This window comes from Monodon monoceros, unplaced genomic scaffold, assembly GCF_005190385.1.
Source record: "Monodon monoceros isolate NGI ecotype Baffin Bay Population unplaced genomic scaffold, NGI_Narwhal_1 Super_Scaffold_1, whole genome shotgun sequence".
In the NCBI taxonomy this organism is placed as follows: domain Eukaryota; kingdom Metazoa; phylum Chordata; class Mammalia; order Artiodactyla; family Monodontidae; genus Monodon; species Monodon monoceros.
The window spans coordinates 44,140,517-44,428,874 of NW_021703765.1; the positions used below are offsets into that span (position 1 = coordinate 44,140,517).

Consider the following 288,358-nt stretch of genomic DNA (forward strand, 5'->3'; position numbering starts at 1 on the left):
TTTTTTAAAAAAGAATAATAAGAGGGAAAGATAAGTCTTCTCAAATAGTTGATTTATTATAAATTAAATTAAATTAAATTAAATTAAAGTGGTGTGGAACTGATGCTAATCAGAAAGACCCTGATCAATGAATATAAAATATATATATATATCTCAAGTCTTTAGTGACTATCCTTGGGACAGCAGGCTAGTAATTAACTGTGGGGTTAGAGGTGGCATTTACTTTCAATCTTCACTTTGCACTTTGCATCATTAATAACCTGCAACAGACATAGTGTGTGCAAGAATTAAATCTTTGTTAATTTAAGCCATTGAGTTTTAGGAAGTTTGTTAGCACAGCATAATTTAGCCTATCCAAACTGATAGTCATCCTCCAAGATATAATTTTTCCCAGTAAAGTTTAATGTTGACTCATAACATAAGCACACATTTAAAATATCTTTATCTTAAGTAACAAGGGCTTGAGTGTCTTATGGAACTAGGGTGCAAAACCCTAAACTGCCAGTAGGTGTCATGATCTACATTATGCGATGCTGGCTAAAAAAAAAAAAAAAAAAAAGCCTGAGCTTCAGACTAATTAGACTCATTTATGAGTTGAGCGCCAAAGGTATGAAAGATACATATTCCTATTTGCCAGGCTTTAACTCCTAGTAATAATGATTTTTAAAAATTAGCTCTCTATGGGAATTTCCTGGCAGTCCAGTGGTTAGGATACTGTGCTTTCACTGCCAAGGGCACAGGTTCAAGCCCTGATCAGGGAACTAAGATCCCACAAGCCGCTCAGCATGCGCAAGAAAAAAAAAAATTATCTCTCTATCTTATCAGTTGTACAATTTTAAAATTTTGGTTTTCTTCAATGTGGAAATTTAAAAAATAATAATGTTTAGTATCAATGTTTGATTGTCACATGGAACTTGATAATTGATACAAAATTACTGAAGCCATTGTTCAATCAGTTAAGTAATTCACAGCACTGTAAAATTTTAGTACTTGTACCGACACCTATAACCCCTTAACAAGAATCTCTATGACAAATACCCAGCCTAAAATCCTTTATTCTCCTCCAAACACTGCCTCAGAGGCAATGGAAACCTTCCAGGTTTTCTGGTGGCTTTACTTGTTCTTTAGTCTTCTTTGTTCCATGCATGTTCATGTTTGCACCTAACGCTTGTCAAGTAGCCTGTTTGGGTCTGTAACAGCAAATAAAAAGCAGCAATGATGGAAACAAAATGGGTAGTTAACAGTCTAAATGGTGTCCATAATAAACAGCTGTGAAACTGCATTAGGAAAGTAGAATCTACTCTGGAGGCATATTCAGGATACAAATATACCCTTCTATTTTACAAAAGTAGATACAGCCCCAGGGAAGACTTCCTGAAGACCCCTGCTCTACACCAATCAACATCAACTACATCCCTCTGAAGGTAAAGTAGCTGAGAAGTTGTTTTCTCAAATACATGTTTTTCTTTGAACCTGATGGATTTATCTGGTATTCTGTGGTGAGAGATGCCACAAAAACATTTGTTTTTTGGACTAGTTGGATGACTTCAGTTTCCAGAGCTGTCCGCTTGACAATTTTTACAAGTGGTAAGTTCAAGGGAAAGAAAATTTCTAAAATTAAAGATCAGTTATACAAAACATAAAAACTATACTAGCCTTAAAGGTTTGGAAGAGTCTGCTCTAAAGTATGAGCACCTCCTAATGGCTGGTTCACAGAGCAAGGCCACTCCACTTCCATTTTTAGACTTAGACATTTAAACAAAGCATTAAAAAAGTCAATAGTGTGGGGGCTTCCCTGGGGGCGCAGTGGTTGAGAGTCCGCCTGCCGATGCAGGGGACACGGGTTTGTGCCCCGGTCTGGGAAGATCCCACATGCCGCGGAGCGGCTGGGCCTGTGAACCATGGCCGCTGAGCCTGCACGTCCGGAGCCTGTGCTCTGCAACTGGAGCGGCCACAACAGTCAGAGACCCGCGTACCGCAAAAAAAGTCAACAGTGTGATAGCTGAGCATCCTTTTGTTCTTTCCTCCCCAGTTACCCCCTCCTTATTTGTTTTTTCTTGCTTGCTTGTTTTTAAGATATTGTAAGCTGACTCAGAAGAAATAGATTTTTAAACATAGCATCAATCACAGAGAGCTAAGAAATTATATTAGCTATAGGTTTTGATTCAAAGGAGAACAAAGGTGGAGAAATGTTTAGTGAAGACAAATGCGGTCAGAAGCAAATATTTTTAAACAAAACAGAAGTTGGGAAAATGGTAACTAAGGGTACAAAATATTTATTTATTAACATCTTTATTGGAGTATAATTGCTTTACAATGGTGTGTTAATTTCTACTGTATAACAAAGTGAATCAGCTATATGTATACATATATCTCCATATCCCTTCCCACCCTCCCTATCCCACCCCTCTAGGTGGTCACAAAGCACTAAGCTGATCTCCCTGTGCTATGAGGCTGCTTCCCACTAGCTATCTATTTTACATCTGGTAGTGTGTATATGTCAATGCTACTCTCTCACTTTGTCCCAGCTTACCTGTCCCCCTCCCTGTGTCCTCAAGTCCATTCTCTATGTCTTTATTCCTGTCCTGCCCCTAGGTTCATCAGAACCTTTTTTTTTTGATTCCATATATATGTGTTAGCATATGGTATTTTTCTCTTTCTGACTTACTTCACTCTGTATGACAGACTCTAGGTCCATCCACCTCACTACAAATAGCTCAGTTTCGTTTCTTCTTATGGTTGAGTAATATTCCATAGTATATATGTGCCACATCTTCTTTATCCAGTCATCTGTCGATGAACACTTAGATTGCTTCCATGTCCTGGCTATTGTAAATAGTGCTGCAATGAACATTGTGGTACATGACTTTTTGAATTATGGTTTTCTCTGGGTATATGCCCAGTAGTGGGATTGCTGGGTCATATGGTAGTTCTATTTTTAGTTTTTTTTAGGAACCTCCATACTGTTCTCCATAGTGGCTGAATCAACTTACATTCCCACCAACAGTGCAAGAGGGTTCCCTTTTCTCCACACCCTCTCCAGCATTATTGTTTGTAGATTTTTTGATGATGGCCATTCTGACTGGTGTGAGATGATATCTCATTGTAGTTTTGATTTGCATTTCTCTAATGATTAGTGATGTTGAGCATCCTTTCATGTGTTCGTTGGGAATCTGTACATCTTCTTTGGAGAAATGTCTATTTAGGTCTTCTGCCCATTTTTGGGTTGGATTGTTTGTTTTTTTGATATTGAGCTGCATGTATATTTTGGAGATTAATCCTTTGTCAGTTGCTTCACTTGCAAATATGTTCTCCCATTCTGAGGGCTGTCTTTTCATCTTGTTTATTTATTTTTATGTTCAAAATTTTGCACAAAGAGTTAAGAAGTTTCATTCTGGAAGAATATTAATTATGATATTGGTGTTTACAGTAAATGCAATGTTGTGGAGGATCACGTCTTTGTAACCGTTAGTGAAGATTTTTAACATTAACTTTGGGAAACTTAAAGTAGCAAATATATTTTTACTTTAACTTTCCTAGTCATCTGATTTTGCTGTATTGATTATAGGAGATGCTGTCAGTAGTCTGAACTGCAGGACATAGAGGAATGCAAAAGGACTCCTTAAAGGTGTATATCATGGGCAAGCAACTGGATTGATTTTGTGAGTTTTAAAAACAGACAAACAAAAAAACCAGGAAAAAAATATGTACCACAGGGGAACGCCTTTAAGGTTTTAGTCAGGGTCTTGGGTTATTTTTCTAGGCTCCACTGACCAAACTAAAGCATTTCCTCCTTATTCTAATCCTGATTTCCTCAGGCAGGAGCTATATGAACTCACCATCTACTCATCACTAGCTTTTGCCAGGCACATGGAGCAGAAAAGTCTCTCTAGAGTTTTCATCGTCCGTGTTCCTGTTCGCCATGGTTCTCCCTCCCCGCCAGCGTGTTCCTTGCCCCACTGTTTCTTTCCCCATAAACGCTATAGTCTGTACAGAGCTGCTCTAAGTTGACCTGTCCTCCTTAGAGCTAAGGGTAAAAGAAATTGATTGGCAGTTTTGGCCTTGTAGTTTGTTCTCACTCAGAGAAGTTCTCTGCACACAGTCTTTTAAAAAGTCATCTTTTTTTAAGAGTAATTATTTCCCTTATTATTAAAAACTGGCTTTTTCCTCCCATACGTTAATAAATTTGTTATTACTAATAAGTGGTTTCCTACCCAATTCTAATGAAAGGTAAACCGGATACTCTCAGCAGGAGTGATACATTTCTTAGAGCTGATTATCCGGAAATAAAAATCTTCTGGGGAAATGGTGAATGATTTCTATGCATCTGTTAAATGGATGCTAATACCCCTCTGAATTCCAAGCTTGCAATCATCATGTGGCTAAAATCTTTATAAATCCCTGTAAGGTGAAGTGATGGTACCCTGTTGGATAGCAAGACGATGAACTTCAACCTCATAAGGCTTCGAACAAATGTTGGGTTGACCAAAAAGTTTCATTCTGGTTTTCCGAAAGATGTTACAGGAAAACCCAAATGAACTTTTTGGCCAACCCAATAGAAGGTTTATACTAAGTGAGAGTGAAGAGCAATTAAATATTCAGTCAGTGATTCTCAGCACCAAACGTGTTAGTGGGGAAAGTAGTAATGACCGTCCCCACCAGGAACATGTCACAATATTTTGGGGGGCAAGTTAAGGTAAAAGCACCTATTGATTCACACACATTTATAGGGTTCACCTCCCCCAATGAAAGATTTTTTTTCTGAGACATTTTAGCACCCACATATAGTATGACAACACCAGAAAAAAAAAATAGTTGAAGACAATTGTACTGATATATATATATATATATATATATATATATATATTAGTTAATGAGATACTTCTTTCTCCTCTAAATTTCAACTTTGGGTTACTAATGCTGTAAATTTATATCTTATTATTGTCTATTGGAATCATAAATCTAGCCATATTATATAGATAAGTACTTCATTCTGCATTGTTTTAGCTAGTGAGAAAGCAAGTGAACACATTAGGTGAATACACACCCATGAATTGCTTCAACAGCATGTGGTAAAACCTTAAAAATAATTTTCGTAACTATTATGTACCTTGAGGATAGAGCACTTACGTTTTTTTAAGCTGAAAACTATAAATGATTTGGGACTAGGTAATTTGTGGAGGTGACACTATTTCTCTTAAAACATGGAGAATGGGGGCGTCCTTAATTAATTGGAGGAGGGGCTGGGTCCCAGTGGGAGTTCTAAGCTGCTGCCATGAACATGGGCCTCCTTTGAGACTGATGTGTGTCTCATCCTTGGGATGGGATAGATGACCAACTTAGACAGGGGGAAATATTAGCAATCATCCAACCTCCAGAAAATCACCGAGGGCTTCTTCTTTCCTCTGTCAAGCGATAAGTCACAGATTAAATCTGGACAGAGATAAGTAAGGTCAAGCCAGCAGCAGACTGCAGTGTGGCATGAGCCTGTCCCAGCAGGGGAGACTCTTTATACACGTGTGTGGGGCAGACATTAGAAAACTCTGAACTCATGACCCAGGGAAAACTGAGGCAGGGTAAGGTGGCTCATCAAAATTTGGGAGGATTAAGTGAAATTCTGCACACCGAACTTTATCCCCAAGAAAGTCTCTCTAACATCAAAGACAGAGACAACAATAAACCCTGCAAGAAAAGCAACAGAGAAGAAACCAAGGTAATCCAGTGAGCAGAAGACAACTTTTAAGCAATATGTGAAGAGATAAGAAAAACTCTCACATCCATGAAACAAGAGCAAGTTTCTAGGCAAGAAACTATCAGAGAACCAAAAGCTCTTGGAAATTAAAAACATGATCAACTTTTCAACAGAAAGGCTGGAAGAGAGAGCTAAAGAAATCTTCCAGGAAATTTATTTAAAAGAGAGAAAGAAATTGTGGGGTGGGGGAGGTGAGAAAGATAAGAAAATTAAGGATTAATCTGTGAAGTTCTAAAAAACAGGAGTTCCAGAAAATTAAGGAAAAAAAAATAAAAGAAGCCAACATATGTCTTCCTTAGTTAAAGCGTATACTACCTCACTAACAAATGAATAGTGCTTATTTTTGACTTAAAAACAAACAAAAAACCCAAAAAGTCATTGTACATCATTTCCACCTTTACAAAAATAACTCAAGAGGAGAATTTTTGAAGTATAAACAGGGTTTTAATATTTGTTGAAGTAAACAATTTAAGAGTTGAGAGTTAGCAGCTCACAACCCCACTAGCAAGCATCTGAAACTTTCTAACTGGCAGCGGTGACGACTTGCCCTTATCAAGAGATGTGCAAATTCTGGGAGAGGACAGACTGCACTGCCATGGATGGACTGTTACTTATCAGTTGCCCTGTTGTGTGGCCCTTCCTATCTATTCTAGATGCCAAAAGGCTGTCCGCACGCTCTTGTCCAAATTCCACATCCTGTGTTTTGTTTTGTTGCAAAAACTGAGCAAATGTTTACTGAACAATTACTAGGATTATGACCTTGTCCCTATCCTGTAGTTTGGCCATAGTCCACGTTCTATCCACATGCGAGCCCCTTCCCTCATTAGAGAGCACAAACCTCAGGTGTTTTGTTTTGTTTTAAAGCACATTCTCTGCATTCAAAGACCTTATTCTTTTTTTAAATTATTATTAATTAATTTATTTATTTTGGCTGTGTTGGGTCTTCGTTTCTGTGCGAGGGCTCTCTCTAGTTGTGGCAAGCGGGGGCTACTCTTCATCGCGGTGCGCGGGCCTCTCACTGTCGTGGCCTCTCTTGCTGGGGAGCGCAGGCTCCGGACGCAGCCTAGTTGCTCCGCGGCATGTGGGATCCTCCCAGACCAGGGCTCGAACCCGTGTCCCCTGCATTAGCAGGCAGACTCCCAACCACTGCGCCACCAGGGAAGCCCCCTTAGGTGCTTTCTTTAGTCCCCGCCTTCTTCTGATGTTCCTTTGTTCACCTGTGTCCATTTGTCCCTGCTTCTTCTCACCCCTTCCCTCAGAGCCTTGATGATCAGACTCCTTAAAGAACTCTTCCCTCAACTGGAGACATCAGGTGTCCTAGGGATCCTCAAAGAGCCTGAAATTTCATATGGCTTGGATAAATTCATTTTGAAATGCAAATATGTGTTTTTTATTGGCCATCCTAACAACATCAGAAGTGAGAACATTCCCATCTCCTGCAAACTCGTTTTTGAAAAACCTTTCTCAGGGATGACTCAAAATAATAGACCTCCCAGAAGGATAATGCTTATTTGTGATATCACTCAGCTCTTTTGAGCTATGTAAAGAATGAATCACAGTGACATACATTATAAATTCTGTGATAAATGGGACTATGGTTGATTTTTTGCATTCACTGTAGAAAAGGAAAACTCAGATTGTATCTTTCCAGAGGGTGCTGTGATATAAAGAATCAACTCTGAATCATCTGTGAATGATTTTCTCAAGTATCTATGCATGAACATGTGTTGCTTTTGTAATAGAAAGCTAAATATGTTATTTTTAAATTTTGTGGATAAATGAAAATTAAAAAGGAGAAAGATTTAATAAGCACTTGGTGGCTTGTTGGTTATGCCATATCATTAAAATGTGACTTAACTTTTGGAACCAATTAATCTTTCCTCTTGTGATAGCTGAATCCACAGCCTTAAAGAATTCCATGTATTTCTCTAGAACTTCTCTCTAAAGAACTAAATAGGCTTTACTGACATCCTTTTCTTGGTCCTCTGGCATTTTTTGAGGACAGTGGAATTATTTCTCTTCTACAGATGAGAAAGCATGTAAAGACATGAATGTTTAAGATTATTCAGCCAGCCATTGACCTGGGAAGAGAACACAGGTATCCATAGCTTAATAAATACTTTATCAACTGCCTCTATTTTCACTGGGGGAAAGGGTACAGTCAATATAAGTGTAGATACTAAAGATGTCTTACCATCGTCTAAACACTGACAGCTGTATTTCAGAACTCTCCAGAAAGCAGAACTTTGCTTTTAAAAGGACATGGGGGCAAAAGCTTGGTACCACTAAACGTTACCAAAGTCTTCAGTATGATTTGTTTTATTTTCTGAAGAGAGGTTTAGCTTGAGAAATAGGCAGTCTGACTTTTAAATAATCCAAAGTGGTGCTCCATAAATACTCACACTTCTGCTGTAGAAGGTAGATTTCTTGAACAGCATGCAAATCATATTTTCTCAGATACAGGTGATCTTCAAGCAGGACTCATGAAATCAACTAGGAAACCTGGACTCTGGGAATGAGCAGGCAGAAAGTGGTTCGAGAACTTTCAAGAGTCAGGTTCACAGGAGAAAGGCTCTGAGCAAAATGCGTTGTAGTCCTGGTCTTGCTATTATCAACTTCTGAGATAATTCAAAAATGAATTAGTTTTCCTGTATGAAATCAATATATTGACATTGACTATACTGTTCCTATGAATACTTCCATATTCTCAGATTTGTTTTTATGCATTTTATAAAGCCACCAAATTTTTTATTACTTTTATCAGCCTGTGTGTTACTTACAGAGCCATTACGATCTACATTAGAGATTTCGGGTTGTTCTGTAAAATTTGAGCCTCCCGAATAAAACTCTGATTAAAAGTCTCGGCTTTTTTTTTTTTTTTTTCAATTGCAGACAGAACTGGAGGAGGTGAGAGGAACAGTCACTGAGATTCCTGAGTAACTCCACTCCAAATCCTCAGTGGAAATAATCATACTTCATACACGTACAGATAAAAAGCTAAGCTCCTGGGCTTCCCTGGTGGCGCAGTGGTTAAGAGTCCGCCTGCCGATGCAGGGGACAGGGGTTCGTTCCCCGGTCCGGGAAGATCCCACATGCCGTGGAGCGGCTGGGCCCGTGAGCCACGGCTGCTGGGCCTGCGCGTCCGGAGCCTGTGCTCTGCAGTGGGAGAGGCCACAACACTGAGAGGCCCGCGTACTGCAAAAAAAAAAAGCTAAGCTGCTAGTGTGTTGCTCTGTGTTCATATCAGGCTTTCTTAAGAAATTCTGGTATATTATCCACATTTGAGAGAGAGGGAAAAAGAACCTCAGAAATGTTCAGAAACTCACCCAAGTTCATGGAGCTAAGTCTACCTGAATTCAAATCCATAATCTGTTTATTACACCCTTCCACCTTCCAGAAAGGGATTTGGTGGTGCTCCTCCTAATACAGGGGCCGCTTGTGAATAACTTCCCTCGTCATGCAAATGTATAACAAACTCATTTTCTCACTTCCTTGACTGTATATACTTCAAGTGATAAATTTGGTGATATTTTCCATAAAAACTTTGAGTTTCATTTTCAAATACTAAAAAAAAGAAAGGTCAATAATATTTCCAAACTACAGTGGATTTTTTTTTAAAAGCCAGGTTTTTCTTCTAGTATTGGAACAGATCATGACTTCTCTCGGTGAGGATCAGATGAATGGATGGCTTGCACTTGGCTATAGGTTATATCAGAGATATGACTCTTGAAATGCCAGAATCACACTAAGTCCCGTGAGATGATCGCACTGAGAAAGGCAGCTGAGAATGGAGACCAGTGAAAGGAAATGCAGACTTACATCTCCAATCACACATACTTTGAAGAACAAAATACCTGAGGGAAATACTAGACAAATCCCCAGCATTATTAAATTCTCCTTTTCTTGTTTTTAAACCATCCTCATTCCACATAGGTGAATTTTCCTAAAGTTAAAAGAGACTCCGTAGGGGAGACTGGGAGTAAAAGACTGAGTCCCAGCCAGGGTTCTCTACTTGCCAGCTGGTAGCCTTCTGTACGTCTTTAAGCCTCAGCGTTTCTGTAAAATGAGGGAGTTGCACGGGCCACCTTTACGTTTCATTTACAACAGTCCATGACTCTAAAAGGCCTATGAACCCAGGGAAGGTCAGTTTTAACAGACTAAAGCTGGCTGGGGAGAAACCTGCAAATGTGACGGCTACTTCCTAAGGGACAAGGGATAATCCCAGCTTGCCCTGGAGATGGGGAGAGAAAGGGGAAAGCGTGAAGGGTCTTGAGTTAACATTTGGGAAGGACACTCAGCTGGGTGTCAGAGGCCGAGACTAGTGTGTGTCCTGCCCCAGAGGTGTGTGTGTCTGGGAGGAGTGTGTGTGCAGACTTGACAACTACTGTTTGCATTTCTTTCCAATGTCAGGATCCTTTTAGAAAAACATTCACGTAATGTATGTTTAGCAACTCCTGTTTGAGAATACACACCAGAAAAAAAAGTTATTATGACTTTTCTTTGAAATGAACGTTTAAAAAGGAATCATCATGGCATTTACATGCATATGAAAACTTGCCATGAGTGCAAGAGGCGTCATTTATTCAGTCTGTCTGTAATGTTTGATGCAGGTATTCATTTGCAGACCTCTTGTAGTAAATCGGCAGCAGTGCCTAGGTCAGAAATCAAGGGATTAGGTTGATTTTCAGTGTTATGAGTCCAGCCTTAGTTTTAATTATTATTTTTCTTGTTTTCCCCCTCTTTCCCCCCTTCCCTCACAATCAAGCTGTTTCTCTGGGTCACTGCCTAAGTCCCTGCAGCCCTGGAGCTGAGCAAGCTGATAGGAAGTCTTCAGACTGGCAATGCCTTGAGGAGAAGCTGAAATCCTGACAGCTGGGTCACCACTTGCCCAGAGAAATGAAAGGCCCCATTAGATTACCTTCAGAATGGTGCAATGAAAGTACCATTTGTGTTGGGTGTCAAAGTCAACACTAGATCTACTTTCATTAGCATCAAATGGATGCACAAGTCTCCAATAAGTTGATTTGAGACTAGGCTATCCCTTCTTGTGATCAAAGGCTGATTAGCAAGGTTCGGCTGACCACGTGATCAGGTTAAACTCAGGCAAGATTCCAAAGCAGTCCATAACCATTGAAGAGTGAGAGGCATGGAAGCTGGACATAAAATAAAACAGTAAAAAAATAAAATGCTGCCAATGCTTACCTGTGATTGAAATCTACTGGAGTCAGAGAATTAGTGGACTGACAGGCATTCCAAAGCAGATTTTGAAGTCATAATAAGAGTTTAATTTATAAGGGGCATGGTGTTTAAAGCTTCAAGCAAATAATACTAACAAGCAATAGTTATTCATGCTGAAATCTCTTCTACCTTTACATTAATCAGAATGGCAATAAACATCAGTGGCTATTGCTGGGAGTGGTGAGGATGTAAGTAAAGCCTCAAGTCCAGGATCACAGCTTAACTCTTAGGCATAGAGATGGGATCTATAAATTCCACTTTGGAATACAACAAAGGATATCCCCATATTGCTACTAAGTGTTTTACTATTATGCATGACTCCTTGAAAGTGGAATTTATAAATACCCTATTGCGAGGAGTAATTTTAGGCCAATCAGCCATAGTATGACAATAATATCTAGCAAAGAAGGAAGAGAAAGAACAAGTGGGGCCTTTTGTCTTTAAATTTAATTAACATGACCTTCCTTATTCTTTTGAAAAGAAAATCCAGGAAAAATTTTTGAGTTTCATTTTAAAAAGGCCTACAATATTATGTTTTAATTAAAATTGCATAAACTTCCCTATGAATATTGAATTTTGAAAAGCCTAGCCAGCGACAGTACATTATTAAAAACTACATCACTTACGTCAAAGAAATTAGTACTTGATTTTTAGAGATTCATTATCAAGTTCTTAAATGATCAGTATCCTGAAACTCAAATTCAAATAATCTTAATACTTCAGTTACCCAAAGCACAAGACCGCAACGAAGTTCGATGACCTCCGAAGTGCTGAAACGCTTAGAAAAAAACCCATATTTTTATTTACCTGAAAAACCTTAAAAAAAAAAAAGTTCTGACAAAAACTTAATACCTCGCCAAAATCAATTGCTCCTCACCCTTCCCTCCATTCCACAAATGCTTGTGACCCAAACTTCTAAAGTCTCTCACTTTTTGTGAACCACTCCAAGTTCATGCCTTAAAAGGAGGAAGCAAATATCCTTTACTTGGTGCGAACTCTGAATCAGTCATTCATGTCTCAGATAATCCTATTTTCACGGCAAGTTCTGGTTTTAGGTCGTTTTCCCTTTTCTCTTTCTTTCTTTAGTTGTTATGGGGGGGGGTGTACGGAGGGAGTCAAAGTCCCTTAGACCGTTTGCTAAAAATTGTGAACAGTATCACTAACGAGTAGAAACAGACAACAGGAGATTTCAAATAAAATAACACGCACTCTCAGCCCCCCAGAGGAAAAAACAACAAAACAAGCACACACAAACTTGGGCTGTTCCAGCACATCCGCAAAGCAGGGAGAGGTGCGTGCGCCCGAGAGAAGCCACGGGGCCTCCCCCCTCCAGGCCCGCAGGTGGCTCGCGGCGAGCGCCGCAGACAACAATGGCCAGGATGGGCTTTGCCTGCGTCGCCAGTTTGCTGTGTCGGCCCCTGCCCAGAAAAACAGCCAGAACAGAAAGAGAAGCGTGCGTGAGGCGACGGAGAACGCATTCCCTCTCCAAAGCCTAATCTCTGATTCCCCTTCGCGGTCCACAAATGAACCTGCCACCAATCAAGTTACTGCGCAAGTTCTTTTCTTTCCCGCAGCCCCTCCACCTGCCGGGGCGGTGCTCTGCGCACTCCAGGCCTCCCTCCGGCGACCCCCCGCTGGCTGCAGCAAAAAATGGGGCGCTTCGGCTGGGCGGGGGCGGGCGGCTGCCGCGGATCCGGCCGGCTACCGCTGCAGCTTGGTGGCCTCCGATTGGCCACGACGCGGGCGGGGAAGCTCGGCGGAGGAGGGAGGCGGGGGCGAGGGCGGCGGCGGCGCGAGAAGATCCGAGCGGGGAGCGGGCTGCGCAGCCAGGCAGCTCGCGGGGCGGGCGAGCGCGGGGAGAGCGGCGGCGGCAGCTCGCCCTGGTCGCGCTCGCGGAGGACGAGCGGGGCGCGCAGGCGGCGGCGGCGGAGGGGGTTGGGGCGGCGCGCGCGAGTGAGCGGCGCGGGGCGAGAACCGGCGGGCGGGTTCCCGGCGGGCGGGAACCAGCAGGGGCAGCCGCGGCGGTAGCTACGCGGGACGGAAGCCGCGGCGGGAGCGGCCGCGCCGGACCCTGGCCTCACCCCCGCGGGTCGAGGCCAGAGAACAGTCTCCAACTCTCCCAGGGACCGGAAAGGGGAGCCCAGAAGGGGTCCTCAGCCCACACGCAGCGGGGGCGGCGGGACAGCTGCCCTTTGTGGGCGCAGCGCTCACGGCCCGAAGCGCCCTCCCCGCGGCGCTCTCGCCGCCGTCTTCGTCGTGCCGAGCGGCCCTGGAGAGGGGACCCGGAGGAAGCAAAACCCCGAGACCGAAACCTCGCGTTGCGGAGCTCCTGGGGAGTGCCAGCCGCTCTTCTTCCACCTCCGCATCCTCCACCGGCCAAGGTCCCCGCCGCCTGCATCCCTCCTGGCTTCCGCTACGCTTTGGGCAGAGCAGCCGGCGCTGCCACCGCGGACACACACACACATACACACACATACATACACACACATACACACACACTCACACTGACACCCTCACGCGCACGCCCGCCTTCTTCCCCGCCCCCTCCCCAGCTCCTTGATCTCTCGGTCTGTTTTATTACTCGCGTTGCCAGTCCCGCGGACTCCGCGGCCCGCTATTTGTCATCAGCTCTCTCTCCATTGGCGGGGAGCGGGGAGCCGCGGCGAAGGGGGTGGGGTGGGGAGGGGAAGGGAAGGGGGTGGAAACTGCCTGGAGCCGTCTCTCCGCGCCGCTGTTGGTGCTGCCGCCGCTGCTGCCGCCGCCGCCGCCTCCGGCTCCTCGCTCGGCCCCTCTCCGCCTCCATGTGCCGGATAGTGGGAGCGCCGCGGACCCTGCTGCCGCTGCTGGCGGCCCTGCTTCAGGTACGCGGCGGTCCCCGCGGGCCGGGCCGCGGGCGGGGTGGGGCGGGCGGCGCCGGGTCCCTTTGTTCCCCGCGCCGCTGCGGGGCCCGGCTGCGCACCCGGGAAGGGAGTTGCCGCACCAAGCGGGCGGGAGCTGCGCAGACACTAGGCTTGGGCAGGGCGCAAGGGCAGGGCTGCCGGAGCCAGCCGGTCTCCCGCGCCTCTCTTGGCGGGTCCCGAAGGGGCCGATCGCGGGCCCCCTCTGCTCCTGCGGGGTCAGGCGAGCTCGCGGGGCGGGGGGTGTCCCTAGGCAGTAGAAAGGTGAGGTAGGATAGCACTCCGGTTTTGCAGTTTTCTGCGCTTCTCGCCCTTAGCATTGAACTTTGCTCCATTTTTTGTTTATTTATTTCCGCAGGGATGGGTCGCGAGTTTGCTGTAGGAATTCTCACTCTGGTATCTTAGTTACGGGACTTGCTTCCACCCCACCTCACCCTGGCACCCGCGCGCCTCCCGGTGCCCGAGGGCTCCCCCGTCCTATTGTCTTTATCGCAGCTTAGAGTTGCTTCTTATTTTTGTTTTCCTGCCCTCACAATTTTTTTTTTGAGTCGGTGCTACCTGAAAAGAAAACCTCACCCCCTAGCCCCGAAGAGTCTACGCGGGTCGGCGCCTCCGCACCCAGCCCCTGGCCCGCACGCCCCTTATCCCGCCGGGCGGGGAGAAGTTCCGTTACTCGGCTTTTATTCTTCTCCTGTCCGGCTGCCTCTGCCCTGCGTGCGTCTTGGGGGCGCCTTTACTTTTCACGCCTTCGGGAGAGCGCCAGACAGCCTTTCCCTGCAGTCGGTACCGGGAGGCTCCTCCGCGGCAGGAAGCACCTGCTCCAGGCTGGTCGCAGCCTCCCTCCCCACTCCGCGCCGCGGATCCCGAGTCCGGCCGAGCGCCCAACTTTCCCGCGGCGTCCGCCCGGAGGATGTACCGAGGCCCCTCCCGGCTGGCCAGTCGGGTCTTGTGAAGCGACGCCACGCGCCGCGGCTGCGACACCCGCGCTGGGCGGGGTCCGGGCGGGGGTCGTGAGTCTGCCCCCGCGGGCGGCGGGGTCCCCAAGCAGCTGCGGGAGAGGGGCGTGTCCGCCTTCACTTTAGGGCAGGATCTTCAGGGGAATCCGCCTGAAGGGCCCCCAGCGCACCGCCGACGGCTAGGAGTGGCCGGCCGGTGGCCGCTCCAAAAAGTGCGGGCGCGGCTTGGAAGTGCCGCTGCGACCGGGGCGACCGGGGCAGGGACAGATGGTGCGGATCGTCCCTCTCTGTGGTCTGCGTGAGTCAGGGCCTGGCGCGCTCCGGCCGCGGGCGCCGGGGGCTGGATCGGGCTGGCGCCCGCGGTCTCTCACACTCCCTCCCGCCACCCCCTAGAGGGGTGTGGGCCGCGGCTGCGCCGAGCCCTGTCCATGGTGCGCCGGCTCCGCGCTCTCCTCCCCCGGGTCCAGTTCTCCTACTTTCCGGCTTTCTCCCTCCCACTGGCTCCCGGGCCGCCCCGGTCCCGCCGTTCCTTTCTCCTTTCTTGGGTTTCTCCTTTTGTTCTTATCATCTCCAGCTGGTCTTTTTCTTTCCCCTTCCCCCATTCGCCAATCCGCTCCCCCTCCCCCGTCCCCATTCTCTCTCCTGACTCGGGGGTTTCAAAACTGTTAGACATTTTGGCCTCTGCACTTTTGGGGAGTGGATGGAATTTCTCCTAACTTGGGGGAGGAGACCTGCCAGTCACTTGCTAACAAAAGTACCTCCTGTTATAAAACCGCCCTTTATTCTTGGAGCGAACACTCATTATTTCACCTCCTGTCACTTCATTTATTGTTTCTTCTTTTAAAATGGGGTTTATTGAAGAGGTTAGGCTGAATGGGGAAGGAGAAAAGTGCTACTTCAAGTGTTTGAAGTTAAGGGGAAAGCAAGATAAACTTAACCCTGTGGACATCAGATTTTTTTTTAAAAAACAATTATGTCATAGATTAAACAAATCTCACTTTAAAAAACATTATGTTTTGGATATCATGGCATGGTCTGACTTATTTACAGGCAACTTATAACAAGTCCTAAGAGTGTGAGTCCAGCAGTGGATGGTATGCTCACCAACTTTTTGATCTGAAAGTAAGTTTTAATTGAATACTGTGCAGTGAAGTTAGGACAGGAGGAGACGTTTGTTGGTCGCTAATAACATGGGACTAAAGTGTGTACCACTGGAGCAATCTCATTTCCTCTTTGAGTCATCTGCCTTGAAACCAGGTGTGGATTTTGTAGGTCATTTTCTTTTATTTCCTTAAGCATTTTTAAAATATATCATTTATAAACGTCAAATCACGCCCTTCCCTTTTCCATTGTATGTTCTTTCTCAGTTTCTTCCAAGCCAATGTCATGTTGACTTTTATAAACCTCGAAGAAAGGGGAGATTAAAACTTTGTCATCAAGTTTGGGTTATTCACGGGTCCGAGTCAAGCAATAACATTGAGTGGTTTGCAAGGTCATTAGAAGTGGAAGCAGAGCAGTTTATGCAACATGAGTTTTAGGGTTAAGTGCACCTTGTGGATTGTACACACTGAGATTGGAAATGACTTTGTGCTAATGGTCTGCTTTACACACCAGAATAAGACAGATCTATCCGCAAGGTGAAAATGGCCCCTCTGCAGTCATCTGCTATTAAAAGTCTAGGTTTTTGTTTGTTTGTTTGTTCATTTGTTTTCAGGCCAGACTAAGGAGTCACGAGTTTTAGAAAAGAGAATGAGTAGGTTATTAGTGTAGATACGGAGCCGCCTTATTTTTTCAGACCAGTTAAAGAAGAATAATTGAATATTCAAAAGGACTTTATGCCTTTAATTAACTGAAGTGTTCTTTTACTTGGAACACTTCTTTTTTTTCACTTTGAGAGAATCTTTACTAGTTGAGTTATTCTGTTACCTAGATTTACATAATTCTAGTCAATTTTGCATATTATGATATTCAGGTTTAAGATTTTCTCTATTCTTCCTCATTTTAGCTTGAGGCATTAGCATCGTCCTATTTTTTAAAAAAGCAGAATTTGAGCATTAAACTTCACTGATCAAGGGATATCACAAAGTTATGACAAGCTTTCCTTTTAAATTATACAAGTGACTTTCAAATCCTTAAATAGATTTATCATCAGGAATAAAAACCAATTTTACTTTTACTACCCATCCAGTAATGAATAGATTAGAAGCCTGCTTTGTTTTTCTAGTTCACATTTTAATTGCATAGCTGCATTGTTCTAATTTAAATATGTATGGGTTATGAAGCATCAAGGACACCTCCTTAAGGTTCACAGATATTCTAGATTCTTAGTCTTATTGCCTTGGTTCTGCTTTCAACCCTGGATGAGGATGTATGAAAAAAGATGCACAAACCATATGTGATTTTCACCTATTAAGTATAGACTTTCAAGGCATTAATATTCAACACGTGAAATGTGAAAAAAAGCTTTGTTTTAGAATGTGGAAAATCTAGGATACAATAATCATTTTAAGTATAGACCATATATGTATTCACCATGTTTATTTGATTTTCAACAACTTTGTAACAAGTTCCTATGAAAGTAAGAATTAACATAGTTGATGTTCACAGTTTATTCCACTTATGCGTCTCTGCCCTTTTTTAAACTTGTGGCATGTGGCCATTACTAACAGGTGGTGCATTGCACATGTTCTAGGTGTGATTTGAAAAATAATTTGTGTATCCTAAAATATTATAAGCATATTTTAAAATTATATATATACATAAATTAAAATTATATATAATTTTTTAGGCTTTAATTGCAAGTTCAAAATTTACTTACAAAGTAGACTTTCATACCTTCATCAGAGTCTACCCTGACCTTCTTCTAAAAGTTTGAACTGAGATTTTAAGGGGAAATTCTTTTAGATAGTTTGTATTTTTTACGTGTAGAGACTCAATTCTTCTTGGAACAGATTGTTTTGGTGACAGTGTATTGCACCAAACTGTCCTTAATTTCCGTTTTCATTAAAAATCTTCAATTCTTAAATCTGTTGTGCCTCATTAAGCGTTAGGGTTATTAATTGTGAAATGTCAAGACTTAAAGCAACAGTTAATCTTGCTTTAAAACGCCTTCAAAAAAATCCTCATCCCCATCGTGTTTCAAAGGGATAGTCTCAAGTTAGAAGAGTGATTTAAAAAAAAAAATCAGCTGTTATTTAAGAAGTGTAGTGTTTGTATGTACTTTCTATGGTTTTGCCCAAGTTAACATTATTCAAATTCGCTCTTTGGGCTCAAATACAAAAATTAATCAAGTTTAAGCACCGCACAGACTTGTGGTGAATTTCATCAGCCATTTAAAAAATATGATAGATTTGGAATTTGGGTTTTGTTATTTGAGTAATTATTTCACATCTGCCATGAGTACACCTTCTAGAATCTATTTTCAAGTTGGGTTAAGAACTTTAAACTGAAACATAATTTGTACCAACAAATCATTACGCCTCAACATTTCTGTGTTTTCCTTCTACAAATTTATTTTTGTTTGAATTTTTCAGTAAATTATGCCAGTTAATTTGAGCGGATGATAGTCTTTGTGTATTTAACTAAATGTAGATAAGTTTTAAATTAAGCAAACCTATTCATGCCAGGGAGGAAGTATATACAGATAAATATTGTAGTAAGAGCTACATCTTCTGCATATACCAAGTGATGAGTTTAAAGTAGGCAGAAGGTGAATTCAGGATCTAAATGGGACCTTTTGAAAAATTTGAACTAAAAGATTATGATTTGTGTTACAGTCGAGTTTTTAAGCTCTATTTTAGATTATGCGTAAATACTGCTCAGTTTTTCCATCTTACTCTCTTTAGGACCCAGTGTACTTCCTTGTCTGAACTTCCAACTGTACTTACAGCAGGCAGGCTCTTGGGTTGCATATATATGCGCAGTACATATGTTGAGGACTGCTATCTACATGCGTTCCCTGCAACATTTACCACAATTCGGCATGAACTGTCAATTGATAACTTTGTGTGTGTCGTCCAAGGTGGTTTGGGCACAAAGAGTATAATAACTTTGTTCTGTGCAAGTGAGCTGCCCTGACATAGTGTCAAGGTCAAGAGCTAGTGTCAAGGGCAGAAAGCCTGGGGTTCTAATCCGGTCCAGATGTAGTTTAGTCTCTTAAACTCTGCTGACCTCATTTTCCTCAATAATAAAACCTCGGGCCTGGTTGGATTAGTTGATCTCTAAGGGACTTTCTAGTTCTGTGACTCTTGGGCCTGCTTAAAATATCCCCAAATGATTCCTTTTCAAAGACTTTGGAATGACTTTAATAACTAACCTGAAATGCAGAGATTTTTCAGGTATTCAGAGTGATAGAGTATGATTTTTGAGGGCTATTGACAATAGTTTATCATATATGATAGCATATCATTCAGCATTAAGAATATAGCTCTTTTGGATGGACCTAGAGATTATCATATGAAGTGAAATAAGTCAGACAGAGAAAGACAAATATATGATATCACGTATATGTGGAACCTAAAAAAATGCAAATGAACTTATTTGCAAAACAGAAATAGACTCACAGACATAGAAAATAAATTTATGGTTACCAAAGGCAAAAGGGGGGAGAGATAAATTAGGAGTTTGGGATTAACATAAACACACTACTATTTATAAAATAGATAAACAACAAGGACCTGCTATATAGCACAGGGGACTATATTCAGTAGCTTGTAATAACCTATTAAGGAAAAGAATCTGAAGAAGAACTTATATACATATATATATATGTATGTATGTTTAACTGAATCACTTTGCTGTATACCTGAACTAACACAACATTGTAAATTAACAATAAATAATAGTTCTTTTTTAAAAAAGAATATGGCCTCTTGACCTAGCAAGTTCTTCTCTAGTCATTTTTACAGATATGTCTGTATTCATGATGTATGCATGATGTATATATTTACACATACAGGGATTTGCATTGAAGCATTGTTTATAATTACAAAAGATCAGATTAGATGGTCTCTGAAAGTCCGGTAGGGACTGATTTAATAAATTATGGAGTAATGTGCAGTCAGATTTGAGAACCCCTGCTGTGCGGAACAAAACATTTTAGTTCCACTTACAGTTCAAGAAAATTATTGTTAAACCACCTAATGTTTTAGCACAATCACTAGGTATCTACCTAGAAAAGCTTCAGGGAAGGACAGCCAAAATCATCAGTGGGATTTCAAGGCCTCTGAATGAAGAGGAATTGGACATAGACCACAGAGAGAAGCTATAACTGAAGAACAGAAAATCAAGGAGAGTAGAAACAAGATGAAGATGACATACACTAACACTAGAACATCCTAAAGTTGGGTTGAGAACAACCCGTAGCAGGCTGAGCTTATAAGTAAGTCCAAGGAAAATTGGCTAAATTTAATGGGTAGTTATGTAATAGATAGTTTGCATGTTGTATCATGGAATGACCACACTGTGCTGAGTTATCTGTGCCCGAGAGATTATACTAGTTGGTTAAACCATTAAGATATTTCTTACATTCTCTTGACTGATTGAATATTTAATTTTTCACCTGTTCTGATAGTGAAAAGGTAGCCTAAAGTGGACCTTACTAGTACCTAGAACTTGAGATGCAGAAGAGTGTTTAGTATTAGAATCGGATGTTTTGGTCTACAGCCTCAATTAAGTAAGATATTTAACTTTCTCAGGTAGCATTGGGAGAATTAGTGGTGTAATGCTTTTAAAACAGCTTGAGTCATTTAAAAGGAGGTGTTATTATAAACATAATATGGCATTCATAATCCAGTAACTTGGAGAAGCATTTGATCCATGATCTGTTCTTAGATTTTCTTTTGCAAAATATACCTACCTATACTAAAAATAAATAAATAAATCCTGGAATAATAGTGTACTTCTGTACTACTACATACTGTTATTTTAATATTGTTTTTTATGTTAATTTAAAAAATTAACTTGACCATAGCATACTTATGTACGACCATATAGTTTTATATATTTATGGTCTTACTTTTAATGTTTGTTTTTGTGTTTTTTAAAAAATTGTACTTGACCATCATAATTTAAAACATTCATGTGGCGTTTCCCCACCCCCATTCTGTATATAATTTAGTGTTTTGGTGGATTAAGGAATTAGTAAAAAAAAAAAATAAAAAATTAAAGGATCATAATTTGGAATCTTTATTATTCCAGAAATTATTGGAACTAGAAATGTGAAATGACTCTCTTTATCCTCATTATTATAATAAATTTTGAGTTTATTCAACTTTCTTCTGTTGCATTAAATATCAAAATTTGTAAAATTCTGGCAAAGGGAAATCTAAATTGTAGGGACAGGAAATAGTTTAGTGGTTTCTGGGGCTGGATATGGATGGAGACAAGAGATTGGTTACAAAGGGGCATGAGGGAATTTTGTGGGTGACAGGAATGCTCTAGAACTTGACGGTGGTGGTTAGGTGAATGTATAATTTTTGAAACTCACTGAACTATACTCTTAAAATGGATGCATTTTATTGTATGTAAATTATGCCACAATAAAATTGGTTAAAATATAAATGACAATTCACACATTAAAAAAAAAAAGTATCGAATTTCGTATTACTGCTTCCAGTAAGGATTCTAAGGAATGCCCTTTCAGTGTTTTTTTTTCCCATATGCAGTTCTAAGACATTTCACAATTTATTTTATTTTTAGTAATAATCAGTAGGTCATTCATGTAAGTCAGAAGCGCACACACGCCAGATAAAACTATTTGAAACTTTAGATATTTGCAGTCATCTCTTCAAATATTTTTTTTAAAACCAACGTCTGGTAGTACTAAACCTTAAAAATGAAATAAGTTTAATTGTAGGGAAGGAAATTAACATGTTACCTCAGTTAATTATTTCTATAACCTTGTAACATAGGTGGTTTTATTTCCATTTTAGAGACTATCAAAGAGGGAGTCAGGCAGTCTGAGTATTTATTGTGAGAATCCATAGTAGAACCATATCTGGTTATAGCAGAGTTAAGCCTGACTGCAAAGCCCAAGGTGTTTTCCCTCCACCAGGCTGGGACCCTTTTAATATGATATTCAGGGAATGAATATCGAATTAGAGGGAAATTTCAATTCCTCACTAATGAGTTTATAAGGTTTTTGTAAAGTAGTTAACTTTTGAGTTACATTCTCTATTTAATTTTGGCCTTAAATAGTTTGATTTATTTTGGCATCTGAAACCAAAATTTAATGCTTGGTTAAGATTTTCATTCTTTTTTTTTTTTTTTTTTTTTAATATGTTCCCTTAGAGAAAGAAGAAAAAAAACTTAGGTAAATGATTCATAATCAGTTTTCTAATGTTCTTCAGATTGTCTTGATCAACAAATAATGTGTTGGTAAGTACTCAAAAAATATCTTTTTGTGAATCCTGGAATTTAAAATACTTTCTAAGAGCCAAGAAAGCCTCAGGCTACGCATGGTTGTTTTTGTTTTTTGGGTTTTTTTTTTTTTTGAAACTGTGTTTTTTCAGTGTTCTTTTCTGTAAAAGTAAATTCAAGAGATTCTGTCATTGTGTTCAAACATTTTAATGTTTAATGGCACATTTTCCGTGTTTGAATAATTTGAATTACTTCTCCCACAAATGAAATCAGTTGACATCTTTTAAAAATACATACATCCACATCTACAACAGGTTTTTGTGTGACTGTTTTGTGGCATGACTGAGTACACGCTGATTTGTTTGCTGCCCAGAAAGCCTAGAACTATTTTGTTTGTAACTTGACCTATCGTTGGTGGGTGGATACACTTGGCTTGACTATAATAGCAAACAAAATGTCTCTTAGTTGGTTGGGGAGCTGTTAAGCGAACTCTGAAATAAATCACTTAAAAAACATTAAACTTATTAAGTTAAAGGCTATGATTTAATCCCTATGCTTAACACAAATCTTTTAATAAATCAGAGGCTGTGACTACTTTAATTTTTTTTCTTTTGTTGTCTTAATTGGTTAACACAACAGTTCAAAGTCTGCAGTTTGTTCTTTATGGCTTTCTGGTCCAGTTAGTAAAGAAAAGTGTGTTCTGTGCAACCAAAATATTAGTCTTTCACAGCTCCTTTGGTATACACCCCCACAAGAGCAACTCCAAGATTGGGTTCTCATGTCTTGCTTCTCATATTATATTTCAGGAAATTCAAAATTTAAATTTCACACACACACACACACTCACTCTTTACGAAAGTATCAAATGTATACGGGACAGTGCACGTATAAGTGGATAGCCTGCTGAGTGTTCATTAATTGATCATAGTATTTAATCAGCACCCAGTCAAGACGCAGCATCCCAGGGGTACCCTCTCCAATTTGAGCCATCTCTTCAATGGTTACTATTTACTTGACTTCTAATAGCATATATCAGTTTAGCTTATTCCCATACTTTATGAAGTCATACACTGTACGCCGTTTTGTAGCTGGCATCTTTCACTCAATTTGTAGAATCATCTGTATATTTGTATCTTATATATTTTTTAATAGTCACAAAATTAGGAAAGGCTCATGGACTCTATAGAAGGATCTGGGGGATTAAGGAAGGTGAAAACTGAGTTAAAAACAAAAATAAAAACAGGCTGTTTCATTGCAGCTAAAGGTCACTTCAGTGTTTATGGTGTCAAACCACGAAACACCTTTTGTGGATTTTCCTACCTAGATATCTTCTTCTTTAGTTCTGGTAAATTGGCAATATTGTTCACCAAAAACCAAAGACATTTGGAATTTAGTAAGGTATAGCTTTTCTTGCCCTTCCCTAATATCAGAAGGAGGATGGAGACAAAGCACTAAACATCTTTTTGACTTGAAGTCTTAAAGCAGAAGGTTTGGGTGTTAAGACTAATCTTTTCAGTGATGCTTCTTAATACTTTCCTGAGCTTCCTAGTGACCCACTTCTCAATGAGGCCCTACCCAGATTTGTTTTTAATTAATTTTTATTGGAGTATAGTTGCTTTGCAATGTTGTGTTAGTTTCTACTGTACAGCAAAATGAATCAGCCATACATATATATTTATCCCCTTTTTGGATTTCTTTCCCATCTAGGTCACCACAGTGCATTAAGTAGAGTTCCCTGTGCTATACAGTATGTTCTCATCAATTATGTTTTATACATAGTATCAAGATTTGTTTTTAATTTAAAAAAGGTTAAGTTGGGGGTTACAATACCACACACTGCTAGTTTTCCGGCTGGTCAGTGCATCTTTGCGTATAGTTGATCCTCTTTTGTGTTTGTGTAGCTTTTTTAAATATCTGAGAGGTTGCCATGAAGGATGCAGAGCGCCATGCTTGTCCCAAGCTTTCTTTCTGAGGGCCTTTTCTCTCCATTTATAATACATGTTGAGTAGAGCTAGAATCTAGGTGGAGGATTCCATGCATAAGGATAAGGACTAAGGAATCCATATCCAGAGGGAATGGCCCACCAAGGGTCTGTTTTTTTTCAAGGCAGCTCTAATTCATTTATGTTTGTACATGAGTGGACTTCACAATATTTAGAAAGATTGTACTCTTATGTGGCTTTAGCTTATTGATATCTAATTGGTATTTCACTTGTGTTCCGCCCTTACACATAGTTTTCTACCATAAAAGCAATTGTTTACATACAGTGTTTGTGTTTTCAGCATTAAATTTTATTTACAGTTCGGTCTTTTTTGTTTGACAGATAGCTAAGAACATTTGGGGAGAATCGCATAACCATTGATTTAATTTACCATCTGATTTATAGCTAAGTGCCTTGTAAATGAAGCTGAATTAAATCCATGATTTGGTTTATGGTCTTTCCCTTTATTTGAGGCTGTCTCAATGGAGCTTTGTTTAAAAGGGGGATAGTGGGATATTTGAATGTAGGTAACAACGGATTATGTGTAGATAGCTTATAACATTTTATGGCCTAGAATAAAAGCATTTTGGAAAACAGGTTACTTTTTTTAGTGTTTGTGTATGTAATGGATTTGTTAAGAATCGTCAAGACTCTGATATCTTATTTTCTGAAGTCTTGGTTCTTCATAATTAAAATAAATAATATATAATAATATACATAACATGTAATATGTATTATATATTATATATAAGTTGTATATATTGGAATAAAATTATATATAATAAGTTAAATATATATACATATGGTGTGTTTCTGGAATACTGCTTTGGTGGGTATGCCAAGATACAAATTGAGACTGTCCACCTCCAAACACAGTCTTCTCAAACATCATGCTGTATCAAATTGTATTTACCTCTTTATATTTCCACATTGAGATATTTTGCTTATCTGAAATTTACTTTTGTATTTGGTATGAAATAGGAGGTCTTTTTTTTTTTTTTTTTTTTTTTTTTTTTTTTTTGCGGTACGCGGGCCTCTCACTGTTGTGGCCGCTCCCATTGCGGAGCACAGGCTCCGGACGCGCAGGCTCAGCGGCCATGGCTCACGGGCCCAGCTGCTCCGCGGCATGTGGGATCTTCCCGGACCGGGGCACGAATCCGTATCCCCTAAATCGGCAGGCGCCGACTGTCAACCACAGCGCCACCAGGGAAGCCCCGAAATAGGAGGTCTTAACATGTGGGTAGCTGTCATTTGTCAAAGAAAACTTATGGTTTTTCTAAACAAATGCTTCCTCTATTAAGTACAGATTGCCATAGGCTTCTGGATGTCCTTTTTTCTCTCTCCAATTGTGCTGATTGCCTAGTGAGGCAGTGTGCACAATGGTTAAGAATGTTGGCTCTGGAGCAGGACGACCTGTTTGGGGCCCTGGTTTTGACACTTGGCTGTTGTGTGAACTTGGACAGCATGTGTGGCGTTTCTATCACGCAGGATGTCTGTTTGTAAAATGGGGGTAATAAGTAGTATCTGTCATAAGGTTGTTAGGAAGAGTAGGTGGGTTAATGTATATACATCATTTAGAAAAGTGCTTTCATATGGTAAACAAGATGTAAGATCTTTAACTGAAGATTTGGGGGTATAATCATTACCCTCGTTTTACACGAACATAATCAAGGGGTAATTTAATTGTTTGAATAAGTTTGAGTACTTGGTACGTTCGAAGCTCTGTTCTGTGTTCAGTGTTCCAGGGGGATAACTTGTCCTTCTGCATGGAATGCTGCCAGTGCCCCTTAGATGGCATGCGGAAGCCACAATTGAAGGGCGCATATTTTAACATTCCTCCTTTAATTCTAACAGATGTTGTCTAGGCTGATACAATTAGGGAAAGGGATGAATATATATAGAGTGTCATTCTGTCAGCAATTTGATTTGGGAATTACAGGTAATCAAACAGGAGCTATTCTGGTGTCTTCGTAGGTCTGTCTCTTTGCTTCTGTGATTTAATTCTTTAATGTTCTTTTATGGACACAAGCATGCGTGTGTGTGTGTGTGTGTGTGTGTGTGTGTGTGTGTTGTTTTGAGACTAGCCTGCAACCAGAGTAGGTTACTTAGTCTCTGAATGTTTTTAACATAATCATGAGGACCCAGCAGAGAGGAGAGGGTTGAGGGTAGTCTTATCATACTGGTTGATGCCAGTACAGAATCTGCAAAAACAGAGTGAAGGTAGATTCATTGTTCTTGTAGATGTTGATGATTTATTGATGATTAGATGCAAGAAATGTTACATTTAACTTAGTTTCATTCTATCTTAATAATATTGCATTATTTTTGAGTAATTACTATGTGCAGGCACTGTTAAGTACTTTACATTTATTAACTCATTTAATTTGCAAAAAAATTTTACTCAATTACGTATGAGGACACCAAAGTACAGATAGGTTAAACTGAGGTGCCCAAAGTTATTTTGTTAAGTGATGGAGCTAGGATTCAAATGCCAGCAGCCTGATGTCGGAGCCTGTGTTCCTAGGTTTGATATTTATTTGAATGTAGGTAAAAAAATTAAGGCAGGATAGACTTTTTAAAACAGCTTTTTCCATTGTAAAATGTGGTACATGTAGAGGAGTATATAAAGCATATATGCAGTTTAAACAATAATTAAAGTTTACAAAATATGTCCATACAACTACCAGACATCTTGAGAAATAGAATATTACCAGTGCCTTGAAAGTCTCCAGAGTACTGTTCCCATTTCCCTCCTTCCTCCCAGATGTAACTGTTATCTTCATTTTTGTGATAATTATTCATCGATTTTCTTTATAGTTTTATCATCTATGTATATATTCCTTTTATATATGTGTAAATGTATATATAGAGATGTTTATATAAATGTGTCTTTATCATGCATATATGTGTAAATGTACCATGTATACGTGTGTATGTATGTGTATGTGTGTATGTATACACAAATGTGTGTATATATATATATAATATATTTTTTGTGATTCCTTCTTCTCAGTATTATGTCCGTAAGATTCATTCAACTGAGTCGTGTAGCTATAATGTATGCATTTTCACTGCTCTAGAGCACTGCATGCTATAAATACGGTACAATTTACTTACTCAGTTTATTGCTGATGGACTGTGTGTCTGGTTTCAGAATTTTGCTGCTGCAGACATTCCTGTACATGCCACCTGGTCATAAGTGCCAGGGATACTCTAGGGCTGCATTTCCCAAATTTTAGCTTATATAAAAATCACCTAAAGATTGTTAAACAGATTCCTGGCCCGATCCCCTGAGCTCCTGATTCAGTACATCTCCAGCAAGCTCCCAGTGATGGAATGCTGGTCTGCTCTGGGGTATGTCCCAAGGAGCAGGATTGCTGGGTTACAAGTTATGTGCCTGTTCTTCGTTACCAGCTACTGCAAGAGTTGTTCTCCAGCTGCTCCACCAGCACCATGTACATACTTTTCTTTTTTCATAATCTTAGTATACATACTCTAGTTAAGCTTTAGAATTTTTAACGACCTGGTGGACTGCATAATGGTATCTCTTTTTGGTTTCAATTTGTATTCTTTTGGTTACTAACACGATGGAGATTGTTTTTATATATGTTCCGGCCTTTCGTCTTCCTTGCGGTGTCTGCAGAGCCCTAGTCCATGGAATGAAGTTTGTAACTCGTCTGTAGCTTGGCCTTGCTATTTGTTGCCCATTCTCTTTGCCTAACGTTTTCAGTCATGGTTTGTATAGTATCTTTCCAAGGAGTGTGAGCCTTCTGGAAAGCTCACTCGTGATTAAATCTATTATTTGTGGAGTGCTTACTATGTTCCAGGCCAAGCAGGCTGCCTGCATTGTCTTATGTAATCCTCACCTCAGCCTCCTGAGATAAGTTGGCATCATTATCATCATCCATTTTACAAAAGTCTGAATGCAGCCTGGCTTAACCCAAAGGCACACCTCTAGGAACCTCCCAGGGTTTGAGTATTTCTTCCCCCCTGGTAACAATCAGGTCCTTGGAAGTCTCCAAGAGCTGACCCAGTGGGAGCAAGATAAGTCTTTGTATTCAAGATTTTGTAGGATTGCAGCCTGGAGGAGAATTTGGACTCTAGAATGAAGACTTCAAGGATCTCAATTCCAGGGAGCAACCTTTGGCCTTATGAATGGGAAAATCTAACACTGAGCCAGTATTAGGCTAGGCTGCTGTGGAAGTAGGTGATTTCTGTCTCTGGCCAAACAACCCCTAGTGGTGATTTTAAGAGATGCAGGTAACTGATTGGTTGACAGTGCTGTGACTTGCCCTGTTTTTCCTGACCTCAAGCCAGCTTGGCCCTGAACTGTAGACACCCAGCAATGCAGAGGCACATGTGATTCTCTGTTCCCAGGACTTGGGCGTCCCCGAGCACTTGAAGAGACTTGGTTGTCTGCTCTCAGACCCTCAGTGTCCAGCCATCCTAGTGGTCTTGTGGCCCTGCTGGCGGTCTCAGGATGTTATTTGGCCTGGCTTCTTTTTGATCTTCAGCCTTGGCCTCTGAGTATTCAGTAATGTTGAGACCTTGTTGGTAATTTTGTTGTCTTTGAAGAGACCTAATAAATAGTGCTTCTTATCCATCTAAGTTCTGGATGAATAAGACAAAAGAGTCAGCAGATAAAGAACCACAATACAACCTTTATTACTGAGAAGGACGAGGGTAGAACATACATAGGTCGCTGAATTAATTCCCCCCACCTACACCCGCCTCCCATCTTTAATGGTGCTGGATGAGAGCCAGCTTCCCACCTAGGGATCCTGCTGTTTTAAGGTCATCTACAGCATAGCAACATTTGCACTGTGGAAGGAGGCTGGGCTCCCAACAGAAAAGAGGTGAGGAAGGGACCAGACTCTGTGTGCCCAGTCGTTTCATCCAAACTGACCAGAAAGGTTGACAGAGGTTGGGGGGTGGGTGGAGGTGGGACGTTGCTCGTGTAGCTCTATATGGAAGGAGGGAGTAAGGGTTCCGCTAAGCCTTCCGCAGTTTGCATTAACCATTGAGTTTATTATGTTCTTACCCATCAAGTGTGTGCTCATCCCAAAGAGTGGCAGTCACCCTCAGAGGGAGAGATGGACTCTCTCAGGACAATCTTGCTCCCAACTTCATGAAATCCTGGACGATCAATAGCTTTACTTTATAAAGAGTCCTCAAGTCTAATGCGGCACGCAAGATGGTCACAGCAGCGCGGGCACGTCTCGGAAATACTGTGTGTTAGATTCCAGAGCAGTGTGATAAAGCAAATACCGTAGTAAATGGAGTCACAAATTTTTTGGTTTCCTAGTGCATATAAAAGTTCTGTGTACACTGTACTGTGGTCTTTTAAGTGTGCAATAGCATTATGTCTACAAACGCAATGTACATGCCTTCATCAAAAAAGACTTCAGGGCTTCCCTGGTGGCGCAGTGGTTGAGAGTCTGCCTGCAGATGCAGGGGACACGGGTTCGTTCCCCGGTCCGGGAAGATCCCACATGCCGTGGAGCGGCTGGGCCCGTGAGCCATGGCCGCTGAGCCTGCGCGTCCGGAGCCTGTGCTCTGCCACAGGAGAGGCTGCAACAGTGAGAGGCCCGCGTACAGCAAAAAAAAAGACTTTATTGCTAAAAAATGCTAACCGTCACCTGACAATGCACAGTTGCCACAAACCTTCCGTTTGTAAAAAAATCAGTACCTGCAGAGTGCAGTAAAGCTGCGTATGCCTGTAGCTGTGCAGCCTACAAAGTTGGAAAGCAAACCGATCCTGATCCTAGGAGAGTTTTTCTAGGCGACATTATGACCCCAGAGCCTGTTCTTAAATGTCCCAAAGACCATGATAGGAAGCGGGTGACATCTGAGGGAAGGACTCACCATGGGTGGCAAGAACCTTCCCTGGTTGAGTCTTCCCCCAATGCTAATGGGGCTAATAAGCCTCTTGTCTGTAAGTTGTGACCTTTGAACTAAACACAGAGGTCAAAGGGGAAATGGAGGCTTACAGAGACAGAATATGCTGGACGAGAAGGAAGGGCACCTCCAAAAAGATGGGGATCGCCACCGGGGGTATTTCTGAACCTTGGACATAGGTGGCAGTATCTCAAATGCCAGCTTCCTGAAAGAAAACCCAGAAGGCACAGGTGGATCCCCTCCCCCTGGATAAATACAGAATGCTAAATTTAACCCCCCACAGGGAGCCTCTCCCAGATGAATTTTGATTTGCAACCAGCACATTCAAACCTTCTACCTGGCCTTCCCCTGTGAGCCCCTTGAGGCTGTCAGCCCGCCACTGTCCCCAGCGTGGGCTCTGTTGGGTAGATGACTGGGGGGATGCACTGTCTTGGGAGCAGGTGTTTTCTGTCTCTCACCACTTGCTGTGGGGTTGCTTTGGCCAAAAAAGGCCATCTGCAGGGGAAGATTTCTCCTTCGTTTATAAAGATCAGTCCAGACTGCTTGGTGGAGGCTGGCCCTTGAGCCTGTGGTCAGGTTACAAGAAGCCAAGATGTGCCTTCTTTGGCCTCCGAATGCAGAGCAGAATTAGAGGCAGACAATCCAGTGCCGCCCTCCTAGACCTGTCATTCATAATTTGAAGTGAGAACCTCCACAAGGCTCTTGAGTTCACTGCCATTTAAAAATAGCAAATATTGTTCTGCTCACTAGTCTTTAGGCAGGAGATGTTGAAATAATCCCCTTTTTCTGTGCCTCAGCTGTCTCTGCTCATTCACGGGCACCCCCAGGAGTCCTGAGCTGCCTCAGACCTTTACCAAGCCCATGCTGCTACGGCCCTCACCCAAAGGCCTTTGCCATTTGGCTGTGGTCACCGTGTGGCCTGTCTCCTTGGTCCATGGCCTTCCCTGAAGTCCACCGTCTTTGCTCTGGGGCCTACCTCTGTAAACAAGCACTTTCCTAGAGAATAACCACCGTAAGTTGTGGTCACACATCAAGATCAATACCCTGTGGTTTAGGAACGAAAGCCTGTTGATGTTAAAAGCTACCTGCCCAACTATAAAAACCCACCACACTGCACAATCAAGACTACAAACCGCCAAGCTGAAAAACAGGCAGAGCCCTAGGAAAGCACCCTTTCTCCCCTGCCCAGAGCCCCAGTACCTCCAGGACTGTTTTCCTCCCCAGCACTGGATTCCTTTTTTTATTAGTTCTCAAAGTCTCCAGAGAGTACACCAAATGCCTAAGTCTTTGAAGGGGCCCAATAAATGGGACCTCTCCTCCCTGAACCAGGTTCTGAACAGAGTGAAGTAGAAGCCATAAGAGTCAACAGTTAGGAAAGGAAAATCTCACCATGGTTCTGGTGAGATCTGGGCTGGAAGGCATGGCCTTTATCCATGGGCTTGTCTGTTGCCAATATGGAATCCCAGAATTCCATAGACAAGCTCACTCAGTTGCAGGTGGTGCTGCCCCCCACCTACAAGTGCTGCGGGGGATCCGTGAGCTCCCAGCGTGGAAAATGAGATCACCACGCTTGTTCTCTGTGGGCCTGCGACTCCCAGGTGGGAGGAGTAGGGGGCAGAGCCGGGAACCAGGTGCCGAGATGTTATTTCGAATTCAGCCTTCAGATAAGTTCAGTTCATCCCTCTTCTCTCTGGGGTAGAAGTTCACACATTTCTTGGTCTCAGGGCCCTTTTACACTCTTAAAAATCATTAAGCGCCCTAATGAGTTTCTATAATGTGGGTAATATCTACCGTTGTTTAGCATATTAGAAATTAAACTGAGGAAGTTGTATGGTATTGATTTAATTCATTTAAAAGTATTAAACCCATTATGTAACACAAATACCAATTTTTATGAAAAATAACTATATTTTCCAAAGCAGAACAACGAAATTAGTAGGAAGAGTAGCATTGTGCTTTTGTATTTTTGCACATCTCCATGTCTGACTTAGTAGAAGACAGTGGGTTTCCTGTATCTGCTTCTGCGTTTACTCTGTGAAGGTATGACACATCACTCACCCTTTGGAAAACTCCACTTGACACTCGTGAGAGAATGCGAGTGGAAAGGATAAGAATATTGTTATATTATGGAAGTAGTTTTGCCTTTTCAGTTCCCCTGGAAGGATCTTGGGGACCCATAGGGATCCCGAGACCACACTTTGAGAACTGCTGTTCAGTCTGACTGACAGGTGGAGTGGAAACAGATGAGAGTATTAGAAAAGCAGAGTTCCTTCCACACGGAAAGAAGCTTCGAGAAGGGAAGATGCACTCCCCCTCTACAGGTTATACAGTGCAATTGTCCAAATGCCAGACTTAAACTACTCAAGATAACCATAGGTGGAAGAAATGCTAGTCTTCAGTCCCCCCGAGTTGAACCTGGAACTGGTGACATTAGCCCTGTAACCTGTGGGTTAGCATGCAGGACTGGTGCGCTGGCTTCTTCCTGGCTTAACCTAGAGCACCGCCGGGCAGGGTGCTGCTTTGGGAGCAGGTTCAGGAACGGCTTGGAACTCTGACGTTATTGACAGAGCCCTCTTCATGGCAGCACATTTCTGGAGGCTGTGCTGGGAATGTGATTTTCTCACAAGAATAATGGTATAATTGTCTTGATAATTATCTCATCAAGGACTCAGAATGAGATAAATCATCACCATGGCCAGCTATTCAGATTAAATCAGAGTTACAGGCACTAGAAGCATTGGTAACCATTTTTAAAAAGTGAAGTCATGTTCCAGGTTTTATGAAACACACGTAATTGTACATGAAGACCAAGGAGTGTGGGGTACAGAAAGTGTACAAAGAGTCTATCACAGGCTGTAATTAAGCCCTCATCGATATATCACCTACTGAAAATGAATATACTCTCCATGGTGGGTATTTACTGATAATTTTCCATGTGTGCTTTTAGAAGAGTTTGGGGTTGGTTATGGTGGAGGCCGGGTAGGGCGGGGAGTGGGGTGACTTAAAAAACAAGATGTTTATAAAAGTTTGACCTGATGTCTTCTCTCCGTTTTTTTCACATGGTGAACAGAAACACTGTAATTATTCTGTTAACGTATATCACAGTCATATTTGAGAATCATATTTTAGGAAAAAATTCACAATGGCAGCAGGTAGATTTGTCACTTGGTTTTAATTCTTATAGGACAATTTCCAGCCCTTAGCCAATGTCTGAGGATGCTTCCTGATGGTTTGTTTGTGTGTGTGTGTGTGTATGAGATGGGGCAGTGGCTAACAGTGGTCCCCAAAGCCTTTTGGTGTAGGTTTGAATATCATCCCTAAATTGACTAGCTAAATGACTCATGGCGATTTCCCTTCAGTTTGCTTCCTTGCCTGCGAAACAGCAGTAGTAATAGTACCTACCTTGTAGGGTTGTTGTGAAGATTGTTGAGATATATGCATGGAAAGCATTGTAGCACCGTTCCTAGGCACTCGATAAATATTAGCAATCACCAACATTCAGTGTATTTAGTTAATTTCCAAGTTGATTATAGCCACAGTCTGATGCTACGTACTCTACTACTTGATGGCATTTTGAACCTTGTGTAAAAGCATGTTGCAGTCTCTGCTGAGTGTAATGAGTTGATGGGGCAAAATCAATCAAAGCCAGGATTGGCCACGTCTACTGGAATTGCTGTAAGCACTTCTGGAACTTTCAGTGGCAGTTTAATTGCATAACTGCCTGAGCCACTGTCTCAGGATTGTGTTATACTTCTATAAGCCGAGTCAATCTGTAGGTGTAGTGTTGCTACCCCTGACGTTAAACATCCAGATGCTTATTGTAAACTCCTGTCTATCTTTTGAGACTCCACTCCACAAAGTCTTGATGCCTAGGAAGCCTCCCCTCACAGGGGCTGAAGAGATCAGCGACTGCACAGACCTCTGTGGACTTGACTTGCTACATGTTTGTATATGGTCCTAAGGTCTGATAGGTTCAACTCCTGAGAAGTCCACACTCTAAACTGCATCTCCGATGAGGCACTCTGATTTTTGTCTGTCAAGCGTTTGTTCTGCAGTGCTGTCTTCCAGCTCAGAGTTCAAGGGCAGCACGGTTGTCAGGTTCCTGGACCAGCATCAACACCGCTGTTTGACTCTCTTTGTCCTTACTTGATTAAAAGAAATGAAAATCAGAAAAAAATAAAAGTACTGATACCAGATATATTCAAGGACCTGTACTAATAACAGAATTGAAATAAAGATGGACACGAGGTGGGTCACAGGAGGCAGTGTGACCCCTGCACGTAAGGTGGTCTAGGTTGTATTACGAAGGCAAGAAAGAGTTAACCCGTTCAAAACGCTGTGCTCTCCCTCCAGGACAGTACGTGACAAAACAAAAATATCAAAGTCCAGGGTTAAACTTCTGCACGTTTCAAGCATATTTCCAGGGATATGAAATTCAAAGTGTCATCAGTGGCATGACTTATGCAGAGAAAGATCTTTAAAGAGTGGCACTAGCTCTTGAATAATCTTATTAACATAGCCTCCCACGTCATGAATGGAATCCTGTGAAATGTAGAGAATCTGGCAAATGTATGGTGATAAATTGGATTTAAACATTTAAAAAAAATTAGTCATGCAGAATTGGTCTTGAAGGGTTCCATTATTCTATTACCATGTACCCCACTAACTGCTTTAAAAGCGTCTTCACTAATTGCTTATATTGTTTGGAAGACATACAGGCATAATAAAAGCATCATCAGAGCTGTCCCCCCCCACCACCACCACTACCCACCCACACCCACACATCACCTGTTATAAAAGGAATTTCACTTGTTTTCTTTTGTACATGTTTGTGAATGAAGTTTTATTCTTTGTCACCTTGGTTTCTTTTTTTTTTCTTTTTTTTAAATTTTTTATACAGCAGGTTCTTATTATCTATTTTATATGTATCACTGTATACATGTCAATCCCAATCTCCCAATTCATCACACCAGCACCCCGCCCCCTGCCACTTCCCACCCTTGGTGTCCATATGTTTGTTCTTTACTTCTGTATCTCTATTTCTGCCCTGCAAACCGGTTCATCTGTACCATTTTTCTAGATTCCACATATATGTGTTAATATATGATATTTGTTTTTCCCTTTCTGACTTATTTCACTCTGTATGACAGTCTCTAGATCCATCCACGTCTCTAAAACTGACCCAATTTCGTTCCTTTGTATGGCTGAGTAATATTCCATTGTATATGTATACCACATCTTTATCCATTCGTCTGTCGATGGGCATTTAGGTTGCTTCCATGACCTGACTATTGTAAATAGTGTTGCAGTGAACATTGGGGGTGCATGTCTTTTTGAATTATGGTTTTCTCTGGGTATATGCCCAGTAGTGGGCTTGCTGGGTCATATGGTAGTTCTGTTTTTAGTTTTTTAAGGAACCTCCATACTGTTCTCCATAGTGGCTGTATCTATTTACATACCCACCAACAGTGCATCACCTTGGTTTCTTTTCAGTATTCCTACTTCACAAAATTCTTTAAAAATATTTCTCGGGTATTTATGTAGCAAAGAGATAAAAGTCTTCACAAAAAAAAACCCAACAATATCATGACAATAGCTAACCCTTGTCTTATGGTGAATCAGGTGTTGTTGCTATGCCTCAAAGCAATCCTAGGAGACCAGTACGTCTCTTCTTCTTCTTCTCCTCCCCCCCTCCTTCTTCTTCTCCATATTATTATTATTATGGAAAAGGTGGAGGCACAGATGAATTTATAAAGCTTGTCAAGGTCGCATAGGTAGCCAGAGGGGAGCCAGGATTTAAACCTAAGCAGGTTTGCTTGGAGGCCCAGGTCTTAACTACTACACACATTCCTGCCTTTGTTTCCATAAAGAATAAGGGGAACAGACATATAAGAGTTTTCCAGCTTTGTGGACTGCATTTGATCATCTACCTTCTCAGTACTTTAATTGTTAGTAGATTCTGACCATCTGAAAGGGAAAAAAGGAAGAGATCGATGTATGGGGGGGGGGAAACCCAAACATTCAGTTGATTAAACTTAAAGAGTTTATGATAATCAGCAGAGCCTCGGTTTTAGGTAGGCTGTCTTCAGAGCCAGAAAGAGAAGAGGAAGGTTCCATTAGGTTTGGGCTGCTTTCAGATGTGAAACGTTGAGCCAGTCACCATGAATGATCTTGATCAGGAAGAATAGGGCCATGGAAAGGTCCGCTCTGGCTTCGGTGGAATATTTTAAGAGCTTGGATTCAGGAGTGACTTGGAGGAAATCAGAAAACAGAGCCAGTGACCAAGGAAGACTATAAAAAAGAATCACGGTAATAGGAACCTCAAAGAGTAGTGGACTCAGCTTGAAAGCCCGTGGTACTGAGACTATGGGAAAATCATGACGAGAATAAAAAGCGATGCCACTGTGGGTTCAGAACCAGAACAGATAGACCAATCCTACCAGGCCCGCAGAACTTCTCCGCTCCCGTTATGCTTCTGTCCTTTTTAGACAAGGAAGTCGATCTTCCGCCTGGGGAGAGTAGAGCAAATACTCGTAAGAGGAAATTGAAACTCAGGATAGGTGAGCTGATTGTATTGAGCACGCAGAGCAGCACTAAATGAGTTGGGATCCTCTGCTCAGCGTGAATTTCATCCTGGTGGGCCAGGAGGACGTGCCCACTGCTTTCATCTTGGAAGAATTGTGGAGGACAGGGGAATTACTAATGGACTGGGGATGGGTTAATGTCCCAATTAAAAGAAAAGCCAGGGCTTCCCTGGTGGCGCAGTGGTTGAGAGTCCGCCTGCCGATGCAGGGGCACGGGTTCGTGCCCTGGTCCGGGAGGATCCCACATGCCACGGGGCGGCTGGGTCCGTGAGCCGTGGCCGCTGAGCCTGCGCGTCCGGAGCCTGTGCTCCGCAACGGGAGAGGCCACAACAGTGAGAGGCCCGCGTACCGCAAAAAAAAAAAAAAAAAAAAAAGCCAAATCCAGAAAATGTGGTGTTCAAACGAAAGAATAGAGGGCCCCATGCTGACCTGGGGCAGAATTCTGCAGCCAGTAATGAGGAAAGGCTGGCTTGCAATTTTTATTTTCAGATGTACACAGTGACTAGGAAACAGCATGGACTTGTTCAGAACAGAAAAAAATAATTGTTTCTTTATTCCCTTTTGTTGCAAAGTTATTCAACTTGGAGACTAGGGCGGAAAGGCAGGCATGCACATATCTGGAGTTCAGAAAGGTTTGGGGAGATGGAGGTATTGGGTTGGATGTGTGGCTGCCCAGTGCTGCAGGGGCACTTGTTAAACATACTGAATTTATCCACCACAGCGCTTAAGATTCTGTGTTAGTGAGTCTTGGGTTGGGACCCAGGAATCAGAATTTTTGGTGAATGTCCCAGATTACTTGCTATCTGAGTAAGTTGGGAATGACTGGGCTTTAGGACAGATGTACGAGGTAGGATCGTGTTGTCATCATAGTATCAATACTGATATTACTCAGGGCTAATACACTGAATAACCAGGTGCCAGACACTATTCTAAGTGCTTTACACATGTGATCTCGTTTAATCCTCACACCCGCCCTGTGCGTGGGTGCTGTCTCAATATACATATTGTACACATGGGGGAACTGGGACTTCTGAGGTCTCACAGATAGTAAGTGATGGGCAGGATTCAAACTCAGGCAGTCTGGCGTGTTGAAAGTCTGGGCTGTCCCTCTTAAGAGCCTGGTTTATGGCTCTGGGTCAGTGGGAAGGGCCATGTCTGGGCATGTGTCATGCCCTGTCGTTAACATCTGAGTAGCATCATTATGAAGACATTGGGGTGATCCAGACAGCCGGGAGGAATGACTAAATCTGGATGGGAGTATTAATTTATCGAGATCAAGTCTTGGAGGGTTAAATGTAATTGCTGCCCCTCAGGGCCCCAAGTCAGAGCAAAGGTCCTGGAAGCCACTACTTAACAGTTGCCTGGTAAAAAAGACCTGGGTTGTTTGGGTTGACTGCGCGCTCAATATAAATCAACAAGGCCTTTGTCTCTGCTGTACCTTTTGCCTGGGATGCCCTTTTCCACTTCCTCCTCTTTCTCCTGGCAAAATTTTAATCCTCTTTAAAGGCAGAGCCTAAATGTCACTGCAGCCGTGGAGTCCTCTTTGATTTCTACAGGCAGATTTATCATCCCATCCTGCTGCTTTAGCACTTTGTTCCGGACGTTATACTTCTGCGATTATCTTTCTTAGCTTGTGCCACTCATGTCCACGGTCACTCAGCCGGAAACACGGAGGAGGAGGGCAGAACCTCCTTCCTCCCTCCCTCCCTCCCCTCCCTCCCACTCGAGTCCCTGCCCAGGAATCAATTTTAACTGTCTGCATATTGATACAATCGCCCCTTTCTCATTCCTGCAGCCCCTGCCTGATTCAAGTCTGTGCCCTAACTTGTCGCCAACCTGTCACTTGTTGCCCCCCAACAAAACACACACATTTCCCACGACGCATCAGAGAATTCTCTATCAAACACAATGTGCCTGTGCTGAAAATGTGTGCCTGGCTCCCCACAGCCAACAGGATAACCCCAAGCCCCCAGCCATCTATGATCTAACACTGTCTAACTCTCCAGCCTCAACTTTTGACTCCCTGCCTTGCTTCTTGGACTCCCATGACACTGAACTCATTGTAATTCCCCAGGCAGTGTGCTGTTTCTTGCTGCCTTGTTCTGGCTCAAGCAGTGACTGCCTGGGATGGCTTCCCTGCCCCCCGCGCCCCCCCCCCCCCCCCCCCCCCACTGCCTGACTCCTCCTGGGCTCGGCTTGGGAGGCCCCCAGATCCCTGCCCTGGGCTCTCCCCATGCCCTCTGCATCCCTCTACCTCTCACTGCCACTTTCTATTGCAATTATCTCTATTTTGCTCTCACTTGAAGCCTTGAACTTCCTAAGTGCAGGGCTGTGTTTCCTTCTGTTTCCCCTGGCAAGTGGACACTTAATACATGTTTCTGCAAAGAATTGTAACTGTTTGTCCTACTTGGCAAGACTAGAGGATTAGAATCTTGCCTTTTCCTCTTCCTGGAGGTGAGGTCTTGGGTATTCACCTCTGAGGGAGAATCTGTTTGCTTATTTGTAAAATTTGGATAATTAACAGTCCCCTCGGGGGCTATTGTGAGAATTAAGCGAGATGGCGGTGTTTTATAAAATTTAGCATCCTATTCCAGGGATCCACAAACTTCAGTCCTGCTGCCTGAGTTTGTATGGCCAAGAATCTTTTTCGCATTTTTAAATGCTTTTTAAAAAATCGTAATAATAATAATAACTTTTGACCCTTGAAAACTATATGAAATTTCAATTTTGATGTCCATGAATGAAGTTTTATTTGAACGAACAGAGCCATGTTCATTGATCTACTGATTGCCCACTTTTGCACTTCGGCAGCAGAGCCGAGTACATTATTCAAGTTAGGAAAATGCATGCGATTCACTGCCCCCTCCTTGTACACGGAACTTTTTGAGAGGAGGTTTCCTCTCTTTGAACTTCTGGAGCCCTCCCCCTGGTTCCCGCTGTGATGAGTTAGTGTCGGGGGGGAAGCCACAGGAGCTGGCTTTGGGCTTTTGGAAAATGAGAACGTTCCAGTAAGAGTTTCGTGGGCTGTTGGGATAGATAGTGACCTCTGCACTGCTGGGGGTGTTAAGGGTAGTGGTCACTGGTTTTCTGTGTCACTGTGGAGCAGGGTGTCACAACATTGGCCTTATTGACATCTGGGGCTGGATAATTCTCTGTGGTAGGGGCTGTCCTGGGCATTGTGTAATGGTTGGCAGCATCCCTGGCCTCTGGCCACTAAAAGCCAGTGGCATCACCTCTTCCAGTTTCAATGACAAATGTGTCTAGATGTTGCCAGATGTCCCGAGGGGGCAGTACCACCCCGGGTTGAGAATGAATGTTGGAGAATGTTGAAGCATTATGGGTGAGACTACAAAACTTTCAATGTCCAAAAAGCTGTTGGCACTAGAGGCTTCATGAGTTGGAGCTGACTTCCCTGGATGGGTTGTGTCACCAGCTCCGGGGTCTCGCATGATCCCTGACTTGGTCCCAGCCCCTGTTTTGTAAGGTTGCTGTGAGCATTAGATGAGATATCCACGCATCTACAAAAGACCTGTTTGGCGATTGTATTCATTTCAGTGCTTCCTGTCTGCTTTAGGAACATGTTAATTTTGTTATTTCTGGACTGAATATTAAGAGGGGAAATTAATAATAAATTAATAGGGAGAAATACGTACTTGAATAATTATATGGAGCCTATTTTTAAGAAAACACATTATAGGGGCTTCCCTGGTGGCGCAGTGGTTGAGAGTCCGCCTGCCGATGCAGGGGACACGGGTTCGTGCCCCGGTCCGGGAAGATCCCACATGCCGCGGAGCGGCTGGGCCCGTGAGCCATGGCCGCTGAGCCTGCGCATCCGGAGCCTGTGCTCCGCAACGGGAGAGGCCACAGCAGTGAGAGGCCCGCGTACCGCAAAAAAAAAAAAAAAAAAAGAAAAAGAAAACACATTATAGAATAATATTATGTTATTTTGTGGGTCCATTTTGTCTTGGGGAAGAAGACTACAGAAAAGTTTCAGTTGTTTAAAAATATGAAAATCTCATAAAGTAATACCGGACGCCCATGGCTGTTTAATATTGGTAGCCAGCATTTTTGTTAGAGATGTGCTTTACAAACACGGTTTCAGGAATTCTCATAGCCACCCTATGCGGGTAGTAGATACTCTTTTCTCCTTGATAAGGAGAAGGGGGACAGAAGTTCCGTTTTCTGGGATAAGGCGGAGACGGAAGCTCAGAGATGAACATTCACGGTGTTAAGGATGGACTTGATGTGGCCTTGAAATCCCATTCCTGTGGGTTCAGATGGGGAGCACGTTGCTGCTTATTCCTCTCCCTTAGGGCAGATCCACGAGAAAACAAGACACTAGGAGTGGAGTTAAAGAAGAGATGACAGGGCTTCCCTGGTGGCGCAGTGGTTGAGAGTCCGCCTGCCGATGCAGGGGACACCGGTTCGTGCCCCGGTCCGGAAGGATCCCACATGCCGCGGAGCGGCTGGGCCCATGAGCCATGGCCGCTGAGCCTGCGCGTCCAGAGCCTGTGCTCCACAACGGGAAAGGCCACAACGGTGAGAGGCCCGCGTACCGCAAAAAAAAAAAAAAAGAAGAGATGACAGTTTGCCTCTAGTCTGTAGATTTCATTGCCCTCTGAGAGTTCACCTAGAAAACCACACACCGCCCTAACCCTACCACCCACAGGATGGAATGTGACCCTTGTTTGTCTCTAGCCTGCTGCCCCCCTCCGAGCTCTGTTCCCATCTACCTCTTGGGGTTGGATCCCCACCATGGCTCCCCTCTGTAGCGGGAAGGCTGGAGGTAAAAATGCCCCTTAACCCCTAACCTGTCACTGGGACACAGATTTAGAACACATTGCTCCAACTTATATGGCGAACTTGGGACTTCCCTTTGTTTGTTTTAGTTAGCTAAAAGTTAACTAGAAGCGCTTGCTCTGTGCCAGGGCCAGTATAAATGCCTGGATGGTTGCAGCTGGCAAGTAGCAAAATATCACCCTGTGTCCCAAACTCGATGGCTGTTGGAGGCCCAAGTTCTAACTTGTCAGAGAGTCCTAGCGATTTTCTCTTTCTCACTTTGAAATACGTAGAGCAGGCAGGGTATACAGGGAATGATATACTTTGCACCCACATGTCTGTGCACACCTTCACATTTTACCCTGTTTGCTTTAGATTCTTCTAGAAAGAAATGAATTATGACAAATAAAATCAAAGCTGCCTGTAGGATTCTTCCTGATGCTTTTCCTGACTCACCTTCCCTTGGGGTAGCGACTCTCCTAAATTTGGTGCTTATCGCTACTTTGTGTATTTTTATATTCTTACTACATATGTATGTTGTACATTAGCCTTTGGATTCATACCTTATATATAAAAACAGTCATCAATCATGCTTTGGATTTTGGGGTTTTGTTTGCACGATTTAGACTGCAGTGCACCTTGTTGCCAGTCTGAATGTGGAATGTCGTATGAATAGATTTTTGAACTTACTAAAGATAATAGTCGTTCCTAGGTTGATTTATAATTAAATTTCTCTTTCAACCTTACATGAAAGTTAAAGAAGCTGAGTATTTGTTTTGAGATGGAACCTCGTGGATAGATGTAGCTCCAATTCTTCCACTTTAATGCTTTTTTTTTTTTTTTTTTTTGACTAAGTGAAAATTTATTGGTCCATTTCTCCTATTGATGGGCGTTTAGGTAGTTTCTAGGTCCTGCAGTTACAACCATCCTGTAGTGAACATTGCTGCACACGTTGACTGGGGCGCCCATGGGAGAGTTTCCTAGGGAATATACCTGCCATGTAGGATATGTCTACTTTTACCTTTACTAGGAGTTTCCGAATTGCACTCTAAGGTGATACCTGTGTAAGGGGGTTGATTGCTCTGTATCCTTGACTCGAGACAATCTTCTCTTGCCCTTAACAGACTTAATATTGTTTGCTAATTTGATGGGTCTGACCTAATATCTCACTGTTGCTCCAAATACGGTTTTGAGATTAGATACTGTGGGAGATTTAACAAAGTCCAAATGTCCTTTTCTCTTGATTTTCTCGGATCTGAAAAGAATCCTTTAAATACTAGATTAGTCTGGATCCTTGCAACTTCAGTATTTGCAGTACTTCCCATGCATCATCCAGGAAGTCCTTCAGTTGTGAAGCTGTGCTGTATGGCTTCATTCAGACAACTGTTTTGAGGTCTCCCTATTTCTGGGGCCTCCCTTTCTCCTTCGTCCCAATTTCTTGTTCTCCTCCCCAGTGCAGACTTCTCCTAAGGCTGGTCCTGGAGCTTTTGAAATCCCTCCTTCAGGCAGCTTCTGTCCACTCTTTTCCTCCTGTATTTGGATCCCCATCAGGGCCGGGTAAAGATTTTTATAATTAACGTAAATGCTGCATGAGTTCTACTGAGGCTTACTCATCCTGTGATGACGTCAGTAGGAAGTAGGGAAATTAACTTGGGGTGGGGACGGTGGCGGCAGGTGGATAGCACTTGGCATGATGGAGATTTCAGCCCACTGGGTAGTTAGCTGTGTATGTGATGAGACAGAAGAACACGGCAAGGGATAGTGACTTTCTCATTTTTAAGTATAAAAAGGAAACATAATTTTATTAATTTTTATTTACATTTTTAATGTGTTCTTGCCCTTGATCAAATTAGAGAAAGATACACTTTTTTTTTTAATTGAAGTATAGTTGACTTACAATGTTGTGTTAGTTTCAGGTGTACAGCAAAGTGATTCAGTTATATATATATATATACATATATATATACATATATATATATATATTCTTTTTCAGATTCTTTTCCCTTATAGGTTATTAGAAGATATTGAATATAGTTCCCTGTGCCATACAGTAGGTCCTTGTTTTTTATCTATTTTATATATAATAGTGTGTATCTGTTAATCCCAAACTCCTAATTTATCCTTCCCCTGCCTTTCCCCTTTGGTAACCATAAGTTTGTTTTCTATCTGTGTCTGTGAGTCTAGAGAAATATATACTTCCGATTGGCTGGTTTTACTTGGTATAAGACACTCTATATCCTGCAGTAAGTATATTGCAATTTTGCTTTTTAATTCAAGGGTATATTGAAACAAACTTCATAGAGAATTAGACGAGAATATAAAAATCAATATACTCAAACGTATACATGTTTCTTGCGAAGTTAAGTTAGTGATGGTGATTTGTGGAGCCTCAAAACTCTCGGGCTGTCCCCCCACCTCCTGCTTCACTTGAGAGTTTTTCATTCACAATGACCATTTTAATGGAAATGTTCAGTCCTTAGAAGAACCTGGAATGTGCATTATTTAGATTTTACTGGACAAGTGGGATTTGTTTCTTCTACCCTAGTTATCAAAAAGATTAACCCTTTGACCCCTACACTCTAATCGCAACCACTCTGAAAACAAAGGGGTTATTTGTACAAAATAGTGGGAAAAGCAAGGCTTTATGCCAAGTGGGATGTTTCTCTGTTGAAGGAGGTGGCAATCACCGCACACATTCTTTCCCTTGTGCTGCAGGCGTCTGTGGAGGCTTCTGGTGAGACCGCATTATGCAAGACTGGATTTCCTGAAGATGTTTACAGTGCAGTCTTGTCCCAGGATGTGCTCGAAGGACAGCCTCTTCTCAATGGTAGGATCTCAAAAGATACATTTGTACACACAGCGTCTGTGCTCTTGAGACACGGTTCCACGCTGCAGTTAAAAAAAGTCTCTAAATGATCTCTACTGTACAATAAGTGTGAATTTTTCACTGTCCCTATAATGAAACTGTAGGGGCTTTATTTTAGGATTACAGAAGAGCTCACGAATCTCTTAGGTACATAACTGGAAGGCTCCCGATCTTGGAAACATCAGAGAGCTTTCATTTTTCATTTACGGTGGAAACCATCACACAATTAATTTTTACAATTTTCAGCCTACATTTTACTTATGTTGAAAAATCATATTTACCAAATGTCTGGTTCTACTGCTTTTAAACATTCTTTACAGCTATCGTCTGCTTAGTATTTGGAATCAAAGGAATGGCTATAATGTTGTCTCTGCTGAGACATGTCAAACTTTAATATCTAGCAAAATTATAACGAACAGATTTAGCAGGTAAAGAAAGTCTCAAGACAGGAGCATGAAATCCATATTTTTATTATGCCATTGTTTATAGAAATTACTAGATAGCTGCTTTAGTTGTAATATATGTGAATTTCCAATATAGACTCATCTCCTATCTAAATACGGATCAAGGTCATCATAGTTATCATGTGAAAACTCTTGCCAATAAGTCTAGATTAAGTCTGAAATAAAACTTGAAATCAAAAGCAAAATTCAAAGTCCCTTCTGTTACCTCTAATTGAAAGCAAATAAAATTTTGGGGAGTAATATTTTCATGGACTTATTTATCATTACACAAAATGTCATTGGAATAGGAAAGCAAGAAGAATTGATTAAGAAGTTGTATTTAGGTTCTAATTTCCCACAAGTCGTGCGTCTCTCTGAGCCTGTTTTAGACAGTCGCTTTTAGAAAATCTGAGCGACCTCAACTAATTAATTTACACAGGACTCTACCACACAGCCTTAATTGAAGTGTCTCTGTAGCTCTGACAAACCTTAGTGGTACCATACTTAAGAATACCATAGACAGAGGACTTTGAAATGTAAATGGACCCTTCTAAGCATCTGTGGTGCAGGTTATCTTTTATTTTAATTTCTGTTCTGATTGTGATCTGCTTACACCTATGTGATCTTTCTGAAGTTGATTTTTTATTTAAAGACATCCTCCCGTCCCTGCCTCATCACGTGGTATTTTAATGAGTAAATGTTAAATCAGTCTGTCTCAATGCCGAATTGCTATCTCATCTAGTGGTTAATGGTTGATGCGAGAGAGGTTTAATTCAAATCAAAGTGTGTAGATTTTTTTTTACTTAATACAAGTCTCAGAGTTCTGCACATTTGTCATTTTCTTTAAATCTGTAAATTATTATGTGGCATCCTAGGACCTATGTGACCTTAAATATTATTTGAATGCTGAAAAAATATATTGATATGATTCTAAAGAATAATTCAGGCAGAGCAAAAATGTCAGTGGAATTTGTTGCATTTTATTTTTGAGATACATTTTTAAATGGATAATTCCTTCTCCTAGTTTCTTCTTCTAAAAGCTTGTTGAAATTTGCTGGTTACAAATAAACAGACGGTCTGTCTCTAGAAGCCATTGATTTAAGATGAAATACATTGGCATGCTGAATAGTTTTGAAAATGAAAGCCTGTTTTTTAGTTATTAGATAATGCTGGTGACAGTAGAAACCGGACACAGCTGATTGCCAGTGTCATTTTAGTATAACCTAGAAACTTGGAACTTCGCTGGACTTGTAAATATAAAAGACTGAAAATACTTCTGACTTTGTGCTCTAGCCATCTCTGAGGGGAGTGTGTATGACAGTCTCTGGTAGAATTTCTGCGCTTTCCGTATGCCCAGTTATTACCATTTTTATCTTTTAGCCTTTTTGATAAAACTGTTTCTCTTCTGACACACCATTATTTTTTTTTTCTTTATCATTCATAGAATATGTTAAAGAACACCAGCATCTCAGTGTGTGAAACGTAAAGTTCATAGTATTGATTCCTAGAAAAAACGGGTTTTTTTGGAAGGAGGAGGGCTTTTGTGAAACATCAGCATTCCTTTTTACAAGAGTGTTGTCACCGGTTATATTTATTTGGGAGAATTGTTACTTAGAAGAATTCTAGTTATTTATTTATTTATTTTTTACCTTTTCTGTCTTTTTGGAGTTTTTAGTGAGATGATAATCCAAAGTTGGGTGTGTCCACTGAACCCAAATAAATGCCATACCATAATTATATTCACGAATTCTACGTTCTGCGCTAAGTCCATTCACCATGTATATTCTAAAGCTGAGAGGAATCTATTGCAAGACCAACCAGAGTGATCACTTTTGCCATGGTTTTATGATTTACAGTGTTCAAGGAAAGAAGTAATTGTGCATAAGAAATACGCAACAGTTTTCCAAGGCATTTGCCTCATGGCAGGTTCTACCATATTAAGGTTGACATTAGAGTCTAAAAACCTGCTGAAGTCATGACTCCTAGCTCTTGATGCTTCCTTTAATTTCCCACTGATGACATTTGGAGAAAGGAGGACAGTAGTCCAACCGTATGTATAGGATGGTTTCATAGTGTACGTTCCTGGTGCACTAGACTTTGTACAAAAGTTTAACATTTGGGTGTATAAGTGCCACGAAAGCTGATTCTTTTTCAAACAGTGAAGTCACAGTCTTTGTGAAGGTGCTTGAAAAACATCAAGCATTGGCTAGAGAGAGACAGTGTTATAGTCATGTTAGAAAAGCGGGCTCTAATCTAAAGAGCGTCCTCTTCTCCCATCCTCCCCTTCTATTTTCTGCCGTTGTAATGAATTTCATAGAAAGACTGGACCCAATGAGCTAGTGCTATCCCTCCAATTTCTCTTACGGTTTTCATCGGAGAGTTTTTGGTAAAATCATAAAGAGGGCAAATGTATTTTGTGATAAACCTTCACTTTTCACATTATATCATGTTGAATATTTCCACTCTTTTGAAAAGAGGTCAGTACTTCAAAAAAAATGGTTATCTAGGCCTCTCTCTGTTCCATTTTGTTAGCAAAACCAGATTTTACTTAACTGTGCCTCTATTTTTGCATTTACAGGTGGTTTCCAGTTTTTCTCTTACATATTGTGCTGCTGTGGAGATTCTTTTTTAGCGAACTCAGATTTTTCTTTAGGGATATTTTCTTTGGGGATTTGTGTTCGAAAGTAAAATTACTAGGTCAAAGGGAATGGAGAGTGTATATACTTTTTTGGTGCATTTTTGTAGAACTCTTCTTTTCAGGGCTGAAGGTATGTTAGTTCTTTTCTCCATCCTCATTACCATTGAATTTTACAATGTCTTTTATTTTCCTACTTCCCCTCAGGTGAAAAACATTCCTTTTTTATCGTGTGGTATTATCTGTTTGCCTTTTGTAAATTAGGATCAATTTTAATATGTTTGGGTCGTCATTTTTACCTTGCATTTTTCTATTCTGTTTTAAAAGCATTTCTTGCCAACCCCCTCATTTTACAGGTAAGCAAACTGGAGCTCAGAGACATAATAGGCTTTTCCCATGACTGTACAGTTCTTTAGATTGTTAACTATAGATCCGGAATTAGAACCCAGCTTTCTGATACCTAATTTAGTGATGATGATGATGATAAAAAGCCATTATACAGTAACACAGGGAAGAGTGAGAGCTAGCCGACCTGTCCGTGTGTCTCGTGACAAGTTTATCTTAGAGTTGGTCTTTATTTCCCACTTAACACCATGGTTTGTGTGTTACTAGACGGCATTTGGGAATTGGTGACGCTAAGGCAAACAAACCCGCCCTGTGATTAAAAAAATACCTCTCAATGCTTGTCACTGTGAGTATTTTGTGCATACCTGTTTACAAGCAGAAACATTTAGGGCTTTAGAAAATAATATTTAGTCTTGAATATTTAACTTACACTCCACTGAACTAGAAAAAAATCTCTTGTGGGAGCACGTTACTTGAAATAAAATAACTGCAATCATAAATTTTCATTCTGTCACCAGCAGTGTGTCTGACACTAGGAAATAACAACCATACTGCAGTATCAGCAGAGAGCATCTGAGCCGTTTTTAGGCTGGATGTGAAGAGTGATTTTCCTGTGTGTTTTGCATTGGTGGTCCGCATGCTTAGACATCTCGCTAAGTAAACTCCTCCAACTCTGGTCAACATAAATAACAACCTGCAATTACCAGGAAGCTCTTCAGTAATGCATTCAGACTCACCAACTCTGGGCAGCCCGTGATGATTATTTTCAACTAGATGGAATTTGATTTAGATTAGTTTACTTACTGATTGAGGCTCGCCTGCATTAACATGCTGAGAGGAAGCTGTCATATGGTATCTTTAGATACCAGTACTGAAATTTTTTTATTATCTAGCAGGACTATACAACTGCACTACTCTTTTAGTAATATAAGTGCTTGTGTATGTTACGCATTACTGAGTTGGGAAGCCATCTATATTTTAAGCAGTTCTGCTGTGTTCCAGGCTTGTATGAATATGTTAGGAAACCTTGGCTTTTGTTTAAATTAGTGTGGTTTTTTTTTACATTTTGATAAATCTTTTTTTTGTTGTTATTGAATGTGTAAATGTTTTAAGATATTTAAAAGGTAGGTTTCTAAGCATCTTGTTTATACTGTTGGGCAGCCCTTTACACTTTACTGATTCCCAGTTGATTGTGGGAAAAGGTGTTAAGGACTGAGATCGTTCTCTTGGATATTGATGATAGGCTCTTAGGAGTTACAAATGAAATAAAGGTTCTCAGGGATGGAGAACTTTTTTTTTAATACCTTGTGGCATTTATTTTTTAAAGAACTATTAAGGATGTAATAAGATCAACATAAGAACTAAGAAATTTCATCCTTGTTTTCATCGTAATCATTTAGACTTTATTTAAGACTTGGGGGCTTCCCTGGTGTCGCAGTGGTTGAGAGTCCGCCTGCCGATGCAGGGGACACGGGTTCGTGCCCCGGTCTGGGAAGATCCCACATGCCGCGGAGCGGCTGGGCCCGTGAGCCATGGCCGCTGAGCCTGCGCGTCCGGAGCCTGTGCTCTGCAATGGGAGAGGCCACAACAGTGAGAGGCCCGCATACCGCAAAAAAAAAAAAAAAGACTTGGAATTTTTTATATCCCTTTCAATGTGATGTATTTTAGGTCCAGGTTTCTTAATGCAATGCTGCAAACCAAGATAAGCCAGTTTGGTTGGTCTCTCTCTCTCTTTTTTTTTTTTTTTAAAGTCCTTTTGCAGTTATGCATAGCCTTCAGTAATTTGGAGTAGCTGAGGTCTGCCATCTCACAAACTAGCAGCCAGATCTGTGATAAAGAAAGTAAGTCACACCTCACCTGTGCAAACGTATCGGCAAGCAGGCACTGAACGGTTTAAAAATCTGTCCTCCTAAGATCAGGGAGCCCCTCTCGGTCTGTCCTTTTAGCCTGTCTAGTAAGCATCTGGTGGAGAGTAGAAAATAAACACAATAAATAAGTAAAATTTACTTTATGCTAGATGCTATGGTGAAAAATAATGCAGAGAAGGGAAATAGGGAGAATGTGTGGTTTTGTTGTTTAAATAGGATGGTCGGGGAGGTGTCATTGCATAGGAGACATCTGAATAAGAATTGATGTTGCACATGGTCCAAGAGCTATAGATAACTGGGAGAGGAACATTTGAAATAACAGCAAACAGCAAGTGCAAAGGCCCTGAGGCGGGATTGTGTCTGAAATGTTGAAGGGGCAGCAAAGAGCCTCCATGTGACAAGACATGGAGAGCGGAAGGGGCAGAGTAGTAGGGGGTGAAGTCAGATGAGGCTGGAGCAGTGGCGGGCCACGTTGTGTGGGGTCCTGTAGACCACCGTGAGGACGTAGGCTTTAACTACTAGGAGGTAGAAAGCTATCACAAGGCTTTCGGCAGAGGAAAGACATGATCTGACTGACAAAATAGTATTATTCTGGCTGTTGTGTTGAGAAAAACCCCAAAGGGGATATGAGGGGAAGAAGAGACAAAGTAGGAGGCTAGGGATAATCTAGGTGAGAGAAGACAGTGGCTTGAACCAAGGTAGTAGTTGTAGAGGTAAGAAAAGGGGGTGGATTCTGAATAGTAAAAAAAATAATCTATTGAAGTGAAATTTACATAACATAAAATTAACCGTTTAAAAGTGAACCATTCAATGGAATTTAGTGCCTTTCAGTGTTTTGTAAGCACCGCCTCTATCTAGTTCCAAATCATTTTTACCACTTCTAAGTAAAACTCCTTATCCATTAAGTATTTTCTCCCAAATCCTCTTCAGTTCCACAGATCTTTTGTGTCTGGCTTCTTTCACTTTAGCATGTTTTGGAGGTTCATCCAGATTGTAGCGTGTATCAGTACTTCATTCTGTCTTACGACTGATAGTATGCCATTGTACGTATGTATATGTGTATATAGTTTACAGTTTGTTTACCCATCATTAATTGATGGACATTTGGGATCTTATCACCTTTTGGCTATTGTGAATAGAGCTGGTTTGAACATGGGTATACATATACTTTTTTGAGTACCTTTTTTCAGTTCTTTTGGGTATATACCTGGGAATGGAATTAAGAGGTCGTATGGTAATTCTGTGTTTAACTTTTTGAGGAACTGACAAGCTGTTCTCCACAGCAGCTGAATCATTTTGCATTCCCACCAGCACTATGCAAGGGTTCCAACTGTTTGGCATTCTCACTAAAACTTGTTGTTTTCTGTTTATTTTGATAGTAACCATCCTAGTGAGTGTGAAGTGGTACCTCTTTGTGGTTGTGATTTGCACTTCCCGAAAGACTAATAATGTTGAGACTCTTCTCATGTGTATCATTGGTATATCTTCTTTAAAGAAAGGTCCTTTGCCCATTTTTTAATTGTTTGGTTTTCATTTTTGAGTTGTAAAAGTTTTTATGTATTCTGGATACTAGACCCGTATCAGAAAGATGATTTGTAAGTATTTCTCCCATTCTCTAGGCTGTCTTTTCATTTCCTTGATAACATTCTTTTATGCAAAAAGTTTCTAACTTTGACGAGGTGCAACTTACGTGTTTTTCCTCTTATTGCTGTTGCTTTTGGTATCACATCTAAGAATCCATTGTAAAATCCAAGGTCATAAAGATTTATTCCTGTTTTCTTCTAAGATTTTTATGATTTTAGCTCTTCTATTTAGATCACTGACCCATTTTGAGTTCATTTTTTATGTAGTGTGAGATAGGTGTCCAACTTTGTTCTCGGAATATGTTTTGGCAGTAGAGCTGACAGGATTTGATGGATTGGTTGTGAGAAAAGAGGGGTCAAGGATGACTCCGTGATATTTGGTCTGAACCCTGGGTAGGACATTAGTCACTGTGATGGGAACGATCGGGAACTTGGTTTGAGTGTGTGGAGATGAATATCAAAGGTAGGTAAGAAGACATTGAGTTGTGGGTTTGGGGTTTAGTGGAGTGGGCTGGGCTCTAGAGTGGGGCGTCCTAAGTGTATGAAGGAAAGCCATGACTCAGGGTGAAATCATAAGAGGATTTTCACTAAGTGTGAGGAGGAGAAAACCAAAGAGAGAAAGAAATGGTTTCGTATGGTGCCTTTGAGCACTCCAGGGTTAGGAAGTCAGGATTAAGAGGTGGTATGGAGATAAACAACAAGGTCCTACTGCATAGCACAGGGAACTATATTCAATATCCTATGATAAACCATACTGGAAAAGAATATGAAAAAGAATGTGTATAGAGAGGTACATATATGTATAACTGAATCACTTTGCTGTACGGTAGAAATTAACACAACAGCAGGTTCCCACTAGCTATCTGTTTTACACATGGTAGTGTATTTATGTCAAACCTAATCTTCCAATTCATCCCACCCTCCCCTTGCCCCCTGTGTCCACCCATCCATTCTCTATGTCTGCGTTTCTATTCCTGCCCTGAAGATAGGTTCATCTTGCTCTTTGATGACCTAGATGGGTGGGATGGGGTGGGGAGGGAGGTCCAAGAGGGAGGGGACATAAGTATACATATAGCTGATTCACTTCATTGTACAGCGGAAACTAACCCAACATTGTAAAGCAATTACACTCCAATAAAAAAATTAAAAAATAAGTTTACATTGTAAATCAACTCTACTTCAATAAAATAAAATTTTAAAAAACCCCAAAAGATTGGTTTTATGCCTTTATCAACATGATAATGGGCATTTCCTCTGAAATTTAGATAGTTTTTGACTAGGGTCTCAAATATTTGGGATATATGGCTGTTAAAATTCTATGCAGGAGCTTTTTCATCCCTTTACAGTTATGATTTCTTATTTTAAAGATATGACTGGGGCTTCCCTGGTGGCGCAGTGGTTGAGAGTCCGCCTGCCGATGCAGGGGACACGGGTTTGTGCCCCGGTCTGGGAAGATCCCACATGCCGCAGAGCGGCTGGGCCCGTGAGCCATGACCGCTGAGCCTGCGCATCCGGAGCCTGTGCTCCACAACGGGAGAGGCCACAACAGTGAGAGGCCCGCGTACCACAAAAAAAAAAAAAAAGGTATGACTCAAAAGGAAAAAAAGAGGAGGAATGGAGACCAAGAAAGAGGGACCAGAGAGTTAGGGGAAAAATCAGTAGGATGTGGTGTCTTCAAAGGCATGGTGGTAGCTGGACGTCTTTGACTCAGGTGTATTCCACAGTCAGGTGGAGGAAGGAAGCTGGCTATAGATTGAGTTTTCCTTTAGAAGGAAGGAGAGAAATTGGGTGGAGGTTGGAGAGGGAAGCAGGGTCAACCAAGGATGTTGGGTTTTTTTGGTTTTTTGTTTTTTTATTTAAGTAAAGTTGAATTACAATGTGTTAATTACTGCTGTACAGCAAAGTGACTCAGTTATACATATATACATTCTTTTTCATATTCTTTTCCATTATGGTTTATCACAGGATATTGATTATAGTTCCCTGAGCTTTACAGTAGGACCTTGTTGTTTATCCATCTTATATGTAATAGTTTGCATCTGCTAATACCAAACTTCCACTCCTGCCCTCTCCCACCCAAGGATGTTTTTTTGTTTGTTTTTTAAATTGAATTGTATACTTTATTTATTTATTTTTAAATTTATTTATTCTTTATTTTTGGCTGTTTTTTGGGTCTTTGTTGCTGCATGCGGGCTTTCTCTAGTTGTGGCGAGCAGGGGCTACTCTTCGTTGTGGTGCACGGGCTTCTCATTGCGGTGGCTTCTCTTGTTGCAGAGCATGGGCTCTAGGCACTCGGGCTTCAGTAGTTGTGGCACATGGGCTCAGTAGTTGTGGCTCGTGGGTTCTAGAGCACAGGCTCAGTAGTTGTGGCGCATGGGCTTAGTTGCTCCGTGGCATGTGGGATCTTCCCGGACCAGGGCTCGTACCCGTGTCCCCTGCATTGGCAGGCGGATTCTTAACCACTGTGCCCCCAGGGAAGTCCCAAGGATAGTTTTTAAGGATGGGAGTAACATGTTTGCATGTTGATGGCAAAGACTCCAGTAGGGAGGGAAAGTGATGGTGCAGAAGAGAGGAGACAATTACCAGGGCAATATCATGGAGTGGACTAAAAAATGAGATCATGTGGGACTTAGAAATCTGTACTTATGATGAGCTCCACAGATGTTCTTATGTACCTGCCTTTGGGCACCACTCTAGCCCATTTTGTTGAGTTACTCCTAAAAGGGTTTTAAAGTCCTTCCTTTCAGCTTGATGATTTTATGTCAGCAGAAGGTTTGCTGTACAGAAATGGCAGCTAGGATAAAAATGAAACCCTTGTGGTGTTCAATGATGTAAACAGTGTTTTCATCGTTGTAGCATCCCTGACAGATGGTTATCCAGTTTCTGCAAGAATACCACTGCTCCCCCCTCCCCCCACAGGAGGAGGAGATCACTCCTTTCCAGAATCTGCTCCATCGTTGGAGAGCTCTTACTGTTAAAAAGCGATTTCTGAAAAAGTTTAACTGAAGCATATGTTCCTAAAGATTTTACCCACTGGTGCCTGTTTCGTCATTTAGCACCGCACGGAGAAGCGAGTGTGTTCTTTTATGCTCTGAGGTAATTCATTTCATCAGTTTTTGTTCAATGAGTATTTTTGATCATTCATCACATGTCAGGTCCTTTTCAAGGAACAGGGCAATGCTGGTCAACAAGATGGGCAAAATCCTTGCAGTGGAAACTTACACTGAGAGCTCCTTCAAATACCTGAGCATAATCACCTTGGCTCCTTAAATCTCTGCTGCAGGCTGAACATCAAACCGTCTCTTCCGTGGTGTTTGAACATTCTGGTTTACTCTTTCCTTTCAAACAGAGGAAACTGAGCTTCCCTCCAGGACTGAACGCATACCTTCTGTGTCCTGCCTGTGCTGCCAAGGTGTCCTTCTTGCCTTTGATGCGGATGCCACACTAGTGTAGCCCAAGGTGGACTTAGCATTGTTGGCTCCTGTTAAGACTGTGGTTAACGAACACTCATGGGTGTTTTTCAGATGAACTGCTTACCATCTTGCACTTAAAAAAAAATGATTTTTGAACTCTATCTGCTTACTGTCTTGCACTTTAAAAAAGTGATTTTTGAACTCAAATGTTAAACCTATACGTAGATTTTTTTTTTTCAAAAAGGCCCTAGCTTCAACACCATCTGGAGACCCCAACTGGCAACCTAGACACATAGAAGCCCCAGGAATCAATGCCAGTATTTCTTTTAAATCTTCATTTGAACGAAGGGGCATATGATAACATCTGTACGTTAAAGATGACATAAGATGCCGAATTGGTGGAGTAAAGCATACACACACACACACAACACACACACACTCACACACTCTTTAAATTGTTAAATGACCAAAAAGTGGTGGATGAGTTTCAGCCTATAGCAACTTCGAGACACATGTTAAGATTCTATTTGAATTTATGGTTTATGATTTTCTTAAAATAGGATTTCTCCATGTCAGGCAGTGGAGAAAAGGCCCATGGCAGATATGTGTAGGTATAAATAAGAGGGGATTTAGATCACCCCAGTTACTACTGTTTGACGTTCCTGCTGCAAAATGAATTTCCTTCATCTTAACGGAAAATAAAAATCATCTATTTTCAAGAATGCACATATCTTATTAAAGCACATCTATCGGTGTTACAAAGTCTCCATTTCATCTTGAGGACTTCTACCTCAGTAGATGGTTATCCCCTAAGTTGACAGAACATAGAACAGAGATGAACCTTTCATTGCATTTGGAGATGTGAGCACTGGGTTTTTTTTGGTGTTTGGGGTTTTTTTTTTTTTTTGGCCTTCAGTAACTTTGTGTTTTGAATCCTGTCTCTGCAGGATTCTAAAGTTTGCTTTTTTAATTGTTCCTCATTGAATCTTTTATAGAGCACCCTAGTAGGAGTTTGCTCACTTTCAAGGGGAAAGTCACTGATACCTCATTCTATTATTTTTCTTTCTTCAATGTGGACTAGTTTCCTTTTGTGGATGTTTTAGCTTGCTGTGATTTGGGGGGGGGGTGGGAAATGTCTTCTAGGTTTGTTTTTTTCCCCCAAAGGGAATCATCATTGTATGCTGTTGTTTCAAGAGTGAAGTTGAGAATGCCAACCGCTGTTGAAGATGTGTGTCTCTGCACTGGCACGTGCCTTCTCTGAGCCTCACTGTAGCAGCCAGTCAGTCTTTGTGATGGTGCATCGTTTCTCCTCTGTGTAAGGTTTCCAGTCTATGAGGAGGTATCCCTGTAACATACAAATCCATCAAATTTTAATTGCACTGCCTTGTAATGACTGTTATATGGCTCTGCACTCTTTACATGCTTTTATTCTTTCGAGTGTAACTTTTGTTGGTAGTGTCCGTATTAAAAAGTACAGGAAATTACTCTTCCAGAGTTCTCTTAACGTTTTTTTTTTTAACCAATATGATTGGTTTTTAGACATTCCAGTTTTTACCGATGAAATCCAAGTGATTCTAATAAAGGTGTTCTTCCGCCTGACTTACACAGTTGGCCCTTAGTGTATATTTACATGACAGAAACACAGATTAGACGGATCTTTAGAGGTGTTATGCTTTGAAGGTTGTACATTACCTCTTCTCGAGTGCTTTTTTATGAAGAAGCCTACTTTCTTCTCTTTGTTTGGACAGCTTTGGATCATCTAAAATAGATATTGATGAAACCTTTGTTCATGTTTACAATCCAAACATATCTGTGTCCACTATTATTATATTTTTGTTTTTTCTAAACATCTGAATATTTATTTTACCAGATGAGGAGACTATTAAGTTCTAAAAAAAGTGCTAATAAATCGAGACTAAGATTCTTCACTTACCTGGTAGAAAAAGAGTTACTTCAAAGGAAATGGCTCATAAATTCTAATTCCTAGGGTTGAAATCTCCTCTTCCCTGGCTCCTTCATTCACTTGCTGATGTCATGGTCTAACCCAGGGCATTTCCATCGGAGGGGAAGCACCCGATAGACTACATTTGATTTTCCTCTGACATCAACTGGCTTTCCGGAAGTTCTCCTCTCCTGTTAGCCCTTGACTTTATTGAGCAGTTTGTTGAAGGGCATTTTCAAACCCTACAAACAAGGGCTAGTTCATTATTACTTTTGTCTTTTATTTCAGAATTTCACTTTAAATTAAGTGTCCTCAGATTAAGGTATTATGAATTTAACAAAATGTTGATTTGGCAATTCTCAGAGCCTGGGGAGTATTTGTGTTCCCAACATTTATTCAACAAATATTTGTTTTTTCTTCTGGGTAAGGAAGTCACTCTGCATTGCTTTGGAAAATGCCGGTGCCCAGCTCACATTTATTAATTGTGGTAGCGGGGAAAATAGTCCCAATTTGTGGTAATTATTTAAATTATAAATGTTTCTTTGGAGCATTTCTGTGTGGTTTTAAAGGGCAAAAATAATGGGCCACCTTAATGAAATGATCGGTGAAAAAATTCGACAGAGCTGAATATTTGTTCTCCTAATTCCTTTGTGAGATTAAACCCTGCAGATTTTCACATTATGCATATATGTAATTATTCCTTCAGTTCAGTCACTTTGATTCGCTGTAGCATCTTTTGTTGACTTGTCATCTCTTCTGTCGATGTAGAAGACATTTCTTAAAGCATCTTGTTGCATTTATATTGTAGGAAAATGTTCCCTTATGAGGTAATCTCACACTAACTACTAAAATTGATAAAGCCCCAGTATGGTGTTGTCACTTTACTAATGATTAGCAGATAGCGTGAATTCTCAATCCCTATTAGTGCCACATTCTCAGAAGCTTAGTCGTTTTATATTTAAACGCCCTAATTGCTTAACCTATCTCAAATAATAATCATAATTTATATTTTCCAAGCAACCATTTAAATAAACCAAGCAGTTAAGAACAGGATGCATCCTTTGTTTTGCTGATTATTGATGTGTAACGTCTGGTGGTTGCAGCATGCACATTTGGGCAATGCTACGTTGAAATTTGGAAGAATCGCCTTACCTTCCACATTCAGATTGGTTATTTATAAGTGTATTATATTTGCATAGCATCTTATACTTCTTGAGAAATTTCATAAATGTTATTTTGGCTGCCCCAAACTCTGAGGGACAGCTAGGATGGGGCCCGGGGGTGCGGAGAGGGGAACATTTCTATGCTCACATGATGAAAGTGAGTTTACGGAGGTGAGGTGATTCACTTGGAATCATGAGTAATGAGTGGCTGGATGTGGTCCGGATATTGTCTTCTGATTTCTGTCCCTTGTACAGAGTCCTTCCCCTCCAGCTCATGAGGGCAGTGCTGCTCAGAAAGGCTGCTTCGCGTGGGACATTTTGTGCCCCTTCGACGCTCTCACCCCCCATGTGTCAGTACTCACTTGCTTGTCTGGGGTCTTAAAATCTGTGTTGCCAGACAAGGTGCAAGTTCATTTTCTCATCCGTTCTTTTACAAGAATGACCACAAAACCTTGCTCAGTTCCCTAGTGAGATCATCTGAGTTCTTCTCAGTCATTTGGTCCAATTGCCCCACCTTTCTGAACTCTAATAGGTTCTCAGCAACTTAGGTGTGTTTTAGGGGTTTTTGTCGTTGTTGTTGTTGTTTGCTTATTTGTTTGTTTTCGTGGTGTGTCATCACCGTCTACTCAGCATACTCTATGCCCTGAATGTTTTCTACTTAAGAAATAGAAATTCGTTTCTATGGAAGGTGATAGAAGACACAGGTAGCCCTCATGAAGCAGCATCTTGGTTTTGCCAGATACAGCTCGTTGGGCACAGATAGAGAGATGAATCCTCTTGTTTGCCCAGAATACTTGTTGTTAATAAAAGGTCTAGCATATGAGAGCTCTAGACAGCAACAGAAGACTGTGTAAAAACAAGAGATTTCATGGTCCAATAATGATAATAGATTTTTTATTTATCAAGTGACTGTATGTTCCAGGTCCTTATAGAAGTTAAGTTTCATCTTTACCTGTGTTTCCATGTAAGGAAATTCAGATGTAAACAGTTTTAAAGTGACTTCCCTGAGGCATACCATTAGCAAGTGGTGGAACTGGGGGTTGAGTCTGGGTCTGTGGGATGTCTACTCCTGTGCTCTTCCTGATGGGCTGTGCTGCCTCCATAGGATGTGCTGAAAAGTCAGGTCAGTGAGGGACCAGATCCAGCAGGGATGAGGTATTGGAGGAGGTGATTGAGCAACACTTTGGAGAGGGGCAGTTTGGATACATAAGGAGGTGACATAAAATAAGGGGTGTGTGTCTGAGATCAGATGGACATGGGAGGAAGATTTTTATTGGAGAACACACCCCCAAAATGTGGACTGATGGGACAAAGTCTTAAAGATCCTTGAGTTCCAGGGTGAGGGATTGAGTTGGCTGTTGAGGTGGGAGTCATCCAGAGATGGGAAGGAGAATTAGGTAATTACGGATTCTGGAGAGGACCATATGGATGAAGCTGACTTTAAAAGCTATAAACAGTACGTGCATAATGATTTGTGGTGAATCAGTGGCATGGTGGACATCATGGCAGCCTTCCCTGAGATTCATTCCTCAATTACTGTGCAGTTCTTAGCTTTAGGAGAAGCTTAACCCGCCTCCAGTTTTAGGGAAGAGGCATCACAGCCTTATTCCGAGGACCGCAGAGGAAACCTTTGGACCGGTGATGTCAAGTTTAGGGAAATGTTACGCCTTCTCCACCTGCAGGGGCAGGAGAAACTGGTTTGCAGGGTTATGGCCAGGAAGGGGAAGTATCAAGACAGAGGTAAGAAAGGTGCTGCTTTGATCAGGGGTCTGTGCTTTTCTGCTGAGGGCTTGAGATGGTGGTCAGCTCTATGTGGTGGGACGTGTCACTTATTTACCCATTATCCTCAGGGCCTCACACAATACCTCCCAAATCCTGGCCGTAGCTCTAGCTGATAGATTAAATGAGTGTGAACAGAAGTTTGGAGATTTACGAGAAATAGGAAATGAGGTCAAGGAGAGTATCATCTGTTGCAGGGAATAGTATGGAAATTAAAAGAAAAATGAAGTCTTTAGTAATTTTGAAAGATGTAAATGGGATGCTAGCTTGTGAATTGATGAAAAGTATTTGGGTAAAAGGAAATTTTGACTAAGCTGTAGGGTCTCACTGTTTTAGGACACAAAAAACTGCTTTGGGAACAATTTCTTCTCTACTGTATCCTTATTTTTTTTCTCTCTCTCTCTCTAAACGGACCTTTTTTTTTTTTTTCTAAAACTCTTCCAAAATATTTTGATTTTCTTATATATTGTAAGATAGATATATCTTACAATATATATATTGTAAGATAGAAAAGTGCAGGAAGAAAAATTAAGGGTTTTTCTAGGTCAGATCTTAATAGAAAATCACCATAGCAGTGATTGATGTGCTATGTGAAGATTCTGTCAGAGTATTCCTGTAACTTGCCTAGAAGTGAAGTAAGGGATTGTCATTAAAAATCCTCAGGGTGCTTGCATAGGAACCTTGCTAGGGTCATAGGGACCTTTCTATGGTCGTCTTCACCCTATGGCCTCTGTTCTTACAAAGTAAGGATGCAAATGTCATTCAGAGGGTTGGATTTTTAAAAATTGAAAGGAAATTCACTACCCAAGAAATTTTTTCCTTTGGTTTCTGTCTGAGTCCTTTTGGGCTGCTGTAACAGAGTACTGTAGACTTACACACAACAGAAATTTATCTCTCACTGCTCTGGAGGCTGGGAAGTCCAAGATCTAGACTCTGGCTGATACACTGAGGGCCTGCTTCCTGGTTCACAGACAGCTGTCTTCTCACGGGGTCCTCACATGGTGGAAAGGGCAGGGGAGCTCACTGTTATTTGTTTTTTTTTCCATAAGGACACTAATCCCATCATGGGGGCTCCACCCTCATAACCTGATCACCTCCAAAAGTCCCACCTCCAAATGCCATCATATCAGGGAATAGGTTTCAACATATGAATTTTGGGGGAGCCACAAATATTCAGTCTATAGCAAGTTCCTAGCATAAAATTTAGTATTTACTAAACATGAGTTTTAGTATTTTTGAGAAAGAAAAGATATACAATTCTAGATTTGTGAAAAGGACAGAAGAGACTTGAAAGGAAATCATCACTTTCAAACACTGTAGAACTTAGAATATCGTATTTGAGCTTTTTTGTGTAGTTATATGGTATCTGTGGGTCCAAAATGACATTTGCTTTCTCAGATTTTTGGAACTATTTTTTTGGTTATGTGTCTGGTTAGCTGAGGACATGGTGTAAAGAGATGTTTTTAAAAATAAAGATTCCATTGAATAGATGAGTGTGTGTGCTCAGATATGTGCCTGATTCTAAATTTTTAATTAACTCTTAAAGGGGGTTCATCAAAATTGGGGATTACTGAAGTCTCAGCCTCCCATGGAAATTTAATCCTTTCACTCTTCTCAACTGCTTTAAAGAGGGCTATTGCCCTCACAGTGGAACTCCACTTTGGAAAGTCTTGGCAGAATTACAGCTCTCAGGGCCCCAGTGGAGGCCTCCAACATAATTTTAGACTTTAGTCCCTGGAGACGGAGCCCAAATCTTCTCCTGCAGGGCTCGCTGGAAGAGGCCTGCTCAGCTGATGTGATGCTGTCTGTTTTCTCAGGACTTTTGCCAATTAATTCTGCCATACAGACCCCAGCTTGGTGTCATTACTTCGCAGATGCCCTGTGTGGGATGGGTGTATGCCCGTGTCTTTTAGGGCACTAGTTTTCAAATTGCTATGACTGGGAGATGTCAGAAATACATTTTATGATCCTGTATATATGTATTTCACAAGACAGTACACTTACCCTTGACTGTGATGTACTCCATTTTCCATTCCATTCCAAATTATACTAATAATCTGTTGTTATCTGTACTTTGAAAAGCAGTGTATTCGCCCTGCTTTCTAGCGTGGAGGGAGTACTCAGCCCCAGAGTCTCCAGAGGGTTTCTGTCTGTTCTCCAGCAGAAGTGGCCCTCCGATGACCTGCCATGACTTACCCATGCCCACAGTCCCTCTATTAGTGCTAATGCCATTCCAAAGTGGTCATAATGCTTCTAACTAGTATTTATTTATTGAACACTGTGTGCTAGATATGAAAGGTTTTTTTGTGTGTTTGAATTACCACCCATTTGCTTTACAATCATCTGTTAGGTGTGAGCGCTGTGATTGTATGTCTATCTTACAAATGAAAAGAGACGTTCCTTATTCTGCGAAGGATGTAGCAGAGAAGGGACACTATGCTTAAAGCTGAAATATTCCAAAAGTATGGCTTTTTAACCTAATAACACCTCTCTTATGTAGTTCTAGATTTCCTAAAAATAGGTAAGAAAGTTATATAAATTATGACTGATGACATATAGAGTCGCCATTCTTTTTTCTTATATTTATTTTATTAAAAAAATTTTGGGGGGGCTTGCATCAGGTCTTAGTTGTGGCACGCGGGACCTTCGTTGAGGCATGTGAGATCTTTCGTTGCGGCACGGGCTCCTCCTTGTGGCATGCAGGCTGCTCTCTAGCTGCGGCATGTGGGGTCCAGACGCGTGGGCTCTATAGTTTGCGGCACACAGGCTCTAGTTGAGGCGGGCGAACTCAATAGTTGTGGCGCGCGGGCTTAGTCGCCCTGTGGCATGTGGGATCTTAGTTCCCCGACCAGGGATTGAACCCACGTCCCCTGCATTGGAAGGTGAATTCTTTACCACTGGAGCACCAGGGAAGTCCTTCCTCATTCATTTTCTATAAGTTAATAAATTTTATTTTCCAAGTTGTGGCCAGGACTAGAGTCTCACTGGTATTCATCTGATTTGCAAATCATAAGCTGAACTTTCATTAAGAACAAGAAAGTTTTGATAGTTTATCTTTGGTTTATGTTTACCAAAGGAATTAAGGCCATCTCCTTTCACATATTTTTTGATAATTAAAGCATATTTACTTAAATCATGGATAGATTTTTATACACAGGTAGTTATGTTTTGTTTGTGAGTTTAAAATGTTTACAGCTGTAATTTTAAAATATTAAAGTGATGGAAGCAAATTCGTTTCCAGAGAAAAATAACCTAGCCTTAGGAATGTGTCAACTTTGGACTTGATGTTTTAAAAGGCAAATTACAATTTTCAGTGGAGTAGCTAATAAACAGATCACACAAAGGCAATTCTAAGTTCTGTTTGTGTATAGAAGGGGCAAAAATCACATAATATATGACGCCTAATTGTTTTGAGTTGGCTAGGATACCAACTGAACCCTAGGGTCCTGAACCTGTTTATGAAGGTCTAATGTTATTAGAGGTTATGAGTGTGACCTGTCCGTTGTTGGCTGCATCTGAAATTAGTCTACAAATTTACTTTCAAATATAAGCAAAACAGCAATTCAGATAGGCTTTGGCTTACACTGGTGTATCTGCAAGAACCAAATAAATAGGGTGTGTATTGAACATGTGGTAAAGCTCCTTCTATTTATTGTGTTTTTGTGTCCTTCTTTGGGAGGTAGCCTCATTAATAACAGGGTTAATGCTAAACCCAGTGTTCAGTGAGTTCCTTAACTCATGCCATTGAAACATATTAGAATAAAACTTTGAATACTGTAGGTTAACTATCAAGGTTCTTTGGAGGGTAGCTAACTATATGAGAAATAAATATACATACATCTGATATTTTGGGTACACACTTATTATTTCATACACATAGAGTTCTTGATGAATAATTTAGGAAATTACATAAGTGATAAGGTGATAAAACTTATAATTTTAAAAGTTTTTCAGCACCTATTAATTAGTTTTAATTTTACATTTGATTACAGAAAAACCAAATGAAAAACTGACAAGGAATTTCATGATAACATTGTTAAAGTACATCAAAAGTGTGATAACGAGTTATCATGAACTCCTCGTACTTGTTCATGGCCTACTGACCACACTGTTTCACTGTTTCCTTTAGTCACCCGTCCTGGGACCATCAGCAGTGTCCCAGGATGGCAGCCAACTCGTCATTGGTCACTTCTTTATCATTTCATTCATTAACTCAAATATTTGTCACTGCGCTTGCTTTTTTTTTTTTTTTTTTTTTTTTTTTGTTCACGGGCCTCTCCCTTTCGTGGCCTCTCCCGTTGCGGAGCACAGGCTCCGGACGCGCAAGCTCAGCAGCCATGGCTCACGGGCCCAGCCGCTCCGTGGCATGTGGGATCTTCCCGTACCGGGGCACGAACCCGTGTCCCCTGCATCGGCAGGTGGACTCTCAACCACTGCGCCACCAGGGAAGCCCATCACTGCGCATATTTTTAAGGTTACAAGTTAATAGGTAGTAGTTCGGCTTTGCAAAATGTTTGACCACCATCACCTTTGGCCAGCGATACCCATGCCCTTTGATGCCTAAGCACATAGAGCTTCACAATGTGTTAACCATACAATTCGCTGAGTTCATGTGTTTATATGAAATGAAAGAGGAAATGGCACACGTTTTTCTTCCTTTATGAAAGAATTTTCTAATTAAATTCGTACTAAAATACAAGCCTTGAAGGTCTTGTATACATTAGGGCAACTCTGCTTCCAACCATAATAAACCCCACTTTTTTCAGACCTAATTATATATGTTTGTAGAGTTTTTTGTTGTTTTTTTTTTGGCATGGCTTAAATTACTGTATTGTAGTCAGCCTTAGTGCTCTGCTTTTTTAAAAGATTATTTTCCTTATTAAAAAGTGGAATCAGCATCATTTTAATAACATTAAATAAAATCTTATATGTGTTTGTGAATAGGTAAATTGGTTTGACCATTGCTCACTAAAAAGTATCTTTCCTTCACCTCAGGGCCTTGTACTGATGGCTGCTTCCCAGATTTCAGATAGGGCTCGAAGAACCTGTCCCTCTGGCTACCGGAATTTGAATTGGCTATTATTAGGGGGAGACTTATAAATTTCCAAGCCACTCAAAATTTGAATCCATCAGCCAAATCCAGAACTGCTGCCATGGGAACCGGGGGGAAGCCCTACAGATTTTCATCTTATTTCTTCTGTATCAGCTTGGTGGATTGGATGACTTGACAGTCATTCTTTTTCTATACAAAACAAGATGATTTAATAAGTAACACAATGTTTATCTTTTTTTATAATAAAAATTCCTCTCCAAGTTATATTCCATACTGCTGCTGGAATTCTGTATACAGAATGGGTATTGTGTCTGTCGCCTGCCTAATGGGTCTACATGGGCCAGCAGTGCTGTGAGGACAAAGTCTAGCTGCCTGGTGTACCATGCAAGGCCTTCACCTGCAGGATCTGGCCCTGAAACTCGCCTCTGCAGTTACTTCGCCCCACGGCCCTTGTGGACATTCTGGGCCCCGTCATAGGGAACTATTATTGATGCGTCCTGGTTGCAGATTGGATCACGTTGCCATATCTTTGCAGGTGCTGATCTGTCTCTCCAGAACCTACTAGCCCCCTCCGTCCACCTTGCAATTCTAGGAAGTTGGAAGTCACTTTTCCATGCTAGCTTTGCAGTTCTGCCAGACTGGCCTGTGTCTTATTCACATCTTTATCTCCTGTGCCAAGCACAGCACACTCGGTACTATTTGAAATCTATGATGGATTTCACTCACTCATTCTCTTTATTCAGGAGATTAGAAAATTGGAGCGATTTACCCAATATTAAAATTTTTTTCAAAGGTAATTATTTGTAGACGAGAGATTAGAAGCCCTCTGTGTTTTATATTTATGTACGTGTTAGGGGCTTAGATGTGTTGTTTAGCTTAATTATCTTATCAACCAGTGGGGTAAATTTTATATATATTTGAAAGGGATTGAGTAAACAGATTCAGAAAAGCTAAAGAGTTTGCACAAGCACCTAGCTAGTATTTGAAAGATTCCATATTTTATCAAAAGGCTACGTGCCATCTCTCTAAGGCTAGCGTATGTATACACTGTTCTGGATTTTAAAGAAATGATTCATTTTGATTTTTAAAAGTTTATTATGTAGTCATATTATCTCCCCCTATTATTCTGTTTAAGTTTTATCTCATATATCCACTTGAGGACAGTGTATAATTAAGCAAACAGTCATGGATATCATGGTCCATTTTTCTCTGAATGATAGCAGTCTTCAAAATTAAAAAAAAAACAATTGTACAGTTTTAAAAGCATAGCATCTGGATATTTCCTCTAGAATAACAATGTATGACCTTTTAACAATCTCATTTTATTAAATGTTTCCCTGTTTTTCTTTAAATGTGAACCCTTGTGCTGTCGGTCTGAGCAGTTCTAAGTGTTTAAACAATGCAGTTAACTGTAGACTTCATCTCTTTTCCTGTAAAAATACTCTACTTAAGGTAAATTTTCATGTTTTTCATTTTCCATTCAACTTAAGGAGAATGATGACACCATCTTGCATATTTTCTACACTCCCAAATATTTCTGAAATGGTAAACATATGTATTTTGTAATCAGGATCTGTGAGTTGTAGGTCATAAACTGTATCTGAGATGTAGCCCCTTCACCTTCCTTCAAATACTGAAGATAATAACAGTCCTTATTTTGCAAACCTGTTAGGGTGAATATACGAGTTAATATTTATAAACTGCTTAGAACAATGCCCGCCCATAGTAAATGTTCATTATGATGATTGAGGGTTCTTTTTTTTTTTTTTTTTTGGAGGTACGAGGGCCTCTCACTGTTGTGGCCTCTCCCGTTGTGGATCACAGGCTCTGGACGCGCACAGGCTCAGCCGCCATGGCTCACAGGCCCAGCCGCTCTGCGGCATGTGGGATCTTCCTGGACCGGGGCACGAACCCCTGTCCTCTGCATCGGCAGGCGGACTCTCAACCACTGCGCCTCCAGGGAAGCCCAACTGAGGATTCTTTATCTTCTACACCTTCCTTTTCATCCTTGATTTTCAGAAATCAAGTTAATTTGCATTTAATATGTTAGGGTAGATAAGTCCATTCTTATAAAACAAGTATTTGGGTTGAGTTCCTCATTCCTCTCTCTCCTCAGTGTATTTCCACTTAATCTTGACCTCCTTTTGAAGAAGAAAATTAATTTTAATTTTGAGTCTTACTCTCTTCCACCTCTTGTCTTCTTGGAGTCAATGCTGGCTGATATTAGTTTTTGTATTCAGTGTATTAATTGAGCAGGGGCAGCTACTTTATTCATTCTAGGTACTTTGTAAATATTGGTTAAATGAGTCAATGGCTGGGCAGTAATGTGCTGGGTTTCTGGCTTCTCGACCTTCAGAGGGCAGTTTTCTCATACTTCATAGTCTGAAACATAAACATTAAACTAGAAGTCTCTCCCTCCTGCTTCCCCAAATAGAAAAGTCCTTATTATCTGCGTCACAGCTATGGTGTTCTCCTGATAAAGTGGACGTAAAGATTTTAGAATCTAAACCCCAGGCAATTTTTAAAATAACTCATATTTGTATCTAATACTGTTTTCAAATAACTGTCTTAAAATTTCAGAACCAACCCAGTGAGTAGGCAGTGTGTACTCCATAATACTGAAACTGAAAAGCATAGCAACTCGCCTAAGGTACTGCACTGCACAGCCCTTTAGTGGCTGAACCGGGATTTGGATTGCATTCAAGTTTGAATCCGGTTCCGCGGCTAGATTTCCCCACCGTTAACCACCCTCCTCTGAACTACAACCAATTACTTTATTTTTTAAATGAGTCATCTTTTAATCATTATTGGTCAGTGAGGTTGAAGAGACCTAAGAGATAAGGAGGAAATGAATGCAGTGATTTAATCCTAAATCATTGTCTTCCTGTCTTTTAAATATGGTCATATTGGAGTAGTAAATGTAGATGATAATAATGAGTAAATATGATAGTGGATCAAAGTACTTAACCCGTTGAACTTGGAAGAGAAGGTGGAAGAACTTTTCAGAAATATTCCTTTGGCTGAAGTTTAGAAAAACAAGTTTTTCGTTTATTTGTTTTAAAATCGAGAATTTGAACATGTAAAGACGGACACTAACGAAATTTGGAAACACATGCTTGGCCTGGGTTCTGAAAACCAGGATAAAGGGGTGTATGTTTACCCCTTGACAGCGGTTTTTTATTGTAATAAGATCAGTTCGCAGCATATCCAGGCATTTTGAATGAAAATTGAGTTTGACTAAAGAAAATCATGTCCTTCCAAATGAAAGTGAGCAGATGTACAAAACGAACCTTAAAATTAATCTTGGATTTACTCCTCCTTGTGATGCACGTGATCATGTGAATGCATCAATTCACAGTCATGTTGAAAATGACAAGGGCAAAGGGAAAGCTGCTGCAGATTTAAAGTTTAAAGAAATCACTACAGACATAATTGGGGGGTTTCCACTGTATTGAACAACTGTCTTGAGGAGACAATTGCCTTTCTGCTTGAAGTCTGCAAAGAAGATATTCCTCTTTTTAAAGTCGTTTTACCTTTAACTTATTATGACATCCTTTTTAAAACTGAGAAATCTTTGAATTGAATACAAGTTGTATCTCCCTGCCTCTTCTCTAACTGAATGCTGTCTATTATTTTAATCATGTTAATCTACTACTTAGTGGAAAACGCTGCTCTGTGGCTGCGGAGAACAAAAGTGCTTTCTGTTTCTCCTTTAGTGAACCGGCCTTCACATGGTGCAGAACAGTCAGGGCTTTAATCCGAGCTGATCAATACATTCCAAACCCTTTATTTAGTGAGATCAATACAGTGTAATGAAGTCTGCGTTCCAGCTTCTTTCCAAACATTCCGGCCGGGCCAGGGAGGTGTCTGTTTTTCTGTTCTAAAGCACAATCAAAATTATAGTAGAGGTTTTTTTCTTATTATTCTGGACTGGGCAGCGCTTTTGAGCGCCCTCCGGACAAGCTCCACCAAGCGCACTCCCCAGTCCATCCAAAGACGTGTCTCCTATAATAATGAAGGCGTCAAGAGAAATCATGTGATCCCAGAGAGAAAAATTAGTGTCAGCAAAATACTGCTTCAGTAATATCTATGACTTAATCACGTAAGGTGACTGCTGCTAAATGGCTTGGAATAAAATACTTCTTTGTATGAAAGTATGCCCACAGATTAGCTGCGTGCTTGTGAAAAGTCTGTGGATTATCAGAGGTGATCTGTCCACTGTAATTTTTGTATAGATTCATTTGCAGCAGGAATACAACAAATTGGAATGTGTCGTACTTTCTTTTGAGTTTCTGTGCTTTGTTCAGGCTTTGCTCTTAGTGAGACTTTTAAGCAGTTTTCATCTTAACTTTAAAAATATTTTTATATTTGGAACAGTGTTTTAGGGCATTTGGGATATCCGTTTTATAACTTTTGCATCAAGATATGCAGGCAGAACTGAAGCCTGAACATTGATCCCTTATATAAAGTGCTAAAACACAATTTGTCATCTTGTTGGCTGTTTATATCTTCATATATTGTTTACAAACTTTCAGCATGACCTAACAATGTTCTGAGACTGTTCTTGCTTGGCATAGTCTATCTCAATAAAGGTGGTCCTATTTATTAGAAATTACTTGTTTTTCATATGGCAGCTAAGTCATTAATATGAGACCCACTGGAGATTTTTTTATTTTCTAGTTTCTGTTATACGAAATGTTGTAAGCTAATGTTTATATTCTTAGGCAAGAATGAAGCACATACATGACTTCGAGTGTGCTAAAAGAGTTGTGTGTAAGAACGTTTGGAGGAATCACCTTATAGGGTGTTGAATCAAAACTGTTTATTTCTCAGTGTTTTTTTTTATTTTTATTTTTTTGGGCCCCGCCGATCAGCCTGTTCCCGGGGATCTTAGTTCCCTGGACCGTCGGCAGTGAAAGCACGGAGTCCTTACCACTGGACCGCCAGGGAAGTCCCCTCAGTGTTTTATAATTAGAAATCTTCATATTGACAATTTCTCCTTAACCATATTTTATAAGATCGAAGAAAAGACTAGAATTTTAGACTCGCAAGGAATTTTGCACATGGCCTAGGCGAGCCCTGCCCCCCTTCCATGGGGTCCGTGAATTAAAACAGCAAACCACAAATTAGCTAACTTAATTTATGCTGACTTTGCTCACAGAGTAAAATGAGACTGTGAACATACTCAATAATAAGAGCCAGGGTGAGGATGAATAGGAAATAAAAAAACCTACTTGGAGAAAAGGCAGCACCTTTGAGCACCTGCTGTGCACGAATACTGTACCTCAGGGGTCCCTAACCCCCGGGGCCGCGGACCACTACCGGTCCGTGCCCTGTTAGGAACTGGGCCGCACAGCAGGAGGTGAGTGGCGGGCAAAGCTTCACCTGCCGCTCCCCATCGCTCACACTACCGCCTGAACCAACCCCACCACCACCACCACAACCCGTCTGTGGAAAAATTGTCTTCCACGAAACTGGTCCCTGGTGCCAAAAGGTTGGGGACCGCTGCTGTAGCGCATATGTGGACAGAAACAGTTTTGCTTTCTCTGAGCTTTTCATCAAATAGTGGAGCTGAGCACAATGGCAGACAGTTGAAATGTTAGGGGATCCATGAAGGAGTGATTCCTTGTGTGTGTGGTGGTTGGGAAAGGCTTCCTGCAGACATGGCCTTGGAGCTTGGCCGTAAAACAGAAGCATGAATTTGATGAAACCGACTGGGATTTTCTGCTTGGCAGTTGTTGGGTAGGGGGTACTGGGAGGAGAAGGGAGCCTAGCCTAAGACTTTCAAGATGTGTGAATAAGTATTAGTAACTAGAAGACTGCCGGTACCTCTGACGAAAATAAGGAAGCACCAAGACCATATTTCAAGGGTGAGCAGGGAAGACCACCCTCCTTTTCTAGCACCTGTGGTTCTGCCGAGCAAAGGATGTGTGGTTCAGGTGGAACCTTTCATGGTTCATCACACCAGTGTGAGTGTGGTTTTATTTTATGGCACGACAGTGACCTTGTTTTTCTTGGTAACCCTAATCCTGGGCACACAGTCAATACTCAGTAGATTTCTGTTGGATTAATGAAAGAGGATAAAGAATTCTGATCATTGGAAAGATAACTGAGAGGAGGACATCCAGCAGTGTGGCTTGGGTTTACTTGGAGCTGGGGGAGAGCTTCGAGAACCTAATCTATCTAGTTAGTGACAGTTGGTGCTTTAAAGCCTAGAATCTAGAGAAGAGAAGAGTATTCCTTGGACTGCATCGTGGGATCCAAACGTGGAGCTGAAGGAGGTTAGGAGAGAAACCAGTACAGTGTAAACGAAGGACAAAGAAAATCTCAAGAATGAAGGATTGACCAAGGAGTTAAAATACTGCAGGGAGGCCAAGAAAAATGAGACATAATGAAAAGGTTGCATTTGGTGAATGGGCAGCCTTTGAGGCCCTTGAGAGTAGTTTAAATTGAGCGGTTAAGATGAAAATATGTGTTTCTTTAAGAAAACATTCCCATGCTTTCACATGTTATTTGTAATGTGCTGGACAATTTAGTTTATTTAAGTGTTTTCTATTGACCCTTCACCCCTGGGTAACCAGCAGGCTGAGGATTTCTTGTGGCCATTTTAGTTGATTGCAAGCTGGTTACTGAGTAAAACATATTCTAAGTACTGGATACTTTTGTGAAACTGCACAGAAGAATAACATTTGTGTTTCACCGTGGTTTCCATGGATTTCTCTGTTTGTCCTTGACTTGTAATGAGCCTGTTAACGGTAAGCTGTCCCAGTGCCTGTGGATAGAGTCAAATTCCATGAGTAACAGCTTACACCTGTGGCCAAAGGGACTTTCTCTTGAGAAGGGCTGAAACCCTTGCCAAACAATTTAATTTTCGAATCAGGAAATTGTTATCAAAGGAAATAAAAACAAGAAGACAACTTTTGATAGGATGGGTGACGTCTGTGTCTAGGGATGACCATTCTATGTTGTGTCTTTATTTCTTCAGCACTGTTGTTTCACTCTTAGGTTTACAATTTAGGACAGGATAGATGGGGTCGATGGAGTACCATAGGTTTTCTGTCTGACTCGGGCATAAATCATGCCTTCCCTTTATATCTATCACTTTTATAGTACTGCTCATCTGTCTTCTTTCTTACGGTCATGTCTTTTCAGTACACACAGGCTGTCTAGCTATGTCCTGTTGGATGCAATATCAATTTTGGTCATAGACAAGCATGTACTTGTTTTATACCTATGACTATGTAACAGCACAAACTTTCTGGAGAAGACTAAGTAATGTATACAACTTATGTATCAAAATCTGTATCTTTTCTGTGATGGAATATCCTGGCATTTCTTTGCTCAAGTTCTTGACTAGTCATATTTGAAAGCATCTAATCCAGACAAAAGCATTAGGGAGAGGAAGTTTAAGAAATATGTTAGGGCTGTCAGCAAAATATTCCATCCGAAAATGACTGGGACCCATACACACATATATGTATAAGACACAGGTGTATGATACATACATATATGTGTGTCTGTGTGTATCGTTTCAATCGTGTGTGTGTGTGTAATATAATTTAGACAGAATACTTAAGGATAATTAAAAAGTGTGGGTTTTGTTCACTTGGTTTATGAATTACATAAGATACAAATTTGGCTGTGTGAAACAGGAGCTAGAAATAGCAATAACTTAAAAGGAAGGAAGTTTATTTCCCTCACATGTAGCCATTTGGAAGTTGCCACTGGACATTCAGGGGAGGCAGGGTGACTTTGCTTCATAAAGTCACCCAGAGATCCCGGCTCCTTTGTCACTGTTTTGCCTTCCAAAGTGTCGCCCTCATTTGCACAGTCCAAGATGGCTCATAGTCAAGTTTACAGGCCAAGCAGCAAAAAGGGAGCGAATGCCCCTTTTGTTTCAAGGCATGGTCTGGGAGTTGCACACATCACTGACCCTCACATCCTGTTGGCCAAAGGTTTCATAGGAAGCACAACCACCTGAAGGAAGGCAGGGAAATAACTTTATTCTGAGCTGCTGTGTGCCCAACTAAAAATTCTGTTACTTTGGAAGAAGGTAAGAATAAAAATCGGATTACAGTTTCTGTCCTAGGGCACAATAGAGGTTGTGTATCTAAATTGCAGTAATGTCATTCTCTATATTTGCATGATTATAGATCATTTATTGAATGTCTGCTCAATATTGGTCAATATTAAGGCATTATTGAATGCTTTATGAATTATGCATAAGACATCTCCTTCAACTGGAAAACGTGATGATCTCAAATTCCAGAACTTTGATCTGCGGAATTTGGTTGTGTGGTGGGTGGCACTGAATTGCTGCTGGAGGCCCATTTGTTTCCCAGCAGGTTAGCGTTGGCCTGTGTCTGATGACTTCTTGAATGCTCTTCTGTTCATTCATTTATTTCAGTTCTTTGTTAAGCTCCTCTAAGTGGAGGTCCTGTACCAGGTACTACATGAGATAGAAAATGAATTGGACATAGGCTTTAGCATTAAGGTGTTTACAGTTGTCTCCACATCCCTGTGAAAAACTGGCCTTGACGATCATGGCTGTATCTGGTGAAAATCACAGTCATAATTGCCCCAAAAGTCTCTTCTTCCTCATTCCATTCCCTCAGAGTCTGCTCTGTACCATATTCCCTGAACACAATCCACTTTAGACCTGGTTGCTATCATGGGAAATTTTTTTTTGAAGGTTCAGGTTCTTTCTGTTCCTTGGATTCGTTTTTGGTTTTGAATTTTCTAATATATTACAAAGTTGCCCCCACTGTAGTCAATTGGTCATGTCAGGGAGCAAGGAAAATAACTTTATTTATGTCTGTTTAATTAGTGAATTTTCAGGATTCGAAAAGTGCTTTTTTTTTAGCATAACAAATATACTTTTAGCTAGTAGTTATGCATATTCTTCTCCTTTCTTGAGCAATTCAGATATTAAAATTTCCCATTTAATCATACTATAACGTCTGGATTTTTTAGAATGAACAATCTTAAGAAATTAGAGGCAATTTTAATACAAATTGATGGAATGCATCAATAACCATTAAGGTATACTGGCTAAGCCTCTCTTAGGTGCACTTGGGTTTGATTCTTAAAATCCCATACACAGCAAAACCTGGAATGACCTTCATATTGCTTGCGTCCTGAAATTAGCACACACACACTCATCAGACCCTAAATGTATTATGAAACAATAACATACTCAGCCATAAAAAGAACTAAATAATGCCATTTGCAGCAACACGGATGGACCGAGAGGGAAGTGAAGGAAGTCAAAGGAAGACAAGTATCATATGATATTAGTTATATGTAGAATCTAAAAAATGATACAAGTGAACTTATTTACAAAACAGAAATAGACTCACAGACATAGAAAACAAACTTATGGTTACCATAGGGGGAGGGGGGAAGGGATAATTTATGTTTAAAAAAAATAACAAAAAACTGGTCACCTAGTTTTATCTTTGTTTTTGCTATTCTCTTTAATGAGAACTTTGGACCTTGTTCTTTTTCGCAGTATTCTTTTGAAATTGTTTGATTATTTTCTTTGATTATATTACAACAGTGAGGACCAATAGTGATGTTACTAAAAGTCATATATAGTAGAACATGGAACACTGCTTGGCTGTAAAAATGCATCAGTACATTTGTGGCAAAATCAGCACTTGTTCCTCATTCTTTTTTGCCTATTTGCACTTCTGTCCTTTCATTTCTCACTCTTCTTTCAAACTCAATCTATTCTCTGTCCTTTCGTGTAGATATAAGTGGATATTAATTATCATATAGACAAATCTTGAAAGAGTCTGTTTTACGGTATGGATAGAATCATATCATGGGGAAAAAACAAAACTCAACGGGGGCAAACAGAAAAGGAAAATGTCTCTATTGCCCTATACTTGGCAGAGGGCAGAGAAGATTTAAATAAAGATGGAGATATCACATCACTAATCTTTGTTTTGATTTTTAATAAATTAAGTCAGGTCAAACACTTAGGTTGGGGCATGTGAAAACTCTTTTAATTTTTCCCCAGGACTGTACATAGTATTTAGATGACAGGCAGCCTAAGCTATTAGCTAGAGCAACAGTCTAGGAGTCAGGAAATTTGGGCTTCAGGGTCAGCCTGTTTTCTTATTTGTAAACTGCAGGGCTTGCACTATGTGATCACTAAGATTTCTCTCAGGTCTGTGATTTTCATTTTACTGGTTACTTTTATCTTAAAATTAACATAAAATAAAACAATAAGTCAGCAGTTTTTAAAGCCACTTTCTGCAAAGCAGGATTTGTGCATAGATCTGTGCAATTCATCTTACCTTAAAGATACACACTTTTCTTGATAGCTTAAATTCTTCCTTAATAAAACTTGTGACCTAGTGATGTTAAGCTCTGGTCCCTGGGGATAGCATGCAGCCTCTTCCTACTGTGATCGAGGAGCACTTACATAAAATCTCTTTGAACTAGTTCACAAGTGAAGCTGTGGGTGTGCATCTGGTGTGGGCAGCCATGCCAGTTGTGCATCCTTTACAGACGAGAGGATGCCCAGCCTGCTGGTTGTCTGATCTGCTGGTTGTGAACATTTGTCCCTGTTGTATATTTTTTCCTTTATCCGTATTCCCCTTGGATCACATGTCTGGCCATATGGATTTAGTTCACTTAATTTGAGGTTGGTATTTCCAGTCCCAATCTTATTTAGAACAGTTTGGTTTTCACAAGTAGGTGTGGCTTTCTGTTCATGTGTCATTGCTTCCCCTTTGTGTAGTAAGAGTCAATTTTAATTTAAAGGGAATATTCAATATCAGTATGAAGAAAAATGAGTAAGATAAACAAGCCACTCTTCAAACTTCAGAAGTTAGAAGATTTGTTTCAAACACATTGTAATTTGTGAGGGAGGGAGAGGGAGAGTACAAAAACCAGATTGTGGACACAGTTGTGGGAGATGTAGCTGTTTAATGAACCCTATCCCACCTACAATATTTAAGTAATCTAGCTTTTAAAAAGATGAAATACTGATTCTTCCCACTTCATTCCTAAGACAGGTACTTACTACATAAAACAAGCAGCTATTCCTTTGGAGTATGCCTGTGTGAACTTTTTCAGTTCCCTGTAGTAAGGGCTGGTTCAGTTTCAGGAAGTCAGGAGTTCAGACTTCTAGTGGTTCAAACATCGAGTGTCTGTTGTGTCACACTGATTCTGCGCTCAGGATCAAAGGCCAATAGGGAAATAGCTTGAAAACTATTAACAAATGAAAGAGTTGTTTGGAAAAGTGTGAAACACATAGTCTTTGCTCTTGACTGGTCTTAGAGAGAAACCTTGAATGTCAATGACCTCTGGTATCATCTTGTTTAATCCTCTGGCCTTTTGGGAGTTCTTTCTAAAATAGGCACATGCATGGTCATTCACTCTCCATGTAAAATCTTACAGTGATAAGGAACCCACTTCCTACGGAAATAGTTATTTTTCTGAGAAACTTTGCTTTGTATTAAGCTAAAATCCGTGTGGTGTGATCCGAAATGGTTCATAAAAGGGCGTTCGAAATGTACATAGAGTTTGATCAGAAAACAAGTTAAAGCAATTAGTAAAATTTAAAACATTATGCAGGATTTCCCTGGTGCGTAGTGGTTACAAATCCTCCTGCCAATGCAGGGTACACAGGTTTAATCCCTGGTCCGGGAAGATCCCATGTGCCACGGAGCAGCTAAGCCTGTGGCCCCAACTGCTGAGCCTGTGCTCTAGAGCCTGCAAGCCACAACTACTGAGCCTACATGCCACAACTACTGAAGCTCACGAGCCTAGAGCCCGTGCTCCGCAACAAGAGAAGCCACCACAACGAGAAGCCCGCGCACAGCAATTAAGACCCACTGCAGCCAAAAATAAATAAATAAAAAATAAAACCACCATATTTAAAAAAACATTATGCAAATGTATCATCTGTTATCACCTTCATTCTTATAGATGCTCAGTCTTCAAAGTTATCTAGTCTGAAAATTCTTTGATTATTAAACTCTGTCAACCAGTGGTCTCTCCCTAACAAGTTGTCCGTTTTAGCTTAGCAATTCCAGGTCATTTGGATTAAAAAATAAGTAAAATTTCAAAAAAAAAAATTGCCTAGTGAAGGCTTTCGCCCCAGTTTCTCAACCTCAGCACTGTTCACGTTTTGGACCAGATAATTCTTTGATGTGTGCAACTGTCCTGGGCATTGTACCGTGTTTTGCAGCATCCCTGACCCCTACCCATTAGATGCCTCAGTATTTTGGTGACAATCAAAAATACCTCTAAAACCGGCCATGTTACCTGGAGGGCAGAATCACCCAGAGTTGAGAGTCATTGCATTAAACAATTATTACCATCATTTAACACCCGAAATGTCAGAATGAAGGATAAGGCTTCTCAAGGAAGGATAGTGTGGGAAACTTAAGCTGACCTAATAAAAATGCAGTATTAAAATTTTATGAGATTTATGTAGTTTACTTGTTTTCCGGATACATGTTTGACAGATCTGGACCAGATCATAGAAGGTGAAGTGGAGTTCAGATGCACTACTTGTTCCATCACTGAAAAAAATCACTGTAAAAATTCTAACTCACATAGGCATGTTTGTATAAATGGAGGTAATAATTTTAACATCTGTTACGTGATTTTGGAGTATTCTAGGCAAACTGGAAATGGCCAGTACAGTTGTTGTGGTGGTTCTGGTGTGGTTCTGATGAGGGTCCTGTTGACCTTCATGATTGGGTAGCCAGGGGCCCTGACATCAGGAAATTCCCTGAGAAAGATATGGGGACCAGTGGGAAGTTTTGTCACCAGCCAGTAGGAAACACTGGCCTGTGTTTGAGAATCCTTAGGGGTTGACTCATTTGATTTCCTCTTCCAGTCATGAATGGGTGCTGAAGTGGTCAGACCCAGAAGAGCATGGTGATTCATGCTGGGGACATTCCTGCATCTTCCAGTTTGGAAGGTTTGAAGAATGAGGCAGGAATGAAAGTGATATGACTCATGCCCCCTTGTGGAAGTCATCACTGTGGCACCTGTGGGTAGGGGACTCTTTGTCAGGAATATCTCCCATAAAATCCTTCAGCCACCGCTACAGCCAGGAGCCAGCACTCTAGGTAAACCCAGTTCTTTCCAGGGTATCACTTTGGTTCCCAGCCTTCAAGTAAAGGCTGAAGACACCTGGCACTCCAGGGTTCTTAACTCATTGAGTTTCAATTGGCAAGATACATCTTCCAGGAGTGAGAATGGACCTACTCCTTTGACATCACTGAGTCACCGCTTAGGGCCTCCTGGTTATTATTAGGGATTTGTCATACCCCTCTGGTGGGTTGGGCAGGAAAATGATTGAGAACTGGGGGAGCCTAAAAAATTTTTGACAGGCGGAAGCTAAACCTTAATACTGTTTCTTGTAAAATATTTTTCCAATATTTGTTTCCATTATGAAGGCAGCCTACAATTTAGATAGAGGGTATTACAATGTTTTGTTTTATTTTTTAGAAGATGGACAGGTTGAGTCAAAGTTTGCAATGTGCCTGAGGTTATGGCATATTAATAACTGATTCAAGGCCTCACAATTTTAGATGCCCCATAACTAAAACCTTTCATGACATAGTAACCTAAGTATTTTACTGACATCAGATTTAGATTATGATAACATTGATCTACAGCTTTAATATGAGTCATTTTTCACAACCCTCTTTGACAGCTACATGGCATAGAAAGAAGAGGAAAAGAATACAATTTAAATGAAACGAAAGTGGATTTTATTGCTCATCAGTTGTCAGTTAAATTTAGAAATAAATTCAAATAAAAACTTAAGTAATCCAGATATGAAGAACTTAATTGCTTATTTTTTTTCTTATTCATCACATGTTTCTGTACTAATTGTATATTGGAGGATCAGTTAGAAAAATAATTAGTAGTGTGTGCATATAGGCCTGGGTTAAACTGGAAATATTTTAGGACCAGATCTCTTTTTTTTGGGGGGAGTACATGGGCCTCTCACTGTTGTGGTCTCTCCCTTTGCGGAGCACAGGCTCCGGACGCGCAGGCTCAGCGGCCATGGCTCATGGGCCCGGGCCCAGCCGCTCCGCAGCATGTGGGATCTTCCCGGACCGGGGCACGAACCCGTGTCCCCTGCATCGGCAAGCGGACTCTCAACCACTGCGCCACCAGGGAAGCCCAGGACCGGTTCTCTTGTCCCACCTAACATCTTAATTGTTGGAGTGGAGGATGACACTACCAAATACCATGGAACCTGATTTCTTTCCAAATGACTGCTCACGTTTTACATTGCCTTTTTCCTTTGTCCTTTTCAAGATACTGTCATTTTTCCTTAGTTTTTTTAAAAGGTAAATGCATATCTTCATTATGCCTCATTAGAGTTCGTATAAATCACTCAGTCTTTTGTGGAAGGTAACTTTATATACACTAGGAATCATCACGAAAAGCTTGATGGAATGTATAGCAGTAGTATTCCACGTTCCCTGTCCTTTTTTCCGAGCTAATCCTAAGTTATTTTTTAAAATCATGCTCATTTTGCACAGTATTCTGAGGAAGAAGATCTGTATAAATGCCTACAGTAGGGATGTTTCAGTCCCAGTTGCTATGAAGTTCTCTCTGATGTCTGAGTTGAAATCGCTCATGTTTCATGTATGCCTAATCTATCTCTATCTTGCCTTCCCTTCTCAGGCAGCAGAGAACTTGGTGCCACATCTTTGGTGAACATATGCCTATTTTTCATCTTGTTTTTTTTTCTTCTCCTGGCTTACAACAGTATTTTGACACTTCTGAATTTCAGACAATCAACTATGTGTGTATTTAAACATTCTGTTTAATATGGTGGCCAGCAGCCCAGACGTGGCTACTGGACATTGTAATGTGGCTACTTTTTTGAAGACTGAGTACAAAAAAAGGAATATAAAACGTCTCCTTTTTTGATTACATATTAAAATGATAGTATTTTGGATATGTTGGGTTAAATAAAATCTATTAAAATTAATTTCACTTGCTTCATTTATACCTTTTTTTTTTTTTTTTTTTTTTTGCGGTACGCGGGCCTCTCACTGTTGTGGCCTCTCCCATTACGGAGCACAGGCTCCGGTACGCGCAGGCCCAGCGGCCATGGCTCACGGGCCCAGCTGCTCCACAGCATGTGGGATCTTCCCGGACCGGGGCCCGAACCCGTGTCCCCTGCATCGGCAGGCAGACTCCCAACCACTGCACCACCAGGGAAGCCCCATATACCTTCTTTTTTTTAAACTGACTACTGGAAGCTGTAAAATTACACATGCAACTCATATAATATTCCCACTGGGCAGTGCTGCTCCAGAATCTATTTAGTTTTTTGCACCTTAGAACCCAGATTCAATATTTTACTCAGGGCCTGATAAATGTAGATGGTCTGGAAAGAATATTTACTGTCTTCATATTATATGGATGCTTCCCTATACTTTTACCACTCCTCTAGTATTCTTAAATTTTAGCAAAACAGACAAATATATTTTTAAAAAAATTTTTTCTTGTTCCACAGATTTGGCCCCCTTGATTTCCTTCCCTGTGTTGCCTCTATGCCTTTGACTTTCTTCCTTAAAAGAATTAGTGGACACCCTTTCAATGGTTGGGACTTGTTTTCTTGCCAGCCTGCAGAGATAAGGGGTCTTAGACAGTGCTTTGATCTGCTTGTTTGTGTTTGTAAATCTGCTACTTGAATGTGGGCTGAGATCCTCAGGAAGTTTTTTTGTTCTTCTTTTAAAATAAATTTTGAGGGACTTCCCTGGTGGCGCAGTGGTTAGGAACCTGCCTGCCAGTGCAGGGGACACGGGTTCGAGCCCTGGTCTGGGAAGATCCCACATGCTGTGGAGCAACTAAGCCTGTGCGCCACAACTACTGAGACTGCGCTCTAGAGCCCAGGAGCCACAACTACTGAGACTGTGTGCCTCAACTACTGAAGCCCATGCGCCTAGAGCCCATGCTCTGCAACAAGAGGAGCCACTGCAGTGAGAAGCCCGCGCACCACAACGAAGAGCAGCCCCTGCTCGCCGGAACTAGAGAAAGCCCACGCGCAGCAATGAAGACCCAAGGCAGCCGAAAATAAATAAATAAATAAATAAATAAATAAATAAATTTATAAAATAGATAAATAAATTAAATTAATTTTGAGTGACCAATTAGAGGACATTTATAAGAAGTCACATACATGATTTCTTATAAAAGATGACCAAGTAAGCAATACAATGTAGCCTTAAGAAACTTCCTTTTTTTTTCAAACCAGCCTGGTAATTTCTTTTAAGAGCCTTTGAAGCTTTCGTGAAATTCTACATGAACTTCATAGCCTTTTGTTGAATCTGTCACCTCTGTGCCTCCTTCAAAGGCATTTGGGTCTGGCCTTTTCACTGGCCATTTGGTGTCCTCTCTACTGAGAGCAGCCTGGCATGCCCTTCTGCTCATTAAGAGCCTGGTGTGGAATTCTGTGGGCAGAGACATCACTAACCCATCTGAGGACAGGAGTGCAGCAAGTCAGAAGGTTTTATTTTGGATCAGTGAATTTGTCTGTGGCTGTAGAGCTGAAACATGAAACAAACCAGTCCTGGAGACATAGCGTCTTGCATTTGTAGTGGAAGAGATTTAATGAGTGGTCGGGTAGTAACACAGACATGATTCATGCTCTATCTCCTGATGACGAAAGACTCCAAATGCGTTCAGTGTACTGATAGTGCATTTCTTAAATGCTAAATATATCTAACTCTTATCCACTAACTGTTTGTCAGGGTCATTGTCTGCTGCCCTTAAATGTTAAGGTCAAACTGTCTTTCTAGTTTTGTAGATATAAAACTCTATCTCTGTGACAGAAGCTAGGAAAGAAAATATATACAAAAGTAAGTGTACACTTGTATAACGTGGTTAGCTTAAAATTTTGAAAGCAATCAGTGTAATGCCCTTAAGCTATTTACTTTTGTGATTCTTGTTGTTTACTTTATTCTTGTTATCTACTCTTGCTAAGTTTGGAACTGAATCATAGAACTTTAGATCTGGCGGGGGGGGGGGGGGGGGGGGGGGGGGGGGGGGGGGGAAAGACTTTAGAGATTGTCTCTTTCAAGCTCTTAATCTTTCCAAGTTGCATATTAGTAAACGTGGTTTGAAGAAGGTAAACGCCTTCTTTCAAGTCTCCCTGCTAATGAACAGCATAGGTTAAACCAAACATTGAATTTCTGACACTTCCGTTTAGTGTTCCTTCTGCTGGCATTTGACTCTTCTCACTCAGAAAGTTTCAGGCAGATCCAGACATCTGTGTTTTTAATTTCAAAGAAGCAACACCTGCCTCTCTGATCCTCAGTTACTTCATTTATAAAATGATAGGTCTTGGTTAGATGATTCCTAAGATGTTTTTGCGCTCCCACAAATTATAGCACAAGAGTTATTTCTTTTTTTGACGTGGACAGTGTCATTACCTCAAATGAATATGTTTCCAATCTTTAAAAAAGCCACTTCTGTTTCAAGGTTATGTTAAGTAACATTCAAATTACAGCTGAAACCGAAGAGAAAAGGAGGAACGTGAGATTCCCTTGCCTGGGTGGGGAGGAGAGACTTGAGTACGCGATGTGTTCGCGCCTCGTGAGCTCTGAGCATCTTCATCTCGGTCAGGGTGGGGAGGGGGCACTGAAGCCGAGGCCAGGCTGCTGGGCTTTGAGATTTGGTGATAGAAGTCCCGCTCTGTTGTTTTCTTTCCTGGCCGTATCTGTCTTGCCTGTTTCCAAGGCCTGTAAGTAGGCCAGGCGAGCCACTGAAGGTCAGCCTTGGGAGCTGATAGAAGAACTGATAAGAACTCTGTTACAACGCTGGGCAAGAAGGCACCTGATTCGGTGCCGACTGTCAGATGGGCGTGTTCTTTCTTCATCCTCTTCTTTAATTTCTCTACCAACCCAGTTCAGCTTGATTTACCTTCAATCCTGCTGTGTCTCTGAATTGGACCGTGGAGGCAGTGTGGCTGGGTGAAGAGAACCCACGATTTGGAGAATAGAGATTTGCGTTCTGCAGCCAGCTGGGTGCCCTTGGCCAAGCCTGGCCACCTCTCTCTGGCTTCAGTTTCAGCTGCAGCCTACAGAGGCCTGGGCATCTTTCTCTTCTGGACTCTTGATGCAGTAGTAACAGGTTCACTTTAGCACTTATGTCCCACACTTACTTTGTGGTCATCACTGCCTTATTTGGTAGCAGAAAGTCATCCAAAGTCATCCTCTGTATACCTTTGGCTCCTGAATAGCATGTAAGCTCACCGTCTCCAGATAACCCCTACTATTGCTTAGGGGGTCAGCCCACTAGCTGGCAGTACAGACTTTTAATTTAAGTATTGGGGAACAGAGGCAAAGATTTATTTTCAAGAAACAATTGATGCGGTGAAGGAATGTGGCTGATAGAGGGTCCCACGTAGGGAGATGCTGTTTTCTGTTAGTCTTTGGCTGGAACTAAAACAAAGCAGGGGGGACTTCCCTGGCGTTCCAGTGGTTAAGACTTCGCCTTCCAATGCAGGGGGTGCGGGTTTGATCCCTGGTCGGGGAGCTAAGATCCCAGATGCCTTGGGGCCAAAAAACCAAAACATAAAGCGGAAGCAATATTCTAACAAATTCAATAAAGACTTTAAAAATGGTCCACATCAAAAAAAATTCTTCTTCTTTAAAAGTTAAAAAACAGAAAGGAAAACAAAGCAGGATTTGCCAGAGGACAGTGCATCGCAGTGGTGATAACAGCAGAGGTCCCGCGTGTAACTAGTCCAGCGTGAGAGTGTTCTCATTTCATACGCTCCCATGGGCAACGCCAAGTTCATAATTCAGAAAGACAGTCAACTCCAAAAGGTTGATTGCCGTTCACCTCTTATCTCAAGAAAGGACAGCACATCGCCCTGTTTTTGTATACTCCTGCCGTGATAATTCCTTCTGTCAAAAAGGATTTTCTCCAGAAGGATAGTATGTAAATTCTTGGCTGATCATTCAAAAAAGGAAGGGAATAGTGTGTATTAACTAGCATTTTTGAAAATACGGCTTTGACATATGAAAGAGGAATTAACAACCCCCTGTAAGTGCTGACACTATTTATGTACTTTTAATGATAATAAGAATACATAATTTTATAAACACTAAAGAAAGCTTTCTTTCTGATCTGCTTCTCTAGACATGAAAGTTTGGGGGGTTTTTTTGGTTTTTGTTTTTAGAGTTTCATATTGCAAAGTAGTAGGGGAAAGTGTCAAAGAGATTTTGACACCAGCTATTTGTGAAATCACCTTGAAGGAAGACTTGGTTCTGTCTTGCATGATATTGAAATCTGCAATAATAAATCATTCCCCAGTTTGGGGGACTAATATTGCAAAATGTCTTATTTGTATGATCGTTCCCATAGTTAGCGTCTCATATTATTTATTATGATAATACTTAGAAGGAGACATGGAAACTAACACAGTATTGTAAATCAACTCTACTTCAATTAAAAAAATAAATAAATAAAATAGGAGACACGGCCAAAGAGTTCCACTTTTAAGTTTTCATTATGCTCAGTAAACCTTTCTCCTTAAATCTTTCATGAACTGTAAGGGGGAAGAAAGCATGACTCTTTATTTCTAAATATGTACAGATATAGGAATTCCCCCCAGTTAAACTTAGATGACATTCCATTATTTATTTATTTGTCAGTTCTTTGTAAACTGGCAAAACTTCCTTCTGTCATAAGTGTTAAAACTTACACTAAAGGTTACTTAAGGTCACAGGCCTATCTACCAAAATTTATTTATTTTGTGGCCTAGGAATCTTGTTTCTATGGGAAGTTTTCTTAATTTGTGTTGGGCATTTCAAGAACAAACTTTCTCTTTTGACCCTTATTAGTTCCAATCATAAGAGTTTGTAGATACAGTATTTATGTCGTTAGCAGTCTCATTATTGTCCCACTGCATGGTGGCCATGGTTCAGATGCTGGTTGAATAAGATTAGTCAGACTGCTTTTAGTACTGGAGAAGGTGCTGCCCTGTTGTCAAAGTATTATTTAATGTTCAACATGGACAGAACCTGTTGAGGGATGACTGGACTTGGGTTTCATTATTCTGCATTTCTTCACAGATCAGGTAAATGGAATTCTATAGACTACGAAGAGAAGGAAGTGTTTCACATTTGTTCAGACATTTCTCTTGCTTCTAGTTAAGGTCAAGAAAATTTGGGAAAAGCTGTTCTGTTCTAACCGTGACCTGTTTTTTTTAAAGTACCCCTTTATGTTTTTGCAAAGCAGGGTTCACGTCAATAGAAAATGGCTATTTAAAACCTTCTGATATGTCATCTGCCTAATGCAAAATATTACCATAGAATAAACCAGAGTTTGTAGTTTTATAATTGAGGTTTGTGTATATCAGGCACGCACAAATGGATTTTGAGGACGTAGAATAAACTTGATTTCTCTGAAATTCCTCATTGGATGGATGTTGTGTTTGACTGGTAAAGGGACACAAATGTGTCTTTGAGCAGCCGCTTGGTTAAAAGTTGAGCCCCAGTCTATTGGGATGAGTGAGAATTGGTCAGGATTCAAGGGTCTATGATTGCATTTCATCTGTTTGCTATCTCAATGGATGGATGTTTCTTTGAGAATTTGTACTTCGTCCTTCAGCAATGACTAGATACACCAATGACTGTAGATGACATGGACCAGAAAGAGTTAATGATGCTTTTCAGTAGAATGTTATGTTTCCCATAGTAGTTTTTAAATTTACGGATCAAATAAGCAGCTGGGAGTTTTCAGTACTTTTTCAGGTCTTTGGAAGTTGTCTCAAAAGCCTGATCCAAGGAAAATGATTTCACTTTTTATCTTTTCAGGGTTTCCATGCCCTCTCAACACCTATGTACTAATGGGATAAGGAAGAATGGTTTTCACTTCTTGGAACCTGCAGGCTATCAAATGGAGGGAGAAAAAATGGAAATGCTTTCCTCTGTCTACCAGGTTTTATTATGGAAACTGCTCACCAGTTAATTGAGTTTAATTTGAAACAGAGGGGAAGATTTGTATTGTAAACAAGAAAGTTCTTTGAAGATAAATCTTGTTAGTAGCTGGAGGAAGCCTTGACACGTGTGTGTGTGTGTGTGTGTGTGTGTGTATGTGTGTGTGTATATATATATATACATATATATATATATATATATTTTTTTTAATGGCCTTGAGTGAGAGGCTGCTTTTCTTTTTCTTTTTTTTTTCACCCCCTTTCCTTCCTTTTTGCTAGACTCCAAAGTGTTACGGGGCTGGAAGGTGATAATTAGTAGTCTTCACCTGTTTTTTTTGTTGTTTGTTTTTTGGTTTTTTTTGCAAGCAGGCTAATTAAAATGCATAAAAACTTTTACTTCCTTTGTTTCCCGTACTTCTTTTGACAACTGCCTTTCTGACCTTCTGCCCTCTTCTCTGCAACCCTCTTTGTTTTATTGACTGATTCTTATATACAGTAGAGCAGAACTCTAATATGCTTATTTGTAACTCTTACGTGTTAGGGGAATGAGTTCCACTTGTAAATGCAAGGCTTGTAGCAATATTATACTCCTATGAAGTCATTTATTCAGTTCTTCTAGTTCTTTACATGGGGCTTTTTCTTACTTAGTCTTGTGTCATCTTAAGGCCTTAGAAAATAGTGTCCCTACACTCTTAGATATTATAATATATCACGGATTCCACGGTTTCTGCGTTAATATGCATACCAGCTCTCATTCTAGACTTTACTGTCACACCAAGAACCAACTAATTTTTCAACATTTTAAACATAACATATGTAGGTATTGGAGTGTTGTAGATATGTGTCTAGGTTCACTTTTAAGTTTTAGGTGTCTTGCTTCAGAGAATATATTATTCCTGATGAGCTTTGATTTTATAGTCTAAAATGGTGCTAGATTTTTATGAGATATTAACTCCAGCAAATGTACTGTAGTAGAATATTCTAGTTTTGTCTACTTTTAATTGTCAAACTTGTGGGGTTTTCCAATTTTACTGTCCAAGTTTTTCACCATCTCAGAAAATATTTGGCAGGGAATTGGTAATGAATGCTTAGTTTTGTGTGTGTGTGCGTGTGCGCATTTCTAATTAGTCCCTCTTTGTATGTAATTTTGATTTTTCTATTTATATCCAAAATAATTTTCACTAAACATTTGTGTAGCTAAATTAACTGTAAAAAAAATAATTGTCTCATGCGACCTAGAATATAATTAATACAGTTAGACGTGCTAAATCTCAATTATAAATTATTTTAAGGACTTGAATTTGATTTTTTAAAAAGCTGATATATGATACTTATTCTATAGGAAAATAGTTTATAAAGAATAGTTTAGTTAAGCCAGAAACAAGAGTCTATGAAATGAGACAGATGCTCTGAGTCTCAGAAACAGATGACTAGCTCATCTGTGGACTTCCTCACTGTTGAGTACTTACAAGTTACATGATTTTTAAAAAATCATATCTATAAATTTATAACTGTAGTGGATAATTTCTATAGATAGTTTTTTTCTTTCTCAGATGAAAAATTAAATTCAAGCCACCTATCAGGGAAGAAGAAAAAAACCCAGTAAGTTGATGCCCATAAGATACAGATAACACTTTCCAACCCCATGTTTGTTCATGGTGACTGACTGCTGGCAGGAAATAAACATTTTCAAGAATCTCACATTCATAATCTCAGAGCAGAGAACTTGTGAATAAGCCCTTTGAGGGAGGTAATAGCATGAGGATATTACTCAAGAGAATGCATTCTACTCATTTCCCATTTATTACAACATCCAGTTACTGCTTTTATGGTAGGTCCTCAATTAACTAATCCACACAGTTGTTGTGTTTTTTTTTTCCTGGTTCATTATAATCATGTAGGGGTTAACCAGGAACCTAGTTCTATTCAAGCTTTACTTTTAAACATTTTTATAAAACGCATTAGGAGACTTCGGCTATTTATTATAACACCAATAATGAATGTGATTATATTTTTAATTAAGGACTGTGCATTGACCTGGGTGAATATTTTTGTGAATTTGAATTTTCATTTGAGAGTTCTGTGACACGGCCATGCCCCAGAAGTTAGAGGAAAGAGTAAAAGGTTTATTGAATGACAGATACGAATTTGTTCTGATGTCAAATTGAACTTTTCCTCTAAGATTAGAGTAAAAAGAATTTTTTTTAACTTTAAATATATAAAATTGATGGCTTCCGTTTAATTGAGGCTCACTGTATTTCTTCTTCTCAAAGTCTTACTTTGAAAAGGATAGAAGGAATCTGGAAGTACTCATACTTAATAGTATGAATAAAATTCGTACTTAATAGTTTGCTTCATTCAGATTTATTTTGATTGGCATGTGATCCCTATGTTGTGTTCTGAAATATCCGAAATCACAACATCTTGATAGAGTCTGCTCTATTTTTGAATTGTTTTAAATAGTAACTGAAAAATTTGCATTAATTGAACAGTACCTTGTCATAACATTTGCTTTGTGTCATGAAAGGTTACCTATATTTGGAAGTAACATTTTGGTAAAAGGAAGATTATGGAATATTTATGAACTTTCTCTCTCACAGATTCATAGGTTATTAGAACAGGATGGAACTTTAGAGCTTTTCAACCACAACCTTCTCAGTTTACAGTGGAAGGAAATGAGGTCCAGAGAGATTATATGACTTGCCCAAGGACACACAGCTGAAGGGCTGTATAAAAAGAACTGTAACCCTGAACTCTTAGCTGCAGGTCAGGTATTTTGTTTGTTTGTTTGTTTGTTTTGCGGTACGCGGGCCTCTCACTGTTGTGGCCTCTCCCGTTGCGGAGCACAGGCTCCGGACGCGCAGGCTCAGCGGCCATGGCTCACGGGCCCAGCCGCTCCGCGGCATGTGGGATCTTCCCAGAACGGGGCACAAACCCGTGTGCCCTGCATCAGCATGTAGACGTTCAACCACTGCGCCACCAGGGAAGCCCCAGGTCAGGTATTTTTACCGTGAAAAATTCTCTCCAATAAATGTACTATAACTTCAAAAAATTATGGTGTGAAGCTGGAGGGTGTTGAATTTTATTTTCAGTATACTTCATTATGGTGAATTAGTTTTTGCATCCACATATATGGTTAGGTAGTTAAATGCCTTTATTTGTATTAAAGTATGTTTAATTCAATTTGTGAATTAATTGCAAGAATAAGTTTATTTGGGTGAGGATAATTTTATTTATTTTCATGACCCAGTTTTAGGACTTTTGCTCCTTAAAACCTCCATAAGATAGTGGGGAGGAATAGGGATACTGTGTAAAACAACTAGTTTAAATTCTTGGATTACTTCCTGGTTTTTACAAAAATGTTTGAAGAAAGATGAGAATTAATTATCATCTGTTTATGACCCTTAGTTTCAATATACCAAGAGTTATAATTTCAACTTCGAGGTAACTGAATTTTATTGTATAGAACAGCTACCTGTGCACTTTTAATTACCTTTGTTTTAGTTAATTTCTTCAGACGCAAATGCGTGAGGAATCTTTCAGTGCATAGATTTGTGGTAAATATTGGGTTGACTGAATTGGTCGTTTGGGGTTGGTTTTCCATAAGATCTTACAGAAAAATCCGAATGAACTTTTTGGCCAATCCAATATTTTCACTGTCATAATATTTGGTACAGAACCAACAGAAACTGTTGATAACATTATTTTTAGTATTCTTTCATTATAAATCTGTTTAAATAACCAAAATCAATAATATAACCAACTGGAGTTAACAGTGATTGTTTTCTTAGAGGGGCAGACAGAAAAAAGGCACAGCCAGTTGGCATCAAAGTATAGCAAGAGTTTAGTGCCACTGGCCACAGCTGGTGGAGTTTGCCAAAAAAGTGCTACTCCAACTTCTATTGGGCCATTGATATTCACATGTGAAGCCTTTTTTCATATTATAGAGCCCAAAACTTTTAATTGCATTTTAAAATCCTGTTAATTTTTTTTTTTGGCATTTATAAATATGTAAGAGTTTATCAGTTGGGCTTAAGACGCTTACTTATATTCATTTATTTCTTAACTGGCTGTTCATTGATTACCTACCTACAAGTGCCTATTAAGTAACTAGTGAAAACAGGGTGCTCTTTCTAGGCAAATCATGTTTTGATGATTGTAATCAGCTCTGTTGTACGTATTTATGTATTTTTCCTGACTTCACATTTACACGCTAAATTTTTTTATAATCTGAAAGCCAGTTTCAAATTGCAGTGTTAGGCATTCTTAGGTAATTAGCATTGCTCAGTAGTTATTAATAGCCTCTTTTTATACTTTACAGTTCCTTCTAATTTCCCTTTCTCAGATAAGTAGTTTTGGGCCACAACCCTAACCCCCTGCCACCTCTCCCACAAATAAGCCAAATAAATAAGGCCTCTAATGACAAAAATTGGCTTCAAACCACAAGATAAGTTTTAGGATTTTCTACGTTTACTTTACATTAAGTGCCTAAACTCTTGACTTAAACAGGCGAGAGAGTAATTTGCATATTCATTAAAAAATAAATAATAATCTGCTCTGCCACCGCCCTTCCCCAAGGTACCAGCTACTGTCACTCACGAATGGATACTCAGTGTGGGAATGGGCCTCTTGTCCTGCATAAAGTTCCACAGCCTTGACTGCCGGGCTGGATATATAGAACCAGAAAGCAGAGATTTGGGTCTATGGTAGTGTACCCAGTATTTCTAGTTCAAACAGAACAAAACTAAAGAAAACGTTTCAGGCTAGGCTGTGCTTGAAATCTTTCATTTCTTAATTCTTTAGGTATTTTGCAGTCCATCAATTCCAAATGCTTGGGGTTTCATTTCTCCATTAAATAAAGTTAAAAAAAATAAGGTTTTTTTCCTACGAAAATTAACTCATGATTTCTTGGTTTATGGAAAACATCACAGTTTCCCCCAAAGAGAGGGAGGAACCACTCACTTTTACTTTCTCTTCTAAATGGGAAACGAGGACACAGGCCAATTTCACAGTAGAAGTGGTTTCAGCCTCTCCCATGGAGTTGCTAAGACTGGGGGGCCTTTCTGTACAGATGGCCGAGGGAAAGGGGAACACGCATCAGCTTCTCACACTGCATGTCCATCGCTGGCTCCCTCTTGAGCAGTTTGAGAAACAGGAAGAGAAGTAGGTGGAAATGGAGAGGGCAGAGAAAACCTGAGACAGGTGCACGAGTGGCTAATTTTGGCTTTGATAGGATATTCATTTAGACCAAAGTAGGGAGTCTTGGTAGGGTGAAGTAATTTTATTTTTTACTTTTGCGTATTTGGAAGCCTTCTTAAGCAATCAAGGAAATTAGAAACCCTTTGATACTTAGGGCAGATTTTGTGATCTATTGTGTTTGGTTTCCTGGATTCCAGAGAAGTTTATTCCTGTCCTTTAATCAATTCTTTCTCTTTTTAAAACTGAGTCCCCAAGAACTGCTATTTCTGGCAAACATAATGTTTTACTCAAAATTGCACGTAGGTATTAAATAAGCTGGGTGAGATTAAATTCTGAAACGTGTTGTAGTGTATTTGTTTATACATCACAGGTGTGGGTACAGTCAAGCCTCCAGGTGGCTTTTGGAGAAATTTAAGTTAAGAGGGTGCTGTTGAGGAAATGCATACAGCTGCAGATGGCTTTGAGAGGCGGGAAAATTCACCACTAACTTCATTATGGGAGATGAAAATAAGTTGTGTGTAGTCGGGGGGGGGGGGGTCGTATAAATAGCTCCAGGGCTCAGATGACACTGACAGGGAGGTAGCAGCTATGTGTGTAGCTGAAAATGGGAACATGGGAAGCTCTCGAATATTCTCAAACAGAAGTTTGGACATAAAAAATATTAAGTGGGAAGCAACCTACTGAGGTTTTCTAGGTATAGTGTAACTGGAGAGTTATTTAAATCATTCACATGAATTCTAGTCATTAGCAACAGCTATGTTAGAGGTGAAATATTATGTTTTATAATCCAAATCACCATGGTGAGTCCTCCACTCGGAGGTCCTAGAATCAGATATGAAGTGCCATAAGTAATATGATAGTAATACTTGTTAACAAATTTTACAAAATTTCCCTTTTTTAAAACATGTGTCTGAGTGAATTCCAGTTTACCCCTCTTAGTGGAGTTTGTCTTACTTGCATTCAGACCTTCTTGTTCAATGGGACAGACAGGGGTAAAGTGTCAGCTAGGTGAAGCACATGTCATTGCCATGCAGGTGGCCTGTCCTGAGCTAGCGTCTCAAATTTACTGTAATAACTGTAGAGAGTCTAATAATTGTAGTCCTTTAAGTTCCAACAAAAAGTTTTTAGGTTTTTTAGAAATTTTTAAAATATGCTTACATGATGCATAGTCTTAAATATGCATAACATTGCATTGTCTCATGGTTGAAGAGTCTGCCAAGCTGGACTGAAGACCAGAGACATTGTGTCATGTACCAGATTTGGAGAAACTCAGGCCCTCTGTCTTTCTCGTATATACCATGGTAGTCTAGCACGTATACTACTGTATTACTAAGGGTCTTCCAGAGAAACACTTATATATGTTTTATTGTATAAACCCTTATATATGATTTATTGTAAGGAATTGGCTCAAGTGGTTATGGAGGCTAAGTCCCGAGGTCTACAAGCTGGACACCCAGGAGAGCCGATGGTGTAGTTCTGGCCTGAAGGCCATAGGCTCAAGGCCCAGGAAAAGTCGATGTTTCAGTTCCAAGTCCCAAAGCAGGAAAAAACTGATGTCCAAGTTCGAAGGCAGTCAGGCAAGAGGGATTCTCTTTTACTTGGAGGGGAGGATTAGCGTTTTTTGTTCTATTCAGGCTTTAACTGATTAGATGAGGTCTACCCACATTAGGGAGGGCAATCTGCTTTACTCAGTCTACCTGTTTAATTCAATTTCATCCAGAAACACCCTCACAGAAGCACTCAGAGTAATGTTTTACCAAATACCTGGGCAACCTGTGGCCCAGTCAAGTTGACATAAAATTTCCACATCACACATGGTGTCTGTACAGTGCCCAGAACAATACAAACACCAGTGCTCAATAAATATTGATGGATGGATGGATGATGGATGGATAAATGACAGTTCATTATAGAAGTTAAAGAATCATAAGTTTCCATTCTGTAAATCTGGAAATACTTCTTTTTTGCTGGTTGAAAAGCCATAATTTCACAGATGTTTGTTGAAATATAATATTCTTTGAACCTTGCATTTAACATATGGGCCAAGCCGAAGGTTATTCCTACCTTTGAATGTACTCAAAGATACTCAAAAGGATCTAAACCTGTCTCTTCTCTGAAATTGCACACCATTCATTTTACTTGCTATTTGCTTCCCTTAATATCTCGTTGCCTCTCAGTTTTTCTTAAATTTCCATGGCCTCTTTTTTCTCCTATCCTCATGGTATTTCATATTTATATTTAATTTTGTTTTTATTTATCTTTATTTATACTTACTATTTATCTTTTCATCACTCTAAGTCATTTTGGTTTTCGTGAGTTCTGCCCTTAATGAACTTCTTTCTAATGGATTATTGCCAATTGACTTTATTTTCACTGTGTTGATAATAACTTTTCAGATTTTAATTGATGAAAAATTGTTCAATGAAATCTTCCAACTGATAATACACTTATTAGTATGACTACAAACACAAAAAATGAGATACAACATCAATATTTTAAAACTTATTTATGGGGCTTCCCTGGTGGCGCAGTGGTTGAGAGTCCGCCTGCCGATGCAGGGGACGCGGGTTCGTGCCCCGGTCCGGGAAGATCCCACATGCCGCGGAGCGGCTGGGCCCGTGAGCCATGGCCGCTGAGCCTGCGCGTCCAGAGCCTGTGCTCCGCAACGGGAGAGGCCACAACAGTGAGAGTCCCGCGTACCGCAAAAAAAAAAAAAAAAAAAAACTTATTAGTTATATATAAATAACTTGAGTTCATTTTCTCTTAACCTGGTATTTTCACCATAGGCTCATAACATTTTTTTGACCTGCATTCCTTTTAATTCCTACAGAACAGACACTGTCAATGTTTAGGGGACATCGTTAATGTTAAGTAACTCTCAATATTATAAAATATTTAATGGTGTAAAGGGAGTTCTGAAAATATTATGGAAATACCATAATTTAGAGGATTTTGTTAGTGATTGTTTTCTTCCCCTAATCAAAAAGTTAACATTTGCTCTAGAAAGTTTGAATTGATAATCATGTACTTTCTAAAAACAATTGAAGTGTGGTAAGTTTACTTTGAAACAGCAGATGAGCAAAGAGAAGAAAATAAATATCCCTCGTGACAGACCTCGTTGGCTGTGACATGGAGAGACTTCTGTTCCTAGTTTATCCATCTAGTTCTCCCCTATGACACTGTATATGGACAGTAAATCCTTGTTATTCATGGATTCTGTACTTGTGAACTCACCTCCTCCCTAAAATTTATTTGTAACCCCCTAATCAGTACTCGCAGCTCTCTCAAGGTCATTCACAGCCAAGTGCAGCGTGGCAAAAATTTGTCACCTAATATACACTTTCCCTGCTGATACTGAGCAAAGCAACACTCTGCTTTGTTTCAGTCCTCATCCTGTAAACAGGTGTCCTTCTTACAGTCTGTTTAGTTGCACTTTTTGTTGGTGATTTTCTTGTACTCAGGCGTAGTACTGAAGTGCTATCTAGTGTTCCTAAGTGCAAGAAGGCTGTGATGTGCCTTTTGGAGAAAATAGGTGTGTCAGATAAGTTTCATTCAGGCATGTGTTGTAGTGCCGTTAGCTGTGTGCTCAACGTTAATGAATTATCAATATATGTTTAATAAGTGTCTTTAAGCAGAAATACACATACCACAAAGTTATGTATTGATTAGTTGACATTAATGTTGTGACCAGAGGTGTGCAGGACCCTAACTCCGAATTTCTCTTAGGAGCAATAATTAAATATTCACTAAACCAGTGTTTGAAGTGATTTTATAGAACATAACTACAGAGAATAACAAGAATCAACTTTTTTTTTTTCACTTTTCAAAAGTTGACTTGCACTGTACATTTGTGCGTTTTTCCTTAATGGTGTATTTTGAATATTTTTCTGTGTCATTAAATATTCTTCGGTGTCTTTTTAATGTCTCTGTAGCAATACAGTATGCGGATGGGCTGTCAATTTATTTAATAAAAGTCTTTTTATAGAGCAGTAACTAACCCTCCCCCCCAGCTTTTTGCTGTTGTATGCAATTCTGGAATAAACATCGTTGTAGCTTAATCTTTATCATGTACATGATTATTTCCTCAGGATAAATTTTCTGCAGATGAAATTTTGGAACACAGGGTACGCACATTGAGAATTTTGCTGTTTGTAAAATTCCTTTGTGATCTTTCTAATGTATTCTTTTCTAAAAAAAAGGAAATTAACCAAAAAAACTATCCATTTTTATCAAATTTTGAAAACTTTTATGGGATTTTGAAAAAATTATAAAAGTTATTTTTATCTTTCATTTCAGTGGCCATTTATAGCAACTGTTTTCTAATATATTTAACTTGCAGGGCAGTGTATTTTAGACAGGGAGAGAATTGCAGATTAGATAAGAATGCACTTGCAGGAGCCCTTAGGGTTTTTTAGTCCAACCTTCTCTTTGTATTGATACAGTTGAAGACTGGTTTGAATAGTCTAATGTGAATTCAAGATTTTAAAAAGAACCAAACTGGGGAATGGGGGAGGGATGGATTGGGAGTTTGGGATTAGCAGATAAAAACTATTACATATAGAATGGATAAACAACGAGGTCCTACTGTATAGCACAGGGAATTGTAGTCAATATCCTGTAATAAACCGTAATGGAAAAGAATATACATGTATAACCGAGTCACTTTGCTGTACACCAGAAACGAACACAACATTGTAGATCTACAATACATGAATATAAATAAATAAATAAATAATAAATAAGTTCCTTTCCAAAAAAAAACCAAACTACATAGCTTTATTTTCTTCTGAATGTTATAACCCATAGGTATGGAGGAGAACTCAGACTGTTTACCTCCATTTACAGCCCCTCTTTGATTTCTTTTGTCTAGCTCTGTTAGAGATCTCTAAATTCAGGAAGCAAGAATCACACATCTGTTCTTTGTAGATGCAGGTGTGTAAGCGCGGAAGGGGTATCACTCCCTCCCCGGCCCCGCAAGTCAGAACAAGTACACATAGACGCTCTGCTGCAAGGGAGATCCTGATTAATGCCTTAGGAGGAATCCGAGCTGAATACACTGGAAATACAGAGGTTGGAGTAAATGTTACTTTCTGCTGTGAGAATTGGCGGCTGAAAGAGGTGACGTGTGTGCTAGACATTGAAAGATGACTTATGTTAATGGGAAAAATTATCTAATGCTATAAATTTGCATGCCTCTACTACATTGGCAGATGTGTAATTTTGCATATGATTTTTCTTGAGTAGAGAGCGTGTCTAGCTTATCATTTATTTTAAGCATTGCTGCTACAAGAGAACAAATGTTGATTTATGCCATTTACTTCTTATTTACAAAGTACATGTGGCATTTCATAGTTTGCACATTTCCTCATATCAGATTTTTCAGTTTGTTTCTGCAGTGCCTTTGAAATCGTAAATTATTGAATAAGTAATATTAGATTGTGTCGCTATATTTTAATTTGTTAACATTTTCCCCTAATTTGATCATTTTGGATTTTGTTCCACTTTTTGATTATTACAGATAATGCCAAAGAACAACTTAATGCTCACATCTTTTTTATTTCTTGTGGGATATTTTTAGAGCATATATTCCTAGGAGTGGAATTACTTGGAGCTGTTTCATTGCTTTTGTCATGTATTTTCATACTGCTTTCCAAAAACGTGTTGTTAATTAATAGCATTCTTTACAATAGTTACCCCATCATCGTGTGTTATGTGTGTTATTTTAAAAAAAAGAGTCTTGCTTCCTTAGCGGCCATAAAATGGCATCTCAAGTTTGCTTTAATTTATGTATCTTTGATTTCTAGCAAGGATAGACCTTTTTCTAATAGTATTTACTGTTGGAATTTTGTCTTGTGTAAAATCATTATTCATAATTTTTACCCAAATACTTGCCCAGTGGAGCCTTTTCTTTGCCACAATTAAGGTCATTCCATTTTTTATGGAGTTATTCCATATACTTTTTATGTACGTAAAATTTAAAGTCTCTAATGTGTACGTTCACAGACCTAGTGGTACAGAGGGAACTGCACCTCATGTTATTGGGTTTTCATTTGGATCCAGACTAAGGAATAAATACATGTGTGAACCACCCTCATAATAACCCCTAAAAGAAGCAGAGCTAGTACAGAGGGCGTAATTCCCATATAGTTTATTTTCTGACATTGGAATGCACCCAGTTATTCACAGTAATCACCTCTTAGGCCTCATACCAATTCGTTCATCCCTTTTCTGTTGTTATTATACCTCATGTACGTACACTCTCCATTTGTGGGACTTAATCTCAGTACATCGTAATTCTTTTTTATGTGTCTGTGTTCCCTCTTCCGGATGCTTCCTGGGAGGTGGAAACCCATAGTCAGATGATTCTTTTTTTTTTTTTTTTTTTAATTCCTCACGCCTAACACATAACAATGCAGTTCCTCCTACGTTTGTTCATTAATTCAGCAAGTATTTATTGGATGTCTGAGTGCTGTCCTAAGATTTATTGGGCACAGAGTATATAAAGATGAGAAAACCCTGGTGCCTGAAGTCTGGCCAGACTATTTATGGAGGGAAAACCTGGGTCCCTAGGTAATTTACAAGTCTGATTTTAGAGCTTAAAAGGGTCTTAAGCACTAGAAAATATGAGTTGAGACACTTTTTTAAAGCAGCAATGATCAGGAATTATTGGAAAAATTATGTAATAACATGCTATAAATTCGTCAAAGGTTATTTTCCCAAACTTGATCAACTTGTAATTAAATTGGCCTGGCCAGCTATAAATCCCCACACTCATTCGTTAAAAACTTCAAGTCCTAGAAGTGTAGCATTTAGAGCTGGGAGAGATCTTAGAAATCATCTATTTAAAACTCCTTTTTACAGTTGGGGAAGCCGAACTACAAAGCGGTTGTGACTTTCCTCAGGCTAGCTGAGGTTTTTATTTCAAAAAGAAAATATTTCAAAAATGTAGAAGGATATCTTAAGAAATATAATGAAGAACTTTAGGCACCTCTTTGCATATTTGAGCCTAAGAGTTTTTAATCAGATGAAAGAATAACTTAGGTTTGCTCATTCGTGGGCTGTGACAGTGTGTCCAGTTGGCCTTTAGGGCAGTCTGTGCTCATATGCTACCCCATCTCTCATCATCCTATGTGTTTCTCCAAAAATGCTTCCTGTGTATGCTGTCTGCTTTTTAAAAAGTGGGATTGAAGTTTTGGGACGTTAGTTATAGTTCTGTTTGTGACAAGGACATGAACAAATTACTACTGGGTTTTGAGTTTTCGTTTTTCCATATTCTCTATAATATGTAAAAGAATGAAATAGGCTATGTCAAGGAAATTGTATTAGTCATGCAACCGGCTGGCAGTATTAGTGTTTTTCACAGTGTTTTGTCTGAACTTTGTCAAGTGCTTTTGTGTTTTCGAGAACAATCGAATGTTTTGTTTTGTCTTTTTTGTTTTTTTTTTTTTACTTTGCTTAGACTTTAAAAAATAAAGACATATTTTTCTTAATCACACCAAACACAGCTAACAGTGGCCTCCATATGGGATTAGAATGGAGTAAAGGGCAGAAAGAAACCTTTGAAACTCTATAGTATCTCTTTACTGAGTTCCAAAAACTTAGAACTCCCACCTTATTACTTTATTACATGGAAACTCTTTCAGTTAAGATAAGGGCTCTGGGGCAAAAAACTCCAGTTAAAATCTTCTAACTTGGGCTTTGTTTCTGATCCATGTCAGAAGTTTTACCTCTTGAGTACTTTTTAGGGGAGTTTTTGATTTTTCTGAAATGCCAAATTTTATATGTTTATGTATTTTTTTTCTGGAAAATGGGATTTATAACATCAACAGTATTTTCAAAGGTGAAAGAGGTGACTTATGAAAAGGCAAACAACTCTGTTGTCACTATCTTTTTGAACAAGTCCTTCAGAATGACAGAGGTGACAGTTCAGTGTTACCTACATTTGTGATTTGTTCAACAATATGAAAAGAATTCAGAATCATTCCTTGTCTTTGGAAAGAGATGTAACTTAGATGTAGGGCAGTGGCCTCGGCTTGAGTTTTGAATGATTTCACTTGGTTGTCGAGAAAATTTTTTTAATGGACCTCATCCTTTACTGTTAAAATGAGGGGAAAGATGTGAAGATTTCTGTGATTCTGTCTTTCTCGTATAATTTCATGCATTCTATGGAATGTAAATAAAATTAGAAATAAATACTAGATATGTGATTTGGTGCCACCTGGGTTATAGATTTTGCCCTGCTGTGGTTTCCTTAAAGATATGGTCTCTGACAAAAATAATATTTCTGTATTAGGATTTTCAACTGCTTAGTTTTTGTAAGGCTTTTACAAATTTTCATGCTTTTGGTTTTTTGTTTTGTTTTGTTTTTTTTCTCCTCTGATCAATATTTTATTCCTATTTCTTGAGATAGGGCTGTTGAAAGCATTTTGACAATTGGATTGAATGCCTCACCTTGGGCTTCTGAGCGCTAACAAATAAAATTTGTGTGTCTAACTCTTCCTCTAACTTATTTATGTTGGTTTGATCATAACCATTCCAAATTTATATACAAAAAGTTATCATTTCTTCAGTTATAAAAAGGCTAAGGTTAGACCACGACTAGCACTGACCGTTGTTGGTTTGGCATCATGGTCAGTGATTTTCCTGACTTTCCCACAGTCTTCTTTCCTTGGCCTTGGAGATAAACAATGCTGGGCTGAGAAAATTAGACAGAGATGAAGAGGGTTAAGTTTTGGTTAGTGGGGATGTTACAGGCTGAATTTGTCCCCCTCCAAATTCATACATTGAACCTACAGTACCTCTAAAAATGACTGTATTTGGAGAGAAGGTCTTTCCAGAGGTAATTAAGGCAAAATACGGTCATCTAGTCAAAATGAGGTCATCAGGGTGAGCCCTAATCCGATGTGACCTGAGTCCTTGCAAGAGGAGATCAGGACACAGACGTACCCAGAGGGAAGACCACGTAAAGACACAGGGAGAAGATGGGCATCCATAAGCCAAGCAGAGAGGCCTCATTAGAAATCAACCCTGCCTGCACCTTGATCTCAGACTTCCAGCCTCCAGAATTGTGAGAAAATAAATGTCTGTTGTTAGCCACCAAGTCTGTGGTACTTTGCTAGGCAGCCCTAGCAAACTAATACAGGGGGCCGTGTTTCAAGCTCAGTTAATCAACTGACAAAAATAAATCTATCATTTTCCTTTGGAAACAATGTCCCTTCCTCACAGCCCCTTTGAGAGTGTCCTAAAACCATCAGTATTTTGTTAATTTTCCAATGGCAGCTCCTTCAGGGCGCTGATCAGTAGGTTGTCTTTAAAGTATCTTTTTCTGTGAAGCTTCAGGAAACATACTTCGAAAAATAGTTTGCATTAATCATTAGGATTAATTGCTCCATTCCCATCTCAATATTATTTTACCTTCTTTGATGGTTTAAATTAATAAGTTGTTTTTTTCTTCCCCAATTTACAAAAACACACTGAAAGGATTGTGAAATATATGCCAGACAGACTGAAAGACAAAGTCTCTGGCTAACTGAACTAGAGGGAATTAAACCCACTTACTTACAGAGTAGGTGAAAGGCAGCTCAGTGCCAGGGGGCATTTTTCATTTGCCATTTTCTCAAAGTAATTTAAGAATAATGGGAGAAAAAAGAGGGAAAGGGAAGAAAGTACGATTTTATCACCTCTGCTCTCAATTTGGTTTATGATCCCTAATTGTTGATTTCTAGTAGGGAAAACAAAAACGAAAGCAACCTTTTTGCAATCATGTAGGTATTACAGAAATCAGTACTCTTAAGTTTACTTTCTTCTTGTGGCTTCATATCAGAGTATATCTAGATTCTATCATTTTTACAGCTTTATCCTGGAAAATACGGGATAGTCGACCTATGCAATTAAATGCAAAATCAATGTAAACGGCCCAAAGGACTAACATATTGGGTATTAGCTTGTGGAGACAAATGCTTTTTCAGTCCTCTTGTGGTTCTGCCACTATTGGATGTAGAAATTTAAGGCTTAATCTCTATTATCTCAATGTTCTAGTTGTAGGCAGAGTGAAAAGGAATAAAAAGACTTTTCTTTTCTTCCCCAATCCAGAAAGTTGCATTAGAAATATTATACTGGCTTCTGGGTGATTTTAGGCCATGATAGATGCAACATTCTACAGTACAGTATGAGAAAATTTGTCTTTTGCCCTGAAGTTATATTTTAGGTTTCGTTAAGTTCTTATCCACCATAAGATTGGAAGGAGAAAATCTTGTAGAGCATTTCCAAGAGTGTACTGGAATGCAGTAGGATATATACACAGTGTTGACTTCTGAATTCTGGAAAGGTAAAGGAGAAATGTCCTCTTTGGAAGGAAGATTGTGGGTAGCACCGGAGCAGCGTTTATAGATCTTTACCTGTGGGTGGAAGCTAGTAGACCTCAGTGTTGTCAAGTTAACTATCCTGCTCACGGGAGTGTGACCTTGGCAAGATGGTTCCATCATCTCTGGCCCTCAGTTGTCCTTCAGTGGTGACATGAGGGAGGTGGATGAGATTTGGGCTCTTTCCTTTTAGGGACCTCAGAATCATTGCCCAATACACAAATCCATGTTAATACCACACGTTTGCCACTATTCTTCAAATGAATTTAGATGCGATTTGAGATAATTGCAATATGCATCCGTTTAAAAGCATATTGAATTCAAAATAGTTCTTTCATTATCATTATCTTAGTCCACAGATGCTAAAAAGAACATTACCAATATGTGGGAGGAAGTCAGTTCTGTGTTTTGTGTACTTTTGTTTATAAATTAAACATTAGAACTTACACTCCAAAAGGAAAGGAACAGCCTCATTGATCTCTAAGACCCTTATAGCTATGGCAGCCAATAAGTTTTTGAAAGTTGCTATCTACACTTTAGTTTCTCATCACTGAAACCTCAAAGATTTACTAAAAGGATAAAATCAAAAAGTTTATAAAAACACAATTTACAGTGGGTTTGAAGGGTCTCTGTCTGCCAAACACGGATCCGAAGTGTGGACAGCTCCAGTGGGACCGGCATGGGGCTCTATCTTGTGTCCTGCCAGTGTTCCTGGCACCTGTCATACACTGTTAGGTGGTATGTGACAAAAAAATATTTGTTGCTGACTGTATCTCTCGGAAAAAGACCTGGTTTCAGCTAACCTTACTTCCCCCAATTTTTCTTTTAAAAAACAGTTATAGATATAACCAAATAGGAAATTGATAAATTAGATATAACCATTTGCTTTAGAAAGATTATTGGGCCTGAAAGAAATTGCAGTGGAAATTGTTTTACATTATTTAAAATTTTTAAATAATTAACTTTATTAAATAATAATTAAATAATTGAAGCATGACTCTCTTTACAGACCATCAATTTATAGGCTTTTTAGGAAGAAGACTGTGAAAAAACAGATATTCTTGTATACAGAGAGGTACGACCATTTAAACTTTTTCTCACATTTTAGGAAATGCTGTTGACAATGAGAATAATTGTGATGTGAAGATTATATAATTATAATGTGAAGAAATGTGTGCAACTGGTTATTCTTTCTAAGTGATGACTGAATATTATTGTTTGATTTTTCCGTGGTAATTATTATGTGGTTTCTGACTCCTTTATTTGAAGTCCTAAAATCTTTCGTCCAGAAAGTTATCAGTTCATGGTGTCCTTATCTGGCTTAGAGTCAGAGAAGTTTGTTTGGCATTTAGGTTTTTAGGAGGTTTGTTTCTACTGCAAGTAAAGGGAACATCCTTCTAATCTGTTGTCAAACTCTGCTTCTTTCTCTTTTCTATTCAATGTATATTCAGTTATGAGAAAGAAGAAATGAATAAAACTAAGCCACATAAATAATAATGAATAAAACTAAGTAGTTTTTTATTTGTTTATAAAGCTCTTTTAGAATCGCTATTATAAATTATACTTAAGTGTAATAGTCTGTGTAATAATTTTCTTTAAGTCAGCTTTGGTTTCCCTTTGAATTTGCACTGTAGTCTTTACCTGACACCCAGCATAAACCTCTTGCTTTCTCTCACACTACGCAGGCTCTGCTTCCACTCGGTTCGCACTTACACTGTTTTGTATCCTTGTTATCTTTTGGTATGTACAGAGAGCCCCCAGTTTAGAAACACTTGACTTGCTGGGAAGGTGGCTGCCATGGAAACCTCCCTCAACCCCCTAGGAACCCTTCCCCACCACTGGGGACGCTGCTAGAGCTGGGAACTTTACTCTCTCTATCTGCTACTTTAGGAGGTACCCAGCTCACTAGACCCCTCTAGGACAGACCTACACCCAGAAAGGACATTTCCTGCCCCATCACTGTCAGGGTCTGCGTGCATTCAAGTACATGAGGTTCCTTGTGCTGGTAATTCACTATTTTAGAAAGGATTCTAGGTTAGAAAGGATTCTCTGAGCTATTTTGGAGACATCCCTATGATTCCCAATTTAGTTTGAAATAAATCAAGAGTCAGACCTGTAAATTAACTTTCAAACCCATTTGTATGTTCAGGGTTCACATGTCTTATTTCTGATACTAGATTTTCAGTCTCACTGGGTAAGGTCAGTTGCTTAAAAGTGCCCAGAGCGATTTTTGCTTATATACTCAAAAATGCAATTCACGGGCTTCCCTGGTGGCGCAGTGGTTGAGAGTCCGCCTGCCAATGCAGGGGACACGGGATCGTGCCCCGGTCCAGGAAGATCCCACATGCCGCGGAGCGGCTGGGCCCATGAGCCATGGCCGCTGAGCCTGTGCGTCTGGAGCCTGTGCTCCACAACGGAAGAGGCCACAACAGTGAGAGGCCCGTGCACCCCCCCCCCCAAAAAAAAGCAATTCACTTTTTGAGTACCAGTCTACACCCCCCACCCCATAAAAAAGAAAAAAATTATACTTTAATTTGATGTGAAAGTCTCTTTTTTCTTTAACCTATTTTTGTCAATTTAGCCATATAACTTAGTTGCTTCTCATCCATTAAGCCTAATTGATCAAGGTAGTATTTCATTTTCTCTGACTTACTGTCTGGTTTAACATTTTCACTAAGGAGCCTAGTTACCAAAGAGTCATCTTTTCATTTTGACAAACTAAGCATGTCCACTGAGGAGCTTGTGTTTGTAACTTTTACATTCTACCCCCTCTGAGGGGGAAAAAAATGAGACAAACAATACAAATCACTAGCCTGGATTTCCCTGTCCTTGTATTGTACTGCAGCTATAATTTCCCTGTCCCAGGGCTCCCATGGTAGAAGTCTGGTCAGCATTATTTTTTGTTCTGTTTTCTTGCTGTTTTTACGACTGGAGCAGTGGAAAAATATGTATTCCAGCAGGAGATGATGACAGCTAAGTGGCCTTGCCACACTTTTCAAAATATAACAATATTATATCCGAGGAGTATATATTTGGGTATTGAGGTATTTGAGGTATAGAAAGAAAGAAAGATTGTTATTTTATTTATTTTTTGTTTTTTTACTTTTTAACCGAATGTAGTAAGAAGATTGGATGAAGACAGTCCCAGGAGTAAAAACTCACTGTGTCCAAATGGTGTCATTGCAGGAGGGCATGAGTGTGTGGCTTGTTTGTGTTGGCATGCAGGCATGTATAGAGGGTGGTATAAAATACCCTGGCATGTGAGAGAGCAAGAAGATGCTTTTAGTCCTTGAACCCGATTACTGTTTCTGTTAGAACATGTGCTCTGCTTTCTTCAGGCAGGCTCGTTGTGTTCACACCATTCCATCTTTGTCTCTCCTCATGGCATGGGGAGAAACGCTTTATGCTTCCCTGCACTTCTCTTCACAACAGATGCACAGCCCTTTGTGTGCTTTGCATCAAACTTCTCTTTCATCCTGTCTTTTGTATCTTTCGCAAGGAAATTGATCTCATAAAGAATGCTATCAAATTCATCAACAGGCAAAAGCTAGCATTTCAGAGTATAAGGAAGAGGCATAAAAAGAATGCAATCGTAAGCTTGACTGTTTCAACAGAGCTGCTCAGCAGAAAATATGAAATCGGCCTGCATGCCATGAAATCACTCAGGGCATGGCTAGCGAAAGAATTTCACAATGTGGATAACCTCCAGCCCTCTGACTGTATGCAAAGTAGAAGGTCTGAATAAGAGTACTGTGTTAGAAAACCTTAAGCTGGAGGGAGTCTAAAAAGCCCAATCTCGCTGTTTATTTTGGACATTCAAATGCTGTCTAAGAGAAGAGAACTCATTATGACTCAGTTCCGTTAATTAGACGTAAATTACCATCTTTTGTCTGATACAAAAGAAGGTAAAGGGAACTCTGCAAGACCAGAGGATACAGAAATTCTAATGAGATGAGGGCATGGTCTGGGAAACCCAGACTGAACACAGGAGCCATTCAACTTGAGGCGAGCCCCTAGTAGGGCTTGTGTATGAGCAAAAAGCAAAAACATACATTTGTAATTGTCCAGATTCATATACTATTGAGAGCGTTGAGAGCGTGGTCAATGCTCCCACAGAGCTCATAGGGTCCTGATTTTGACAGGATGTGAGGCTGACCCAGGAAATTTGCTCTTCTTATCCATTCCTGATTCCACTCTGAAGATTTTTGTTGTGTACACAGTCTGTTCTCAGTGGGAAATGAAAGGCCTCAACCGTGATTGAATGATAAGTAAATGGACCTTTTAACTTAAAAACAATGAAGGCTTAATAAATCAAGGAAATTAGCAAAGTTTGACCAGGAGACTTAAGGAGTTAAACAGAAGGAGAGAAATTGTTTAAGCTTAACAATAACTGGAGAAGTACAAAATTCTGCTGTTGGAAAGGACTGTAGGGTAATTCTGGAACTGAAAAACCACTTCATTAGGCTAAGAAAATAGTAACCCCATTAATCCTTTCTTTAGAAATGTATAAACACGTTCTTAATTGCATCAACTTCTCAATGGCGAACCAGGTTGTTCCAGAGCAAATTTAGCCTCACTGTTTCTGCCTACTAGAAAGTTGCCCTTGTGTTGGGCAGAAATTAACAGGGTCTCAAAGGTCCTATGGTCTGGTCACTAAATGTCATTAGTTTCTAAAACAAGTTTATAATACAGTGGTAAACATGCTTCCTGGTGGATAATATTTTCATTCCCCTTTGAGAAGATGGGCGCAGTAGGAGTTTATATCCTGTGTCCTACGCTGTTGACTATCATGCTATGAGTTCACATGACTCTAACGCTAATTTTATAGGAAGTTATAATGTTAGAAGTAATTAGTTCATTCATTCAGCACATTAAGTACATATTAAGTCCCAAACACAGTGTTATGCAGGAGGGATTCAAGGATTACTGTGACCCAAGGATAGCGAGTACAGGACCACACTTGGAAGAAAGTTCCCTCAGATCAAGATGCCCATGAACATGGTAATGTCAGTCAGTGCCAAGTACCTCACTGAACATGGTTTTCTGAAGACGGCGGTTAAGGCCAGGCAAATAGGTCCAGATCTAGGAGTCCCCAGGAGGGAGCTGGTTGTTGATACCATACTGTAGTGGATGGAATCATTCAGGATGAGGGAGAAGAGCCAGGACTTGGGAATGATGCCCCCAGGGTATTAAGATTCAAGGGGCAGGTGGGAAATTGAGGCACCTGAGATGGAAAATCAAGCCTGTTCAGAGAAGCAGGGGGAAACAAGTAGAGGCCATGCTGTGATTGCCGGGCAGCACAGTTCCTTTTCTCAGTATGCTTGAGTTGTGGGGTGCATGTGTCTGTCCATTTGCATGCGTTGTGGTGGGAGGTGGGCGGCACGGAAGAAGGGGACTGCCAAGTAGAGCCTGAAAAGTGTAGTGATTAGCCTGGAGAGAAAAATGGTCATTTTGGAACAAGCTTATGGCCTGCATACAGGAAAGTGTAAAAAGAGTAGTTGAAAAAAGGAAGGGGGGGTGACCTATGTCTCTAGGTGGAATCAGGGTCAAGGACAAAGTTGGAAGGCTAGTCACCAATAGGAAGAGAACTTCCAACTGTAATCCTGAAGTTGGGAATGGGTGTGAATGCTGATAGCTTTATAGGTAGAAGAGTGGGGAATTGAACTTTGACCATGGCTGGTGGCCTCCATCTTCCCAGGAGAGTAGGAGGTAAAGTCACCCATTGGTTGGGTGGGAGTCTAGTGAAGGTTCAGTATGGTCCCTGAAGGAGGGGGAGAAAAAAGTGTTATCAAAAACTTCATGCCTACTAGTTACCCAATTAGGACTCAAGGCGTGCAATGGGGGAGATGCAGAGCTGCAAGATTTTTTTCCAGAAACTCTCAGCTTCCTGCATCTGGGTGAGATGGTGCTTTGCTATATCAATCCCAGTTTTCAAGTTTTGCTGGGCAGATGAGGTTGAAAGATCAGGCCAAAATGGAACAATCATTTAGCTGATCAGTAACCTAGTAAGGGTGGCTTGGGGCTTAGATATGTGGACCGTGATGTCTGTGTGTGTGCGTGTGCTTGTGTGCGCGTGCATGCGTGCACACGCCATGGCTTCTCAGTACCCTTCCTTCTCTATGAAATGTGTTGATAGTGGCTTGGAGAAACCAGGTAAACGGGGCGATTCTCTGGCCATTTCTCAGATGCTTGACCACAGATGAAGACACAAAAAGCAAGCCCTGAAGTGTTGGTGATTCTTCCTGTCATCATTCGGTACTCTTGAGTCTTCCGGGAAAGCAAAATAATGAAGAAACAACAAAGGAGGGAACATAAAAGTCCTTTCTCTGGTGTGTTTGATCTCAGTGACTCTTTGGCTGAATCCACCCCATTGATGTCCTTAGAATTCTGAGTAAGGGGTTGAATTCTGTCTTCAATATTGCTTGCTAGTTTTCAGGCAACAAAGAAACTGTGGGTACTGCCTTTGATATTTGTAAAAGCTCAGCGACTAAGAGGTATACAGAGAGTTAAATAAATAGGATTCATTTATGCTAGCTGCCAGCCCTGAGTCATGTACCGTTGGTATTCGGTAATTTGAATTTGTCAGACAAAAGTCTTCATGGCTGATTTGTTTACTGGCTACCCAGGACAGGCTGCAGATTGTATGTGAACCCAGCTGGAGACAGCTCTCTAAATTCTGCAAAATTGCTCTCTGCTGTACCCTGCAAGGCAGCTGGGGAGCTAACTAAACCAAAATATGTACCTTCTCACCCCCATGTAAAAATGTGAGTTTGAGGATTCGGTCATAGAACCAACCTAATGTGTTCTCCAAACACTGAATTTAGGACAGTGATTATTGCCTACCCTAACGTTGTAATATCTGTGCCTGTTTCCATTTGCCTTAAGGAAAATCATGGTTTTAATTCATTTGACTATAGTGTGTGTATGTATATTTTCAGTCGGCCTTAAATTTGTCATACCTTTGAGGAATGAGAGAACATATTGAAATCAAGCCTCAGGGGGCGGGGGACTTTGTGAGTAAACCTAGGCCTGAAAATAAGGCAATCTGGGTTCTGGTTCTTGTTCAGCAACTAACCAGCTTCGTAACCTTGAGTGAGTCACTTATCTCTGGGGTCTTAATTTCCTCTGCCATAAAATGATCTTTAAGGTCTTTTCCAGCTCTTAATAATTCATGATTCTTTCAGTTGTGTTTGGAAGAGTTTTACAACAGTTGTTTTTTTTCTTGCTGTTTTCTACTCGGGTAAATGTGATCCACATTTTTTTTTCCTGGCACAGCAGTGCTTGTGCTTAAACTATAGATTACCCAGGTTTCTGTTGGATCAAAGCCCTTTCTTTTCAAATTCTTAGTCTTCTATGTGTCTCGTGACTTTTGACTATTTGTCTATTCATTACCACCTCAGGGAGAGGTGGACAGGGATGATAAAATATAAGATTTAGGCAAGAGGGCTTCCCTGGTGGCGCAGTGGTTGAGAGCCCACCTGCCGATGCAGGGGACACGGGTTCGTGCCCCGGTCCGGGAAGATCCTACATGCCGCGGAGCAGCTGGGCCCGTGAGCCATGGCCACTGAGCCTGCGCGTCCGGAGCCTGTGCTCCGCAACGGGAGAGGCCACAACAGTGAGAGGCCCGAGTACGGCAAAAAAAAAAAAAAAAAAAAAGATTTAGGAAAGATACTGCTGTAGGATTTGTCCTGATGTTGAAAATGAGTTTCTTGGGGGATGTTATCTGTAGTTACTTAATTATACTCTCTATGTCTCCAGGAGCTAATTGAAGGAATGGCTTTACAAACAGATCAACAACAGCACACATCTTTTCTAGGACTTCTCCCCTAGGAAGTTCATGGGCAGGAAATTTCATATCAGCATTCTTTTCTGCTTGGGTTGGCATAAATTGTTACTTGCTTTTAGGCTGCTCCGAAGTGTTTATAGCGCCTTTTAGTTTAGTCCAGTGTGAAGAAGAATAAACCCTACTCCTGTGGTCATAGACCAGGGTGGGAAAGAACCTGTGGGAAAGAACCTTCGAGGTGATTCAGACCAGTCCTCCGCCAGTGCTGAAATCCTCCCCTTCAGAGAAGACTCTCACTCTCACCTGTGGGTACTGACAGTATTTTTCCTGTTCTTTTTCCTTGAGTCCTAAATAATGAAAAAAATTTAACGTGTTTTTGCATTAGATTCAAGAAACTAAAGCTGAAGTACAATTAAGAAAGCAATCATTTAAGGAACAGCTGGGTGGTCATAAGACAACATGTGTAATGCACCCATTTCATAATCTAATATAAAATAGGATTAATGAAATGATAAGAATTGCTTTGTGAATCTTTGAACAGTTTGTAGGAAAAAAAAGAAATTAATTTCTAGATGGGAGTGCCTCTTAAAATCTTTAATGTGACAAAGATACTTCATAGGAATTTGATCCACTGTGGCTAGTTCGAATCGACTTAGGTTATGAAGAAGTCTCCAGAGAAGAAATGTAACCAAGCCTAAAAGGATTGGTTGCCATTTTTAAAACTTAAAAAAAAAAACAAAACCCTGAGGTAGCTGTGTTCCTTATAGTAATAGGTAGAAAATACTTGGATCAGCCATTTGGTTACAATAAGCTTGCAAATAGTTCACAGCAAGATTTTTCTTACCAAACTATAATCTTAATTTTGAACTTGAATATGTTACGTGAGGAGCCGTTACAGAAAAAGTTACTGTTTAAGAGATGGCAATGAAGAAAATATGAACCTCTTGCTTTCTGACCTGCATATGCTGTGCATTTTAATCAAATGAAATACCCTGCTCTAAAATGTTTCACCTTTGGCAAACATTATTCACATATATTTCATTACCTTAATGTTAAATTATGTGTGAGGTTCCACAGCCACTAAGCTAACCGTTTGAACCATGCTGACATGGACTAATTCTTGTAGCGTAGAAAATAATTAATTTTACAGATGCAACGTAATCATTATTCAGCAAAGTCTTATGAACCATCCAGGAAGCATTGTTACACATGATAGGTGAGATAATAATGTTGTGCTTTACTCATATAATAGAGAGTAAATTACTTCTGTAGGATGGTCTAAGAAGTAAGACTTATAATACTGCAACTTGCAAAAACACCTTAGCAGATAAAATATTACAGCTGTTATAAAAAACTTTAAAAATAGCCCGTTTGTGAGGGATTCCTTGTAATTTTAAAACATTCCCTAAAAGTTAATTTTAATATCTAGGTATAAGCTGTTTGCCTAAAGCATATTTTCAATGGCTCCACTCTGGGCTTCAGTGAATATTTATCTTGACTAGTGCTTTATGAAGTACTTCAGGACATAAAAGGGACCTGTCCTAATGGAATAAAATACACCTGGGGAGAATTACTAATTTGAGTAAATAATTTAAAAGCAATTAAATGTAAATTGTTAGAGTTAAAGGAATCCAGGAAAGGAGAGATTATCCTGACCTAGATGGACGAATAGCATCTAGGGCTGGATCTAGAATGATGAGGGGAAGTGTAAGTGACTCCAGTGATCTATAAGAGGCCCTGCTAGGCCCTTTGTGGATGGTAAGCCTCATAACAGCCTTTTCTCAACCAGGAGCCCAAGTCTCAGAGCTTAGTCACTTGCCCTTGATCACAAAGCTACTTTGGGATAAGAAGACATTCAAAGTGGAAGGAATGCTTAAAAAAGGCCCTGAGGTAGGCTCAGCTGTGCTTTCCAGGAGTTCGTGGCTGCTGAGCTTATAGGAAATCTGCATTACTGGAAAAATGATTTACATACGAGCCAGGACACTTTTGATTATCGTTAAATATCTTTCTTGGTATTTATTACAAGGTGTGGAATATCTTAGGTGCTCAGGTATCTTAGTTGACAGTGTGCAGGAGAAATGCATCTTTCTCAATTTACTGTATAATACCTAAATGAAGTTGGTCATTGGGTTAAAAGTTAGCATGAGCATGATTTCACAAATGAGCCATAAGTATTATACGAACAGAATAACTTTTTAAACTGTATTAAAACTTGTGGTAATTTGTTTCCCCATTCTTTGATAATCAAAGGTGTCAGATTTTTTTTTAAAGTACTTCCTTTTCCTTTGTTGTCTTGTGCTGTTAATTTTTGAAAGACCTGATTATTAAATTTATGCGGTATTGTCTGACAACTTCAAAATTTAGAAAGTGAGGCATCTTTACAGCAAAAATCAACCAGTTTGCATTGTAAACTTGTGTCTTACTGTAATTTCTGTGGAATTTTAATTTCTTTTTGAATAGGAATGGGCTATTTCAAGTTGCCTTATTAAATAGGAAATGAAAACAGAGATTTCTGTATTCTGGTGTTAGATTCTGGTGTTATTCATGGTTTTTAGAATATCCCTGAGAGGCCTCTGGGCTTGTGTTAGATTTCAGGTAGTGACCTTCAATATTCATGGCTAATTTCTCTTTGGCCTTACAGCAGCTGTCTTTTTGTGTTTTTTTCTTTGCCTTCAGGCCTTGTCTTTTCTCCACCTTCTGGTAAATTAATTACCAGAATATTCTTTCTCTTTTGAATATCAGCCCTGAGGAATCTGTCATTAGTCACTGAAAATTCCTCAGGGTCCCTGAATCAGACTCTGGGTAAATTCATTCTAGAGAATTTCAGTTTACATGTTAGATGTAGGAAGATGTTTTTCTGACCTCATGTTTCCCTTTGCTAAAATTTTATTATTTTTTTTAATATAGAAAATAACGGGCCAGTTTTTAAAAATCAGTTAAGTCTGTACGATCATATGACACATTTTCTCTGGAAAAAATAATTCACGTTTTATAAAGGTTACCCACTGTATCTGCTAGAATTAAAGTCTCGGTCATAGGGCCTTGCTCTGACAATGCAGGGCTGTGGTTTTGAGGACAGTGTCCTGTTGACAGAGCTCTCCCCTTCTCAAGTGTGTGTCATCTTGCCTCTGACCTGATAACAGAACTGGAATTGGGAATCTTTACCACTTTAAACCATTGACCAGAGCATCCTTTTTTTTAAGTAAATTGATCCTACAGAGGAAAAATATTCATTGGGATTATGGAATTTAAAGCCATGATCTCTAAAAAAGCAGGATAATTTGCATCAAGGGAAAGCACAGAGCTATAGAACAGCAAATAATTGGAGAGACCCAAATACAGCTGAATATGTATTTGATTGTATCCAGACAGGACCCACACAAGATTGGAAATAATGTAAACCTTTCACTATGCCTCTCTTGTGAATAATATTTATTTTCTTGCTAGGTTGCCGTATTTTAAGAATTAATGGAGAAATTAAAGAAAGGAGTAGAAAGAATGATTGGAGAACAAGGGTTTTTATAATATGTTCAGTGGACGAGAAATATGGCTCATCCCCACCTATGGAGGAGGAGAGGAGGTGAATTACTTTTTAACTACAGAGCTTTACTTTGAGAAATTAGGCCAAGTGTCTACTGAAAAAAACACACAACCTAAAAGTTGAAAATTCTGTGTAAGAAGGAATCTTAATTTAAATAGCTAAATGTTAGATTATTTTCATTATTTATTTAGCATATATTTGTGGAGCACTTAACATGTTGCTAGATGCAAAGATAAATAAGAAACATTCTTATAGGCTTGAGGAACTGAAAGTCCACTAGTAAAACCAGGTAAACAATTACAGTTCAAGGTGGGCTCCACTCTCTTGATTCGTATGTGGCAGACTGATGTTATGAGTGTCCAGAGGAAATTCCCATTCTAAGTTATCCCAGATTTGGTTGCTCAGCCCTGTGTGAAATAAGCACGCTCACAATGGAAGAGTGAGCAGTGGTCTTTGGAGGCATAAAAGACAGGGATGAGACTGCTGGGGAAAGGGCACAGAAAGCTGTGGATGTGTGGAAATGTTTTCCTAGAGTCTGGAAAGATAAGTAGGAGTTTTTCTGCTGGAGAAAGGTGCAAATGCACGAGTGCTTGAAAGAACACAGTACAGTAAGTCCCCTACATGCGAACTTTCAAAGATGTGAACGTGCAATTCGCAAGTCCAGTCACGTGAGTTAGTTCACGTGTCTGGCGTACATTGTCACGTGTGTGCATCTTCTACAAGCGGCTGTGCTTTTGTGTACTTTACTGTACAGGACTGTGTAGAGTACAATAGTACAGTGTCTTTATTTCAAGCCCAGGATGTCCACAAGCAAGTGTACAAGCAGCGGTGACGTAGCCGGTACTGCTAAGAAGCTCTAGCTGTTGTATTGTACTACTGTATTTTCAAGGTACTGTACTGTAGGATTAAAAATATTTTCTTTATTTTTTGTGTTTGTTTTTTATGTATTATTTGTGCAAAGAGTATTATAAACCTATTACAGTACAGTACTATATAGCCGATTGTGTTAGTTGGGTACCTAGGCTAACTTCGTTGGACATACGAACAAATTGGACTTAACGAGCGCGCTCTCGGAATGGAACTCATTCATATGTAGGGGACTTACTGTACTGGAAGGGAGAATTTAGTGTAGCTTGGGTATTAGATGTGAGGAAGGGGAGGCTCAGGAAGTGAGGCAGGCTGGTAAGATCAGGAAGCACTTGGTTCTGATGTTGGAGAAAACATCATTCCACTCCCTTACCCCAGTTTCCCAGTTAGTCACCAGCAATTGTCCCTACCACCTCAACCTACCTTTCCTTAAGTTCTTCCTCAACACTCTACCTTTCCTGTTGCTGAAATATAGATACTCCTCTTTTTTTTTTAATTTATGTATTTATTTTATTTATTTATTTTTGGCTGCGTTGGGTCTTCCTTGCTGTGTGCAGGCTTTCTCTAGTTGCGGCGAGTGGGGGCTACTCTTCGTTGCGGTGCGCGGGCTTCTCATTGCCGTGGCTTTTCTTGTTGCAGAGCACGGGCTCTAGGCACGCGGGCTTCAGTAGTTGTGGCTTGCAGGCTCTGTAGTTGTGGTGCACGGGCTTAGTTGCTCCGCGGCATGTGGGAACTTCCCTGTCCAGGGCTTGAACCCTTGTCCCCTGCATTGGCAGGCGGATTCTTAACCACTGCGCCACCAGGGAAGCCCACTCCTTTTTTTATCAAGATATTAGTGAATCAAGAAATTCATCAATAATTCTCCATCTCATTTATATGTGAACATCACTACTTGCCTTGTACGAATTGAATAAGTGTAGTGTTTGCCCAAGACAGGGAGCTTAAGATGACCAGAAAGTTCTTTCAGCCCTGGAGAATCCTTTGAGTTAATCTGGAGGGTTCTGGGGCACAGAGTAGGTCTTGGAAAGCACATTCCAAGATCTTTTGAAAACTGTGTTTTCATGTCAAGTGGAAATGCGAAAGGAATGTAATGTCTTCTGTGTGCAAGGACATTTTGCAAGTAGTTAAGTATATATGCCATGGCGTGGATGTCTCCTGGTAAAAAGCTTAGATCCAACTTTGTGTTCTCTGAACAGAGCCTAATCAGTTTTGAACTTGATAACCAAGTAGTGCCTCCCTTGCAATGGCCACAGATTTGATTTAGCATCTGGAATTTTACAAAGCTTCCACTTTATAGGAGAATAAATGTTAGTGATAACCACTGTTCCTTTTCTTTTAAAACACGATAGATGTTTGCAATTTCTTTTAACTTTTTTCTGTTGATTTTTAGAGGAAGTTAAAAGATGATGGTCTTTCCGGGTTTTCAGACATTACTCTGTTAGAAGGCTTTAGTGTAACAGAAGCAGGAATTTTTGGATGTCCTTGTACTGGTGATTTCCTTTACTAGAGGACATATCAATCTTGTTTTAATTTCTAGTTTGATAACATCTTCCTTTATACATTTACATTTTAGTCAGTTTGAAGATTCTGAAATCTCTAATGTAATTTATTCATTTAATATTTATGCCAAGATTATGACTTCTGCTTTTCACAAGCAGAATAAAATGTTGTTACTCAGTTGTTGGGTTTTCCCAGTTTGCACATACTTAGAACAACAGTGTGACCAACGTACCAGAAAACAATAACTATCTAAAATAGGAAAGATAAAATGAACATTTATTGCCAATTTGGCTACTTAATACAAATAGCACCCAGGTTTCCTTCTTAAAGTGAAAGATGAATAGATGCGTCTATAGATAATGATGACTGATGACTACGATAATGATGGTAATGATAATGACAAAACTTTATTAAGAACAGGAGATAGGTACCGTGTAGAGTACTTCTCATGCATCATCTCATTTAATTTTCACAGCTCTTTGCTTTTTCACCTATCAGAGATTGGCAAAGATGTTTGGGTATAATTTTGTGAGAGATCTGATGAACTAATCAATGCATTCCCTAAAAACAGCGTTTCTCAAGCTTGGAATTTAAAAAAGGGCCTCTTTCACAGACGATTTAAATTCTATCATGTTAGTTATAACATGCAAAATATGAAACTAGTTAAGCCTTTCTTACAATACATCTCTCATAAAGGCAAAGTAGTTTTAAACCACACCAGCAAACTAAAAAGTCATTAAAATTGGAGTTAGAGTGTTAATTCAGTGTCATGGATGATGATGTTTTGTTGAAACAAGCATTACACAAAATGTGTCTGTATTACGCTAACGGGTTCAGTGTTCTCATATATGCATGTGTCATATGGCAACCAACTTCCCTCACTGCTTTCCTCGTTCGGATGATTTCAAAGCTTCGTACAGCATGGCATGGCATCATTTGACCTTTGCTTGACAAGACAGTATCATATACGTATCAAGTCCACCTTCCCATGACTGCTTTGTACCTCTTTGTACGTGTGGACACAAGTGGGCATCAAATACTCTTGCTAACTTGGTGAATAAAAAACAAAATCTAATTTAAAAAATCCTTGTAGAGTGAGAATTTTTAGTTTCCCAGAATTCTTTGGGCACATCTGCTGCCCCTGCTAAATGAAATTAATACGGTGGAAATAATAAGAGGATGAATGGCTAGGTGCTGTGCTAAGCTCTTTATAGGCACCATCTTATTGAATCATGCAGCAACCCTGGGAGCCAGGTCATCTTGTTAACCCTCTTCTGTAGATAAGGACACTGAATCTTGGACATATTGAATAAAGGCCTCCCAAGGTCACATGACTAGTAGCAAATGATTTTGTACCCAGGGACTTTCATTCTAGAGCCTGTAATCCTCCCACAGTAGCTTCATTTCTTTACCAATTCTATAAATATATATGGTGTACTTTCCAATGTACCAGGTACCAAGTCAAATGCTTCCCATGCATTATAGTCTTTACAAGGATCTCAGCAGAGCGGCACTGTCATCTGCCTTTGGTAAGCTGAGAAGCCTCAAGGTCACCCATTTAGTAACAGTCACCCCCCACCTTGGAAAAAAAGTAAAGATTTAAAGACGCATTGTCAGAGTCAGCTTTAAAAGCAGAGTTTAAAGTAATGTCTTCATTTTCTAGTGCTTCAGGAGCTTGATTTATATTTTTCAAAGAAAAACAATCAACTAAGAGATCTTATATTTATATTGATTTTTTTAAAAAGAAAAACTTAAAAAACGTCATTAGAAAACAGACCTAGTAAGCTTTTTTTTTTTTAAGAACCTAGTAAGCTTTTTAAAGGCCTCTGTTGTATGTAAACCTTGACAAAGGATATGAAATAAATGCCTTGTGAAATGAAGTTCTCAACATTAAAAACATTCTTGGTCAGCAAATTTTGTGGCAAATTTATCAGTGTGGTAAATATTTCATTTACTAATAGGGCTATTTGGAAGAAGGCTTGTTTACACTAGGGAACTGAAGGAAATGTAATCCAAATGACAGGGCATAATGATTCTCACTGATATTCTTGCAGTACCCTCTGGCTTATATGCATCTGTAAAGTGATTATTTAAGAAAAAAAAAAACACTCTGTGTCACCATCTATATAATTTATGTGAGATTATTGACATTTAGTATACTGGTAGCTCAGTAATAGGAACTCTAGGTGTGTGTATGTGTGAGTATGCATGTAGGTGTGTATAGGCACACACACGCACATAACTGTGTAACCCATGAATCTAACTAGAGTTCATATGCTTTTGAAAATTGATGGATTTTTTATTTTGAATTTATGATACCACTCATGTTCAAATATTACTTTGCATAGAGCAGAAATGATTGCCGTGGGTGCAAACAATTAAGGACTTCCTTTAAAATTGAAGTATAGTTAACTTAAAATGTTGTGTTAGTTTCTGGTGTACAGCAAAGTGATTCAGGTACACATATATATGTATTCTTTTTCATAGTTTTTCCATTATAGGTGATTACAAGATATTGAATATAGTTTGTGCTATACGGTAGGACTTTGTTGTTTATTTTGTATATAGTAGTTTGTATCTGCTGACCCCAACTCCTAATTTATCCCTCCCTCCACCCCCTTTCCCCTTTGGTAACCTTGTCTGTGAGTCTGTCTGTAAATAAGTTCATTTGTATCATATTTTAGATTCCACATATAAGTGATATCATATAATATTTGTCTTTCTGTGTCTGACTTACTTCACTTAGTATGATGCTCTCTAGGTCCATCCATGTGGCTACAAATGGCATTATTTCATTCTTTTTTAATGGCTGAGTAGTATTCCATTGTAAACTGTAATTCAAAAACATACATGCCTCCCAGTGTTCATTGCAGCACTATTTACAATAGCCAAGCCATGGAAGAAACCTAAATGTCCATCGACAGAGGAATGAATAAAGAAGATGTGGTATTTAAGGTCTTTTAATAGATTACTTCTGTTTGAACGATAATACATTGTGATGATGAATATATCCTAAAGTTCAGCAAGTCTCCCCATGTTACATGTAAAAGTTTCACGGAAAATTATTGTTTTGTTTTGGTTTTGGTCTCTGTCATTTAGATATGACCTTCTCATCTGTTCTGTTACTCTTAACTCTTGATTGGTTACTTGCTAAGTTCTGGAGCAGTAGTATGGGTAACTAGAGGGATGGAGTCCCTGACGTGGTGAAACTAGTTGAGTCAGACAGACAGCTAACAAGTCGTGATCCCAAATTGTGGTGAGGATGGAGAAGATTCATGCCAGGTTGAGTCTCCAAGGTTGAGCAAAGGAAAGAGAGAACCACGTGGATGCGGTCGCTGCTCAGAAGCTGGAAAGCATGCAGTATGGCAGTCATATAAGGCTAGCCTGGGGATAGGTGGGCCGTTAGCGCTCTTTATACCATTTAAAGAAGATTCAACCAGGGGGCCCTGAGGCACTGTCACACTCAAGAGAGAGGACAAAGAAAGAGATTTTAAAAAGGCACAAAAGTGGGAGAGGAACAGGAGAAAATGATAACCAAGAGCTAGGTTAGGGGTGGGAGGGTGAAGGTTCAGGGCAGAGTTGACGGTGTCAAATCTGACTGCATCTTTCAAGACAAGCTCTCTACAGAGTCGTTGACTTGGGCAACTAAGCAGTCATTGGTGGCCTTATCAAAAGCAATATCATTATCCCTACTGTCTATTGAATTTCTAGGATCTTAGAAGAGGAATTGTATAAGAAAGTCCCATACATGTACACACTGCTATATTTAAGAAAGATAACCAACAAGGACCTACTTGTTGTATAGCACAGGGAACTCTGCTCAATGTTATGTGGCAGCCTGGATGGGAGGGGAGTCTTGTGGAGAATGGATACATGTATATGTATGGCTGAGTCACTTTGCTGTGCACCTGCAACTATCACAACGTTGTTAATCGGCTATACTCCAATACAAAATAAAAAGTTAAAAAAAAAAAAAGAAAGTCTCATAAAACTAGTCCCTTTTTGGTTTTGTTTTTTTTTAATTACTATTTTTTGGCTGCGTTGGGTCTTCATTGCTGTGTGCGGGCTTTCTCTAGTTGCGGCCAGCGGGGGCTACTCTTCATTGCAGTGCACGGGCTTCTCATTGCGGTGGCTTCTCTTTTTGCGGAGCACGGGCTCTAGGCGCGCGGGCTTCGGTAGCTGCGGCACTCTGGCTCAGTAGTTGCGGCTTGCGGGCTCTAGAGCGCAGGCTCAGTAGTTGTGGTGCATGGGCTTAGTTGCTCCCCGGCATGTGGGATCTTCCCGGACCAGGGCTCGAACCCATGTCCCCTGCATTGGCAGGCGGATTCCTAACCACTGCACCACCAAGGAAGTCCCGTCCCTTTTTCTAATGATGGTGGAACTACCATAGGCAACATTCTTGCCGCCCTTAGGGTTATTAGTGAAGTCCCCAAGGTGAGAAGGACGAGGGAGGGGAGAAAGGCTTCCTCAAGCTACTTCAAGGAAATGGACAGTGTACATAGGCTCATCTCGAATTTTTAAGTGGCGGGATTTATCTTAAGTAGCTTATAAACAAAATTACTTGGGTTGCTTACTGATTAAGAAAATGCATGCCGGCTTTTCAGAATGCCAGCGGTTTCTTATTTAGCAATAAAAGAGGTTTAATTATTTGCCTGCTTTTGAACTAATGGGAAGATAAGGGGTGAGAAGGGTAGAGTGGGTCAGGGTCCTGCAGCCCCAGGAAGGCTGAGGTGGCCTCCTGTCCCCAGTGTTCTGCTGTGAAGGCATTGATGATGGAGTTACAGTTATGGACAGATGTCCCTCCGTTCCCCCCCCCCCACCATCTCTGTTTCTTTCACTCACTCACTTGCCCTTGTGAACTTCCTGCTTCATTCTCCAGGGAGCAGAGATGACCTTCCAGCTTGTACACGCCTGAATTTTTGCTCAGAGCAGAGGTGACCTTCCAGCTTGTACACACCTGCTTTTTTGCTCACTAGCACTTTTTTTTTCTGTCCCTTTAGGAACTGGGAAATACGTATTTTCCCAGCTTCTTCCTCCTACTTAAAGGAAGGGAAAAAAGGTGGGGGGAGGAGGGAGGGAACAAAAATTGGCAGAAAACCCTGCAAGAGAATGAGTTTCACAGATTTGTTCGGTTCTGGATTTCTGTCTTCCTGTTCCTTAAATCTGTCAGAAAAGCTAAGGCCCTGCCCCCACGATGAATAAAATCCCTAAGGCCACTGTCTGAAAAGAGGGGAGATACACATCATTTTCTCTCCAGATTATCAGAGGAAGATCCATGCATCCAGAACGAAGACACAAGTCATTATCTTTGAATTATTGCTGGGAAATCAAATTAATGCTGGAGGCTTAAAAATGGGTGGGCTAATGTGGAGGAGGAAGAAAAAATAATTGAAAAACAGAATGTCTAATGAATAATAAATACGTAAAATCTAGTTGTAATTTAATCCGAATCCTACCACTAATGTATTGCTCGTAATTAGCGGTGTGCCATGCTTTTTTACCATTTCCTGAAATTTCACCTCTCTACCTACGCTGTCTGATAAATGCTGAAACATTTATCTTAGGATGTTTAATTACTTGTTTACACTTGGTTGTCTCCAGTTAGGCCAGGGACCTCCGTGAGAGCTGGGACCAGGCATACTGCCTTCTCAGTGATCCACCCACAATAGATGTTCCAGAAGGCTCTTGCGTGCGTCAGGGAAAGTCAAGCAGTTTTTATTTTGTAGAGATTGATCTAGTGAGGCGTCCAGCTTCAGAAGAGGGGCTGGACCAGTGGTGTTCTCTTCCCAGATGCACTGGCTCCGCGCTTTGCCCTTTGCATTTCGGCCCTGGCTTCTCCCTGGGCTTGTGGAGTTCGTCTCCTGCCGTGGAATGGAATGACCCCCACTGCAGTCCACCTCTACTCCACCCCGCAAGAACCTTAGCAACTTTTACGCACTTTTCGCAGCCTTAGCAATAAGGAGGGTAATTATACCTACCTCCTTGGCTGGTAATAGGACTCAAAAAGGATAATCACTATGAAAGCACTTTGTAAATTATGAAGGCAGTAGTTGTACTGAACACAGCTCAGGCTCATTATGGGGGCAACTCCAGCATCACATGAAACGTGGTCCATGCCTTCATGTATCTCACGTTCTGGTGGGGCATCTTATTCCTTGTGTGTGTGTGCTGTACTAACAGGTATCAAATAAGCTTGTGGAAGCCCAGGGACTGGGTACTGCTCATCTTCAGGTGAGATATCAAATGTTGTCTTTTATTCTCAAGATTTCAGAGAGGAACGTTCAAGGCAGTCCACCTGGAAGATGTCCGGGAAAGTCGCATAAGATGAGTTGGTTGTCACTGGGTCTCTTGGTTCTAGACACTTGAAACTTGGAGTGAAAAACCATGGCACAGAGGACAAAATGAGGAGGGTAGTTCCTTCGGGAAGAATGAAATTCAGTTTCCATTGCCTGGGAGTAATATTGGAGGTTCAGAAAAAATTGACTCTTTTTACCACTTAGAGAATAATCATATAGATATTTTCAGATTGTTACCTCGGAAAATTTTGAAGAAGCATGTCAAATTCTAGATTAACAAGACAAGCAAAGGGTAGCATTACAGTGTCAGTGTTATCGAATTTCCAAAATTGAAAATACTTACTGGAATATAAAGATATGTAGAAAATTCTTTGCATAAATTCTGAAATAATGTGCATCTCCCCAAGTAAAAAATGTGTCAAGGTTACTACAATTTCAGAATGGTTGAGCTGAATGAGTTTTCATGGTGGTTCTATTTTCATATGGTAAACAGAAGTAGCTCAGTCATTTACCAGGCATAGTCTTGGTTAAGGGAGAATCCAGGAATATGCTCCTTGAGTAATATATGACTGTTCTCCAAAAATAGCAAGAGAGAGAGAGAGAGAGAGAGAGAGAGAGAGAGAGAATAAAGATGGTTTATTATATGGTAGGGAATGACTTGTCCTTTTCTTATTTAACCTCAGTTTCTCATGTTATTAAACCGATTTCGGATTGAATAGCTTTTCACTATTGATAGCATGGTGCCTATCAGGTTGTGTCCAATTAGTCACTAGTTAATGGAACAGCCCAGGATCTAGTTCACCATGATGAGTTGGCTCTACAGCTCTTCTTTAGCTGGAGGGCATTTCTTGTCAGCCTTTTTAAGACCAAGTTTAGTCTTAAAGCTGCTGCTACTGAGTGAGAGTGGCTAATGTCATTATCTTCATGTATGAACATTAGGTGTCATAACCTTGCCACAAGGCTTACTGAAGCTATTTTGGTCATACTGTTGACACTTCTGCTTTTAATACCAAGTGTCTGCATTATCGGCTGTATGAGTAAATTCGGTTTATTTTTAATTTGTTGATAAGTTTTGTGCTGGTTAAGAACATTTATCTGAGGGTTCCTTCTCAGATTGTTCAAAGTGGTCTTGATAGTGACATTATGAGTGTTTATGTGTGTGCGTGTTTGTTAATTTCGCTTACTTGGTGCTTCAGAAATGCACACTGACTACTTATCATTTGGACTCTCTGGAACATTCTTTGTGTTTATAAATAACCAGCATACTTGCTCATAATGTTGACAATTTAAAGCAAGCAACTCTGATTTTTTTTTTTTCCTCTTTTGCTTTTAGCTTTCAAAATTTGAAACACTGTGTGAAGTGCTTGGGGACCAGGAATCTTTTCTTTGTTCCTCCAGGTCGGCTCTCTGTCCCAGGAGGCTGGCCTGTATGGACTACACCATTGGGCTCCTTTGCCCTCTGTTTCTGGATGGATTTAGCCAATGAAATCCTTGCCAGAGAATCAATTTCTAGATTCCTTATACTTGAAACTCAGAAATAATTTTTATTTCACCATAACTAGACAATCCATCATTTCATAAATGAGAAAATTGAGGCCCATATAAGGTGGTGAGCCTTGCTTTTAACTATTACAACTGGACTCTCAGGGACATTTAGTACTTTTGACCATAATCTTGAACGGTAAGTAAATTATTTTACTTTGCGGAGAGGATGCTTTGTAGAGCTTGATAGGATGAGTATATTTAGTCAAGAAAGTAAAACTAGATAAGAGTTACTATTTTTAAAAGTAGTTAATTGGAAGTAACCCAAATGTCCATCAGCTGATGAATGGGTACATAAAATATGGCATAGCTGTCTAAAATAATATTTTTCATCCATAAAAAGAACTACATTCTACAACCTGGATGAATCTTGAGAACATTGTACTAAGTGAAAGAAGCCAGTCAGGAAGTTCCATGTATATCTAAAAAATAGGTAGATCCGGCTTCCCTGGTGGCGCAGTGGTTGAGAGTCCGCCTGCCGATGCAGGGTACACGGGTTCGTGCCCTGATCCAGGAAGATCCCACATGCCGCGGAGCGGCTGGGCCCGTGAGCCATGGCCGCTGAGCCTGCGCGTCTGGAGCCTGTGCTCCGCAACGGGAGAGGCCACAGCAGTGGGAGGCCCGCGTACCGGGAAAAAAAAAAAAAAGGTAGATCTATAGAGGCAGAGAGTAGATCAGTGGGTGCCTAGGGTTCGGTAATAGGGAGTTGAGATGGGGGGTGGTAAGGGAGGTGATAGCTAAGAGGGGCAGAGTTTCTTTTTGGATTAAAAAAATTGTGGTAATGGAAGTACAACTCTGTGAATATACTAAATGCCATTGAATTGTATACTTTAAATGGGTAAATTGTATAATATGTGAATTATATCTCAATAAAGGTATGAAAAAATTAGTCAGTGTCGCTGGAAATAAACAAAGAACAAACAAAACCAAAAACACAGACACAGGAATACATATACTGCATATTCAATATGAGTTTACCAGTATTTGCTTCCAGATTCTGTGAATTTTTAAAATAAATTTCTAGTTATTGCCGTTACCATGAAGTATATAAATCCATGCAATCTCTTTGTTAGTACATTTATAGAGTTTGTTTTCCCTTCCAGTTTATGAGGTTTTGTTTTTGTAGGTTTGTTTGTTTATGAGAAGAAAGATTCAGGTAGAAAACCAAATTTCTATGATGCTTTTGTTTTAGGGCTTTTATTTCAAGTGTTACTTGAAATTTACTTTGAGCTTTTCCATTTTGGGGATTTGTCACTTCTTTCATGTTGGAGGAGCATGTATACAAATGCTGCAAGAGTTGAGTCTCTGGAATGTTCAATGTGCTCATACTGTGGATTTCAGATTCTGACAATACACATTTTTTGTAACTTACAGGTTAAATTTTTTTTCCCATCTGATCCAGTGGTAAAACTTATCCTTTGCACCATTCAGATTCAACTTGACTATAATAGAAATCATTATTCAAACAGTAGAGTAGTACCAGCCTTTCAGTGGCACCTAAACTGAAAAGAGAATTAGTAAAACGGTTTTAATTACATGCTTGTCTGTTTGATAGGCAGTAAGAAAAGGAGAGTTTAGCCTTTGAAAAGTGAAAGGGGTCCGTTTGGAAAAGGGGGTTGTCAATACAATCCCATGCACCGCTATCAAGAATTATTCTGAAAACTGTTGATGCATTAAACATACGAACCTTTGTTCGAACTCTCGCTCTAAAGGTGGCAACCTTCAACTCTAAAAATACTCTGATTAGGAATCCAAGTTTTACTTTCAATCATGTAAAAGCAGTGTTTCTCTTCATGAAATATCTACAATTTTGAAGTTCATCTGTGACTCGTTTTGAAAATAAAATTATTTTACATTTCGTAATTATCTGCCTTGGCTAAGTCTTTTCTTTTTCCTGTGTGCAGTTGAAATAAGCCGTCCGGTTCAATCCAGTTGAGTTCTAGCTTTTCAGATAAACATTTTGAATTTAAGAATAATTCTTTTAAAGACAGTGATTAAGTACCCTTCAAACAGTTATCATAGAGAGTTGTGGCAGAAATTGACATGCAGATCTTGAAACTAGCAGGCTCTCAGATATTTGATGAACAAATAGGGAAAGTGGGGGGATGTAGCCCCAAACCCTATCACCTCCCACCCCCACTTTAACCAGAAAGCCCCAAGATGCCTTCTTCCTCAGATTTACTATGTATCTTAAGGAATAATCATCAGGGCCTAGGGAGAGTGAAATTTAATTTTGCGATCTTTTTCAAACCCCCAGCATTCAAGTCTGGCGTTGCCTACAAGAAATGAATGCCGATGGTTGTTCTGCTTTTCTGAGTCGTTAATCACCTCATTACCCAGGGGACTGACTAGGTCTTCCTCTAAGATACCCTTGCTTATGGCCTCCTGCAGAATTTAATATTGTGGAATTGGACACGATGATGACGATGACGATGACAATGACTACCGTGGAGAAGATGTTGATGTAATATCTCTTATCATGTCAGCACTCTGGGAAAACAAGGAACCAATTCTATAGCAAGTGACCATGGATTTCTTTGGAGGTTGACAAGAACGGGATTATCAGCGTAGCCAGCATTCTTCGCACTTGAGCCAGCGTCTGAGAATGTAGAACAGTAATCCCTCTTCCATATTAGGAGATGGAAGCATTTTATAGTTGAAAATAGCAGTCCTTTCAGAAGATTTCTCTATTACGTTTGCTCTGGGAGGGATTCTTCTTAACATACAATTTGAGTGCCTTTTTGAGTAACACATCTTCTGTAATTAAAGCATTGTTTTGGAGACTCCTTAACCAGCCTATTACCTGCATCCTGATATCTGGGTGTTACGTTGCATAGATTATCATTTGTGATGCCTAATAGAATTGGGGCCCTGGTTTGGATCTTGGCTTATATCTTATTACCTCTCTGAACAGTGAAGTGTCAACGGGAGATAAACCCCTTGATGACTGAGTTTCTGACTCTCCTCCCAAGAGCTCCCTTTTACAAGAGGGACTGAGGCATGTTGAAATGAGCTACAAACGGGGGTGGTCACAGTAATTTGTAGTTTTTTAGTGGCCACCGAGCACAGCACTTGAGTTGTAGCACAACACCATTTGTGACGTGCTTGGGTCTGAGAAATCTGATGATGGTAGGCAGCTGCTGGGAGGGAAGGGACCTGAAAATTCATGGTTCTTGAACAGGACAAGCGGAGGGAGTAGCAAAGAGCAGAGGCAGGTTTATCAGGAAGCTAAGGAAGCTGGAAGTTCAAGGCCCCTCACTTGCAGGACCTGAGTGATGGGATTTGTTGGGATTTATTCCAGAGTCTCCTCCAAGGGGACGAGAAGCCAGGTTGTAATCTGAAAACATTTCTAGTAAATGGTTTGAAGAAAAGAAAAAGAATAAATGAATGTGGAAACCAAGCCAGATGTATTCAGAAACCTGAAGCCCTGTTTTAAAAAAGTACAGAATATAAAATGGAGTGAACATTTACCTAAAATGAGAGAAATGAATCACCAAAATTACTGGAGCCTTGAGAGATTCAGGTCTCTTTCTTCTGAGATCTCTTCAGGAAGTTCAGAACACTAGGAGAGGGGGTTAGTTACATTCATCCCTGTTTTTCTATTTTAGTCTTTATTTCAGTCCTTTCTTTCTTTCTCTTTTTTTCTTCCCCCCTTCCTCACCCCCTCCCTCTGTCTCTGTCTCTCTCTCCCTCCCCCTTTCTCCCTCTTCTCCTATTCTGTACTTCAGTACACTGTGGTATATCCCCATAAGCTCTGGCTGGTACTTCATGGAAAAATTTCTACTTTAGGAAGCCCGTAAAAGAAAAAGAATGGGGAAAACTGTTCTAATTCCCAGAGATCACTTCCATACAAATACTAGATTCAGAGGTGAGGCTCCTTTTGAGACAGGAGAAAGAAACTCTCCCTCTCCCCGCTCCCTTCCCGCTTTGAGGAATTTATAGTTTTAAGAGATTTCCAGATGTTTCTCATCCAGACACGTCTGGAGAAATAAATGAAGGACAGCATATATTTTAACTTGTTTTGGCTGTTAACACCTCTCAGGCAGGCAATAAATATTGTATTACTTTTTCCTTTGCTTAAGTTGGCCTTAATGATAGAATAAATTGGGGCTGGTTGTATGTAGTATAATGTGATGCTAGTGATTTTTGAAGATTGGAGAATATAGATGGTTACCAGTAATAAGAAGAAGCTCCTTTAGGGGAAAAAAAAAAAATGTAGAAAAGCCTATTAATGCTTTTTGAAGCATGAAAGAGGATACTTTGTCTACAAAGCCCAGGGACGTGTAGCTTAAATGATGTGAAGTTTTACATATACACAGTTCCGCTGTCAGATCTGCCCCAGCCAGGGGAATTTGTCTCCATAGACACCCCGCTACAGATCATTACTGGGTTCAGGCTTCCCTTTACGGCTTCCTGAAGCTATAGGCCTCCTGCTGACATTTAGTTTTGCATGCAGATGAGAAAGGAACCCTTGTGCAAAGTTTTTATTAGGGTGCGTTAATGATGCTTTCCTGCTCCATATGGTGGGTGAGAGGGATCTGCTGTTGTGCTGGGTGTGTGCCCCCATAAATAACTTGCCAGGGTCCCCATTTCTCTTTCCTCCAGATGAGAAAGACTGCTTCTCCTCCCATCCCCCCAAACAATGGGGTGTTCTTCTGCCTTTGGTCCGTGTACTCTTCCTCTGTTGCTGGTTCTTGACTCCCTGCCCACTTTTCTTTTCTTTTTTTCTTTGACACCAGACAGTGACTGTGTTATAGTAGTAATGAGATGTCCAGTAAAATGGTTGAGATTCGAAATGCAAGAAAACGATATCAACGTTGCTGTCGCCCTATAATAATTTGGGGGGGGGGTGATTTTTGTCCAAGTCCTTTTTCATGAAATAAATAGAATTGTACAAAGCTCTCTGCTTTTATTTTTTTAGAAAATCACCCTTTAAATGACTGGCTTAAGAGGGAAGCCCTGCTTGTTTTTCTATGATATTATAATATAGTCTGAACAATTTGGGAGCCTGTTAGGCTTGTATAAAACATGCATTTCACAATTTGTGATGTTTCATTCCATTTTTTCCCTTAATGTTGTACCATTAAAATTTGGAAAGTTTTCATATACGCAGCCGCCTGATTTCATGTTAATGTGGTTCCTGTTTGCATTTCTCAACTGCATAGTGTGGATTACCTGATTGGCAGTGTCAGGAGCTGTTTTTTAAAAAGCCTAGGAATTATAAAAGTTTTCATCTATAGTATGCTGTAAAAATAATGAAGACCCCCAAAACTGAGACTCTATTATTGACTCAAGTTGAGTATATTAGATTATAAATCGCCATCAGCTAGTTGAATGTTCTATAGTTTCTGTTGGAAACATCGCTAGATCCTTTCATTTAGTGGACAGGTGCATGAAAAGTTGCCAGGAGTCTATCCTATTCCATTATATTCCCTTCCTTTTGAAACAATGTTAGCCACTTTTTAAAGTTAAAAGAGACATAAGTGGCTAGAAGAAAGATTAAATATCTCACAAGTTTATTGCAAAAAATAAGGCTGTTCATTGCAGCTGTTTGTAAAATTTAAAGACAGGAACAAACCAAATGACTCTGAGTTGGGTACTGGTTGAATAGATTATAGTACATCCATCGGAGCAAGTACTATGCGGCTATAAAAGGAATGCGGGCTATCTATAAACTGCTGTGGAGAGATCTCTTAGATAAAATGTTAAGTGAAAACAGCACTGCCCAGGAAAGTGTACTTAAATAAACAGTGCTACTGCTTATTTAAGGGGGGTGTTTTGTGGATTTGACTCTGGAAATGTGTCCATATTTTACATAAGTATAAAACAAAATCAATAAAATGAAGACAACCATTAAAGATGAAATAAATAAACCTCACTGTATATCTAGTTTCTGGTCTAACCAGTCAGAGACAAATCATTTCAAATGATACTAAGACACAGAAGTTTGACTGTATATCCTCAGTGGATTATACTCTAAGATCTAAAAATCGAGGCAAAGAAATTTTAAATGTTCTCACAATCATATTTGGTAGCAGTGTTAGTTTTGGAAACTGTTGTGTGTGTAATTGTGGGGTAAAGCAAGTAAGTGACCATGTTTTTGGTTGGGAGAAGGAAGATGTAAGATTAGTGTGACTGAGTAAAAATCCTGATACCCTGAATCAAGTCAGAGGTATCAAAATGAATTCATCTTTAAAATGTTTATTTCTTAAATGTGTCCTTTAAAATACCTGGAAACAATGAACATCCTTCCAGTAGCCATGAGTTCCCCTGGGGTCCACATTGAGATTCACCAGAAGGAACCTCTTGGAAGAAATGGCTGATTCCAGGTGAATGGCAAGAAGTGTGTCGATTGAAAAAAATGCACAACCTTAGCTGAGAATTATGTGTTATTCAGTGGACATACTGAGGACTTAAGCCTGGGAGTCAGCCTCTCAGATAGCTGTGAGGGACTGTTCCAAAGAGGTAAGGGAGAAGCCAGGATATAGGATGTTTTGCAACAAAAACCAGTAGTCGGAACATCAAAAGATTACTGTTAATTGAAGAAAACCAGACATCTCAAGTTAATGAATTTAGTGCTTTTCTATGTATGGGAAGATGCAAGAATCTAGGCTCAATGAAATCATCTCTTTGATTTGCACCTTGATTATCTAAGGCCAGTATCCTGTTTTTCTCCATCCTGAATCCCCTCAGGTTGCACAGCTAAGGCTGCAGGGGCTGATGGCTTGATGGCCACAACATCCTTTGTTTACTGATATGGCAGGTGACATTCTTTGTCCACAAGTATATGGGATGACCTGGAATATCTTGTTGCCCCACCACACAGCAACACAACTAGCAACACAACTATCAACGATTACTAGTCTTATCAAAAAGTTTCCCCAAGTTGGGTCAGCTTTGGCATGAACAAGGTTAATGACTGCAGTGGAAAAAAAACTAACCCATTTTGGTCATTGATTTGAAAATTGTTAAATAATGGGAAATAATAAAGTATTTATCTTGTTTTTTTCTATAATGCTTGATTTCATGGTAGCCCTATATATGAATAGATGGTGGGATTAAGTTCCTTTTTATAGAAGTATTGCAGCTAATACATGAAGAAGGAACTACAGAAATCATCACCATTTTGCATCTCTTATTAAAATAGTGTTTCTAGGCAATGAACACCAATGACTAAAAGAAAGAAAATCTGTTGTTTCCTTCTTATAAGAATACACAACATCATCTGTGAACTAGCGTCACCTGACAAAAAAAATAATTAATAAGCCTGGATTTGATCGAGCTTCTAGATCTGTCAGCTTGTAAGAAACACAGAGGGCAGAGGATCATGTTACATGACATTATAGAATTACAATCAGCCAAGATCTAGATTGTGGGGAAATGCTGTAGCCCAAATGATCTGGTTTCTTCAGCAACAGCAAAAAACTTAAAAGGAAAAAGGGGATGGAGAACTGATAAATTAAAGGAGCCAGTCTCACCAGAATCTGATTCAAACAAATGTGTGTGTGTGTGTGCAGGTTTATAATAGACATACAAATACACATAAAGTCTATATGTGAAACAAGCACATCTACATGCAAATGTGTATGTATATATGCATACGTATGTATATACATGACAGTCAGGGAAATTCGATTCCTGACTGAATATTTGGTAATTGTAATGAATTATAGTTCACTTTGAGATATGATACGTTTTACAATCTTTACAAAATGTTTAATACTTATTAAAAAATTAAAGTAATACTGACTTGCCTGATTATGAATGAAGTCAGTGACTTAAGTTTTAGAGTTTTCGGCATTACATAGTATATTCGTTTGCTCGGGTTGTCATAACAAAATACCACAGGCTGGGGGGCTTAAAACAACAGAAACTTACTTTCTCACAGTTCTGGAGGCTAAAAAGTCCAAGATCAAGTTGTTGGCAGGTTTAGTTTCTGCTGAGGCCTCTCTCCTTGGCTTACAGGTGGCCACCTTCCTACCATGTCCTCACGTGATCTTTTCTCAGTGTATGTGCCTATGTGTGTCCCAATTTCCTCTACTTATAAGGACTCCAGTCATACTGGATTGGACCTGCCCATGTGACTTCATTTTACCTTTAATTCTTTAAATTCCTTATATTCTAAGGTACTGAGGGTTAGAGCTTCAACTTATGAATTTGGGGGGTAGGGACAAAATTGAGCCCAGAACACACAAAATGTAATGTTTTAGTGATCTGAGGAGAGAGATTGATTTCTTTTCTTGTTCAAAAAACAAGTTAGCTAGTTTCAATGATCTAACCTATATATATATTCTTTTTCATTGTCTTTTCCATTATGGTTTATTACAGGATATTGACTATAGTTCCCTGTGCTATACAGTAGGACCTTGTTGTTTATCTATGTTATATATATTAGAAGTTTGTATCTGCTAATCCCAAACTCCTAATTTATCCCTCCCCCACCCCCTTTCCCCTTTGGTGACCATAAATTTGTTTTCTTTGTCTGTGAGTCTATTTCTGTTTTGTAAATAAGTTCATTTGTATCATATTTTAGATTCCACATATAAGTGATATCATATGATGTTTGTCTTTCTCTGGCTTACTTCACTTAGTATGATACTCTCTAGGTCCATCCATGTTGCTGCAAATGACATTATTTCCTTCTTTTTTATGACTGAGTAGTATTCCATTGTATATATGTACCACATCTTCTTTATCCAGTTATCTATCGATGGACACTTCAGTTGCTTCCATGTCTTGGCTGTTGTAAATAATACTGCTGTGAACATTGAGGTGCATGAATCTTTTCGAATTAGAGTTTTCTCCAGATATATGCCCAGGAGTGGGATTGCTGGATCATATGGCAGCTCTATTTTTAGTGTTTTAAGGAACCTCCATACTGTTCTCCATAGTGGCTGCACCAAGTTACATTCCCACCAACAGTGTAGGAGGGGTCCTTTTTCTCCACACTCTCTTCAGCATTTATTGTTTCAACGATCTATTTCATGGTGTCCGACAAGCAGAAGCCCTTGGAGAACACCTGGCCACCTGGTCATGGCAGATATTTTCACCTTCTGTCCTTTGTCAGTTTCTGCTTTGTTCCCATGCTGGTTTCCTTTTCTTTTCTTTTGATGCGTGTGCAACACTGAAATTAGGGCACGATCTAATCACTTGAAACCACCTCTCTACAGTTTTTGGAATTTCCCTCCCTTTCCAAACAAATGAGTAAGACCCTATAGAGAAGCAAACCCTTAAGTATGATGTAAGCTTTTTATTTAAATTAACTTAAGAAAGGATGTTCTTCAGAGTTCACTTCCGTAGGCTTTTTAATGACAATGAACTCTGAGAAGTTTAAATACAATTTTTCATTCACTGTTGTTACAGCCTAAATATAAACTAACATTCAAGTTATGATTTCTCCCCCTTTGTCTGTTTAATTACCAGTTTGATATACATATTGATACCATGTATTCTCTTAGTCATACATCCCTTACACAAATTACTTTCCATGTGTTATAAATTGAAAATGGAAATTATGACTTATCTAATTACTTTTTCATTTCTTCATTGTGCCTTTTGGAAAAGTATTGTAGTGCTGGGAAATACAAGTAATTTTCCTTGTGAAATAGACTATGATGGGAAAACAAACTTGCTTTAAACTTCGTAGACTGGTTATTCCATGATGCCAAACAGTTATCACTGATTGTATTAGGGCTGTCATGGCATTGTGATTCTGTAAGAAAGTGTTCACATTTTTTGAGACAGATACCAATGGGATCAAGGATTTGCTTTAAAATACTTAAGCAGTGACAACAAAAGAGACAGAAGAGACACATACGGCAAAATTCTGATAATGGTCCACTCTGGATGATTGGCATGAGTTCATTGTGCATTCTCTCCTTTTGTGTATTTTACAGTTATTCCCAATTAAAATTAATGTCATGACATAATTATCATCATTACATAGTGAGTCCATAGAAAAATATATACCAGTAAGTATTTACCACACTGATTCATACAGTTTGTTTTCCTAGAGACACAGGCATTCCTAGCAGGCCTGATACAGACTGTGTGCTAGGAAACGTCGTCATAAAGAATCTTGTACCAGGGGAAGGGCAATTCTACAGTTAGTAGGAAGCATTTTTGAGTATGGTTCATTTGCAGCAAAGGATTAAATTATTTTTTTTTTATTAAAAATCTTGAGCACTAAAATCTTAATTTTTAAAAGTCAAGCATTCCTGATAGGTATTAGAATGATTCTGACATAGAATCTGTCATCTTACATGCAATTACCTCCGTTTACTTTACAGACTTCATTTCTTAGGATGAGCAGACATTTTTGGTTGCAAGCCTGATATTACTGACTGTAGAGATAATGTCATCCTATCAATTATGCAAGTGTTATTTTTAGTGCATTTGGTATCTTTGCAAGGTCATTTTTACTCCTAACATAATATCTAGTTTTCCTACATCTTAAAGTTTTGAAAGATCTTTACCCAGTGTCATGTTAGCTATCCTTTAGTTTCCACTACTATGAAATAGCCTGACCACCCTGAAATATTAGGAAATATATCTGATAAAACAGGAATTTTATGAGCAACAGGAATTTAATGATAATTTAGAATAATGCTTAGAAGGACTGAGTCTGTGCATCAGGATCTTTTAAAAGCTACCATTCATAGGATAATATTCATAGTTATCTGTTTTTTAATAATATGCATAAGATTTAGAAAGGGGGAAGGAAAATTGTTTGAAGGAATTGTTTTCTTTTCAGTTCTTAGTATGTATGTATAAGTAGCCCTTATCAAGACTGAGCTAACTTAATGATCATAGATGAAAAGAAGTAAACTTAAGTACCCTCTTGAGCTAAAACTTATGTCTATCTTAGGCATTTTCTAGGTTGTACTTCTCCTTTACAAGAAGAGAGCTTTCAGTCATCCCCAGAGGCCTCTCCTTGTCAAGTGGACCATCTGGGGGTGGGAATGGGAGAGCTATTTCAGTGCCAGATGAGTCCCTACAGAGCAACAGAAATGAAAAAGACATCATATCTCCTCTGTGGAGTCAGCTTGTTCCTCCTTTAAACATTCTTAAATAGAAAAAAAACTGTACTGAAATATGGTAAGTATTAAGGATGCACCTACTTGAAATCGAGAGCTGCAGCCTATTAGCTCTGTGGTCTAAGTTACTTAACCTCTGTGAGTTTTGATTCCCTTATCAGAAGGGGAATAAAGTTACATTATGGGAATTGTTTTAAGAGTCAAATGAATAGAAAGTGACTGCTTTAGTGCCTGAGACGCTGAGGCTGAAACATCGTATTGAAGAGATGACAGCAGCTACTGACATGAACTTGGAGGGGTTAAAACTAAGAAGGTCCAACTTGATTGAGGCTTTTAACTGTATTCTATCAGCAATAACGAAATCTCTGTGTTTTTATTTCACCCTATACCATTGTTTAACATATAGACACTATTTATGGGGATATGTTAATCATATCATTATTAGTGCTCTTATCTTAGTGAGCTCTTGCCAAAATAACGCTGCATGACAGATCACTGCAAAACTCAGTGGCAGGCGCAGCAATCATTATTCCTGCTCATGCATTTGTGGACTGGGGGAGGCTCAGCTGTTCCAGGCTGGGCTTGGATACAAGCTGCAGACTGAGATTCTATCTGCTCCACATTCCCTTCATCCTCCTGAACTCAGTGGTAGCCAGATCATGTTCCTTGGCACCGTGATGGCATCCTCCAAGAAGGCAGGCCCCTCAGTGGAAGCGCGTTTCAAGCCTTGGCTTGTGTCATGTCTGCTAACATCCCCGTGGCCAAAGCAAGACACAGATTCAAGCCCAACATCAATGGAATGGGGAAGTAATTTTCTGCCCATAGCGGGGGAAGAAGCGAGTGAATATTTCCTGTCTAGTAATTCAAACGATTAAAATGATTATCATCATGTGTCATTATTATTCATTGCCTCTGGTTACATTGTTTTGAAAGTTTCTAAAAGCAGCGAACAGGTCTGCAGGATGCGGCTGAAAAGGTTTTTTGTTGTTGGTTGTTTACTTTTTGACACTGAATGTGCATGTGGCCTTGTCATGGACGTTATTCAGTGATGAGTTCATCTAGTCCCTCAGCATCCTTCTGGTCAGTACACTATGCCCAATGAACAAACGCATATAAAAATTGTAAGGCACATTGGTGCTTCTGTGGTATCATTAATGATCACATCTAGCTGAGGATGTTTTCTGTTTTATCAGTCTGCATTATTCCATCTAACTTGCCCTTCAGTCCTACCGCAGTGTGTATTTGTACTGTTCATTTCATCTCTGTGTGAAGAGTTTCATCTCTCACTGAAAGTAGAGTTTCAGGAGCTTGTTTAGCATTGTAACAGGTGAATTGGAAATAGCTGTAAAGCAACCAGTGACTGTTGTTTTGGCACAAGTACCACGTGCCCACGGCACGTTTTTGTGTAGACGTCACAGAGGGAACTTTTAAAATGCATGCTGCTTCTTTCAGACTTTTCCTTGCACCTCCACATGACCCCAAACAAATCAATCATAAGCCCTCTGGTTGAAAACTTTTCCCATATATGATGTGACACCAGCGGGATCTTTTTAAAAAGAACTGTGTTTCCCTCTAAATGTACAATAACTAGGAGCATAACGTGGGTTCAGGGAAAAAAATAGTGCGTAAAGGGGCGTCAGAGGCTGCTGGGGATTTCATGCTGGAGTGAGCAAGTGGACTGGCAAGGTTTGTCTTTCTGCTTGCATGCAGGTAGCATTGTCTGTCCTTTCTTTTTCCCCATACACAAGTGGGAGGAGAGGGCTGTTTCACCTGCCATTGATGAAAATCAAACTCCCAATGTCTGATGGCAGGCTGCTCTTTCACGTTCTGCCGTTTTTGTTTCAACAGAAATTGAGTTTGTTGTTTTTGCTGGCAGTGTTTGCCTCTTCTGAAGTAGAGAGACTGCTGCATTTAGTTAGGGGTTCAGCGTTTTCTCCTTCCATTCAGATTCATGTCCCTGAGTATCGTGCTTCCGATATATTAAATAGAAACACCTCCACGTAGGCTGGGAAATGGCGTCATGAATAACACTGTAGTTTTGAAGAAATGCCAAAAAAACTTTAACGTCAGTCTCTCGTTTCCCACTTTGTATGCTTTGGGGACACTGGACCCACATTACATATCAAATTCAGTTACTCTTTATAACAACTGGAATTATTTATCACCATGTGACACATATTTTGGCAGGGTTGTTTCTGTGTATACGTTTAACATGATAAAATCTTTGACCATCATGTCAAGGGAGAAGCAGAGGTGGAGCCGAAGTGTAACAGGAAATTTTATTTCAGCTCCCCTCCCCTTTTATTTTTTGGCATTCGGCATTTAAACGCTAAAGGTAAAAAAAAAATACCACATTTCAAACTCACCAAAGCATTATTCTGCATATGGAAATGAGCTGGTTAGTCAATCTTTTGTGGGACTTCCCTGGTGGCACAGTGGTTAAGAATCTGCCTGCCAGTGCAGGGGACACGGGTTCAATCCCTGGTCCAGGAAGATCCCACATGCCACGGAGCAACTAAGCCCATGCACCACAACTACTGAGCCCGTGTGCTGCAACTACTGAAGCCCGTGCACCTAGAGCCCGTGCTCTGCAACAAGAGGAGCCACCACAATGAGAAGCCCGTGCACCACAATGAAGAGTAGCCCCCATTTGCTGCAACTAGAGAAAGCCCACATGCAACAACGAAGACCCAATGCAGCCAAAAATAATTAAAAACAAACAAATAAATAAATAAATAAAATGTTTTGCAATGAGAACTTAAATAATCAGATGAAAACTCGATTTTACCTTAACTGATAATTATGGAACTGAAGTCTAGCCTGGCTTTAGAAGGCAAGTTTTAATGTTTTATTTTTTTTATTTTAAAAGGATAATCATAAGTATTACAGTTTATTGGCTGAGTGCTTGGGAGGTCAATCTTACCCTCTGGTCTTAAAACATCTTGGGATGTAAAATGAAGAGTATTTTGACATGTTTTCTTGCTCAGCAATGAATGTAGAGGGTCAAGGCTTTCTATGGACAGACGTTTAACCTTTATCAGTATCTCATTCCTTCCTGGCTTCTAGCAAGCTTCTAGGTATTTAAATCTCTTAGTGCTTTTCTACTCAGCTGCCTTTCCTACAGCTGAGAATCCACTTCTTCTGGAAGTGATGGTAATTCGTTTGTGAACTCCCTGGAGCATGGCAGATCACAAGCCATAGAAGATCTGAAGGGTTAAGGAATCCCTCTAGGAATCCCATCAAATACAATCATTTGGTTTCTCACACATCCCAGTAATGCCTGCTTCTTGAAATTCATCGTCTTCCTTTCCCAACCCTCCACTAGATTTCACAAAGGTAATATCGTGTACCTGCCTTTTCGGCAGCTTGCAAAGGAGAAATTTACTTCTGCTTCATCAGTCATGGCTCCTGTCACTTTCATCCATTATGTTCAACAGAAGTGAAATCTTAAATGCAAAATTATGTTTTGCTCCCAGGGAAGTTCATTGGAAAAGTCTAAACAATTTTTTTTCAACGGTTTATTAAACTTAGAATGGATAGTGCTCTTAAAGTCTATTAAAATGTCCATTCATTTCCTTTAGATTTTTTGACTGAGTAGGTTGAAACTGATGGATAAATCATGTCAATTTTATTCTGGTCTTTGACAATATGTAGAAGATCTGTTATCTAGGATGCATTCTGGAAATTTGCAGAGTGTTTTTCTCAGCACCGAGTCTTATATTACAACATAATTTGATTCAGGAATGTAAGATTTTCTTCTAAATTGTTAGTTCTCTTTACTTCCCTTCCTTGAATCACCTTATGTCAAAAAATACTGATTTTTTTTTTTTTTTGGTTTCTGACCACATCTTTGCATATTTTCTTAATGTTTTATTATTGCATATTTTTTAAAGAAGTAATTCTCTATTTTAATCAGCTATCAAACAGTTTCCCCCAGTGCTTTTTTTTTTTTTTTTTTTTTGCGGTACGCAGGCCTCTCACTGTTGTGGCCTATCCCGTTGCAGAGCACAGGCTCCAGACGCACAGGCTCAGCGGCCATGGCTCACCGGCCCAGCTGCTCCGCGGCATGTGGGACCAGGGCATGAACCCGTGTCCCCTGCATCGGCAGGTGGACTCTCAACCACTGCGCCACCAGGGAAGCCCTCCCCCAGTGCATTTTTATCTTCTTGTTTTCTTCTAAAACTTTCAGTACCCATTAAGGAAGTTATGCAACTTAACACTAAAGTTGCCCAAATTTCCTAATAATATAGGAGATGGTCTCAGATTACTAGACACTAGTAAGCTGTTTTCTGGTGTTGCTCAGTAATGCACCACATTGAAATTCTTTAGACCAGAAGACATTTATAAGTCTCTCAAATTGTCATTTAAGGGGCAATAGCCGTCTTACAAAACTGCACGCTTGACTCAGCCCCTTTTGGAATAACATGTCAGCTTCATCACACACGTGGTTACCTTCAATAGGGTATTCTGAATAGCTATGATGGAATGTCTTCTTAATTAGTAGAAATCATAATTATGAACAGTTATGATATTCTGTATTATTGTGGGTCCCGTGAGATGCTGAATGTCTTCAGACTGCAAAACATACTCTGAACTTTGCTTTTCATTCTTGAAGTTCAAATTTTAAATTCCCTTAGCTGTCTCTTTCTGTTTTGTTACCTTCATTCAGAGAGCATATATTAAGGGCCTGTTATGGGCCAGACCTGAGCTGATCAGCAGTGACCCTAAAGGAAAAAGGCACAGCTCTGCCCTTTCAGTTTGGAAAAATAGGTACACAAACACATTAAATACAAGTGTGAGTGCTATGATGGAGGTATTTAAGGTTACATTTGCAACTGGTTACAGTTGGAGCACAAATGTGTGGGAGGGCTATATCTGCCGAGGCTTCATAAAGGAAATGACCCTCGAAAGATGCATAGCCACTTGCCAGGGTGCTGAAGGAAGGACGTTCCACTCAGATGGACCAGCAGGAACAGGCTGCTGTGGTCCAGAAACTGTAAGCAAGTAGATGTGATTGGAGCAGAGGTCACTAACAAGGCATGATGAGAGAATGAGAGAATTAACTCTAGGCCATGGCCGCATTGTCAAGGACATGTGTAACAGTCCAAAGAGTACATCTTTATTCTCTAATCAATGGAGAGCTATTAATAGACTTAAACTTGATCTGCTTTGAGTTTTAGAAAGACATCTTCATTAGCTGTTGGGAGGGTAAATTTGGTGAGCTCTGCAAAGACCAAGCATATCAGATAGGAAGCTATTGTTGGAAGCCTGGTGAGAGGCATAGAAGATCTTTGTGCCCGGAGAAGGGGAGAGGATGGATTTGAGAGGTGTTAAGGGGGTAAATTTTACAGGGTGGGGTTCGAGTGGGATGAGGAAAGAGTTTTAAGATGATTAGACTTGTGGCTAGGTGACTGATGGTTGATGGTATCCTTCATTCTTCAAAGTAAGGGATGTACGAGAACCCAGATTGAAAGGAATGAAGATGTTAATTTTTCTTTTGGATAGATTGAATTTGAAATTTGAGGTCTGTCTACATGGAAAGGTCATAGAGACCCTTAATTCTGTGGCTCTGAATCTCAAGAAAGGGCTTGAGGTTAAAGATATAGATTTAAGTCATAATGAAATAAAATGGCTGTCATTTATGGAAAACATTCTATATGCTAGACCCTGTGCTACTTATTTATATATATATTCTTTTTCATCTTTAGTATAACTCTAGGAACAAGATATGATTATCGTCACTTTATTAAAGGGTAACTATGTTTTAGAGAAGTGAGAAAACTTGTGCGAACTTCCACATCTAATAATTAGCAGGCCCAGCATTGAAGCCAAACATATATCATTAAAACTATGTTCACTGCCCAAGTGCCACAACTACTGAAGCCCACGTGCTGCAACTACTGAAGCCGGTGCACCTAGAGCCCGTGCTGTGCAACAAGAGAAGCCACCCAATGAGAAGCCCGCGCACCGCAATGAAGAGTAACCCCTGCTCGCAGCAACTACAGAAAAGCCTGCACACAGCAACAAAGACCCAAGGCAGCCAAAAATAAAAATAAATAAATTTATTTTTTAAAAAATTATGTTCACTATCTTTTCCATTATTTTGTTTTAGGAAGAATTGGAAGCAAGGGATGGAAGTGGTGACAGGCTATGTGTGCACTTGGACCTGGATTTGAAAGCTTATTGGAGAGCCATACAGAGAATATCAGAATGTTGGCAGATTTGATTTTATCTTATTGGCAGTTGGGAACAGTGAAAGTCTTTAGCAGGGTAATTAGAAAAAAGGAAATGAATTCAAATAAGGATACAAAATGAACCAGTGAAAAGGGATATATTGGGTTGGCCAAAAAGTTTGTCTGGGTTTTTTCTGTAAGACGTTATGGGAAAACCCGAACGAACTTTGTGTCCAACCTGATAACATTATAATATTAATGTTCTTTTTTTTTTTTTAATATTAATGTTCTTTTGGTTACAAATAACAGAAACCAACTTAAGCAAAAAGGATTGTTTATTGGGAGAATCCCAAGAAAGTCTCCCAGAAACAAAGTAAGAGGTTAACAGCCAAGAAGTGGAGCAGTTTGTGGAATTTCCCCTCCAGGGTTCAGCCGAAAATTAACATGCTATCTGCAGGGCCCTGGGTTTCTGTATCTCTGTTCAAAATTTCAAGAAGCTGAAAAAGAGATGCACAGTCTAGCTGGGGGTGGTTCCTCAGTGCTGATCCTGTCACTTGAGATAATTCACTTGGAAACCTGGCCTCTCCAGCTCCTTTCCGTCTCTTGTCCAACTTTTGATCTTAGGGAAATCATTTCTTCTATCTTTATTTGTTAACTTGAAATGAAAATGACATTTTTCGAAGGTGTGGGCCATAAGAATAATGCTAGTGGGATATTTATTTCATAAGGAAAAGTCATAAAGTTAGAAGTGAAATGAAATGTAATGAAAACTCACTGCCACTAAAGAACTTATTCAAGTGCCCTTAAAAATCACAAATCTCCAGGAACTTCTCTGAATCAAACCTGTTTTTCAGATATCCACATTTTATCTCCACAGTAGGAAGGAGGTCGCTCCTTTCACTCCTGTGCCAGGTCATGATTTCTGCTAGAAGTCACTAGTTCTAGTTACTCTGTGTTTTCTTCTTCTTCTTCAGTGGAAAATGATGAAATTCCTTCCTTTTGTAGACTTCAAGCAGAAATAAGGCTAAAAGTGTATTTTTAAAACCTTATTTTCCTTTAATGACTTATCCGTGTAAACATGGCCTTCATTCACTTAAAAACTTGTGTGGTGGGAGTGGGGGATGTTTTGTTCACTGCTGTATTCCTAAGGCTCATAACAGTGCCTTGCACATAGTAGGTGTTCAATAAGTAATTGTTACTCAGCAGTAAAAAAGGATGAAATAATGCCATTTGCAGCAACATGGATGGACCTAGCAATTATCATACTAGGTAAAGTAAGCCGGACAGAGAAAGACACATATCATATGATACCACTTATATGTGGAATCTAAAAAACAATGACCCAAATGAACTTATATACAAAACAGAAGTAGACCCACAGACACAGAAAACAAACTTAGGGTTACCAAAGGGGAGAGGGACAAACTAGGAGTTTGGGATTAACATATACACACTACTCTATATAATATAGATAACCAACGAGGACCTACTCTATAGCACAGGGAACTCCACTCAATATTTTGTAATAACCCATAAGGGAAAAGAATCTGAAAAGGCATATATATATATATATATATATATATATAACTGAATCACTTTGCTGTACACCTGAAACTAACACAACATTGTAAGTCAACTATACCTCAGTGAAAAATAAGTAATTGTTGAATGAATGAATGATTTTATGACGTTAAAGTGAGGTGATTTGTCTACTTATTTTCAACATGAAGAATACAACAGAATTTATCAAAGTTTAAGATGTGTATATGCTTTGGGTGTGTTATGTCAGGCCATCAATGGAGATGCACCAACTATAATACCATTTTATAAAGAGTGGATTGTAGTGTCAAACAGATCACCTTAGATGTCATCTGAGGCAGGTTAATCATGGAATTACCAAAGAACCCCTAACTTAGAGTACACTTAAAGTAAAATAATAACGCACTATTTCAGTAATTCCAATTCCGGAGCTCCGCAACAGAAGAGGCCACAACAGTGTGAGGCCCGCGTACAGCAAAACAAACAAAACAAAACAAACAAAAATACCAGCTACGGCTTTCATAGTTCCTGTTTTTGTGATGATGATTGCCCTCCTAGTATACAGCTGTTTCTCAGTTGTAACTACAAAGGGTTTAACAAAACCTAAGAACAACTATTTAAAGAGAAAATCGTTTCTTGGTATTAATTCATTTGTTTCATCAATAAATTATATTTTTAAAAGCTTTCATCTATAAGATGTATAAAGTCTGAGGATTTAATGTGTAACATGGTGACTATAACACTATTGTATATTTGAGTTTTACTAAAACAATAGAACTTAAAGGTCCTCACCAAAAAATAAATATAAATATATATACACACATATAAAATATGTGAGGTGATAGATGTGTTAATTAACTAGATGAGAGGAATCCTCACAATGTACACATATATCAAATCATCACAATGTATGCTTTAAATATCTTACAGATTTATTCATCAGTTATACCTCAATAAGGCCAATGAACGAAAAAATTGTATTTAAGTGAAATCAGGGTTACATACTTAAGGTAATTGGAAACATTTTGATAAAATGGTATACCTTTGTGTATTCATTTTTAGAAAATAAACATACATTTTCATTTCATCCATTCTTACGGTTATTGGGAACTTTATAATTTGCTTATGAATTACAAGGAAATATGTAAAGTGTAGGATTGTTAAAAAGTGCCAGATGGACAGCACTTAGCCCACAAGCTGTCTATCAGTTCAGGAACAGGTATAAAAGTGATGCGGAGGCAGGTCCTTGTTTCTGCAGTGCTTCTTAATTCTGCTGAGAACGATTCATCTCTAAGAAGGAAAGGAAAGAGGTGGATTGATCTCTAGGTTAATTCTATTCCTAATCTCTTTGAGCCTGCTAACAGTGTTGCTTGCACTACTGTGGCATTTTTTCCTGTTGTCATGGACACTTATCCGTTGAAAACACACAGATGCCTGCTGACTGTCCATTTTTTTCACTTTGCCTGGTGAGTCTTGGGTCTGATTCAGGCTTTGATTAAAGCAAGAAGTACTCAGTAGAAATCCATTCTTCTTATTTCATGTAAAACTCGATGTGTGATTCCAGTGAGAAATTAAATGAATTGTGATTTTTTTTTTTTAAGAAAAGTCAAAAAGATTTATGAAGCCCAGGTGCCTGTGGATACCTTATTTTAACAGATTTTCACGGCAGGAAACCACTTTTACGAACATGCCAATTAAGAGAGATTGTTTCACGAATGTATCAAACGATAGGATTTCATTAGTTTATAAATGTGTAATCTAGTGTGGTTTCTAAGGGAAAGATAGTTTTATTCATAAATGTATTGATTCATGGCAAGGCTTATGTTTTTACTCTCCACTTGTGCTTACTATGGACTCCTCTCCCAAAACTGAAAGGCAGTGAGGTATTTTTGAAAAAGCATACCAGGCTTTGGAATCACACAGCCATGTTCAAATACTAGTTCCACCACCGTGTGACCTTGGACCTGGTATTTTATCTCCCTGTAACTTGTTTTCTTTCTTCTTTTTCTTTTCATCTCTAAAATAGCATCTACCTTTTAGAGTTGTTTTTAGGATTAAATGAGATCGTGTATGTAGTGTGTCTGGCATAATCACTGAATCAATGGACCAAAGATCTTTCAATATGAGAATGATGAGCTAGAATCCTTGGTCTTTGTTTTTCTTTCACTATCCTGTGAGTCTCTGGAGGCCAGGACTGGAGTTCCCCATCTTGGTGTTCTGTGTTTAATACTGCTGCACTTAGTAGGGTATTCACTGTAGTGAGGGTTTGCAGAATTCCACTTCAAAGCTCAGCTGGACTGTGTCAGTTTAACTTCTCCTTTATACTGTTTCCTCTGCTTTCTGCATCTGATGTCTTTCAAGCAGTTATCAATTTTGCAACCTATGGATGACCTTGTTTCTGACACTTCTGTTAACAGGAGGTAAAACTAAGAATTTTTGTGTTGAGTGCAGATCTTAGGAACGCAGTGTTTATCAGGGCACTGACCTAAGAAAATTACCATGCTCTGTTCCTCATGGAATTTTAGCTACTGGGAAATGAGTTAATTATTTTGCCATTGGCGTCACATTTTTGGAGGACTGCCTTAGCAGAAATCATAATTTACCCTCTGCTTATATGAAGGCAGTTTTGTAGCTCTTCAAGCGCTATATAGCTGTAGGATAGTGGTCCTATTATTATCTTAATCAGACAGTACAGCTGATACAATTCCCTTTGCTAAAGAGCAATGTCTTAGCTGTAAAGTAGAGCAAGTGGAAAGGACCACAGCATGACACACACTTGCTTGGACACTTAACTCCAAGGCCCTGGGCACAAGTGCTTAGTCAACGTTCAATAAGCATCACCGGCTCCAACTAAGAAAATAGATATTCGTTCTTTGGTGACACCATCGTAAGGTATTATCATAATAAAAACTATTTGCAACTTTTATTTGTGCTCAATTAGTCAAAAAAGGCTTTGCTTCTATTTTGGGCATTGCTGGTCAGTCGTGACAATAGTAAAGCCTGCGTCATCATCAGAATATAGTTTAAAAGACATTGACTCATTGTTGGTTGCCTAATACTCTCCTTTCCTTGCATCATGAATGTTGACTTACTTTAACTTTGCTTCCTTTGTGTTTGCGGTCTCACTGTAAAATACCAAGATCTGTTTTATAGTCACACAAGACTAAATTTGGGGAAATTGCTTATCCCTACAACTAGTAGAATTGGAGGGAAATTATCCTTACAAATCAGTCGTGAGAAGAACCTCGATTTGACCAAAAAAACGCATGATACAGACTGTGAAATCCTGACTTGGCACTGGTAGAGCAGAAAATAGGTCATTTAACAAGCCATCAGCTAAATGTGAGCTAGAAACCTACCATTATTTGTAGTTCATTTGGTCCCGAATAATGACAGTTTGTTCTCTTTGACAGTCGTGGGACCTCCGGCAGGTTGCTTCATCTCCCTGAGCTTTAATGAATTCATTTGTAAAATGGCAATATGAGTTGCTGCCTACTCAGGCTGGAGTGAGTTGTCAGGTACCATTAGGGTCATGTCTGGGAATCACTGAAATGTCAGCGCCAGTCTCCCCCATCCAAGAGCAGATTGGAAGGAACACTAGAAGAATGCAGCCAAGTGAAGGGGACCACTGTGCCCATGTGCCCTGACCTCAAACACCTGCCATCCCAGGCATCATATGTTCCTGCCCTCCCCTGAGCCTCAGAATCCTCAGATGTCAGAACTGGATTCATGCAGTATAGGTTGTGGCCTCACCAGAGATAACTTTTAGTGACTGTGGAAAGGAGAGAAATGAAGGGGTTCTTTGTGACATGAGACCCAAGCCATAAATCTGGTAGAGCATTAAGCAAGGGACCAAGAACTTAAAGAATGACTCTTAGAGGCCGCTGCCACCCTGTGTACAACACCAGAGATGGGGCATGCATAGCTCAATGATCATTAATCCTTCCAAAGATTTTTAGGCTCGGAAGAAGTTGCCAAGCCTGCCTAAGAGTTACAAAAGCTGAAAACTATTTTACATTCAGTAGGTACTCAAGTGTTGTTGGCAATAATTCGCACCAGCATTGGAGCTCTTAAGAATTTAATTTTGTGAGTTTTATGTTTGAAAAAGGTAGAAGCAAGTTAGAATACGGCGCAGAGGAAAAAAAACACAAATTACCAAAGGTCCAGGAGTAAAGAAGGGAATAGATTTTATAAGGAGGAAAAAAAAGACAAAAGCTTGACTCAATAAGTTTTTATCTTTTTGAAGAGATGTCTGCGGATGAGATGGCTATCAGGTGTTTTCTGTCAATTAGACAACTAAACAAGATCACCTCAGCAGGAAAATTTTAGATTAGACATGACTCTCCCTGAAAGATTTCACCCCATCCCTGTGGCTTCGGCTGAGCGCACGATTTGTGTGTCTGTCTCTCTAATCAAACTAAGAGCTCCTTCTGATAAGGTCTGTATGGTAATTTATGAATTCCTTCTACCTAGCCCCATGTCAGGCATTCAGAAGATGCACGATTCGTATATTTTTATTTATTTATTTATTTATTTTGCGATGCGTGGGTTTCTCTCACTGTTGTGGCCTCTCCCGTTGCGAGGCACAGGCTCCGGACGCGCAGGCTCAGCGGCCATGGCTCACGGGCCCCTCCGCTCTGCGGCATGTGGGATCTTCCCGGACCGGGGCACGAACCTGTGTCCCCTGCATCGGCAGGTGGACTCTCAGCCACTGCGCCACCAGGGAAGCCCCGTATATTTTTTTTAATGCTAACTTAAATCAGCAGTTCTGGAAAGGAGTCTTTCCTAAAACTATTTCCTCCCTCAAATTAACCCATTTCCACTCCTCTTTTTAAACAGTCAGCTAGACTCAAAACATTGGAATCCTTTTCGACTCCTTACGTTTCCTTCCTAGCCGTTTCTCCTCCTCCCATCTAATTAGTCTTCTGTTCCTATGGATTCTTTTTTCACCACTTCTTTGAATCTGTATTTCTTCTTTGGGATTCCTGTTGCCATCACTGGCTCGGGTCCCTAGTTCATGCTCAAACACTGATCTCTTCAGTAAAATGTCTTTGGCTTTTCACTCTAATCCCAGCCTGCGTGTTTAAGTTAGGTCATTTGTCCCAAAACACTACTTGCGCTTTCCCCGCCCAAAAATCTTCAGCATCTGTCTCCCAAATTTTTACAAGAGCTCTACAGTTTGTCTATACTAAATCTGTAGGTGCATCTTCCACTCTATCCCTATATTAACTTGATATTTCAAGCAGTGGTTAGCTTTTGCCTTTCCTTGGGTATGTTGTAAGTCTTCTTTCCTCTGCTCTGGGTTATTCCAGTTACCTACCAGAATTCCCTTTTCTTCCTAGTATCATCTTCCCAAATCCTCCAAGGTTCACAATTGTCCCAAAATACTTCTGTAGACTTCCTCACTGGTTCCCACAGTACTCTCATGCTATACTCAACTATTTAGCATATGGTATGAACTGGAAAGTTAATTGTTGAAAGGGTGATGTTTCAGAACAAGACAACATCTGACTAGCCATTGTTAAAAGTAGTTCTGCCTTCACGCGAGAACCCTATCTGAAAACCTTATAAAGTTTTTTGGAACGTTTAACGTCTGTAGCAATCTGAGAGAAAAAGCGCTCAAGAATCTTGTGTCTACCCATTAGCGAAATTATTTGTAGGCATGTTTTACACTTTGAGCATCTTTTCTTTTAGGTGCATTTAGAGCATAGAGTGCATTTCTCTAATTACGAAATTTTGTATTTTAACAAGTATTCTCCGACACACTCATTTTGACATTTAATCTTGGATTCATACCCAATTCTGGGTACAAAACCAACGAGTCCTGACCAGCCTGAATGATCTTTGAAGCACTTTGAGCGCTGCTGGGTACACAAAGCACGTTCATTATTGACCTCTCATCCAAGTTGCTTGCTTCTTTGGAGAAAGCTACGAGAGCTACAGATATTTTTTACTTAACGAATTGCTAAGTAACAGGTGATGGAGAGTGACTAGCTGACGAAACTAGGTAGAACACTCATCTTAAGAGAACCCAAAGGGGGAGATTTGTCCAAAGAGCAAAGCTGTTTCCCCCGACCCCTACCCCCACCCCCAAGAATTTATTCTGTTGTATTTTGTTTTGCAAACAGACAAAAGGACCGGCAGAGCTCAGGAGGGTTTTGTGTTGCACTGAGGTTGGGGGCAAGAATTTGAAAGGGATCAGTGAATCAGATGTAATGTGGACCCTGCTAAGCCACCCAATCTCTCTTTTTTGCTGACGGTCAGTATTCCAGTTATAAAAAGCTGCAGAGGCATTTCCGCCCACTCGAAAGAACTTTATCCCTGTTTTTATTCTGACATACCTATTATGACTTTGTTCACTAAGCAGAAGGAATTATGGGAAATGGAAATTCAATGGCATGTTTTTATTAAAGGGCTATGTGTGTATCTTCATGGAGAAATTAAAGAACCGAGCAGAATCCTACATTTTCCTTTCAGGTAACAGAAATTGCCTTATTCATTCTCACGAACAGTGATTTGGTTGAACCAGAAAACAAAGTAGCATAAAATGAGAAGACTTATATACAAAGCATATTTTATATTTTTAAAAAAAGAAGTCAGTGATGCTATGAATTTCTGTGATTCTAAAAATCAAATTAAAACATAATCACAGGGACTTCCTTGGTGGTGCAGTGGGTACGAATCCACTTGCCAATGCACAGGACACGGGTTCGAGCCCTGGTCCAGGAAGATCCCATATGCCGGGGAGCAGCTAAGCCCATGAGCCACAACTGCTGAGCCCGTGAGCCACAACTGCTGAAGCCCATGCACCTAGAGCCCGTGCTCTGCAACAAGAGAAGCCACCACAATGAGAAGCCCGTGCACCGCAACGAAGAGTAGCCCCCGCTCGCTGCAACTAAAGAAAACCTAAGAGCAGCAACGAAGGCCCAACGCAGCCAAAAAAAAAAAAAAAAAAACCATAATCACAAAAAACCTGTGCACATGTATTCTCTGGGGCAGGGGTGGTGGTTTAAGGAGGGAATGCTTAAAAGCCGTATTTCTCCTTTGCCTTCCTTAGTGCTGTAAGTATAGAGAATTGCACATCTTCTAATCCAGCTGCTGATACTTGGCAACAGACTCTGTTCGTCCCTTTCTGTATGTAGTAGACATTTTCCTGCAAACTGCAAATAAATGAAAGGTTTACAAGCCACATGTTTTTGTGGCAAACTTTATCCCTTTTGCGATACTCTATTTAAACATGTTTTTAAATGTCACTTTCAGCTTTTTGATTTCGTGGCCTAATTTCCCTAATCCCCACTATGTAGATCTTCATCTTAAATCACATAATTTGCTAGAGAAATATTTAGATGAGACTGTGGCTTCCTTGATGGTAGAACACTTGCCATGTTTACGTTTAGATTTCAGCTCCTTCCTTACAGGAGGACGGACACGTTCAGACATGGGAAAAGGAGTAAGAAAATAGAATATTAGGCAGCTATGAAAAGGAATCTTATAAATAGAAAAACATTATTAATGTCCCTTTACATTTTAGTTCAGATGTCTAGATTTTTACAAATCTAATTTATTTGAAGAGGGATTAACCTGTATTTAGTTGCCTAAATGTGTTTAAGATTAAGAATGTGTCAAAAAAAAAAAAAAAAAGAATGTGTTGCATACTTCTCTTACTTAAGATCTACTTTGAGTTTAGTAGACCGTCCTGAAAATAAAGTCAAATTTAAAAGTCCTTGGCTATGAGTCATCTTTAAATAAGAGATCTCTGTTAACCTAAAGTAACTCTGCAAGTCTGAGAAATGAAGGTTAACCTCATTAATTTTGTAAAAATTTGCCAGACATCAAGGGATTTGAAACTGCCTAGAAAAATAATAAGATATTCAACAAAGTTGCTTGTTTTAAAGGCTAAACTGTAATCCATGAAAGAATTATCAAAAGGTGGTATATGCATATAAAACAGGCGGTTTAAAGAAATTGACTTTGAACCTGAAAAAAAAAGAATGCTACTCATTAGAAACCAAAACTTGCAGCAGAATGTTTTTATATGGCCATTATGATAAGAACTGAATAAAGAATGTCTCCTTTATAACAAACACTGAGTTTATTTTATCGGAAACTTTTAAAAGAAAATACGTCTTGTAAAAGCTAAAGGAGTACCTATTTTACTTCATCTTGAAATAGTCACATTGGTTTTCTTGCTGTATAATCTCCCAAGGAACTTTGTAGGTCCTCAATTTATCTTTCCTGAGGAGCATTTATGCTCTCAAAATTGCAAACTTAGGAGAAATCATGGATCGCATCTTTAGTTGTCTCGAATGCATATTTTTATCTTCCAGAGTTTTTATTTCCAGAGAAATATTTCTAAAGAACTGTTCTAAAGAAATGTCTTCTAAAGAAGTTCAGGCTTTACCTCTTCTCATTGACATTCATTATTATTATTTTTCTTCTTTTTGCGGTACACAGGCCTCTCACTGCTGTGGCCTCTCCTGCTGCGGAGCGCAGGCTCCGGACGCACAGGCTCAGCGGCCATGGCTCACGGGCCCAGCCGCTCCACGGCATGTGGGATCTTCCCGGACCGGGGCACGAACCCGCGTCCCCTGCATCGGCAGGCGGACTCAACCACTGCGCCACCAGGGAAGCCCGACATTCATTATTTTTAAAGGGAGTGAGGAGTAGAATTTGGAACTTGAAATACTGGTCGTATCTTTTGCTTTCAAAGATTTATACTCATTGTGACACCCTAGTACAGAAATGACTGAAATCTGTTCATGCAAAGAAGGTGATTGGTCTATCAGAGGAAGAGTTGTGTTTCAAACAGAATAACTTAGGCTTCTTTTACTTTTCTTGATGACATACAAATTCTAGCAAAAGGAAAGCAACCAGATTATAAAGTACAATTCATTAATGCCCATGTAATTTGTTAACCTCTTGAAAGGAAGAGTGACCATTGAATCATTGTCATGATTTCTCGATCACTCTAGCTGTTGCTGCCCTTTCATCCATTGTTACATGGAATGTGATACTTAGATTTTAACTTTGCCCTGGGATTTGATAGCTTTTAATAACTAGAGAACAATACATTTAAAATGATTTTATTCCTGTAGGAGTAGTCCTTTGCTTTTTGTCTCGGAGAAGCCATTGTCTTTTACTTAAAACTTACTCAACAACAATTAAAACAAAACAACCAAAAAAACAAAAAACGAGTATCACGTTCAGCGGTAATATTCACTCAGGGATTTGTTATGATATTGAATTTTAGAATATGTGTATTTTTAGTGCTGTAAAAGATATTAGCAGTCTTCCAGTGAGACTTTCCCATAAGAAATGAAGATCCAAAGCTGTTCAGAGGATTATTGGGCATCAGTGGGACCACAACCAAAACTGAATTTACTGACTTGTGGTCCTCTCTTCTCTTTATTTTTTGCAAACAAGAACAGAATGATAAGAAAAAAAATCTCATCATCAATGCAGTTCCTTCTTATTCAGAGAAAAGTACACTACTAGTTGAGGGTATGGTTCAATTGAGTATAAAACGGTAGTGTTTTAATGGAGATTACTTATAAAATACATGAGATTAGAGTTGGCCTTTATTATACAAGCAGTGTTTTGGTTTGGTTTTTTTTTAGTATCTTTTAGCTTTATGAATAATTCGTCTGATTAGAAGCTGAAGTTACCTCTGTACTGTACTCCAAATTAAAGTGCATATTTAGTGCCCCTGTTGTTTGGACTATAATTTATTCAAGGCGTGCTTGTTATATAATGAGTCTGATTTTTCTGTGTGATTTGCAGAATCAATCCTATTTCTTTATAATCACATCTTGCATATTGTGTATTTTTGAATAATTCCCATGTTTAAAAAATGCCACTCATGGCCTTCCTCATATTAAGAGGTCACCCATGGGCTCCGGAAAAGGGGAAATGCTAAGCCTTTTTTAAAAACTAGAATGGCATTTAAATTTTAACGCTGAATCCTACTGTCACTTAGGCATGGTGTACACACGCACTGCCCCTGAATTCTATGAACCAATTTCGTGTGCATCAGTGATTAGATTGTTCGTTTGTACCTCTGTTGACATTTCTTCTTTTAGCTGAATGGATTTCAGTCTACCTGGAGACTGCTTCTCTCAGTAAAGCCTTTAGCCCATAAAACTCGCTCCCCCACAAAGATAATATGTCCCCAAAACTCCTTGCCAAACAAATTTGCCCTAGAAAAAGATCCTTTACAGATACTCATCCTTAACAAAGGCATTGAGCGAGGAGCAGCTGAGCTGATCCAGACACCACTCTTTCCATAAACACTGATGCCTCTGTGAAGGCACCATCACTGCCAGACTGCCATGCCTCGATCATGTTGAAGCCACGACCTCTTGCCTGTCGCCACGCAGCCTATCGGAGTCCTGTTCATCCTTCTCTGCTCAGATCAAAAGTCGGCTGCCATTTCACTACATCTTTAGTGATCCCCTTTCTCCCTTCGGTTGTAATTGTCAAAAGCTTTGGTTTAGCCCATCTTGTTACATATTGTTCTACTTTACTGTTAGTTATTGGAGCCCTTTCCTCCTAATTTTAAACTCCTAGAGATTAGGGATCTTGTTATCTTCATTTCAGTTTTCATCTTAAATGGCAGACAAGGAATCATTTGGTTAATTTTCATTGAGAGTGGGCTGTTCGGGGAGAAATGGAAATCAACCTTCGTCCTGAGAGGTAATGGGTGCTACTTAGGATGCCCCCAAAGAATTTCGGGCAGCAGTGGCCACATTCTCAGTGTGATGAGGGAACTTACACTCTGTGGCCTTCTGTTTCCCTATGTATGAAGATGGGCAACTAAAGAAAGAATAGGAAAAAATAAGTACATGAAAGTATTTATATCATTGTAGGTGATATTTAAATGAGACATATCACAAACATTCTGAACTCTGAACTCTGGACTTGGAAACAGTAGTACTGAGGGTATTAGTTGACTGCTTCCTCTCTACATGCTGAGTTACTCTGTAAGTTGACCACCTACTCTGTAGTTACTACTTATTCAGAGTACGGCACTAAGTAGACAGATAGATGGATTCACACATACATACAAAATTAGTTCATGTGATGTTATTAACTAGTACTGTTGGATCTGCGGAAGAGGGTGAAATCCCCACCTTTGTCTTTTGTTTCTTTATATCGAGTCATCCAAGGAATATAAAAAAGAATGTGTGTATATATATATATATATATATATATGTATTACTGAGTCCTTTTGCTGTACAGCAGAAATTAACACAACATTGTAAATGAACTATACTTCAATTTTTTAAAAAGTTAAATAAAAAAAAAAGGTCATCCTATCCACCTGCTCATTGAAGCAGGTTATAGTTGGTGGTTAAGATGCTGAAACCCACAAGTTGCTTTATGCCCATTCTTAGTGGTCCCCAGTTTTGAGGAGAATTCATGCATACATGAATGAACACTAGCTCAGCACTAGACTGTTGTTGTTTGCCTTATTCTTCACTGTTGAGGAGCTGGTTGGAATTTGTTCATTCCTCCTGCCAGTTTTCAAACCACCATTGTTTGAGAGGTCATGTAGTACAGTAGAGCACAGACTCTGGGTGGTCTGTGGCATCCCCTCCATGGCTACACGTTTTGCTCATTAGGCCAATGACTAGGCTGCAAACATCAAAACACTTTTGTTTGCTGCCTCTCTATTTGCTTAGCTCTTATTAAGATGCACGATATGCTGTGCTCCTCCCCTATGTGTTCTATGATTCCTATTACTCATCCCTAGTCAACCCAGGTAATAAATAAAAAGAGGGTCTTGCATTCCTTTTATTCATTCTCTGGTTTGATTGGAAAAAGTCAACTCTAATCATGTATTGCTATCAGTGACATGGAAAAAAAAAGAAAGGAAGCAAGTTGGAAAAATTTAGGAATGGTGACTTTATCTATAAAGACTAAAAAGACTAAAATTAACCTAGTGGTCTTTTACCTGGGCAATTGATTAATCAATTAATTGATTAATTATCAATTAATTAATCAATCTCCTGCCTGCCTGTTGTGCAAGTTTTCTTGCTTCCTCTCTTATTCCTTCCTCTCCTCTCTCCTGCGTTGTGTAATATTTCAAATATACGGAAAAGGGCCTGGGGCAGGAATCAGTGTAGCTTGTTGGAGGAATCACCAGACCGCCTACGTGACTGTGGCTGCCCAATGAGCTCCAAGAGGAAAGGAGGAAGAGGTTGCAGGGCCAAGGGCTTTTGTTAAGGGTTTTGTTCTACGTGGTGTGATAGGAAGCCTTTGAGCATGATTTAATTTATGTTTTTAAAAGGCCACTCTAGGTGTCGCAGAGAGTGGGAGTGATAGGCTAGTCAGAGGCTCCAGCTGTAATTCAACCCAGATAATGGCTGGTGCCGTGGGGGTGATGAGAAATGGCCATATTGGGGATATATTTTGAAAGCAGAGCTGACAGAACTTTCAAATAGATTCCTTTTGGAATAAGACAGGAGTCAAGATCAACTCCTAGTCTTGTAGTCAGAGCATTTGGGTGAAGGGTGAAACTGTTCACCATGGCATTTGTTGAGGGCAGAAGTGAATCAAGAGTTGGCTTTGGAACCTGTTCAGTTTGAGTTGCCTATTCGATGTCCAAATGGAGGTGGCAAGTGGGCAATTGGATATAGGAGTCTAGAGCTCGAGGGAACAGTCAAGGTTTATATAGACTTTCTCAACAATCTTCTTTGTGTAGGTGGTTTTTAAAACCTTGGGGCTGGTTGAAATCACCTAGGGTGAGAATGGAAAGAAGTGAAGATGCCGGGCTGAAGCTTGAGGCATCTTACAGAATTGCAGAAGAAGTAGCCAGTGGGTTAGAGCGAACCAGAGGAATGTTCCATGAAATGAAATTCTTTTGAAGTGTGTTAGATTCTGATTGTTGATTTCGTTGACTGTCCTTAGTATTAGATTGTTTGATGTATGATGATTTGGGATTGTGGAATTTTTGTGTTCATCTCTCATTCTGCCCTTGCACAAAACCACTCTGAGCCCAGTCCCAGCCCCATTTCCTGGCGTCAAATGGCAACCTAGATGCTGTGCCCTACGTCTTCTGACCTTCAAGCCCCTTAACCCAACAGAAGCTGAACTTCCAGTTGTCCCTGCCTGCTTCCTATCCAGGTGGCAATTTACATTAAGTTCATTTCTGGTCCACAGAGATGTTTATTTTGTTTTAGAGTGTGGCTAGGTTTTGTCTCTCTCTTTTTAAAAACTCTTTATACTTCATCATTGCTGCCTGTTTGGAGCAAGGTGGTCCATCGAAAACATGACCCGCCTGTGCCATGCCACGCTATCCAGAAGTCTCCTTCATACCTTGCATTTCTATTTGTTCTTGGTTTTTATAACCCTCTTTTTTTTTTAATGGGATTTTTTAAGATGAAAAATTCACATTTAATAGATCTTTCATCATCCCTGTTTAGGTGTATGTTTTTCTGTCTTTGTCTCAATTATTTACGTCTGTTGTTTTAATTCATTTTAATGACTCTGGAAGTCAAATGTCTAAGTTACTTTTTTTAAAATAGGGCTTTTAGTATATTATCCTAAAACATTAGTATTGCTGGGGCTTTTAGGCAAAAAGATGTAATTCCAACTGGTCTGCTTAATGCATCTACTTATCAGGATGGGATAAGGATATTGTTTTAGCCTAACTCAGTTTATTGTAGCTAACACATGCAGACTGAGAATTGGTTAAGTTGGGAGTAAATAGTGTGTACACAGGATACTTGCCTTGACATCCTCTTAGTTAATGTAGTGAAAATCCTTTAATACATGCCTGTGTATTCATGGGGTAAATCAAACATGCAAAATCTTTGTCTCTGTAAAACTTAGAGATACCCTGACCCTTCATAAGTTTACCTTAGAGCTGGACTAAGTGCTATAGTGTCATTCGGAAAAGCGGGGGTCAGAATAATGTCCCTGGACAGAACACTCATGCACCTAAGATGTTTTCAGATAAATCACAGTGTGGAGCATACATGAGCTGGCCATAATATTACAGTGTGTGACCATTCATCCCATGCACTTTGATATAATTAAGGAGAATGGTGAAATAGAAGTGTAATCATTTCTCCAAGAGGGAATGTCAACCCATTAATGAGTAGAAGGCTTATTATTGTCAGTTGAAGCAGCAGATTTTTGCCCAGCAATTTGGATTGCTGAGTTGGTGTGTTCACAGAGGTAGATGTTCATTTCAGGCTGTGATAGAAGGGAGGGGAACACTTTTGAAGAGGATTTTTTGTTTCACTTGTTTGTTTGGTTGGTTGGTTCTTTTAAACCAATGACAGCATTTTGGAATGACTGCAATTTTGGGCATTATAATAAAAATTTAATAAGCATAAAATATAATTTCTAAATATAAATAAGTAGTTGACATTTAAAAGAGTATTACTCAAATATTTATGCATTTGCGTAAAACCAAATAATCTTGAAATAGCCCTTTACTACTATTATATTGATGCATTAAAATCATAGCCCATTTTTTTAATTATATGTCATAGATTACTTACCCTTGTTTTTCTTGTGACTCTCTGCAGTAGATCAGAGTAAGTACTAAGAAATACTGCCTGGTTAGGCTGTTGGAAGAATACTTTCATGCTACTAGCGCAGCTTTCTAGGGTTTATACAATAATTCTTCAGAAAGTTGGAAACCGGTCTACTGAGACAATAAAAAAATGGAGGCCATGTTTTTCCCCAGGTTATACAGTGATGTTTACCCACTAACAACCCATTAATTGAATTTACATTAGAATTTGTTCATTGCTTTTACTACTTAAATTTCATTGGCGACTTAGGGACCTCATATAATTACTTTGAGCAACTTCATTGGCTCTGTGAAAGACATAGTAACATTGATGACATTTTTATGGAATCCGACATATATTAAATACTTAATACTCATCATGTTGCTCATGTTCAGAAAAACGTAGACAGCCTTTAGAAATAACGCATGTAATATTGTGGGTTTTGGTGTTGCTTTTGTTAAATTTTTAGTTTGTTTTCTGTAGAAAGTCCAACTTTGCTCTTTGCAAAGTTCTTTCCAGTAGCTAGTGAGCCAGTATTTCTTTGGGGGGAATTTGGCAGTAATAATTGGGAATTCAGCTTTTAAATTATGAGTTGTGTGTTATGGCAGATTTTCAAGAGCTGTTTTATATATCAGTACATTGTCATTTCTTCATATATGACAAGGATATTTTTCTCTAAAATCGAGTAAAGGAATAAATATTTCTTAAATTGTTTTAAGTGTTTAGGATAAAAATCTTATCCTTTCTGTTTTGTAACTTTACTATCAGCAAATAATTTGGGATTTAATAGTTTAATAGTTCAATGGACTTTAATTTCCGTTCATGTGATATCATGTCATACTGTAGGACTGAGTTGCTTAATGAACATTATGTTCTATGTACCTCTTTCTTTTATTCAAATTTTATAAAATGTACAACATCCTTTTGTTCCTTGGTATACCCATGTCTTACTTAGTAAGTTGGGCATTCTGGGGAGACATTCCCTCTTTCTGGTCTCTGTGGCACATTTTTAAGCCACATTGTTGAAACTGATTTAAACACAAGATTAGTCTAGTTTTGTTTTTTCCTTTCTAGTGGTATACTTGAAAACTCCAATTAGCAAGAATTTCTTTTTTCAGCAAAGTTTATTCGGAGAACTCTGTTTTCTTTAAAAATTAACAAAAACCTGTCACAAAACTTAGGAATTAGGATCCTTCTTTGTTGACATAAGTAGCCTGAAACATAAAGCTAACTAAATTGCATCAAATTTCAGAGACTAATAATCATACATTTGGGAAAAAGAGCTTCCACACAACCTGTGTTCTGTCAGAGTAATTTAATTAGAGGTAGTGATATTTCAATGTAATTTGTTAATGGGCACATTCTGCAAAAAAAAAAAAAAAAAAAGTAATTCTGCCTGAACACTGATCATTTAATATATTTTTAGCTGGATTCTGTCAAAAGAAAGGGTTTTCATTGAATTTCATGAAACAGAGATGCCTGGAGGAAGAATATCAATGAAGTGAAGAACAGAAGAACAGTTTAAATTTTTTGAGTTACTAGAATTGCATATAAGGGAGAATGTAATAACCTTACTGCTTTTCCAAAGGTTTAATATATGAAATTGTATGCATAGCATTATTGGACAATTGAAAATCTAAATTTCATATTTTGAATGTCATAATCATCATCCCTACTGCTTGTTTTGATTTTTTTCAATTTCACGAAGAATATCATAGCTCTTTATTCCTTTCTTTTTTTTGTGGCAACTTGTATATAGATGTTAGTTAAATACTACATGACTTGCCCTGGAAAGAAAATGAAATAACAGCTTCTCTAGATTTTATAACATTTTAGAGAACATTGTAATAAAACCTCTTGCTTTTGGTGGGGAAATACCAACGCTTTTAGTAATAAGAAATATTTTAGTTGTATTAATCTGATCTACAATAAGTTTGGTTCTGATTTATTTCATTTCATAGACACTTCATCCTAATTCTGCTGCAGTGAGAGGGATTTAGGTCACTCAAGTTAAGACCTTATCATGATAGGCTAGGATATGCTGCAGTAACAATTACCCCCATTCTTCTGTGCTTAACATAAAAAAATGTCAATTTCCCCTTCCTGTGAAGAAGTCCTCCGTGGAAGCAGGAGACTCTCCAGGGCAGTGCTCCATGGCTGGGCTCACTCACCCCTGGGGGTTCGATCCTGTTATTATCTGCGTTTAACATGTCCTTTCATAATTGCCACTGCAGGGAAAGAGGGCATCAACTTTTTTTTTTTTTTTTTTAATTTCTGCTGTTCAGCAAAGTGACTCAGGTGGCGCTCTCTCTCTCTCTCTCTCTCTCTCTCTCTATATATATATATATATATATATATATTCTTTTTTATGGTTTATCCCAGAACATTCAATATAGTTCCCTGTGCTATACAGTAGGACCTTGTTGTCCATCTATTCTCTATGCATATACTAACCCCAGACTCTCAGTCCATCCCTTCCCAACACCCCCCACCCTGCTGCCCCTGGCAATCACAAGTCTGTTCTCTATGTCTGCGAGTTTTGTAAAGAAGTTCATTTGTGTCATATTTTAGATTCCACATGTAAGTGATACCGTAAGGTATTTGTCTTTCTCTTTTTGACTTACTTCACTTAGTGTGATAACCTCTAGTTGCATCCATGCTGCTTCAAATGGCATTATTTCATTCTTTTTTTATGGCTGAGTGATATCCCATTGCATATATGTACCACATCTTCTTTATCCATTACTCTCTCAATGGACATTTAGGTTGTTTCCGTGTCTTGGTTATTGTGAATAGTGCTGCTGTGGACATAGGGGTACGTGTATGTTTTTGAATTATAGTTTTGTCTGGCTGTAGAGGGTATCAACTTTTAAATGTTGCTGCTGGGAAGCGATATGTGTGACTTCAATCCCCAGATTTTATTGGCCAAAGTAAGCCACATGGTCATGCTGAAGGCCAAGGAGATGAGAAGTGTCATCTTTATGAATGTTTAGAAAGAGGAGAAAAACTGAAATTATTGGTCATCATTCGCAATGCCAACTGAAGCATTAATATTTCAGCAGTATGGCAAAATAGATCAGTGTTTCCCAACCAGATTGCCAAGAATGGGATATAAGTGTGCTGTAGATACTCATGGTTGAACTTTTTTATAGTGTTAAAAATGTGAAGGCATTTTTATTATAAAATAGGTCAGTAAATTAACTCACAATAGTGAAAATTACATTTGAATGCTCTTTCATGGCTTTCTGTAAAAACTTCCTGAAAGTTTTTATTATTTTTATTATTTTTCTCTTTTGCTAAGACTTGCATAGACCCAAGTCTCCACATCGCATCTCCCCAGATCTTTTCATTGACCAAGTACTCGCCGCACATGGAGTGAGCACCAAAATGTCCCCTTTCCCACTGAAGCCCCCCAGTCACCTGATCATTGTTTTTATATCAGTGTATTTATCCTAAGTGAAAATTTTATGCAAATGTTACTTTTATTATTCTTTCAATTTAATTTGCTTGCATCTTTTGCTCATACTTTTCTCCATTAAATTCTAAAAGAGAAGGAATATATAAATTTTATGTTTTTGCCAGGTACCAGAGAATTATTAACTTGGTTAGATTTCTCAGTTGTTTATTTCTTCTTCCCTCCTTCTTTTTCTTTTTTCCACTTTCTTCTTTTGCTTTTTTTCCTTTATTCCTGTTGGATTTTAAAGTTAACAGTCAAAATCTTTTCTCGATGGAAACCAATAGTTAATTTTTGTGTGTTTTTTAAAATTAAAATGTTAAATTTATATAGGTTTTTGGAAACAAATTCCTTAGAATTAAATTGATTGGTTTTCCTGGACATAAAATTTACTAAATTACTAAACAGGACTGTAAGTTGCAGAAATGGATTGCTTTCAAAATATTTTTTGATTATCCAGAACTGTAAATAATGATTATATTTTGTACATTTGTAAGACTTTCAATTATTAAATTAAGTGAAAATTAATATTCAGTATTCCAATTTAGATTACAGTACGTTTAATTTTCCAAGCTTTTCATATGCCTTATATTTAAATGTTTTAACAATGCAGAAGACCTGAAATATATTTATTTTATAGTTGTAATATTTATAATATTCATTAGTATATTATAGGATAATATTACTTATACTTTACTATTTATATATTATACGTATATTATATATTATTTACACATAGATTTTCTGAAGCTATACATGCCTGCAGTCTCTTTTGTCTTTAGATTTCATTTTAAAGTATGTTTACTTTCCCAACCCAGTGGAAAATGAAAAGACTTCAGTTACAAAAACCCCTTCAAATGTTTTCCCTCAAATTGGAATTCATGAGTCCTTATAATTATTCTCACACTTGGTCTAAAGGTTTTATTTGATGCAAAAGTGAGCCAGTGAAGCTACATGCAGAACTAATTGTGTGGTCACTGTACCCCAAAACAACCAATTTAGGCAGAAGAAATTTGGGATTCTCTTAAGCAGAAAGTAAGGAAATTCCTTTATGAGATTGAGTATAGCACTACATGATCAAGTTCTAAAAGCCATTTATGGGATTTTACACTTAATGCCTTAGGCCAAAATGCCTCACACAAAGGCAGAATTTCTTAGTTTACCAGTCTATATATGTATCATCAGTGGTATACTGGAAACCAAGGAAGTAGAAGAAATCGAAAAGGAGCCACTTTTGAATAATACACTCAGGAGAGGTACTGTTGGCATGTCACACATCATAGTGACAGCACTAATCAAAAAGATTATTAGATCAAAAGAGTGATCATTGCATGTTGATGACTTTAAGGAATTAATAAATATGTTGGTTAATAGCAGTCGTTAGAATCCTTAAAGAGCATTATTCATTTTGAAAAAAAAAGGAAGACAAACTTTTGTAAATCATACATTCAAAGACCCAAGTGAACACTTTAAAGCAAGATTTTAAGCAAATATTACATAAGGCTGATGCTTTGGCCATAATGGCGTGAAGGTATAATGGCTATAAACGGTATGAAGATATAAACATCAGGAATTTAATCTGAGAGCCCCATGATTCTGTTAGTTTTACTCACCTAGAAACTCTTGTATATAAAGGTTTGCTCATAAATCTTAAAACCACATAAACTGATATTATGAAAATAAATGGCAACAGCTTTCTGCAAAGATCAGGGATTAGAAAACCGTATTTGCTGATATATACCAAAGTGCCCAAGCTGTCCAAAGGACACTTTTTTTGCAAGAGTTTATCAGCTAATAGAAAAATGGATTGTGAGTGTGTTTGAATGTTGTTCACTGCAGATTTGTTGAAGGAGAGTTATTTGCTTGAAAAAAATAACCTATTTAACTGACATTTTGGAGCACCTGAATGAACTTAATTGAAAATCGCAAAGGCCATGTAAATAATATTACACATACTCACCAAGCTTATGGATTTGAAGCAAAGTTCAACTTTGGAAAAAGGATAAAAATGATTCATTTGTGATATTTAGTTGGTGTTACATTTTAAATCCTAAGGAAGAATTATTGACTGTTAGAGCAATACCTATATATGCTTGAAGTCAAGTTTTATCATTATTTTAAAATACTTAGGATGAAAAAATATGAAAACTTTTGCATTTCCACAAGGAATTTCAACATTGTATTTGTCAATTAAGAAAAAGAAGGACCAGGAAATTTAATCAGTATATCCCTCATGGTTCATGACGAGAAAACTTTCTGTCAATTGGAGAAAAAGTGATGAACTCTGTGCTACCCATTTGCTACCATCAACTTTTGTGAATAAAGTTTGCCTTGGTGGTAATTATCAAGGATTTGATGTCTCTGTCACAAGACTTGTTATTAAAAAGGCATTTCATGCAAATAAGCTCAAATTTCTTATTAAAGATTTTTAAAAATTTTTTTGTACGGAAGTTTTATGTGTATTTAATAGTCAGTATGTTTCCCAAAACTCTGTATTTCATTTTTCTTATCATAATTACATGCTATAAAGAAAATGTAATGACTTTTTCCACCAAGGTCCATATGGAAATTTCCAAACTGTCTCTAGTGTATCCTACTGTGCATGTGTGAAAAGGATTGGTGGGGACCCTAAATGGTTCTAGGAAAGATTGTTCCTCAAATTGAAACTCAGAAAGGGCCTAGAGTAAGCAAAGAATATCTAAGCAGATTTATGAACAAACCTGTACTTGGTAACCTTTCTCCATTGGAATCTGTAAGTAAAAACACCATGAAATCCTTAATGTTGAGACAGTTCTTCTCCACCTTCCTCCCTATCACTTCTTCACTAATAGATAGCTAGCTAACTCCTTAATAAATATTGCCCTGTCCCCATAGAAGGAGAACGTCTGTTAACACTGTGAAACTATTTCTGTTTTCCCAATATGCCTTCAGAAATAGCAATTAATGTGGGGGAAAAAATACAATAAAAAAGTCAAAGATATATTTAGGCACAAAACTATTTTACAGTGTTCTCTTATAATTGTTTCTAAATATGGGTGATGTTTTACTCAGGCAAAAATTATAAACTGTATGTGTGTATTTGCACATTTTCATTTCTGTGGTTTATGTAGTGCTATTAACTGCCAAATATTTACTATATAAGATCCGTGGTTTGCCATTAATATTTTATAAGGATATTATGGTTTTATGGTCAACATTAATTTGAGGTATTGCTTTAAGAGTCAAAAGTACTTTAAAATAATTATTTCACTGGTGTTTAATTTCATATTAATCATGTTAACAAAGTTTTATGTAGGCTAGAACACAGTAACTACATATTATATGTAAACTATGCAATGGCTCTAATAATAAATTTCTTGTTTAATATGATGATGTTTTTAGGCACAAACATTTAATTGTGTGTAGAGTTGTTTTAAATTTGAATGATCCAGTGGATCAAGTTTGCTTTTTCAGTTGTCTAAGGCAGTTTATTTCCTTTTCTCCTATGTTTTGAAATTCTGCAGCTTCTACTCTAAGTTATTTGAGCACTTAAGCAAAATTAATGTCTTAATGTAAAGAAGATCGTCAGAAAAAAAATATTTCAAGTTGAGTTCGATTGTTTTTAAAATAACAGAATTTCAGCTTTATTACATGTCTGGTAAAATATTACGACTTTCATGAAACTACATTCAGTATCTCCATACATAGGGTGTTTATGTAAAGTTATTGATTCAGTTATATTATCCAGCTCCAGCTAATACCACGTTGGGGCAATTCACTGGAACTCATGTTTGGGAGAGACAGGATATTGACAACTATCTACCCCTTTTAAATATCTAATAATATAGCTAGTTCCCCTAAAGGAAGTATTTTTTTAATTATTAATCGACTTTATTTTTTAGAACAATTCTAAGTTTACAGAAAAATCGAGCACCAAGTGAAGAGTTCCATATCCACCCCACCCCATAGTTTTCCCTGTTATTAACGTCTCGCATTAATGTGGCACATTTGTTACAACCAATAACGATACATTACTGTAAAGTCCTTAATTTTACTTTAGGATTCACGCTTTGCGTTGCTCAGTCCATGAGTTTTGACAAACGCGTACTGTCACGTATCTGCCATCACAGTATCATACAGAATAGTTTCACTGCTAAGGATGCATTTTAATTTAAAATAAATGTATCATCACCTTTTCTTAAAAACCTATACATTAAAAAATGATCAAACTGCTTCATATTTTGTAAAATAAAGGTTGAAAATCGTATTATATTACTCAGAATTCTTTACCTACTATCCATTAGGAAAATGTTAATAACAGAAACAGCGTGGTTCCAGTGAACTATATATTTCTCCTCACAAGTCATATAACTATGATGTTTGCCTTCCTCATCTCAAAGTGAAAATTTAAATCTAATCTTAATTTTACCATGTCCCTTGAATATCTCGTTCTCCCTTTCAAGTGGCTTCTGTCCACTCTCCTTTTTATTTTTAACCAGGTTTTTTGGTAAACATATTTTGCCATAGTCCTCCTGAAAACCGTTTTGAAAGTCCATAAATGGTAAATAAATATATTATATAAACTATAAATATGTATTAGTGCTGTAACTAAGCTTCTATAACATAGCGGTTTTCCACTTTTTCTATTAATTTCTATGTTTCTGTAAAAACTTTCTCCTAAGTAAGTTTCAGCGCTTGGTGCTAGGGCAGAAGTGAATCTGGTCAATTTTGAGAAAATATTCATGGTGCATCTAAGTCATAAATGAACAAAACAGCACACAATAAACACTGACCAATGGTTAACAAATGGAATTCGTGTATTATCCATTTATTAGACTACAGAGTGTGTGGTTTAAATGACAGAAATTTATTTTCTCACAGTTCTGGAGGCTGGAAGTCTGAGATCAAGGGGCCAGCCGGTTTGGGTTTTCTTGAGACCTTTCTCTTTGGCTTGCAGATGGCCATCTTTTCCTCTGTCCACAGAATGGTCTTTCCTCTATGTATATGTGCATCTATGTCCAAATTTCCTCTTCTTATAAGACACCAGTCATATTGGATGAGGGCCCAGCCATATGAGCTCATTTACCTTAATTACCTCTTTAAAAACCGTATCTCCAAATATACTTATATTCTAAGGTACTGGGAATTAGGGCTTCAGCCTGTGAATTTTGGGGAACAGAATTCAGTCCATAACACTCATTGAAATTAATAAGCTTTTTAATTTGCATGACTTGAAAACAGTAAAACCTGGTAATTATTGATTAAGCATGTGAACCAGGCATATTTTGTGCATTAAATCACAACCACAGGATGAAATCAGGATTGTTGCTTCACTAAGGAGAACGTTTTCATTTGGCAGTGGACCTTGAGTTGAGGTATTGATTCCACTGGTTGAATGTACAAAGGGAATTATGTAATACAAGACCTTTCTTTAAAACTGAGTAATGTCCCAAATGCTGCTTATTTTAATATTAAAGCAAATGAAAATTACCAGTTGTTTAAAAAACCCAGAACAGAAATATTAAACCAGTGGGGGCAGGGGTATTAGGAAAGCAAAACAATTTTAAGTAACTGACCATTATGCAGTTTCCTCCCACGTGTTTTCTCCGATGTCAAACTCTCTGGGATCACCCACTTCTCATTCATAGGATGTGCAGCAACCCTTTGTAGGAAAAGGCACATTTTTTCCTTCTTTGCTAATACATTTTTTCAAAGGCCTCTATCTTTCCTAGCCTGCATCTTTCTGACACGTGAATCTAAATAGGTAAGCTGAGTACCAAATTAGCCGAAGTCAGTGGCAGTAACAGTGAGTGTGAATTTTTCTCATTTGCCACACACTCTCATTAGCCCGTGAGGGGCTCAGCTCCTCCCCTCTGTGGGACATTCAAGCTATGCTCCAAATGAAGAACTCCTTTTTAATATGCTAGTTACTTTGGTACTTTCAGAGATCTAAATGTGGCATTACTCTCTTCCCAAGCATCTATCAAGCCTCTTTTACTTTACTTTCATTGTCTATTAAAGGTTTAAGACGTGAAGATCCCTTTGTGCTCCTGTAAGGCAAACAACCACTAAGAGTCAAAAGCTTGGAGCATTGGTGGCTTTCTGAATTTTCTTCCCCATCTGTAGAACAGATAAAATGATTCCTACTTTGAGTGGTTATTCTTAAGGTTAAAGTAAATAACCTTAAGTGTCTTGTTTAGTGCCTAGCATTTAACAAATGTTAATTCATTTTTCTTTCACAACCCAACACCCTAAGTGTTCATCATCATATGAATGGCTAAAGATGTGGTATACACACACACACACACACACACACACACACAATGGAATACTACTCAGCCATAAAAAAGAATGAAGTTTTACCACTTGCAGCAACATGGGTGGACTTGGAGGGGACTATGCTAAGTGAAATAAGTCAGACAGAGAAAGACAAATCCTGTATGATGTCACTTATATGTGGGATCTAAAAAATACCACAAACTAGTGAATGAAACAAAAAAGAAGCAGACTCACAAATGTAGAGAACAAACTAGTGGTTACCAGTGGGGGGAAGCGGGGAGGGGCAGTACAGGGGTGAGGGTGGGAGTTACAAATGATTGAGTGTAACATAGGCTATAGGGATGTCCTGTACAACATGGGGAATATAGCTAATATTTGGAATAACTGTGAATGGAGTGGTGTAACTTTAAAAAAATTTTTTTAATGAAAATTTAATAATGTAAAAATAAAATTTGGGGGGCTTCCCTGGTGGCGCAGTGGTTGAGTGTCCGCCTGCTGATGCAGGGGACACGGGTTCGTGCCCCGGTACGGGAAGATCCCACATGCCGTGGAGCGGCTGGGCCTGTGGGCCATGGCCGCTGAGCCTGCGCGTCCGGAGCCTGCGCTCTGCAACGGGAGAGGCCACAACAGTGAGAGGCCCGCGTACCGCAAAAAATAAAATAAAATAAAATAAAATTTTTGTGTTTCACGATGCTACATTTTATTTTTAACCTAATCGGGATATAGCTTTAGATGAATAGTTGGTTTTGCCTTTGTGGTATAATTAGTCTTATGTAGTTATTATCTTTTGCAGTGAAGTTTAGCAACTGCAACGGGAAAAGAAAAGTACAGTATGAAAGCAGCGAACCAGCAGATTTTAAGGTGGATGCAGATGGCATGGTGTATGCCGTGAGAAGCTTTCCCCTCTCCTCTGAGCACTCAAAGTTCCTGATATATGCTCAAGACAAAGAGACTCAGGAAAAGTGGCAAGTGGCAGTAAAATTGAGCCTCAAACCAGCCTTACCTGAGGATTCAGTGAAGGTAGAGTATCCAAGTATGGCTTTGGATGGAGTTATGTTTGCAGATCAGAAATGTGCAGTTTGAACTAAATACATACTTTGCATCACATTAATGGGTGGCCAATATTTGACTTTGTATCAACTTCATTTGCTACAATAGTATTTTGCTGTTTTTAACCTTATAAGATGCTTAGACAAAATATATTATCAGCAATCCTAAACTGTATTTGAAAGGTCTGTTTATACTTTGAGATTTATAGCTTAATTTAAATTAGAAGTAGTTGTTTGTTTTAAATTTCTTAGAAGCTTTATAAGGTGTTAAATTTAACCACAAAATAATTGTTTGTAAGATGTCACCAGCCAAAGTTATTAGATGGGAAATACAGATTTATAGCAGTAGAAGGAAAGAATTTCTGTCAAGGAGTACTGGGTTTTTGTCTTGTCTCTTAATAATTAAATTGGGGAGTATGAATTATTTATACTACCGACATGACTTTTAGGAATAATATACTCCCTCTGGTGGAAGCTGCTATAAGCCAAGATAAAATAAATAAGATACATTTCTAACAGAGTAAAGTTCAATTCAGTTCAATATTTATTGAGCACTTATTTTGTGTAAGGCACTATTTTAAGAATTTTAAATAGAAACATTAACTTCTACAGTGAAGTTATGATAACATTATTAGTTCTGAATATTCTAGTCCTTTGAGTTGATTAATATAATCTCAAGTCCATGATTTTATGACTATTACATTTTGTATATTGTACTGTGAGAGATAAGAATACACACATTCTTTTCTGGTATTTAATTGTAAATGTGATATACACAGCCATAATCAAATATGAATAAATATTAGAGAAAAAGATATTTGTTCTCTTATACCAATGTTGGACTTTCATTATGTGAAATGTAATTTGTTAATGTATTAACTGTTAGGGGGAATCATGTCATTTGGGTACTATAAAGTAAGGAACTGGTAACTGAGTGAAAAGATGCTTTGGTTGTTGTTGATGATTCTCTGTGTTCCAGCAAACTAGCTTGGATCTTTGCCTTGAAGCAGCAAGGGCTAATGGCTAAAATGTCTACAGACATAGGGAGAAACAGAAGAAAATGTTGACACCCAGCAGAGATTAATACCCCATGTGCAAAGTGGGTCAACTACAGCATCCATCACGACTGACATAGGTTTAAATAAGTACAGCATTAATTCTGTGGGATTTAATAGGATCATAAATATTTGAGACGTTCCTTAGCAGTATGTATTAAACTTCTTTTGAAATCCAAATTATATTTTAGCACATCAAGATCTAAGTTTAACGTACACAGTAGCACATTACCTGAACTATGGTTTAAACTAATGAGAAATGTATAAAAGGGTACTATTAAATTTTGCTCAATATTAACTACTATCTAAGATGGCTTATAGAAACTGCACATAGTTTACACAGCTGTGCCACATAATAAATTTTTTGGAATTCAGTTTTTCAGTGAACACTGTCACCCACAATTTTATGGTGTTTTCTATTATTTTAATAGGGGGACGAGGAGAGGGCATCCAGACCTATTTTCTTGTTCATAATAAACTGTGATTCCTACGCTTACAGGTATCCATTGACATTGATGTACTTCCAGAAAATGTTTTCCTAGTACTCAGGAATGTCTTCTTGTATTTTAATGCAAAGGAATCACGAGAAATTGAAGAAATAGTATTCCCAAGACAATTGACTAAGCACAATGGCTACCTACAAAGGCAGAAGAGAGACTGGGTTATCCCTCCAATCAACTTGCCAGAAAACTCCAGAGGGCCTTTTCCTCAAGAACTTGTCAGGGTAGGGTGGCACAATTTCATTGACCTCCATGGCATGTGTCAAGTGTATGTTAGAAGTGCTTTTGTCTCTTTTTTCACAAGGTAGAGTTTACGACATGTATGTACTAAAACATATTTTGTTTTGTATTGATGGAATGTCTGTAGTGTTATAAACAGTCTCTTCTCCATTTTTTCATTACCTCAGATTATTTATAGATAGAGCACTCTGTGGGTCAGTCCTATATTTCATGGATGATAAAGTTTGTTCAGTGTCTGAATACATACGCCTTAGCTCCAACATGTTTCACACCCACACCGTACCCTTTCCCACACACCTTAGCTTCCCTGTCTGAAATCTGCACTCCCCGTGATGATCTTTGCCCTCTACAAATAGCTTTTGGGCCAAAGAAAAAATAAAGGGGCAATCATTGCTAAAAATGCCAGTACCAAGTGCGTTTGAGAGTTTTCTAAAGAAATAAAAAATGACCCCTGATACCATTAACAGACTCCCTGGGGCTGTGCAAAAACATAGGCTTTCAGAGCTGAAGAGTGAGATTTTTCTCCAGTTACTCTAAATGCATACCATCAGACCCAGAGAACAAAATGACGGATATCTCTACATGTTTAGTAAAATGAGCAACCTTTTATTTATTACAAAAAGAAAATAAGACAAAGTCATTGTATTCCCATCTAGTAGAAAGTAAATGTTTCTGTATAGGATTAATTTAACATTCCAATGGATACATACAGAAAGCTGTGTTTTTTAATAAGTCATTTATTTGTGTTGTATAGTCTATGGTAATGAGCATTATAATTCAGTTTAACAATGAAAGACGTAGCCCCCCAATCGAGGTGTCTTCTGTGTTTCTACTTTAATGGAGAATGAGAAAAGAAAAGAATTTTGCCTTAGCTAAAAAAACAAAACAAAACAAAAACTGGATTCTGTTACTGGATTAAAGGTATTTACCTAATACACAAATATCTCGTATCATCACCTCCAAACAGTATTGCTCAGCGGGCCCTTTCTCTGTACTGTTCTCCTTCCTCCCTTTTTATAGCCTGTTCCTATGACCACTCATCTGTAAACTTATTTTTCCGGGAATTGTTGTATTTGGAGGAGAAGGCAGTGAGCCTATAATGGGTATAATTTTTAAGAGTAATAGAAATATATTATAAAATCATTTCTTGCATGCTTTGTTATTAATAAAGAATTTGGGGTATTAGGTGCCACCTTAAAATAACATGGGAAGCTTTGGTTGCAGTGAAAAACATTAGCACGATGCAAGTACAGGAATCTCACTTCCGGGCTCAACCATAATCTTAGAGTTCCCGTGTGAGGCTCTTTCACACTATGGTGAGACAATTATTTCTTATCCTAACTCGTGCAAAAAGTAAACAATTTCTGTCTTCATTAAATTGGACACCTGTTACTGGGTTAAATATTCTAACCTGCAGATTCCCAGGAGAGACTTTGATTCTGTTTAAAAACTGATGCTCCTTAATTTTGACTTTTGCACTACTCCTACTGTGTGTTCTTTTAGATGTTAACATTGCCCCCAGTCCTTCTGGTGATAGGTGACATCTCGTTTTGAAGCCCATCACCCAGCAGCAAGGAAAAGGGGCAGGACAGGCAGAGCTTCAAGGGTTTTCTGGGAAGAGATGGTATACGTTTGTAACTGGAAGAGACCGTGAGGTGTGGCACACCCTGTCTCTGATAATGAGCTTATTTAGTCCCTTGTTTAATGTGATTGTCTTCTTGACCCTCAGATCAGGTCCGATAGAGATAAAAACCTCTCTCTGCGGTACAGCGTAACTGGGCCGGGAGCCGACCAGCCTCCAACTGGTATCTTCATTATCAACCCCATCTCAGGTCAGCTGTCAGTGACCAAGCCTCTGGATCGTGAGCTCATAGCCCGGTTTCATGTAAGATTTCAGCCAGCTGATAATTCTCTGTATTAATACTCTTCCAAATATGTGCAGGGTTTAACATTTGCCTCTCACGTCAGTCTTAAAGCTTTGATCCTGAGCATTCTAACACCAGAAATGTACTTGTAGCCTTTTCAATTTATTTTTAATAAGTTTACTGTTTTCATAAAATTGTTGAGTGCTCATGGTAAAAAACAAACAATGCCAAAGAAGAAACTAAAACTGCTGAAAATCATATTACTGTTTACATGCTGATACTTGCCTTCAGATACATGGCTAAGAATTTATAAGAACAAATTTACATGAAAGGGGTCAATACTGTTTCATATAAATTATATAAAGACCACAACATTTTTAATGGCTGTATAGTATTCGTTGAATATATAAACTATCATTTTAATAGCAGTTTCTTATTAATATACATTTGTTTGTCATTTTATCTGTTCCTGCTGGTATTATTATTACCATTAGAGTTGTAGAAAATGGATAGCACATTTTTGTTTTGTTATTTGTTGGTCATATTAACTCCAGAAAGATGTGCCATTTTGGTCTGCCTATTGGGAATTAAGATTTCCCTTTTCCACATAACCCTGCCAATACTTGGTTTCATCAATCTGCCAGTCTGAACAATCTTTTCTTAGATATATTATCTAGTTATATTTCTTATGCTAATTTTTGTGTTATTTTTCTATTTTATTCATTTTCCTATTAAGTTATAACAGCTTTTGTATATAGTTATATGTTCATATTTTTTAATATACGTATTTGTTTGAAACTGATTTAAAAATAATATTGTAATGAGTATTTTAAAACTCAAGAATTACCTAATATTAAAGTCTAAATTCCAGAAAGCATTTTTCTTTCATTTTTTTCTAGCCACGCTTGCACATTTTTCTGGAACAAGATTTCAACAATTTTTTCATGCATTTAATATAGAAACCTAAGTTGATCTTTATTACTTCTCCAATTTCTATAGGAATTACTAAAACTTTTAATGAAAGTATCATTTTCTCTTAGAAAAGAATATTGGCACATTGTAAAAACCTCAAATAATACAGAAATGGAATTTTTCAAATAATACAGTATTAATAAGAAAGTGAAAAGAATTTGAAATCCCGGTACATAAAACTAACCATTTGCTTTTTTTTTTTTTTTCCCTAACTTTGGTGATATTCTGTAAGATATTTCTCTGTGCAGAGATTCATAAATGTATTGTTTTGAAATTGGGATCATTCTCTGAAACCAGCTTTTGTCACTTAGCAATCATAAGATTTAGCATCTTTCCATGTCAGTAAATCAGTGTTTATTTATATCATCATTTTTGATTGCTCTAAAGTAATTTTAAGTAATTACCTACTGGTAGATATTTGGGTAATTTAGTTCTTTCAGTTGTATTTTACAACTACTGTATAAATAATGTGACAATGAACACCTCTCTGTACATTTTCGCATTACATCCTTGGAAAAATTTCCTAAAATTGGAATTATTTTGATAAATATAGTGAAATTGTTCTCTAGAATAGTTGTATTGTGTTGCACTACCTTCCCACTATATAGTAGATACTTTCCACTCCATTATCAATTCCAGGCATTATTTATTTATTGCCAGTACTATTGGTAAAAGAATTATCTTGACGTTTTAAGTTGCATATGTTGAATATCATGATATCCTTACTCCTGTCTTATGTTGAATTTGGGCAGGGGGTTGTTTATCTTTTTCTGTACTCTTAAGAACCTTTTATCTACTAGCGTTGTTAATACATGATTTGTCATGTATTTCCCCTTTTGTTGTTTATTTTTAAACTTTGTTTATAGTTTTTACCTTATTATAACTTATAGTTTTTACATGGTGATGTTTGTTGTTGTTGTTGTTTTAATTTTATCAGGCATTCTGGCTTTCCAGAGATGTTTATAAAGGTTTTTCCTGCTCCAAGATGCTAATCTCCTCCATTTTATCTGTTTTATTTATTTATTTATTTTTGCCTCTAAATGTTCAACCTCTGTGGAGTTTAGTTTAGTAAAAGAAGAAAGGGATATAGATCCACTTTGTTTTTCTTTTACGGCCAGCGCAGTTATCTCAACACCATATTCCCATTGATTTAGCATGTCATTCCGTACTTTTTACTCCACCTATGCATGTGTTTCTTTTTAGACTCTTATTTTTCTCATTAATATATTTGTTGAATTTTTTGCACTTGTACAAACTTTTAAGATTATTGAAGTTTTGAAAATTATTAAAATATTGATATGTGGTAGAGCAAGACTCCCCTAGATATAAACAGGCAAATAAGCATATAAAAAGCTAAAAATGTTTTAAATCCGGAGAATCACTCAACTCCCTCCTCCCAAAGGCCTTGATTGTTCTATCAACCAATTCTTCTAAAATCCTTAAGGAACATGTAATTCTAATGCTTTTTATATTGTTCTAAAACATAAAGAAAGAAGTAAAACTTGCAAGCCTTTCACAAAAACAACATCACATTAATAGGAAAACTTAATAAAGGCAGCACACAATAGACCAGTCCTTAATTAGACTAGTTTCTAATTTATGAATACAAATAATATCAATATCAAAAATTCTAAATATCTCTTCTGTACGAATTCTCACTATCTGAACTTCTGTGGTTAAAACTCAGGAAATAAATATTTTCAGGTCAATTTTGGGGTGAATTCTTGATCTCCAGATTCTCAGTACTTGCACATAAATGAGCAATATCCATAACAAAATAGAATTAATTATAGAATGGCCAGGATAGTTCATTATTAAGAATCTCTTAATGTAATAAGAGTATTATTATTATTTAATACCATCAATGTATTAAGTAAGTCAAGGGAAAAAGAGATTCTTTCTGTAGGTGTTGAAAAGCCCAGTGTAATAAAATTTACATTGTTTCATGTGTTAACCTCTAAATAAAAAAAGGATATGTTGATGATTCTTTAGGTTGATAAAGCATATCCGACAGAAACCAGCAGCCAGCATCACACTTAACAGGAAAATCATAGAAGCATTCTCTTTTAAAGAAACAATTCAGTGAACAGTACATAGCTTTTGAAAAGATTGAAATGGTTTTCTATGTTCCGGATGAAAAGATTTTGAAGATATTTTGCCAAGAGTAGCTGAGTGATTATATTTGTTTAAAAAGGAAGAAAAAGATAAAATTTCTAGAAAAGTACCTATAATACTGAGAACTCAACCTTGGGAGAGTAACAACTGCCTTATGTACTTTTAATATTTATGAGTGAGTGACTTTTACAATTAAAAAAGAGTCAAAGTTCCTTGTACACACTTAATTCTTTCTAGATTCTCTCCTTTTCTCTTGTTCTCTATGGCTATTCTAGGCCAGTACCACATTTTTAATTACCCTGACTCTTGTACGGACTTAGCAAAAGGATTTGGGAGCTGGACAGAACTGGCTTTGGACAGGGGCTCTGTCAATAAACAGAGTAAAGTTACTTAGCTTTTCTGAAGCTCAATTTCCTTACCTTCAAATGTGGATTTGTTTCTACCTCACTCTTTTGTATATATATTAAACCAAGTAAAATCCATAGAGCTCTGAGCAGGGTGCCTAGCAGATAGCAAGTGGTGACCTTTTGCTACTCCATCTCCCCTAATTATATCGAGTTTGGCTAACTTAAATTTCGATGGGACAAATAGCTTTTTTTTTCCCCTTTGGCCATACCACGCTGCTTGTGGGACCTTAGTTCCCCAACTAGGGATCGAACCCGTGCCCTCGCCAGTGAAAGCTCAGAGCCCTAACCACTGGACCACCAGGGAATTCCTTTTTTTTGATGGGACGAATAGCTTTTGGTTTTCAGTCCATCTGTGCTGTTTTGGTAGCATGGGTATGTTGTCTTTTATCTTCTCACTCGAGACCTAAATCTGTTAAATTGTTTTGTTTTCTAATTACTCTTGCAGTTGAGGGCGCATGCAGTGGATATTAATGGAAACCAAGTGGAGAACCCGATTGACATTGTCATCAATGTTATTGACATGAATGATAACAGACCCGAGTTCTTACACCAGGTTTGGAATGGGACGGTTCCTGAGGGATCAAAGCCTGGTAAGTTCAAAGATCATAATATGGAGATTGCTTGAGGAAATGCAATGTAATCCAACACGTATATAAGCAGGATAAGGAGAAATCACGTGAGCCTTTTGTGTCATTTTCTTTCATTCATGCTGCTTTTAGGCAAAAAGGAAGGTAACTTAGGGAAAAACAGACTGAAGAGAGAAAACAGAAAAATACCCCTCTACTGCCCACAATAACTTTTTCCACCTTTGAAAAAATATATGCTACAGTATCTGACTCTAGACTGTAAAATCTATACAATCCTTTGATTCTGCTATGGTTGATAAAGGCCATACAGCTAGAAAGTGAACACTGGAAGACCAGGGTCTTTCTGTTTATAAAGTGTAGATTTTATCTTATTAGTCGTAGCAGCACCTAAAACAACTGGAGTGTCTTAAAACACGTGGCGTTCCTAGGACCAGGCAGTGGGGCAAAACCAAAAGCAGAGAGGGGGCTTGGTGACAGCTGAGATTGCTGTTCTCTAGCTACACAAGATACTTACTTTCAGGGTGACCCTAATGTCTTCTGCAGCCCTTGCATTTAAACTAGTGTCATGGAAAGTGACCTAGCCTAGAAAGAGCAGCTGCCAGAAAGCCTCTTGCCATTGTGAAGTGATATTTGACCAAGATTTTAGATTCTTGTACTGAAAACCCTGTAAACTTCAGTCACAGTGGAATACCAAGGCCAGAAAGGTCTCTTGAGTTTGGAAAACTTGTGGACAAGAAAATCAGTTAGGATAGAGATGGTAAAAGGAAACATTTTGCCAGCTTTCCTGAGATGTTTGGGTATTTAGAGAGACTTAATTAATTATAGGTTAATATTTTGTATGTAAGAAAGCCTCGACATTTCAACTTACGCTATGCGTTTCCTTCGTCATCTATACTGGATTTGCATAAGCCAATTTATAGATATAGCCAACTATGCCTTAAACTGGCACTTTTCCTGGTCCAAATACACTTGTCTGTATCCTCAGAAGAGTGGGGTGTGCAGGCAGCTGGGTGGGAAGACAGGGCCTGTGCCGGAAGTTCAACCATCTGTGGCTCTGAGTCACATTTCAGAGTCGCATTCGTCAGTATTTTAAAATACAGGAAAAAAAAAAAAATCAAAAAATGTTAAACATATCCTTACTAAAACACAAGGCTTTTACATATATTCTAAGGATAAATAAACGTTGTGCTTTTTTGCCTGGGGAAGGTTTTTGGTCTTTTAAAATCATTCATTCTCTTTTTTCCTCTATTATTTCTAATTGTATCAAAAGTATTGTTTCATAAAACTTGTCAAAAATAAACCATTACAGATATATTTATTACGCATCTGACCATGAATTGCCATAAATCCCTCCCATAAATAAATGACTCTCAATGATCAGGAGACATAAAGACATTTCATGAGTCGATTTCCTGCAGTGTAAGTTTGAAAACATCCTTCTAGGCAAAGGTTTGATAATGTCATGAATCTTGAGTTAGACTAAGATGAAACATTGTAAGCAGTATTTGGTTCAAGATTCCAAAACATTTTTTTTGTTTGTTTTAACAATTCATTCATTCAACAAATGTTTATAGAGCACATGCTGTGTGCCAGGCAGTGTTCTGGCACTGTGGATACAGCAGTGACAAGTTAGTTGTGCCCTGTTGGAGCTTAAAATCTAGTAGAGGAGAAATGTAAAAGGCGAACAAGCAAGTAAATGTGCAGTAAAATTTTGGGAAAAAAATAATCATAGTTGGCACATAATCAAATAGGGTGTCTTGTTTAGAGGGACGAGCTCTGAAAAGAGATTTGAATTATGTGAACAAGCCTTCGTTAATTCTGGGGCAAAAAAATGTACCCTGTAGAGGGAACAGCAACGGTAAAGGCTCTAAACTAGAACTGACCATAGGGTACTTACAAAGATGGTAGGCTGGAGATGGAACATTTTATAATCCAGTTCTTATAAAGATCACAAAGAACAAACCATCTTTAATAGTAACTACTTTTCTCTGTACTTCTCAGTTGCACAGTTTGTCTAGCTAGTTGGAATTTATTTGATCCTGGTGCTTTGTAGACTTCCTTTCCACAATATCTAGTAAATTGAAGTCCCTGAGTTTGTTACAATGTTCTTTTAATCTCCTAGGAAATAATGAACCACAATGCAAAACTCCCTATATTCAATGTACCAAAACAGTCATGCATGGAATGATTCCTCACGACCTCAGTAAATGGAGTGTGTGTCCTTACGCAGCTGGCTTACTTTCAGAAAGTGACTTAGGCATTGGGGAGAATCATGCCCGGCATGTCATTTTAGATGTTACTGCATAACGGAAAAAATACGGCAGAGGGAAGGCATTGGTGGCCATAAAAGAAGTTTCAGATGGCATCTATGTTACTTATTATTTGCATTTTATATCAGTGAAGGTGTAAAGGGGTTCTTTCTTTGAATCATACAGTGAATTTGTCTTCTAAGTATATGGAAACATTGAGTCTTTATAGATGTAAATTTAAAAAAAAATTATTTTCCTTTCAAGCGTCACAACCATGTTCAGTATTTTTTGAATTGAGTTCTGTTCTTATCAGTAGTGTTTTTAATCAAGTCGAAACGATTACATGTTGCTTTGAAAAAGTGGAATGAAGATTGATGGAGAAGGTAAATATACCTTCCGTTTGGGAGATGCTGACATCAAGTGTGACCATTCATTTTCCATGTCTGCTCTGTCTAGGAACATATGTGATGACGGTCACTGCAATTGATGCTGACGATCCAAATGCCCTCAATGGGATGCTGAGGTACAGAATCCTGTCCCAGGCACCAAGCAGCCCTTCGCCCAACATGTTTACAATCAACAACGAGACTGGGGACATTATCACAGTGGCAGCTGGACTAGACAGAGAGGTAAGCCAACTGACATCTGTATTTGAATTTGTTTGTAATCTTAAAAGTGCACAGGGTCACATACAGTTTGTCTCCAGGTAATAACAACTCCACAAGATTATTCACGATGCTCACGGTCACGAAGAAATCTGTTGTACTCCTTTCTACAGAACTTCAAGTTGTTCAAGTGATCTAGGTATACTGGATAAACCTTTGCTGGTCCATGTAATATTTAATGTGATCATTGACTAAGTTATGCCAATAACCCTCTGGCATCTAATTTTTACAGTTCTTGGCATTTTCTGTTTTCCCTCATATTCAAAGGTTTTGGTGAGGAATTAAGTGAAAAATCATGCCCAAATAAAGTATACATAAATTTAGGATAATTTTTAACGTTCGTATTGCTAAGAGGCTACAGATGACATGTATGATGAGTATTTTTGTGGCCTCCTGATTTAGTGCAGAAGAGATGATCTCCTTCCCTTTAACTTTAAATAAGATTAACTTATTTAACAGGTTTGAACACCAAGAATGGCATTCATTCTGCTGACAAGCCTTTAAAGTTATAAATTCAGAGAAACACATTTCTGGCCTAATATTTTGTTGCAAAGGCATAAAATCTTGACAGTATTGAACTATTATGTAGTATCACAGGCTGAGAGGGAATAGGTATTTCAGCCATTCCAGATGGGTCATCTCGCTGTGACAGACCTGACCCCTCCATGCTCCGGCACCCTGCTGTGTTTTGTTCACGTGATTCCTTCTGCCAGGAATGTCTTGCCCATTTTTCTTGATCTTGAACCTTCCAATTCTTCATGCTGCCATTCAAGCCCTGCTTATATCCTTTCCTGAAAACTCTAGCCCTCACAAATTTTTTACACCCTTTCTCTATTCTGTTCTGACCATTTCCTTAGAGATTCTCAAGGTCATTAGTGACCATCGGTAATCACTGTGTGAGTGAATTATCCAGGTGCCAACTCATAGAGATCCTTGCTTGTAGATTTCTGGCTGAGCCAGCTTTTGTAGTGGTAAGACCTCATATTATGTGTGAAAAAAGGAACCAACCATTAGACCTACCATGCTAAATATTATTGACAAGGATTTTAGGAGCTGGTTTTTATGGCGCTTTATTTGCCTTAGTAAGTAGCATCCACTTGAATTGGATTGAAGAAAACATTACTATTGCAATTCATTGTATACGCAAGATAGTGCTAGCAACACTTTAATAAAGTAATATGAGCCAATCAAGATTACTTAATTCACAACTGAGCTGAGACATTACTTAGGAGTTAGATGTATGGCTATTACATTGTGCTTATTAATTCCCACGTGTCAACAATTCTTCCTCTAGGAATGTTTTGCACCAGAGAGTGTTGAAATTTAGTTTTTGCAGTAGTACGTTTAGTTCAGTGATATTTGGAACATGTATGTCTTTACACCTCTTCCATTACTGTATGAAATACTATTCTTAAATGTCAGTAAATTCAGCATGAATGCTATATTTTATATGAGAGTATGGTATATTTTTTAATATTGTCTCTTGAGTGCCAGGCTGCTCACATACTAAGTAGGTATAGCTCATCTCCCAAAGCTAATATTTCTCTTTCATTTCACACTCTCATTGTGAGATACAGAAATGGGGCTTCATCTTGTTTTCATACGGTAATATTCCTATCACATTTAGCCTCACTGTTTTATGAAAAGCAAGAGGCATAGAGAATGAAAGATAGTTTTGCCAAAGCAAACCAACTGTATTTAAAAATCAAAGAGACTGTATTTAGTTTAGAGGGTGAAAGTCGGAAGTCAGGCTGTACTTTGGGTAAGGATGTCTTGCGGTGAATGGAAGCAATATCCACGACCCAATGAAATGAATGTGGACGTGAATTCAAAACTGGTGAATCACGGGTTAGATACAGTATGAGAAATTGCTCCTTAACAGTGAAATTATTAAACACAACAACGAGTTACTAGGGAAAATTATAGAAAACCTTCCTTTCCTAAAAGTCATTTAACATGGGGAAAATGTATCTATCTTGGATGGTTTATGGTAATTCTGCCTGAGGCCGGGGGTACCTTATTCTGACATCTCCGGGCCTCCGTGCAGGCTGGAGATGCTTTTATTTCTATTAGAATTCACAATTTTCTTTATGTTGAGTCATTTCCATTGTCATCCTCCCAGGATGGATGACACCTTTAAGTGATTCTTAATCACTGAAATGCTTACTGAGATTCAGCTTTTTATTTACCTTTCATCTCCACGTTTAAAAAAAATTCCAATTCTTGGGGTTTTTCCAGGCCTAAAGCTGTACCCCACCATACTTGCCAGTCTTCAATTTTTTAATCTCCACCTGATTTCTTTTTTGGGGGGGGTTTCCAAATACATTTTTTAAAATTTATTTTATTGAAGTATAGTTGATTTACAATGTTATGTTAATTTCTGCTGTACTGCAGAGTGATTCTGTTTTACATATATCCTTTTTATCAGTTTTATAAAATATTCTTTTTCATGTTCTTTTCCATTATGGTTGATTACAGGATATTGAATATAGTTCCCTGTACTATACAGTAGGACCTTGTTGTTTATCCACCTGACTTCTTGTTGCCTGATTTGGTGGTACCCATTCCTGGCATTTTCTTCTTTGCTCCAGCTTTTATACATCCATCTCCTGCCCTTTTCGGTCAGGACTACTGATGAGTTACCCTCAGCTTCACTAGGTTTGAATCATTCTGGCTTTGCCTGTGACGGGCTATTTGACCTTCAGTGTATTAACCTGAAACCTCAGCTCCCCCATCTGTGAAGGGGGATGATAACATTACATCCACTCCATGGGACAGTTGTAAGGATGACGTAACGCAAGGCAGAAAGCATTCAGGACAGTGTCCAATACATACTAACTCTCATTTTCCCTGCTGCCATCGTAAATCCATTCCCAGCATCCAGTGTACGATCACCATCACTTTGACTCTTCATCATAATTTTTCTCATGATGAAGAAAGAATTATGCTTCCTGTTTTCCACGCCAAATAATACGTCTACTCGTGCCCTCAATTCTGTGTTCTCTCCTGAAGGAATGTTCTCCTGTTTCCTGTGGTCTTGGTCTTCCCTCCTCTGCAGGTTCCCTCCTACAAACCCCACTGGTTCCTTCATAATCCACAACCCACAGCATGAAGTCAGAGCTCTTTAACGTGGCGCTCCAGACCCTCTAGCACACTGGTCCCAAAGCCTTCTTTTGTCCAAGCTCCTAGAATTCCTTACGTCCTGCTAAGGAACCACTGATGCCCTCCGCCCATACAGCCACATGTCAGTCCTTGTACAGATCTGAACTTATTCTATTCTTCTCTGTCTTTTGTTTCCCCTGCCTGAAGATTTCTGTCCCATCTCTCTATAGAGCAGGCTAATGCTCACTCTCCAAGAGCCGGGTCCTCAGCCCCTCCCCAGGGCACACACAGTGGCGTGTGTTCCTCCGGATACACGGAGACCGTGTTACGTGGACAACATACCTGCCTGCCAGCTCCCGGTATTCACTGAGGTCCATGTGCTCCTCTTTTCACCTTGAACAGGAACCTGGAAGAAAAGTTCAAGTTACTCGATTTTCTTCTTGTCAACAGCAGACTCCTAAGAAGGGCAGCCCATACTCCCCTCTCACCCCTCCCTTTTCCTGGTCTCCTTGGAATCTGGCTTTCCGCCTCCTTCCCCCACTCAGGATTCACTCAGGCCGTGCCTATATTCCCACTTGCTTGGAGGGCACTCATATAGCGCAACAATTAATGGTACAGACTCTGGACTCAGAGAGACCTGGATTCAAATCTTTTCTCAGCTGCTTATGACTCGGTGTCAATGGGCAAAGCTTCCCTGGCTCCCTAAGCCTTGGTTTCCTCCTCTGTAAAATGGGGATGAAAACAGTCCACCTGCCTTATAGGTTTATTTTGAGGACTAAATGAGACACAATGTATGGTGTGGCTCATAGTTAGTGCTCCTTTGCAATAAATGTTATTTTTTTTATTATCAAGGCCCTTAGAACAATGCCCCGGTATACAGTAACCATTCAAAAAAAAATGTTTTAGCCCACAAACTTACAAGGTAGATAGCACTGTCAGCCCCATTTCACAGATGAGGGAACTGGGGCTTTGCATTTAAGAATTTGAACAGGGTCACGAACCTGCACTTCCCTCCCAAGTTCTCAGACATTATTACTTACTTGTCCATCCTTGAACTCAATGCATCTTTTCAAAAGCAAACCTATCATCTCCCTAGATCTGTGCTTCCTGAGGAATTTTCTATTTCATGTGATCAGTGTGCCACCTCCCCAGTTTCCCAAGATCATGGTCTATACCTCCCTTTCCTGTGCCCTGCCTTCCATCCACTGATTGATTTAGCCGTCAAGTTCCTCTCAGTCTACCCCCAAAATGCGTCTGGCATTCATTCCTCCCTCCAGGTTTGGAGGACTGGTTGAAGGCACCCTACGAAAGCTTCCTCCCATCACTTCTTCCTACTCTCACTATGGTTGCATTGCACATTTGGCCCTGTGACCCATTCATATTTGTCTCTTTCACTTAATGGCAGCCAAGCCATCTCTGGTTTTGTTCATTATTTTGTCCAGGTAAGCACTACACTGCCTGGCACCTAGTAGACACTCATTAAATGTGTGCCAAATGGATGACTGACTGTTCTCACCTCTTCGTTCACTTAGAGCACTCTAGTTCAGGGCTCTAGTTTCAAAAGTGCGGCACACAAGTATAATGGTTTTAACTGATACATGTAGGGAAGCCTCTGGGGAAAACCAGAGACCAAAAGTCTTTTAGATGCTACTCCATCAAGTAGAGACTGCCCGAGCACAGGCATTGTATTGTGTTTAGTTTTAGAGTTATATTTATGGCAAGTGATGCTACTTTTCCATTTACAGTACTTTTACAATAAATTGTTTTTTAAAAGGGAGTTCACGTCAAGATAAATAGTAAGTGACTCACGGTGTAGAAATACGAGGATATAGTAGAATTGGGAAGATGGTATATGAATCAGTTTAGCGGTTTGGGAAACAGTGAGCTAGTTTACGCTCCCAGTATATATGTTTTAATGAATAAATGATAGCTAGCCATGTAAATAAGGAGATGGTTTTTCCCAAGCCTGAAGCGATTTTTATAGTATAACGCAAGGCCCAAGGTTTCCCATACATTCATCCACCAGCTACAGATTCAAAAGCATTTGTCCCTTGCTTATGCTGTGTCAGGCATTACGCTATATGCCAGGGACATAAACGTCTGCAAAGCGATGACCCTGGGGAGGGGTGTGGGCATGTGTGTATGTAGCTGGGGAGGACAGACAGATGGACTGATAACAGCCTCAGAAACTAGAAACAGTGATAGAGGTGTGTCCTGAGTAGGCAAACAGCTCTTCCTCAAGGACTTTCAGAAGTCATCTCTGAGGTGACTTTAAGCTTCGTGTTTGCTAGGCTCAGATAAAGGGCGAAGGGTATTCTGGGCCAGGGTTTCTCAACCTCGGCTCTGTTGACATTTTGGACAGGATAAGTCTCTGTTGTGGGAGCCTGTCCTGTGCATCGTAGGTGTTTAGTAGCGTCTGTGGTCTCTACCCATTAGACGTCAGTAGCACTACCCAGTTGTGACAACCAGAAATGTCTCAGGTTATTGACAAATATCCCCTGGGGGAGATGTAGGGCAAAATCGCTCCAGTTAAGAACCACTGATTCAGGCCGAGGAAAATGCCAAATGCAGTGGCGCAGGGATGCGATAGGCATTTGAAGATAAATACAAACAGCTCAAGGTATGGGGTCAGTGAATGGAAGGTGAGAGCTTTGGTGGGAAAGGTGAGTCACAGACATGGAAGGATTGACAGCAAGCAGAGGGGTTGAGACTTTGTCCTTTCTAGAACAGAAAGCAAGGAAATGTTTTTAAGCAAAGCCCCCTTGATCAGATGCGAAACTATGAGGGTGGAAAGTCAAATTCTTATGAAATCTAAATGTCAGTCATTCAGAACCAGATGCCAAGTGACTAAATTAGGCAAGAAGCTCTAAATAGTTTGGTTGTCTAAAACATAGACTGCGATGACTTCCTTACTAAATGTAAAAGCATTTTTACCAATCACGCACTTAAAATTGGAGATTGTTATTATTTACCAAGTTGGTATTTTTCTTTACTCGAAGAAACACTGCATTTTAGAAATAACAATGTTCTTTTGTAACTTAGATATCTGAAGACTTGCTTGAAGCAATAGGAAATTTCAGGCATTAGCTACTGATCCCAATATTTCAGCTCAGTGGAGAATTGTACATATTATGCTTATATAATTCTAAAGATCACTGTAAAGTAGACATTAACAAAGAACCATATCTCCAGATAATACCTATGTACATTTTTTATCTTCTGTAAAAAATTCCATTTTTTTCTTTTTTGAGAATGTTCATCTGTTTCTGCAAATAGCAGCCAACAAAAATGGCATTTCAAAGTCATAACAAATTTTTATTTTTCATGATTTTCAGCTGGGAGGCTGAATTGAATGCCCTACAAAATTCTCTTGTTAACTGTGAGAGCATTAAGCCGAAATGACACTCTTGATTGGGAATGGAAATCATTGAGAAATATTTTAGCCTGTGTAAGCATTATGGTGAGGGGTTATGGGTTAAGAAAAATTAAAATGGCTCAACCAACACTATTCCTTTGTTTCTTTTTTTTTTTCCAATCAAAAAAGTGGGTGTTTTTTTTGGAAGACAAAGGAAAAGGAACTGAAATAACTGCTAGAGACTGGCTTTTTGGTGGACAGACACTAAAAATTGAATGTGTGAGGTTTGACTTTCCCTCCTACCCCTTTCTTTGCCTTTTGCCTTTCCCACTAACAACTGAAGCAAAAGCTACAATTTGTGTCTGTTCTCTCTAAGCTGCAGAAATCCCTCAAGAGTGGCCATTCATAATGTTGGCTATATTTAGAATTAGAGAAAACTACTCGTTGCAGTGGCTGTTTATTTTTGTATGAAGAAGCGAGTTTTGTTGTTCAGGATGTTTTAACATGTTTCAATGATCTATGTTTTTTATCTGTGCCAATTTCCACAGAGATTTCTAATGATTTCGGGTATTTGTTTTGTTTAGGTTTTCCTAATACAGAACTTCATCAACTAGTGCTGTAGACATTTCAGACGATCTCAAGATTTTTCTCTTAGACACATTACAGCTGAATATGGCTCCCCTTTAAAAACTTCCGTCTGGAATTTGAAAGCAGTGATGCCTATTTGATATTAACCATCTATATGAAAATGTATCCATATTCATTATAGGTCTGTGGACCCAATGAGTGTTATGCCCAAATAGCAGTCCACTGAGTATGCAACTATTAAATGCCTACTGTGTTACAAAATGAAGGATATAGACACAAACCCTTTATTCTGGTTTTGACTTCATTTAGCAATGTCTCTCTCCTCTATAGTTGTAAATAGTATACACTAATGGAAATTCGGAGAAAATTATGGTATCAACCTTGGTATAATAGAAGGAACATCTTTAAGGATATATAAAAGGAAAGCATATATATTTATGAATTATATATGCTTTCTTCTCTCTCAAGTTTCTTTATTGTTTTCAGTATCCTAAACCGAGTAGAAATTAACGTATGAGAAAGTAAATACAAACCACATGACTTGAATGCTTGATGACAAAGTTGTGAAGTTCAGAAGAAAAAGAAAGGTTGAGACCAGATGGAAGTTTCAGCTTCGCAGTGAATTTCACACATCTGCCACGCTTTCCTTTCCGCCAGTAGAGGCGAAAACATATAGTTAAATCTCTCTAGACAAGGACCAGACCTGTGCTTCACAAGTTAAAGTAAACTCCACTTGGGAAATTTTGAGTCCTGTTAATCAGGGTGAATAATTCTGTGCTTTCCGTGTGTAATCAAGAGCCATTTACAGAACAACTGTTACGTCTTCTTGAGGAATTCGTTTCATTTAAGTTGTTATCTTTATGTCTTTTTAGAAAGTGCAACAGTATACGTTAATAATTCAAGCTACAGACATGGAAGGCAATCCCACATATGGCCTTTCAAACACAGCCACGGCTGTCATCACGGTGACAGATGTCAATGACAATCCTCCAGAGTTTACTGCCATGACAGTAAGTACAGACTGTCACTCACAGAAGTCTAGGCCTGTGGTCCATTACTGAGAAGTTTTGTCATGAATAATAAATGCGTTAAAACAGAGCTGGAACTTGCTTCATTCTTCTCATTGTAGAATGGCTACTGACTCCTAAGTTTCCTGTCACTTACACCAGGGTTTTAAATAAGGCACCGAAGTAATTTGTTTTGTCGTTCTCTCCAAGTCCACTGATAAAGTTGTTAAAACATGCTGCCTGGAAGAAATGCCCTAAAAAGACTTCATGCTGTTATAACAAAATATTCATGAATATCTTCAGGTGCACGAACCACGTGACTGATAGATGCTACTTTGTCAGCATATAATTATGATCTCTTGAGTAAAATGATTTCCTTCAGACAAGTCCTTTACTCCTGCCCACTCCCCCCCACCCAGATACTCACCGAAGGACGCTAATTTAATATTAATGAAACTGTAACATAATTTAAAAAAAAAAATTTGAGGGCCAAAAAAAGTTATAGTATTTTTAAAGTCAAACATAAATGCTGTGATTACCTGCATTACTAATCTCCTCGTTTAGTGTGGATAATAAAGATTTAATGGGGTGGTAAAATCAGGGCAGTGTGGTCATCAAGACACACTGTCCTGCAGCGGCGCCTGTCGCTCCTCTGACTGAGATTTGTCTTTTCTTATAGTTCTATGGCGAAGTCCCTGAAAACAGGGTAGATATCATAGTTGCTAATCTAACTGTGACAGACAAGGATCAGCCCCACACGCCAGCCTGGAACGCCATCTACAGAATCAGCGGCGGGGACCCCGCCGGGCGCTTTGCCATTCAAACCGACCCCAACAGTAACGATGGCTTAGTCACCGCAGTAAAAGTAAGTGCGATGGTCTCTCTGATGGCGACTCTGCAGCAACCCATATACGCCACCTACCCCTTAGTTTGTTATTGAATCTCAGGACTTTTTTCTTTTGAACATCTGTGAATCTGAGTTAATGTATTTGGAGGAGTCACGTTTGTTATTTTTCACTTATGCCGAGGCCAACATAGATAGTCTCACTTTATCCCTGGAATATGATTGTGTTTCAGTCATTGGGGAGTTTTAACAGTGAAGACAGGACAGCCCTCAACAGTGCTGTCAGTGCCATGGATATGTTAGTGATATGTTACATCATGGATTTTTGATGGCCAATTGATAGCTATTAAGAAGGATGCCCCACACGTACTATTCTTATGTCTACAGGTTGCTATTAGAGTATTGGCTCAGGGAACAAACCAGAAAATATCACAGATGTAATACAGGGTGAGTGTAGGCAAGGAGAGGACCTACGCTCTTAAAAGTTTTCGAATTTACATTGCTGTTTTTTTTCTTTTTTTTTAAGCATTAGCTTGCATTTCCTTTTGTGTTTTTTTTTAATTTTTTAAATTTTTTATTTAATTTTGGCTGCATTGGGTCTTTGTTGCTGCACGTGGGCTTTCTCCAGTTGCAGCGAGCGGGGGCCACTCCCTGCCATGGCGCGCGGGCTTCTCGTTACGGTGGCGTCCCCCATCGTGGAGCACGGGCTCCAGGCGCACTGGCCCCAGCAGTTGTGGCTCGCGGGCTCTAGAGCACAGGCTCAGTAGTGGTGCACGGGCTTAGTTGCTCTGCGGCATGTGGGATCTTCCCAGACCAGGGCTCGAGCCCGCGTCCCCTGCATTGGCAGGCAGAGGTCAACCACTGTGCCACCAGGGAAGTCCCTACATTGCTGTTTTTAAGTGCTATTTTCAAGACTTTAAGAAATTGGTCCTTCTGATCCTTAATTGTCAAAAAAAAAATAAAACAAAGCTGAGCGCCGGAAGTAAAAGGGATGTTAACTTCAAGGTTAACAAATAGATGGTACTAACGGATGCAAGAGCTCTTTGAAGCGATCATCTCTTTTTAGCCACCCAGGGAAGAGAGCTGCTTCTTTGCCGCGCGTCCGAACATTCTTGATTCGTAAGGGAACCTGAATGTTGGTCTTACAGAGAAAGGTGTACTAAGGGCTCCGTTGCCAAGAATGTTATATGTGCATGAGTAGAATGGTAATCTCCCCCTTGAGGTGGGAGTGGGAAATTCTCTGAACACAGCATAGTGAGTGACAGCACCACCCCTCTGTGTTCGAATCCCAGCTCCGCCCTTTGTAGTGGAGACAACATGGCAGGTTTTTTAAGCCTCAGGCTCTTACACAGACAGTGAGGAGATAACTGGTACCCAAGTCTCAATGTTGTTCTGTGGGATAAATAAGCTTAATACCCATTAAAGGCCTTAGCAAAAGTAAATGTTGTCAGGGATGTTTCATGGAGCTAATGCGCTTACTCAAAAGAATTGTCTTCTTTCCTGGCTTCTTTACCGTCTTGTTGAAAATAATTCAGAAAGGGAAGTTGAACTGGGGATTGTAGAGTGAGAGGGAAGAAACTCTGAAGAGTTGAGGAGGTGGTCTAGGTGAAGAAACTGGTGTGGTCTGTGCTAATATCGTGGCTTTCTCGTAGCTGCTGCCCTTGGTCCTTCTTAGACTCTCCAGGATGGCATGAGAGCTCTCCAAGCTCTTTTTTTCATACTGTTATGCACAGTAATGCTTACCTGCACCTCAGCTAGAAGATGATCAGGGAAATTAAGAGGGAAAGTCCAGTCTGGTCCCTTGACTCCTGGTAACTTTTCTATTGACAATGGGATTCAGTGGAACTCTGGAAGTTAATATTTACATTAAGGTTATTTGCTCATTGCCTTTATCTAGAGTGGCATTCTTAGATTTGGGATTTGTACAGACCAGTAAAATCCCCAAAATTATTTTGGAAAACAGCCAGAAAAAATAAAGTTTTTAGTTTGCTAACTAAGGAAAAAATAAAAGTCCTTCTACCTACAAACACTACTGTTTATTTAAGGTGTATATGTGTGTGTACTCTAAAATGTATACTTCAAATTATGAATGATACTTTTAAATAGAGTAAGTTTAGCTTTATGAGGAAAAAAAAAAACATTTTCTAGTTTTTGTTTTGTCCACTTCATCACAGACTGGTAAAAGCTTTCCCAGATGAGGAGTGGTCTTTGTACCAATGTTTGAGAGTACAATCTACACCATCATGTTCTCACTTGATCCCAGATTATTTAGTATTTTTTTTATTTTTGGTCAACAGTGCTGTTCTTAAGAATAACTCAGTTGTTAGATGTAGCTAAATAAATACAGCGTGCAATAGCAATAAGCATTATTTGGTGAACATAAATCTGTGAAATGCCCAAGATATATAAATATCTTATATAAGTAGGTTAAATTACGATAAATGTTTCAGTCAATGGCCATGCTAATGCGTATTTTCCAGAAATTTGAGAGGAACCTGTGGTGCAGTGAATGAAAAGCTAATGTTTTAGAAATGGAGTTGCTAGAAGGATAAACTGCAGAACGCAAATATTCTTATTTCCTGCAAAAATATGGTTTCTCCTTTAAAAAAATTTTTTTTTATTTTTCCAGCCAATCGACTTTGAAACAAATAGGATGTATGTCCTTACTGTCGCTGCAGAAAATCAAGTGCCATTAGCCAAGGGTATTCAGCACCCACCTCAGTCAACTGCAACTGTGTCTGTCACAGTTATTGATGTGAATGAAAACCCTTATTTTGCCCCAAATCCTAAGATCATTCGCCAAGAGGAAGGTCTTCACGCCGGTACCATGTTAACAACGTTCACTGCTCAGGACCCAGATCGATATATGCAGCAAAATATTAGGTATCAAATGCCATTTTGTAATTTACGTTCTGTTCTATGCTGTGCACAAAATCTATTCGCCATCTGAGTGAGAAATTTTCATTAGCACCCAAACTCCTTACTACGAGATTATTTTCAATTCTTTGATGAAGTTTCTTCAGTGGACCCATGAGTGTATTATGTCGGAAATATAAGATGGATCTACTCATGTATTATTTAAAGAAATAAGTTTTCAGCCTCTTTTCTCCTGTCCTCTTTCCTTTTTTAAAATCTTTAGTAATAATTTAGCCTGTGCTTTTATGCCAACCATCACGTAAAGTTTCTCCTGTGAGTAAATAGGGGAGTCTCAGAAGCTTATAACATTTATCTCTTCCCCACACATCAGGAAGAAAAGAAAACTCATGCCAACACCAAGATATAAGAGCTAATTATCTTCATCCCTCACCTGTACAGTGGTTATAGGACTTACAAAACATATCTGTAAAGATTTCCAGCCTCAGCAAAGTCTAATTTATCCTTCCTAATGAGGGAGTAGATGGTTGGCAGAGCATACTCCACATGACTATTATCCATCGCTGGTGATGGTAATTTTTAAAATTAGCTCATATTTTATTTAACTTCTTTCGGAACTGTTGCTAACAGATAAATAACTGCGTATCTTCTTCATTTCTCTATACATTGGAATCAAGATAGAGAAATAGCTAGTGAATAGGTATCCTGGACTCCTGCAGATTTTTACCTCTCAAAACACAGGATATGTTTTCCAATTTGTCTATTGGTTTCCCAAGCTTGAAAAGCTTACCCCCACGCCAAATAAAAAAGGAGGTTAAGCTGATACAGATAAATCTGCTCAGACCATGGGACTTGCCTTGAAGGGTGTAGTTCTGAGGCTTGGCCCAGGTGGGGAGATCCTAGGAGGAATGGGAATTGGTGGGCGGGGGCAGGTCCTCCCCACTGTGACCACATCTCCACCATGATAAGGTGGTAAACGTTTTAGGAGTGTTCTGTGATAGAAAATTCAACTTCTATGGAAATTTCTCTTAAGCCCTATACATTAGGGCTCCTGCGCACTTAGAAGATATATCTGAGCTATTTTTTCTGCACCGTTGCTATCCTATGAACTAGATAACAGCTTAAAATCAGACCTGTCAAATCCCCCTTAACCCCAAACTGCAGTAGGGAGACTGGGCTCCTGGTCTTTCCCCTGGAACACCTATGCAATGTTTCCTGTGCGCCTGCCCATGCAGCACACAACTTTCACGTACCTCCCCAAACCACTGCCACAGAAATTCTTTCCCGCGTTACGGCTGCATGTCCAACCATCATCTACAAAAATGCAAGTTAACGCACCGGTTTCACCTGGGACTAAACCTGAAAAATAGGCTTTATTTTTTAAGTGTCATGTCAAAAATATTAAATGTATGTGCTTTCATTTTGTAGATACACAAAATTATCTGATCCTGCCAACTGGCTAAAAATAGATCCTGTGAATGGGCAGATAACTACAATTGCTGTTTTGGACAGAGAATCTCCAAATGTGAAAAATAATATATATAACGCTACTTTCCTTGCTTCTGACAATGGTACGTAATTAAATATAGTCACTGTATTATCCTGGATGTTGTTAAGAGCGTAGAGCCTTATCACAAATGCATCATCAGGAAATGAAGTTTTCTACAAAACCCAATTGTCTAGAAAACTGACCTTCATTCTTCTAAGGCCCCAATTTCTATTTTCCATTTCCACTGGGCTTTCTGTGATACATTCCCTGTCTTCTGTAATGAATGTTCCCAATGTCCTTAGACCCTCCGTGGTCACCTAGTATTGTGATCACAAGCCTTTGTGGTTTTTCTGCTCTGCTGCACCTTGATGCCTCAGTGGCCCAGACACAGTGGTTTTTGAGGTGGTCTTTTTATATTTCTTCTAGTCAATGTGTTTGTTGCCATCAGTTTGTCTGTATCTAGCATTTTTTCTAATTCTCTACCTCTAGTCTGCCACAGGCTAGGAAACTCTAAATTTCATGCCTAAATTGAAATAATTGAGTACTTGAGCTTTAGTGTGTTGGTTTTGAAAAACATAAACATATAGTTTAGCATCTATTTTATTTCTGGGTCTCTGCTGGATTCTAAATGGCTGATATTAATAGAGAGCACTTTTTTTTAGATATGTAAGATGAAAATGACTCACGTTAAACTGGAGTCGGACTTGTTTCAGCTCCCAATATGACATGGTTTAAGAGTGAAGCTTTGAAGTTCCACCTGACCCCCAGGGTCCAGACTCCAGTTCTATCATTTTCTAACTGCAGGACTGGCAACAAGGTTTTAAATCTGTCCATTCCCTTTTTCTGTTAAATAGGGATAATGGTAGCAGTATATAACTCATAGCGTACGGGGGAAGATAACAAGGCTTATACATGTAAAGGTTTTAAAACAGTGCCTGGCACAAACTAAACACTCAAATAAACATTTCTATGTGTGTTAATAGTTTTAAAACTGAATCATGACCATCTTCTAAAATCATTTTAATGTTGGACTGTGAATGTTAGCATCTAATAAAAATAGTAGGCTTTTCTATTTGGTGGCTGAGATATGCAGTTTGAAAAACGTTGCATATCAACATTTTTGATGAGAACAGTTTCAAAGAACCTTTCCAAATCCTGTATAATAAGATTCAATGAGATCATTATCTGTCAGAAATCTACAAGGTGACAGGGCCAAAGCAGTATTTCTTATACTTTCTAATATGAGACCTACTGTTCAAATATTTAGAATTGAAACTTGGCAGGAACCTCTTCTGCCATTTCACATCAAAGCACGGCATTCGTGTGTGTTGTATCTTGTCTCGCCATATGTAAGTGGTAGCTTTCTCCACAGTGAAACTTAAAGTAATATATCTTGCACCATTATGTTGAGATTTAAAGAGCTATAAAATTATATGTATATATGTTGGTTGTGAGTTACAACCAGATTTTTCATTCACCAAGGTGGATTGTTTTCTACTTGAAAGAGTGTTTGATACAAGAGAGAAGTGAGCAGTTAAATCTGTGTAGCTGTGATGCTTTGCAAATGCACTTGACTTTAAATCACAAGACTGGATTTAGAGCCCCAGTTCTGCTCCTTAATAATTGGACAAGCTGTTATAATCTCTGTGCCTTTGTTTCATTATTAATTGTTGTTTTTGCTGCTTGCTATTCTGTGAAGTTGTTATGGCAGTCAAATAATATTAAATGTGATAATAAATGTGAAGCTAACTCAAACTACAAAGAATCATAGTGGTTCTGGTGCTATTAGCATATGGTGAACAGCCATCCTACTGCTCCACCTTAAACTCCCTGCTCTCAGAGCCACCCATACTCCTTAGAGAGGTCCGTGGAGATTTCTCCTTGTCCCCTCCTGAGGAGTGTATGTGTGCACCTTCCTAGTTTCATGACCTTGGGCAGGTCACTTAAACCTCTGGGTTTCAATATTCAGCCTTATTTAGAAAATTCCTATATTTCTATTATATTAGATTTATATAATATATATAAATTACATAATTAAATGTAATTGTCTTATATATTTGATATAATGTTTATATAATAATGTTCTCATTACATTTTATATATTTGTTATATATTTATTTATAAATATTTATAACACAGCAGAGTCCAAATCACCAGTCTAAATTTTCACAAGTGACAAGTACAGAGACCACATTTTATAGTGGAATGAGAATGGATTTGGGGTCAGGCAGACCAGTCTTTACTAGCAACCCTACCACTTCTAAGAGGGTGCGACCGTGACCAGTTTACAGAAACTTCGGTGCCTATCTGTTTAAACCTACTTCGTAGGATGACAATGAAATAACGTATAGGGAGCAACCTAATACTTTCTCAAGGAAGTAGTTGGTTGATCAGTAAATAACATGTCTCTTCTCCATGGGCTCCTCCCCAAGATGAGGTCTGTGGGTCCATATCACTTGTCTGTAGACTGTTTCGATATTTCAGAGCAGTGTCTGAGCTTGAAAAGCATTCTTGGGTTCTTTTGTGCACACGGCTTGGTTCTCCCTCAAAGAGTAGGGCCCATGAGATCATGAGCCCGGGGTTCTGCTTCTCTTACAATCCCCGGTGCCTAGAGGAGCGCGATGTGCACGGGGCCCAGAGTAAGGACGGCGAGGGCACCGGATCACGCTTGGCCGGGCCAGGGGCGTGCGCATGCGCCTTGTTACCGCCCCTCAGCGCCAGCAGCCCCAGCGGGGGCAGCACAGGGTCATCCTGCAAAAGAGGCATGAAGTGGCCTTGTACCGAAAACAGTCTGCCGAGATGCTGTGGCAACTACATTCTTCCAAGGTTACGCAGTGATAGGGGCAAGCAGGCTGGAAACTTAGAGTTTCATCGTAAGTGAGTCTCAAGGGAAAGAATTGTTCAGCGTCGGTTTGTGGTTTTTTTCTCCCTTTTAAGGAATCCCTCCTATGAGTGGAACAGGAACGCTGCAGATCTATCTACTTGATATTAATGACAATGCCCCTCAAGTGCTACCTCAAGAGGCAGAGACTTGCGAAACTCCGGACCCCAATTCAATTAACATCACGGCACTTGACTATGACATTGATCCAAACGCTGGACCATTTGCTTTTGATCTTCCTTTGTCTCCAGTGACTATTAAGAGAAATTGGACCATCACTCGGCTTAATGGTGAGAACAGGTTCATTATTTGAATATATGTGCAGTTGAGAGGCTTTGACCTGGCATGAAAAGTTAATTTTAAGTGCTTTATTATCTTCCCCTTAAATGTATTTTAAAAGCTACTTAAAGTTTAAATAAGATATTAGAAGCCCTTAAAGACAAAAAAAAAAAAAAAAACTTGACAGTGCAGGATAGTTGAAAACTGCTTTATATCTACCATTCGGGAGTAATACGTTCTGGAAAATGCCATGTGTTTTTGAATCGTATAATGTATGAACTGTCAGACTGTATTTTTCCCTTTTTTGTATAGGTGATTTTGCTCAGCTCAATTTAAAGATAAAATTTCTTGAAGCCGGGATATATGAAGTTCCAATCATAATCACAGATTCGGGTAATCCTCCCAAGTCAAATATTTCCATCCTTCGCGTGAAGGTTTGCCAGTGTGACTCCAACGGGGACTGCACAGATGTGGATAGAATTGTGGGCGCAGGGCTGGGCACGGGCGCCATCATTGCAATCCTGCTTTGCATCATCATCCTGCTCAGTGAGTACTTTCCTCGTCTCTTAGGTGTAATTCTTGTTGCTTCTAGGATGTTTAGCAAAGTAACTTTTTATTGTCACCTTTCATCGTAACCTAACAACTCTCTTCCACCTCTGAGCATTTTCTTGCAGCCACGCCCACTTCAGAATGAGAGAAGCCCTGAGCATCCTTGCAATCACTTACGTGTTTGCAGCAAACCCAGCCAGCCTACCTCTTTCGTGCCCTGTTGCAGTTTTCTGATGCTGATCGCTTGGGGAGCTGTAGCAAACTCTTTTCATAGAAAAATATTAGACAGTGCTCAGTTGGAGCCCTTCTCTTAGGATTCGAGTCTGAATTCATGGCACGTAGCTGGTGATTTAGGAAAATAAGTGTATTGCTTTCCTCCATATAAAGTGCAGTCAGCAACCTGCTCCAGCCATGCAAGGATCAAGGTATTTGTTTTTGACGGGCTGCATAAAATAGTGAGAGATTGTACTTCATACAGCACATTGGATAATAGAAATGATTGCACAGCTCAATAAACTGTCTTTAGAGCAAGTCTAGATTAAGGAATTGCTCCTTTTTAAAATACTTTGCAGTCTTTGGTTCAGTGGAATGCAAGGAATTAACCACTGGGAAGTACTTTAGGAGCCACTTGTAAGCATGCAGGTTAAAAGAATAAATTGCCTGGACCCTGTGTTGTATTGTTGAATAGCAGCAGGACTTAGTTTACTGTGCGGTCATGCTATGCACCAATCACTTTCTTGAAAATGTTGGCCATTTCTTTTATGTTTTCTCCATTTGCAAGTGTTCTAGTAATTTAGAATGCTGTCCCTTTTTTTTCTAAGCAATTACTGTAGAGGGCTAAGCATTTTTTACTTCCTATGTGGAGACTACTCTGACTATAATTTGAAACCTACGTGCTGTACTAATAATCCACTTGCTAGATTTAGCCCTGGAACAATGGCAAATGAGATCATGTATCTGGCTTTAAAAGGAGGATATTTACTTTTATGGCCAATAATAAAAATGTGCTCAAATAGAGTCATTAAATCTTTTGCTTCAGGATGTAAACTGATAGCCCCAGATTTTAGAAGGAATGTGCACTAGATGTACACTTAAGGATATGTTTCAGTTTCAGCTACCATGGGGCATATACACCAACCTTATCAAGAAAGACTTAGAGCTGATGGATTGTGGCATGAAGAAGTGACTCAAGCCATTTTGAAGGAAAATGAATCAATGCTGATTTTAGCATCAACGCACTGGAAAATTTATGATTCTAATCCTGGCACAGAAATGTAAAGCATGAACGCCTAATGTTATTTCAGTGCTCAAACTAATCCCCTGGCCTTCTTACCTGAAACATGCAGTGGAATAGGAAACAGAAAAGTACAATAGTGCAGTAGAAGGACCCAGGCCCTTGGGAGTCAAAAATCCTCATGATCAAGTCGCTGATCCAGGTCTAATGTACTACCAAAGGCATCTTGGCAAGCACGTCCTGTCCTTGACAAGTGCCCTTCTCTCTGATTTGGGGAGTAGAATGATGACGGATCAACTGGAATGAAACAGCAATTAAATAACGAGTGACTATTTCACTTACTGTTGTTTGCTGTTCTAAAATTTACAAGCCATTATATTAAGCGTATCCTATCCTCTGGCAAGACAAAGTAAAAGACAGAAATAGTTTTTGTCCCCATTTGTAGATGGTAAAACTGAGGACAGACGTCCACTCAGTGAGTTCACAGGGCACCAGTTTGCAGAACCCGGGTCCTCACACTCTAAACCTAGCGCTCAGGGCCTCTGCTTTGTCTTGTCTCTGGTCATGTGAGGCCAGAAATAGGTAACAGAGTAGAAGACACATTACAAGTTTTCCAGCCATATAAGTATAAATTTTTAATGTCGAAGACTGTGATTAGACAGGTCGAGTTTTTAAAATTACAACACTGTACGTCTTTACTCTCTTTCTGCCTAGTCCTCGTTCTGATGTTTGTAGTATGGATGAAACGTCGGGATAAGGAACGCCAAGCCAAGCAACTTTTAATTGATCCAGAAGATGATGTAAGAGATAATATTTTAAAATACGATGAAGAAGGTGGAGGAGAAGAAGACCAGGTGAGCAATGTTTTAAATCTTTAAATCTCTAAGTGAAATTTTATCATCTTAAAATTAAAGTGGTGGGCTTCCCTGGTGGCGCAGTGGTTGAGAGTCCGCCTGCCGATGCAGGGGATGCGAGTTCGTGCCCCTGTCCGGGAAGATCCCACATGCCGCAGAGCAGCTGGGCCCGTGAGCCATGGCTGCTGAGCCTGTGCGTCCGGAGCCCGTGCTCCGCAACGGGAGAGGCCACAACAGTGAGAAGCCCGCGTACCACAAAACAAAAAAACAAACAACAACAACAAAAAATTTAAGTGGTGGGGAAAATGTTAATACATAGAGTAAAAGAATGGGATCAAGTTTCTTTTCCTTTATCACATTCTCAGACACTTGGTGAATTCTTTTCCAACCTGTGCTGCTTATTGATTTTTTTTTCCAAAGTGCCAAATGTCATTGTATTTATTTTGTGAGAAGATCATTAACATTGATTCAAGGAGCCCAGGATTTACACCTAATGCTAATTATATCCGTACTGATAAAAATGTTTTTCTTTACAGTTTTTCTTCATTGCATATCCAAACTAAAAGTAAAAATAGTTTCGATGTTGGAATTTGGATTTTTATCAGTATGGCAGAAAAAGCACAAGCTATTCATTTCATAAACACTTACCAAGCACATTCAATAATCAGGCACTATTTTAATCATTGGGGAAACAGAGGTGGGCAGAGCCGACAAAGATCTGCCCTCAAGAATCTTACTTCTTTTTTCTTTTTGGCCACTCCGCACATGGCTTGTGGTATCTTAGTTCCCCAACCAAGGATTGAACCCGGGCCCTGGCAGGGAAAGTGCTGAGTCCTGACCACTGGACCGCTAGGGAATTCCCAAGAATCTTACATTCTTGAGAATGTAAGAGACAATATCTAGCTCACCTCTGTACCCGTGATGTCTGTCATGGTGCCTGGCTTATAGTAGTTGCTTAATAAATGTTGAGCTCCTGACTGGTTATAGAATAACATGCGCTTCTGTATGTACATAAGGAGCTGCATCCCTGTTCGAGGATGGGAATGACCAATAGGTGGAAAATGAAGAACTTTATCTGCTGGGAAGCAACATTGTAGATATCATTGTAACTAACACTTTCAAGGTCTGTACTACATACCAGGCATTCTGCTAAGCACATTAAATGCTGTTACCTCTTAAATCTTTGAAAGCTGTGTACTGTATTGTGACTATGTCCACTTTTGTGTTAGCAAACAGATAGGGATTGTTGGAGTCTATAAATTCATACAACTAGGAAGTGATAGAAGTAGGATTTGAATCCAGGTCTGTCTGATGATACAGCCTAAACTAACTATATAGTTATCAATATACAGCTCCTTTTGCAATTATCTGGAAGGTATGAGTATAATCCATGAGCAATCACTGTGAGAGGTATTTCTTAGATACACTGGATAGCTCTCACTTCCATATACTAATGCAAGTGTTGGGGGTAGTAGTCAGGTAAAGAACCCAGAATCCTTGGGTCTGGGATCATTATCAGTAAATTCAAAATACTCTGTCTGCAGAGTATATACGTAGACATTAGTGATAGGACTGTTAACTTGAAAAATTAATTCAAGCAAATTTCTGAACATATGTTCCCTTTCTCTTCTTTACTCCTTTGAAGATATAATATATCGCTTTTTGTTTTACAAAGCACATTCGCACCCATTGTTGTGTTTCATCTTTGTGGCAGTCCATCAGAGTTTTCCATTTTCCATTTGAACAGGTTTTGTGATTTGCTCTCCAAGTCTGTAACTGGCAGAGTCAGAACTCAAGCCCGAATCTTCCGATTCCTGATTCCATGCTTGGTTTACAATACCTCAATTCTCTCATTTAGAAGAGATGTGTATTTTAAATCTGTTGAAAACTTGACTCATGTGTAAAGCTGTTTTGAATACTGACTAATTAAAGTGACTCTATAAATATACCCCAGGGTTTCTTGCTTATAAATGTCTTTGGATATTAAAATTCATGTTTGGCTTAATCCCTCATTAATCTGTCCTTTCACTTTCCTGAGCTATGTTCAAGAAACAGCAAACATTATACTGATCACATTATCTCATAAATCTTCTTTCAGCATTTTATTTTTCATGTCATTGTGCATAATTTTCTAGGCATAAACCTAAGCCCAACTCAGTGAAGCTTTGGTAAAAATAGTAACAACTAGAAGGACATCAGTCATGACTGGATGCTGCATAGAATCAAGAACCAAGATATTTCACAGCATCTGAGGGTCTGGACCAGGGTACTTGATGTCAGCTGATCTGGCTTTTTCTCTTCCCTTCCAATTCCTTTAAGAAATTATTTAATGAAACTTTATTGTTGTAGTTATTTTAGGAAAGACTTAACTTCCATTACTGACTGTGTCCACCTAGATTGATGCTTGAGATCAAATGGTAAAACTTACCTATTGCAAGATTTATTAAAATTGTTATCAATCTTCCACCTCTTCTTTACCTGACCCGGGAAATTTTCTCTGCTCCCAGATCAACTCTTGGGCACGAATGTGTCGCTTCCTACCCACTTTCTTGATAGTCCAAAGACTCTTCTGGAACTTGCTCTGGATTGACCTCAGTGGCTCATTTCTTTATTGAAATAGTGCTGGTCTTCCTGTGGCGTCTTCCTGTTGCCTCTTGGTTCTTTGATGGCAGTTTAGTCTAGATCAAGAGCCTCCACCCATTCTCTGATCCTCTTACGATTCCCATTTGCAGTTCTCATTATAGAAAATTGTGACAAAGTTAGATAACGGGTTTTTTATTCACTCTAACTTGTACCTCATAATAGCGGAATAAAATATGCAGCATAGGAAGCCTACACCGAAGGTTCTGTCTCCTCTGCCTCTAAAGTGGTTCATGAGATCCATTCACTTTCACCATCATCCAGGCCACTGCCTTCACTTAGGTCAGAAACATCACTGACCTGCGGCGGCCTCCTCATGAGAGTCCGGTCTCTGGATGCACACCCCATCTGCTCTTTGGAAATTATCAAGTCCAAACTCCCTCCTTAGTATGACAGATCTGTGGCCCTGCACCCACCCTTTGGTGGACCCCCAGTTTGTGCGCTAGGTAAAGGCCTATGGGAAGGAGCTGGTGGCAGGTACAGGCTCCCCAAGGATGTGACTCCATCAAGCCTATATCCACTCATGGCCACTAAAGTTTCCTTCAGAGTCAGGGTGATCTGTCCTTTTACCATTGAATGACTCTTCTCACTCTTCCTCCGGGGATAAGAACAGTTATGGGTCTTCTTTCTCCTAGAAAGGGCTTGCTGGTTTCTTTATTTTCATTCAGTTAGATCTCATTATGTGTTTAGCTATCTTTTGTTCTCAGAAATCTGTGATTTAGTAACATACCTGGCTTGTTCTTAGCATTAGAGTGTCAATGATAATCTCATGCTTTTCTCTATCCCAACCAGAAGCAGAAGGCTTCCTCCCTGTTTCAGAGTATAATCATCACTCATGTCAACAAAGCATGTTTCCATTACCCCAGAAGCTCACTGTGTACCCCCCTGTCAGGCAGTATGCCCTGTGTCAAAAGTAACTAGTATTTTTTATTTCCATCACCATAGATGGGCATTACCTTGGTTTTGGATTTTATTATAAAAATGGATGTCATACAGTAGGTACTTTTCCTGCCTGGCTTCCTTTACTCGATATTTTATCTGTAAGATTCATCCATGCTACATTTAGAAGTAGTTCATTTCTTGTCATTGCCAAATACTGTTGTGTTGTGAGAATTGACCACATTTTATTTATCCATCCTACTACACTTGGCATTTGAGTTGATCCAGCTGAGTTATTATGAATAAAACTGCTATGAATGTTCTTATGCCTGTGTTTTGGCACATTTGTGCTGGTATGTGCTCAGGGATTGAATTTCTAGGTCCTAGAATATGCATATAGGTGCAGCCCTCAGTACAATCCTGCCAGTTTTCCGAAGTGATTGTACCAGTTCACACTCCCCTGGCCACAGCGGCATATGAGACTTCCAGTTGCCCTACATCCTCACTAGCCCTTGGGTTTTCTCAGTCTTTCAAAATTTTAGCCACTCTGGTGGTATGTGCCTCATTATGATTTAATTGGGATGTTCCTACTGACTTACTTGCCATTTTGATACCTTCTCTGTGAAGTGTCTGTTCAGCTTATTTGTTTACTTTTCTATTGGGTTGTTTGTCTTTTTCTTATTGATTTGTAGGAGGGCCTTCTATACTATGGATATCAGTTCTTTGTCGGATAAATGTATTATAAATATCTTCTATTCTGTAGCTTGCTTTTTTATTCTCTTAGTGGTACCTTATGATGAAAAGAAGTTTTTAATTTTAATGAAGTCTAATTTATCAGTTTTTTCCATTATGGTTAGTACATTTATACCTATTTAAGGAAACTTTGTCTCCCTGAGTTAATGAATGCCCCCCCCAAAAAATCTTGCCTTCTTGAAGCTTTATGGTTTTACCTATTATATTAAGTCTGTGATCCATCTGTAATGGATTATTCATGTAGTATAAGTAAGCCAGAAAGAGAAAAACAAATATCGTATATTAACGCATATTTGTGGAAATCTAGAAAAATGGTACGGATGAACCTATTTGCAGGGCAGGAATAGAGAAGCAGACGTAGAGAACGGACATATGGACACAGAGGGGGAAGGGGGGTGGGACAAATTGGGAGATTAGGTTTGACATAAATACACTACCATGTGTGAAATAGCTAGCTAGTGGGAACCTGCTGTATAGCACAGGGAGCTCAGCTCGGTGCTCTGTGATGACCTAGTTGGGTAGGATGGGGGTGGAGGGAGGTCCAAGAGGGAGGGGATATAGATATACATATAGCTGATTCACTTCATTGTACAGCAGAAACTAACACAGCGTTATAAAGCAATTATACTCCAATTAAAAAAAAAGATATAGATCAGGGGTCTCTTCTGTTTTCTTCCTAGCTGGCTATCCAGCACTGTTTACTAAAACGATAACCCATCTCCACTGCATTGAAGGGGTTCGTTTGTCATAAAGCAGGTGGTTATATATGTGTGGACCTGTGGGGTGGCTTCCAGATGCTCTGTGCTGTACTAGTTGTCCTATTTGTCTATTCTTAGGCCAATACCATGCTGTTTTCATTACTAGAGCTTTCTAATATATCTCCCTATCTGTTCGGATATTTTCTCCAATAGAATTCATCAAGATTTCTATTTTAAAGTTTTGGATGGACTTTATCATTTACTTTTTTTCCTTAAGAAAAAGAAACACTTTATTTAATACTCTTACTTTCTAAGTGAATTTATGCCAAATGCTTCTCCATGTTCTAAACAAGATGCCATTGCTTTTTAATCTTAAAGTCATAGCCGGTTCCTGAGAAGTTCAGTTTTGTGAAGTATACTGTATACTATTGTCCATAATTCACATGTGGCTCCCTGTTAGAAATTCTATTTCTTTGAAGCATGCATTAAGCCTTTTTGGCAACAGACTTTGGCTCATATTTTTTATTGTTTTTTTTTTTTGAAGACATTATGTTTTTACAAGAGTGAGCCTCGGAAATGGAACTGGTGCCATGTTACATTCTAGGCAAGTTTTGGTCGATTTTTATTACACGTAGCAGGTATTTTACAGAGCATGGGTGTGACCTCCAGATGTGGTTGGAGACTGTGCCATAGGAAGCAGACAGCTTGTCATGATCAGGCTGTGGTCTGCCAGACGTCTCCGCCAGACAGTCTTTCAGAATCATCAGCTTTCAAAGATGGGTAGACCTCAGAGGTCAGTTTAGCTAGTTGGTGGAGGCTTGTGGCTACAGGCAAAGGCAGGTCTGCAGCAGCTGTCGCCAGGAATCTATGATGCCTAGCCTAAAGCTGGCTTAGCCAAAATTCTTATTCTTCCCGTCCAGAGGAAGTATCCTTAAGGAGCTAACTGATTAGAAAGAAAACAAAGCAAAACGGTCCTTTACAAAGGAGCCTTTATCTTCCCTGCTGTTGATTAGCATCTCTGTTTAAGTTCTGTGCCAAAACACAGGTTGCTAGTTTCTTTAACAAAATAGCTAAAAATATAGAGCCTAAGGAAAGAAAAACAAAACAAACAGACCAAAAAAACACCTCCATATCTTTTCTCTTGTCTTGTGGACAGTAGACTTTTCTCGGTGCGTGTGGATATTCTGTTCTGGTTTCCATTGTCATGTGACTAGGTTGGGCCCGTTTCTGAAACTGGCATTAGATGTGTTCTGAACACAACCATTATTTCCTCACAGTGCTGTTGGCAGTTGGACAGGCTCAGTATAATGCCCAGTCTCTTTTCAGAGGGTGAGGTCCCTTCTTTATCTGCTTCACTGCCGTGATCAGGGGGGCTTTGGGTGTTTATCAAGTCATGTTTAATTATCCTCATTAGTAAATGTCCTTCAGTGCCCTTTTGGTCAGTGGAGCTGCTTGCAGACACTGGATCCCTTCTCACGATCTTTGTATCTGGTTCCTTCCATATCAGAATCACTAATAAAATACGGGTGAATGTACAATGGAACCGCCTGATAGTTCACTTCTCCTGGAACCCATCCCCTTTTAGCCCCAGGACGGGAAACAGAAACTGTTAGCTTCCTGCTCTCTAAATCTTAGACTTAATTACGATTACTGTTACATTAAACAGACACATACTGAATGTGTATCATGTTTGTAATACTCACTAGTGCTGTCTTTAAACGACCTCTGCCTAAATCTCTTGACATGATACAGCTTCATTCTCCATAATAACAGCAGAAGCTATTGTTGGGGGGGCAGGGTGTGTGTGGTAACCTACGTATCAGGCACGGTACTGAATACCTGTACTAAGTGCTTTATATCCGTAATTTCATTTGACCCTCCCCCAGTCCAGCAAAGAAGGTCCCCACTGTGAGAAAGTAGTGAAGGTGGGGATTAAATCCCAGTAGGCCTGAGCCCAAAGAAGATGGTACCTTCCTTGGCAAAGCTGAAGCTCAGCCTGGCAACGAAAACAGTGCCTTTCACAATGTCATCTGAATTTATCGGAAGAAGGCCGTCCCCTTCTTGAAGTAGGCTCCGGGTGAATGAAAACTACTACAGTAGTTTTCTCTGCTGTTAAAATTTAACTTGGGAAGATTTTCCGTTCCCGAGGCCTTGGGCTGTTTGGGGGCTCTGGGTCTATGGAAGAAGGTGCTGCTATGCACGTTCGGAAGTTTCTCCAGTGACAGTCAGTGGATGCTGGGAGCCTTAGGACCACAGCTGGTGGTTCAGGGGAACAAGGGTAGCAGTAAGGGAGCAGGCTTGTCATCTGCACAAGTAGAGTCAACTCATTTGAGATTAACGCTGACGCTGGTCAGAGCTGATCTGGACGGAAAGTGTGAATAGCTGCATGAAGACGCCACTCTCTGGGTCACTCTTGGATTCTCAGCCCTTGTTATCCACTGGGTACCACTCTGAATTCCCATACCTACTGCTGCTGTTGAGCATAGCCTCACAATTGGCTAATAAGCTGTTTGCTCTCAGTCTCTTGCCCCAAGGCCCAGCACCTCTTGGGCTCAGCAGGCTTCACATTCCAGGCCGATGGGGACTCTCGGAATGCCCAAATTTGGTTCCTGAAGTCTTTGAGACATGCTCTGGGCTAGTTTCTTTTGCACTAGAGATGGTTCTGAGCTCTCTGAGAAGGTACCTGCTACCAGCCCTGATGGTTTGGGGCCATGTCAGAAAGCTGGATTCTGGATCACTTGAAAGTCACAGTTCAGACACAGGGGGTCTGTTCATGAAAAGCCCACAGCTGTGTTTTATTCAGCTGGCAGAGTTTAAAAACCGACAAAAATTCACATAAAAGAATTCTGGCTCTTCCTGTCCTCTCAAAAAATGGAAAGATGGCCTGCATTCTGACATGGCAGTGATTGTTGGAAACTAAACAGAGACGTCTTCTTTAAGCAGCAAGCGCGTTCCAGTAATTGTTGGTTTCCTTTTTTCCATACCAGGCCAGCTTTATGGATTTATGTTATCAGCGTATCCTTTGTAGATACCCCTTTTTGCAGACTCTGATTCAATTATATAATAATTATTATGCTTTGGATGAACAAAACCAAATTCCTATGGGAAGAAGGTACTACAGTGCTCTGAAACCATGGGATAGTTTCCTGTAGTACTGGTTTTTGAAAAAGAGAAAGAAAGAAAGAGGATTAGCCACAAATATATTTAGGCAGATCTCTTAGTTAAAATAGGCTAGCTGCTCTAACAAGCTCTAAGATTTCAGTGACCTAAGCCTCATTGAAGTTTATTTCTTGCTTACTTGGCCGTAATTGGGTTTCGAGTCATGGGAGTTTGGAATGGAGACAGAAAGTTTGTGCCATTCCACGTGGTCACTCAGAGTGCCAGTGACTCCCCCATCTTCCACATGTGGCTTCCAAGGTCACCCTAGCCATACATACATGTGTCACTGGGTGACAGAAGGGCAGGAAGGATGATTTGTGGGAGATTTTCATGGGCCAGGCCTGGAAATGAGACACATCACTCCCACTCCTGCCTTGAGAGAAGAATAAATGGGTTTGGTGACCAGCTGGAAGGCTCTAGCCACCCTGGTTAGGTACCTGAGTTTAGAGAATCTTTCTGAGGTTCTGTGAGAACATGCTTTCTCACAGTAACTACCCACAGCTAGATCAAGAGCATCAATCTGACCCATCCAGATGTGTCAGAAAGAAGTGGGTCCCTGGACACGGAGGAGACACAGGAGGTCCAGCAGGAAAATGGGACACTGTGTGTCAGGCTCACCTAAATCCAGGGAGAGCAGCTGTCCCCCACCTGGGGAGCACTGCCCCTGCACCTCGGGGATACTAAAGTCTTCTTGATCGAGGCCCAGCACTTGCACGTGAAAGGAATCACATATTTAAGGATAAAAGGAGTCATGCCAGGAGCTCTTTTTAGTGGGCAGGGATTCCAAAGCCCAAAAGATCCAGATGTGATTGCTGTATGAGTGTCAACTGGCATTTTTTTTTCAGTGAAATTAATGTCTCATGCGATTTCTAGAAATTAGTCTCAGTATTTCAGTAGATCAGATCCCCAGCATCTCCATGACTCAGAAAGCACATTTAACAGAGTTGAAGTGCCTGAGATGGGGAAAGAACCCACAGTTCCTGTGACTCAGGGTTTGGCTTTGAGGAAGGGGGACTCTGCGGGTTGATGACTCAGTTTTACCTCCCATTGATCCTCCACCTTGCATTTTAAACTGCAGTAGAATTGAACTTCTCACGCTATTTCACACTTTTATGGCTTAGTCCACAGTCTTGCCCCACCTGACTCTATTCAGCCCCCAAGATTCCATCTCAGGACATCTCTCAGGGTCGCAGCCTGAATCAAGTGTCTCTGCTACGTGCTCCCAGAGCGTATCCCATGTCTGCCTCTATTTTGAGATCTTGTGTGCAGCCCTGGTCCTGACCTTAAAGGCCCTGAGAGCAGGGACTTGTCACATTCATTTTTTCCTTCCAGCATCTAGGACAGTTGGCACCTCGCAGGCACTCATAGAATGTTTGTGCATTGGGCCCTCTTCCAGAATCTCTTAGTTTGCAAGCCTTTCTACAGGGTTAATTGAACCATTACAGCCTGATAACTTCACTTTCATTTTTTGAAATCTATGATGGCTTCAGGAAATGATGACCAGATTCATAAATGCCAGTGTTTCATTACATACTTGTCCTGTGTCAGGCCCTGGGCTCTGCTCTCAGTTCACGTGTCTTTTATAATCTTTTATAATCCCAACAACCCTGTGTAGTAGATATTGCCATTAGTCCAGTTTTCAAACCCAGGTCCATGTGACTTGAGAGGCCCAGCTCTTATGCACCGGGATGGAGGTCACATGAAAGGCGTTTTATTTACTCTTGCTTGTCTATGGCAGGCAGGTGTTACTCTGTAGAAACAGTGAGGCTGGGCGCTTAGCCTCAGTTTATTAGATGACCACTGGTAATCTGGCTTTAGAACAGGCAAAGGGTAAGACCCAATTAATTCGTTAAGCATGGCTTGCAAAATTGAGCACATTTTGACACTGACAAGTATAGAATCTTGGAAAAGCAATTTGAGCAGCCAAGTTATGAAAAGACTTGAGATACAATCTGGGCAACAGGTACTAAAATCTAAAATCCACGCTGGATACCTAGACAGAAGGATGAGACACAGGTACAAGAAAGCACCTGGAGACCAAACCAGCCACTTCCCTGAGACCAGGGGTCTCTGCTTGAGCCAAGACGGTCTCTAAAGATTACCCACCAATCTCAGGAACTAGCCCCAGTGTGGGCAGCCAAGCCTGACCCTCTGACTCAAGCAGAGAATGAAACTGGTATATTTGATTCTTCGAAATAACTGCTTTACAAAATCATTCTGCTTTATAAACAAGCTAACAGATGGCTGACTCTGGACATAGCTGTGGAGACCACTTTCAACATTTTCATTGCTGGCCAAAGCACACTCTTGTAAATATGTTCCCAAGTTGTTCATGCATTTATACCCACCTGCAAACTCCAGTATATTAGCTATTGAAAGAGTGACACTGATTTCACAAAAGGAAAGTTTCACCAGGAATTTGGGCTAGCACACTGCCATCCCTTTTTTCATGCTGTTTTCAAAAACCCTCATGGCCAGGTGACTCACTGGTAGGCTACAGACAACATATGGTCTGAACTGGTTGGTACCCATTCCCTACTGGGCATTTAATATTTTTAATGTGCACTTGATTTGCACGTGACTTTTTTATTTACTATCCTGATCACTTCACGTAAATTAACACAATATTTTATGTAATTCATCTTAATGTTTATTCTTCCTGACTGATTTTAAGTTTATTACATTTAGTTTCAGAGGAATGGAAAGTTACCCAGCAATACAGAGATAAAGATTTGTATGCCAAGTATGTGTTACCAGGATGTAAAAAAAGCTAGGATACTAAGTGGTATACGCCAGACTTCTACCAGTTGGCCAAATCTACCAGTTGCCTATTTCTATAAAGTTGTATTGGAACTTTATAAAAATTCCATTTTGTGTGGCCTTGCGCCATGTCCACAGCTTACGTACTGCCTATAGCTACTATCACACAGCAGCAGCAGAGTTGAGGTATTTTGACAGAGACTCGATGGCCCAAAAAGCCTGAAATATTTACTATCAGGTCTTACAGGAAAAGTTGATCCCTGCTATAGACGTCTTTCCATTAATGAAGTCTTCATTCACTCTTTTGTCCAAAGGTTGTTGAATACTCTGAAGGTTAGCACAGGAAATGTATGTAATCTGCCCAAGGTCACCCAGATAGATAGGGTAGAGCCGGGATTTGAATCCAGATGCTCTGATTTCAGAATCCATTTTTTAAAATCACAATACTATACTCCCTTTTCTGTATTGATTTCATTTGTAAATTTATCTTAAAACAAAGACTATACCTCTTTAGGAAATTCCAAAACAACGTGACATAAACGAGTGAAGTATTTTGATGCCGTCACCATATTCCCAACCAAATACTGCCATCACTTTATTACCTATCTTTAGATTTCCTCCAAGATAGAATAATAGGTCACGCTAAGACAGAATGACTTTGACCTTTTCGGCGTGGTGACATTTTTGTTTTACGTAAGGAGAAGTTGGGGCTTGGGGTGAGAATGTGTTACTGAAGATGCATTCAGAAAGCTATACTTTTTGTCCCCCAAGACAGTGCTTGAAAGGGTTAAGAAAACATGCCCATGTTTATAAGGCTGTAACTGAATTACATGGAAAGAATGGGAAATTACAAACATTAGGGTAAAAAATCTCACATTTTGAGAGGAGCATATCATCTTTCTGAAGCCCCTGTTACTCTGCTAGAAATGCTTTGTGTATCCATATCCTTATTTCTTTCAGCAGCACCTCTTTCACAGCTCCTTACACCTTCATTTTCCGTATTTTTGTAATAGTTTTATCTGTTATGTTAAATTTATATTAGCTGTAAATGTGTCCTTTTAAAAGACACTAGACTAAAAGCTCTATGAAGTCAGTAACCAAGTCTCTGGCCCAAGAGACTCTTCAGAAAGTCTTTGTTGAATCAAATTGAATTGCATTGTATTTGCTGCATTTGTTTCCAAAAGAATGTGCCATAATTTTACAATGGGAAATAAGTTATGATAAAATTTCAACAGTGCCAGTTTCTGAAGCAGAACCACAATTTTGCACCAAAGAATGTGCTCATTCTCGAAAACAGAATTTTAAAAGAAGCTGTGACAGGGCAGCATGAACGGTAAACCACGGAAGCAGAAGCAATGAATGTGTTTAATGGAGACTCACCTCCCTCCCACTGTGGGGAGTGGTAAAGTGGCTCTCCAGTGAGATGAAAACAGAGAATGGGGGACCTTCATCTATATATTAAGTCTCCAAGTTACTTTATTTCTATTAGGCTTATGATTTAAACCAGAAAAGCTGTTAGCAAATCTTTTGTTTTGGGGGCTTTCATAATCCCTAGAATCAACCTCGTTTTCCACATCAATTTCCCTGTGTAAATAGCTACCATCGTAACTACACCTCACTGGGGAAGAAAATCAGGTTGTAATGTAATTTACATAAAGCTTGCAAGTGTATTCAACTTAGCTGTCAGCGGCTGTATAGTAATGTGTTGACACCTTATCGTTATTTTATTCAATTATTTTAACGCCAGGAGCTATATAGGGTGAGGTAATAATGTTCTCCTTTTCCATCTTCCATGCCTTTTTGTGGCTGACTGAAGGGTTTCTTACCTTTGCCACAGGCAAGAAAAAGTAAAAGGTATCGGGTACCTTTTTTTTTTCCCTTGAGAATTTTGTCCATTTACTTTCATGTTAGTATTTTTGTTTCTCTCACTCAGTCTTGAAACATTAAAAATATTTACCTTATCTATATGGGAATTTGAAAGTTACTTGCCTTTGCTACTGTAAAAGGAACATTTTCCACTTGTACCAACCAGCCAAACTGGCTCTTGTGTTCCATCCCTGGTTCTCACCGGTGGAGGCTGAGAAAGGACCAGGAACTTTGAGAGCCCTCCCCCTCCCTCACGTGACAGACTGTTGTTGGACCCAGGTGAAGACTCCTTTCTGACTGAAAGTCAGTGAGGCTTTAACCAGCTGTGCGCAGACCAGAGTCCTGGATTCCACTGCCTAATTAGCATAACCACCTTGAACTTCCCTTCTGGCTCTTAAAGCCCCTCATTTTCCCCCCTTCAGCAAACTCTTCTGTCCCTTTCTTCACTGCCCCAGGCAACAAGGTACAGCCTTTTTTTTTGAAGTATAGTTGATTTACAATGTTGTGTTTAATTTCTCCTGTATAGCAAAGTGACTCAGGTATACAAATATATATTGTTTTCCATATTCTTTTCCATTATGGTTTATCACAGGATATTGAAGTAGTTCCCTGTGCTATACAGTAGGACCTTGTTGTTTTTCCGTCTCATATGTAATAGTTTGCATCTGCTAATCTCAAACTTCCAGTCCTTCCCTCCCTCACCCTGCCCCGCCCTTGACAACCACAGGTCTGTTCTCTATATATGAAGATACAGCTTTCTTTAGTTGTTATTTTGCTTGCTCTGGTGGTCTCTGTTTGCTCCTTCCACACTGTTTAACTGAATTCATGATCTTGGGCAAATCATTAACCTCTCTGAGTTATGGGAATCAATGGGATAGAACAGCACTCTCTTGGCAGGATTTTGCTTGGAGCGTCTGAGATATCACATAAGGAGGCACCTAAGGTAACTCCTGACAGATGATGGGCACCAGGTAAAGGCTGGTTTCCTTCTTTCACAGTCTCAGAGCTAAAAATGGCATCAGGCACCCAGTAAGCTCTCTTTGGATACTCATGAAATGGTAAATGAATATTTTCATCGCTCTATAAAACGGACGTAATTGGGGCTTCCCTGGTGGCGCAGTGGTTGAGAGTCCACCTGCCGATGCAGGGGACATGGGTTCGTGCCCCGGTCCAGGAAGATCCCACATGCCGCGGAGCGGCTGGGCCCGTGAGCCATGGCTGCTGAGAGGCCCGCATACCGCAAATAAATTAATTAATTAATTTAAAAAAAAAAAAAGAGACATAATTGCACGATTCTGTAGATTCTACCAGCCACAGAGCTTTCTGAAATTTTTGCCTGGGAATCTAGAATTTCACTTTATACTGAAGCAGCATTTTATTTTATTTAAACGTAACCAAATGCCTTCAGGTCAATTCGTGGTATCATTTTCTGAACCAATTATAGATCATTGCAAGTCAGTGGAATTTAATAAGAAAAGACAGAACCAGAGTTAAAGCTGCTGACTAACTTCTTACTAACTCTCCCAGAATTGTGTCACCTTTAAGACATTTTAAATCATAGACCCAAAAAGAAGTGTTTTCAGTTACTTGCAATGTTAATATCTAAAAACCCTAATTCTATGCCTGCTTCTCATGATCATTGCCAAATAACACATATTCCAAACATTAGTGAAAATAAGATTTTCCATGGCCTTCGTTTGAAAACTGGATTTCTCTGGGAAGTTAATGTTGACAAAGTAAGGTTGACAATCGTAAGAGAATTTTCAGATCCACTGTTTCTCTAGAGAGTTTTAGGAACCAAATAAAGATTTCTTCTGGGGTTCTTTCTAATCTTCCGAAGTAAGGCCATGAACCCAGTGACCCTGAGAATGTTTTCAGTCTCTGTAATTCTCTTTAGAATTCTTATCCTACATGCTGTAATTTGTGTGTTTAAGTAAAGCATCATGGGATTATAAAGATATGTAATTTAGGGTGTATAATTTCACATAGAGTGACCCCTTACCAAAAGGCTTAAAATTGGATCCTCGGGGCAGGACTCTGCCATAGAGCACAGATGGATGTGGACAGAAAAACCGTCTCTGTGATCTGAAGACACTTCTGCCCACTTCATACCACCATCAGATTTTCATATCCCGTATTTGCAATAGACAAGGGAAACCATCACAGAGAAAAGTTAAGCCGCGTGTTTTAACCCAAATTCTAGTTTCCTGTAAATCAGTGGTTTTGTGCCTCTTTTTTAGATATCAGTGTATCTGAGGAACATGACACGTTTGCATCACAGAGGGGGAGGTACTCACCATGGCAAAGAGTCTCAGCAATGGGACCCGGGGTCTTTTTCCCTTCCTCCCCATTGTGAATCACTGCCATGGTGTGTCATGCGATCCAAAGCACATTTCTTGCTCTTGTGCACATCTGGCGTGAATATCATCCCTGAGACTTTTATTCAACACATTTTTAGTGAGCACTTTCTATGGGCCTGACATATTGACCACAGACATCTTTAGACTTCCTGCTCTGGTTCTTGAGATAGTAGGAAAGGGCTATCGAAAGAAAGGTAAGAATCTGTAAACGAATATACTGATGCATGTATACACTAATAAGCGAAGCAGGCCAGGTGGACAGTCTGTCCTTGTCCAAAGGAGATAGATGCTCTCAGCTGTAACAGCTTTCTGTGTCAGAAGTTAAGCCTGGTTTTACACCACATCTTCCTATTTTCAGGTAAAATATCCCAAAGTGTGAGTGTTGACGACTTATTAGAAAATGTCTTCAACACTGTCAACCAAACATAATGCATTTCTGCTTGTAACCTTTGGATATAGTGGGAGCTGTATAAGAAATCAAGGTGGACAAGTCCTTTCCACGTAAGAAACATCCCACTGCCTCTCGTGGCTCCAGTTATGCCAAAGAAATCACTCTGTATTCTTATATGGAGTTGTCGTGATATACTGAGGACGGTCAAGGAATGTGTCACCAGGTTAAAGACAGTCCTCAAGCATAAGATTCAATTACTTAATTTCATGTAATTGAGACCTCTAATAGAGCATTTTTCACCCTCAGTGTAAAAATATTTATTGTCATCATCCCTGTACTTAGAGTCTGTTTTTCCCTTTCTCCAAAAAGCTTCCGGGCTTCCCTGGTGGCACAGTGGTTGAGAGTCTGCCTGCCAATGCAGGGGACACGGGTTCGTGCCCTGGTCCGGGAAGATCCCACATGCCGCGGAGCCGCTAGGCCCGTGAGCCATGGCCGCTGAGCCTGCACGTCTGGAGCCTGTGCTCCGCAACGGGAGAGGCCACAACAGTGAGAGGCCAGCATACCGCAAAAAAAAAAAAAAAAAAAGCTTCCATCATTGTCAGAAGACACGCTTACTCATGGTTAAGCCCCTCTGTTAAGCTTGGTAGTTACGTAATTAAACATCACCTGGAAAACGATGCTTCTTCATATGTAAGCATTCAGAATTCTCTAAATGAAGCCCTCTTTTTATTTTGTATAACATTTTAACATTTCAAAGGCTTTCCCGTCTGTCATACCATTATGTGCCTCTGCTTTAAGATAGTCTATAAATAACTCACACGTCCTATAAAATTTTAAATGGAGCCCATGTGTGCAAGATCAAGGTGTTTTCACTCAAGTTTTGTATGGGTGCTTTGAAATACTCTACCCTCACAAATGGAGACAGCATCCCCATGCCTTTGCTCACGCTGTTGATTCCACCAGAATGGTCCTTTCTCCCAAACCCAAGTGTCATTCAAGGTTCGAACCTAACGCGCTCTTTCCCTCTCTGAGCGTTTTATACTTGGCGATGTACCAACCGTACATCCCACTCTGGCTTGTCCTACTCTGTGTGCCTGCCTCCCCTCCCGTAACACCTTGTCCATCCCTCAGAGGAGGAGCTTTTCCTGAGTGCCTTCACTCGTTAGCTTAGTCGAAGCCCTTGGTTAAGAATTGTTTAGGGGAGGGTTGTCAGAACAACTAGGGCGTCTCAACGAACAGAGCTCAGTGTTAGATTGACATTTGGAAGTCAGACACACCTGGTTTTGATTCTCATGTCAATCGAATACCAGCTGTGTGACCTTGGACAAGTTACTCAACCTTTCCGAGTCTGTTTCTTCATCTAAAATTATGGTAATAAAGCATTCTTCAGAAAGAAGAAAGGAGAAGTATCAGTGAGAAGACACTTACAGGAGGCTGGTATAGCTCCTGGTACATAGTGGGTTGAATGTCAGTGACTCCTTTGTTGTTTTAATCATTCTTCACATTCCTGCCCCTTCTCCCTCATCCATCCAACCTTGTAGCTGGGACTTGACTCGCCCTCCCAGATGCCTGCGCCAGGAGCTAGGCTTTAGAGTCTAATCCATTTGAACTCAGAGCCTGTCTCTGTGTCTCAGTAGATACGGAGCCATCGACAGATGACTTGGGTGATTTGAGACTCAGTTTCCTCAATTCTTAAACGAGGATAATAAAACTTAACGTCACACAGTGTTGTTCAGAGCATTAAATGAGCAAACATATGTAAAGATCTCGAGCATTGCCAGAACATGGTAAATATTCAAGCGTCGAATGAATCAAAACCACTATAGAGATAACTGTAAACAGTTTTGAGCTGGTTTCAGACAGAGATGAAGCCTGAACTAAAAAGAGTACCAGCAAATCTGTACTTTCTGTAAATATCAACAGTGAATTAGAGAATTTCAGTTACGCTGGGGATGTGACGTTTTATATCACCAGAATTTAGAGGTTTGAAAACTATAAAGTATTCGCCCAAACCTAAAATTGTGATGCATTTCCACATTATAGTTAGTGTCTTTGGACATTCCTGTCCAGCTGGCTGATGCTAAAGCCGAAAGTAGTTCTGAAGGTCCAACCAATGCCCAGAGCATCCTTCTTCCCAAGTTCTTCTCTGTCCCTCAAAGTGAACAGGCTGTATTTCCAAGACATTCCCACAGGACTGCACCAGAAGAGAATCCACACTCCCTGGCTTCTTACCTCTGGGCCAGAGGTTGGAAAACTTTTTCTTTAAAGGGCTAGATAGCAAGGCTTTGAGGGCCACATATAGTCTCCGTAGAATATTCTTTGTCTTCTTTATTGTTACCGTTGTTTTAAATAATCCTTTAAAAATGTAAAAGCCGTTCTTCAAGAAAAACAGGCCACAGATCAGACTGGACCCACCAACAATAGTTTGCAGACTCTAGACCAGCGGTCCCCAACCTTTTTGGCACCAGGGACCGGTTTTGCGGAAGACAATTTTTCCACGGACCGGAGTGGGGTGGGGTGATGGCTTGGGGATGATTCAAGTGCATTACATTCATTGTGCACTTTACTTCTATTATTATTACATTGTAATATATAATGAAATGATTATACAACTCACCATAATGCTGACAGGAGGCGGAGCTCAGGTGGTAATGAGAGCGATGGGGAGCAGCTGTAAATACAGATGAAGCTTCACCCTCTCACCCGCCGCCCACCTCCTACTGTGGGGCCTGGTCTGTGCCCTGGGGGTTGGGGACCCCTGCTCTAGACCACTGAAGGGAGGGAGGAGTGAAGTGGTTTTGAAACCTTGATGAACTAATGCCTTCCTCTAAGTAAAGGAAAATACACTTGCAACAGTTTTTTTTAATATGAAAGCAATATAACGTTGTAGGGGAGGAAAAAGTTTTCTCGACCCTCCTCAGGTCCCTGGCTGAGTCTGAAAATTAAACCAACAAAGACAGATTAACAAGAGAAGAGCACACACGTTTGATCAAACTTTTACCTGTACATGGGGACCTTCACAAGAGAATGAAGACCTGAAGAAGTGACCAGAGCAAGAAGAGCTTATACCCTTTAGACAAAGAAACAGTAAATTTGTAAAGAATTGACAAGACAAAGGGTTTGGGCTAAGAGTAGTAAATGGTGAAGTAACTAGGAAGTTGAGGTTTATTTTAAGAAGGTTTGCCGTAAAAAAAGAAAAAGAAATAATGCCATTTGCAGCAACATGGATGGACCTAGAGATCGCCATATTGAGTGAAGTAAGTCAGACAGAGAAAGACAAATATATGATATCATTTATACGTGGAATCTAAAAAAGGGTACAAATGAACTTATCTACAAAACAGAAATAGAGTTACAGATGTAGAAAACAAACTTATGGCTATCAGGGGTAAGGGAGGGAGGGATAAATTGGGAGATTGGGATTGACGTATACACACTACTGTATATAATAAAATAGATAACTAATAAGGATCTACTGTATAGAACAAGGAACTCTACTCAATACTCTGTAATGGCCTATATGGGAAAAGAATCTAGAAAAGAGTGGATATATGTATATGTATAACTGATCCACTTGGAAACTAACACAACATTGTAAATCAACTATACTCCAATAAAAATTTTTTTAAAAAAATAACATTTCATTATAGTAATAAAATACACCCAAATATGACCGCTGCATTGCAGAATTACAGATGAGATCGCTTTCTTTATAGCTTTTTTATTTTCTGAGTTTTATATCATAAACACGTAATTCTTTTATCATTAAAGAAAGGTTTGTTTGTGCAGAGTTCTAGGTCCCAAATCCTAGTCTCTGATGACGAAGAGGACTTTCCTCCTCCTGGTCCAGGAGGGGGCTTTTCACATGGGAACGTTACGACCTGTTTCAGGGAAGAAGGGTGAGGTGGGAAGAGTCAGAGGGACGTTCCTGCTTCTGCCGTTTTTAAAAAGAGTGCTTGAGCCTCAGATGTTTAATATGCCACGATGCCATAGTTTGGGGTAGCTGTCCTGAGCCCCATCAACATTAAGCTAGTACTTTTACTTCTATGGTACAACTATATTTTCTAGTCGGTTTTTTAGTCACTTTGTAGTGGGACCTCATCTCACTGCTGTTTCCCATTGGAAACTGATGAGGAACATAGGAAAGCAGATGGCGCACAGACTGTCGAAATGAAAAACACAGAAGAAAGAGCTGCGTGAAAGAAATATTTAATCATAACATGAAAAGCTCCTAGTGGCAACTTTTCCATTATGTTAAATTTCATTCATTTCTATGCATTCTGGGTATGAGTTTAAAAACAGAGGTTGTAACTTTCCATCTTAATGCCCGTCTCCCATGGGGTGTTGGTTTTGTCTCTTGCAGGACTATGATTTGAGCCAGCTCCAGCAGCCTGATACCGTGGAGCCAGATGCCATCAAGCCGGTCGGAATCCGACGGTTGGATGAGAGACCCATCCATGCTGAGCCCCAGTACCCGGTTCGATCTGCAGCCCCTCACCCTGGGGACATCGGCGACTTTATTAATGAGGTGCAAAAAGAGTCTCACTTTTTTTTGTAAGGGTGTTCATTTTATGCTAACAGTTAGTACTATGGAGACCACAACTTGCTGGGAATACAGCTATGTAGTTCATTAAAACACAATTCTTTTTCCTAACTTTAGGCAAAAAGAAATGTGGCTTCAGTAACAGAGAACAGATGAGATGGCTTTGGTCAGCCCAAAAGAGACGGATCAACTAATAGTCTGCATTTGTAAATGACATCCGTATATATTATCAGTATTAGTCACACTCTCTCCGAAAGAATTTTTTCCCTAGATTACAAGTAATAAATAGACTAACGATATTATAGTGAATTCTAATTTCATTTATTAGCACTGATACATGTAATAAGAGTTCACTTTCATTTTCCTCACACTGTACCCTTTGAATGCCACAAATGGTGAGAATTCAGTGCCTACCCAACAACGAGAGGTCCATCATATGAGATTAACAGGAAGAGCAGCTAAATTAAATATTATGTAAGTGATTTAAATACTTGTCTAGTTGAGGAGTTTTAAGAGCTTCTGCAAGAGGCAGCTAATTCTCTGTTGAATATAACAGATATGATTTCCACTGTCAAAATTATTATGGCATTCTCTTATTTCATTACTGACCTAGAGTTCTCCTACACTTAATCCTTAAGTTTTGAAGTCAGATGATTTATAATGCTTCTTTTGATCATGTCTACAGTTTTACTGCAATTCTTTTTTTTTTTTTGGCGGTACGCGGGCCTCTCACTGCTGTGGCCTCTCCCGTTGTGGAGCACAGGCTCCAGACGCGCAGGCTCAGCGGCCATGGCTCACGGGCCCAGCCGCTCCGCGGCATGTGGGATCTTCCCGGACCGGGGCATGAACCCGTGTCCCCTGCATCGGCAGGCGGACTCTCAACCACTGCGCCACCAGGGAAGCCCTGCAATTCTTCTTTCGAATTTTTATTGTTAGTATAAGAAAATGATACATATTGATATTGATCGCGAATATATGGCAGGGCCCGTGTTCTCTGGCCAGATCCTCCCGCTCAGAATCTCCAAGATTAGAATTGGTCTCAGTGCCTTACAAAGTGGAAAGCATCTGTTGTATATATTGCCTTCAGTCTCGTGCAGATAAGACTCATTTCCTGAGCTTCCTTGAAATATTTGTATATTACATCTACATAATCAATCTACCTTAGATTTTTAGATGCTCTTATAGTTTGTAGGAAAAGTTTTGAAACAAAATTAGCTTATCTGTCTTTACAATGTTCATTACTATCTATTCCTAAAATACATGCTACTTTTTGAACTTATCTGTTCACTTCTGTTAAATTGGTAATAGGTTAATTTGTAGTAGACACGATTTAAAAGCTGATAGAAGGCAAAAACAGGATGCTGGTAACTCCTTTATGTACAAAAATATGCCCCAACTTTTCCAGATTACTTATATACATATAGGCCTGGTTAGGGGAATTAGCAGGAATATATATGATATAAATATAATATATATATTATATAAAACATATATATTATATAAAATATAATATATATTATAAAATTAATATATATTATATAAAATATATATATAACTAGATATTTTTGAATATATAAGAGTGCCTGATGATTTTACTTCTGAAGATTTTACTTCTAATTTAGCTTTCGTCATTACAAGAAATTATTTATTCCTACGGTTGTCAGGTTTCAAGATATAGTGAACCTTTGACTGTAGGTGTAGGCACTGGATTTTTTTCAAGCAAGATTTCTGGCTTTGGTGTAATTCAGCAAATACTTACCTGAATGTTTCTGCCAGTCCCTGAAGTGTCACTGTTCTGTGGGCTTCCATCCCATCCAGGACACTCTGCTTTTCTCGTGATAAAATTCAAGCACTAAGGGTCATTTCTAAGGCTGTCTGTAATCTGATTCCTGCCCTCTCTTCCCTCCACATTCCCTTTCTGTGCTGCAGCCCCCTGAACTATTTGTAGTTCCTCAAAAGCATCACAGGTTTAACTATAACTTTTGCAAAGCCCTTCCTTCTTGACCTTCCGTGAGACACTCATTTAGCCTTCAGATTCAACTCAAGCGCCCCTTCTCTGTGAAGCCCCTTTGATACCCCTGGGAAGGTTACAAGACTCTCCCTCACCATGGGGTGTCACTGTTAGTATTTATTTCTTCCTTATGAGTGCGTCCATTCTCTCTGAAATGGGGGCTATTTCCCGTTCTTCTTTGTGTAATCTAAACATATACTATGTTGCGTAACTCTTAGATTCTGTTGTTTCAAGGAATTCAAGGACTGTGGCGGCTGTGTAGGGCATGCAGCCATGAGCATCACCCATGTGCATTTGGCTGGGATTCACTGGGGCCCATGTCTGGAGGCTTTCACTCTCACTGGTGCCGAGTACATTCAGGAAGTGAGGATATTGGCTGTTCCAAGTTGTGTGTTTTGTGTACCTTGTGTTTGTGTCTGGTGCGTTCACTCATTTTTTTTTTTTTTTTTTTTAACATGACTGGATTTTCTTCAGTAGAGAGAGGAGAGTATCTAGTTAGTAAGGTTCAGTTACCCAACCCTTCTAATGCCACAGTAGAAAAGCGTACACAGTAGGAATTTCCATTTGGAATCGCCTTTTCCTAAAACAGCGCCCAGGTACACGGTCTATAAAGTGGCTGGAGGTCGTAGCGAACATGTGTGAATACATATATGAAGAAGTTTGTTCTGAACAACTGACTTGCAGATTAACTTCCAGAATACAACCCATTCATACTTTGAAAATTGTCTGCGTTTGTTAGAAATGGCTCATTTGGAAATCGTCTTGAGCTTGGTTAAGGATTATTCATTTACCAGATAACTACCAAATATCTACGGTGTGTACATCCTGTGCCAGTGATGTGTAGATGAGACATTAGACAGAGATTCTCTCTGTGACAGTTCCCTGCGCTGCTGCTAGCGTGATCTCTGTACCAGGCAAACGTTCCAGTATCTGAACTCTTACTTTGCCAGGCAGAGGACACCCATTAGATCTGGTTCTTATTAGGTGGTCTGGCTTCATCTCAGGCCCCTCCCCTACCTGCATCCTACAGGCCAGCAACAGAGTCCTCTACCTGTAATTTCTTCTCAGCTTGTGATTCCATGCCAGCACCAGTTCCCACAGTGTTTTTCCTGCCTGGAGTGTCCTTTGCCCTTTTTCTAGATATTAGTCAAGTCTTTACCAGACCAAGAAGGGTCAGGGAAACAGAGTATGGGTGGGCACCATCCTGCGACATCCCAATGTACCTAGAACTCGCCTCCCTCCATGACTCCTATCCCAAGCATCCCTTCTACCTCCCCTCAGGGCCCTCCTGTGGTCCAGTGGAAGAGGTGTATCCCTGGGGAATCATTGTGGGGCACACTGGTTCAGTGAGTACATGAATGGACAAAAGGATCACATTTGGAAATTATTCCCCAAATGGCTACTGAATCCTTGAAATTGAATGTGATTGTAAGGCAGAGGAATATGGAGTAGAAAGGGGAACCCAAAATCTATACCTAGAGATGCCCTACTTTTGGACACAGGAAAAAGAAAGTCTAAGGCGTTTAAGGTGTCACAGAAAACAACTAAAAAGAGGGTCGAGGGATGTGATGGTCAGGTCTGTGGAAAAGTCCAAAGAGATCAAACTGTTCAAAGGCCTAAATCAGAGATTACAGTCAGACTCACTGTGTAGATCCTTCCACCTAAGACACGCATTAAGACTTGTACAGTATCTTTCTATAATTGGACAGATAAAAATAAATACAGGTAAAGTTTTAAAAGTGGTTGAAGTCACCTAGAAAGAACTCAAGCACATTTTATAAATACACTTTCCCCAGGTTTTATTTGGTTTAGCATAGTACCGAATGTTCCAAAGGAAGAAGAATATAGTGGTGATTATAATTGGAGTGTGTTTACAGGTGTAAGGAATAGGTAAACGCATGAGAAATTTTTCTAGTTTGTTTATTTAAATAATAAATCTCAAAAATGATAGCGTTTCCAGATGGTAGGTAGGGTAAAACAAATCACACATTTTTGAATTTTAAACACAGAATTTCATTCTATTTTGAGATTTTTAAACAAGACCTTCAGATGGTGAAAAGTTTAAACAGTGTCATTTAATCTCAGCCCGACAGTAGATATTAGCATACCTCCAGTAACGATACTAATTCTGTATATTTCTTTATCTCAGGAATCTAAAAACCAAGGACATATTTCTATTAAAGGACTGACTTTTGATTAATATTATTAAAAAACTTATGGAAGGTGCTCCTGGAATACTTTGTTTAAAACTCCTGAAGTTTAAAATTCTCCTATTTTTTTCTCCTATTTTTTCTCCTATTAATTAAATTTAACATGTTCTTTTAAAAATATCTTTGTCTTCTCCTACAAGAGTTAGGCGTTTTAGTTCAAATCCAGGTGCCTCATTTAACAGCTCTGTTACCTTGTACAAGGTCAAGGTCCTTGGACGTAACCACTTGGATTTCTAGTTTTCTTATTCATAAAATGGGGATGATAATAGACACTTCTATTAAGATTGCAGTGAGGAATGAATAATAAAATCGATGTAAGGTGCTTGGTATAGTGACTGTTGCATAGTAAAATCTCTTTAATTATTATTAGTATTGTATTATCATTACAAGTTACTATTCAGGAGTAAAAACTTTCTACTGCCCTGTAACTGTAAATAAAACAGCTAGAAACCTCTCCTTTTCAAAAAAAAAAAAAAAATGCTTTCAGTAAAATGAATTTCCCAGAAGGAGACATAGTAATGTTGGCGTTGATAAGTCACAGAATTCCACTGTCATGTGATCACGGTATACTTTTATGTCGGCAGATATTTTAAACCTAAATCCTAGCTTCTTCTGAAAGGTATAGATATAAGCATGAACAGGGTGCTGAGGAGAAAACATTAAGCCCCGGACAACAGTACAAAGCTACCATCTAGAATACTTGCTGGATGTCACACAGTGTTTTGGACAGCGGATATGAAATGAATACACCGCCACCTCAGCAGAAAGGGATGTCACAATCTAGTGTAACCAAAACATGGCAATAAAAGTAAAGAGGACCAGAGAGACCACAGGAATTACTCTCGGTCATGGTTAGGGGAAAACTTCCAGGCAGCAGAAGTGACTTTTTTTTTTTTTTTTTGCGGTATGTGGGCCTCTCACTACTGTGGCCTCTCCCGTTGCAGAGCACAGGCTCTGGACGCGCAGGCTCAGTGCCCATAGCTCACGGGCCCAGCCGCTCCGCGGCATGTGGGATCTTCCCGGACCGGGGCATGAACCCGTGTCCCCTGCATCGGCAGGCGGACTCTCAACCACTGCACCACCAGGGAAGCCCAGAAGTGACATTTTTAACAGTGGATGGATGGATGGATGGAAATTAAATGAAAAAATATGAGATGGGACATTTTAAACAAAAGGAATCACATTTCAGCTAGCAGGAAATGAATGCATAAATAACATGGAGGTACACTAAGAACATGACTTTTTTAGGTTTGGGGAGATTTTGGTGAATAATTCAGTTATGGTTTCTGGAATTGAGAAGAGTTGCAACAGAAGAGGTGGGTGAACAGATTAGGTTCACTGAATGCTCCTCAGAGGGTTTTGACATCATCCTATAGCTTACTCTAACATCAGGCATCAGGCATTTGAGTAACACCTAGTTTTTTCCATGTCTGCAGACTTCATCTATGATGTACTTATTAAACTTTTAATCAATTGTAACTTTTTTTTAAATAAAAATAATTGTTTTAAAGTGCCTGTGCACCAATTAAAAATCATCTTGCATACACCTAGGGGGACTCCTCCCTTATTTTGGGAACACTGCTGTAGGGTATAGCAATCAGAAAGTTTTACTTGGCGTGGGGAGGATGTGACATCAAATAATCAAATAACGTCTGAGAAAGGAACCAATAGTTGTTTGTAAGTAAGAAACAGGAATAGGGAATTCCCTGGCAGTCCAGTGATTAAGGTTCTGCGCTTTCACTACCAAGGACCTGGGTTCCATCCATAGTCTGGGAACTAAGATCCCACAAGCTGCACACTGCCCCCCGCCCCGCAAAAAAGCAGGAATAGTCCTGGGGACAGGGAGACCAGTCAGGCCTTTGCTGTGGTCCAGGCAGGATATAATGATGACCTGAACTAAGGCGGTGGATTTGAGACAATAGAGGACTGAATGTAAGGGATCAATAGGACCTCTTTCCTCTTACATCCTTCGTGTGTTCCCTCACCCAAGAATGTGGGTTTTTTATAGTCCCTATAGAAGCATGTCTCCATCCATAAAGCATGGGGTCAGAAGTCTATAAATATAAGCTCAGCAAGAATTCAGCCAGGGCCACAGCTCTTTGATTTGATAGAGGCAGTTCACTATGGAAACTAGTTCAGATTTATCCAGAGTTCAAGCTCTGCCTGTCCAGGAAAGGTGAAACAAGTGCATCCTCTTCTAGATTTAGTCAAACCCAGGTAGGGAGAGAGAAACACATGCAGTTAGCTTGTAAATTTGGCAACAGCGTGTCACACATCATGTGAAGTGGTGTCCACACGTACAAATAAAGGAATCCCATAAGGGAGGACCAGAGCTCGTGTGCCCCGCTTCCCACTCCCAGATTTATCGTTACGTTCACCCTGGTTGCCGGCCTGTCACCATCAGTTTCTCAGGACTTGACTATGATCTTTTTAGAATTACCAAAATACTACCCAGAATTGATATAATGCCTCAGCCGGAACAGTCATATTTTATTCTCGGATACAAATCAGTGCTCTCCAAGTGGAGGGGACTTTAAGTTCTTACCTTCAGCCTAGAAAGATGGCTCTTGCCTAAGAATTCTTGAAACATTCACTGGGTTTTGCTCTTTTGTAATCATGAAAACCTGAGGCAGTGTTTGATGTTCTGGCTAGCACAGTGACCTCTCAGGGGGTTTATAGCCTTAACCCCTTTTTTAAAAAAGAAGTAAAGCATAGATTCAACAGCTATCAGAATGACCAGAAAGTCAGGGCAGGAGATTAAAAATATTTTTAAGAAATATTTTTGAGAACCTCGGTGGTGAGTATGGAGCTGGATTATCACCAGTGTTATATTTGTTTTAAGGAAATTAATTAGGTGGCGTAGACACTTGATGAAGAGTCTTGGGCCCTTTAACACACCGGTGAAGACCAGGGAGCTTCTAGCATTTATTTTAAGCCACAGGAAGCACAGGCCATGGTTTTCATCTCCAGGGAATCCAGGCACACATGATGCCCTGCCATTGACCCTTTCAAGTTCGTCTTCACCTTTCCGTATTTCCAGTTTGGTGCTGATGCCATGATTCACATATCTTCTGTATTTCAGGATCCAGGCAGAAGGAAAACCTTCCTCTGGGGCAGGCTGTTCTCCTGGCAGAGGGGGAAAGGCGAGGGGCCTGGTGGAAGCATGTTAGACTCCTCGAGTCTCCTCCACGCAGCTGCTTCCATTCATTGGCCAACGCCAGTCGGGTAGCCAAGCCTGACAGTGGGTTAGGGAAGTCAGCTGGCTCCAGAGAGGCACTTGTGGTGCTGCGGGCATGTGATCCACCCACAGGGAGAGGATGGTGAATCACTGAGGACAGTAACACAATCTACCACAAAAAGGAATTAGGAATTTTGAGAAATTGGGAGTTTGCAGTTCTCCGTCTTAACAGAATTGCCCTGTAGCTTATTCTGCAAATATGATCAAGAAACTCCTATCCAAAATTATTTGTGTTTTATATACTGAAGTAGTTCAAGGAAGACTTGTTTTATTTTACTTTACACAGGCATGTCTGGGTTATAAATAGTCTACCTGGGAAGAGGAACAGTGGTGTTTAATTAAAGGTTAGGATTGTTGGTGAGACAGACTTTGGGATGGGGAAGCAGTAGGGTGTACTTTTCTTTCTGGTTTTTGATTGAAGTCAGGCAGCTGCCATTTTGTTTCCAAAATGCTATGTCTTCACATCTATTTTTCTTTTTTTCAAATTCCAAAGCAAGAATTTTTTTCTCTAACCTTAAAAGTTAAAAAAAAAAAAAAATCACTAATATTCCTTGAGCTCTAACAAGTGCCAGACACTGTGGTGAGCCCTTGGGTCCCTTTATTTTATTTGGTCTCCGTAATGATCGTGTTACTGTGATTCCAGTTGCGGATGAGGAAATGAAGCTGGTAGAACTTAGCCCAGGTCCCACAGCTAGTACTGTGCGGAGCCGAAGCGTCGCCCCAGAGTCTGAGCTCTTAACCACTACGTGTGCTGACTCTGACCTTAATTTTCATGCTCTTTTCCCTCTCCTTCCTCCTTTCTACTGATAAAAAACATATATGTACTCATAAAACACACGTGGATTGGAAGGACTGATCTAAAGATGGACAGTTCAACACGTCTTGGATGAGTGAAGCCACCATAAGCCCACCGGCATTTTTTTTTAAATAGATCTTTATTGGAGTATAATTGCTTCACAATGCTGTGTTAGTTTCTGTTGTACACCAAAGTGAAACAGCCATATGCATACATATGTCCCCATGTCCCCTCCCTCATAAGCCTCCCTCCCACCCTCCCTATCCCACCCCTCTAGGTCATAGCAAAGCACCGATCTGATCTCCCTGTGCTATGCGGCTGCTTCCCACTAGCTATTTTACATTTGGTAGTGTATATATGTCGATGCTACTCTCACTTCGTCCCAGCTTCCCCCCTCCCACCCTGTGTCCTCAAGTCCATTTTCTATGTCTACATCTAAGAGCTGTGGGAAAAGAGAATGATTGTTTGGAGACTAACACTGGTATATCTTGGACTTACTAGAATGGAAGTGGGAAAAAATTAGAGAAAAAAATACTTAGTATTTTTAGTATGAAAAAAATACTTAGTATGTGGCAAAAAGACATAATATTAAATCTTTAAAGTTTTGTAGAGCATAATTATGAATTACGATAGCTTCAGATACATGAGTTATGTATAAAGAAAGCATCTTTAGCAGGAGTTAAGTGTATTGATAAGCATTTCATTGATTCTTATTTTTCCAGTTCTTTTTAAGAGCCATGTATATACATATTATTTTACATTGGCAGGATCCTCTTCCTCAATGTTTATACTATGTATTGATATTGGATCGTGACGTTTCTAAAGCCTGTGGGAGCTAGAAGTCACTCCGTTCTTAAAAAATAATACCTGATCACAATTTATCAATTAATTTCACATTTTATGTTCTGTTGAGAACATAAATGATTTAGTGAATAACTTTCCTTGTATTGTAATCACATCTGGCCCGTCTTCTTTCTTCCTTTGACATCTTTCCAAATTTTTGTCAAATAGAATGCCACTTCCTCCTTGGACATGTAGCTCTCATCGCCGGTCGAAGTTTGTTTTCAGCATTCCGATAATTTTTGTCTAGACTTCATAGTTTTGGTACTTGTTTATCATTTATTTCATACTACAATAATGTCTGTTATGCTAGACTGTAAGCTTACAGAGGGCAAGGATCATATGGCACTCATTTCTATGTCTCTCTTTTTGCCTTGCCTATAATTCCTTTTAAGCCAGTTTGTTGTCAGAATCCTCTGACTGACCCTACATAGATGAGGGTCCACATACCACATGATTTCATAGCCTTCTGTATTATTTCATGTAACTTACTCTTCCAGTAATTACTCAAAACTGGTCTTGCCCGATGTACTGTTACAGGAATGCATTACCAGACTTCATTTAAGGTCTTCCCCCTCACAGCTTCAGGCAGTTGGCCATTCATTTCTGTCACCTGTCAAACGCATTCTCCAATGAACCCTGTCCCATGGTATGTTTCGGCCTCACTGGGCTAGACCCCTTAGGGTTCTTTCTTCACAGAGGAAAAGACAACAGTTAGTTTTTGTCTAACTTTCAAACATGGTGATAACCCCAGTTTCTCTGGGTTGCAAATGCAGTGGTCTGCAGGTGGAAACTTAAAAACAAGTGTTTGATGCCACGGGACCACTAGCGTCTGCTTGTGGATTTGCTAATTGTAACCCTCTCTTCATCCTTTTCTTGTCTTCCAAACTGCAGGGCCTTAAAGCTGCTGACAACGATCCCACAGCTCCGCCATATGACTCCCTCTTAGTGTTTGACTATGAAGGCAGTGGTTCCACGGCTGGGTCCTTGAGCTCCCTGAACTCCTCCAGTAGTGGAGGCGACCAGGATTATGACTACCTGAACGACTGGGGGCCCCGCTTCAAGAAACTCGCCGACATGTACGGTGGAGGCGATGACTGAACTTCAGGGTGAACTTCGCTTTTGGACAAGTACAAACAATTTCAACTGATATTCCCAAAAAGCATTCAGAAGCTAGGCTTGAACTTTGTAGTCTACTAGCACAGTGCTTGCTGGAGGCTGTGGCAGAGGCTGTAAACCAGTTTGGGCTCAGAGGGAATATCAGTGATCCAATACTGTTTGGAAAGACACTGAGCTCAGTTACACTTGAATTTTACAGTACAGAAGCACTGGGATTTTATGTGCCTTTTTGTACCTTTTTCAGATTGGAATTAGTTTTATGTTTAAGGCTTTAATGGTACTGATTTCTGAAACGATAAGTAAAAGACAAAATATTTTGTGGTGGGAGCAGTAAGTTAAACCATGATATGCTTCGACACGCTTTTGTTACAATGCATTTGCTTTTATTAAAAATACGGAATTAAAGAGACAAAACCACTCATGGAGCAATTTTATTATCTTGGGGGATGAGACCATGAGATTGGAAAATGTACATTACTTCTAGATTTAGACTTTAGTTTTTTTTTGTTTTTTTTTCCACTAAAATCTTAAAACTTATGCAGCTGGTTGCAAATAAAGGGAGTTTTCATATCACCAATTTGTAGCAAAATTGAATTTTTTCATAAACTAGAATGTTAGACACATTTTGGTCTTACCATGTACACTTTTTTATTTACTGTGTTTTTTCCACTTCACTGTAAAAATGGTATGTGTACATATGTTTTATTGGCATAGTCTATGGAGAAGTGCAGAAACTTCAGAACACGTGTATGTATTATTTGGACTGGATTCAGGTTTTTTGCATGTTTATATCTTTCGTTATGGATAAAGTATTTACAAAACAGTGACATTTGATTCAGTTGTTGAGCTGTAGTTAGAATACTCAATTTTTAATTTTTTTATTTTTTTTATTTTTTATTTTCATTTTTGTTTGGGGAGGGAGAAAAGTTCTTAGCACAAATGTTTTACATAATTTGTACCAAAAAAAAAAAAAAAAAAGGAAACATAAGAAACGAAAGGGGTGGCCTGACACTGGTGGCACTACTAAAGTGTGTGTTTTTTAAAAAAAATGAAAAAAAAAGCTTTTAAACTGGAGAGACTTCTGACAACAGCTTTGCCTCTGTATTGTGTACCAGAATATAAATGATACACCTCTGACCCCAGCGTTCTGAATAAAATGCTAATTTTGGATCTGGTGACTGGTTTGAACTTTTTCTTTTCTACTTGAGCTGCTTTGAATGTTGCAAAGATCCAGGTCCTGGAGTTGCGTTGAGAACCGTAGTACAAAAGCGCGTATTAGTTCTTGCACTGTTCACCACTGAAACCCTTAGCATGGCAGCCGTGTCCAGTGGGCAGCAGAGAGAACCACTGTGGATCTTCTCATCATAGAAGAAAAACATCGAGTGACACAAGAATAGACTACACTGAAGGTGGTATACAAATCACATCCTTAAGTTCAGTGAACTTTGTGTCATTCTTAACATCCTTTATGCCCTTCTGCTCGTGCTTCAGGTTACAACTGACTCCAACGGGCCTTTCCCACTAGAGCACCGATTTAAAGAAAAGCTCACTAAAAAAGGGATAGAGCTGGCCCTGGAAACTGCAGCGGATGCCAGGAATTCCCAGGCAATCTGTTGAAGCCATTGTTTGATATATCTAGTGAAATACACTTTGGTTTGACTTCTATTCATTGACTGGACCTTTTTTTTCCCCCAGCTTTATTAAAGAGGTATAACTGACAAAATTTTGTATATTTGAAGTGTACAATGTGATGACTTGATATACGTATACATTGTGAAATGATTTCCACAATCATGTTATTTAATGCATCTATCACCTCACATAGTTACCCTTTTTGTGTATGTGTGGTGAGAACACTTAAGATCTACTCTCTTAACAAATTTCAAGCATATAGTACAGTAGGAGCCTGATGTAGTCACAGAGGACAGAAAAGCGAAACCACCTTACTCAGTTTTGTAAAACTGTTCAGTGTCATACTATGATTCATAAATGGATTTTAAGAGACTTGAAAAAATTCTCACTCTATTTTCCTGTATCCCTCATGATCGTTATCTCACTACATATGCTTATGTTGTACACTTTGAAAAAAACTTACACAATATACCTCCTCTAATTAACTCCATGTGGTTTTTTGCTTAACTTAAAGATAATTTTATATTAGTGAAATTTACTTTTCTATTGATTCACTCTGTAAGCAATATTTTCTTGTTACTTTTCTAATCATTAAATGCCAGACCTTACCTCTGGGAATTTTCATAATGAAACTTACTAATTTGCTAATTGGAAGTCTTTTTTTTTTAATGGATTTTTAGACTGCACCTCTGTGCTGCTGTACATCCAAATGAAAACTGAACTATCTTCTTAAATTCAAATGTTGCAACATTTAAAATTCGCAGCACTCAGGTAAACAAATACAATTACTTTCTTTTTTTTAATTTTATTTATTTTTGGCTGTGTTGGGTCTTCCTTAATGCGCTCAGACTTTCTTTAGTTGCAGTGAGCAGGGACTACTCTTCGCTGTGGTGAGCAGGCTTCTCATTGCAGTGGCTTCCCTGGTTGCGGAGCACGGGCTCTAGGCGTGCAGTCTTCAGTAGTTGTGGCGCACAGGCTTAGTTGCTCCACGGCATGTGGCATCTTCCCAGACCAGGGATCGAACTCGTGTCCCCTGCATTGGCAGGTGGATTCTTAACCACTGTGCCACCAGGGAAGTCCCCCAATTACTTTCCTATGGTTGATGTTCAGTCACAGACTATCTCTAACACAGGCATACATTGTTCTATTGCCCTTTGCTTTATTGCGCTTTGCAGATACTGCATTTTTTTACAAAATGAAGGTTTGTGGCAACCCTGCGTGGAGCACGTCTATCATGCCATTTTTACAACAGCATTTGCGTAACTGCTTGTTTCTGTGTCACATTTTGGTAATTCTTGCAATATTATAAATCCTCCACCAGCATAAAAGATTATTACTCACTGAAGCCTCAGATGATGGTTAGCATTTTTTTAGCAATAAAGTATTTTTTAATTAAGGTAAGTCCATTTTTTTAGACATAATGCTGATGCCTACTTAGTAGACTACAGTATGGTGTAAACATAACTTTTTTTTTTTTTTGCGGTACGCGGGCCTCACTGTTGTGGCCTCTCCCGTTGCGGAGCACAGGCTCCAGACGCGCAGGCCCAGCAGCCATGGCTCATGGGCCCAGCCGCTCCGCGGCATGTGGGATCTTCCCGGACCGGGACACGAACCCGCGTTCGCTGCATCGGCAGGCGGACTCTCAACCACTGCGCCACCAGGGAAGCCCTAAACATAACTTTTATGTGCACCAGGAAACCAGAAAAAATTTGTGTGACTCTATAGCGATATTCACTTTATTGTAGTGGTCTGTAACTGAACCCTCAATATCTCTGAGGTATGCTTGTGTGTGTATATATATATATATATATATATATATATATATATACACACACACACACATATATATATAAATTTTAAGCACTAATAATAAGCATTTTATATATACACAATCAGTAAATGTAAACATAGTATTTTTCAAAACTTCCCTTTTTTGCAGGAGTAATTCATGACTACATTTCCTTTGTGAAAATACTTTTTCAAATTTAAAAAAAACAGGAAACAGAAAGTAGAAGCCCCCTGCCCTGATACAGGAGGAACATCTGTTTAGCTATTTAATATGTAATTTCTAGTCTTTTCCAAAAAAGCATTTTTACATATACCTTTCCATAAAGATTTTATTTTGTTTTGTTTTCATGAAAGTGGGATTGTACATTATGTATTTTCTGTAATTTGTCTTTTTCACTAGGAATGAATCTTGGAAATTTTTCCATATTAGTGTACGTATCTACTTCATTCTTTTTAATTGCTACATATAGTATACCTTAATATGCACATAGAGTTTAACACTTTCCCAAGTCACTGGTCCCCAACCTTTTTGGCACCAGGGACCAGTTTCATGGGAGACAGTTTTTCCACGAATGGGGTGGAGGATGGTTTGGGAATGATTCAAGTGCATTACATTTATTGTGCACTTTATTTCTATTATTATTACATTGTAATATATAATGAAATAATTATACAACTCACCATAATGCAGAATCAGTGGGAGCCCTGAGCTTGTTTTCACTTGCCACTCACTGATAGGCTTTTGATGAGCCTGCAAGCAATTGACTTATTAAGGTCTCTGTGCAGTCAAACCTCTGTGCTAATGATAATCTGTATTTGCAGCCGCTCCCCAGCACTAGCATCACCGCCTCAGCTCCACCTCAGATCATCAGGCATTAGATTCTCATATGGAGCGCACAGCCTAGATCCCTCGCATGCGCAGTTCACACTAGGGTTCGCGCTCCTATGAGAATCTAATGCCGGTGGAACTCAACGTGGTAATGCGAGCGATGGGGATCAGCTGCAGATACAGATGAAGCTTCACTCGCTCACCCGCCGCTCGCCCCCTGCTGTGTGGCCCGGTTCCTAACAGGCCACGGACCAGTACCAGTCCTCGGCCCAAGGGTTGGGGACCCCTGTCCTAAGTAATTGGGTGTTTCCAACTTTTTCACTACTACAAACAACGCTACAATCAGTTAACATCCTTCTGCCTGTCTCTTTGCATGTTAGATGCTTGGAGGTGGAATTGCTAGATTAAAGAATGTGAAGAGTAGTTAATTAAATATGGCTAAAATTATAAGGGTTTTAACGTTACTTCAAAGTGCCTTTTAGCTAAAAGATGATGAGGCTTTCTAAAAGCCAGCAACTTCCTTCTTTGGCAAAAGGATTTTATGCTGCTCAAAATAGTAACCACAAAATGTAAGACAATCTAGCCAAGGCCTTTTTCTTTTTTCTTTGGAAGGTAGCCTTTGAGTCAGGCCACAGTGCTAGTTTCAAATACTCTGTAAAATGACTGTAACTATGTAATGTAATAAAACCTTGAAGACTATATTTATGAACGTGGTTTATGGACCCCATCAAGAAACATGTTTTTCTAGGTCGTTTCTAGTGATTTGGATCACTTCTGCAACATTGCCAATAAAAAAACTTGCATACAAAGTGCTAGAATCTCTGTGAAGTGGGTTATTTTCCATGACAAAAATGTCTGCATTTTAAATTTTAATGAGACATGACCAAATTGCCCTAATAAACACTACACCAATTGACACTCCCGACAACACTGTATATAAAAATCTATAGATCCTCATCTTCAACAATCTGGGACATTACACGTGTTTAAAAGTTTTGCCAATGTGATACACAACATGAGATAAACTCATGCTAATTATGACTTTCCTGATTACTAATGAGATGGGTTGGTGATTTTTTTCTTACGTTTATTAGCCATTTGTGTTTCTTTGAATTGCCTATTTTTATTTCCCTATTGAATTACTTGGCTTTTTCCAATTGATTAGTAAGAACTTGTTACCTGCATTTTTTTTCCCGGTCTTTTGCTAGTCTTGTAAATTTGTCTATGGTGTTTTACGGACAAACACTTCATTTATGTGGTTTACTCTGTCAGTATTTTCAACCGTAGATTTTTGAGAGCGTCTTCTCACTTCCAAATTATAAAATTATTATCCTATGTTGTTTTCTGTTTTTTTATGGTTTTGCACTTATTTAGCTCTTTAATTTACCTGATAATTATTTTGTATGAGGTAGAATTCTAACTTTTAAAATCCTCTCTAGGGGCTTCCCTGGTGGCACAGTGGTTAAGAATCCGCCTGCCAATGCAGGGGACATGGGTTCGAGTCCTGGTCCGGGAAGATCCCACATGCTGCGGAGCAACTAAGCCCATGCGCCACAACTACTGAGCCTGTGCTCTAGAGCCCGGACTCCGCAACAAGCGAAGCCACCGTAATGAGAAGCCCGCGCACCACAACCAAGAGTAGCCCCCGCTCACTGCAACTAGAAAAAGCCTAAGCACATTGATGAAGACCCAATGCAGCCAAAAATAAATAAATAAATAACTTTCTAGATAACATGGTCTGTTTTCCAAACACCATTTGTTAACCCAATCATAACCCACCTTTATCATATACACAATTCCCATAGAAGTGTATGATTATTTCTAGACCATTTATTCTGATCATTTACTTAATCCCTGCACATTACTAGATCTTTATACTAGAATATAATTTCTGACAAGCCAGTCCACACAGTTCTTTCTTCTAATCAAAATTTTCTATATTCTTAATCTTTCTTTCGTACATTAATTTTAGAAACTTTTTGTCAAGTTCCATAACAAATTTTCTTGGAAATTTTATAGAGCTGTGAAGAGTTAATAGCTTCATCTATTCTCCCATCCAATACTATAATCTCTCTCGCTTTTCCGATTATATATATAGTTTTATTAAACATCTCATTTTATTACACTGTTTTATAATTTTTACTTCATTAGTGCAATCTACTTTTGCAGCATTTTTTTCAAATGATTCTTTTACTGCTGTATTGGAAATTTATCCACGTTTATTTATTTTTCTTGTTTCTGTCACTTTACTCTTGTGTTATTTCTAATAGATTTTTAGTGATTCTCTTGGATTTTTCTGATAGATAATCATTATTGCATACAATGAGGTTTTTTCCTTATTCCAAAATCAATACTAAGTTTATTTCCTGCATAGTTAGTAATAATGTCAATCATAGCTTTTATTGTTTCTATCTATAGGATAGTTTTGTATATTTCATCATTATTATAACATTTACTATAGGTATAGGTATATTTCATGGTATAGCTAGCTGACTTTGAGATTTTATGAGTGTACATGTTGAATTTTATAAAATGCATTTCCTTCATCCACAGAGATACTAAAATATTAATCCATTAATATAGTGAAATATGCCATTAGGTTTTCTAATATTGAATCAAACTTTTTTGGAATAAACCTACTTGGTCATAATGTTATTCTTTTAACAGACCCACGTATTTGATTTGCTGCCACTTTACTTAGGACTTTTAAATTACATGTAATTTTTTGTACTTTTATGTTTTTCCACTATTCTTGCTCAATGTTAATCCTAGATTTATTCTGGCTTCAATAAAGAATTAGGAAGACTGCCATTTTTTCTGTGCTCTAAGATAATTTATATAAATTGAGATTATCTATTCATAAAAATTTGTTAGAATTCTACAATTTTACCATTGTGGGGATAGGCTTTTCCCAGTAGAAACCGGTGTATTAGACATTATGCTTCTTTTTGACCAATTTTCACAATTTACATCTTCCTGAAAAAGTGTCTATCTAACATTTTAAAAATTTATTGATAGAACATTCCATATAGGATTTTAAAAATCTGTTTCATATCTGAAGTTATGTATCCTTTTTTTCTTTTACTTTTTTTTCCTTTTTCCTTCAGCAGAGTAGTTTAAAGTGTCTATTTTTCTGTTCAAATAGCTAGCTTTTTGATTTATTGATATAGAATATTTATTCACTTGATTACAGGGTACACATTTTTCTAAACCTGTTTCTTTTATTCTTCAAGTATTTAGTGTTTTACTTACTTTTGACTTATCAGTTTCTGTAGCATTTTGGATTTCTGTATGTCAGGCCATATTGATGTGTGCTTAAAACTGTTCTATCCTCTAGTTTGGTTTTTAGCTTTTATCACTGGGAAACATCTTGCTTGACAACTATTAGTGCTTTTGGCCCTAAATTCCATTTTGTCTGTCCTTCATGTAGCCATACCTGTCTTCCTTTTTCTATTGGTTTTGTTTTAGCATTTGCCTGTTATAGCTTGGTCCATCTCTTTATTGTTAAGGATTTTTGAATAATTTTGCCTTTTATATCCTTGCAACCAACATACAAATTTACATTTGTTTTACTGCCATTTTCAAACAGGCACTATAAAAGAGGATGGGTCAAAACATCAGTCTTGATAATGGTTTTTACAATTTGGTCTTGATTTGGTTTTTACAATTCACCATCTCTGCAACCAGTGACCTCCAATCATGTATTTTTAGAAGTGAACCTCAGTGAACTGGGCATATGAGGTGACCCTCCCACTAATAGTTCACACTGCTTTTCATGGTATCTCCAGACCAATGGCATGTGAACTGATTGACCCCTATGGTATGAAAACAGTAAAGGCATTAAAAAAACAGGCTTCTTTCCACTCTCATTTTTACCTTGCAGCTTTACAGTTGTACGTTTACACATTTTCTCCTCATTGGGAGGGGAAAATGTATCATTTTCGTATTCAAAGGAAAAACTGGAAGACCTAAAGAAAGCCATACTACCCTAAACTGTCACTTTTTTTAACTCATAGGAGATGCTAGTGAGATGATACAAATATAAAATACCTGACAGATGTATTACTACCATGTGTTCAACAACAAACAAAAACCCTTCTTCTTAGAAAATATCAGTTGATTAACTCCCTTTAAGAAGGCATTTGGGGGACTTCCCTGGTGGTGCAGTGGTTAAGAATCAGCCTTCCAATACGGGGGACACGGGTTCGATCCTTGGTCGGGGAACTAAGATCCCACATGCCTCGGGGCAACTAAGCCCTTGCGCCACAACTACAGAGCCCATGCGCTCTGGAGCCCAGTGCCACAACTAGAGAGAAGCCTGCACGCCACAATGAAAGATCCCACCTGTCGCAGCTAAGACCCGATGCAGCCAAAAATAAATAAATAAATAATTTTTTTTTAAAAAAAAGAAGGCATTTGGAGGAGGAAAGCAACAAAACTCTCTTTTTCTTGAGGCAGCAAATTCAGTCTTACTATAGATACTACTTTTTGGTTGATTGTGAGCATTTCTATAAGGTGTAGGTAATGAAAGTTCATATATCACCATTTTTCTCTGTTAGCCAGTCTAATTAAGAGTTCAGTGGGTGGAAATTAGCTAAAATAAGTTTGTGGGAGATTATCTATAGATTTAAAGTAATTCAGATTCCCTTAATTTCTCTTACAACAAATGATTGTGCTGAATATAGGTGCAACTTGAAAGTGTGAGAATATATTTATTCTTTTGTTTTAACAAAATATATGTCCATGTAAGGATTGTGGTACTGATTATTTTAAGCGCCTACTCATAGATGGAGAATGGGCTGGGGTGGAGTGGGTCTCTTGACTAGAAATGCTTTTATGAATCAGAAACATGATGGTGGGCTGATATTTTTGAGGTATTCTATTACTCGAAATCAATATATATATTTAATATATTGGATTCATTTATTCAATTTTTAAAGTTTCAACATGTTGACCTCAAGGATAATTCTTAAAAGCATTTATTTGTTCAGGAATGCATGATGAACTTAATTACTGCATGGATACCAGTCAGCTGCTACTGTAATTTGTTTTTTGATCTTTTTCTGCAACTAATGTACTTTGAGTAAGAAGCTTCAAGTTTTACAATGGTACCTTTATCTTGTATGTTAATACATATATATCAGCGACAGTTTATTTTTTCAGTTTCTACTTTGTGGGAAATACAGTTTGCACAGTACAATTTTAGAGTTTGCTGCTTTTTTCTAATAGGGTTTTTGATTGTGTGTGGTAAAAACATTTACTGTGGTAACATCCAAGTCAGAAGAGAAATATGACTGGTTTGTATGAAAATATTTTCTAATTTAGTTTATTTTAATTTTAAATGGCTTCTGTATTTGGAGGGTTACTTGAGACTGTATTTTAATACTGTTTTTCTTGTTTCATGAGATTATTTTTTATCTTCCTGTTTAAATCCCTTTTGATCGTTAGTATAAATAAAGGCATCAACAACCACAGGCTGAAAGAAACTTCTTCCTTTGCCCCAGGGTTTTTTCACCTTCTGTACTTACGTAGTTCATATCACTGCACTAGGATCTCTACGACCTTCAGAGTAAGTCAAACTGAATCAATGCCCTATCTTCCCAGTCCCCCTATGAACTTATAAATTGAAGTTGACTCTTGTGTTTGGAGAAAATATGGCCTCATAGACTCTATTGAACTAAACCTGTTGCTCACATATACCCCAAAACACATACACACTCAACTACATGGAAAAATTTTAACCATACTGAGTTCTTTTTATGTGCAAAGATACTGATTTAGTCACTTGGCATATTGGCTCATTTAATGCTTACAGTAATTACCTACTTCATTGTTTCTAATAGACTTATCATTTTTTTCCCCCACAATGTAATAATTCCAAGATCAGAAAGCATCATACAATTCCTGAGTGAATCCCAGCCTGGTGGTGCAGCACTATAGTTGTGTTATCAAACTCAGGCTCAGCTGCTCATCGTTCAAGAATACAATACTGAGAGACAGGTGTTGGGTAAAAGAAACGACAGCTTTATCAAGGAAGCTGGCAATCATGGCGAAAAGGTAGACTCATGTCCCAAAGAACCAACTCCCCACTCCCTAAGTTTGCTTGGATATTTTATAGGGAAAAGAAGAACGGACTACCGGCTGGGTAGGGGACAGTCTTCTATTTTCAGAGATGATTGTCTCCATCGTGCAATTCCAAGGAGCCGCCATGTCTCGCTTGTGGTTGGAACATTACCTGAGCCATAAATCTCTGGTCAGCTAGTCCTTCTGGTTCCAACTGGTCTGAGGTCTACATGCTTGTGGGCAGCATGCAGTTAACTTATTCTACCTGTGGGGGATTCAGTACCTGCAAAACAGCTCAAAGGATATGGCTCAGAATGTTATGTATAGCCCTTGAAGAGGAGCCATTGTTTAATGGCTAAACTATTATTATTTTGTCTTGCTTGACTATTTTCCTTTGTTTCTGCATTTTCTCATATCTCTGATTAAATTTATTCTTTGGAACTTGGGGAAGGCCTAAGAGGCTAGAGTTTTTTGGTTTGTTTTTTTTTTGCAAGCAAGGCAGGCAGAGGACATGAGAGGCTGGCAGGGCAGGGGCAGGTGGCTGTCCAGAGAAGGCCCCATAGCATCCTATTCTGTTAAAGTTGTGTGAAAACTCCCCAGTGACGCCTTTTGATAACAACAATAAAGCACTAGCATCAGAATGGCTTGGAGTCTATGATATACGTATTAAGGTATATAATAAGGTCGCTTTTATTTTCCCCAGTTTCTTTAGATGGAGAAGCCAGAGCAGAAGTTACGTGGCTTGTCCGCTAACACTCAGCTAGTAAGTGGCAGAGCCAAGATTTAAGCCCAACCGTCTGGCTCCTGGGCTGACACTATCTCATCACTCAGTGGCAGCAGGCACTGAGTGAAAAAACACATGGGTGAGTGAACAAAGGAAAAAGCAGCTCTATTGCACACTATCCTTTATGTTAGGGGCACCATATAGGATTGCCATTGGGGATGTCAAGACAGTCGAATGTCTTTAATTTACATACTTCAGTTAAACTTTTAAGTGAGTGCAACCTAAATTTTTAAAATAAATCATATATTTTACAAGGAAACATACATATACTATGACACTCTGAGAACATTAGTGAGGAGGTATGTGGGAGGGAGGGGAGTCGGAGACCCCAAGATGAGAGGGGAATTTTTAAATTTCATCGTTCCTTATACTCACTAAGTCATTTTCTCGGACTGTTTATACCAAGACTGGTACAGTCCTAGCATTCTTACTCATCAATCCCTTCCCCAATCTTAGGCAGACAGCACTGTGCCCTGTTGACCCAAGACCTGGAAAGCTGCTCCAAGCATCCTTCCTCTCCGAGCCTCTATCAACAGTCTCTCTCATTCATTCATACGAGACCCACCTGTCATCTCTAGCCCAAACGTTTCATTTTCTGGTGTAAGCTGAACAATTTTGGAAATCAAAGTAACGTTTCCAAGGCTCTGGGGGAACATTCAGTCTGCCAGCAGAAACTCATTTTCTTCTCAGCTAAGAAAGATGAATCTTTTATTCTGTTCCTTTACCCAACATAGCCGGTTTGTTTTTCCAATATACTAACTTCTGGCCTGCCAGAACACTGCAACAACCTCAAGTGCCTTAAGGAGAAACTAAACTTTCTCAGAAGGCACAGGCGGCTGTGATTCTCCCTGGGTTCGGATCCTGCTTCTGCCCATTAACTGCTTCATATCTTCCGATAATTTGCTTGGTCTCTCAGTGTCCTTGTCTGTAAAATAGGGGTACGTCACAGGGCTGTTGGGAGAACAGTGCCTGTGACCTTGATCATAGTAATCACTCCATAGAAGTTAGCTATTCTTATCTATTGTCATTAAGACATAGTCATCTTTATCTACCTATCCATATGTCCTTTTATAATTTACAAGAGAAGAAAATGCTTTCACTTTCAAAAAGCTTTCTCACTTTAACTTTCAACGTTATCTCTTATTTTTTCAAAGATTATTAACCAGGTTCAGTTGGAACTGTCATAAGAACTTTAAGATTCTATAATACATATTCTTTCACCTTTTTAATATGTACACCTACCTTGATAAGACTTTATTTTACCTCTTTAAGTTGAAGAAAATCTCAGCTTTCTGCAGTCTATTTTTAAAACTCTGTTATCTTTACTAAAAGCAGCATTAAATATATTTTATATAATGTATTTGGCCCTAATAATCAAGTTTATTGAAGCAAAATAGTCCATGGGCTTCCCTGGTGGCGCAGGGGTTGAGAGTCTGCCTGCCGATGCAGGATTCGTGCCCCGGTCTGGGAGGATCCCACATGCCGTGGAGCAGGTGGGCCCGTGAGCCATGGCCGCTGAGCCTGCGCGTCCGGAGCCTGTGCTCCGCATGTGCTCCGCAACGGGAGAGGCCACAACAGTGAGAGGCCCGCGTACCTTCAACACCTATCAACTCTGTTTCCTTAATCACCAAGATTAAGAACATCCAAGTACATCCAGGAAACTTGGAACTACAGAAATTCTAAAAACTGAATAAATTGACTGGAAATGATAGATCCTAAAGAGATAAAACTTTATTACTTTGGAAATTTTCTTTGTGGACTTCTGCAAAAAAAATTCAGACGTAATAACTGAGCTATGTGAGCAGAATCATCTATTTTAGCTTGGCTTACCTAATTCTAAACCCACTTTCTAATATTCCTTCTTAATAGTACCATTCCTCTTAAGCCCTTTGACTGCATGTATAGGAATCTTTCAAAAATTAGGTCATCATGCAACATTAAACCTTAATAAATGGATGTATAGGGCATAGCAGCAAATACATTAAATTGCTTTTTGTTCATCATGATTACATTCTGTACAAGAACTTAATGCCAGTATTACCCAGTTTATTAAATTATTCGGCACAACTGGAGAATGTCAAATGAGATAACTGATGTGAAGATATGTTATAAACTGTAAAGGGCAGTATAAATGTTAGGTCTCAAATATTAAATTCATAACTTGGAAAATTGAACAGCATATGTATCTCCAGAAAGACGCTACATAGATTGAAGCCTCAAATATGTGTCTCCCTTATGTATTAAAAGCTAGTACCTAGCTATCCCAGAAATTACTGATGTCACAACCCAGAGAGGACAGAGATAGAGCTATTAGTTTGTTCTTTTGTTTCAGCACTCATTTGCTTGATAAGTCTTATTTTTCTTAAACAATTTATTGTAACTATGGACTTCTTAATGGTGGGATAAAATAAGTAAATAGTGTGACAAAATAATCCCTTGTCCTTTGATGCATGGTGTCTTCTACTATTTTTGCATGTTAAGTTGATTCTTCTATTGTCAAATCGTAATTCTAACATGACTACACTAGTTCTCTAGGAAAGATGCAATGCGTAAATAAGTCATGGAGATCTTGAAGAATGAAGGAACCATAACCTGAGCTAAGGACACTGATGTCGCTCATGGGTCTCAGGGTTGAAAAGCATGGCTCTACAGATGAACGTTAAGTAAAACTATTCCCCAAATCAAACACAAGAACGCCAAAGAGATAGCAAGGGTCCCTTCAATAAGGAAGTACAGCCAGGAAAGTAGAGACTTGAAGTGGCAGAGTTATTGGCCAATGGTTCCTGAACTTACCTACACACTAGAGTGCTGGCAGTATTTTTAAAATACTAATACCTGGCTCCCATCCCAAAATACCCAAGGCCACACTCTGAGCAAATGAACCTACCATGTGAAATCAGCCAAGCGAAGAACCAGTCCAGGTAGGTTTGCCTAAAAGTATTGTAGAGGTCCCTTCTGACTTGAGAGAGTTGGTAACTTCTTAACACTTAATTAAGAACATGTCCCAGGATGAGTTCCGAAGGAAGCAGATTCTGAGATGATTGGCATGCAGGAAGTTTATCAGGGAGGGCTCTGGTGATCGATGTTTGTGGTAAACAAGTGAAAGAAACCAGATTAGGAAGAAGGAGATGATGAGCTGCCATGCTGTCTCAAGGAAGACCTCAGCTGACATGTCAGGCTGTTATAAACTTGCAATGGTCCTTCAGAGTTGTTCTAAATTGAGGCAAGGACATTGCATCTCTACAGCCCCACGTAGACCAATCACTGGATGCATGGCGCCCTAGGAGGGTTTCTGACCTAGATAACTGGGCACTCTCCGGTAAAGGCAATCTTGAAAGAAGACTGCCAGTAGGACTGTCTGTCGGCAGCTTTCTCAGCTACTGGGGAACTACATTCTCCAATTCTCAAGAAAGTTCTGGGAGGCACACCATAATGAATGCTTATTAACTTTTTTAAACTTTAGTACCTAGCCATTTTATTACGAGGTCTAGTAAAAACAAAATTAAACCACCTGGTATACAAATTCCTCTTACAGGAAATAAGGCATTGTGTAGGAACATAACTTCTTGGGGTTGAGACCGAGTACAAAAGAGGTGAATGAAGAATATCATATTTGAAATCCAGAGGAATGAGAGTGGTGGTGTGGGGTGGAAGTCAGAAAAGCATGGGGTAAAGATGAGAGAATACGTGTGATTAAATATCATTAGGGAAAAGATTAATGTGAGGGATGTTTGATGTTCAACTTCAGTTTTTTAGCACTGTAGTGTATAAACCACCCCTCCATTTCCACCCATAAAAGACATGCAGGAGGGTTTGGGGGGTTTGCTTTGTTGTTTGTCATATTGTATGTTTCTGGTGTTTTGTGGAAATCAATTAAAGATACATCAGAAATGTTGATACAGAGGGGGGTGGGGATTGACAGATTGAAATAGAAGTAATGGAGCTCTTAAGGACACCGAAACCCCAGGAGACATCTAAAATTGCAGCTATTTTTATTACTTCCAGCGTTTGCCCACAGCAATTAGCTCATAAATGCAAGGGCTTAAGGTGCTTGCTTTGGTGCCTGCAAGGAAGAAACTGTAGGGAAACTCACTGGGTCCTAATGTACAGCCAAGTCAAAGGAGAAGAAGTCCAAGAAATAAAGGTGGTGGGAAATGTAGGATGCATTCCCAAATATACACAGAAAGAAAAGTCATCTGACCCAGAAGGCCCACAAACATTCTCCTGACAGAGATAGTTCTTTGTGTAAACCTCTAGGGGTGTAGTTCTATAATTTAAAGGAGTTCCTTCTATCCAGATTGTAAATATCATGCCCCCTGAATTTTTAAATTCCTTGTTAAAAATGTTTTTGCTTTCCTTCAAATATCCTAATTTAGCTGGTAAAATTTGCATGTACCTACATGTTAGTAGACCAGTTGACTGGTGTGCATGCCTTAAATTCTATTAGATTATACATACAGAGGTTTAGATATGACATTGCACTGTACTGTTCAATGCTGCTTAAAGAACTAATTTTTAAAAAATGGTCCAGAGGGCTTCCCTGGTGGCGCAGTGGTTGAGAGTCCGCCTGCCGATGCAGGGGACACGGGTTCGTGCCCCGGTCCGGGAAGATCCCACATGCCGCGGAGCGGCTGGGCCCATGAGCCATGGCCGCTGAGCCTGCGCATCCGGAGCCTGTGCTCCGCAACGGGAGAGGCCACAGCAGTGAGAGGCCCGCGTACCGCAAAAAATAAAAAAAAAAAACAAATGCCCTAGAGGTTTGATTCCTCAAGATAAAGAAAATATTCAGAAAGTAATAAAGTACAGTTTGTTAAAGAAGTATAGCAGATAATTCTTAATAGACATAAGTCGCATCTTCTAGAACAAATTTTAAACTGACATTAATCTCAGAGATTTGAAAAAAATGTTTGTGATTGGAAAAAAAATAACCCAAAGTTTTCTCCATTTTATTCTTCTCTTATAACTTTTTATCACCTTAAGAATGTGGGTGTCAGATGTAAGAATTATCCATTATAAAAATTCATTAAGGTATGTGAGAACAAACATGATTGACAAATATTGACTGTATAGTCGAACAGCATATCCAATTGAACACCGTGTGTGCTTTTCAAAATGTATGCCTATAGTTTTAAAGAAGGTACAAAATAATTTGCTGGTGTTTTCAGAATTAAATGCAAGCTGCAATTCTTCATTTATAGCAGATGTTTTTTTGACTTGACTATCTGGATCATATATTTTTTGATTAACTGAAGTACTGAGCTATTCAATTTTTTTTTTGAGCTATTCCGTTTTGATCAAGGAGGCTTAAAATGTAGTTTTCACATCTTTAACTCCCTAGTAATCCTAATGTTGTGTTGCACACACCATAGGTTTTTTAACAATTAGTGAACAATTTTGAGAGAAAATTAGATCATGTGGCTGAGACTGTAGATTAGTTTCATGTTATCCAGTGGTACATATCAATGATTATTGGATAAAACAGTAAAAAGGCATAGTAAAAATAACAAAAATATAAATTAGCCTAATGTCATATAGCAATAACATAATGCTTTGTTTTATACATAGCTTACACTTACTGATGTGCTTTAAATAACGTATCTTCCTTTAAAGTATCCAAACAACAATCCATCTTACAGTTGAGGAAACTAATGTCCAAAAAAAATAAGCGAGTTGTCTAAAATCACATTGTGGATTACAGAACTTGGAGGAAAACTCATGAATGTCTAATTCTAAAATCCAATATTTTTAACCAACACATATTCTTTTAAATTAGTTTTCATTTTGATTGTAATAAATATTCATAAAACTGGTTTTATCTCCAATAAAGCAAAATTTCAGTCTTCACTTGTAAATTGTTCACATTCCAGTAAGATGTCAACCTTTTAATATATTTGAAAGTTGACCTTATAATTGTAATGCCGCTAATGTTCCCAGCAAATAGCAGAAGTAGTCCAAAGGGGAGAAGAAGAGATAAGAAAGAAAAATATATAATCTATGAAAGAATGAGTGAGGAATAGATTAGTCTTCTTCTAGAAGGAGTTTGTAAGTAGCCAGATTCATGGAATCAGGGATGTTACATAGTTTAGTGGAAAGAGAAGGATTTTAGGGCTAGAAGTCCTGAGCTAGCACCCCAAAATTAATTGCCAATTACTAATGCCATGACTACATATCAACCACACAAACTTTGTCAGCATTGGCATCTTTATCTCTACCATGGGCGTAATAACAACGCCTGTCGTGTACTTAATTTAAAAGGCTATTGTGAGAGGCAAAAAGAAATGGTATATGAAAAATCTTTGTCAAATGTAAATGTATATAAATAGTAATTTTGATCTTTTAACCTTGACAGGTGATTATCACAGCAGTTGTTCATAATGAATAAGCCTGCGAATGAAGTCTATAATTTCAGCTTAGTTTTCTGCAGTCAAGACAAACTAAAAACATAAAACTAAAATTATCTGACCTTCCCAAGATGATCTATTTTCTGCCAATATTATGGCTGTGTTTATAGTACAGCAGAATAATATAGTCATTCACATAAGTCAAAGAGTTCAGGTTTTAGTGAAGCATTCTTAAACGGGTTTTGTTAAATTCAACACTTTAGATGGGAATAAAAAATATCTTTTTATCCTTAAGAGACAACTCTTGTGGTGCAAAAAACTACAAAGTATTAAAGAAACATATTCCACTTTGTACGTTAACCTGGAAAGATACTTAGTTGTTGAACAACCAATAGATTGAGCCTCTATGCTGTCCAAGCATGATGCCACGCATGAGTCTATAAATGTAATTAAGACTTGGGGTCTGCCCTGAAGGGGCTTCTGTCCTGACAGGGAGACGAGTCACATAACTAGCCACTACAAGACGTGGTAAGTGCACAGCAGAAATGAGGCTGATTGCATTGGAACTACGAAAAAGAATAAATGACTCTGTTTCTTCATCATGGCAATACTTAAAATGAGTGTGGAAGGATAATTTCCCAAACCCCAAGGGGAGAACATTCTAGAAGGGAACGACATAATCAAAAGCATCAAGGTGCGATGGCAAGGCTCATTTTCAGAATGGTCAAGTCATTTGACAGGACTGTAGAATAGAATGGGGTGACAAGGAATTAGGCTTGCTTGAAGTGGGATCAGGTTCAGATAATGCTCAGCCCTGCATAGCATGCTAAAGAATTTAGATTTTTATGCCTTAGGTTATGGAAAGTTGTGATAAGTGGTTAATATCCAAATACATAAAGAACTCATACAACTCAATAGCAAAATACCACGCAATGTGATGACTAAGTGGGTAAGGAAACCAAATAGACATTTTTCCAAAGAGCATAGTCACATGGCCAACAGGAACATGAAAAGGTGTTCAGCGTCACTAATCATCAGGGAAATGAAAATCAAAAACGCTGACATATCACCTCAGACCTTGTTAGAATGGCTATTATCAAAAAGGCAATATAATAAGTATTGGTGAGGATGTGGTGAAAAAAGAACCCTTGTGCACTATTAGTGGGAATGTAAATGGGTATGACCACTGTGGAAAACAGTATGGAAGTTCCTCAAATAATTAAAAATAGAACTACCGTATGATCCACCAATCCCACTTCTGGGTATATATCCAAAGGAAATGAAAACAGAATCTTGAAGAGATAATCTGCACTCCCATGTTCATTGCAGCATTTACACAATAGTCAAGATATGGAATCAACTTAAGTGCCCATCAGCAGATGAACGGATAAAAAATAGGAAATTCTGCCATTTGCAACAAAATTGGCTGGATTGCCCTTGAGGGCATTATGTGAAGTGAAACGTCAGATAAAGACAAATACTGTATGATTTCACTTATTTGTAGCATCTTAAAAATCCCAACTTGTGAAAACAGACAGTAGAATGAATGGTGGGTAACAGGTGCTGAGGGGTTGGGGAAATGTGAGATGTTGGTCAAAATGTACAAACTTCCAGTTATAAGATGAATAAATTCTGGGCACTTATTGTACAGCATGGTGATTATAGTTAATAATCCTATGTTTTATACTAGAAAATTTCTGAAAGAGTAAAACTTAAATGTTCTCACAGCAAAAAAAGAAATGATAAGACTTGATGAAGATATCAGCTAATGCTAAAGTGGTAATCATTTTGCAATATACAAGTGTGTCAAGTCAACATATAATATTATACACCTTAAACTTATACAATGTTATGTGTCAATTTTATCTCAATAAAGCTGGAAAATAAATTAGATTAAAATAAAATAAAATGATTCTCATAAAGTCCTGTGGTCAACGACCAAAGAAAACACATGTATATAACTATTTCATTGCACTTTAATATTAATAGGATGGTTCAGCCCTTAATGCGATTGTTTTATTTAATAAATGTATTATGAATATTGTTATACGGCCCTTTAAGGGAGATTTTGACTGAGAAAATAACTGACATTTTGGGTAGGAAAGAGATACGCTAAAATTGGAAAGGGTTCCTAAAAGAAAATCCAACAGTATCAAAGAAACAAGAGACCACTCTGATTCTGGTAGAAAAACAAATCTATTCCTCCTAGTTGCAGTAATGGAACCTTCACTAGCTTAAAAGGAAATCTGTACATCAGAGAATAAATGGCACTCAGATTGCTCTCAGAATCATGTCAGAAGGTGATGGGGAGTTAACTGATACAACCTACTGGCTTGCTTGATAGACACAGACACAGACAGCAGCATAAACCAGACCTAAAATGGAAGTAGGCAGAATCAGGAAAAGAAATAGACCTTACGAGATACATCTGTGTGCACACACGGGCATTAGCATACTTTATGTAAGTAATGTAGAATAGAGGAATCACAGTTTTTTGGTATACTTTATCCTATTATGTGTTTATTAAAATGAAGAGGATGTGGGCAGGTACTTTCACAATTGTGTGAGAAGTACTTAGTGTGTATTAGCTGCGTCTTTTCTGGCTTTAATTTACGTTATCTCAGTGAAACTACTCACATGGATCCCAGATAGGTCAAGCTCTTCAATCAAAGCTACCTGAAAGTTTTGGCATTTGCTAACGTATTGTGGCATCAAAGTCAACAAGTCTGGTAAACTGCTACACAGGTTTGGGAAGACTTAGTTAAGAAAAACTTCAAATGTCTAAGAAAATATACACCGAGGCATAATGCCATGTTGTTTAAATCCCAAACACTTCTAGCTTGCTTTTCCCAAAACATCCCTTGACTCATCAGTCAGTTTCAAAACGTGGAGACTTTGGGCGTCCAGGATGGATTAGAGTTACACCGTGTTTGACTTCTCAAGGTCAAAGCACTATATTGGGTCCCAACTCATCTTTTCTGCTAAGGTAATAAATCTCTCTCTCTTTACTTCTCTCTCTTCTTTTTTCTAACCTAAGAACTGGAATTATGCAAATTAAAACAGATCACTAGTTATTGCAGCAAAATCATAGGTTTTACAAAATGCTATAGATTTCTGGAATGATATATATACATTATGATTTTTTTAGGTCATGGGAATGACTAAACAATTAATTCACAATGTTCTTTACATTTTTTAGATTTATAGTTGAAAGTGAAGAGGATCTATTTCCATAAAGGCCAGAATGTATGGATTTGCTGGTTTTATTGTTGACCAAGATATTCTTTGATTAAATGGAAAATTTCCCTTTATCTATGAAGTTGATATTAGATACAGAGGAAGACATGCATTTTTGTGTAAGAAGCTTCTTTAACATTATCACTGTTTCCCCTCCTGTTAATGGTATACATTAACAAGAATAGGTGAGATTTGAGATGCAGGCTTTCCATTTTCTCTCTGCAAAAATCTTCACCCATACAGAGCTTCTACCTTTGACCTTGGCTTCATCAACACCATGATCTCAGCAATTCATCTATCATCTCTGCCTTTTGACCTAACAAATATGACCGCATTACATCAGAGAAGAGTGCCAGGGTCAACAATATTTTAGAGTCACGACTGCATATGAACCTATGTGCTTGCATTTTCAGCAATACTGTTGTCTAGTGCTATTTATTTCTAAAATAAAAAGGAGCAAATAATGTGATTTGCTACCAAATATGATTCCAAACAGCAAATATTGTTAATATCTCTGGACAATAGAGTAGGATTCAGTAGGCCTGGTTACAAAGCCAATTCTAGCTTTCTCTTAAATAACGCTCTATATTTATTTGAATGATATCTGATTGGTTATGATAAATACTAAAAATCAATGAAGAGAACTGATTGACCTAATATTCCACTTATCTGTATCTTTTGTAAGTCAAAACTCCAAGTAAGGAATTTGAGAGTTAAAATATTGTGCTGGTGCCAACCCCCCTCACCATCTATGTGTTTTCTAACTGGAACGGTTATGTCTGTGCAACACAATTCAGCCTTCAGGCCAGAATGGATGGGGCTAATACCAGTTTACTTCTGAAAACATTTCATTCATTGCAAGTAAGATTTCAGCTCCATCTTGCTCATCTATCAATGGGGCCAAAGTATGCTTGAAGTTATTAAATAACCACTTTCCATCATATGGGTTGAAAAACAAAGGGAACTGGCCTCCACTATGGACTAACCCAGCAACTGTGCCGAGACAGAAATCAGAGGGGATAGGAGACTCCTTGAGACAGGAGTCCTATCCCTCCTTCTCAGACTTTCTTTAGCACCAGCCCCACTGTCCTCTGTAAGTTCCAAAAGAGACCCCTGAATCCTGGCTCTAAATTTAATTCTTTGCTTAAAACGATTTTCTTTTACCTAAAACCAAAGAAGGCCTGAGAAATATAACTGGTAACCAAGAAGTGTCCAAGAGAAATCAAAGAAGGTTAATTGGTTCATAATCCCCAAAGATTCTGGCCTCAAAATTTCTTGCAAAAGGCAAAGTTAACTTAATTTAAATATTTTTCATATACATAATATCAATCAACTGTCATAATGACATAGTAGAAAAATCTCTAGTAAACTTGGTCTCTCTATACAGTAAGAGCCCCAAATAAATATGGCGTTTCAAGAGGGTAAAGCCATATATTATGCTAACAGTTAACCCAGACAAAGACATGTTATTCTGCATGTGGGACAGGTAGCATTAATTTCTTAGAATAAGCAAATTAACATGAAATATGAATTTGATTCTGGTTCATTTGGGGAAAACAAGATCCCGCCTACCTTGAGACAGAGGTACCATATGGACATAAGCATAGGCAATGAGAAGAAGACACTGGAAGAAGGCACATTGCCAAATATCATGAGTTTTAATCTGTTTACCAATGGTGTCCTAGATACCTTAAAGGCCTTTACTTTCCCCCCAGAGTTTTCAGGCTACAGCATGAATATGAATATGTATTAAGAGGGATAAATGATTCAACTAAGATTTATTCTGTTAACTAAGAGAGCCAGAGGCAATTTCATATTTGCATTTTTATTATCACCTCTTAAAATAAGATTACATAAATTCTAAATTATCCAGTTGTTTTCCAAAACTTTTTTTTGCATCACATTTTGAATTAAAATTTATATTTGAAATAAAATCAATTTTGGGGGAAAAATTACTCTCTTCCACTTATGGGATTTGGTGGAGACTTTAAATTTCTCTTTTTATAATACTTTTCCAAAGACTATTGACCATGCAATGAATATTTTCATTTCTAAATTCAAGACTGGTGTTTTGTTAATGTCCATATTTTTAAAAATATGAAGTGATTCAATGAGATAAGGTGAGTGAACTGGTTCATATTTCTAGAACAAATGGATCAAACCTCACGTAATCAGAAAATTTGAAGAAATAAAATGTCTTGTCCCTTAAAGTATACTGAATAACTGAAGTGTGCTTATATTTTAATATTTTCACATATTCATTAAATTGATGTGTAATTTTCAATCATTGCTAATTTCATTACTTTATGGGGCAACATAGTTTAGAAATCGCACAAACAGAAACCTTGACCTTTTGAACTGGGGTTTGAAAATGATAGAAAGAGGGTTAAAAAGATGCTATCAATTCTTAGATCTCTGCTCCAGGAAATTACATTTCAGCTGCTCCTTCACTGTTATTTATTTATTTATTTTGCGGTACGCGGGCCTCTCACTGCTGTGGCCTCTCCCGTTGCGGAACACAGGCTCCAGACGCCCAGGCTCAGCGGCCATGGCTCACGGGCCCAGCCGCTCCGCGGCATGTGGGATCTTCCTGGACCAGGGCACGAACCCGTGTCCCCTGCATCGGCAGGCGGACTCCCAACCACTGCGCCACCAGGGAAGCCCCCACTGCTATTTTTATAAACAAAGAGAAATGGTTATGGCTGGTATAACTATGGGATGCACTTCAAAGACTGATATTATTACACAGTGAATAAGGCACTACACAAATCAGAACTTTAAAAACAGGCAAATGTGATGTGTGGTTTCAAGGGCACTTATGGGCATAGTGCCTTCTCAATGTGAATGACTAACTTCCATTATTGTTAATAATATTTTCTCATATAAGTATCTCAGGGAAAGAAACCATTTTCCTTTTATTGGTTGCCATTCCCATGTTTCTGAGTGTTTGCCAGCTCTTTGCAGATTGAACTAAATATTAGTTAATATTTAACGGATTTAAATGTATATTAAATCTCCTCATAACAAGATGGTGAGCTGCTTGAGACTATTACTAGTTTTTAATACTAGAACACAGATGATGTCAGATGTTGAAACATCAGTGAGCTATCATTATTTAATTGCTCTTTGTGTACAGCACAGTACTGCTTTCCTGTGTTTTAGTAAAGAGTATCTTTTGAGGTTGTAAAAAATTTTACTGTATCTCTTACAAAAAGTAAACTTTAAATTTTAAGCAGTTGATGAAATAAACCAAAACAGATAGGACCTATCATTGCCATTTGGATAGTCTTAGGACCTAAGGAGCCAGAAGAAATGAGATTGGTAGTACTAAATCAATCCCTACTGGGTAGTAACTCACCTCAATTTCCCATTACACATAATTCAACATGGAGGACAACCAACTAAAAAAAGGTTGAAGACCGTTGTCCTGGGAACATAAATTGCTTATTACTTCTTATGATTGAAAAAGATTATTTCTTCTAGTCAAAATTAGTATTAGTGACAGGCAAGTATTACAGTTAAAAGGACAAAAATGGAAGCTCACCGCAGAGATGGAGATAAGGGAATATTTGCCAAGATTGGATAGTATTTTTAAGCATAAATAAAAAATAGATTTTAGGGAACTTATCATTACTAAAATGATATTAACTGAAATGCATAAAAGGCAAACACAAGGTTTTAAAGAAGCAAAGAGTGGGTAAAACAAAGGTACCAGAAATAAGTATGGGGGGAGAGATAACACTCTCTATCCATAGAGCAGGTTCTTGGTAACAAAAACAAAGACTGTAAAATACCTTCAGCTTATTCTGCCTAAGTTTCAATTTCCTTAACCAGGAAATAGAGATATTAATAATCATACATATTTCATAGCATTGTTCTGAGCATTAAATGAGTTAATATGTATGAAGTACTTTGAACAGTATCTTGTATGTACAGTAACAACTCAATAGATGTAGCTTCTACCATTTTAATTATTATTGCACTATTTCTTCATGAAAAAGAAAGAGCTTGGAGAGTGATCACTTTCCAAGTGATTTATCCTTTATCTTTACATCAGAAAGAGATAACGTATTATAGACTAACCTGAGGAGTATTAAAAAATATCTATTAACTGAACAAATAAATTTAGGAGGGTCATAGGATACAATATCAATGTACAAAACTCATTTTTAATATACTAGCAACAATTGGAAAATAGAAGTAAAATATAATTCTATTTACACATGTGACAAAAACGTAAAAGATATAAATTTTATTTGTTTATTTATTTATTTATTTGGCCACGCTGCACAGCTTGTGGGATTTTGGTTCCCTGACCAGAGATCGAACCTGGGCCCTTGGCAATTACAGCATGGAGTCCTAACCACTGGACCATCAGGGAATGCCCTAGATATAAATTTAACACATGATATTCATGACCTCTATGCTTAAAAATCTAAAATATACTGAAAGACTTACATGCATAGGGAGATATACTATGTTCATGAATTGTAAGATAAGATTGTTAAGATGCCAATTCTTAATCAGTTGACCAATAATTATATCAGCAAACTTGGGAGGTCTTTTACTACTTGACTTCAAGACTTACTATAAAGATATAATAATCAAGTCAGTATAGTATTGTTACAGAATAGACCAAAGAGATCAATGGAACAAAATACTCCTACAACAATCAATAGATTTTCAACAAATTTGCCAAAGCAATTCAATGTGGAAAGAAAAATCTCTTAACGGTACTAGATCTGGATATCCACATGCAAAAATGAGAACCTTGACTCCTACCTCACACTGTACATAAAAGTTGACTTGATTTGGATCAAAGACCTAAACACAAATGGTAAAACTATACAGATTATAAAGGAAAGTAGAAGAAAAGATTTTTACAACAGGCAGGCATTGACTTAGGCACAGAAAGCAACAACCGCAAAAGAAAAAAATGATAAATTAGGCTTCATCAAAACTAAAGTATTCTGCTTATCAAAAGACACTATAAAGAAAATAAATAGGCAAACTTCAACCTTGAAGAAAATATTTTCACCATATTTAGACAGAGAATTTGTACACAAAATATTTAACTCTTAGAACTCAATAATTAAATGACAAAAAAAATCAAAATATCTTGCAGGAAGATCCGCTATAACGAATCCAAGAGAACATTATTATGCAACAAGGTAATCCCTTCTATTGTTGAGCAGTTATAATAGACAATGTCTCATTTTATTCATTTGTACATCTATTCAACAAAAGTTAGGTTAGGCTCTGGGAATACAAAAAGGAACAACTGATTGCTTCCTAGTGAAGTGAGTGAAAGGAGTGAGTGAAATCGAATGAGTCAGACCAGAAAACAGGCAATCACAAAATACCAGTATAAGGGGAAGTGGAGAATACTGCAGTGGCAAATAGGAGGATGAGCACACTCCGGGCATTAGCCGTGGTTATCCCAAGGAAGAAACATCAAAGCTAAGGCCTGAAGGTCAACAAAAGTTGGTAAGAGAAAGCAAGCATGTAGGGTTGAAAGAGGAGGAGATAGGAGATTTCAGACAGATGGAACAAAATAAGCAATGGTGAGAAAAAAGATGGTACATTGGGCAGACTGGAAATAATTCAGCATGGGAATTCACACAGGGTCTGTCTGCAAGCCTGGACCTAGGAACAACTAGGTGATTGGATTACGCCAAGGTTGGGATTGTGTTTGCCCTTGTTTGCCAGAGGGAATAAAAGCAGTTCATATTCTAGAGAGATACTGTACAGTAGTGTCACCAGTATTTAGGTAGAGTCTATTTCCTCTAATGTCTTCTGCTGGCCGCCCTTAACAATAGAGTTCAAAATTCATCTCTGTGGGGTCTTCTTTTCTTCTCTTCTCTGATAGTGTACTGTAGCTATCTTTATAGAGACATCACATTGTATTGTAAGTATTTGTTTTCTCACCAAATGAAGAGTGTCAAAGGCAGGAGTGACTGTTCACTCACCAATGTTAGCAGCTCATAGTAGGAAGCCTTGAACACAGTAGACATTTAGTAATCAAAACCAGCCGGTTCCTGGTTCCACGTACAGTGTGTAAGTTATCTATACAGCAGCCATGTTCCTCTGATTATTAAGAACAGGCTGATTTTCAAATTTTCTGTCTTGTTCCCTCTCAATAAACAATGAAAATACCCCAGAAACTCCAAATGACATCTTTTACTGCCTTTTCAATGCCTTCAACGCCTTTGCAATTTGAGTGAACACAACAATTCTTTGTCTGACTGTGGGTACCAATTTTTTCATTCAGAGAATGAATTCACCAAAGTATATGCCATGTTGCCTGCAAGCGTCAGTGCCTAAGAGGCAGAAATTAATTGTGAGAATGTTCCGCTCAACTGATAGCGTGCTGGGGTTGCTCAATAGTTATTTAAAATATCAACAAAACTTGTTTCTTTGCTTTGACATTTGAACCAGCTATAGAATGTTGGGCAAGGATTTTGATTCCCATACATCTGCATGCCAGAGTTGAAAAATAAGGGACTTCTTTTTCCTTCAGAATTGTTTCATGCCTGTATCAAAATACCAAGTTACCATGGTGATGGCTACTCGTAAATAGGGCAACTCTACCCCCACCCCCACCCCCCATAGAAGCAAAGGTAACACAAAAGGGAGGAAAAATAAGCTCTGAAACAGAGGACAAAAGAGCCTGGGGAAAATCCCCACAGAGAAAGAGATAAAGGCTGTTCCAGATAAAAGTCTTGGAAGGTAACAGGCATTCCTTTTCCCTCCTCCTCACAAGCCGAAGAGGGTGGGACCTTGAATCCTTGAATACTTGTAGTGAGGGGAGAGTACAGAGGCGGCCCACAGAGGTTGTATTTGCTGAGCACAGTGAAAATAAGGCGTTAATAAAAATAACAATAACTAACATTCATTGAGAGCCGATTCTGGCCATGCTTTAGTGCACAAACTCATTCAATCCTCATAACACTTCTGTGAGGTAGATCAAAAGGCTATTTAAGGTCTTAGGCTGGGATTCAAGCTCATGCCCTTCACCTCTTTCGTTACTGCCTGAAAAGTAATGAGGAAGAAATATGAAAATCTAAAGGAAAGACCCTGGCCTGATCTTTTAGAAAAGAGTTCAGGAGAGAAGAACCAGCAAAGTCAGGGTATAACCAGCAAAGTCAGGGTATGACCAGCTAACTCGAGCTATCAGTTGCCCTGAGCTCCGAGAGGGGCCCTGGGAGGACAGCCAGGTTGGATTGGGAGGATTCTGGTAGGGGAAAGACAGCTGCAAATTGCAGAAGAAAGTTGCAGTCAGAACAGAAGAGGAAAACCTTCTGCTAACTGATTCTGGATAGAAATTGAGGTCTATGTGCGTACAATTAGCTTCTGTGGGTGAAAATATCCCTTATTCCAACCCAACATGTCTCTCAGCTGTACGTCTTCCTTCAGTGAACGTGTTTTCCATTTTATTTTAATCAAATTTCAATAAATTGGTAGGTTGGGGGGATTGGTGACCTGCGGCTTTCATTGTCATCTACCCCATCTCTGAAACAGTCTTGATTTCTGGTTTCCTTTAGTTTAGGCTGCAAGCTCTGTGAAGAAAGAAAAGGTTGCTTCAATCTTCTGTGCTCCACCTGGTCTAGAAGAAGAGATGGGAACCCAAGGCAGTGGTTCATGGTGGTGACAGTGCTGAAGTGGCTTGTAGGGAAGAGCCCTAACCTCGCAGAAACAGAATAGTTTTGTCAGAGATGCGTACAAGTCTCCTCCAAAACCAGACAGCAAACCCTAACCAGGCCCCAATGTTGCACTATAAGGAATTTTTTTTTAAGATTTATTTATTTATTTTTGGCTGTGTCAGGCCTTAGCTGCAGCACACGGCACCTTCGTTGAGGCATGCGGGATCTTTTGTTGCTGTTGCTGTGGCATGTGGGCTCTTCGTTGCGGCACACGGGCTTCTCCCTAGTTGTGGAGCATGGGTTTTCTCTTCTCTACTTGTGGCGCGTGGGCTCCAGAGCACGTGGGCTCTGCAGTTTTGCGGCACGCGGGCTCTCTAGTTGAAGCGCTCGAGCTCAGCAGTTATGGCATGCGGACTTAGTTGCCCCATGGCATGTGGGATCTTAGTTCCCTGACTAGGGATCAAACCCACGTCCCCTGCATTGTAAGGCGGATTCTTTACCACTGGACCACCAGGGAAATCCCCACTGTAGGGAATTATGAAATGCTGTTTGTTTAAATGTCAATACCATAACTAATGCAACAAAAAATGAATACTGTTCTGCAAAATAGATGCATTGGAAGTTTATGTGCTCATTTTAATGAAGGTGCCATTTGTGCAAAATCCATTCAAATGTCTCGTGGAGCGATCACCATCATTCGTCATCATGTCTCATTTTCCTCCCTGAATCCTACTAGCCAGATTCATCACCTATTTTATTAACCATACTGAACTCCACATAACTTTCTTTTCAAAAATCGAATCCATTGTCAAAGGTTTATGCTTCTCTACTGAGGATTTCCCGGAATACGTTGTGAGCTCTGAGAGAGCAGTTCCAAAAGAGGAAATGCAAAGTGTTTTGGTCAAGGGTCAGCATCATGGTAAATATGCCCTCCAAAGGTGAATGCTTTGATGTGGTCTGTACTCACACAGACTTGTAAAATTTGGTAGACTTGAAATAAATCAGCCACTTTCCTTACCAGACACACCCATTAGATTACGGTCAACAACTTGGTATAATGATATAAACAGTGAAGACAATATTAAGCAAATTCAGGACTAATTGTCTGTACCTTTCTTATGAAGTGCTTTTTATTTTTTGAGTTTGCTCTATTGCAAAATTTTTAAGGTAGATTTTTGTTTTTGGAGACTATACCCTTAAAGAAAAATCTTACTAAGGAAATTGACGCTCATTCATTCAAACACTCTTGTGGAATTAAGTACATCTTTTCCTACAACAATTGGATGAAGTTCCGCAAAAGAGTGATTACAATAAGTGATGAAAGTAACACCAATCACTTTGATCAATAAAATCTCTGATAGAGATTTTCTAAGGACACACAGAGCACATGTGCCATTGTAGGTCTCACCGATATTCTGCCTTCCATTTTATGCACTTAGCTCTGTGCAAATTATCTAACTTGTGTGTATCTTATTCAAATACAATTGCCAGCTCCTTGAGGGTAAAGTACTACCCATGATAGTGCTAAACACCTGGGAAAAACTGGTATTTTACACGTAATCGGTCATAATAAGCAAAACTACAAGTCGATAACCAATGCAAGTCATAAAAATGAAATGAAGTGTGTTCTCCACTGTTACATTTCCCCTGATTTAAAAAATATATAAAACATTTCTGGCTTTTCTACAGTTCTTTGCTATTTGATATAAAGAAACTTGACTGATAATAAGACCTACCCTTGGCAAATTTAGCTGGATCAATATTTGCATGATTTAATTTTATCTTAATTGGGTATCTTGAGACACACTGAAGGGGGATTTTTCTCAGTATGTGCCAGTAAGTAGTCTCTTCCATTTGCTCTTCTTAAAATTGTATCCAAAGGCAAATATTCCAACTGTTTCCCTTTCTCCACTGATACCGAGCTCAGAACTAAACTGCATGATTGCCAAGATTTTACTATATTCAAAAGCAAGCCAGCTCACATTAGGGACCTACAGATGGAGGAGTAAGCAAACCTAACACTTTAAGTTGTAACGTTGAAAGGCCTTTTTAGGAGTCTTCTAATTTAATGCAATGCAACTTCAAGTTTTTACAAAGCCTTTTTCTAATGCAAACTCTGTTTCTGCTAGAATCTCAACTTCGAAAGGCCTTTTTAGGAGTCTTCTAATTTAATGCAATGCAACTTCAAGTTGCTACAAAGCCTTTTTCTAATGCAAACTCTGCTTCTGCTAGAATCTCACATATTGGCATGTATTAAATATATTTCAGTAATTCAAAAGAAGTATCAAATATATAAAATGTATAATCCTGTTACAAGAAATACTCATGTATTCATGCCCATTCAGAGAACAATAATTTCAAAATTATGGCTGAAGTCCCCTGAGTGTCCCTCCCCAATCCATTTCCCATCTGTCACCCTCAGATGTTACCACTAGCCTATATTTTATACTTATCATTCCCTCATGATTTTTAACAGTGCTCCCAAAAATGGTGTGACCCTAAATATATAGTTTCTTAAAACTTTTAATTTAGAAATGATTTTAGACTCACTGAAATGTTACAAAGTCACTACAGAGAGTTCCTGTGTAGTATAATCTTCATGCAGCTTCCCCTAAAGTTACCATCTTGCATAGTTCAATTATCAAACCCAGGAAACTAACGTTGGAAAAATATATGAACTACAGACCTTTTCAGGTCTCACCATTTTTTCCCAGCAATGCTCTTTTCTGTTCCAGATTCTAATCCAGGATCTTACATTGCATTTACTGTTAATTTGCATAACTCACTATGATTTAATTTAAATATTTTCCCATATGTTTCAGGACTATTTTATTTCCTTTTTTGTTTGAATTGTTTATTTATGTCTTTTCAGAATTTTCTATGAAGACTTGATTCTTTGTCCCTCAATTTTTGAATTCTTTATAAATTAAGAATTTAGTCCTTTGTCTGTCACATATATTGAAAGCCCTTTGTCTGTCACATATATTTCCCCTAGTTGTTCAATTGTCTTTTGACTTTATTTTTGGTATTTTGTGCAACATGAATTTTCAATTTTTATGTGGTCAAACTTAATCTTTTCTTTTATTGCATCTGTATTTTGAGTCATAATTAGAAAGTCTTCATCTACTCTGAAGTTAAAGATTCATTTACCCATGTTTTATTCTTGTGTTTGTATGATTTAATTTTTTATATGTAAGTACCTAAACCATTTGGAGTTTATTTTTGTGTATGGGATGAGATATAGATCTACTTGTATCTTTTTCCAAGTTGCTAAACAGTTATCTTGGCACCATTTATTTTAAAGTCAATCTTGTCCCAGTGATTTGAAATGCCACCTTTATCACATGCTGAATTTTTATATGTATTTGATTCTATTTCAGGGCTATATGTTTTATTCCACCGTTCTGTCTAGTCATGCACCAGTACCATAATGGTTTAATTATAGACGCTTTAGCAGAGAGCAGAGTGTGCAGTAGAAGTTTGCTGAACATATAATTATAGAATCTTTTTATTTCAATATCTGGTAGAGGTGGTTTTCCTTATAGTTTTTCCTCTCTTAGTGTTTTTCCACATAAGCTTTAGTATCTTATCAACTTTGATTATTTTTGGTTTTGTTTTGCATAGTATAATTCAGTTATGACTTTTGTGTAATATTCCATCATAGAATATATACAACAATTTATCTGTTCTACAGATGATAGGCATTTGGATTCTTTTTACTTTTTTATTATCACAATCTCTACTGTTTTGGACAATCTAGAGTATGCCTTTTATTGCACAAATGCAAGATTTCCCCTAGGGCATATATTTAAAAATGGAATTTGGGGACCATAGGATATAAACATTTTTCAACCTAACTAGATAATGCCAGCTTTCTTTCCAAAGAAGCTATTTCAGTTCATAGTTCCAGCAGTTATAAAAAGAGTACTTGTTAATTTTTAATCACGTAGTATTCTAGTTGCTCTTTTCTTTTTTTGTTGTTTTTTCTATTGTGCTAAAATATATATGACATAAAATTTACCATCTTAACTATTTTTAAGTATGGTTCCATGTATTAAATATATTCATAATGCTGTACAACCATCACCACCATCCATATAGAGAACTCAGTTTTGTGAAACTGAAACTCCACATTGATTAAGCAATAACTCTCCATTCCCCACTCTCTCCAGCCCCTGACAACCACCATTATGCTCTCTGTCTATGATTTTTACTACTCTATGTGTCTCACATAATTGAAATTACAAAGTATTTGTCATTTTGTCACTGGCTTATTTCACATAGCCTAATAACCTGAAGTTTCATCCATGTTGTAGCATATGTCAAAATTTCTTTCTTTTTAAAGTTTGAATAATATTCTAATGTATTATTTACTACATTTTGTTCATTCAGTCAAGTGTCAATGGACACCTGGGCTGTGTTCATGTTTTAGCTATTGTGAATAATGCTGCTTTGAAAATGGGTGTAACAATATCTCTTTGAGATCTTGCTTTCAATTCATTTGGGTGTTTACCTAGAAGAGGGATTACTGGACCACATGGTAGTTCTACTTTTAATTTTTTGAGGAACTGCCACATTTTCCAAAGTGGCTGTACCATTTTACATTTCCACCAGTAGTGCACAAATTTTCCAATTATTTCACATCTTCACCCACACTTGCTGTTTTTCGTTTTTATGATAGCAGCCATCTAATGGATGTGAGGTGATATCTTATTGTAGTTTTGATTTGCATTTCCCTGATTATTAGTGATGTTGAGCATACTTTCATGTACTTATTGGCCATTTGGATGTCTTCTTTGGAGAAGTGTCTCTTCAGGTCCTTTGCCCATTTTGAATTGGGCTGTTTGGTTTTAGTTGTTGAGTTTTAGGAATTTTCTATAAATTCTTGATATTAACCCCTTACCAGATATCTGATTTTCAAATATTTTCTCCCAAAAAGTAAGTGGCTTGACTTTTTATTCTGTTGATAATGTCTTTTATTTTTATTAAAAATAAAAATTTTAATTTTAATGAAGTTCAATTTGTCTATTTTTTCTTCTGTTGCCTGTGCCTTTGGCATCATATCCAAGAAGGCACGGCCAAATCCAATGTCATGAAGCTTTTGCCCTATTTATTTTCCTTCTAAGAGTTCTATAGTTTTAGCTCTTACATTTAGGTCTTTGATCTATTTTGAGTTAGTTTTTGTATATGGTGCTAGGTAAGGGTCCAATTTCATTTCTTTCCAAATGCAAAGAGAAAAAAAAAAAAAAAAAAAAGCAAAACCAGAGCAGAACATGCAAGAACCATGGGCAATTGTAAAAGGAGTACCATACACTATACATAATTGGAATATCAGAAGACGGAGAGAAGGGAGTGGAAGACATATTTGAAGAAATACTGGCACCAAGAACTTCTCAAAATTAATGGCAGACAGGGAACCATAGATCCAGGAGTGTCAGAGAACATCAAGGAGGATACATACCAAATAAAACACACCTAGGCAAGTTATATTCAAACTGCAAAAGCCTGTAGACAAAGAGAAAATATTGTGGTGATGGTTACACAACTCTACTAATGTAGCAAACGTCATTGAATTGTCCAGTTAAAATGGGTAAATGTTATGATATGTAAATTATACCTCAATAAAGCTGTTGAAGATATGCGTCAGTCACTCAGGGCAGTATTAAAAGCAAGTGTTGATGTCGAGGCAGATACAACATGTATCTACATCAGGGAATCATTTCATTTTTTTTCCTCGGCAATCAAGATTCTGAGGAGGTAAAAAAGAGAAGCCCTGCCAGAGCTTTGACCTGGGTGAGGCAATATTAAATAAATAAGCATTTTATCTGTTGCTGTTCCACAGCCCAACTTTGAATCTGAGTCTGTTTCAATCACGGGTCTTCCCTCATTTTAAATTTGCTCATGTGTCACCAGTCATTTGCTTTATAACCTGACTGATGTACATTTTCCGGTCCCAACTTTTTAAAAAAGGTAAGGGGAGGTTACCATGACAGAGGGTTAGATGCAGAATGAGCCCCAGACTCCCAGGGACGAGAGTCTACTGGGAAGATACGCATTCCATGGGACTCATTTTTGTTTAAAATGCATGCGAATTTTCTGTTTCTAATCAGTGTTTCCTCCTCTCTTGAAAAGAAAAAATATAACTTTTAGAGCAGAATGGCCTCACTGACTTTTTCCCTCTGATGCAGTGCTTATCTGCTTCCCTCTGAAGGTTTCTCATTGGGTTTATCTGTCTTATGCTTTTAACAATTCCTGATCTGATTATTGTTATTTGTGCAGCCCTGAAGCCTTTTAATCCCTATGGGTGGACGTCCATCATAAGGGCTGGTTGCTAGAGAAGAACATGATTTTCAAGAAGACTTTTGTCCTTCAATGGTAATCAGCACACAGATGCATCCTGCTTCTTCCCACTTTAACCTCTGTGGCCATCAGGGGTGTTTTCATACAGTCTTAGGTTTTCTAATCCAGTAATTAGCTAGACCAATTTTATTAGTTTTAAAAAAAAAAAAAGGCAGTGAGAGAGGATAGATTCCTGGTTTAGGAATGAGGTAATTCATTCCAAGGTTAGCCTCTGACTCTGTATAACCCCGGCCGGGCAAATCATTTCAGTTTGGTTTGACAGCCTAAGCACTTCTGAAGCATTTGGGGGTTGACCTGGTAAGAGTCACATCCATGCAACAAAACAAGTTATGCAGGAAAGATTAACTGAAATTATGTCATTGAAATTGATTTACCCCATCTAGTCAAAAGGGCAAAAGGCAAATAATTCCTAGGAAATTGGTTTGGTAAATTCTTCCTTGGGGGGCAGTGAGTCATCATCTAAATGGTTCATCCATAGGCCCACTTGCCCTGCTTCTAATTGTCTGCTGAGAACAGGCCCAACTCCACTGCCATGATCCTAGAGGGATGTAAATAGTAGATTTTTTTCTTCCTTGTTTTAACAGAGCAGGAAGAAGAAATGGGCTAGGCAGAGAACTGGATTCAGTCAAGGAATTACACTGATCAAGAGAGAAGTTCCTAGAAGGAGAAAAGGAGGAAATGGAAACTTCCTCAGGGGATTCAGTAGCACTGAATAAATGTGTGTGAATAAATGAACTGTGTCCCCAGGCTGTGAGCAATTTTGTGTCATTCAGTTTTAGCTCCCTCTTTGGATTCACTCTTTCCTGTATCTCTTACCAATGGTGTAGACCTTAAAATCTAAGATTTCTAAGACCCTAGAAATGTCCCTGAACCTACAAATGTGATGTCAAAATATTGGACTTCCTCCAAGAGGTACACTTCTATTGCATTTTTATAAAACAAATTGATTCTTGATCTATTCCTCAGATGGCTTTCATGGAGTTTTGGAGTCAGACAATTTTGGTGAAACATACTTTAAAAATGTAGGCATAAAGTAGATGCCAAACAAAACTAATACCACCAACAAAAAAACAAAAACAAAACAGTATCTGTCCAAGTTACCATCTCAGAATTGCATAATTTTATTTGGGCCAAAATTATTAATAACCTCAAAGAGTGATTTCTGTTACTTGGGGCTAGCTATATAGTCTTTTTGGGGGATTGAGTTTCCTTACCTTGAAAGTAGGTATAATAATTCCTAACTTTCTCGACTGTTGTGAATATTAAATTATAAAATATATTTAAATGTCAAGCTTGGTGCCTGGCGTATAAATTATAGTTTGCACTTCTATTTTCTGTACCTCAATTTATTATATTGCAAACTAGAATGGCTTTTATAACCTGTTTTCAAATAATTGTGAGATAAGGGCATAATAAATAATGGGAAAATATTGATAAAATCATTACAGGACACATTGAGCATTAATACATTGCCTGCATACTTTGAATTCTAGTAAAGTCTGAGCCTGGGGAAAATTCAAGACTTCTACCACATGGAGATGCATTATTGGACAAGGCAACACTTGGCCAGGTCATTTCACTGGTCTGTAGGTCAGAAAGCCACAACAAACGGTGACATTAGTATTTCTAGTTCCATGTGATTTGACCCTATTGACAAGCTGTGACTATTCATGTTGCCCACATTTTACAATCCTGGTGTAATTTGTTCACCAAATGGTCTCAAGCCAAAGTCATAAGCCCCTTAAACCTAAGAATATACAAGTCTTTCAAAAGAGACAGCAGTAGCTACCAAGCCTAACAGTGTTTGTAGACATCGCTGCGAGGGGCCCTGAAACATTTTCAGGCTGATAGGATGGGCAAATGATATCAGAAAATGAAGGTACAGAACCGATTATGAAGGTTTAGGACAGCGCCAGAGAACAGTTCTGTGTCCTTGGGTAGGTCTTTCCTTTCTTCCTGAAGCCGTTGTGAGAACAGATTTCCTAATCCCCATGCGGTACAGAGGGTCTGGGAACCAGCCTGCAGATATTCTCAGCATATCTGTCTCAACGTTTTTCATCAGGTTGTGGTTTTGCTTCTCAGACACTGAGGTGTATCCATGGACTTTTCTTATACAATGATATCATTCCTTCCATCTTATTGTTCTTTTCCCACATGCCAAACACTGCATGGCGCTAGATCATTCCACCTGAGTTTCTGACTGTGGACTGTAATTTCCCTATAAACTATAATTTATATGCTGGATATATAATTATATATATATAATATATATATAAGTGCAAACTATAATATATATGCCAGATATATAATTTATATATCAGTTCATTACCTCAGGTGCTTTTGCTGCTCCCCCTGAGAATCTTTTAGGTACTTCTTAAAGTCTGTGAAAAGCAACTGTGAGAAGTTTTTGTTCTTTAATTAATCAAAGATGTTCCAGGCAATCAAGTATTATTTAGTATTCCTAGTATGATATTGCACATATGTGCCATAAACTAGGAAAAAAATCCGAGTTATAAATCTGAGTTATAGTCCTTACTATATTCAGTTAGTGCTTTCTGGGAAAATAATTAGTGGGGTTTATATATATATATATATATATATATATATATATTTTATTTTATTTTATTTTTTTTGCGGTACGCGGGCCTCTCACTGTTGTGGCCTCTCCCGTTGCAGAGCACAGGCTCCGGACGCACAGGCTCAGCGGCCATGGATCACGGGCCCAGCCGCTCCGCGGCACGTGGGATCTTCCTGGACCGGGGCACGAACCCGGGTCTCCTGCATCGGCAGGCGGACTCTCAACCACTGCGCCATCAGGGAAGCCCAGTGGGTTATATTTTTAAGATTGTTTTTCTCTTTGGTTTCTCTTTAATAGTGGATTCTAGCTTTGGTCTTTAGCATAAAGTTGTTAATGAGGCTATTCCTTACAAAGCACAGCTATTCTTTTGTTCTTTCCAACAAATGATTTCAAATCGCGTACTCTCTCCTTGTTAAAGATGTCAATCTACCCTGTGATGACCAATCCTTACAGTATTATTTCACAGCAGAGAAGTCAAAATACTCAGATACCCACTCAATGACTCAGGTCTGTCTGTGTGAGACACAGTAATAATTAGGAAAAGCTTGCTTGCTAAATTCATACCAAACTCCCATAACAGGCAGAGATCACTAGTCCAGACATCTGCCGGAGTCTAACAGAGGCCAAGAAGAAAATTAATCACATCTTCTCCCAAACAAGTTGCTAAAGTATATTTGTTTCACAAAATCAAATAATAGATGTTCTATTAACGGATGTGTGAGATAAATAAAAATAAGAGGATTGAAAACTACGCACTAGATTAGGTAATCTTTTCTCTCTTTACTTTCATTAAACTGTGAGATTCTCTGTGTATCCCCAGTGCCTAAATGAGCCTGGCACATTGTTGAGACTGGCACACAAAAGACTGTTGAGTGAATGAGGGACAGCACAACTTTAATCTTAAAAGAATATAATGCTGGGCTTTCTCCTACTGTCTTATACTCAGGTGTTTATCTTTAGTTATCAAATGGGGGTGTTGATGTACACATGTATGAAGACTTCAAATGTAGCAGTTCTTTTGGTTCAGAAATATCTATAAACTATCTATGCTGTGTGGGATACAGAAATAAACATGGCAGCATGTTCAGCCTTCAAGGAATAGGTAAATGATTTCTTTCTTTACATGTCCAGGAAGATGGCAAAAAGTAATTTAATTTCAAGTTGAAAATTTTGACAGTTTCACTAAACTGGGTCCAAAAGACATGGGTATACCAAAAGTGTCAGTGAAAGAGTCATCATCATGAATTCATAAAGTTTAATACATAAAAGCAAGTGCCAAATTCTCGTAACTCAGTGATCACCTCTGAGTTTCAGACAGGCATTACAGGACTAGTCATTTTCTAGGTCCTTCTCTATTTTAGTGAATGGTCTCTCAAGGACACTAGAATATTTTCATAGTTGCTCACACTTTTCCCATTTTCAAGCAGAAAAGGATCCAATGATATAATAACATAAAGCAACAGTTTGCAAATAACAGTATTTATTGTGCTAGTTTTTCTTGGTCGTAGTTTCAGGGAACAGTCAAGAGTGATATACATGGGAAGAGGATGATACCTTCCACCCTTGAAACCATCATCTGTTTCTAGGCTGACTTTAGAGGTATGGATTCTGCTATGGACAGGGGCGACTCTTCGCTGCTGGGACACAAGCCATCCTGACTCTGTGTCCCCTGTCCCTTTGATTTTCTCTTCTATAGTTGGGGGCAAAAAGATTTTCCTTTTCTGTTATTTTTGCTGAGTGAGAAACTCCAGGTTATTTCGGCTCCAAGTTTGGCAGCATAAACCCAGCCTAGCAATCTCTGCAATTTGTGATATTGGACGGTGCTGGGTATCCAAAATATTAGATCAACTTTTTTCAACTTACACACATCTGGGATGGAGAAAGTTAGGGCATTGGAATGGAGGGTTGAATCAGGTGTATGAGTATTCATATGCTTTAAAAATTCCCCAGGTGATTCTTCTTGGCCCAATTGCCAATCCCCCAAGAACCACTCCCCAGATGCACTAAGGCCTCAAGATCAAAATGAAATAGAATACATTGGGACTTCCCTGGTGGTGAAGTGGTTAAGAATCTGCCTGCCAATGTAGGGGACATGGGTTCGATCCCTGGTCTGGGAAGATCCCACATGCCGAAGAGCAATGAAGCCTGTGTGCCACAACTACTGAGCCCACATGCCGCAACTACTGAGCCCGAGTGCTGCCACTACTGAAGCCTGCATGCCTAGAGCCTGTGCTCCACAACTAGAGAAGCCACTGCAATGAGAAGCCTGCGCACCTTAACAAAGAGTAGACCCTGCTCCCGCAACTAGAGAAAGCCCATGCGCAGCAATGAAGACCCAATGCAGCCAAAAAATAAAAATAAAGAAGTAAAATAAAATGAAATAGATTACATTAAAGAAACCAAATTTAGAATCAGCTTATGATCTACTATTTAATACTGTGTGTAGTCCAAACTTAACAAATTTAGAACAGAATCACACACCCACATGAGCTGATCTAATTGCTTGTGCTGCTGTCTGCAGTTCCGTGGCACATTGTGTACCAAGGCCAAGGCCGGAATAGCAGTAGCAGATCTCGGTGAAAATCTAATTTAAGGGACAACAGTAGTGATACTGAGGCCATGGCAAGCTAACCTCTATTTTTCATTCCCTAATAATTTTCTCAGAAAAACACCTTTGGGTACATAATTTATCTTGCTTAGTTTGGACCCAAAAGTGAATTTGAGAAAGGCTTCAGTGAAATTCAGTAGGTTTTAAAGTTATGCTGCTGTGATGAGCTGAATTTGCTTTGCTGCAAGAATATAAGCAGAATTTGCTTCATAATGTACCACTGGATGGATATGGTTTGATTTCAGTCCAGAATGGTTTATTTTGAACATTCAACTTATGTGGATATTCTAATGTGGATGATAATGAATGATTAATGAAATTGTAACGAAGTAGTTCTTGCCTACTAAATTGCTCAACGGATGATATAGATATGACCTAATGAATCTTTCCCTCCACACTGAAAAACAGATGAATACTAAATGTTTCCTCCTTAATTTAATCATGATATCTTCAATACGGAAACCACAAGTAATTTGTTGAAAAGCACTATATAATCATTGTAAAGCCCGGTAGTTTAGCCTGAAATTTTTCCAAATAGGAAAGAAGATAGAGTTTTAAAATGTATTTTTTGTCACTGGGTTTTGTGAGCTACTCAGAGGAAAGACAAGTCTTTGTGTTCAAGTACCTGTTATACTGTCAGATACTAGATAAAACAACATAGATAAATAAAAATCAACCAAGCAAACAGACAAATAACAACCACAGCAAAAATAAGGTAGACCCTTGGCTTGTTATTATCAAGTCTGTTTCAAAAAGGAAGGCCTGGATATTCTTTGCCATTCCTAGGTTTGACAATCACCCAAGTAAAGTGCCAAGGTTAGAACTGGAGGGGGGGGCGGATATTCTGGAGTGCTCACCCATCAGCAGAGTTTCAAAGATTTTATGTCAATTAAGTGGTAGATAAAAACCACCTTTGAAAAAGCCTACCACTAAAAGCTAGCTAATTCCACTTCATGTGTTTTTGATTTAAAAAAAAAATGTGGAAAGTAAGAGGTAACATTCTAATGTTTCTGTTCACTGTTTCTGCTTAGATGTTTATAAATTTTGTGGTGAGTGGGGTGATCGAAAATAGGGGCAGCCAGGGGCAGAAAATATGCAGCAACTTCTTCAAAGCAAAAGCTATTTTCTGTAACAAAGAATAAAAGTAATGTATTTCTTTGCCTCTCTGTCTCCCAGTTTGCCTTGCTCTCCTCCATCCCACAGTCAGTCCAGCCTGGCCCTCCCTGCTCTCTTATCCTTGGCATCCAGTCCCCATCTCTTCATTCAAGACCAGGGAAGACTCTGGCTCTATAGTAACCTAAATCAACGATTAGATGAGATGAGATTAGAATCAGACATGATTAGATTTGGGCTTTTTGTGTTTGAATATTTTGGCTTCTAATTTCACTTTATGAAACTCTTAAAAATTAGATTAAACATATTTACTTCTAGCATAACATCCATTTCATATATTTTTAATTTTTTTAGTATAACATATATTTTAAAATTTATTTCTAATATAACTTATACCCTCATGAGATGAGGATGTTGGACTGAAGGGAGGAATGTGGGGATGGTGTTTATTTGCCAATATTTATGCTTGAAATTGTCTTCGGGACAACAAGTAAGTTCTACAAAGTATAATCTTGATGAGTGCATTCCTGAGAAAATAACTTGGTTAAGAGTTGCTTTTTCTAACACTTGTTACATATCTTTATTTTATTATTTGAGCCTCTAACTACTTGACTATTTTAACTTTTGCTGCTTTTCTCACTAGGGTAGATCTTAATGATCCTTTACATAAGATTTTACATTAGATGGCATCAAATATAGTGTCTGAAGTTTTGGGAGCACTAAAAAAATGGCAGTTAGGAAAAATAACTAAGATGCCATCTATTGAGATTCCTGGGTAAGGTGTTTGATCAGCCTAGTCTACTTATAATTAATTCAATTAATATATTTGACCCCAGTAGGTGGTGAGCACTGTGCAAGGAGCTGGTGAAAGAAGAAAAAAGAAAAATGACATCAATCTTGTCCTCTACCGTTTCCATGATAAAGAGAAAAAAGAATAAAATGATAGGAAGGATAAAATATTGTGAGAGCCCTGAGCAGAGCAATGAGCAATGATTTTTACTTGCAAGATCTCATGGAGAATAAATCAATTAACTCAGTTTAATTTCATAAATCTTTATGGATGGCAATTACATGCCTGGCTCTGTGGCAGGTGCTGGGGTTATGAGGGTCTATTAAGCCACCGTGCAAGGGTCTCATAGTCTAACCAGTAAACAGACAGATAAACAAATAAACAACCAAACAGGCATGAATGGAGGCATAAAAGAACATAGTCCATCTTTAGAAATTACACATATTCCTGCGTTATAAATGGAAAAGAGAGGAAGTCATTGGAAATGTCATTATGGACCAGATGAGAGAGAATCTTGTATGTCATGCAAAGGACTTGAATTTTAACATTAAAGTATTATATTTTATGTTTAAGATTGGCCATTTCTAGCATTAGAGTGACTACAAAATATTTATGCATACCCCTATCATAAGACCAATGTTACATGAGATATTCTATGTTTTAACTGTTTCTTTTGCTATATTCTAAATTCCTTCAAGGTAATCAAAATATCTTGATTACCATACCACATCCATAGGAGGTGTAATGTGAATATGATTTGGACTTAACTGATTATCAGCAAAATATTTAATATAGATCAAATACACTAACTGCTTCCTAAACAGTGATTTACAAAATAAGCAGATATTTCCAAGTTTAAATATGCTGTTTTTCTCCAAACTGATCTTTGTTGCAGATACAACCTCAATTCCAAGCATAATTGTTCCTGTAATCCTAAAAGTAGCAATGAATAAAAATTAGAAGAAGTAATGAACAACGAGTAGTTTGCTCTTATTAAATAGACCTGTTTTTATGGAAGATTTGGCGACCTGTTTATGTATCATCCAGGGGAGAAACCATCCTGAGCTCTTTTACCCACTGCAGCCTTTTTTTTTTTTTTTTCTTCAGTACATGGGCCTCTCACTGTTGTGGCCTCTCCCGTTGCGGAGCACATGCTCCGGACGCGCAGGCCCAGCGGCCATGGCTCACGGGCCTAGCCGCTCCGCGGCATGTGGGATCTTCCCAGACCGGGGCACGAACCCGTGTCCCCTGCATCGGCAGGCGGACTCTCAACCACTGTGCCACCAGGGAAGCCCAGTTTACTTACATTTTTGATGGGGAGCAGGGTCCAGCCAACATTTCCATCCCTCTGCTAGAGAAAGCTTTCTCCTTTCATTGGAGGAGCAGCCCTGCTTCCTTCCACATGAGCTGGTGGGCATGCCACTCTGGTATACTGCACATCCCTGTCATTTCTCTCTCCGCTCTCTTCCCCATTCCCGCAACCACTCTTCACCCCCCCAAGCTTACCACAGGGACATACTCACATCCCAAGTGAGGGCTATGGGTTCTCTCTCAATAATGTGAATTTGAACAAGAATACCAAAGGGCACAGGAGACTGAAGTTGAATATTCTCATGCTAAGAGTCTACAGGGTGGTCTCTGGTCGCTCCTGTTGAGATCGTCAAAGCTACCCCAATATCCAACTTCTCCAAGTCCTGACTGTTCCTTCTTCAGACTCGAGCCCCTGTAGGTAACAATATCCCCTTCCCGCTTTTGACTGAAATTAATCAGATTTTACTCTTTTTAAACAGAAGAACCATTTTGCATATACACTTGCAGGAATAGAGAGGTTAAACAAAATCACGCAACCTAAGATTTTTATGGAAAACTACATTTTCAAGAGACAGTTCTATTGCTTTACGTAAACCAACTCCAGTGCCAGAAATGAAAGGATTGCCTGTGGCCACCTTGACAAAACACTCTAATAGTCATTTTAAGTGTATAAATTGAAATCCACTATAAAATTCTGATTACCCTTTCTGGTGAACTCTGGAGTGGCAGGTATATCTGTAAACTGTGATTGTTTGCACTTGAAAGGATTTTGCTCCGCTTCTTTGGTGTCCTCAAAACACCAATTCTTCTTTATCACTCTGCATTAAAAACTCAAGGCTAACTTTTTCATTCCCCAAAGTTTTTCTGAATAATATACTTGGTTTGAAATAGGCTCTTAGAGCAGGACAATGGTTGACTATAGATATTGGAAAGTGTTGGCTAATTCTTCCATTTTTGTTCTTGTGAATCAGCAAATGCATTTCTGCTTATGACCCTTGAATCAAAAGTGAATGCTGGAGAAATTAAACACCATTAATAATTCAGCAAGTAGGATGCATAATTTTATCCTTCTTTACAAGATAACATGCTGACATTGCTGTACTCAGTGAGGCTGATTTAAATAGGTATGATTACAGAGAGTCTGCATTTAAGGAAACATTAATACTTCTCTTCACCTTCAGAAAAGATACACTGAATTCGTTTTCTCCCCCTAACAAAGAATAATATTTCTGATAATGGAAACACCCAAAGATTCTGATAGAGATGAAAGTTTAACATGTAACTTTGGAGTCATTTATTGCATTGCATGCTCCTTACCCTGTTCTTAGAACACTAAGGATGTGGAGCCATCGATGTACCTTTGTGACACATCACTGCTGAATGCCAAGCATAGTTGAAAAGAAATTCAAAGAAAATGTGCTGGATAACCATTCTAATTCCTCTCATTTGTCTAGAGAATTTTTGGTAAAGGGAGTTGCTAACTGAATAAATAAAACATGATTGCTCAATACCTCCTGCCCAATTTTTCTTTCACTAGGTTCACAGTTATTTTCATTCATTCCCCAAAGTCTCTACTATTAAAAAGATGGGTAAACTGCAGATTGAATCTTGTTAGAGGCACCTAGGCACAAAGAAAAGGAATCATTTTACATTTCTGAGAACTATTGTATTGTCTCTAGAGTGCGTTTTACTTTAACATAAATATCATTTCGATTCAATGGAAATTAGGTAAAATCAAATGACATTGTGTTTAGAAATCTAGAGGCAAATAAAACATCCAAAATACAATACTTAGATGCAATTCTCTCCTTTCGATGGCAGATAATCTTAGTAGTAGCTTTCATTATATCCACTCTGAAATATTATTTTCCTTTCATCCTTTTCTATTACAAAATAAAAGGATTTCAAGATACTTTTGAAAGGAAATTTATTATAAATTAAAATTTGTAATATTTGGAAAGTTTCAATTATCTGTGGCCCCTATAATTCAAATGTTGTTGCGTTTAATGTTGTCCCAGAGGTCTTTGAGACTGTCCTCTTTTCATTCTTTTTTCTTTATTCTGCTCTGCAGTAGTTATTTCCATTATTTTATCTTCCAGGTCACTTATCCGTTCTTCTGCCTCAGTTATTCTGCTATTGATTCCTTCTACAGAATTTTAAATTTCATTCATTGTGTTATTCATCATTGTTTGCTCTTTAGTTCTTCTAGGTCCTTGTTAAACGTTTCTTGTATTTTCTCTTCTTTTTCCAAGATTTTGGATCATGTTCACTATCATTACCCTGAATTCTTTTTCAGGTAGACTGCCTACTTCCTCTTCATTTGTTTGGTCTGGTGGGTTTTTACCTTGCCCCTTCATCTGCTGTGTATTTCTCTGTCTTCTCATTTTGCTTAACTTACTGTGTTTGGGGTCTCCTTTTCACAGCCTGCAGGTTCGTAGTTCCCGTGGCTTTTGGTGTCTGCCCCCAGTGGGTAAGGTTGGTTCAGTGGGCTGTGTAGGCTTCCTTGTGGAGGGTACTAGTGCCTGTGTTCTGGTGGATGAGGCTGGAACTTGTCTTTCTGGTGGGCAGGACCACGTCCGGTGGTTTGTTTTGGGGTGTATGTGACCTTATTATGATTTTAGGCAGCCTCTCTGCTAATGCGTGGGGTTGTGTTCCTGTCTTGCTAGTTGTTTGGCATAGGGTGTCCAGCACTCTAGCTTGCTGGTATTTGAGTGGAGCTGGATCTTAGTGTTGAGATGGAGATCTCTGGGAGAGCTTTCACTGTTTGATATTACGTGGAGCTGGGAGGTCTCTGGTGGACCAATGTCCTGAACTCGGCTCTGCCACCTCAGAGGCACAGGCCTGAGACCCAGCCAGAGCACCAAGACCCTGTCTGTCACACGGCTCAGAAGAAAAGGGAGAAAAAAAGAAAAGAAAAGAATGTTATTAAAATAAAAAATATTAAAAACAAGAAAAATTAAAAAGAGAGAATAAAATAAAGGAGAGCAACCAAACCAAAAAAACAAATCTACCAATGATAACACGTGCTAAAAATTATACTAAAAAAAAAAAGGACCGAGAGAACCCTTGGACAAATGATAAAAGCAAAGTTATACAGACAAAATCACACAAAGAAGCATACACATACACACTCGCAAAAAGAGAAAAAGGAAAAAAATATATATATCTGTATATAAAAGAAAAGGAGGAAGAGAGCAACCAAATCAATAGACAAATCTACCAATGATAATAAACTCTAAATACTAAACTAAGATAAACATAAAGCCAGGAGCAAATTAGATGCAGAAAGCAAACCCCAAGTCTACAGTTGCTCCCAAAGTCCACTGCCTCAATTTGGGATGATTCGTTGCCTATTCAGATATTCCCGAGATGCAGGGTACATCAATTTGACTGTGGAGATTTAATCCGCCTTTCCTGAGGCTGCTGGGAGAAATTTCCCTTTCTCTTCTCTGTTCGCGCAGCTCCCAGGGTTCAGCTTCGGATTTGGCCCCACCTCTGCGTGTAGGTCACCGGAAGGCGTCTGTTCTTCGCTCAGACAGGGCGGGGTTAAAGGAGAGGCTGATTCGGGGGCTCTGGCTCACTCAAGCCGGGGGGGGGGGGGCGGGGCGGGGGTCAGCCTGCGGCGGCAGAGGCCGACGTGATGTCGCACCAGCCTGAGGCATGCCGTGAGTTCTCTCGGGGAAGTTGTCCCTGGATCATGGGACCCTGGCAGTGGCGGGCTGCGCAGGCTCCTGGGAGGGGAGGTGTGGAGAGTGACCTGTGCTCGCACACAGGCTTCTTGGTGGCCGCAGCAGCAGCCTTAGTGTCTCATGCCCGTCTCTGGGGTCCGCTCTGATAGCCCCGGCTTGCGCCCGTCTCTGGAGCTCCTTTAAGTGGTGGTCTGAATCCCCTCTTCTCACGCACCAGGAAACAATGGGCTCTTGCCTCTTAGGTAGTTCCAGACCTTTTCCCGGACTCCCTCCCGTCTAGCTGTGGCGCACTAACCCCCTGCAGGCTGTGTTCACGCAGCCAACCCCAGTCCTCTCCCTGCGCTCCGACCGAAGCCTGAGCCTCAGCTCCGAGCCCCGCCCGCCCTGGCGGGTGAGCAGACAAGCCTCTCGGGCTGGTGAGTGCTGGTCAGCACCGATCCTCTGTGCGGGAATCTCTCCGCTTTGCCCTCTGCACCCCTGTGGCTGTGCTCTCCTCCGCGGTTCCGAAGCTTCCCCCGCTCCGCCACCCGCAGTCTCCGCCAGCGAAGGGGCTCCTAGTGTGGAAACCTTTCCTACTTCACAGCTCCCTCCCAGAGTTGTAGGTCCCATCCGTACTCTTTTGTCTCTCTTTTTTCTTTTTTCTTTCGCCCTACCCAGGTACGTGGGGGAGTTTCTTGCCTTTTGGGAGGTCTGAGGTCTTCTGCCGGTGTTCAGTAGGTGTTCTGTAAGAGTTGTTCCACGTGTAGATGTATTTTTGATGTGTTTGTGGGGAGGAAGGTGATCTCCGCGTCTTACTCTTCCACCATCTTGAAGGTCTCCTGGACATAGTTTTAGGGACCAATTTATTACTTTGAGTGAAATAATAAATTATTATTATTTATTATTTAATAATAATAATTGAGTGAGTGAATCTTGGATCAACTAAATTTTTTTGTGAGGTTACTTGATGGGCTTTCAGAAATTGTGTGCTGAATCTAAGAAATAGCCTGCAAAGCTTAAGGACTGAGCTGTAAGCCTAAGAACCCTTTACAGACAGTGCATTCATAGAGTCATCACTCCTCTTCCTAAGTGAAAAGGGTACATTTCTTTGGCTAATCATTTTCAGGACAATAATATGGTGTTCGGTTCGGTAAATAGTCTCATTCACTTCTTTGGACTAAATAGAAAGCACAGGAGAGTTAAGTGGGGATACAGTGAATTCTTTATTAGCCTGGGGTGGTTAATTTTGATAACAGCCACTGGTTGCCAAGGACCTCGATGGTAGTCTCCTCGCCTTATCTCATTTAACCTTTTCAACATCTTGATGAAGAATATTGATTTATGAGCAATCTAAAACGTAAAGCAATGAATAAAGTTTTATGCCTGATAAGTGGCAGGGCTGTATTTTAATCTGACCCAAGAACCTGTTCTCTTAACCATTATGCCATAGACTAGTTTTGTGTTTAGCAGTCTGTGCTTCATTTTCTCCAGTTTTTCCTCCACCCTTGATAATTCTACTCTTCATTTCACAGATCCAGAGTAGAGTAACAGATGGTCCAAAATAGTATCAGCTGATACTTAACTGAGTCTTTATGGTACTTCCAGCATTGGAAGGTAACTGCTTCCTTATCTTTATTTTAAAGACAGAGAACAGAGCATTTATGTAATATAGTTAAGGAGGAAAACTAAGAAGGAAGTTGTGATGTACTGAGTTGTGGCCCCTCAAAATCTGTATGTAAAAGTCCTCATCACCAGTACTGTGGAATGTGATTTTATTTGGAGATAGGGCCTTTATAGAGGTAATTAAGGTAGGCTCTAATCCCATATGATTGGTGTCTTTATATGAAGAAATTTAGACACAGACAAGTATGGAGGGAACGTGAAAACACAGGTAAACATGCACCATCTACAAGCCAAAGATCAAGGCTTCAGAGAAACTAACCTTGCCAATAGCTTGAGCTCAGACATCTAGCCTCCAGAATTATGAGAAAATAAATTTCTGTTGTTATGGCGGTCCTAGTAAAGCTAATACAGAAGCCTAGGATAAGGGTTTAGGGTAACATGGGGCATCAATTTATTCCACAATCCCTATGACTAACATTGACTGGAGATGTTATCTAAACAAGCAGAATTATTACTATCCAGGTGTATTAAGTCAACTGCTTTCCAAGCTCTTGCAATTTAGGCAGGAGAAACAGGTAAACAATAAAATCTAGGACATTTCTTAAATCTGTTGACCAGTAAAGACTGCCAAGTGTTTGGTGCTTAGATCAAAAACGAAAATGGCTATCAGATAAAAATTAGTAGATTGATAACAATTAATTACCAAGTAAAATGGCAGAAAACATGTAAACATTGAATAACCAATGAGAATCAATGCCAAAAAGGAAGAATTTAACAAATGAGAAATGCTTAATGAAAAGACATGAGACGAAAACTGTTGTTATTATTTGTTTCAAGAAAGGTCATTGCATTTATAGATAGGATTAAACTCTGAGGAAATACTCTCGCTTTTTTTGCCCTGTTCATTATTATAATACATGGCCACTAGCATTCATCAGTGGTGGATTTTCAAGGGGACTTTCCAGCGTTACTTGAAAATTTTGCTTCATGGTTGTTTATGTTTTTGATGGTAAGTAAGATAATTAACTTTGCCTTTTACCTGTGCAGTTTTTAAGAGAGCAGAGAGGGCTTCCCTGGTGGTGCAGTGGTTGAGAGTCCGCCTGCCGATGCAGGGGACACGGGTTCGTGCCCCGGTCCGGGAAGATCCCACATGCTGCGGAGCGGCTGGGCCCGTGAGCCATGGCCGCTGAGCCTGCGCGTCTGGAGCCTGTGCTCCGCAATGGGAGAGGCCACAACAGTGAGAGGCCCGCGTACCGCAAAAAAGAAAAAAAAAAAAAAAAGAGCAGAGAATATTTCACCTGTGACATTTTCCGTTTAGCCATCATCACCTCAGAGTAGTGAATTCCAAAGAGTGTCGCCAAACCCTAGGTTCACAGGCTGTTAATAAAAATGGTATCTATTTACTTAGAACTCCCTTTTGAGAAATTTGCCTTGTGTAACTTGCACTGCCATACCAATAAAAGTTCATTTTTTTCTTTTAACATCTAAAATGACAAAATCAAGAGTTTTAGTAACTTCATAAAATTATTTTAAAATTATTGTTTAGTCTATATTCAGATGAAAAGTCAACTGACTGGAAGGATGTGAGAGATAAATCAATTAACTCAATTAACTAGAAAGTTACAAGGATCTGAACTGACAGATTTAATTTGTAGCCAGCAAATAATAAGGATGTTGATAAGGATGATGATATGAATACATGAGCATTGTTGAGTATTTACTAGGTTTTAGGCCATGACCTAAAACTTCTTAGAGGCTTTATGGACATTGTGGAGCTCCAATTGTAGAATGTAGTATGAACCCTTTCTTAAAATTATTTCACCACGGAGATCCCTCTTTTCATAAACACGTAGTAAGACTAGTGCTTGGAAGAGAACAATTTAGGAAAGATTATCTTAAGCTCACATTTGCCCTTATAATTAACATCAGCTTTATGTTGACTAACTGCTTATTAATAATTATGGAACTAACTCTTTCTGGGGACTGAAGAGGGTGCTGAATAAGCATCTTTTATCCTCTCAACAACATTTAGAAATGCTCATAACAAGTATATGAGTTAGCTATCTTTGCATAACAAGCCTACCAAACTTCAGTGGCTTAAAACAGTAACAACCATTTATTTAGCTCATGGGTCTGCAGGTTAATGACTTAGACTGGACTCAACTGGGTGGTTTTTCCGATCCTTGCTGGGCTCACTCTCATGGCTACAGGCAAATGTGTCTGCATAATGGGGTGGCTCTCTCACATGCCTTGTGTCCCGGCAAGGGCAACTGGACTCTCCTCCATGAGGTCTCTCATCTTTCAGGAGGCTAACCCAGGGTTGTTCACATGGTGATTGCCGAGTTCCAAAAGACAACATGGAAGCATGCAAGGACCCTTGAGGCCTAGGATCAAAACTGGCACACTGTCACATTTTACAAGTCACAAATGCAGCCCAGCTGATGCAGAATTAGTTTTAGGTTGGTCTTTTAACTTTGTTTATAGTAAATTTTTTCCATGCCTAAATATTTAAATAGTAAAGTTTATCAGTTATTAATTTTTGGATTCTGGGTTTGGTGTCATACTTAGACTTGTTTATTTGATAGTTTTTCCCTTAAAATTAAAAAAAATAATAAAATTTATATATTAAAAAACTTGAAGAAAATATGGGGAAATTTAAAAACTGACCTCAATATGGGAGAGGACTCCTAAACTGAAAAGCAATGGAAGAAATCACCAAAAAACCCACAAAAAAACCCCCCAAAAAACAGCTCAACAGATTTGCCCTTATAAAATAATAAAGCATGTGTCACTCCCAGCTGATGAAGTTGCCTTCTGTTTTACTAGGAAAATGAAAGCCAATCAGTAGGAAATGTTCAAGTTTCCACCACTATGTCTACCCACATTCCAGCATCTATGTCCATATCTTTCCCCTCCTCATGTCACTATGAATAAACGATCCACATTTTTATCTAAAGTCAAGTCTTCCATTAATCTAGTAGATCCTGAGGTTTCTTTCCAACTCCATATGTTGCTCCACTAAATCTTCTCTATTCTGAATCTTTTCCCCAAGTATCTTTCTCATCAACATAGAAACCAGTCATATTACTCTCATCTCAAATAAATCTCTCTCTCATCTAGCTTCCTCTCTAGCTACCGCTACTCCTCTTTGCAGCAAAACTAAACCCAAGTGTTGTATTTACTTGCTGTTTCCAACTCCTTTCCCCCTGTTTTTCTCTCAAACCGATTCCAAGAGGCTTTCACTCAAACTCTTCCTGTCAAGGTAATTGACAACTTCCATGTCATTATACTCATGGCACGTCTGAATCTCAGTTACTGTTCTATCCAGTCAACAGAATTTGCCCCATTGGTTATTCTCTCCTCTTCAAACTATCTCTTTCCCTATATTTCAGGAATCTTCTATCTTTCCTCCTCCTAAATGGCCATTTCTCAGACTCTTCTGCTGGTTGTCACTCCCTAGAGCTCAGACTTTGCTCCTCTTCTTTTTTATACCTACAGTCACTCTCTGAGTGATCTCATCTCATCTCATGCCCTTTTTTCTTTCACTTGACTATCTTAAGGACCATTCCATCCTTCTAGTTGCCCAGGCCAAAAATCTTAGAGTCATCACTGTCTTGTTTTCACCTTCTAAAACCTTGCCTTGAGTAAATCCTGTCAACTCTTTCCTAATGTATATCTAGGGTCTGACCATTCTAAATCAGTATCACCTTATTCTGTCTTTTGTTTGGATTATTGCAGTATCCTCCTAACCGTGGTACCTGCTTCCACATATTTCCAATATGGCACCCGGAATGAGCCTATAAGTCAAATCATAGCACTTATGTATGTAAAATTTTGCAATGATCCGTTTTTCATTCAAAGTGCATGCCAAGGTCTAACAGTGGTACACTAGGTTTTTCATTATCTGGGTCCCTATAACCTCTCTAACGGCATCTCAACCTCAACTGATTCTAGCCACACCAGTATTTTTTGTACTCTTCCTTAAACATAACTGGCATATCTCATCTGTTGACTTTGCACTTGCTATTTCTTCCGCCTGGCCAGCCCCACCCCTCCCTTCAAGTTTTTGCTCAAACGTCATTCCCCCTGACCATCCTACTAAAAGTTGCAGTCGTCATCACTAGCATCTTTTATCTCCTGTGTATCACTTTTATCCATAACATTGCCATCTTCTAACATAATATCAGTTAATTTTCTATCTGTTTGTTGTCTTTCTCCCTCAACTAGAATACAAACTTCATGAAGTCCAGGATTTTTGACTGTTTTGTTTTAGCTTCACAAAGCCCAGATTTTTTACTGTTTTGTTCAATTCTGTGTCACAGGGCCCAAAACAGTGTGCAACCCATAGCAAGATTTCAATGATTATTTCATGAATGAATGTCAAAAGGCACTCTTAACAATATTAAAATAGAAATAAAAATTGGGGAAATATTTGAAAATTTATAACTTATTACTATGTTTGAGATTTGTTTAGAGATGAATAAAAATACTAACATCCCTATTAAAAAATAAGCAATCATATACGAAATGACAATTTACAAAAATAAAGTATATGTATAAGACCATGCAACCTCAGTATATAAAAAAACACAGATTACAATAATAAAATTTTATATTTTCTCATGAATTTGGCAGAGAGATAAAATTGTTAATATTCAATTATATTAAGTTTGTGAAGAAATGGATCCTTTGATATATTTCTTATGAGCATCAGAAGTCCTGTAAACAATTTTGTAATCCATGTAAAATAGCCTTTACATGGTATTTAAAGGTTTTGACCATAAAAGTCTACTTTTAGAGATTTATCTTAATAATTAGAGACACCTAGCAATGTATAAGAGAAAAACAAACATATAAACCATCTAACTATCTACAATGGGGAATGGTTTAAAACATAACTATATAATTAAGTACTATATGGTTATTAAAAACATGTCATAAGATATTTACTGCAGTAAGATAAAGTTTTCATAGCAATGAAGTTGACCTTGAATCTATCCATAAACTCAATCTTGAATTTAACCCTTACTCACAATCTGAATGTATAATATAATCATAGTCACACTTTTGCAAGAAAAATTTAAATGTCTATATGCATACATAAAATTGGAAGGAAATGCAATAGCATTCTAACAGTGGTTGGTAGTACTGTTATAGCTCTAGGAGTCAATCTTATTTCCTATACATTTCCTAATTCTCTGAATATGAAAATGAGCACATATTTTTGATAATCATTCGAAACCAACACAATTTAAATAGTCTCAATAAAAATATAGTTCTGTGTCTGTTTTCCTAGTCAGCCGTAGACCATCTTCTGTCTTCCTGCAGAGTATCTGCTTACAACACACTTCTCTGTATTGATGTACTGATTGTACTAAGTGGAATTTAAATTTCCTTCAGTGGGTAGGACAGGTATCTTGTGAAACCAAAGTTGCCAGTATCTACGTCTAATTTTTAATTAAGTACAGTAATTCCTAGCCAGTACTAGCTGTTATCATGTTTCTTCAATTCTGTGCCTTGATAAATAGCTCAAGGAATGTTATATAAAAAACATAACATGCAAAAATCTTCTCACTTTTAAAATAAGCTTTGGAAATAAAACCTCTTTGAATTCCCACTTTCTTGAAAAGCTGTGACTGGATGCTTGTTGAGAATAACCAACACACACACACACACACACACACACACACACACACACACACACCACACACACACACACGGAACATTTTTTTCTTCCATAACACATTTTAATATCAGATTAAATCACTTTTCAAATATAAATGAAAACTCTTGGGGAAAGTACAATTATTATTACCCCCATTTTATTTCAAAAGAAACATCTCTCAATAGAGTGGCTCATTCTTGGACTTTTAGATACTTGATTTAGTTCATGCCCGGTTTGCTGGCTTGGACTCCTGCTGCTATTTGCTTCTAATCTGAAGTTGCCTATCTCATTCCTCTTATTTCAAGGTCTCTTGTTTTCTGAAGGTTATGTAGTGACTCGGGACTGGGGATTTGCAACTAAGATGTTCCAATCTGGGCTATACGTTTCTCATAACCATAAGTGGACCCGAGCACAACTGAGAGATATCGCTCCTCCACTACAGTTGCATGCTACAATTCTTTTTGAAGGATCTTCAAGTAAGCTGAGGAGGGTGAAAAAAAGTGATCGTAAAATTTTGCTTTAAAGTTGCTATAAAACATAAATAGATGGATAGATAAATTTAGTCCATTCAACCAAAATTTATTGAGCACTTATAGGTATTTTTAAAACTCTTCCCATCATGGAAACAAAGGCTATCAGTCTATTTGTAAAACCTGAATACATTTAAGTTAGAATATATAAACAGAATATATAAAAAAATTGGGGTTTTATGACTACAAATGTTGGAAGTTGTCTTCAGTGCTATAGGGGTGCTGTAGAGCTTTGTGAGACAGAGGGTCCTCAAGAACAGGGGTTGTGTTTATTTCACCCATGTGTCCTAGCCATGCAGTGTATGGGACAAATACTTTGTCCAAAGGATGCTTGGAAGATAAGAAGCAAAAAGGCTACTTTTGGTTTTTAGACCAATTCCCTCTTAGAGTTGAAATACAGTAACTTGAGATGTTTACATTTAACCCCTGCCCATATTTGGCTTGTTGGCCGGATATATAGGGACATTTCTGTTGCTCACTAAAGTTTTTCTGAAGGCCTACCGTACGTACAGTAAGTCCCCTACATATGAACCCTCAAGTTGCAAACTTTCAAAGATGCGAATATGCTTTCTATCAACATCAGGCGTGAGTGAAATTGCAGCTTGCCCTCTGTCTCCTATTGCTGACGATCCTTCAGCTCTACCATCTCCCACCTCCTCTCCCTCCTCCACTCAGTAACTCTTCTTGCCTGTTCACTCGATGGCAGCCCCTGTATGCCAGCTGTTGTACTGCACTACTGTACTTTTCAAGGTACTGGACTGTAAGATTAAAAATGTTTTCTTTATTTTTTGTTTGTTTTTTATGTATTATTTGTGTGAAAAATATTATAAACCTATTACAGTACAGTACTATATAGTCGATTGTGTTAGTTGGGTACCTAGGCTAACTTTGTTGGACTTATGAACAAATTGGACTTAAGAACGTGCTCTCAGAACGGAACTTGTTCATATGTAGGGGACTCACTGTATATCAAGCATTTTATCTTAGCAAATAATATCAATATCTGTCACTTAAAGTAACATCAGGGCAATCCCTAAAATCTGTGTTAGGTAAATAACAAGAACACCATTTTGGCTTTTAGGGGAAAAAACTCAGGAAAGTAAAGAAGCAGAGAGAAAATATAATCTATTCTTGGCTTTCATTCATTCATTTATTTAGTGCCCACTTTATAAGCCAAACTCTGCTGAATGCTGACAATATACTAAGAAAATCTGTGGGACTTCCTTAGTGGTCCAGTGGTTAAGAATCTGCCTTCCAATGCAGGGGTCGCAGGTTCGATCCCTGGTCAGGGAACTAAGATCCTACATGCCACGAGGCAACTAAGCCTGCACCACAACTACTGAGCCCGTGCGCCTCAACTAGAGAGAAGCCTGCGTGCCACAACTAAGACCTGAGGCAGCCAAAAATAAATAAATAAATATACACATAAAAAGAAAATCTAATGTGGTCTCTGCTCTCCCGGAGCTTAAAAGATAGTGGAGAATAAGACATTAATCAAATAAGTACAGAAATACATAAACTGGTGATAAGCATCAGGAAAAAGCTGAGGATGATGAAAGTGTGTGCAGTGGTGGATCTGGCCTGTGCTGGAGGGTCAGGAAAGGCTTCCTTGAACTGAGATCCTGATGGTAAGTAGAGTTCGCTCAGTGAGGGGTCGTGGAATGTTCAGGCAGAGTATGAGCAGCAGGAGAAAAAGCTGTGATTTGGGGTGGGCTGGGGGAGGTGGGGAGGGGAACGTCATGATAGCTGGGGAAAATGGAAGAAGGCCAATGGGAACGAAGCACCAAGGACAGTGAAAGGATGGTATGAGATGAGCTGAAGGGGTAGGTGGGGCAAGCACTGGGAGGCCATATTAATAGGAGGAAACTGGGGTGTTTTAAAAGGCAAGATGTAGGGAAAAGCAGAGGATAGAGGATGAGGCTGTGGTGATTGCAATATAATTCAAATCGTGCTTCGAAAATATCACTCTGACTCCAAAGTGAGGACAGATTGAAGTAAGAAGTAGTTTATGTGAGATGATCCATTAGGAGGCTGAGATTCTGGGTGGGATGTGATGGTGGCTGGAGTTGGGTGGTGGTAGAGATCAAATGAATCCTTTGAGGTCTCCTGGGGATTTTGAAATGAGATCTTCAAAATAAAAATTTCAAAATTTAGATAAGCAGTGAAATTCTGGGAGAGAAAATGTCATGTTGATGTGACCAATTGTAGCAGTTTACTTCTGCTATGAGGTAATTCTTGTCCTCCTTTGGAAAGATTGATTTTTAGGAAAGAAACTCAACTACCTATAAAATGTGACAAATTCAATAAGACAATGGAGCCAGATGGGCTTTCAGCTTAATTTTGACAAAGTTATGCCTGATGTGCATAGTTTTTTTTTTTTTATAGTTTTTAGTGATACTTTGCAATCTGGGAAGTTACCAGAGTCAATAAGAAAGGCCATGGTGAAGCTTCCCAAGAAACTAAGCCAAACTGAGTTTTAAATCATGCGTGTTGCTTGAGTTATTTTATTTCAGTTTAACTACCACAGATAGCATTCTAACATGAAATTATTACTGAAATCATGGGTACTAGGAAAGGCAATTTTCCTTAAAGAACAACACTCCTTATTATATATGCTGTTTTGGTTACACTGTTGAATTTTGGTGACAATCAAGAAGATTTTGACTGAATGAATTGCTTGTTAAAGGTTAGACTGTGGCTTTGTGAGAGAAGCATATTAGTATTATCAACTTTCAAATACTGTATAACCATATAATAAAAAAGTAATGGAAAAAGAAAAAACTATCTGTAATCACAATTTTCTAATACCCAAACTGTTTTCACTTACTCATGTTTTATTTAATAGTTTTGCATTGATATAGTCACAGTAAAGAGATAATTTATGTTACACAACATTGTATGATAAATGTATTTCCATATTGCTATATTATGTTAAAGAAATACTTTAACAGCATAGTATCCTATTAAGTCAGTGGTCTAAAATGGATTTAACTATTCTCTTATTGGACATATAAGTTTTTATTTTCCAATTTAATATTAAATCATAACTTGCACTGAATACCATGCTGTACGTTGGTATCATCCTTTCTTTTGTATTTTTTTTAAATGATACATTCCAACAGCTTGAAAATCTTGGCAAAAATGATAGAAACATTATCAAAAATGTTGAGATACATTCTCTACCTTCTAACTTAAACTGCTACTAGCGAGACATAAGTATATAACAGGGTTGGATACGATTATTTTTAAGTTCTAATAATTTAATAGAGAGTTAGTGATACACCACTTTAATTGTCATATCTTTGATGAGATGGGACTACTATTCTTCAAATTTTGCCTACAATCTATATCTCCCCTGTGGGATGACCGTAGCCATAGCCTTCTTCCCTTTATCTGTTGGTAATGTTATTAATTTGTATGAACTCAGCTTGTAGGATAAGTACTGAGAAGAAAAACAGGAAATAATAAACTTCTTTTTTCTTTAATATTTTTCCCTTTAAAACTTCTCCCATACCCCTCTCAGTTCTGTGGTAAAGCAGTGGAAATTTCTCCATTCCTATTCCAGCCTGCACTATCCTCTGATCAGTGTGACCCCCTTTCAGTCATTCCTGCCCACTAACTTTTCCCAGGGTCCCATAATGAATCTGAAGAAGAGTAAACAAATGTTATTAATACAAAATGAGGGAGGAATAGTTTTGTGCAAATTTGAAAGCAAAAGAAGATGAAGAGTGTACGGAATATAAATGGAGCTTGTGAAGCACCTGGTGCTTTGCTCCCAGGAAAGGGTGATACATGCAGGGAATGGAGACCTCTCCCCAAGCAGAGTTGTTCTGCCGTCTGCTCTCTGCAGGTGCACCTGGGAACTTTTTTCCTGCCAAGATTATCTTAAGAGAATCACAAAATAAATTTTTGACCACCCCAAAGAATGGTTGTGTCAATTACAATGTCTATTAAAAATACCAGAATTTCTAGATTCTTCTTGGTAGAGAAAAATAATAAAATGATCATTTGGAAACATTCTGAATTTTTGTTTGAATGTTATAGAGGTTGGCCCTGCCTAGATCTCTTTAAGAACACTGAATTGCTAATTTTTCTAAGGAATGTATACACACTTTATTTTATGTCTGTGATTTTGATACACCCATCAATAATTAGCAAGTAAACATAGATATGTTTTCATTGTAATTATGTGTGAATTTAAAAGCCTCTAATATCTAGAGGTTCTTATCACATTAAAAATCATTTGCTGATTAATGCAAAATCACAGATTGTATTTGCATTTTTGAGTTTTCCCCCCCCGAAATCACAATCCTTTTTTGGGCATTCAAACATTCCCTACTGAGGATCACAGACTTCAAGGATCATACTCTGTCAAGCATGTGGTAAAAGACCATTTTGGCTATAGGTGTAATAGTTTTCAAGGGTCAAGAGAATAGTACAACATATTTGGCCTATGAATTTATATGGTTGGAATCACTGTTTATGGCTGCTATAGCCTCATGAAATGTATTTCTTAATAAGATTTCAGAGTCAAAACCACTCCTTGATCCATAGGCTACAGAATGGGTGTTGTGTTAGCAGGCATGAAAACAACATGAATCTCATTGTACATCTCCATCAGAGCTCTTGGGTGACCAGGTGCATTGTCAGTGAGCAATAATATCTTGAAAGAAGTCTTTTCTCTGAGCAGTTGGCCTCAACTGTGGGCTTAAAATATTCAGTAAACCATGTTGTTAACAGCTGTGCTGTCATCCAGGCTTTGTTGTTCCATTTATAGGGCACAGGCAGAGTAGATTGAGCACAATTCTTCAGGGCCCTAGGATTTTCAGAATGGTAAATGGGCATTGGCTTCAACTTCAAGTCACCAGCTGCATTACCTCCTGACAAGAGAGTGGGCCTGTCCTTTGAATCTTTGAAGCCAGGCATTGACTTCTCCTCTCTACCTATGAAAGTCCTAGATGGCATCTTCTTCCAATATAAGACTGTTTCATTTACATTGAAACTCTGTTGTTTAGTGTAGCCACCTACATTCATTATCTTAGCTAGATCTTCTGGACCACTTGTTGCAGCTTCTACATCAATACTTGCTGCTTCACCTTGTACTTTGATATTATGGGGATGGCTTCCTTCCTTAAACCTCATGAAGCAACCTCTGCTAGCTTCAAGCTTTTCTTCTGTGGCTTCCTCACCTCTCTCAGCCTTCATAGAACTGAGGAGAATTAGGGCCTTGCTCTGGATTAGGCTTTGGCTGAAGGAATACTGTGGCTGGTTTGATCTTCTAGCCAGACCACTCATACTTTCTCCACATCAGCAATAAGGCCATTTTGCTTTCTTATCATTTGTGTGTTCACTGGAGTAGCACTTTGAATTTCCTTCAAGAACTTTTCCTTTGCGTTCACAACTTAGCTAACTGAATGACACAAGAGGCCTAGCTTTTGCATGCCTTCCCCACTCAGCTTAATAATCTCTAGCTTTTAATTTAAAATGAGAGACATGTAACTCTTCACATGAATACTTAGAGGCCACTGTAGGATTATTAATTGCCTTAATTTCAATATTATTTTGTCCCAGGGGATAGGGAGGCCTGAGGTGAGAGAGAGAGATGGGGGAATGGCTAGTTGGTGGAACAGTTAGAACACACACAACATTTACCAATTAAGTTCACTAAGTTATACGGGCATGGTTAGTGGTACCCCAAAACAATTACTATAGTAACATCAAAGATCACTGATCACAGATTACCATAACAAACATAATACTAATGTAAAAGTGAGAATTACCAAAATGTAACATAGAGACACAAAGTGAACAAACGCTGTTGGAAAAATGGTGCTGATAGACTTGCTCCACACAGGGTTGCCACAAACCTTCAATTTGTAAAAGAACACAGTATCTGCAAAGTGCAAAAGGATTAGATGACCACTAATGCCTTTTTTAAGTATAAAATTCAATGCTTCGATCATGTATTTATTAAATTATGAAAAAATGTGATTGCTTCATAAACAAAAGTGACAATCAGGTAGGACTTTTTTTTTTTACCCTGATTATTTTTTCAGTTTTTGAGGAATACCTGGAAGATCATCTTCCTGGAGCTTTAGGTGGGCTAAATTAAAAATAGATTTACCTGCATTCAGAGATGATGTCATAAATGACTAGATTATATATTGATGCATCACTTATTTTCTTTCTTTCTTTCTTTTTATTTTTGGCTGCATTGGGTCTTCATTGCTGCATGTGGGCTTTCTCTAGTTGCACCAAGCGGGGGCTTCTCTTGTTGCGGAGCACAGGCTCTAGGTACGTGGGCTTCAGTAGTTGTGGCATGGGGGCTCAGTAGTTGTGGCTCACAGGCTCTAGAGCACAGGCTCAGTAGTTGTGGCGCACAGTTGCTCTGCAGCATGTGGATCTTCCCGGACCAGGGCTCAAATCCATGTCCCCTGCATTGGCAGGCAGATTCTTAACCACTGTGCCACCAGGGAAGCCCCTCACTTATTTTCTTTACACTTTTAACCCACTCATCTTCAGCATTCATAGGCTTTAACACTAAGCATACTAAGTGTGAATCCATATACTCTTTTAAAGAAGATCCTACATGCAGTTTTTACATAGTTATAAATCTTATCTCTGGAAGGGAATATAATACAATAATCTCCTTTCCTAAACTTTAGCTACAGGATTTACTTATTAACCTGTTGGGCTCTACTCTAAAACTACAATATCTGTAGATTCAAAAGCTACTCCCTGGGCTTCTCTGGTGGCGCAGTGGTTGAGAGTCCGCCTGCCGATGCAGGGGACATGGGTTTGTGCCCCGGTCCGGGAAGATCCCACATGCCGCGGAGCGGCTAGGCCCGTGAGCCATGGCCGCTGAGCCTGCACGTCCGGAGCCTGTGCTCCGCAGCGGGAGAGGCCACAGCAGTGAGAGGCCCACGTACCGCAAAAAAAAAAAAAGTTACTCCGTAATTTGTCAAGAACTCAAATTGGTTCTTTCTAACATACTTTCAAGACGTGGTCCTGTAATAGCCATCTTCAGACCAGGAGTCACTGAAGACACTTAGAGGAATTTTCTCTGGGCAGGAAGAGTGCCCTTCCATCAGCTGTGTGCAGAGAAGGGCACCGGGGCCTTGTGCTCATAGAGAAACCAATCAGAGAATTCATGTTCAGAATGCGTCTAGGACCCATGGCTGTAATGAAATGTCTTGGTACTTCATTTCTCATTCAAA

General features: G+C 39.2%; 1 protein-coding gene across 2 annotated transcripts; it reads left to right on the forward strand.

Annotated features, from left to right (window-relative positions):
• The first annotated feature begins 12,999 nt into the window (after positions 1 to 12,999).
• CDH2 (cadherin 2) lies at positions 13,000 to 227,748 on the forward strand. 2 transcript variants are annotated; one of them, XM_029219312.1, is made up of 16 exons: positions 13,000 to 13,851; positions 44,160 to 44,271; positions 166,349 to 166,575; positions 168,237 to 168,383; positions 170,129 to 170,284; positions 174,204 to 174,348; positions 177,051 to 177,223; positions 185,177 to 185,314; positions 185,991 to 186,176; positions 188,785 to 189,038; positions 190,458 to 190,600; positions 193,456 to 193,689; positions 193,991 to 194,224; positions 196,176 to 196,315; positions 216,185 to 216,349; positions 226,354 to 227,748. In XM_029219312.1, exons 1-16 carry the CDS (start codon positions 13,792 to 13,794, stop codon positions 226,558 to 226,560), a joined length of 2,721 nt encoding a protein of 906 aa, XP_029075145.1. In that variant the 5' UTR covers positions 13,000 to 13,791; the 3' UTR covers positions 226,561 to 227,748. The 2 variants fall into 2 exon arrangements, with proteins under 2 accessions (XP_029075145.1, XP_029075154.1); XM_029219321.1 differs by lacking the exons at positions 13,000 to 13,851; positions 44,160 to 44,271 and adding an exon at positions 147,466 to 147,795.
• The last annotated feature ends 60,610 nt before the right edge of the window (positions 227,749 to 288,358 follow it).

Bases quoted from the DNA above. Each gene is read 5' to 3' on its own strand.
- CDH2 (XM_029219312.1), top strand. From the start codon at position 13,792: ATGTGCCGGATAGTGGGAGCGCCGCGGACCCTGCTGCCGCTGCTGGCG. The intron at 44,272-166,348 runs GTAGGATCTCAA...TATCTTTTGCAG, and splicing joins AGGACAGCCTCTTCTCAATG to TGAAGTTTAGCAACTGCAAC. The intron at 186,177-188,784 runs GTAAGTGCGATG...TTATTTTTCCAG, and splicing joins GCTTAGTCACCGCAGTAAAA to CCAATCGACTTTGAAACAAA.